The 288358-nt window shown below is 36.5% G+C and overlaps 1 long non-coding RNA gene and 4 pseudogenes across 1 annotated transcript; 3 read left to right on the top strand and 2 right to left on the bottom strand.

Moving 5' to 3' along the window:
* Positions 1–33841: 33841 nt before the first annotated feature.
* Positions 33842–34788, bottom strand: LOC149190340 (LRR receptor kinase SERK2 pseudogene; annotated as a pseudogene).
* A 1136-nt stretch (positions 34789–35924) lies between these two features.
* On the top strand, positions 35925–36462 carry LOC149190341 (uncharacterized). The gene is made up of 2 exons (XR_016256487.1): positions 35925–36164; positions 36281–36462. It is a non-coding gene; the product is annotated as an uncharacterized LOC149190341 (long non-coding RNA).
* Positions 36463–104310: 67848 nt separating this feature from the next.
* On the top strand, positions 104311–214623 carry LOC149190342 ((+)-alpha-pinene synthase, chloroplastic-like; annotated as a pseudogene).
* Positions 149779–165094, bottom strand: LOC149190343 (chaperonin 60 subunit beta 2, chloroplastic-like; annotated as a pseudogene).
* A 1244-nt stretch (positions 214624–215867) lies between the features above and the next one.
* Positions 215868–231610, top strand: LOC149190344 (dynamin-related protein 5A pseudogene; annotated as a pseudogene).
* The last annotated feature ends 56748 nt before the right edge of the window (positions 231611–288358 follow it).

The raw sequence follows: 288358 nt of genomic DNA on the forward strand, positions 1-288358 counted from the left end.
CGGAGGACCAGGGCAATATGCCTGTGATTGTACCAACCCAATGAGGATATCCCGTTCGTATTGTAATTAGTTTGATCATGAAACAATAGAATGTCCTAAGTTGATCACGAAGATGTGTGAAAAGGGGGTATTCCAGCCTCCCCCAACTCAAAATATACAAAGGATGAGGTTTGAGCCACGTGAAGAAGACCTTAATGTAAACATGATGCTCAGAAGTGGTATAGCCATGGGAGAATATACGGGGAAATAGCCAGAGGAATGTACATGGGTTCGCAAGGCTCCTGCGAAGGAACCCATGTTTGACTTAGAACGCGTAAAGGAGACATTCATGGAAGCTAAGAAGAGCTTCGCAGAGGCCTCCACCTCAGGTAGTAAGGATTAACCAGAGCTAGGAATGGATCCTTCAATGCTCACTACCTTTCTGGAGACATGCTTGAAATTGTTGCACGACAACAAGGAAGTTAAGGGACTACAGGAGCTGATCACCAAGTGCACGAGGTCAGGAGAACCGTGCGTAGTCTAGAAATTAGGGAAGCATGCATTGCACACCGGAAGGGAAATGAGGTTGACTGCACAGATTGGAGAATATGAAATGGATCAGGTGATCCTAGATTTGGGTTTAAACATTAATGTATTACTGAATCAAACATGGGAACACATGGGCAGGTCCACATTACAATGGTCCCATATTCAATTATGAATGGCGAACCAACAGAAGATTTTTCCCATGGGGAGGTTGTAAGGGGTAATAGTTGATATTGAAGGCGCGAGCGCAGAGGCGGATTTTGAAGTAATAGAGATTGTTGATGACAGCAATCCCTATCCCGCATTGTTAGGAATATACAGGGCCACCGATATGAATGGAGTCATCAATCTAAAGAAGCACAAAATGATCTTCGAGAAAAAGTCACTACGCGTAGTAGTCCCACTGGACCCAGCTAAAGGAGCGCGCTACACTGAACTAGTGCACAATGATGATAGCGACGCGAGATCAGGATTGGGTGAATCCAACTGCAGATGGGAGGATCTTGTGGGAGTGTGAAAGCTCCTGCACTACGGATTCAGACGAAGAAGTAGAGCGATGGCAGAATCGGTTACACGAAGTGAAAACATTGAATTGCAATATGATTATTAGATCACTGCGTTGCATGACAAAAGAGGCAAGAGAGCTCTCGACATATGATAGATTAATGGCGGTGGATGAATTCTTGAGAAAATTTGAAAGCGCAGTATTAGAACAACAGCAGTTCAATGCGTTGAAGTGGGCACTGCATGCAACACCCACACGAAGGTGGGGTACACATCGAAGAAATTTTAAGGACTGGCATAGATTCAGAAGGATGATGTGCATACGATTTGGGGAATCGTAAATACTGCTAGAAGACAAATACGATGGACGAGATGACCCATGCACGCACCTCGTGAAATGGACCAAGGTCTACGGGGAAGAACCACAGCCCGAATGGGTACACTTATTCTACCATACCTTGGGTGTAATACCCATGAACTGGTATACTGAGACAGAAGTCCGACATGGTACGGGTGAATGGGATGTCTTGCGCAAGGGATTTTTGTTAACATTCACATTTTGAAGAGTGGTGGTCGGATACTGTTGAAGATGCGCTGCAAGCAGTAAAAGTCGCCATATTCAAAATACCATGGGAGTCACTGGAATTGCTTCAACCAGTATGGGCAACCCAGTTAAGTAGCACCCTAGAATGTTATAACATGCAGGTGGAGGAGGATGATGATGAGACCCGAAATATTGATATTGCAGAAACCAAAGGCTGTCACAAGGTTTGAGGACCATCAATTAAGGATCTCGACATCACTGCATTGCTAAAAACAAATCAGGTAAACATTGGCACAGAAGCAGAGCCAAAGTATGGGATGCTTGGTGACTATTGGGACGACGCTACAATGGATAAGGTCACCGTGTCACTCCACAAATACCAAGACTTGTTCCTGACCAGAATCATGGACTTAAGAGGGATCATTGGCGACTTAGGGATGATGAAGATCACTCTAAAACCAGAGGCGAAGCCAGTTAAGAAGCGAACTTATTGCTTGAACCCAAAGTATAAAGAAAAGGTCCGTGATGACTTAGATAAAATGCTCGCAGCAAGAATTATCGAACCAGTGGAAGAATCCGATTGGGTGAGTCCTATGGTAGTATAGGAGAAAAAATAGAAAGATGAAATAAGAATATGTGTGGACCTTAGGAAGCTCAATGACGCCTGTATTCACGATCCATTCCCGACACCATTCACAGATGAAGTATTGGAAAATGTTGGCGGTCAGGAAGCTTACTCATTTATGGATGGATTCTCAGGTTACCATCAGATTAAAATCTCGCCAGAAGATAGGAGCAAAACAACCTTTGCAATAGAATGGGGCTGCTTCAGTACACTGTTATGCCCTTTGGACTGAAAAATGTGCCAGCGATATTCTCGCGCATAGTGGTGGTGGCGTTCAAAGAATACATCCACAAGTTCTTGGAGGTCTATCTGGACGATTGGAATATCTTTGGATTAGTTAAGCACGATGTAGCAAGCCTACAATTGATGCTAGATACTTGCCGCCGACACCAGATTGCGTTGAACCTGAAGAAGTGCAAATTCCTCATTCCCTTTGGAAACCTGCTGGGACATGTGGTCTGCAAATAAGGACTGATGGTGGACCCTGCGAAGATTTCCGTTTTCATCAACTTGGAAGCACCGTGAAGTGTTAAACAACTATGCCCTACCTTGGGACACTCTAGATAGTATAGGAATTTTATCAAGAGTTATGCCCAAATAACCACGCCGATGGAAACGCTATTGAGAAAAGATGCGACATATTGCTGGAATGATGATTGCATGAAGGGTTTGGATTTCCTAAATGGGAAACTGGCCTTCGAGCCAATTTTGGTTTTCCCGAGATGGGATGTGGAATTTCATGTACATGTTGACGTGTCGTGTATTGCGTTGGGGGCCATAATCACACAGGAGGGCGCAGAGGGTGTGGATCACCTGATCGTGTTTACGAGTCGAAGATTGTCCAAAGCAGAAAGGAACTACTCTACCACTGAATGCGAGGGGTTGGCAATGGTGTACGTGCTCCAGAAATACTGACACTATTTACTTGCAGACATTTCAAGATGTATACCAACCATTCTGCATTGAAATACTTGGTGAACAAGACTGTGTTGGGGGGGCGCATATGCAGATGGCTTTTACTGTTTCAAGAATATGATTTTGAGGTCATAGTCAAGCCGAGATGCTTGAATGTAGGACTAGACCACTTGTCATGAATTGAGATGGGCGAGGAACCAACAAATTTGGAGGAGGGACTACCGGATGCACAACTTTTTGTAGTGCGCGTCGCGGACATACACATTGAAGATATAATCCATTTTCTAACAACAAGAACTGCAGCAAAGGAGTACTCAATCCAACAAAAGAAGGAATTAGTGGTGTGCACGATGAACTTTTCTGTCATCATGGGGCACCTCTACAAGATGGGCAATGACTAGATATTGCAAAGATACGTACCTGAATTTGAATGAGGTTAGATCCTTGCGGAAGCACATGGGGGAACTATAGGAGGACACTATGTAGGATGCACGATTGCACAAAATATTCTTCACGCATGGTTATGGTGGCTAACCCTCCACCAGGATGTGAAAGTGCATTGTAAGGCTTGCGATATATGTCAAAGGGCGAGAAAACCATCACAAAGGGATGAGATGCCACTAAATCCCCAAATGACACTGCAACCATTTGAGAAATGGGCAAATGACTTTGTGGACCCAATCAAACCTCAGGGAAAGATGGTTGCACGATACATCATCACCGCAATGGAGTACCTAACACGATGGTCAGAAGCACAACTGGTCAAGGACTGCACAGCTGCCAAGACTGCAAAGTTTTTGTTCAAAAATGTGTTGACCCAATTTTGCTACCCGAAAATATTAATGAGCAATCGCGGAACACATTTCTTGAATGAAACCATCAACACACTCACAGAAGAGCTCCAGGTTTATCACGACAAAAGTACACATACCACCCACATGCTAATGGAATAGTAGAAGCATTCAATAAAATACTGGAGACTGCATTGACCAAAATATGTAATGCGCAGTGGGATGATTGGGACCTGCGAGTACCCACTGTGTTATGGGCGTACAAGACAACATGCAAGAAATTGACGTGATAGACACCATTCTGGTTGGTCTATGGCACAGAAGTAGTCATGTCGATGGAATACATTGTACCTAGTCTGCAAATAACAACACTCACAGGTATGACGAACCGCGAAGCTTTGGAAGAAAGGCTTGTGCAATTAGAAGAACTCGAGGAAGAACAATTTCTGGTTGGATTTCACCAGTAGGTACAAAAGCAGTGTGAGAAAGCCTGGCATGACCGCCATATCAAGTTTCACACCTTCAACATAAATGATTTAGTTCTACTGTATGACAGCAAGTTCAAAAAATTTCCCGTAAAATTCAAAATGCACTAGTTGGGACCATATGTGGTAAAAGAGTTCACAGACGGAGGCGCGGTCTAGCTAGTCAAACTTAATGGAGAACCCTTCCCAGGAAAAGTAAACGACAGTCGCCTGAAGCCCTACACAGGTGGGTCGGTTATCTGACTAACCAAACGAAGCACAGTCTTCGTGACCTGAGGAGCTGGATAGGGGTGCGGGACTATAAACACAAGCACTAGAAGCTGGTACCAAAGAAGAGACTCGAGTCAGACGCAGATGATTCAGAAGTAGAAATGGAGTAGATCCAGTAGAAAGTAGAACAGTGCACTGTGGACCTTCACATAGCACAGGCATAGTTGGAGGGGCTCTGTGCCAAGATCGCCGCACCAGCAGAGTGACTCGAGATGAGTCATGATGACTGTGTTGGGGGCATGTTGGGCATGGGATACCCTGCAGCAAGTTTTGGGGCTTAAAGCCCAAGTTTTGGTCAAAGATGGTGTAGAACTTCGTGAAGTGTGGGCGCGAAGCACAAAGTCTAGGATGAGTCATAGGGCTGTCCACCCTAAAATATTGTAATTTAATGTAAAGTTGTGTCAGCCTACCCATGGTCCGCGGACCATGGGATTGTATATATAGAGTGAGGCTCTAAATTGTAAAGGAAGCTAAGCTAAGTAGAGAATAGATAGAATAGTGAAGGCATGGTTAGAGCCTAGAGTGGAGTCAGAAGTGTACTGGGTCGTAGTTGTAGGAAGAGGCTCCACAGTTGAGTGCACAGAGGCCTAGTAGATTCCGCAGCTGAGTGTGCAGACCCTTATAGCTAAGTGCACAGGGCGGAGTTAGGTTTGTACTTGGGATTGTAAGATAATAAAGAGAAGTTTATTCTATGCATCTGTTCTCAAATCTTTATGTTGATGTTATACATTACTCTTATTCTGGTTAGTTACTGCGCGCACTTGATGAATACTCGTATGAATGCTTATATATTAAAATAATCTAAGTAAACAAGTTAATAGAGCATAATTAAGGAAGACTTGGGTAAATAACACGAGATGCACTGCGGTTGGAACAGCGCGAGGACAATAGCACAGGGTGCGGGGTGCCCGCAGGTGCGTGTAGTGTAGCAAGTGCGAAGGTTGGAACACGTACTAATCACCTCATATCAGACATCCCTAGGGTGTGGAAACCTAGTTCTAGCACCCTCCCATACTACTTCGAGTGAGACCTCAGTACGCCCTCCGCGGGCTGTTGCCAAAAGGGCTAGTAGTACTGGGATTTGCTTGGCTAAATCACTTCCGAACCTAGGTCAGGCCCCACTAAGCCAACAGGTGGCTTGCTTGATGGGTGGGGTCAAGACTTTTTTTCTATGAGATTATTTGAGTGGAGATACAATTTAGAAAATGCTTACAAGAAAATCAGTTTCCTTTATTTCCATCACCTAAACTACTTCCAATAAAATCACGTGCTTTTAATAAAATCTAATTTTGATAAATAATTAATTCACTATAGAGAGAATAGACAACTATAGCATGTTTGTACTTAAAGATCGATTCTATCCACTACCACAGTCACCTCCAAGTGTACCCACATTGCCTCACACCTGGCACACTGATCTAATCGAAGTTTAAACCAATAACAACATAAGAAATGCCTTAACAACCCATTCTACCATCAATTAATCTGCATCATGGGGTAAATTAAAATAAATTTTAATATTAAAAAATATAGCCAATTTATTTTATTTGAAAATCAATTTTAACATCTAGTTTGAGGAAACTTTGTAAAATAAAATTTAATGTGAAAAATGTTAAGCAAAATAAAGTTGGGGTAAATTATAAAAATAAAAATAAGTAAAGTGAAATATAAAATTAATAATTATAATTATAATTAATAATTCAATCATATTACTCCTAATTTACCAAGTGATAGAGGCATAAAATGTTATGAAACCAGCTCACAAAAAGATAGAAAAGATAGATCAATGCCTTAGAATTTAGCCTCTTCGAGGGGAAAACCTCCTTTACATTACATAAATTAACAATTCTTCGATGATACAAATGAAAAGACCTCCTTTCTATATATAGAAGTCTAAGGGGTCATAACATAATCAAAGCCGACATAACAATAATAACGTAAGGGCACAATAATAACAATAGTGGGCTTCTATGGGGCACAATAGTAACAATATGGGCACTACATGGGTACATCAATATAATAAGTGGGTTGTACTAATAACAATAAGGGGTTACACTAGTAGTATAGGGGCCTAACATGCCCTCTCCTTCAGAAAGTGTTGTCCTCAACGCTTGAGTAGTTCTTGATGCTTCTTTATAAAATTCTTGTCCTCCCATGTGGAATCTTCAGCGGGTAAGTTCTTCCACTTGATGAGATACTCTGAAATTGATTGATTTCGTAGCTATCGGGTTCTTGTTTCTGTGACTGCTCCAGGTTCCAATATGATTTTTCCTTCCTCTTCAATTTCTGGCAATATTGTTTGAATTGGGATCTTTTGCAACTTTTGAATAAGTGGCCATACTTCTTCGTCCTTCTTCCATTCATCCCTTGCTTCGTTTATCAAATCTGGTTGGATAATAGAAATAGCACAAAACAATGCTTCCACATCCTCATCCTTGAAGAATCTTCCCATTCGGTAAGGTCGCCATTTTTTAAGTGCATATAGTATTGCCAACATTTCCTTCTCATAAATAGCTTGCTTGAGATGTAGCAATAAAAATACCCAATCTCCTACATCAAGACATTTTTCACTACAATGTTGATCTACCTGTTGTTTTGTTTGATTTTTCACCGAAGTGGCGTTATCCTTTAAAAGTTGGAGAACTTGTTGTTGATGCTCGATGTGATCTTTCACTGCTTGAACCTTTTTCTTCTTGATATGTCCTTCTATCTCTAGAGTTTGAGGAGTGTTAATTTCCTCCAATCCTTTACAAGATATGCTCGGATTCATTTCTTGATGCTCGAAGTGATCTTTCACTTCTTGAACATTTTTCTTCTTGATATGTCCTTCTATATTGATAGTTTGAGGAGTGGTAATTTCGACTAATGAATTAAAAGATATAGTTGGATTCATTTCTTCTTTCATGATGTCATCTTTCACTTCTTGCACCTTTTTCTTCTTGATATGTCCTTCTATCTTGAGAGTTTGCGGAGTGGTAATTATTGCCAATGTTTTACAAGATATGGTCTGATTCATTTGTTCTTTCTCTAGGGTGGGGTCTTGACATATATCCTCTTCATTTGATGTTTCTTGATCCTTTTCTTCCTCCTCTTCATATTCTATGTAAAATAATTTCTTCTCAGCACACTTATGACCTCTAGTGCATTTGCTATCACAATTGTAACAAAGCCCTTTTTCTCTTTTTATTCCAATTGTTGTGGTGTAACCCTTCTAGGTTGTGGAAGGCTAGGAGAAACAACACTTCCATCTTTATAGTTGTGAGGGGTATGCTTCCTGGTTTCCATAAATTTTCTTTCCACTATGTCACAAAGCCCTTTTACTCTTTCCAATTGTTGTGGTGTTGCTCTAAAGAAGGTGTTGCTCTTTGTATCCTCATAATGTGCTACCATTTCCTCTGTGAAAATTTACGACGTAACAAGTTGTTTACGAGAACAAAGCCCTTCATACCATAAAAATTGATCCAATTCTAAAAATGAAGATGCAATACATACCTTTTGTAATAGTGGTACACCATGTAGATTGCTCCATCTGAAGTATCCAATTTACCAGATCCTTGCCATCAAACTTCCTCATCTTGCCTTTTCTTGATTTCAGGAGCTCGATCTTGAAACCGCTGTAACTCTGTACTTTCGAATCTTTAAGTTCTAAAATTGTGATCTGTAGTAGCCCTCTGCGTCCTCTTTCCAATGCCACCAGTCTGATCCAAATTGGATTCTCCAAGAAGGAGTTATGCACAATCTCCCAAGATGACCTGATTATAAACCTTTCCAGAAGAGCGAACTTGTATGAAGTGTCACGTGTCACTGTTTCAACCTTTGGCACTGAAAAATATATACAAGAAATTAAAGTCCGTCCTATTTCTATACCTTCTTACAAAATTTCAATCCGATGCTCAGAGAGAAAGTTATGACGATTTTCCCTAGGTCACCTGTTTGGAATGTAATTCAGGAGTCTGCAAAAAGACCAACTTGCACAGATCATATCTCCGCAAATATAGCAAGAAAAGCTCTGAAATTCAGACCTAAGGTTCACCGCAATGTCTTATCAAATGGGTTTTTTTTAGCTTCTGAAATTTCGCAGAAAAAAAAAGTTATAGTGAAAATGCCATGATGACCTATTTGAAGTGGCGAAACCCTAGAATCCAAAGCTCTGATACCAAATGTTATGAAACCAGCTCACGAAAAGATAGAAAAGATAGATCAACGCCTTAAAATTCAGCCTCTTTGAGGGGGCAACCTCCTTTACATTACATAAATGAACAATTCTTCGATGGTACAAATGAAAAGACCTCCTTTCTATATATAGGATTCTAAGGGGTCATAACATAATCAGAGTCGACATAACAATAATAATGTAAGGGCACAATAATAACAATAGTGGGCTTCTATGGGGCACAATAGTAACAATATGGGCACTACATGGGTACATCAATATAATAAGTGGGTTGTACTAATAACAATAAGGGGTTACACTAGTAGTATAGGGGCCTGACATAAAATCTCTTCATATGCAAACCTTTTTTAAAGTGAAAAGAGATTTGATCCCCTCTGCCCTTGGTAAATCCAAAATTAAGATATAAAATTAAGATAGATCCAAATTAGTTTTATATCAATTTACGTAATTGAAAGTAAAGAATTACTATTTTAATGAAATGTTACTTTCAAAAATATTTGTAATTTCCTCAATTTTAAAATAAATTCAGTCTAGTTCCATCCTAACTCCGGATCTATCAAGCGACGAGAGGGATCACATCTCTTGAGGTGCAAACATCATTTTTGAGTGCAAAAATTGAAGAAAGGTTTATACCTCGAGAGATTTGATCCCTCTTGGTGCTTGATAGATCAAGATTTAAGATGGGTCTAGGTTGGTTTAGTCATGTGCGGCCAAAGAAAATCTAACGAACATATGCTTAATTTTATCAATAATATGTGAATTAATCTAATATTAATATAATCATTTTAAATATGCTAATATGTCTTAGATTAATCTGTATATTTTAATTTTAAATTTGTTTAGTTGCCTTAGTTTTTTGTGATGATAATAATTTTAATGATGAAAAATGATGAGAAATGATGAAATATAAATTTTGAATGTAAAGGGACATTGTAATAGTGTTGAATGATAGAAAATGTGAATAATAAGAAAATAGTCAATTACAAATAGTCTTCATTGTGGTTTATCTCAAACTATTGTAGTAAACATCATTCCTTGTCTCTTCTTCTTTCCAATATTAATAGGTTGAATTACTATAAAACAAAAATCAATGTCCATTGCCAATAATTTTTTTTGCTTGCACTCAAATCAATGCACAATGTTAATCCAATCACTTTAAAATTAATGTACCATCATACATCCAATTACATCAAAACATAAATCAACATTTACACTGAAAATAATGAATGTAATGCAAGCAATAAAATAAGATTAGAAAACAACATTTACACTAAAATAACTACATCTAATGAAAGCAATCAAATAATATTAGAAATCAACATTTACACTCAAATCAATTCATCTAGTGCACGTAAGAAAATTGGATTATAAACCAACATCTACACTGAAATTAATGCACTGAGTGCAAGTAATCAAATATGATTATAAAGCAACATCTACACTGAAATCAATGTATCTAGTGCAAGAAATCAAATATGATTAGAAATCACCATCTACATTGAAATAAATGCATTTAGTGCAAGCAATCAAATAAGATTAGAAATCACCATCTACATTGAAATCAATGCATCTAGTGCAAGCAATCAAACATTATTAGAAATCAACATCTACATTGAAATCAATGCATCTAGTGCAAGGAACCAAATAGGAATAGAAATCACCATATACATTGAAATCAATACATTTAGTGCAAGCAATCAAATAGGATTATAAATCCTCTACATTGAAATTAATGCATCTAGTGAAATCAATCAAATATCATTAGAAATAAACATCTACACTAAAATCAATGTATCTAGTCCAAGAAATATTCTTCCCTCTCCCCCCCCCCAAATATTAGTCCATTCTATATCAACCCCCCAAACACACATGCTATTTCACTTCATATCTATCAATCTCTTTGTCCCTCCCTCCCTCTCTCCATATCTCTTCTTTCCTCTCTTCACTTTCCATCTATATCTCTATCTCCATTTTCCTCTCTATATCACTGCCAAAACATACACTCTATTTCTTCAATCTATCTACCTATCCCTCCCTCCTCCTCTCCCTCTCTCTCTCTCTCTCTCTCTTCCCCTTCTCTCCCTCTCCCCCGCTTCTATCTCTCTTCCCTACTTATTTCCTCTCTCCCTCTCTCTCCATCCTCTTTATCACTCCCTCTCTCTCTCTCCACCTTTCTCTCTATATTTCTTTCTTCTTACCTCTCTCTCTCCCCTCCTCCAACTCCATCTCTCTTTCCCTCCCTCACTCGACTCTCTCACATCCTCTCTCTCTTAATTCCTCTCTTTCTATTTCTCTCTCTTACTCTTTAGCCTCCAACTCTGTTACTATATCCCTCCCTCTCTCCTTCTCTCCCCCATTCTCTCCATCTATCCTTCTTTTTCTTTATCTCAACCCCAAACATACATACACTCTCTCCATATCTCCATTGTTACTCCCTCTCCCTCTCCACTTCTCACTCTCTATGTATTTCTCCTTCCCTCTCTCTCTCCTCCTCCAACTCCATCTCCCTACCAATCCCTCTCTCCTCTCTCTCAAATATTCTCTCTCGTACTTCCTCTTTCTCCCTTTCTCTCCTACCTCCTTCTCTCTTCCCCCATCACACACTCTCTCTCTTGTTGGAAATAATATTGAGAGGGGGGCTAAATTAGTATTATCAGGTTAATAATTTTATTTCCCAAACAGATTTGTATACACTACTTCAGCTAAGTGAACCAGCGTTTACATGCGAATGTACTTAAAGCAACTAGCGTATATGCAGAGAACTTTTGATTTACCCAATTTATCATGCATTGAACTTCAACCAGTATATCAGAGATTTATTAGATAGTGTAGTGAAAGAAGAATAAAAATATAAGGTGGGAACCCAATGTGGGTAAAAATCACCTGCTGTTGTTGTCTCTGTCTTCTTTTAATAATAAGAAAATCTATTTACAATATTGTACTAGTGTAGACTTATACCAGTATGCAGGCCTCTACCACCAGAAGGTTACAACCTTCTCTTGTTCTCCAACTTCTACTGAAGGGAGCTACAACCCCCTAACTCTTGTACTAGCTGACATGTTTATTAGTACGTAGGTGGCGACCTACAGAAGGCTATGACCTTCTTTCTTCCTTCAAGGACCATGTTTCATAAATTTTTAGACTGGATCCATCAACAACATCATAATTCAATCATAAAATACATCTGCATCAATTAATCATTGAAACTAAACCACAACGGAATCAATCAATCATTTTGACAACCCATCGTTAAATCACAATCAATCTGGTCATTCAGAATACTGTCACCAGAATACAATAACCAGAACCCAAAACTCTACAACAACAAACAGAAACAACTGAAACATAATTTATGAGGTATATTCTACTTCCATCTATCGAACTTGCATGTATACGCATTTTTATCAAAGCCAACCAGTGTACACATCTAAAAATATTAATTCATAATTCTGCAGCTATTCTGGACTTTAGTTATACCCAGATCATAATATTTACAGAACAACACATGCGTCAGTATTCAGATCTATTCTATACATGATCAAACAACATAATGATAATTCATTTCAAGCCTTAAGATCTGGATCCATCATTAGATCTTATCCTTCATCAACCACTATGGTTCATCCTTGGTTCAGATCAAGCACAACACCATAAGCCAATAACCTACATACTAGATCTCACACTTCATCAGATATTCAATACTTGCACACCTGGCCTAATGATCTTCTCCTCCTTTTATAGATTTAGGCCTTTCTCAATACTATGGACCAAAACCAGTTAGGACCAATACCTTGGACCAAATACCTAGGGTTAATACCTTGGACCAGATACCTTGGACCAATACCATGGACCAGATACCTCAGACCAAAAACTTAATTTTCCAAGATATACGCACTTTTCCTTCTGTGAAAGGGTGTGTGTACATATACACTACTTGTGGTTAGTGAACCTATGTGTATACATAGCTTGCTCAAGGTGAACCTGCGTATACCTCTCTTTCTTCATTCTTTGTAGTCTGATATGTAATTCTTTGTTGTTAACTACTGTACTATGATCTTTCATTTGAGTGAGTTTCCATCAAGGACAACACCTGTATCATAATGACAACAATCTCCCCCTTTGGACTTGATGGAAATAACAACACCAAGTCACTCTCCCCCTTTGACATCAAGGGCAAAGGGTCATGCTCTCCCTTTGACATACATTATGCTGGTCGTGCTCCCCTTAAGTACATGCTGAATTCTCTGATATGCTTAAATGTACTGATTGAGCTCGCATGAGTGAGTCCATGCTCCCCCTGAGCATAAGCAAAGTATGCAAAAAGATTTTCTAAAAGAATAACATGACTTTATAACTCAACTATGTGAGGATGACCTTCCTATCAACAATGACTCATACATACATCCATCTCCCAACCAAATGGGGATATACCAAATTTGACTCATCCACCCAACCAAGTGGGGATATACCAATTGTTTATACATGACAAAAACAAGAAATATTACATCATCCATCCCATGTAAAGTGGGATATAAATTACATTATTTGTCCAAGAGGACCCATTCAAATGTATGAGAAGACATATCACACCATAGACTTTTACATGACTTGAGCAACAAATGGTATAAATATTTGAAGCCATAGCTAGACTCAGCAATCATAATGCCAACAATGTTGAATGTATGTGAAGGCTAATGCTCCCCCTAAATCGGTGCTACCTGTGCATTGTTAACAGGTCAAAGATCAAGGCATCTTTGTTAGTAAGATAAAGTTAATGAACATAGCATATTAATCATCAATATCAGTTAGAGCACCCATATCAGAGCCTGCCCCACTATTTTTCTTGTCTGAAAAACATACACGCTCCTTGACCCATAGGAACCCATGTGTGTACATGACTACACTTCAGGAAACACGCGTATAATCACCTTTCTCTGAAAAGTTTGATTTAACAGCAGGATGATGCAGCAAATACTCCCAACTTTTTTCTGAGATATTTAAATGTCTCTCTGGGTAGTGGTTTAGTGAATATATCAGCAACCTGTTCTTTGGAGGGAACATATTCTAATTTGACCTTTTGTTCAAGCACTTGTTCATGTAGAAAATGGTATTTGATGGGTATGTGCTTGGTCTTGGAGTGCATGACTGGATTCTTTGAAATACTGATGGCACTTGTATTATCACATAGAATGGAGATGGGTGGAGTACATGTGATCTGAATGTCTTGCAATGTTTGCATCATCCAAAGTAGTTGTGTGCAGCAAGATGCAGCAGCCACATATTCTACTTCAGCTGTAGATAATGCAATTGAACTTTGTTTCTTGCTGAACCAAGACACTAACTTGGAACCCATATAGAATGCACCACCACTAGTGCTTTTTCTGTCATCAACACTTCCTACCCAATCTGCATTTGTATATGCATGAAGAGTAAGATCTGTATCTCTAGGATACCATAAACCAAAGTTTCGTGTTCCTTGAAGATATTTGAAAATACTTTTGACTGCCTAAAGGTGTGATTCCTTTGGATTCGCTTGGAATCTTCCAACTATTCCTACTGCATGCATGATGTCAGGTCGGGTACCTGTTAGATAAACCAAACTGCCAATCATGGATCTATAAGTTGGTTGATGTACTACTGTTGGTTCATCATTTGAGCTAAGACAACATCATGTTACCATTGGAGTACATACAGGTTTAGAATCTTCCATGCCGTACTTTTTCAAGATCTGTTTGAGATATTTGGTTTGTGAAAGAAAAATACCATCTTTATTTTGTTGAACTTGTAGACCAAGAAAATAGGTAAGCTCACCAAACAAGGACATTTCAAATTCTTGCTGCATCACTGAAGCAAAATTCTGACTCATGGATTCTTCACTGCTACCAAAAATGATATCATCCACATAAACAACAATTATTAGCAATTTATCAGTGTCAATCTTAGTATATAGATTGTTATCTACTGACCTTTTGAAAAACCGTGTTGGTGGAGATATTTGTCGAGGTGGTAATACCAGGCCCTTGGAGCCTATTTTAGACCATAGAGAGCCTTTCTGAGTCTGCATACAAGTTTTGCATCATTTCCAAGAATGAATCCTTCTGGTTGTTTAATATTGACTTCTTCTTCTAAGTCTCCCTTAAGGAAGGCAGATTTTACATCCATTTGGTATACTTTAAATTTCTGAAAGATAGAAAGAACAAGAAACATCTTTATGGCTTCAAGTGTAACAACAGGTGCAAAAGTTTCTTCAAAATCTATACCTTCTTGTTGAGCATATCCTTTACAAACAAGTCTGGCCTTGTTTCTAATAACTTCTCCATTTTCATTCAGCTCGTTTTTGAATATCCATTTAGTTCCTAGGATATTTTTATCATGAGGTCTAGGAACTAATCCCTAAGTATTATTCTTTTCAATTTTCTTAAGTTCTTCATTCATGGCCTTGACCCAACATTCATCTTTGCATGCTTCATTTACATTTTGAGGTTCGGTGGAGGATAGTAATGCTAGATAGCTTGAGGATTCTGTAACAGTTCTTCTTGCCTATACACCTACCTCTTTTTCCCCTAAAATTTGAGTTTTTGAATGATTTTTCTTAACATACCTGGATAGAGTCTTTTCTTCTACTGTTATCTCTTCTTCTGGTGCTTCATTGGTTTCTTCTTTAGAATCATTGTGATTTGATGTGGGAAAATAATCCCCATGTTCTTCATTGTCAAAATCTTCGATTTTTATCTGTTTTGTATTTTTGCATGCTTCATCAACTACAACATCAATATTTTCAACAATTTTCCCAAGTATTTTATTATAACATTTATATCCTTTACTTCGAGAAGAGTAACCAAGAAGAATACCTTCATCTGCTCTGGGCTCAAACTTACCAAGTTTTTCATCAGTCCTTTTGATATAACATTTGCTTCCAAAAACTTTAAAGTATTTTATAGTAGGAGTCTGACCATACCAAAGCTCATGTGGAGTTTGAGTGCTATTTACCCAAACATTTGCTTGGTTGAGAATATTTACGACAGCGAATGCAACTTCACCCCAGAAGGTTGCAGGTGTTCCAGATTCATCTAGCATAGCTCAAGCCATTTGTTGAACAGTTCTGTTCATTCTTTCTACTAACCCATTTTGCTGAGGAGTCCTTGCGGTGGAGAAGTGCCTTTTTATTCCATGTTGTTCACAAAAGTCAAAGAATTCATCCGAGGTAAATTCCCCTCCTTGATCAAATCTGAGGCATTTGATTTTGTGATCTGATTCATTTTCAACCAAAGCTTTGAAGGCTTTCAACTTTTCAAATGCTTCATCTTTATGCTTTAGAAGCCCTATCCAACACATTCTAGAAAAATCATTAATGAACAAAATAAATTATTCTTCTCCACGAGGTGACTTTTTCCTTGATGGGCCACATAAATCAATATGGACAATTTCAAGAGGCTTACTAGCTGACCCTTCCTTTTCATTGAAGTGAGCTCTGCTTTTCTTACCGAATTGACATGGTTTGCATATTGTATTTTTAGGGATGCTGATATCTGGAAGATCACGAACAACCTGGAATCTGCATGCTTTTCTTATTTGAGAAAAGCTTAGATGTCCCAATCTACTATGCCACAACCAATTTTCATCATTTTGCTTAGATAGCACTGTTGTTGTCCTCCCTTGAGTATGTATAAGTTGTTTGGATTTCTTGTACCTTTGATCACGGTTTCTAATGTATCAAGCTCACGAACAACACTTACGTTTGATCAAAACACCACTTCATTTCCTTGATCACACATTTGACTGACACTCAACATGTTATGCTTTATACCATCTACATACATAACATTCCTAGCTTTAACTTTTTCTTTCAGGAAAACAAAGCCTTTACCTTTTATGATAGCAGGAGTGTCATTTCCAAATGAGACATTCTTTTCTTTTTCTAAGGCATTATATGAGTGAAGTTTTTCTTTGTCACCTATCATGTGTTTTGAGCATCCACTGTCAATGTACCACTGATTTTATTGTCCCTCTGCATACAAGGCTTTACCACATCTTTCTGTTTGAGGTTCTTTCCTTCTCCATATCTTGGGATTTAATGGAGTTTGCTCCTTTTGATATGTTTGTTGAAATTTGATCCTGCATTCAAATTATTCATGGCCAAAGTTGTTACAGATTGAGCATTCTATATCATTTTCAAGAAGAGAAAAGTTATTATAGGAAATTTTCTTGATCCTTGTCAATTTCTTTGATTTCGTGCTTCTCTAGTCATGATGGTTTTGTAAGCAACACATTGAGCAGTTTTGTGTCCAAAATCATGACATGAGAAACATTGACTATTAAAGAAGTTCTTGCGATTATCGAATCTATTGACCTGGTAATTGTAGTTTCTATTCATCTTTGGAGAAAATTGAGTATGGTTTACCTAAGGTTAGTTGTGGCTTCTATTCATCCTTGAAGCAAATTGAGTCTGATTTACTTGGTGATCTACTTTATTCCTTTGCTGATGATTGTCATACTGTTCACTATTCTTTGCTGCATCAAGATAGCTTTTAATAGAGGTTGAAAACTTCTATGATTGAGATGCTTCTTCATTATATCCAAGACCTATCTTTATCGGATGAGAACGCTACACTTTGGTAATTTCATTTAAGGTTTCTGATCCTTTAGCAAATCTAAGATTGTTAAGGGAAAATTTCCCCTAGGGTCTTGGGCTGATACCCTTGCAGACTGAAAGTTGTCTATACAGAGAAACACACATTCTATACAACCATGATGCTAATATAAGCAAACTATACGATAAGGGGCGTACCTAGGGGTCCTTCATTTGAGAAGATCCTTCCAGGGTCCAAACCCTTCTTGGAGTTCCTTTTGCTCCTTCAACCTGCAAAACAATCAACTCAAGAAAGTACAACAGTATATGGACTAAACATCATAAGCCAATCATCTTCATAATATATTGAAAGGTAGTTAGTTATGCAATTAAACAACCATTCATACATGAATCATAACTTGGATATCATAAACATGAAGAAGGTTTATATCAGGAATAAAGAAAAGTGTTTCTTTTATTATAGACAAATAAATTACAGAAAGGAATAATTTCACTTGATTCATCCTTTCGCAGGCTCCAAGCAAAACCGTCCTCCAGATTCGTCCAGTCTCAAGCCTTTAACAAATTCCTTCCATGACTTACTCCATGATATCACAAGTAGTAGATAGTCATCATCACACAAGGAAACAAGGCTTTCCTGTAAATGGGGGAAGTGCAGGAGGCACTAGGATCTTCAGACCTGGTCAGGGAAATCTCAGCATAATAACCTTTCTCTCTCTTCTCTCCTCCCTTAGGCCTTCCCATTGAAGCCTTTTTATACTTCTCCCAAAGTAGTTTTTTAGTTGGGAATTCATTGGGAACAGTTGGGCCACGGGCACCAACAGGTAAAACCCGCGATCTCTACCCAAAATTAAGGAGATTTAATTTTTTTTTAAGTGTTTTAAGACATATACGCAGGTTGGGTATACATAGACCCACGTATACACGCATTTAGCTCAGGGCAATGTCGCGTATAGGGAATAAAACACTGTTTTTTAAATTTTGGACTAGGTTTGGAAGGAGGGGTTGCCCTGGGCCATGAGTGCAGCATCACAAACCCCAAGAGTGAGATTTGGAGCTATAACAAAGTTTGAGAGATTTTGTTTTCTCAAGATCCTTTCTTCGACCCACAATTTCACATTCTAGTTTTTCATTGTGTTTTTCATTTTCAGCAAGTTGGTATGTCAAGGTATCAATAATCATATTCTTTTCTTCTAAACATATTTTGAGTTTAGATATTTCTTCATGAAGGTCATATTCTTCTAAAGCATCCCAAAAATTATCATCGTCATAAGCCATTAGAAGTCTATAATCATTACTATTTTCATCTTCATCACTATTTGATAAACCATCGCTATCTTCATGAGTATAGTAACTCTTTTTACTTACAAATTGTTTTCTATTCCATTTTGCATATTCCTTCCCTTTATCAGATTTATCTTTATGAGGATATTTGGCAGTATAATGACCGACTCTACCACAGGCAAAACATTTGAAGGGTAGTTTACCTCTAAATCTTTCGGAACCCTGTTGAAGCTTCTTGACAAAGTTTACTTCATCTTCTTCTTCTGAAATATGTCCTGATTCATTGAGTTCTTCCTTTCCTTTTGCTGAATCTTTAAATGTGGCTTCTCTCATATCTGATGGGCCTCCTTTTCTCATCTCAAAGGAAGTTAAGATTCCGTGAAGCTGTGTCATAGTGGTAGTCTGCAGAACCTATTTTTCTTCTATGGCATACACTTTTGATTCAAATTTAGCAAACAAGGATCTTAAAACTTTCTCAACTAAGGTAACTTCCTTTATATCTTCACCCAGATTCTTCATACAATTGACAACCTCATCTATACATAAGAAGTAACTAGCTATACTTTCATCATTGTACATCTTAAGAGTTTCATATTGAATTTTGAGAGTTTGAAGTTTAGCACGTTTTACCTGAGAGTCTCCTTCGTAGCTCAGAATGATTTTGTCCCATATTTCTTTGGCTGATTTGAGCTGCATAACTTTGACAAAATCTCATTGTGACATACTTCCCAATAATGTATTGACAACCCTAGCATTGGTTTCATATTGCTTTTTACCTGCCGTATCTGTAGGAATTGCTGATGGAAATGTATATCTTCCTTCCACGATTTCCCAGACATCCATTCCAAGTGATTGTAGATAGGCTCTAGTTCTTATCCTCTAATAAACAAAGTTGCTCCCATCAATGATTGGTGGTCTGATGGATCCCATGTTTTCTTGATTAATCATGATGATGGATCTCCCTTTAAGTGATCAAGCTTCTTCTGAAGGACCTGCTCTGATACCAATTGTTGGAAATAATACTGGGAGGGGGGGTGAATCAATATTATCAGGTTAATAATTTTATTTCCCAAACAGATTTGTATACGCTACTTCAGCTATGTGAACCAGCGTGTACATGCAACTGTACTTAAACCAACTAGCGTATATGTAGAGAAATTTTGATTTACCCAATTTATCATGCATTGAACTTTAACAAATACATTAGAGATTTATTAGATAGTGTAGTAAAAGAAGAATAAATCATCACACATAAGCAACACACATGAACACCAAGATTTAAGGTGGAAACCCAATGTGGGTAAAAACCACCTACTACTATCGTCTCTATCTTCTTTTAATAATAAGAAAATCTGTCTACAATCTTGTGCTAGTGCAGACTTATACCAGTACGCAGGCTTCTACCTGTAGAAGGTTACAACCTTCTCTCGTTCTGCAGCTTGTACTGGAAGGAAGCTACAACCCCTAACTCTTGTAGTAGTTGATATGTTTACTAGTACATAGATGGTGACCTACAAAAGGCTATGCCCTTCTGTCTTCCTTCAAGGACCATGTTTCATAAATTTTTAGACTGGATCCATCAACAACATCATAATTCAATCATCAAATACATCTACATCAACCAATCACTAAAACTCAACCACAACTGAATCAATCAATCATTTTGACAACCCATCGTTGAATCATAATCAATCTGATCATTCATAATACTGTCACCAAAATATAGTAACCAGAACCCAGAGCTATGCAACAGTAAACAGAAACAACTGAAACATACTTTATGAGGTATATGCTACTTCCATGTGTCGAACCTGCGTGTATACGCGCTTTTATCAAATCCAACTAGCGTACACATCTACAAATATTAATTCATAATTCTGCAACTATTCCGAACTTCAGTTATACCCAGATCATAATATTTACAGAACACCACATGCGTCAATATTCAGATCTAGACTATACATGATCAAACCACGTAATGATAATTAATTTCAAGCCCTAAGATCCTGATCCATCATTAGATCTTATCTTTCATCAACCACTAAGTTTCATCCTTGGTTCAGATCAAGCACAACACCATAAGCCAATAACCTGCATACTGGATCTCACACTTCATCAGATATTCGATATTTGCACACCTGGCCTAATGATCTTCTCCTCCTTTTTTAGCTTTAGGCCTTTCTCAATACCATGGACCAAAACCACTTAGGACCAATATCTTGGACCAAATACCTAGGATCAATACCTCGGACCAGATACCTCGGACCAATACCATGGATCAAAATACCATGGACCAAATACCTCGAAGCAAAAACTTAATTTTCCAAGATATACGTGCTTTTCCTTCTGTGAAAGTGCATGTGTACGTATATGCTACTTGTGGTCAGTGAACCTGTATATATACGAAGCTTGGTCAAGGTGAACCTATGTATACCTCTCTTTCTTCATTCTTTGTAGTCTGATCTGTAATTCTTTGCTGTTAACCTACTGTACTGTGATCTTTCATCTGAGTGAGTTGCCATGAAGGAAAACACTTGTATCATAATGCCAACATCTCTATCTCTCCATTTTTACCCTCTAATCCTCTCTTACCCCATCACTCTCCTCTCTCTCAAGTATTATCTCTCATTCTTCCTCTCTCTCTCTCTCTCTCTCTCTCTCTCTCTCTCTCTCTCTCTCTCTCTTTTCCCTCCAATGCTATCTCTTCCCCCATATCTCTCTCTTTCTCTCTATATTATTATATCCCTCCCTCTCTCCTTCTGTCGCCTTCTCTCCCCCCTTCTCTCTATCTCTCCTTATTTATCTCTTTATCTCACCACTAAACATACACTCTTTCTCTCCATCTCTCCCTTGTCAGTCCCTCTCTCTCTCCACTTCTCACTCTCTATGTCTTTCTTCTTCCCTCCCTCTCTCCCCCTCCAACTCCATATCTCTATCCCTCCCTCCCTCCTCCTCTCTCTCATCCTTCCTCTCTCACCCTTTCTCTCCTATATTTATCTATCTTCCCCCATCTCTCTCTCTCTCTATGCCCTCCAATCCTCTCACTATCTCCCTCCCACTCTTCTCTCTCTTCCCCCTTCCATATTTGTGTCTCCCTCTCCCTCTTTTACCCTTCTCTATCTCTCTCTCCTTTTATTCCTCCTCTCCCCTCTCCCATCTCCTTCAGTTTATATCCATTTCTCCCTTGTCACTCCCCCTATCACTCCACCTCTATAACTTTATGTATTTGTTCTTAGCTCACATATATATAGAGTTAATATATATCATGATATATTAATATATATTATAATATAACAAATTTAATATTGGATTAAAACAATGTTATTATATTTAATAATATCAATATTATGATATATTAATATGAATATTAGATTTAATAATAATAATAATATTTTAATATTAATATTATGGTTAATAGTATTTTTTACATCGTATTAATAATAATTTGGCCCATGGTATTTTTCCCATAGGCTTCACCTAAATAAAACCTACTTTTTTAGTCTTAGTAAGTGTACAGAGGTTTATGGAGCAAATATAAAAAGAGGTTTTATTTATTTACCATACCTCTTATTTATTTAGATTTTAATTTATTTATCATATTTCTTTTATTTAAAATGGTATTTGGCCCATAGGCTTGGTATATAATTAGATGTTGATTTCTAATCTTATTTGATAGGTTTTTATTTATTTACCATACATCTTTATACATATTTTATATTTATTTATTTATCATACCTCTTTTATAAATATGGTAATTGACCTATGGTATTAATAATTATGTGTCCTGCATGAACCGCCTAAATAAAACCTATTTTTTGAGTTTTCATAAATATAAAGAGGTTAACGGAGTAAAGATAAAAAGAGGTTTTATTTATTTACCCTACCTCTAGTTTATTTTTTATTTTTTTATTTACCATACCTTTGGAGTAAATATAAAAGAAAGTCTTATTTATTCACCATACTTCTTGTTTATTTATATTTTTATTTATTTACCATAGCTCTTTTTTTTACCATTCGTAAACCTTTTTATATTTTAAATTTATGTTTTGTTTATACATAATAATAATTTGATTTATTTTTAAATAGCGCGGACATTAGATTAACAATGTTAAATGTTTACATTTAAGTTTACATGTTTACATTTTCATGCTAGATCTACCCCATGGGCGCAATAATTATTTTAGTTTTACTCTAAAATTACAAATAACTTTGAAAACTACATATAGATAACCAAAAACAATTCTATATTAATTAAAATAAAATAAATTTCAATTAATTGAAAGTTAAAATAATATTATTTGGATGAAAAGTTGCTTTCTATTTTCAAAGAGAGTAAAGAGATTTGTAATTATTTTATTTAAACTTTGAATTACAAATAATTTAATAATTTAAACTGTCGTAAATTTGGGGTTTTGGGTTATTTTTCCCTAAACTGTAGGGGTTATAGATCATCTTGCCTTGATAATTGGCAATGTAAAGGCATTGTTTTACATCTGGCATTGTTTCTACCAGGGTAACACCTAACCAAATATCTCAGAATATAAAATTGATCCAGATCGTGCGACTGTATTTTCAGTGGATCCATGTGTTTGGTGCCCCTAAAAACTGACATATCAACCATCAAAGTGATTTCAAATTCTATAGGAATTGAACTAGCGAGAACTAGTCAGGAACTAGAGAAAGAGAGATGCAATGCGCTGCTAAAACCTAGAAAAAAGCTAATAGGTTTTTAGATTCGAAGTTCCTTGTAATGGATACATGGTAGGTGCTTCAAATGTTGGTTACATGTCTAGCAATTCAAACCACTGCCGATGGATCAATGGATGCCGAGGTTTCTTCGAAAGTCAGTCTCTAACAAAGTTGAGGAAACCTTCGGATCCGATCCTCGATTACTCTCACATTGTTGTTGAGCTAAATCAAATATTCAGCTTGCACAATGATTGATCCAATCGTTACACACTATGGCAAAGGTCAACTATCTTGCTTCTTGGCCAATCCAGATACTGTGCTAGATCTGGTGAGTAACTCTTAGCAAAGTGTGAAAAGGCATTTCGTAATTAATTTTAGATTTTCTTGAATATTTCCATATTAATTTTTTTACTATTAGGTTACGTTTTTCATCTATATTTGAAAGATGACAATGGATGGTTCCAAAAATAGATTTGACATTTTTTAATTATTTAAATCATGTTTATTTGATTTTTTTGGAGCTTCTGTACATTATTTATTTCTCTTAGGAGATTAGGTCTTCCATATATGTCTTCAAAACTTCGAGCCAAAAAACCATTATCCTTTTTCTCTTAAATGTGCTATTTTTTTTGGTTGATTTCAAATTGTAGATATGGTTGTGAATGAAACTTTAGCAGCCATGTCCAAACACGCAGGAAGCCATGGCTTACATGTTTATCAGGTTTCTTCTTCGGTGGTAAATCCCATAACAATTCAAGAATTCTTAAAAATAATATTTGAGCATTTTAAATATAATCCCTACATTGATCGCAAAGGAAACCCAGTGAAATTTTTGAAGCAGTTGACTTGTGTTAATACTATGGAGAATTATGGGTAGGCTCTAGACATAGAGGTTAGTTCACCGAACAACCTAAGTTGTAATGATACTATGTGTTTCGTAGAACTTTTGATGATTATAAGTGGAATTTGAAAACTTAAAAATTTACTCATGTAAATTTTATTTTTACTTTGCATATAATTTATGCATATAATCTTTGTTAAGGAGTAGATTCATTATATAATCTAAAGAATTATTGATTTACCATAATTATAAAAAAAATACATAAAATGAATCATTTCAAACTGATAGTCATATTGTAGATAGCGGGGTTATCAAGATCATATACAAAATATATGTTATAGCAATTGAAGCACCTAGAAAATATCTACGATCCATATGCATTCTACGAAGGAAGGTGAATTACGTGAAATGGAGATGAAATACAAATTTATTGGCGTTGTATTGTTTTAAACATTTTGATTGGTAATCAAGCAGCATACATTAATAATGTTTTTAATATATTTGTCCATATTAGATACAATTCTGAAAAATTGTTTCAAGAGCTCTCTCAAGATGAAGATGAATGAGAAAATTTTGGATTTGATGTGAAGATGAATGAGACAGTTTTGGATTTGATGTTAAGATTATCGAGTGGAAAAATTACATCGGAAATATTCATATTCGCTGACTTGGTCAATATATCTTAAATGGGTGAATATGTATCAGTGGATCACAATGGTTGTAATGGCCATGAAGACATCAATTTTCACTTCACTGGGTTCACTATTTTTAGGAGAGTGATAGGGGTTGTTGGAGCAGAAATTTGTTCAGATATAAATGGAGGTCGTGCCTATGTGAACGTTGGACTCATTTCCACCAGCAATGATCTCATTAATGATGTGTTTACATCGCAGGGAGGAAGTTACACATTTACAAATATTACTCCAAGGAAATATAGGGTGGTTTCTTCCCATCATGAATAAATAAACTTCATCAATCCTCGCAAAGTATACAAATATCAGGTTAGATCAAATCCCACAACATTTTTTTTTCAAAAGGGAAAGGCCATGATATTTTTCTCTCTTTGCCTTCATTTGATATGTAGAATAAGTTTGAAGATTCCGTAAGGATGAGTGTCTAGAGGAGAGAGTAGCCCTCCATGAAATCAAATGTGAAGAAGTGGAAAGAGCGGACTTTGTGAGCCACTTGTTAAATAGAGGAAGAAGATACAAGGTCATACCTAATGTCGATCCTATATAAGATGGCGCTATGCATGAGGTACATTGATTGTGGTTTATAGAGTATATTTTCTATAATATTCTCTTTCAAATATGTGATTCTCATGTTCTCTTAACAATTGTCCAATGAGACTCTAGAGGGATGGAGTTGGGCTTTGGAAATCTGGTAGTAGATGACATCTTTTATGTCCCAAGTTATGATATGGATGGCTTATTTGTTTCTCAGGGTAACCCTATTTTAGTTGTTCATGGAAACCTTTATCCAGATTATGTCCATGAGGTGAAGCTCCCTCAAAGAAGCTCCTTAGCCAAATCAAGAGCATTGTCATGCAATATATGATGCATATGGGAAATTTTCTTTTAATTTTATTCCATGTGGAAAATAAAGGTTGTTTCCATTCTACAAGGGCAAGAATCAATATTTGATTTTTCATTTCCATCTATAGAGGTTCTTGTTGAGCACAGTCATGTTAATATATCTCAGGCATTTCAGGTCACAAGTTTCTCAGTTGGAGGACTTGTGGTGACTCCTGAAGGAGTCTGTTTTGAAGGTGTTAAGATATTAGTTGATGGAAAATAATGAGCTACAACAGATGTCCTAGGATATTAAAAACTTGATCATGTAACATCAACACGCTACACAATCAATGCTGAGAAGGATCACTTTGAGTTTAGCAGTTTGGAGAATTTCATGGTTGTGCCAAACATGGCTTCAATCCCAAAGATAGAAGAGACACATTATAATATTTGTGGTTCCCTAAAATTAGTGACAAATGGCTATCATGGAAAGCATCAAGTTGGCTTGACACATGGGCCAGAAAATGTTAAGCCTCAACTAAAGAGGATTGATGATATGGGAAACTTCTGCTTTGAGGTTCAACCATGTTAATATCGAATATCCCCACTGACCACAATAGCAGAACGTGATTCTGGTCTTCAATTTTCACCATCACATATTGATGTGACTGTAACTAGACCAATGTTTAGCATTGAATTTATAAATTCCCTTGTTGATATCCATGGATCGGTGATATGCAAGGAAGGATGTGACTCCTCAGTTTCCATATCAGTTACTTCTCTGGTTGTTGAACTCTAGGTTCAGAGAAACTTAACTCTTTAAGTTTAACAAATGAGAGCAGTGAATTCATATTTGAGAATGTCCTACCTAGTGCATTGCATCTTGAGGTAAAACATGGACCTTCATCTGATTTTTTAGATTGGGATGATGACTAGTGTTGGGAGAGAAAGGTTATTGATGTCAACGTTGGTGTTTCTAATCATTCAGAGATAGTGTTTATCCAAAAAGGCTATTAGTTGTGTATTATGTCTACTCATCTTGTCACTTCTTACATTGTACAACCAAACAAAGAACCAATGAATTTGTTGATTAAGAAAGGATGGTAGAAAATATGCTTAGAAGCTTCTCGTGTGCACATGCTTCATTTCTTGAACTCATGCAATTTATTTGGAATGTCTTCATTAGAATTTAATGTATTGAACCATAAGCCTATATATTTGACTGGTAAAAAATATCTACTGAGTGGTGAAATACATGTTGATTCAAGTTCTTATCGTAAAGAAAATGAGTTCTCTTGAAGTATTATTGTAGACATATGGCAAAAGGAGGGTGCATTTATAGATATGATCAATAATTTCAAACTTGTTTCAAGTGATAATGGACCAAGAAACATTGTTGTATATAACTACACTCACTGGGCCAATATTCAAGATGGAATGGTCTTTGTTAGAGAGATAAAAGGAATGCTAGTGAGAAAAATAGTTTTTAAAAGGTCTTGTTTTATCCAAGAAGTCGGCACGTTGCTGTTAAAAAAGATGGGTGCCAACCGGATATTCCTTCTTTTGTGGGGTTCCTAGGAAAGTACATTAAGGGTCAGTTCTGCCAGCAATCCCAGGTGTTGACATTAAAATAATTGCTTAAAATGATAGTAGCAATGGTCTTCTGAAAAAGGGTGACTTGGTTCTTCAAACTTTGACAGGATCAGATGGTCTATTTTTGGGTGGTCCTTTGTATGATGATACTGAGTACAATGTTGAAGCTTCCAAGGGATATGATTTAAAAGCACTTGGATAGGACCCCTTTTGAAGCTTAGCTCTATGCTCATCCAATTTGATTAGACGTCCCACTCAACTAGCAAAACCATAAAGAACATTTGATCGTCAGTATTCGACCTTCTGTGCACTCCCTGCATTTGTGGTCCTCGGTAGAGGAATAATTGAATTTGCATCAAACAACCGCTACATATGGACAAAACCTCTTCAATCGCATTGCTTCAAACTAGAACCATGTAAGTCTGGATTTTACTATTACTTTCAATGCTTTACAATGAAACAAGTGTAAATGCAGGCTGTATGTGGATAAAATATAAACCATTGTAAATGGAGGTTGTCTTGTATGTGTATGTAGGGGCATACATGATAAAATATTTGAGAGTGAATGGGATACGGTTTCAAGAGCTTTCATGCTCTCTCTTGAGACTCAATATGCAACATGGAAGTAATTTGACCATACTAGAAATGGACTCATATCTTGATAATTTCTTTGTGGACATATTGACTGAGATGATGGGGAGCTTTAAATCATTAAAGGAGCTGGTCATATGTGTTGTGCCTTTTCTTAAATAAATATGTGTCTCCTTAATTTGTTGTTCGAGAGGCTTCCTAATCTCTAATGTTTGTTAATGGGTGACAACTTTATCTTGGTAAAAACATAATTCTTACTTTCTTCTACATGTGCAATGAACAACATGTTTCAATGTTTAAGAATGTTTGCATTCGCTACTTAGTTTTCATGTATAACATAAAAAAAATATATACAAAGCATATATTGATGTAGCTTAGGTTGACTATTATGTTTTGGTTCATTATTATGTCCAGTTTGCAGATTCAGTATATCCAATAGATATGAAACAAAAATAAGTAATGACATTGTTTCATATCTATTCCTTAATGAAACTCTACGCTACCTAAATTAAAAAAGTTAACCTGATATAAGATGTGAAAAGACTATAAAATTCTTCCATGGTTTTTTTCCATGATGTTCATAATGAATACTTATGTATTTTACCTTGTTAATGACTACATAGTTGGCTTATTCTGGTTTTGAAATGCAATGCAGGAACTTTCAAAATATCCCATACCTCGACATATCAGATCCCCACTCTCTCATCTCTGTATATTTAGGTTTATGTAGACATAACTAAATTTCATGATAGGGAAATCAGTGTATTAGGTTGCTTTCTTTAGAGCACCCCTTCTCTAAAGATGATAGAACTTCGTTTAATTGATGACTTGAATTATGACGATCCATGATATGTAAATTTTTTGGAGGAAGTGATGTATTTGAATAGAGTTTCAAAGCAAGCAAGGATATTGGTATGAGAATCTTCTTTTTAAATACACGCTTCAAAATCTTTAAACCGTTGACCAGTAAAAAGGATTTCGGGCTTCATTTTCTTTTATTTTTTTCTTTACGGAAGGGTATGACCAATGTAGGTTGTATGTGGATACGAGCATGAATTCTGTTGTGGATATGAGGATGTGGACACCAGTGGAATGACCTGCTTAGTCTTGGGCAACATCGAGTATGGAAGCGGATGACAGTCTCATGGAGTGGGTATGCAACATTTTGCCCCATTTTCATTTTTTGTATCACTCGTTGTTTGCGTTGGTTCTAATAGTCAGTTTTAATTATTTATCTTTTTTTCATTTATATCATTAACATTCCATGTTTCCCATGCAAGGTAATATCTTCGGCTGCTTTAGATGAGCAACATATAGGATTAGGATGTTCCCAATGAGTTTTTAACATTTGTCCAATATGTCTTGTCAATTTTTCATTGTCATTGCGAGTTATCACTTTAATTGTTATCCGGTTTGAAATTAGATTGATAACAAAATTCCTTGCTTTTATAGATTATTTGTATGTTAATTTTTAAAAGTATTTAAGAAATTTGTCTTCACTAGCCACACTTCAAACAATGGATTTCACACTACTAGGTTTAAAGTTTGGGTTATGTATTTGGTTAAAATTTCCCAAGATTTATATCATATCTCAAGTGTCAGGTTTGTGTTATTGTAAGGGCCTGATTCCTATTATTAGAGCCTCAATCTATTATACACTAACAGATCTATTTTCCTGCTGATTTAAAAGTAATAAAATGAGCTTACTGACCTTCTTACATAGCTTTAAACATTTAACATCTTATCATTTTATCATAAGCAACATGAATTAAGGTGAGCATTCCATTGATATCAACTTAACAAGAGTAGTCCATGGAAAAATACCTGTTCCGGTGGTTGATGATGATACCTTTGTCTTATAGCTCCAGCTGAATGCTCCTTATCACCGACCCAACCGGATTTACCTCCCAGCCAACTAGGAAATAAATTCCTAGCCCAGGAAACCTCCACAGGTTCCCTAGCCCTCCTTGCCCAAGTCCAACCAGATATAGTGTGTCCTCAAGAAGAATGTGCAAAACTAGATAATGATACTTTCCTCCTCTCAAACCCAAGAAACCTCCACAGGTTTCCAAGGTCTCCCAAAATCATAACAAGGCCAAACAATCACAACCAACCCCCCCACAATCCTAAGCAAGACTCCAACCCCCCTTTTCTTCCTTCCCCCTTCCCTTTTTATACCCTCTTTCCTCAACCACCTCTCATTAATGTCATTAACTTCTCATCCATCCTTAGTTGACTTCTCTTCTCCCAAGTAAGCTAGGAGTACATTTGGAATTGTGACATGAATATAAAATTGAGAATTTAATGGGAAAGCATCATGTCTTCTCCCAAGTAAATCTGAAAAGTACATTTGGGAATGTGAAGTGTAATTACATGGAGAGGACCATGTCTTCTCCTTAGTAAATGTGAGGGTACATTGGGGAATGTGAAATGAATAAATATATATTGATGATAAGATGGAGAGGACTATGTCTTCTCCCAAGTAAATGTGAGGGTACATTGGGGAATGTGAAATGAATAAATATATATTGATGATAAGATGGAGAGGACTATGTCTTCTCCCAAGTAAATGTGAGGGTACATTGGGGAATGTGAAATGAATACATATATTTTGAAATAATGGAAGGAGACCATATCCTACATAATATTCAATTTGAGAAGGTAAGTGGGGAATTTGAATAATGGAAATCATAAATTTATATTAGACCAATATTTCTCAATATTTTCAGATAATGTAAATATTAACAAAATTTGTAGGATAAGATTTAAGTGGGGCATTACATACACCCCTCCTTCAGAAAACTTCGTCCCGAAGTTAGAATGAAAAGATACAAGGAGTTTGAAAGCATAGCAAACCAGAGAGAGTTATAGCATTAAAATTCGATAAGTCAGACAATGACATTACTTCCCATCAAGAGTCTCCAACTGATCTATATCTTCCTATCCACCCTGGCCTACTTCCACTCCCGCCCTATCCATCCTCTGCTGCCTTATCAGTGGCAAAGGCCATACTGACCACTGATAAAACCGACATGGTGGAAGCGTCGAATGCCTCAACCAAACTTTCCCCAGCAGGAATCTGGCAATCGTCATCACACGTCTAGGGGGAGCGTTCAGCTGTCCTCCCCATGATTCCAGGTTTCGGAGGATACACCGTGGGAAACACCTCCACCCCTCCTTCAGAGCACGGACCACACTATAGAGTTGGTTGGACTTGTCATCGAATAATCCAGTCAGGTCGTCTTGCCACCTGTCATTTTCATTTTACTCATGTCATAGGAGTGCATATCAAGTAGATACCAAATGTAATAGAACAATGTACATCGTACCTTTCCTCATTGGTCGTCTCGACCTTCCCCAATGGAATAGTAGATCTTGGTTATCATACGGTTCTTTCCAACCTGTAGTTTAGTTCTCATCCATGCATATATACAACCACAAAATAGATATAGATACATGATCTTAAACATCATGTTTATTAAGCCCAGTGTCCACATGTCAATTTTTGTTGTTCATACTGGAAATAAATCTTACATCAGATAAATCATAATTTCACTAAGTCATTGATTAGATAAATCATATCTATATAAGCCTATACGATGCAACAATAACTTTGACAAGTCATGCACTAGATAAATTGTAACCAAGTAAGTCATACATTTGGTCATACATCCAACATGTCCATCATCAATACCAAATCCATCAATTGATTTTCACGTGTCCAACCAAATGTATATAATGTTCATAAATAACATGGAACTGCAAAATAGAACCTTAACATAGGTGGCTATCTATGTTAAAATGGGCATCATAAATGCTCATGTGACATCCTTGTGGAACCCCTTAATAACAATTAGAGTTGAAACAGATTTAACTGTTCGTCATGGAAAATAGCATTTGAACCCGGATATGCTATAAGGTGGTACCAAAACCAAAATAATGGCAAGCAACGGATTCGTGCACTATCAATTTCCACTAGAAGGTGCTAGTATAAGTTTCATGCATATAATTTCTTTGATACCTTAGTGAATATAAAAGTCCCACTCTTCCAATTTGTTGGTTTTTCATCTTCCAAACCAATTAGTTAATCTTGAAAATAAAAGACTCAAAACTTCAGAAATTGTTTCCAGCATGATTTTCATACTTTTTTTTTGTAATTTGAGAGAAATGTCCTTTACATATCAAAGGTTCATTTTTTTTTTTTTTTTAATCATTGTTTACTAGTACTAAAACAATTTCATGATATATAATGCAGCTCACAATATGAGCTGTCAAATGAGAAATAATTAAACAAATGGAATAATTGCCTATATTAAAGATGTTTTTAAAGTAGAGTTGATTTTGAAATTTTTGTGTTTATATTTATATAATAATAAGCCATGTTTCCAAACAACTAAGAGGTTACATGGTTATTTTAATGCAAGAACCAAGAAGACATTAGCATAAACTGAACATAAACGGGTTTTTGGAATAACATCAATATGATTCCACAATATTCACCATCCAACAAATCTATGCATTTTATGCATATTAATGTTTGTGGAGAAGAGAAGATGAATTTATAAAATCTTCGCCATAATATGATGCATGGCCACAACACATAACTTATACAATATCACTAAGATACCGCAGTACATAAATGCCACTGACAAGAGATGACACTTAATTTCATAAGGTTAAAATTTCATTTGATCAAACTAAGGTCCAAGAATCAATGTTGTTTTGTTCAAACTATAAATGACACCCTTGTAACACGTACCACATGAAAAATAAATGAAGATTGCATATTTATTATTAAAAAAAACAGACTAGTCAATTGGTTAGGCATTTTGATTAGGAGAACCAGCATAGGCATTCAAATCCCACAAACAAAAAAAAAACAGTCAGTTTTCATTATATTTTGGACACTGCCCTCTTTGAATCCTCTCTTTATTTATGTTCATGTGACTAAGGCCTCAAAAAAAAAAAGAGCTAAGAATTGTACATCAAGCAACAATTTGTGTCCAAATACAAACAAAAACTGCATCATCTTGATGCCCTCGGATACTCTTTCTTGTGTGAGCCTCCTATTCAGGGGCTTTTCTTAAAAGCTTTCCCAAAGCATCATATTCTTGTCATATCTTCTACGGTCAACTTTGTCTCTTTGCATAATTCTCAAAATGTTGTACAAGGGAAAACGGCTATAGGCTGCCATGTGGCAAGAGCACCCCTCTCCAGTGTGGTAGGTGCCTTTATAATATTGTATAAGGGCATGGGTTGTTTGGAATTATTCTCATCATTCCGTTCATACTTCCTATGCTGCATAACAATGCTTTGCTTCTATTAGTACTTAGCTGAACAGCCAGTGAGTGGGATGATTTTCATTTCGTTCTTGAAAATTAAGCCAATAAATTTGAACTCAACCAGGGTAAACTGGTCGTTGGAAGTGACACTCACCCAAAACAATGAGATCCCTTAGAAAGGAAAAACATTTAATTTTATCTTTTCACATTACATCAAGGAATTATTCCAATTCAAACAACCAGCTTTGGAGATTAGTATTCCATGATAAATACAAACACTATAATATTGTTGGATATAATTTCCTCACCATAATCCAGATCTCTCCTGGTTAATGAAAGTCAGGGTTTTCCTGGTATTCAGATGTTCAAGGATACCTAGGTGAATATCTAATGTACACGATTGCAAATGGACAACAGCATGATTGGAGATTTCCTACTGATGAAGCAGGGATTCAAAATGCATTTGAGTATCGTTGAACAAGCAGTCACACCTTGCTTACAAAAGTGGAAGAATAGGTAAATAAAATCTTACGACCTTAAAAACCACTTTTACAGTTCCAATAATGATATATTTGAAGAAAACTGTAAAATGTTCCAAGTTACAAAAATATGAGACAACAAAGCCCATGTTGATCATCTTCCACCAGAGAGTTCGATTGCATCCTGGTTATATACAGAATCCTCAGCCCACTCAAACCTTCGAGGCATTAGTTCATATTCTTGTCGACGAATGACTTCAACCTGCTGCCACTCTTCCCAACGTTCATCCAAACCCTCTCCTTCCAACATGCGCACAACTTTTGTCATTTTGGGTCGATCTTCCGGTGAGGTCTGTGTGCACAACAATGCTACCTGAATCATTGCCTCAACTTCTTTAACGTCATTGTTCTGCTTTAGGTTTGCATCTACAATAGCATCTAATCTTTTCTCTCTTTGTAACTTCTTAATATGATCCAATAATAGAACGTCATCCTCTTCCTCGAGACGTAAAAAATCTATAGCATGTTGTCAAGCTCCAAAAGAGTAATACCATAACCAAACACATCTATCCTCTCTGAGGATCTTCCAGTTGATAAGTATTCAGGAGCAATGTGACCCACGGTTCCACAGACTTGAGTTGTAACATGAGTTTTCCTAGCATCAACCAATTTCGCTAGCCCAAAATCACCAACAACAGCTTCGAAGTCTTCATCTAGCAAGACATTAGCAGCTTTCACATCCCGATGAATGATTTTAGGATTGCAGTGCTCACGAAGGTACTCCAAACCATGGGCTGCACCTAAGGCTACATTTTTCCGAGCAGGTCAGTCTAATGGCTTTTCTGTAGGTTTGAGCTCCCTTAGCCTGTATGCAACACTAAGTTTTTGCATATATGGATAGACTAGAAGCCGCTCTAATGGTGCAACACAAAATCCTATCAAGCGCAGAAGGTTGCGGTGGATTGCCACACTGATCATCTCAACCTCCCATAGAAATGCTTGCTCCCCACCAGGGCTATGATAGTCAGTCAATCGTTTTACTGCAACCTTTGTATTGTCTGCCAGCACTCCTTTATATACTTTGCCCGTTGTTTTAAAATATTTAGTTTTTATTTATCATTTTTCTTGTACGCACATCACCTCTGAAACGAACAAAGTTCATATATGCAGTAGACTACTTCAGAAGATCTGAAATATATAAACATCCATGATAGGACAATAATATATTATAAAAGTATATTTGAATACAAGTGAGATGATTGAATTACAAATGAAACTCTGCTTTATATACCTAGGCAGGTATGCTTTCATGAATGGTCATGTCCTTAGGGACATGCCTATTGATTAACTAATTACTATTTAATTAACTATTTCTTATTATTATTATATTTATATTTTATTCCTAATAGTTAAAATGTAGGAACTTTGAACACAACAATGACCACTAAAAAGTTAAAAGTTAAAACATTTATGTTGTAACTTTTCAAATGGATTTCATGAAAGTACACGTGAGGTTCTGGTTCAACACAAATGACATTTTTGCATTTTCAATCATATTTGATTGTTTCATTCGCTGTTTGCATCAAAAGATAATAATTGTAAAAGGTATGTAATTGTATGCTGAAACATATGCATTAAACCAATAGTTTGAGAAGGCAAGCAGCTACAATAGTATATTTGTACACTTACTTTTTGATATAATATACAAGAAATAACCTGGGTTGCAATAGATAGGTCGAAAGCATAGAACAACTGATATTTCTATATGCTTGGTTTGTTATATAAATTATAAAATGGAAAAGCTTTTGAACTGATAGTCTGGACAGGAATTTCAATCTGCAGCAGGCATATTAATCCATCTTTAAGTGATAAACTTATGGAAAATTATTTGGTCATTCACGTAGAGCATACCCATAATTTTCTCTATCCCCCATCTGTTAAGCATTTTGGTTTTGTACAGTGCTAAAACAACTACAGCTGTATTAGCAAGAAAGGTCACTACTTGCTTAGCTTCATAAACATAACAAATGGTTGAACTTAAAAAAAATAATCTGGTTTGACTGCTTCATACTTTATAAATTGCTTGGTTTGATGGTGATTTTGAGCCAGGCTATTTTTAAATAATAGAGGTATATGCGAGTTAAATATTGGGTTACTGCTTTCAAGATTGTCACCAACAAAGTAATTATTGAAGAAAGTATATCATTTGAATGTTTTTCAGATGAGTTTCATTGATGTTACGGCAAGTTTTATTGACTGAATTGAACAATTACATTTATATTTCGGCTATCAATTGAAGTTAGTGTGCCTGGATTCATGCTTATCATATTTGTATTTCTAGTTATGTTTAATTCTGCCTGGACTCCTGCTTATCTATTGACCAGGTTACTGCTTGCAACGAATGCAATTCAAAGAAAGGCCGCAAAACCCTGGAGGAGGCAGAAATGAAACTGATTAGGACTCCTAAGGTTTTTAAGATTCCCTTTCTGTTGAACTATTTGGTTGTTATTTCTTAGAAGCATTTTGCAGTTAGTTTTGATGCATGGCAGAAAAGGTTTCTAACGGGATGTAAGTGACCATGTAGGCACCTAAAGATCATGATGCGTGGGGTATACCTTTAACATATGCAACTTACAAGCTGCTGAAGTATCGAGAAAGGATGCCCGATGAGTGGAATGATTACATATCTAAACCATTGTTTGGGTCATGATATTTGTTACTGTTCCGGATGTAAAATAGGCGTTCTGCTTGGTTTCTTTCATAATATGCCAAGCTAGTAAGATATCGATTGTATAAAATAGTATAATACCAGATCAAATCCAACAGAAATAGCCTCCAACTTGGCTCTGTGACTTTCACATCTGTATAATCGAACATGTAACTTGGATTACCAAATTAAATAAACCTCAAGTCAAATTGAGAGGAGATTATGAGAAATTTTTTCAATCTCATTTATAAATTGAACGCTTGGCAAAACAAAGAGATCAGGAATGGTCAAAGATCATGTTGAGCTATGCTATGCATGCTTTAACAGTGGATATAGTATATGGCCTCCAATTTTTTTAGTTGAAAATAACTTCATTAATACTTGGATTGTTATAATCACATGACAGTAATAAGTGGGTGGCTACAAGGCTACAAGGCCATTGAACTTTTCTTTTTTAATTGTTGGATTCTTTATGTGTACTTGTTGAGTTTGATTTACTCCTCGCTCGAGCCTTCACTACCTGCATCTTGGGTTTGGGAAGTTCATCTTCATTGAATTATGAATCCTCATCCCCCTCCAGGATAGTTGGTTCATCTAGTTTTGGAACTAGTTCTAGTTCATCTAATTCATCCTTCTCTAATCTAAATTCCACACTAGTCATTATCATGGCTAGAACCAATGCTAGATATAATACAGGATATAATGCCAACCAGTGCCTTCTACATATATGGCAGGTTTGAATCTCCTCAAATAATATTAATGTTCCTATCCATAATTATCCAAATTGGCCAATATGCCAACTAATCTACCCTTAGTCATTCCTAAAACTAATGGTAAACCTAAAGAAGATCCCTCCAACCACATTATATCTGTAGGGGAGATATATTAACTGTTGGTTGTAGTTCTTCATGTTATACTTTAAGGGCATGATTATTGTTCGATCACTCACAATCTCAACTACATGCGTACCTAAGGCACTATTATGGATGAAATTAAGTTGATACCAATACAACTAGAAATTGGTACAGAAATGCAAACCATGAAATATTAATTGAACCAACAAGGTCAAGGATGGCTTAGACCAAAGAAAAGGTTTACTCTTGGAATTCTTCATTCGTAAACACTGTTAGCTGTTCACTTACCAAGCTTGTAAAATGTAAAGTAAATGTGAGTACAAAGGTCTTATGTTCAAATCCCCTATTATTTACCTGTGAACACCTGCTGGGGGTGGCCCTGTTCACCCAGCAGTTATAATGGTCGCTGTTATAGTGGTAGTAGTAGGGTAGGAATAGACCCCATATCACACAAGTATGAGACCGGTCCAGTTGCTGATTCATCTAATATTGCTGGCCAAGAATGGAAGTCAAATTGGAATTTCCATCTTTTTATTTGACAATGTTATGATCGTCACTACCCACAAAAGAAATATAGCAAGACACAGGTAAAGATATTAGCGTGTCCCTGGTGATATGATAACCATAGCAAGATAGGAAACAGTTTGAAACAACTTATGTTTCTTGCCAGATGTAAATATTGGATATACAACTATACTATATAGACATACCGACAATTAAGCTAGTGTTCTGGTTTTTTTTTGAAAAGTCAATTTATTCAGAGTGGCATGTTTCAAAATGCTGCAATGACTGGAGTCAACGAGGATGCTAAGAAGAACTGTGATTTATATTCATATATGCTTAGAAAATACTCCATCAAAGCTTGCAACATACCTGGTAGCCACGCCCACACACAATACTTTCTCACAGTTTAGTTACATGTTCACTGTAAAGTTTGGAAGCAAATCAGTTACCAGTATCTTTAGTTAACACTCTAATATGACAAAACAGTAGAACATGGGTCAAAGCAAAACAGGACTGACATAAGTACAAAATTGGGATCGATCTCTTTCAAAAGTTACTTTTCCAACATATATGCATTTCACGAATCTGCCCTCTCTTCAGGCTATGCAGAGATATAATAATGGGCTCTTACCATTCACACTTTCTTTCAGGAAGCTTTGTTGGATCCCTTTGGGAGGGATTTGGAGAGCCCCCGGATCACGGAGACAGTTATGAGCAAAATATAAATGGATAGACTATGATAACTGATTCTTTGTAAGCAGCAAATGCACACCTTCAACAAAATGATAATTTAGATGCCTAATAAGCATGCAGTTGCAATCAAGGCATGAGCTGAAAGCTCTGGCACGGTTGCATGGGCGTACCCAGTTCTTAGGATTTTTGGCTTAAAAATGGCCACAAATCATATGAATTTGCATCGATTTTTCTTATGCATTTTAACTTCAATGTACATTTATATCGTAGCTCCTAGACAGAAACAAAAACCCAAAACACTGGATTCGAGATAGCCTGGTTTCAGCTCTCCTGGGCCATCATATTCAGGAGCTCTCGAGTTCGAATCCAAGGAAACAAAGAATGAAAAGGCAAAAGCCAAGAAAACCCTGAACCATAACAGGTTTCACTGAAACAAGGCTGGATCTACTCACTCACTCGGTGAGAAATTCGGAAACGCACCCAGGCAGACCAAAGTTTTCCCGCCTTCTGGGCAATGTGGCCTATATAGTGCATACCCCAATTTATAGTGCGTATGTGACTACAATCCCGCAGGCTGATGGCACCCTTGAAGCAAAAGTAGTTTTCCCTGAAGGATTACAGCAAGGTGAAAACCGACTCCAGCTACTAACTTAACTGCTATAAATGAATGAACATGTAACGTTGTCTTTGCCAACATGCTCTATTTAGCTATTTTGTCAAAAAGAAACCCTTTTGGGAGATTTCAAGAACCACCAGTGAGTTTGATGTAGTATTTCAATACCTAGATTTTAAGAGGAAATCCAAGAGTTCCTATTTTCTTATGCCTATGCACCTGTGGCTGTGCAATTTCTTTAGATAATGTATTTATGTAACCAGTTAACAGAATCTCAATGGCATCAATCAGTTTTGCTTGTCAAGTGAACGAAGAGGAAAATTATAGGTAAGTTCACAGAATCTATGCAGATACATGGATCTTATGATTTCACAAGTGTAAACGTGGAGACTTGGACACAATATACAGAACAGAGGGGTATCATAGACCCATGTGCATGTATTCTGATTTCACTGTTCTAAAAGAGGAGACGACAAAGATATACGTAAGAGGAATGCTATGATATTCTCCCCCATTGACACAAGGAGATATGTGCAGTAGTGAAATAGGGACCTGAAAAATCAATTTAAAATTGAACAACAAATCAAATTGTCTCTCTACGGGGAAAATCAATCCAGCCAGCCCAGAAAAACGAGTAGTAAATGCAGCCACAGCCAAAGGGGAGGTTGGACTTAAATTGAGGAATACGCAGGAGTAAAGGGATTTGAATCGACATTATCATAGTAGCAGTTTGAATAGGATCCTGTGATTTCTCACAACATATTAATATTTATCTAATAACAATTCGAGATCGAAGTCGAAAGCTCTAATGCGTTCAGTTTTACACTTAAACACGTACGGTCTCTATTTCTTTGATCAAACTTGTAGGTATATATATGTATATATATAGCCTCAGAACTGTGATACTTTTCCACAAGTTCTCGTCTTTTATGGCATTATACAAGACTACAAAATATACCTTAAATAAGGTGACTGTAATTTGATGACCGCTCTTGAGTGACTGTAATTTGAATTTAACAGAAGAGCTACTCTATATTTGCTATGTGAAACCATAAAATCGATTATCCACTGATGTATATGATGCTTCGGATCTCATAGGTGGTTCAAAATTCGGATCTCTTAAATGCTGGAAAACTTTCTTAGATGATGAGACCCTTCATTAACTTTGTCAATGCCTTGGAGTTTGGTCACACATAAATGTGCACAAAATTCTGAGCTTCGGATTGAGGTAGCTCAGAGGCTTTGATTCTCTTCAAGGGTAAACACAGACCTCATCTATTGTGTCCGGAACTGTGCTCTCCTTACCAGGATATTTGATCATCTTTGGGCTCTAGAACTGGCCCCTCGGTTTTCTAAAATAGGGTTTTATATGATCTTTATCTTGATCCACAAAACTGCAGCCTAATCACTGTTTGCAAAAGTCCCCAAAACTGCAAGCTTCTTCATCTAGGAGCTCGGTCCAGATTTTTTTTTTATTTCTATAATATTATTTATTCTGTCAGGAATTTTACAGGCGCATTTAAGTTGAAGCAAAACACTAGCTCTGTCATATCCCTAGGCACTAAGCCATTGGACTGCTGTTGAAACATTTTGACATTCTAATTTTCTGGATTTTCAACTATTTAATAAGAAATTTGATTATGGAATAGCTATTTAGTGGGCTTTGGGTCCAGATTTTGAACCAAAGCTCTGATACCATGTGTAAGGGCCTGATTCCTATTATTAGAGCCTCAATCTATTATACACTAACAGATCTATTTTCCTGCTGATTTAAAAGTAATAAAATGAGCTTACTGACCTTCTTACATAGCTTTAAACATTTAACATCTTATCATTTTATCATAAGCAACATAAATTAAGGTGAGCATTCCATTGATATCAACTTAACAAGAGTAGTCCATGGAAAAATACCTGTTCCGGTGGTTGATGATGATACCTTTGTCTTATAGCTCCAGCTGAACGCTCCTTATCACTGACCCAACCGGATTTACCTCCCAGCCAACTAGGAAATAAATTCCTAGCCCAGGAAACCTCCACAGGTTCCCTAGCCCTCCGTGCCCAAGTCCAACCAGATATAGTGTGTCCTTAAGAAGAATGTGAAAAACTAGATAATGATACTTTCCTCCTCTCAAACCCAAGAAACCTCCACAGGTTTCCAAGGTCTCCCAGAATCATAACAAGGCCAAACAATCACAACCAACCCCCCCACAATCCTAAGCAAGACTCCAACCCCCCTTTTCTTCCTTCCCCCTTCCCTTTTTATACCCTCTTTCCTCAACCACCTCTCATTAATGTCATTAACTTCTCATCCATCCTTAGTTGACTTCTCTTCTCCCAAGTAAGCTAGGAGTACATTTGGAATTGTGACATGAATATAAAATTGAGAATTTAATGGGAAAGGATCATGTCTTCTCCCAAGTAAATCTGAAAAGTACATTTGGGAATGTGAAGTGTAATTACATGGAGAGGACCATGTCTTCTCCTTAGTAAATGTGAGGGTACATTGGGGAATGTGAAATGAATAAATATATATTGATGATAAGATGGAGAGGACTATGTCTTCTCCCAAGTAAATGTGAGGGTACATTGGAGAATGTGAAATGAATAAATATATATTGATGATAAGATGGAGAGGACTATGTCTTCTCCCAAGTAAATGTGAGGGTACATTGGGGAATGTGAAATGAATACATATATTTTGAAATAATGGAAGGAGACCATATCCTACATAATATTCAATTTGAGAAGGTAAGTGGGGAATTTGAATAATGGAAATCATAAATTTATATTAGACCAATATTTCTCAATATTTTCAGATAATGTAAATATTAACAAAATTTGTAGGATAAGATTTAAGTGGGGCATTATAGTTATTTATTTGGTAAAAATTCCCCAGATTTATATCATATCTTAGCCTTTTGAAATTCATGTATTCATGCCATTGGAATGTAACATATCATGATAAGGATGATCCCTATTAAGCTCACCAACTTTGTTACTATGCTTCATGAATCATAATTCAAATGGACAGTGAATTTGGTTCTTTTCCTTGAATAAACAGTATTAAGCAAAATCCTCTCATTCAAACTCAACCCCAAGTCATACTCTAAATTTTGACATGTGAATAACATTGGCTCAGCAATAGGTTTGACACCCAAGTCCTTGTAAGTAAGACAAGACTGTCCATTTAAAAAAAAATATCATATCCTTAAATTGTTAGCCCTTGGAATCCTTCATTAAAGAGAATATCATTCTATGATCTTGATAATTGGTCTATCAAAATGTGGATGGGGAAAAATATGTGTTAAGAAGTAGAGAAAGAAATTTTCCTTGACATTGACTAGAATATTTTGAACTTTTGGGGGCACATCACGTGACACTACCATCACGACACCAACATTTTTTGGTAAATTTCCACTGAAAGAGGCATCCACTGATTCACATTCCACAACGGATGACCGTAAAGATGTTTCCTCCTAAAACAATTTCCTAGATTATGATAATGATATATAGTCCTTATCATCATAAAGTATGGATTTTCGTTCTTCATGCTTGCTCCACCTTCCCCCTCCCAATTTTATATAAGCATCAATTTCTCTTGCATGCTTCCCTCCGATTGCAACTTTATACCCATACCTGAAATCCTCGTCTTGATCTTGGTTCTTATGCTTTTCTTCTTCTTCTAAGCTAAGCAATCGGAAAAACATTACCTCCTTACCACCAAAAATAGATAAACCATTTTTCCTACACTATCTTTGAAGCTTCACAAAAGGAATACTAAACAATTCTCGAGTTGTTTCTCCCTCTCCAATCACCATAGCAACATCTTAATTTGGACCAGATCCATCTTTTATGTCTGTAAGATTGGATTTAGAACTATCAAGGTCATTCAATGGTGGGGCATCTCCGCATATTAAATGAAAGGGAGGGACACCTAAATTTCCAAACTAAACAAAGGTAGTTCTCCATCCATTCACATAAGAATATGAAAGGAGAAACCAGTCTGACCAAACCTGGAGAACTTTCATCACTCTCTCTTACAAGGATGCCATAATATAAATGTAAAAAAAATCATAAAAAGATCCACACATTCATTACACTAATTATAATATTTCTTTTTTACGAGTAAAAATTACCAGCCGCCTTGCTAATTCATGACCAATAAGGAGCTTGATCTTAATACATGATCTATCTTCATCATTACTATCCTCAACATGTTCTATTATTTAGAGTCAGATTTCATGAATTGGCAAGCGTGTTTTTCCACATTTCTGCTTTTATATCCCACACAGTTGGAATCCTGCTACATTTGGCCTCCTCTACTTCCTTAGGCTACATGTGTTAAATAGGGTACACAACACTAATGATATGTTGTTTTGCCATAAGTTCTTATCATTTTTTTGATGAATTCAGTGGAAATTTTATTCATGCCAATTATGTGGCAGGAAATAATGTTCCATTATTATTTTTTATCATCTCTTGTTTATGAGTTAGCATGCTTCTATTGTACTAGTTCATTACAACTATGTCATGTAAAGATCAAGTTGAGTGGGTTTTACATTTGATTTCCACTGTAGTCAACAACTGAGTATATAAGCTTTCTTTTATGTTGAATGATGGGACAACACACTTTGATTTCCACTAGTGCTCTCTTTTTCATATTTCCTTTTACCCAGATAAGGAAATGATGACAAATTTGTATTTTGTAGTGACAAGGATAGCTATGTATTGGAGCTAGATCTTGAGCCCTTCAATTCATCCTTTCCTTACCCAACAAGACCATCTCCTATTGGTAATGGAGTTCAATTTTTGAACCAAAATTTGTCTTCAATACTATTTCATGATAAAGAAAGAACACAACAATTGTTGGATTTCCTTTGAGCACACAAATGCCAAAGCCATGCCATTTTTCTTTCCTTGGTTAATATATTGCATCATTGTGTTTGATAGTTAATTCATTATTATTCTATGCCAATAAATCTCTATCAAATAGCAGGGAAGGATGACCTGACTATTTTAGAGATATATAATATGAATTAATTAAAAATTCATAGGGTTATTTCGATTCTCATCTTTCTATTTCACTTCTTTAGAGAAAACTATATATTCAAATGCCAAATCAACTCAAACAAAACTAAAATAGAGATTCCTAGTTGTGAATATGTTTCTCTCTCCATACCTTATAATGACATTATTTTTTTAATTATACTTGAAGTTCACTGATAATAACCTGGATTTATATATTTCTTTTAGCACCAAATTGAAATCGTGGTGAAAATACAAATATCCCATTAAATATGACCTAAAGATGATTCAAAGAATATCATCTTTAGTCTGAGCACGTGGCAGAGTAATTTCTGAGGTGTGAATTTTTATTAGAGGCATTGTTTGTTTATTTGTTTTGGTTAGAAAATGGTTTTCTCTTGCTTTTATGTGACTTTCAATTTATCATATCTAGCATGTTGAGAAATGGGAAAGAATAATGTGTGACATTTATCTTGCAGAAATTGATGTTGAATGAAAGGATAAAGAGTTTAACCAAGCTACAATCCACTTTGGTAACGATAGAGGGACATCTTAAAAATTTACCTAAGATTACACCATATACATAGTTTGAACATAAGTAATATATGGCTTTTTCATTTGCAGAGATGTTATTTTTTCTATTCAAGATATCACATCAAGGCAAATATTGATATTGTATAAATTATTAAAGGACCTCATTGAGGTCAATTTTTCTGATGGTCTACTTGATTGATACATTCTCATGACAGGAAGGCTTTAAATATGAATTAATGTGTTAGCAAATCAAATTATATTCAAAGTTTAAAATATAAAAGATAAAAACAAATTTCGATTCCTTCATTTGATTATTACTTGACTCTGGTGTGGGCAGGTTATATGAAATGTGATTGGAAAAATGATGGGGAGACAATATAGAGATCATGTCTTGGATATGATTCATTTGTCGTTGGAGATCCTTCAGGCACTTCAGCCATCAACTTTGGAAATGTTTCTAGTAAGTATTCCTATGGTTTTTAATGTTGTAATTCTTTCACCTCATGTCTATTTCTGGAAAGAAAATGTTTTAGGAAAGAGTCATAAGATATCGATGGACAAGTAAACAATTTTTTTATAATTGCAATGTCCATTCCATGATATCCTCTCTTTATTGTTTGATTGTATTTTGAACGTTTATTTCAATTTTTCTTTGTATTTTAACTATGAAATTGAAAGTACTTGGTATTATGTCTGTTTAAACAACAACCAAAGCTTGAAGATGTAATTAATGTTAGATGATATTGATTGAAATCCTTTTAACTGTTTTGTATTGAAAGATTTTCATGATTATTAGAAAAGTTTACTTTCATGTTGTTATTTGAGAACATGTTGTTTATATACTTGACCAATTTCATGCATTAGACAACAAATTGTTGTTGTGAATAAAATGACAAGGATTAGACATCACACCTCAGATTATTTGTTTTAACAAGTTATTTATAGCTTGAGCTTTTTAGCATGTAACTTAGTTGACATGATTGTGCCTAAGATTTCCCTGAAGGTTGAATACTAAGTTACTAAGGTGTTTTTTTATATGGTGACTTTAATTTGTTTATACAGGTCACCTTGCCACATAGTGGCCATTATCGCTCAACTAAAGAAAACTTATTCAAGTTTCTTGCTCTTATGGGGAAGAATGGCTTTAACATTGTTGATGTTGTGGTATATGTAATATAAATCCTTTATAGTCTACTTTCATTTATATTCTACTGTTTATCATCTTTCATGTCTTACACTCTGCATTCTAGGTTCTTTTGTTTTCAGAAAAGGACCTCAGTATTGACGGTAAGCAACAGGATTTGAAGAAAGATAACACTAACACTAGAGCGATAAAATGCAAAAACAGAGAGAAGAGAACCAGTCTAGTGGTACCCTTAAAGCCAATATCCCACATAAGACACACACATAGAGACTGATGTTCTAGTCTTCATAGTTGTTCAATTCACCTGCAATGACTTGACAACACAATGATAATGTTTTATAACGATGAAAAAACATTTCATGTGAAAATTGTAGTCCAGCCAATGTTAAGTTGGAAACTCATATTGTAATACTCGACATTTCATATAATATAATTTCTATGGTTGAAATTATTAATAGTTACACTTGATATTGTTTAATATTTTAACTAGCATATGTAATTTTGAAATTTCATATTAGATGAACCAATTCATATTGTATGATGTTTTTTTAATTTATTCGCAAAATCATACTAATTAATCTATGTTGATTAATAATGAACACATAAAGTCAATCTAAAACTACTAAATTAGTAGTTTATATTGATTAATGATGAACACAAATAAAATGAATATACGACTAAATTAGTCATTTATAATGATTATTAATGAAAATAAATGAAATGAATATAAACTACTAAATTAGTCGTTTATATAATCAATATGAAACTACCAAAAAAATATAAATGACTACTACAAATAATTAACTTTTCATTACAAACGAGAACTAAATTTTGCATATATACAACTATTAGTAGCTAATCTACAGTATCTTATAACATGACAAAAAATTAGTCATATTTATTTGGTCATTAATTGGTTTCAAACGACGACTAAAATTTACATATATATGACTATTAGTAGCTAATTCACAGTGCCTTATAACATGACCAACATTTTGGTCATATTTCTTTGGTCATTAATTGGTTTTCTCAGATGATCATATAGTAATACATTTTGTTGTATATTTGGTCATTAATTGTGGCAATTAATGACTAAATCAATAACTAAATTAATGACCAAATTTATGACTAAATATACTACTAGATGATAAAATTGAGACAATCAATTAATGACTAAGCTAAAAATGACTAAAAGTTGGTCGCATTATAAGATATTGTAAATTAGCTACTACTGGTCATCGACTAAAAAATAGTCATCTATATGAAAATTTTAGTCATTGTTTTAGTAACTAATTAGCCATTTTGTACTACTGTACTGATCAATGCTGAGCACAAGGTCACCTATCAATAATTGAAATAGGGCTAGGGTGTGGCTCTAGGTCTACTCTTAGAGAAATTTATCATAGTCAATAAGAGAAAAACCCGTTAGCAAGAATTCAATGGACTCACTATCCTCTCTAGATTTGTGCATTCCTGCCTAGCATTGGCTTCAAGGACTATTTTGCGCACTTTTGGAGGACAGTGGCTAATTGGCCCAAGAAATTGTGCAAATTTGTCCATGGGCTAGCAGTCCTTCCCAGCTTGAATTGCACATTTCCTAATCCCAACAGTCAACATCCAGACTGGACTATGCATTATGTAGTCCCAGCAGTTAGTCAGTCTCCCAACAGCCTAGACTGTGCCTTGTGCACTCTTGGTAGTCAGTCTCCCGACCTCCCAACCGAAATTATGCAACCTTCATGATCATTCACCCAGGTGTGTTGCAAGTTAGTTCTCATGTTCATTTTGGTTTTCGACTGACAGATTGCTTGCCATGAGTGTTTCCATGTCTCCAGGTATTGCAGGTGTTCATCTACCTCTAAGAAGTATAGGTACAATGGTTTCCAAGAGAGTAGAGATGAAGACACCATTCAGAGCACACTTGGGGATGAAGTTGATCAAGTGGGAATTGCCTACCCACGAAGACATTAAGTTGTTTGTAGACAAGGACATCAAGATATGATAGCATTAGCATCATAGTGAGAAACATTATGAACAATAGCTAAAGACAACATACCAAATGTAATGAATGCAAGAGGAGGGTTGTTGACAACACGAAGGCGGAACAAGGTTGCAAGCTCAAGTAGATCCATTGATGATGAAAGAAAATTTGAAGACTTCGGTTATGAGGTGATGGCATGACATGAAGATCATGTGAAGACAAAGAATGGAATAAGGAAGGAGTTGCATGTGATGAAGCAACAACTCAAGGAAGAACATGAAGCTACACAGATAGAAGAATGAGTTGCAGTAGGATCAGGAACAACAGTGGGCGCATCATGCACTCACGGATGAAACTGCGCCTCTACAAGTTAAAGATCCATCCCAACAACTAACATGGAGTAGACATGGTGAGCAATGTTGGTGATCTCATGCAAGGGATTCAGCAACATGCACATCATTGTGTGCACACATGCAATCCAACCCATTCAACACACTCACCAAGGTGAAGACAAGAAGCAAGTCCAACTAGAGCTGAACATGCACTTCCGCAAGTTGATGCACATGATCACCAGCACACACTTGAAGATCAACACAGATACTATGCATTAGTGTGTTTTTGTTCAGCCGCACCCAAGAATACCATATGCATGTTAGCAGACGAGTTGGATGAAGGGGCTAAACCAATGCACCGGTTGCAATGGAGGCAAGAGTTCACTTCAACAAGATGTCACCATGAGGCGCATACACACCATCATGGATGACCAAGCTTCGCATCATCTCGCCAACTTCACCATCACAAGCATGTCAAAGAGTTGGAGCCACCACAATGAACCGAGTGTTAGTGATGTCTTGCAAGGCTTGCTCAAGCCATGTTGTCTCACATGAGTACATGTGCATTGTAATGTTGAGTCATGTCAAGTGTAAGTCAAGTGTCAACAATTGGATGTAATAGTCATAGAGTAGGTGAAGGGTCATGAGGGTAGTTGAATTGTCACAAAGGGGAATGTCAAGGATTACCCCACCCTTTTCTATAAATAGTCCCTCATAACTCATTGTATAGGATTTTGGTCAGCCAAGATTCTACTAAGACTATCCTGAATAATGCTTCAACAATATTGTAATGTGGCTTGGCTTCTCCACTGCACGGAGCTAGTACATCTCTTTGGACGAGCAGGTGGATGTGGCTATAACATTCCACTATTGGGGCTAGCAGTTTACATGGATGTATTGTATGATTGTGACTTACACTTCTTTATATAATAAGAGCCAACACAGTTTCATGCATATGTTGTTATTGTAGTTGGACTGCTTCAGTTACCTTAATGATATATGTTGTTTAACTTACGTACTTGTGTATGAACTGATTCACATGCAATTATATGAATCCTATTGTTAATGTGTTGAATATGTTTTTAATGCTGTCACCGTCTATGTCGTCTACTCTGCTGGAAATCAGATAGACCTTTCACATGAACCTTGTTGTAACAACCATCGCACTCTTCTTGGACTGATCCATCAGTGTTGTACATGTTATCTTACCTTGTATGATGTGACTGCCACATTCGAGTGGACTACTCCATTGGAAGCTATGCATGCTCTTTTGTGTTGTGTGTTCCTAGCCGAGTTGGGATTGATCCCTTTTAACCTGGAACTCACCGTCACCTCCTTCCCCCTTCGAAGTGTTAGAGCCTCTCATACACCTTCCTTGATTCACTGCATCAATCACACCCTTGCTACTGACAGAGTTATCTTACTTGCCTCTGTACGACATCGCAGTAAAGACATTACCTTATGACCCATTGTTGGGACTCCTACACCAAATGATCTAAGGTCTAATCAGGACTTCTTACTGGGGAGATGCCCTTGACATGTTGGCAGGTCCAGAACTATCAACATATTCTTACTCTTGCCTTAGGAATAGATTTTGCTAACTAGTAATCACAACTTCAAATAAAATTCCTTTCTACTAAATTGATGAAATGAACATATTATCATTTTCCTAGTGGTTCAATGCAGGATATCATCTCAGATGACACTAAATTCCATGGCCATATACCTCAAAATGCTTCAATTTGGATAAAATAAAAATGTGTTTTGTATAGTCAACTATTAGATCTACACTCTCAAGTAGTGAAAATAACCTTCAAATGTAAGGTGCCTGCAAATAGCAAGAAATTTTGACTCTTGAACCCCACCCAATATAAATTACACATAGACATAGAAAATAAAAAGATCTCAATAAGGTAATAACCCTATTTCATTATTGCAAGGCAAAATTAAGATTGTGTTATAATAAGGTTTAACTTAAGTCCATCAAGGTGTGATTTATCCCGTAGTTGGAGTGCTTGTTGTGGAGATGGCTCGGGTTCTAATTCAAGTGGGAGGTAAAGGTTTATTTTGTTTGTTGTAAGGAAGTATGAGGTTTATGCCACATAATGAATGTAAAAATTGGATTCTAAATTCTTTTGAGCCCATAAAAACTAAAACCAATTTCAAGGGACATCTATGAACCATGGTTGAAGGGAATGTAAGTGGTTATAATCTAAAGAATAAGCCCAAATGCTCCAATCTTGTAAAAAAATGTACCCAGCCCAAAAGTAAGAACTAGCTTACCTAGCCAACTTAGCATACCTATTAAAATATTTGAGTGCATTCGAGTTGTTGTCTAAGACTCCTTACTCCATTGACTATTTCATTGTTTGTTCCACTACTATGGAAATTATACCTATATCATTTATTCATTATCCCCTACAAAGTCTTATCAATGTACTGCTTATACATAAAGGAACACAAAGTATTTCGTAAACTCCTATGTTGATCCCTCGTCAAATTTGCAGCATCACAAAAAGTGTCATTAGGTCTAAGTGGATATTTTCTCAAAACTGAAATGTGAAGAAAGCCAATCTCCAAATTGATTACATCCAAATGAACATATAACCTTAATTTTATAGCACCCCTAGGGTTCTGCATTAGCATTGACTAAGATTTTCCCTATGAAAAAGGACAAACTTGAAAGCACTCAACTAAATCATGCTAAACCTAGGCATTGCCACAAGCTCCATCTTCTACTATTTTATTAATTTTATTTCTTTAAATCTTATTCACAACTTGTTTCTCATTTAGTGTACATATACTTATGGTAGCTTACAATACTTCATTCCCAATTTTAGTATCACAAGGATATGATGTTAAGATTTTGTATGTGAAATAGATTGGGTAATTACTAAGACTTAAGGAGAATGAACTGATTTGTGGCAATATATCAGTCTATAAGGAAAGATAAAACCATATCTTGGAGGATGTCTATGCTTCGACAAGTATTTTATATGGAAAGAAACATACTACAATATGTGAACAGAGCGAGAGAAAGGAAAATTACTAAAGAACCCATCCATATCCATATATATAAAAGAAGGAAAGGTGAGATTGTGACCATTAATTTCGAATTACATACTGGCAAGCGCAATGCTTCTGAGTTTCGATCTCTACCATTCACCACTTTAGTAGTTATATTATCTTAAGAAATTCTCCTACTCAATTTAATATAGATTTTGGATTTGTTACGTTCATATTTTTGTAGTAGGTTACATGTCACAAAGACAGAAACAAAAGTGGAAGCATAGTTGTCAAAGGAAATGGGGAACAAACATTTATGCTGACTGAAATAGATGTGGAAGCATAGCTGTTAAAGGCAACAGGGACAAACATTTATCCAAACTAAGTTGCTAAATTGTCCTGCCTTACAATTTCTCAGTAGGTCCTGCCTTACAATTTCTCAGTAGGTTAGCTTGGAGGAAATGTTATCTGTTGGCTTTGTTTCTGTTATTACTTATTCTCTTGTTCATTGGAAATATTGGATATGAGCAATAGAGACTAGATTATTTTGGGCTTAGCTTAAACTGGAAGCTTCAAACATATGTCTCTTCATTTCTAGCCTCTTGTTGAAGTATTATTCCTTCCTCTGCCATTGAAAGATATGGCATAATATTTCTACCTCTTTATTTACTGCATCTCATTCTCTTAGAATCCTTTAGATCCCTTTCTTAGGTCAAGTAGGCTTTAGAATCTTGTCCTTTTCCAAGGTGTACATACCCTTCTTGCCTTTGGAGCTTTGTGCATTATTAGTTGTGGCTTATGTTTAAAGCATGGTTGAAACTTGGGTGAAATATGCATGTTGTAGCTGGACCTAGCTTAAGCCTAGTGGAATGAGACAAATACTACAAATTTCTTAGGTAAGAAGTTGCTTCTAGACAAAAAATTCCATATCTTTATCTAATGTGCCTTTTGTCATTTTCAAACTCACATAAATATAATTTGTTTTCTCTTCTTCCAATTCTTCCAAGCATTTTTAATGCATTTATTTTGTTACAAATGCAAGGACTACTTGTCACCTTCATTATGACTTTCAATTGCTTTCTTTATCAAGTTATATTTCTTTCCAAATCAATCTTTTCGTTTCCAATTCGTTTGTCATTTCCAAAAATATATTGTTCTTAGCGATTTGATATTTCTTTGCTAACACAATGTTTGAGCCTGTTCTTTATATATATATATATATATATATATATATATATATATATATATATATATATATATAGATATATATATATATATATATATATATATATATATATATATATATATATATAGATATATATATATTTTGTTGGAAATCAATCATCTTTATTATTTTCTCATCTCATCAATCTTTTCTGGAAATACTTAGATAGGAGAAATACAAAAAATTTCTAAGTTAATTGAGTTTCTGCGAAGCTAATTGCATAGGGAAACTTTGGTAAGTACTTGGAAATGATGGAAGAAATAATAGATTTTGAAAGTTACAAATTAAAATTGCAATGCATTGTGCCCGACAACATTGATTGTGTATTAAAAATCATTGGTCTCTTTAGGCTAGATGCATTTTCATATACTATAGGGGATTGTTTATTTGACTCATTTGAAGTGCTTCTACATTTTTGTTATACTTCAAATTAACTATGAAATGGGTTAATAGAACATTTTCTATTTTTCTTAAACAATAATGATGTTGAAGTAGTAGATTCATGTCAATATGAACTAGAATCTAATTTTCTATACAAGTTACATGGAATTAGTGATATTGATACATATCTTCATAAAATGAGTTGTTCTACATCTACAAATATATAGGAGTCTGAACGAGGGCTATGGGAGGATACATTTTACATATGTTGGTTAGCTAAATGGATAAATATATCCATTGGAGTTTGGCCATTAACAATAAAGACAAGATATTTAATTTTTAATCAACATGAAAATATAATTCCATATTGTATCCTCTTCCATGATTCAAATCATGTTAGTGGTCATTATGAACCATTGCTTTGCCAAAAGTTCCTCGTATGCATTTCTGAACAATCTAGTATCTACTTTTCACCTACCTACAAAGGTATTCAAAACCATTGGAAGCATATTCCACATAATATTCTTCTAATTGAATTAACGATGGAAGAAAAAATGACATATAATTGAGGCGACATCCTCTTTAATGCAATTTTCTATTTAGTAGCAACAGAATTTGATGCACAATATTTGTGACTTTACATTGTCCAATATTTTTGCAATGCACTTATGCATAGAAATTAACAAGCATTGCATTGTTTATAACAATACCTAATAGTTGATGTGGTACAATACAATGAATAGGAAGTGGCAACAATATCTCATAAATATGGAAATGCCATATGAAAAGGGGAAAATAGAGGGTGGACCATTCTGTTTGCAATGGATATCTGTCATATTCAAAGTGAACATGCAACTATCGTCCTCTGTCATTAATAACTTGGTCAATTACAGTTCTTCTCATTCGATATGAAATCGTGTTGTTAACATCATTCCATTCAAAACAAATACATTACACATCCATTATGAGCTAATGATACAAAACAATATGATCGCATTAAAATTTTGCAATATGCATTAGTAACAAAATCTACAATTGCTAATGAAAAATTGGACATGCATTCTCAACAAGCATACATGGGAGAAAAAGAAGATGGTAATCAATTGTGTCATAAGCATATAGTAGAAAAGCAACAATCTATATATCAAGTACATTTTAACAATGATATTGAATTTGAGGTAGAATCTCATTTACAAAAAGTGCGTCCAACTATGTGTCGTAGGCTCAGTTATCAAAAAATGAAGCAATTCATATGTACAAGAAAAAGATTTATTCATGTACATAATATTGATAAGATATTGTGTCATAAGCATGTACTAGAAAATAGACAATCTAATTCTCACATACATCTCAATAACAACATTGAATTTGAAATGGTATCTCATTTACAACAATTGATGAAGTGTCATAAGATTACTTATCACAAAATGAAGCAATTCATACATACAAGAGGATAATTCAATGACATACGCAACAATGATAACATATTGCCTCATAATCATCTACTAGAAACAAAGCAATATCTTTCTCAAATACATTTCAACAATAACATTGAATCTGAGATACCATTTGACTCACAACAAGTGAGTCCAACTAAGTTTCCTAGGCTTAGTTATCAAAAAATAAAACAATTCATACATACAGGATGCAAATGCAATGACATATGCAATAATGATAACATATTTCCCTGTAAGCATCTACTAGAAACGAGGCAATCTATTTCTTAGATGCATTTCAATAATAACATTGAATTTGAGATACCATCTAGTTCACAAAAGATGATTCCAACTAAGTGTCCTAGGCTTAGCTATCACAAAATAAAACAATTCAGGTGTACAAGAAGTAGATGCAATGAAATATCCAATAATTGTTTTGAAGCAAACAAACATGCACATGACAAACCTATCCAATTTTCTTATAAAAAAACATTTTATAATAAGAAGAGAAGAATGACACTTCTTGGATTAAAACAAATACTACACAACATCATAAACAATAAAAAAGGTATAATGAGCACACAAATCCATCCAAGCAAGAAAGATGCAAAAGTATGAAACATGTCCAAGACACACCTAGGAATACAAGTGCAGTTTGCACCAAATTTCATTTTGCAAAAAATATAATGTGCTTCACTAGAGAACTACAAGAAAATGACATGAATTTTACATTGAACAATAAGACCTTTAGCAATGAAAACATATGTGTTTCTTGCAAAATAGCACTTCAAAATGGATCTCTTCCATAATTTGCAACACCTGAACAAATAAGACATAACACTCCATTACCCACTGTAAATACACTTTTAGATTTAGAAGAAATACTTGTGTCACTAAGAATTCATTTGCACAAATCAGACAATGGGGATACATGTGATTGCAAATTTTCCTAACGGGATAAATTACCAATGTACCAGTTCATATGGACAATCTGCAAAAACCATTTCCACAATATCTAAGTGATACGATGACAATTGGAGTTGCATTGAAAAGAGGATTGCAATACAAAAATGCATACTAAACAGGCAAAGTACATCCAATTATTGTCATGAAAGCATTGAACGAACTATGTTCTAGAATTTTATATAATGGTGAGAACATTGGTATAAATGAGAATTCAACCCATATTTTACAAGAAAATAATGAAAACATCATACAAAATGCAAATAGTGACAATGAAGCACCTACTGAAACATTGATACATGCAATTTCCTTATCCATAATAAACTGAATGAACACCCACACCAGGATGTCCTACCCATCATTTAGCTTGGAATAAGTGTCCCTTACCCGTGGTCTTATTTTTCTTTTATTAACTTTTATTACATGGAATTTTCACTAGGGCTATTACAGAACTCTCCCCCTTGGGGAACATCATCCTTAGTGTTAAACCACACCAAGATCTCAACAAAACCGCTAAAAAATAGTCATACTGCCGATGGAGCTTTATAGATTAGTTCATTGTAGTATTTACAATGAAAGACCTACTCAAAAGCAGAACATCATGACAACATGACAACATACCACATACTAGAGCTTTATAACATAACTCATCATGGTATTTACAATAACCATATATACACATATGCACATTTTCTAAACCAAAAAATAAAATGATATGATTCCCATATAAATAAACAACGGAATCCAAAGGATCACACCTCCACCCTCAAAAGTAGTGCCAGGATTCACCTCCTTCCCAAGAAGTCCAAAATCTAGTGTCATAGTCAAAGTTGCATCTAATGTCCAGTGTTATAATCCTGCGCCACTTTTCCTCTCAATGAACAGTTACCGGCTAATTTTTCTAGGACTCACTCCCAATGTACGTTTGATTCCATCTAGCAACTCTAATGACCAAAATAAATATATCCCTGGCCTTCCCTTCTCTGCTACGCAATCCCTTGGGTAATCAGTCACCCCTCCTATGTAGTCACTCACCTTCCAATTTCCATAGAATCCCCTATCTCGAGCGATCCATCCTTTGGAAAGGATTCCTCGCATCGGAAGATACAGAACCATCATAATGATCATAGCATGGTCATGGAAATCAATGGAAACTATTGGTTACTAGTGTGCCACAATGGACCTGCTCCTGAAGTGCTTTACTATCATATCGCTGCATGTTCCAATTTATTTCACTGTTGCTACTAATTCTTGCAGTTGATTTTAGCCAGTCAACTGGGCATGTACATACATTCCTATTCCAAGCACATAACTTCCATTAGATTCAAAATAAATTGAAATAACTTCAAATCATACCTCATTGGTGGCCCATCAACAAGGTACACTTGCAATCCTGTTTACTTCCTGTCACAGCAAGTCAAACTAACATCTTTAACCAAATAATCATGTATAAATATATCACATCAGGTTAGCTCAAAATGCAACCACCATAGATCAAAATCATAAATCACATGTAACCATCTTAAACCAGAATCATAGATCACATGTAATCATCTTAAATCATAATCATAAATCACATGCATAATAAAAATGAAATAAAATACTGATACTTATCCTCTAATAAATGCTTAATTCCTACCTTTGTCCTTATTCCGCACGCACTTTGGGTCAGTTTCCACATCTAAAAAATACCTAGTTCCTTCTCCTCAACCATGCACACATACACATAGTGTACATCCTAAACATATAACCACACATGAAATACAACACCATGCAATACATGCACCTACACCTGACATACAACACACAGACCTACACCCACTATACAACACAACACTGTACATACGACTGCCTCTAGTATATAACACAACACATGCATCTATACACGATGTATAACACCAAATAATACATGTACCTACACCTGGCATATAACACAACACAATACATCTACTACACATAGTACAACACAATGAATGCACATGTCACAATACCACAACTACATAATTCCCATACATAGTACCACATGCCTGCAACACAGCATGTATGACATGCACACAATATCATATGTACACTAGTACCATATGTACAACATGTACACAGTACCACCTATACACCGCATCACCTGCAGAACATGTGCACAACATCACATGTACAGTGCACCACCTATATAATGTGTACACAATACCACATGTACACAATACCACATGCACAATGTGTATACGAAACCACATGTACATAGCGCCACATGCATGACATGTACACATCACTACTTGCACATAGTGACACTGTTGCAACATGTACACAACAGTACATGCTGACAACGCCACTTGTACAATCATGCACACAACACCATATGTACCTATCACAATATGTACAACATGCATGCAACACCATAGGTACATAACACTGCATATCCAACATGTACAGAGTACCATCTATACCCATGCATTGCATATGCAATATTCACACAACACTATATGTACCACCTTATACATAATCATTGCATAAACAACATGTACACACACTATATATATACCACATCGCATGCAGACAACATCACAGATGAAACATGTACAACATATACAACATATGCACAATAATAATACCACACGTCTAGAACCACACTCTCTCTTCCAAGCAACCTTGCTTCCAGTGTCTTACCCATGATTGTCCCAATATGCTCCATAACACACTACTTTCATTTTGCTGATGTATCCTTTAGTGTTACCTGTCATAACATGAACATAGGCATAACACAAGCATACAATATCAATTCATATCCACATGATGCTAACCTCATATATTTGTCATGACTACTCTTCCCACTTGATTCTTTATAGCCAGGAACCTCTTCATGTCATTCACCCATGTAAGCAATCATTCCCCCACAAGAATGATCCCTGGTGACCATGTGAGACAAAAACATGCATACATACATGTATACATAGAAACATCAACATAAAAAATCATGATTTCTGATGACAACAACACGCATACGCTCATGTATACATATAAACATAAGAATTAAACCACCATGATCCATGGCGACCCTGTCAAACACAACATACCTACATACATACATGTATACATACATAAACATCCATATCATCACGGTCATAACATAATTACCAGATAACATAAGGTGTAGGTTAAGAGAATTCCTTATTTGTGCACAACATGCACAACATTGAGAACCACAATTCCCAACTTAGCCAAGGCATCTGACACCTAAGATCCATTTAATATACCTTTTTTGGTTGCCCTTCTCATGATTGTACTTCCATTGTCCATTTACACCAACGGACCTAACCAGTCCAACTAGTTGTCGTAGGCTTACCTTTCGTTGTGCTTACTCATTCATCGAGCTTCATCTATATCTTACATTACCCATTGGGTACCACATATTTCTCCCCGAGCTCCTTCAAATTTCCTCTTTCCCAACCAATTCCTAATACTCAAAACATAAAGGGCAAGCCAAGAAACAAACAAGAAGAAAATCATGAAAAACAACAATGAAAATATGACACCACAACCAAAGTGGCATGACCATGCATAAGACACAAACAAAACCATAATCAAGCACAAAAAATAACCAAATGACCAAAAACAATCAACAGAAAACATGACTCAATCCCCATGGTTCCCCAGGAGAGCTCAACCCGAACATTCTTCAATATTTCATGGAAAAATCTCTTGCCATGAAATTCCCTACATCACACTACCATAAAAACATGTTTTTCAATGTATAAATAAATATAACGATACGCCAGTTACCTTACCTTGTTGTGCCAATCACGTTGCTTGCAACTGAGCACATCCATGCCATCTCTCAAGGGACTCCAATTCGCTTGACATATCCACCTATAACTAAAGACTAGCTAATATGCCTATCAAATACAAGTTCATGCATCTAGCACATATCCACATAACGTCAGACAAAATCAAGGTTAAGAAGGCTTCTTGTATGCAAAGCACTCATTCGTTTGGAATTAGGGTTTGCAAATAGAGCTAGAGGAATTCTTTCCCACTTCCTTTCTATTACCCTTACCTTGTTGCAACTGAGTCTTACTACAAACTGTCACATCACCCAACTGTTAGTTATATAAAGACATAAACCATCACCTTGCCATGCTAATACCAAACATGTTACCCTACAACTATTTATACACATGTTTCAAATATCAAGGCAATCATATCTAGTGCACACACTGGTCTGAACCCCTGGACTGGGGGAGGGGTTCAATGTCTCCTCCAAGAGAGCTCACCCTATTTCTAAATCAACAAGACATGAAGGTAATTGCTCAAATTCCAGACCAGGAGAATACCTCTATTTTTACTCAAGCATGGAAATCTGCCATTCAGCTAAACCTGCCTCCTCAATGGCACCTCATCTGGAACGAATATACAAATGATTTGAGTGAGTCACACATCCGTATCAAGGAGGGACCAGATGAGCTCATGTGGTGCATGGCAGAGTCTGGAATCTACACTCCAAAGGAAGGATACTAGTGTCTGCTACAAGACAAACAACCTGACAACATACAAAATTGGTGGCAGAACATATGGAAGTTAAAATCTCCTCCCCGAACCAGAGTTTTCTTCTGGTGCATCCTTCGTAACAAGGTACCAACAAGGGACATACTCACTCATAGATCCGTGTATGGTCCTCATTGGTACATCCTATGCAAACAGAGCTCATAAACGACTGAGCATTTGTTCCTCAACTGCAATACCACAAAAAAGATATGGAGATCTGTTGCTGCTGAGATCCAAAACATGGGAGAATGGAAAGGAGACAGTATAAAACCAGCATGGGAGGCCTGGAACAATGCGCATACTGGAACAAAGCTGCCATGCCTTCCCCTGATTATTTGCTGGGCTATATGGTTGGCCAGAAATAAAATGACTTTCGAGGACAGCATGATCAGATGGCAGAGCATAACTGCAAAAATCGTAGCATCCTACCTTGAGCTACCTAAATACTCTCCGCCTCGACCGCACAGACCCACTGCTCCCGAACCAATAGAGCACTCCACACCGTGGGCTTTTTTTGATGGAGTAGCCCAACAACAAGGATGGGGGGGGGGCTTCCTTCTCTACCTTTCTGATCATCATTTCTACAGATTCAAAATGGGTTTGGGTGAAGGAATGAACAATTTTGTTGAATTAATCACTTTCTGACATTTAATACATTTTGCTCTTAATCATGAATGTAGAGATATTCAGATCTTTGGTGACTCAAATATCATTATAAATTGGATCAAGAATAACACTAGATGCCACGCACACACACTTATAAACATAGTGGACAAAGTGATGCATTTAAAATCTCTATTTAAATCCATACTTGTTTGTCATATTTACAGGGAGCATAACAACTGTGCCGACGGCCTTTCTAAGGAGGCCACGCACCTGCCAAGAGGACAGTGGATAATCCATGAACAGAGGGGTATTACACAGTACCAGTAATATCACAGACCTTATATAGATTAGACTTATCATCAGCTGGATGGCACCTAAATTTTGTGCAAATCGCCGACTATATATGATGATGTAGATATCTAGTTTTTATTTATGCACGTCACCATGCGAGGTGTATATATGTTTTTAACTCTATACAACATCATCCTATATGATGATTTTTTTATTTTGATACAACCATTCACAGGAATGGGACTGTAGATACTCTGGACATATTCCAAAATGACATGAACGCATGTGCTGATAAGCATATACTATATGTAATTTTTCAACATATAATGAAAGATTACGATTTTTCCTTGGGAAAAAATAATCAAGACAATCATATCTATCAATTGTCTTTCAACCTCTACCAAGACTAAGAATCACATAAAAATCCATAGCCAACTCATAGTCATTATACATAATTCTACAACTATCACCTACTACACTCAAGTACATATTAAATATCTTAACACATATGTGTTAGTAGAATTCAAACAAGATCATTCCTTCATGCAATCCCATAGACTCATACTCATATCATACAATAAATCAAACATTCAACAAACTATAAATATACCATGTTAGATAAATAAAATAGGCAACATAATAGACACCAAACACTCAAACACCAAATAGAAGAAATAATCAACAATGAAGCACCAAGTATACTACATAAGAAAATCCATACCTTATTGTATCTTAGGGGAGGCTATCTTGTCTGCACAATCAATCTAGTTAGCATGATATAACTTTATAACACATCAGCTCAAACACAAATAATATCATGATATCCATAAAAAATAACTAATTAACATGTTCACATCATAAGCTCATAAACATTGGTCGTTCATGCATAACAATCACATATGTATGATCAATCTAGATTAGTACAACACAATGTCACAAATAAGTTGACTCATAACTGAATTTCATAACCTTAACCATCTGCATAGGCCAATCCAAACTAGTGTGATACATATAGCATCAAGATGTTAATTCTATAACCCTAATCTTCAAGTTACTAATCGTAAAACCATAACAAGTTATATGTAACCTAATATTCAAGCTAACTATCATATAACAACAACAAATCAACCTATAACATACTCAACAACACATATAACATATAATATGATCATTACAAGTTAACCTATAACATAAAAAGCAAGAACATATAATAATCATCAAGTTATCTAACATAAAACAACAATAGCAATGCATACCACCAAAGATTACTATCATGCATGACTATCCAACACATGTCCATATGGCTACACTAAACAACTAGCAGTTATCATGTATATAACATCAATAGACATGTACATAAACCTGATGCGTATAACAATATTTAATATACATACCTCAACGCCCAACATAGACACTAGTATGACGACATGGTCTTGCCTTGAGGCCCAAAGTTGCAACTTCAATTTGATGACCTACATCTCCTGCTCTATCTCATCCAACACATTAGCATCATAACATACCAATAGCATCATGATAACCTAAGTGCATACAATGACCTCATGCAAAACAACCTTCACCATGACAATGCATGCCTAACAACATATAGACATTGAAATGCGTAAAAAATGCATATACACCCATTCCCTCATGGCTACACATCTAATAACAACACCACCAACCTTCACATGGTGACATCACTATGACCATGATTAACACCATGAAAATGTAAAAAGCACATGGACTACAATGATAAGAAACAAATATGCAACTGACATGAATGCATGACAAACACATTCACGCAAGGAGAGAGCAACCATGCTCTGATACCACTCTGTAATGCCCCATCCTCCCACCTCTACAGAAGAAATCAACTGTCTAAGGTAAACATGTGATGAGAGAGGCCACTATAAGGGATTAAACCTCCTTGGTGACCTTAAGGAAATGGAATCAATGGAACACATCAAGCAGGCCTTACACATCAACAACAACCCCAACAGACATCTCAGCCATTCAGACAGCATGCCCTTGGGTCCCAATGACCCTTAACACATATTAACCTTTGGAATCTCTCATGCTATGGGAATGCCAATGTCTAGGGACCTCTGGACTCTCTCACAGGCTTATATGCCAACATCCAGGGACTTTCCCCAACAAACGTGTGCCAGCGTCCACGGAATTCATGGAACTTTTCTAGTCCATAATTTCAGCCACTACCCAGAACTTGTTATAACTCCCAGAATCCATCAAAGACATTGTGAAAAAGCTAAAAGACAAGAAATCAAACTCAATACTAAGCTTGACCATCCCCAACTGGGATTGACATTCTTTCAAACACTTGGCATCAATTCAACCTATAGGTCTAGGATACTAGATAGAGCATGAATGATTGAAAACACTTATGAAACATGACATGAAGGATCACCACCTTATCCATTGAACTTTTATACCATCAATTAGGTCTTGCACCCATCATCTTAAAATTGACAAGTAAATCGATGAAATAACCATGACATGAACCAGTCAATTTACCATGCTTATAACCAGCATAAAACCATGTAAACATAAGAGATATGACAACCATTAAATCAACATATAAACAAGTTTAAAAGTAAGAGAACTTAGCTTTCATTAATCCTAGGAAAATTTGACCATTTTCGGGACTTCCACGTACCACGCGACCATAGACATGGCTGAACCAAATCTTTCTTTTAGCCAGTCACCCTCGTGCCATATTCCAAGCATGAATGTGGGATCTTATAGAAAATCCAATCGAAAAAAAAAACAAAGGGAATCTAGATGTTAAACCACCTCCACCCTCATCATACCATGATCATACCAAAACAGGTGCTCCAATCACAACCGAACTGAACTTGGAATGCCATCTGGAATCCATCTCTATCCTTGAGGAATTTTTTGTCTCCTTGTCTCTCAAGATTTACCACAATTCAATCATGGATCATTAGGCCCTAAACTGAGACTAGTCTCTCAGGCTTTCCAGAAATCCAAACCCAGATCAATAGCCCTAAACTGAGATTCATCCCATAGTACTTATCGTGTATCCCGCCAAAACTGGTCAAGGGATTACTAGGCCTTTGGGAATGAACCTTAAGACCACCTCCGCCCCAGATTCCGAAATCCATCCAACAAAACAAAGGTCAAAACTAAAATAAAGATCTCAACACCATGGCATCCAGAAAAAGGTAAGGCTAGGATGAAAACCATTATCTTAACCCGACAAAACCATGCCACCGACACCAAGAGAACCACACACCAACATGCAAATCCATGCAGGTCCAAACCAGCTAGGAAATCACACATGCAATATGTTACCTACAAGTATTCATGTTGAAGCTATCTGATCCTACTCTTCATTGATTGATCCTTGATTTCCTTCCTTTCCTTTCATTGTCCTTTCCTTCCTTGCTCCAAACCTGAGCCAAGATTAACACTAAACAAGAGCCTCCAAACTAATCCTTAGAAGCCTTTTTATCAATGAGGCCTCTATTTTCTTCATTTTTGATTATTTTCCTTCATTTCCTTCTCACATGCAACCTATGACCTTTCACCTTACTTTTCTCCTATTTTCCTTTATTTTCATAAATAAATATGCCAAAAATGCCTTTTGCCTCTTAATGCCTTTTCCATTGCCTTTGTCAATTTCCTTAGCCATAATAAACCAAGTGAACACCCACACCAAGATGTCCTGCCCAACATTCAACTTAGAATAAGTGTCCCTTACCCGTGGTCTTATTTTTACTTTATTAAGTTTTATTACATGGAATCACTCGAACAAGTTTCCAATAATACATGCACAACATATCATCTACAGTTTTCCATCTAAGGAAAATATGCATCTAAGGCCTTTTCACTTTAACAGTTAACAACATTATTACAGAAATAAAAGAGCTATTATCAACATCTACTTCTAGTGTGCATCATATTTACACACTTTGACAATTAAGATATTTGTCTTGTTTATATTTTTCTCTTAGACATTTTTCTCAAACATTATTAACAAATTTCTACAAATGAACTAATCTATACCTCTCTCTTTCTTGCAGGCTTTAGAATTACAATATACAATGACATTATGTTCACTACCTTATTAATTTTGTTGTGATCTCTACCATCAATAATTGTTTTTGGTGATCAGTTCTTGGTTTTTTTTTTTTAAGTTTTGAATTAAACATTTTTCCCTCTATGAGTGGAGCAAGCAACTAATTGCACTGTATGAAATATCATAATTCAAATAAATAAAGATATTTTCTTGACTATCACACCATTTAATTAATAAAACCAGAGAATATTATTTCCAAAACAACATAAATTATAAGTTGAGGTCTCTCCAAGGTTACCAATGGTTAGCTTCCAACTCTAATAAGCTTACCATGGCATATTGTGTGCATGTATATCTTCTTTCATTCTTTGTCATATCACTAACTCGAATTTGCGTTTGATGCAAATTCTAAATTTGTGTTGAGAGAGGAAAGAGAAAAAATTGAATTTATATGATTTTTTTGAGTTTTGAATATATTGAATGAAGCCCACTACTATTTTAAGAAAATATTTTGCAAGGGAATTAAGACAATTAAATTCTTTTTTCTTTTGCATATCAAGTCTTGCTAGGTATTTATTTTCCCAATACTTTGACTCTCTCGTAGTTACTGTGCTTTGTTGGTAAATCTTTTTGTACAACTGAATTATTTAGAAGTTGTGACATGTCACATTACTAGTATATAAATGTTATATGTTATCCTCACATAAGGTGCCATATGCTCCTCATCGATGTTATAAATGCAGGAAATAATTGATAAATAAAACATATTTGAGAAACCATTTATTTATATCATTTAATGTGAAATTATGTTTTTGGTAGTGATTTTATGCATCCTTGTAATTAAATTTTGTTCATATGGTTGTATTTCCCATATGTGCTTTCAATTTTAACTACCATTGCTACTTGCTCAGTGTATTCTACTTCATGTATTTTATTTAAATGACAAGAATGTGCTTATGAGCCATTCATTTTAAAAGTATGATTTTCCGTGAAATGATCAACTTTTTTGTCAAGTGAGAAATTTATTAGACATCATTGCTGCTAGAAGATCAACTTTCTGATCATAAGACCAATAATATTTTGGTCCAATTTAAGATAATTGTGATATATGTTTCTAGCAGGTTTATATCTTCACTACAGTTTGGATGTGGAACTTTATTTTTCATTTAGTTTTTAATGTTTTGAAGTCTTAATTTCTTTTAAATATTAGAACTTTGGTTCTCTTGGATTAGTAGATGTGGAACTGGATCATTGATTACATATTGTTCATATTCTTGTTTGTGGCTTAAAACAATAGTATAATTGTTATTTGAGTTGGAAATTTGAATTTTATAATGCCATATTTTGATTTTTTGTGAGATTCCAGTGATTTGTGAAATACAGTGCATTGATTTTAGAAGTACAATGCATTGGGATTCTCTTACCATTTAATACACACAATAGTGATGGAGTTGATATAATTTTAGCAGACTTATCTTATTAAACAAAAAATCTAAATTTCTAGTAAGGGCTATTTTATTTTTATTTTTTGTGATGTGTGTGTTATAAGGGATAATTGGATATGCAGAGTTGTTTTCAATGTCCCTCTATTAGAAAGGATGTCTCTATTGAGTCTCCTTTGAGTCTAAGGATGGAAATGATGTTCCCACTCCTTAGTGTTTCCTTTCCTTAGTAATTGTGATGTATTTGTGCTTAATCAATTTTGTCTAAAGATGGAATTTTGAGCCTCAATCAGTTATTTCTCTTTGCACAAATACATATAGGACACATATAGGCTTAAATATAATATGCTCCTTTAGTGGAAAGATTTATGATCTAAATGAAAGGAGGTATATATATATATATATATATATATATATCTATATATATATATATATATATATATATATATATATATATATATATATATATATATATATATATATATATATATATATATATATATATATATATATATAGATAGATAGATAGATAGATAGATAACATTTTGGATTCATGCATTGTCATGATTTCATGCATTTCTCTGAACTCAAGGCTTTTGAATATAGAGAAAGACACTTGTGAATATAGAGTGACCTCCTTGTGAATGTAATGCTAAAAGAAAATTTTCAACACTATTTCCAGTTTTTATTTATGTTATTCTTATACTAATTTTACATAGTAGAAATGTTTTCAAATGTTTTATAATTTGAAAGGAAAACAAATTAAAAAATTAGTAATTTGAGAAGGAATTAACTCCTACTCCTCAAACACTGAGACATATATTCTTATACCATTATCATTTTAATTGTTTGTTTCTTTTTATTTAATAACAAAAACAACTCATTTCAACTATAAAGAGTTATCTTATTATGAATTCATCTACCAACTGTCAAATAAGAAATGATCCATGTTTCCAACTTAGTGCTAGTGTTCATTACAAGTGAAAATAATGAGTGCAAAATTGTTGACAAAATATAGGTCCTCCAAAATGACAAACAAATTATTATTTATTATATTTTCATTTTTTTAATCAATGTATTAAATATGTGTTGCTATATCATGAATTTTTAAAGGGAAATAAATTCAATTTTATATGTTCAATTGTTATCATATACTATGAATCCATCTATCAACCATCAAATATATGGTCTTGTTCATTGGAATTTCTCTCCAAAGTTCAAACCTTTATCCAATATAGAGCCCTTAGAAACAATTGAAGGTGACGTTGCATGGTTCAACAATTTAAGGGAATGCGGCAGGTTTCTATCAAATGTTTTTTATTATTCTAGTTACTTTCATAAGCCAAGTAATAACTTTGAAGAGAAAGCATAGTGCACACAAAACTATTTATATATTACATTCAAAGCCAAATTACAAGCCACATAAAAAGTTCTCATGAGATCCAACAGATTCCAAACAAGGATAATATTGCTGAGAAAATCTCTCAACAAAATTCCAATAACCAATAGCCCAATCCTATCTATATACTATTGTAAGCATTATTCCAAGACCCCCCTTTTATTCTTATATTACATCATTAAAAATATTAATACAAAAATGAAAAATTACAATTCACATGTCACACCTGTCTCACTGGTCTTCCTCAACACTTATCCCCACTCTAAAGTCTCTCGGACAATGCTCTTTTCAACACCACAATATTTGAGCTTCCCATTTGAATCACTTAATACATAATCGCCCCTAACCATCTTCGATGAACTTGTATGATCAACAATGTTGACATACTTTATTCTACCAAATTACATAGCTCGTTGTAACTATCAGAAAAATTATCCAAGTAATGAACCATCCTATGGAGAAGCTCCCATCTGTCAAACAATATAGCTTATTGTGTCTAACTGTCATATAGGATAGTTGTCCTGGTACTGAATGTCTTCAAAATTTGACCATACAATTTGACATATCTCACACACATGGATCTCATAAAATTAACTTGGAATTGATGCTCTTGAGGCTCGAAGCACAATAAGACCCATCAACATATAACAGACTCATGCAATCAAATTAGGGATATGTTCTCTCCACACCAAAGAATGTCGAGAACCACTAATTTAATTATGTTCCTCTGTTGATCAATTGGTTATGCACTTTTATAAACAAAATAAAAGAAACCGAAAAATATCACAACAACAAAAACCAATGAAATTGTTTGCAAGTCTTCTCGTCCCTCCCTGGTTGCTCATATATAAGTGTCCCAATTTCATCTTGGTTCAAATTTTTTATCTTGGAGTTTTTTCTTTTTCACGAAGAAATAGTAGAGAGGTCAACTTTAACAAATTCACGCTCACATATTGGTTTGACCAGACTCAATATATGTCTAAAATACAAACTCAAAAAATTAAAAACCTTGATGCTAGATGGATACTCACAACTTTGTTAGGCAATTAGTGCTTAGTCATGGGTTTACAAGTGCACTAACAATAGAAGTGATGAGGCTCACTTATCCCTAGCACCCACAGTGTCGACAACATAGGTAACCAGGTACATAAAGATCATGGAAGTCACACAGACGATGTTAGGTATGAGGGTGAGAAAAATGAGACAAGGGGGGGGGGGGGGAAATTGAAAATAAAAACCGGCAACTAAACTGAATGATTTCTTGACATGCTTGGGGACACTCAGGTAATTCAATTTCAAATTAAGAATTGACTTGAGCACCTCCGAATAATTGGAGAATGTATAGTTGTTCTCAGTAATGGTCTATACCCAGATGGTTGTTACAAAACCCAACTACTTTATCATAATGAGTCGTACATATTTGTGAGTCTGAGAAGCAACCATATCCATTCTAGATAGTCATCCAATCAAAACTTATGTAGTGTTCTTTCCCACTGACGCAGAGGCTACCCCTGCTTTACCCATAGTATGCATATACAGATGCATAATCACATTTGCCCCAGGACTTTAACTCTCTAAGGAGTCAAATCTTCAACCATCAGTGGTTAATGCCCCTTTATCAGTTTTAATGCTGAATGATTTTCTAAAAGCCAAAATAGCCTAACTCTTAGACAAAATCCACATATCGGGAATTAAATCAACCCTCAAGCCTTCATTAACCCTTTTATTAAAGCCTTCCTCAAATATCTCTTATCGGGACTTTTAAAACCATTCATAACCTTTATAAAACCCTTAAGCCCTCACATTAAACCTTCATCTTATAAACTTTGGTTAAAACTGGACTTAACCATAAAACCCTTCTATCGGTGCTTTAATCCTTTGTAATTCTCTTATAAGAGAATACACATAAAAACATGCACCAACATACCTTTTTTGCCAAACATAAGCCTTTGCACATTTCCCAAGGATTTCCTTTATCATAATTGCTCATCGCAAGTTACTATGGTCATACCACATATATAGTCTTAATGCCCCTCCAAATTCGATATGCGACTACTGGAAGTGGTTAAACAACACTTAAGCCTTAAAAGACTCGGCCCATGCACTTTATAGAATACAAAGGAAATACACTAAAGTTCCACTCTGAACCATATAAGCGGATCTCAAAATTTATACATCCGCACTTATATTTATCTTCAGGTCCGCCACGCTTCCACTGCGCTGCTCCTCCTCCGATTCTCGATTGTTGATGCCTCCGATCTATAGCATCTCTGATCTGCCTGATCTCTAATTGGCCTCATCGCTCATCAACGATATCATAATATTTCTATCGCTATCGCTCCATCCCTCTGCTATTGGATTTGGTCTGTTGATCTTAAATATCCAACGGTTACTGTTCAACGATACTTCATCCTTTCATCTGCCTCTTCGCTTGGTTTTCACCGTTTCATCAATGTTTATCATGGTTCTTAGGGTTTTCTCTGGGTTCTGATCCCTTGGTTGTTTCACTACGCACTTCCTCCTGAGCTTTGGCTTTTATCCTTCTAATGGATTCAACGATCCATTATTATCCTCTGTCTCTTCTCCTCCTCTGTGGATTTTTCTCAACTCTGCCTGCACATATTTGTATTATGGAAATCTCTGATAACACATAATTCATCATCTAACACACGAAATACACATTTATACAAATTTGAATCAATCTATGGATCTATAAACATAAACAATGATTACAGAATGAAATCTCTGTCTCTTAGCCCTGATTCTTCTTTACAATGGCCTCTGTTTCCTAATCTACCCATAGGCTTACAATCACACTCTCCCTGGCTAGTTGACTGGCTAGCTAACCTATCCACCCTCTCTCTCTTTTTCTTTTCAATACATTATTAGCATTTTCTTTACAGTTGAGGAACTATTCCTCAGTTACTTTTCAGTTGCTCAACAGTTTCTTCAAACTAATTCCTAACTAATCCTAATCCTCTCATGTTCTCCTACATTTGAGAACATTTACAAATATGTCTCACAATATCTAATTAATTCCTATTCTCATTGAAAATCACTCCAAGGCCTAAATATTTACATTAATTCAATACTTAGGAAACCAACTTCGCTAAAACATAAGACCCCCTATGTCTACTAAAATACAATGATATTGTTGGGCTGAATGCTCCTGCATCAAACTCCCAAGGTATAAAATATTCATTATCTCTTGATCATGTGTTTTCATATGTTGTTAGAAAAAACCTCCAGGGTCCCAAACTTTAGTTTGCAACTGACCAAATGCTTTGCTCCTTTGTTGCTGCTACATGTCTACTGTCTTTTTCTTTATCTTTCTCTCCTTATCAATCAGGTTCATACTCTGATTAATCATCCTTCCTGCTGTTTTCAACCTCCTCCATATGGACTGCTTCATCATTAACTGCCATAACTCTTCAATCTCCATCTCTAGCATATCTTTGTTTCAAGTTGTTTCTGCTATCCACTAACTCTTCAAATTGCTATTGATTACTTCCACCATGTAGTTGTTGGTTCCTTACTTGTTCCTCACTTGTTCTTGATGCCTCCCTTTTATCCTTACCCTCTTTCATAGTTATCTATGTTTGCACTGAATTTCGACTTTCTAGCATTCTCTCCAGCAATTGAACTTCTCTATTCCATGGATTAAATTCTTCCATAGAATCTTCTTCTTTCATTTTTATTTGGCTGCTCATCTATGCCAGATTTCCTCTAGAATCTACAACTAAACCTGCACTCATAAAACACTTATTAAAATAAAAATCATAAGGCCTCAGTGCCTCTTCTTCCTTTGGAGACACATCAGTATGCTGCTCTATTTTTTCCTCTATCAGCAAATCAGTGTGTTGTTTTGAATTCTCAAAAGAATTCATGAGATTGCCAGCTAGTCTCTCCTCCACATCATCTTCTCCAATGATGTCTTCCTATCTTTGTTCACTGTAGTGAACTTCTTCATTCTCATTCATTTCTGATTTTGCAATCTGAACTCTTACCTTTTGGTCTTCTAGCCTTTCTTCCAAAAGACTTAACTCATGCCACAAATTTGCCATCTCGCTAGGAATTTCTCCCAAAAGTTTTATACAATCCTCAGTATCTTCTTCTTTGTCACAAGCATAACTTACTGGTGACATTATTTCTTCATTCGAAAGACAGTCATCACCATACTTTGCTTGGCAACTTTCAGCTTCACTCAAGACAATTCCATAGGATGGATTGTCTTCTGCAATACCTGCATTCACACACAATTTGTCAATTTTGAACCCACAAGATTTCATGATCTCATTTGATGATTCAATCATCGAATCCTCCTGTCGTTCCAAGTCCTCTACATGACTCAGAAATATTTTGATGGTATTCTTCTCAATCTCATCAAGTCCTTTACTTGATTGCTCGATATCATTCTCTACTTCTTCTTTTAGAACATAATTTAGATTCCGCCTATCTTCTTCCTTGTTTATGACAATATTAGAAAATTTTCCTTCTTCATGTGTTCCACGTACAACCATACACAAATCATCATATTTAAAATCATGTGACTCTTTGATCTCACTTGAATTTTCAGCCTTCAAGTCTTCATCTTCACCTAGAAATTCAACCTGTTCTCGTTCACAAATAGATTCTTCCTTTTCCAACTCAGCCTCTCTGAGTTCTTCCACCTGCCACTTTACTTGCTTCTGTTGTAGTCTTCTATGTAGCTTAGACCACTTCACTACCTTTTTCCTCAAGGCCCAACCTTGTCTTTGGTTTTCCTCAAGTATCATCCTCAATAGATTGAGTTGTTCCTTTATCTCTGCAATTTCCTTGTCAAGTCCTCTTGACTCATCCTCTTGCCATTTTCCTTGGCAAACTCTTTCTTCATCTTTCTTCTGCTGTGGTCTTCGTCAGAACCTCTGCTATGACTATCAATAGTCATCTTCTTCTCCACATCTATGAGTTCCTCATTCATTCACTATGAGCTGTATTAAAGCCTCTGCAACAACAAGTCCTCCTTGTTGAAACTTACCTCACCAAGCTTTCCTCTGTACTTGGTCTTTTGGCAAGTACTTGTTTCTCTGTCTCTGGAACCTCCTTTGAGCACTTCTCTCTGCTCCTTCTAGGCTTCAACTCACCTGCACCTTTCAAGAACACAATCGTCCTCTTTTATTTCAATCACAATGAAATACTTGGTTTTGACCACCTCTTCTTTCATTCAGAAAGTCTTACTAGCTTCTTTCACCCCTTAGCAATTCTACCCACATCCTCTATGGAATTGCCTTTGTGAGCTGCAACAATACCTCTGCAGTAACAAGTCTCCTCCTTGCTACATATGCCTCACTAAGATTCTCTCCTCTGAGCTCAGTCTGTTAGCATTTCTCTAGTTCTTTCCTCTTGAACCAATTGAGCACTCCTCGCTCTAGATTGCTACAACCTTCTCACCTTCTTATGCTGTTACCTATGTGTAAATATTAAAACCACACATTCTCCAATCTTCAAATCAAATCAAAACAAAACATATCATCTCACCTTTTAAGACCTCTGCATGATATTGTTCCACCATTCTCCTACACTTTGAATGGATTGTTCTCTGCCTCCTTGCATCTGCAAGTTCTATTGTACTTCACCTCTGTGTGCTTGCTATCTATCAGATTAAAATATAATCTCCTCTTGCCTGCATAAAAATCTTAACACATAACTCTGTTCTAAGTTTCTTCAAAGAGCTTTAACTTGCTTTGATACCAATTGATGCAGAGGCTACCCCTGGTTTACCCACAGTATATACAAACGCATAATCACATTTGCCCCAGGAGTTTAACTCTCTAAGGAGTCAAATATTAAACCATCAGTGGTTAAGGCCCCTTTATCAATTTTAACGCTGAATGATTTGCTAAAGCCCAACACAGCCTAAATATTAGGCAAAATCCACATATCGAGAATTAAATCAACCCTCAAGCCCTCATTAACCCTTTTATTAAAGCCTTCGTAAAATATCTCTTATCAGAACTTTTAAAACCCTTCATAACCTTTATAAAACCCTTAAGCCCTCACATTAAACCTTCATCTTATAAACTTTGGTTAAAACTGGACTTAACCATAAAACCCTTCTATCAACGCTTTAATCCTTTGTAATTCTCTTATAAGAGAATACACATAAAAACATGCACCAACATACCTTTTCTGCCAAACATAAGCCTTTGCACATTTCCCAAGGATTGCCTTTATCACAATCGCTCATCGCAAGTTACTGTGGTCATACCACATATATACTCTTAACGCCCCTCCAACTCTGATATGCGACTATCGGAAGCGGTTAAAAAACACTTAAGCCTTAAAGACTCAGTCCATGCACTTTATAGGATACAAAGGAAATACACTAAAGTTCAGCTCCGAACCATATAAGTGGATCTCAAAATTTATACGTCTGCACTTATATTTGTCGTCAGGTTCTCCACACTTCCGCTGCACTACTCCTCCTCCGATTCTCGATTGTCGATGCCTCTGATCTATCATATCTCCGATATGCCCGATCTCTAATCAGCCTCATCGCTCATCGACAATATCGTAACATCGCTATCGCTATCGCTCCATCCCTCTGCTATTGGATCTAGTTCGTTGATCTTAAAGATCCAACAGTTGCTGTTCAATGATACTTCATTCTTTCGTCCACCTCTTCACTTGGTTTTCGCCATTTCTTCTATGTTTACCATGGTTCTTGGGGTTTTCTCCAGGTTCTGATCCCTTGGTTTTTTCACTGCACCTTCCTCCTGAGCTTTGGCTTTGATCCTTCTAATGGATTCAATGATCCATTATGCTCCTCTGTCTCTTCTCCTCCTCTGTGGATTTTTCTCGCCTCAGCCTGCACATATTTGTATTATGCAAATCTCTGATAACACATAATTCATCATCTAACACACGAAATACACATTTATACATATTCAAATCAATCTCTGTTTTAAACATAAACAACAATTACAGAATGAAATCTTTGTCTCTCGGACCTGATTCTTGTTTATAATGGCCTTTATTTCCTAATCTACCTGTAGGCTTACAGTCACACTCTCCCTGGCTGGCTGGATGGCTAGCTAACCTATCCAACCTCTCTCTCTTTTTCTTTTCAATACATTATTAGTAGTTTCTTTACAGTTGAGGAACTGTTCCTCAGTTACTTTTCAGTTGCTCAACAGTTTCTTCAAACTAATTCCTCACTAATCCTAATCCTCTCATGTTCTCCTACATTCGAGAACATTTAAAAATATGTCTCACAATATCTAATTAATTCCTATTTTCATTCAAAATCACTCGAAGGCCTAAATATTTACATTAATTCAATACTTAGGAAACCAACTTCCCTAAAACACAAGACCCCTATGTCTACTAAAATACAATGATATTGTTGGGTTGAATGCTCCTGCATCACCCACCCTAACTCTAATTTCGAAATTGGAGGAGATGAGTAGACATTGAATGTACGTGCTCAAGACACACTGGTCCACTAATTATGTCTGATTTGACCATCAGTAAATAAGCGTGAGTAATCACTCGATAGCTTGGCCACTTGACTTGATTTGTAGTGCCTACACAAACATCGTGGTCCATATATTCCCACTGATGACACACTATCCTTAGATATTGGTGGGAGTGCTATAAACATCAGTAACTCTCACAACAAAGTGATGAACATAGGAAATTAATTGATCACTCACAATGACGAACACAATAAATTAATTTATCAATTCAAAAAATCATTTCTATGCTAATTTATTTATAGAGAATTCTGAAATTTACTATTTTATTTTGTTGACCCTCCCTAAAGGGAGCCAGAGTTTTCTTTGATACCAAGTAATAATTTTGAAGAGAAAACATAGTGCACAGAAAACTATTTGAATATTACATTCAAAGCCAAACTTCAAGCCACATAAATAGTGCTCATGAGATCCAACAAATTCCAAACAAGGAGAATATTGTTGAGAAAATCTCTCAACAAAAATCCAACAATCAGCAACCCAATCCTACCTATATTCTATTGTAAACATTATTCCAAGTATATATTGATGTAAGACATGTTTCTTTCTGATGTTGAACAAAGAATGGGAACTCAAAAGGAACTCTAATGAAGCATTTTAATCTCAAAATGAACTCTCATAAATTTATATTTTTTGAGCATTGACAAGAATGTTACTACACATCGACTTGAACTCAAAAATATTTTTTAACAATGACAAAAGTATACCATCTATTAGCATAGATCCAATCATGAATCTTTTATATTCCAATGACTTACAAATTCATATATGAATTCACATAAACCTACATTGACATATTATGATCTATACAAAAAAAGTGACATGCCACCACGCGACTCTTGTTAAATAAATTATATTAAAAGTAAATTAAAAAAAAAAAAAAAAATTAAATGATTATTTTTAATGAGAAATATATGAAATTTTAATAAAAAAATTAAAAACATAGTTATCACAATTATAATTTAGAGGAATAAATGAAGAAATTTTCAAAACTTATTTCTAGGAAGTATTCTAGTTTATCCTGAAATTCTATTTCCTAGGCAGGTGAATTTCAATCACTTCATGTTAATATTATAAAAAGGTTATGCTCAAAATAGTAACTATTTGTTGCAAAATTTGTTCTAGTCAAAATGTGCATGTGCATCAATTTATTAGCATGTCTCATATATGAATTCAAATTATTTTAAAATTCGTATAAATATAATTTCATCTAGAGTAGAATCATATTAATATAAAATAGTGCCCAAAATAGTAACTATTCATTCTAACAGAAAATTGTAAACAACTTTATCATGTAGATGATTTATCAATATACTTGACATAATAAATAATAAATAAAATTGTTTTAAAGAGCTTTTTGGATATGGAGTTTTATGTATATACTTCCATATTCTAATAAAATCACATCAAACAACTGTATCATAATACACATTGTTTCTTAGAAGATTTGACATATTGTTGTTATTATTATTATTCAATTTTAAGGTCATGGCCAAGCGACATCAATTCAATATATTTGATAACCCTATTTATGTTAGATATATATCTAGAAATGTGCTTCCATGTTTTCTTGAATCACTTGAACTTCAATATCATAAAAATGCTAATGTGTAGACTGTGTAGCTTCCACTTGTAGGTGGGTTAGAAATGAAAATTGCTTCATGGTTCATTGCTTCATGGTTCATTCATATATATATATATATATATATATATATATATATATATATATATATATATCTAGATAGATAGATATAATATTTTTGGCCCTTCTCTAATTGGAACAATAAAGTTTGTAGGTGTTTATTTTTCTATTATTTCAATATATATTAACAAGTGCTAGTTTTTTAATAGATCGTAAAAGGAACAACTAAGTTAATTTATCTACAAAAGCGTAATTACTAAAATGACAAATAAACTTCAAGAAAAAGAGAAATTTGCGTAGGAATACAAAAAGTGAAAAACCATATGCTACTAAAGCATTGAAACAATAAAGTTTGTAGCACAAATAAAGTTTCTAAACCAACAAGACAAAAGTTTGCCATAAATTTGCAGATGAATGAAATACATGGAAAATGTAGGGTTGGTTCTAGGAATAAAATCTAGAGTTAGTGCTATGGAAGAAATGTATTATATGTTACGGAAGTAGATATTTCATTAACCTTATTAATTACAAGTAGTTATCAAGATCAAGACATTGCTACACAAGGGGGATACAAGAGAGGGAGGGGTATTATATAGCCCTAATGGAAAAATAGTATCACAATTTTCCCGGAGTCTCAGTATAGCGACCAACAATTTTGTGGCATGTCTCGCATTATGGAAAGGCCTAAAAGTGGCCATAAAAATTACAATTTCAAGCCATTTAGTATTTGGAGACTCAATTCTAGTCATTCATCAAATTACCAAGGCTAAGGAAGCAATATGTTCATATTCCCATCCCATGAATCAAAAGGTTCTCATTTACACTGCTCAATTTGAAAAAATGGAATTCTACCATATATTTAGGCATCTCAATTTGGAAATCGACATCTTAGCCAAAAAAGGCTCCTATGGGGTAGCATAGTTTGGAAATGGAAAATATATATCTCCCCAATTTCTTAATGATAATTGAAGGCCTAAATTTTAGTCGAGTTAGAGGGGACATTTTTCTTCCTCATTGTAATGTCTTAATGAGCACCCCATGAAGAAATCATTGGATATATGATCTACTCAACCATGGGAAAGTTTTTGTATATGAAACATGTCTGACTCTCTCCATATACTCTTTCTATGTGGCTCGTTTCTAGAAGAGGATGGGTCTCAGGTTTTGGTGGCTTGTTCATTTGCGATCATGGATCTTTCCACTCCCTCCCCAATATTTTAAACGGGATAACAAGTGGCATGTATTTTCACTAAAATCAAATGCAAGGTGTCATGTCTATTTATTCTACCTTTGGTGGTATTTTTGGGGGATCGTGTCAGCTACAGAGTTTAGGCTCTTGATTAGTAGAGTGGAATTAAATCAGTTGTTCGACGTCAATCGACAATTTTCAATTCTCTATCTAGTTGATACTTGGGAAATGGCTCTGGATTTATTGTTGTAGTTTGGATTGTGGAATGGTTATAACTCTGCCTATATATTGAATCCCTTGGTCCTTCAGAGTATTCATGTATTTTTATCCCAGCTTGGTCTGGAAGCTGGAAGTTTTCTTACCATCAGGTTATATTGTTGGGTGTTGAGTGTCTGATCTGCAATGGAAAATTCTCTAGCCTCCTCAGATAATGTCGACACCAACCTTGTGCTCGACATGATTCTCGATGCTTCTCGTGCTCTTTTAGTTTTCATTAACAAACTTGAAGAGATGGTTAAAAGGTAACAGAGTGTGTTCCAGATCTTCTTCGAAGAAAAATTGCTCAGACATCAGGAAAAAATGGAATAGTCGATGGAAATTCTATGCTAGGAATTCCACTCTCTTTGTGTTTGTCTATCTGCTATGGGAGTCTCAAGGTATAGAAATGTGCAGCTAGTTTTGGGAGATAAAGGTTCCAGTGCCCTTCATGAAAGGAAAAGAACCCTTTGTCTTAGAGGGTATGATGTCGATGGCTATAATCATTGTTGATTTTTGAGGATTGATACTTTAGGTAGTGTATTTTGTAAATTTATCTCTCCATGTTGCTATGTAAATTTTGCTTTTTACTTGGGACTTTCTATAGAGTCTATAGTGGATATGTTTTCAGTTTAAGATGGAATTGTAGCCTTAGTGCTGGCAATATTTTTGAACAGTCTATTGTTAGTAGAAATTTTGTATAAAAAAAATATGCAAGGGTTATCTTCCCTTATCGAAAATTTATTAACACCAAAACCCTTTATAGTTCCTTAAAAAATTAGATTACTAAACAAGCATTTTTCAATAACCCCAAATGTCCTTTATTATTATAGAAAATGTGTATACCAATTTTATCTTAATGATAGCCATCCATTTTCAGTCTTAAGATCATATACAAGATTCAATGAAAAAAAATGTATAAATATATGAAGACAACGAAGTTATCCTCCTTTTGTTGACATCGAAGGTGAAAGATTTAAATGTTTAGGGATTTCTTCATAATGAACTTGAATAAAAATATGTAATTAAAAAACGATATATCTATCATTATACAACAAATATGAGAAAAACTCGAATGGTTGAATGTTGAGAGAACCCTTACCTTTAGTATAAGAGAAACAAGGACCATCTCAAATAAAAAAATAAAGGAATATTGAAGAACAAAAATCAATACTCTTGTATTCATAATTTAAGATGGTATTATAACAAAATGGAGTGGTTGGTAACTTTTAACAATGAAAATAAATTCCTTTGCAGAAAATTCTTAAGGCAGCTTAAGAGAGTAGAAATGTGAGAAAGTAAAATTTTTGAGTTACTAATGAGGATAATAACGAGTTGTAAAGATTGAGTATCTTGCATACTCTGATTATAAACCATAGTAGCCATTTTTGAGTGTCAATGTTTCAAGTCTATAACAAGACTCATCAATTATTAATTTTTTGAGATTAAATTTATATTATTGATGAGCCTTGTTATAAACTTGAAATTTCGACACAAAAAACAACTATTGTGGCTAATAATTCAAATATGAAAGATACTCAAGATTCTCACCACAAAAATCTTCAAACACTTAGTTGTAAAGATTGTTGCAAAATCTTATCTCTCTACCTATAGTATTTATATTTGTTGAATAAATTGAGTTGTTTCTATTGTCATATTCATCATACTAGAAACTCTATCTTAATATATGACATCTTTATAGAATGATGAAGATTCATCACTATTAATATTGTTTTATAATGCCTTTATCATTATCTACTTAAAAGGCCTCGCTACAGGAGGCTACTCAGGAAAGAAAGTTCTAGTGTAATCAACGATTATCAATCTTACATGCTCAAGAATAATTATTTTATCTTGCTAAGGAATGAACAATTAAACATATAAAACCTACCTCATATATAATTATATATTCCTAGCTGAGTTTATCCATTAATGCAAGCAATTTAGTTAAACTATTTGTTTATAGCATATATGATTAAAAAATATAACTCTTACTTGTCTTTGGTGTGTCTATGAAAGAGTATGTTCCTAGTTTGTAGAAGGTTGTTGGATCTAATTAGGTTGAGATATCATTTTACAATTAACTAGCTTCCTAGATTGGTGTGTTGTTGAGAAATTTGCTCAAGTAGTAGATTCTATGATTAAGTAATTTTTGTATGTTGATAAAATATTCATATAATTATATTTATATTGAAACATTATTTAATTAATATAAATGTGTATATACAATTTTAATTTAGTATCAAAGTCTACTCAAATTGACTCCCTCATGGAAAAGCACATAGAGATGGTATGCTAAAAGTATTGTGGATAGTTTTAGATCAAATTATTGTTATGTGTCTATCCACACATTCATGATATTTTTGGTAAAGGTTAAGAAAAGTCATTGTGGTCAAGAAGGGAGGAAAATCCATTGTGGTAAAGATAAATAAATAAATGATAAGTATTTGTCGGTGGGAGTTTTGTTGGCCTATATAGAAGCTTGGGAAACATATGGACGCATTCCAATTCCTCTTGATGTGTATGAGTGATGGAAGCCAACCATGATAAGAAGAGTCTGAAAACATTTGTTTGTGAGGAGGCCTCAAGTGATACCCTAGCTTGGATTAGGTGAATTCAATATACATAACATTTGTTTGTGAGGAGACCTAAAGTGATACCCTACTTAGGATCAAGTGAATTCAATATATGTAAGATTCATGTAGGGGATGAACTCTTTGGAGGTGAGAGATTGTTCTGGTGTGAGGATCTCAATGGTTGTATTTGAATGCATAACGCACTAAGGTATGATTGAACCGTATATGCAGTACATTTTTGTGATTAGGTTCAACTAGTGGCAAGCATTCATGGAATCCTAGTGGTCAAAGTGAGATGATGCTTTGTGTAGATGATACAATCAACCCCTTGTTATATCATATAGACGAGATTGAGGTGTGGTTGTAGTGGTTGTTCACAATGGTAGTTGAGCTCCTACTTCAGCAACATTTGATATAGAGGGAGCAAGTTATAAGTAAAGGTGAATACATCCTTAGACAATTGTGAATGGGTGGATAACATATGCTGAGCCGACATATGGTTAAGGAAGAGAATGAAGGTGAGCATACAAAGGGATATGTATTAAGTGAAGGAAAGAGCACATGTTCAGGTTTCGTTTTAGGATAAGAAAAGAGAGGGCATGTTGTTTCATCTAGGAAGGTTGTGGAGAGTTATGCCTCTATAGCATTACACTTTCTTCCATGTTTGGCCAATAGATCAAAATAAGTATGCAAGTTTTGAAAGTTGGCAACCTCGGAAGGCATGACACCCACGTTGTTGAAGAAAAATGTGGAAAAGAGAAATTTGAAATCATATTTGTGCTAGAGGTGGGGAAGCTGAGATCAAAGTATCACAGGAAGGATACCTCTGTGAATCCACCAATGGTGATTGTGGAAATATTTAGTAATGATAAATTAGAACGTCTCTTTGAATTTATTTAGAGTTGGGGAAGAAAACATCTTGAGCCTCATACACAGAAATATGGAAATTCAATTTGTTATAATTGATTACTATTGGTGGTTTGGAAACTCTAAAGAAGAACAAGTGTATGGTGATACTCATAAATGTTTTGAAATTATAAGAATTTATGTTGAGAAACTCAATGTATTGATTTTGTTAGAATATGTTACTTTAACAAATTATAGGTGAATTCAACACAAAAAAATGAATTCGAATAAAATAAAGAAGACCAAAGACACTCTATAGTGGATGATAATGATGAAGTGTAGGTCAGTAAAAATGATGTGAGGCAAAAGTGGATCATGGAACAATGAGGAATTTCTACAACAATGCATAGAAAATAGTGGAAAAAGATGGCATTCCTATCATTCTCTTTTGCTAATACTTTTGTAATGCTAAAATGTTTTGATGATCAATCACTCGTGAGTCAATTTAGAAGAAGTGTTGTAGTGAAAAGGGAGTTATAGTTACATGATTTCTCGCTAAACTATTTCTGAGTGGCACATTTTAAGTCTCAATTGACATGTGCATAGAAAATGTAAGACTGAGAAGGATAAATCTCATACCAAAACTACTCACCTAGAGTACTGGAAAATATAGTGAATGGAACTCATATATCTCAATAGATGGAAGTAGATGCATAGGATGGCTAGTTTACCAGTCTTTACAATCATATTGATATTAGGCCCTGGATTACAAGAGGTTCCTATTCAATATGAGGTATGAGTGGTAAAAAACAATTCTAGTTGGTATGTGATAACATTTCTTTACGTGAAGGGAGGAGCATGGATAATATTAGAGGTGGAAGCTAGTTGTATTTTTCTTACTTTAGAAACCAAGATTGGTTGCAAGACTAATTTTTGGAGTGGAATGAGAAGTTTACAACAGGTAGAAAAGAGAGATCTTCAAAGATTATTCCACTGAAGAAATATGATAGCGCTTGTGGCAAAGACAATTGAGGATAATGGTTGAAGCAATAGTAAAGGCTAGACGGTGGTGGAAAAATGAAGGTAAAATAAAGTGTGTGTATGTAGAATAATAACAAGCTCATGATCATATTGTAATGTGAGTCATAAATTGAAGCAAGTCTATGTGTCATGTTGAGTCGATGTAGTGGTCCTTGAGAGTGTATGTACCTAGTATCTATGTGAGTGGAGATTGTAATTGAATGCACCTGATTTAGTCATGATGTAGGACTAATGAGGCATGTGTACCCTCATGTAATTTGTGGTAATATGAAAACCACTTTGTAGTGCAAGTTTATGGTAGCCCGAAATTACTTGTGTGTGATGTTTGTGGTCATGCTAATGTGTTTTTCATAGTATGTATAAGACATGCAAGGATATAGTTCATTGGAGTGTGATGCAAAAGCATCAAGAGCATGGTTAAGGGTAAGCCAACAAAACCTAGAGCATGGTTGAGGGCAAGCCAGAAAGAACTCGGGGCATGATTATGGGTAACTCAAGAAAACCAAGGATGATGATGATGATGATGTAAGGTTTGTTAAAGGAGTAAATACATGTATTAAGATATGATGGTCAAACGAACCATGTACACAAAGGACATCCTGGTAGACTAGTGGTTGTAGTGGTTACCTATGTATTTTGATGGATGGTTATTCCTTTATGTGGATGTCAACATTTTTGGTACTTTTTGTAATGATAGGTGGACTACAAATAGACTTTGATGATTAGGAGGTTCTTTAGTTTATAGTATATCATATGTTTCAGATTGGTGAAGAACTATTGATTGAGATTAAGAAAAGTAGTCTTTAAGGGGGAATGTTAGAGAATATAACTCCTACTTATTTTTGTTGTGCTCATATGTTTAAGGAGTTTGTTCCACGTGTGTAGGAGGTTGTTGAATCTAGTTAGGTTGAGATATATACTCCAATTAACTAGCTTGCTAGATTGGGGTGTCATTGAGAGATTTGTTTAACTAGTTGATTTTGCAATCAAGTAATTTCTCTATATTGAGAAAATATTAGTGTATTTATATTATAACATTATTTAATTAATACGCGTGTATTTATGCAATTTTAGTTTATCTTAAACCCAAGATTATTATAAAATTTTTAAGATAATCCCTTAGATTTATTGTTTTTTCTTTATAGTACTGAGAATAATACATGAGTGATCTCAAAGCAATTATTATCTTATTATTATTTTAATATCAATTATTTATTTCTCTCATCAAATACGTCACTTAATATTCCTTGAGAGGGGGAATATATGGGGTCATATCATATACATTGAACTTCATATATGCCCTCCTTAGGTCCACATAAGATTACTTAGACAGGGGCATTACATCCTTCTTAGGAGAATGCTTTTAGAAACAATTTATGTTAGAATATAGAATATGTAACAATTGAAATGGAAATATGGGTATTGCAATTATGGTCTACAATAAGAGGGTATTGGTGATGATTTACAATAGGGAATAATCGTGCGATGGTGGGTAGAAGGGAGACAAACACTTAGGATGACTACAAATTCCCACATTTCATTAATATTGTGCAAAAACATCACCAAAAAATTGAGATGTGTTTAATGTAAAAACAATTTACATGGTGATCTAAAGGGATCTCCATGTTATTGTAGGAGGTTTTTCAAATAGGAAAAGACATATATTCATCTAGTTGTTAATTTAAATGGTTGAAAAGTGCACCAATATATATAATCATATTTATTAGTCTTATATAAATGTTGATCAATTTTTACGTTAATAAATAATTGCATAACATTTCCAAATGTCTCACAACCCATTAGTAATATTGTGTGATATTATTCATATTACGTACCCACTATTCTATAATTACATCAAAGGTGTTCCTAAGATAGGTTTCATTGGGCAGATCTTGCCAATGATGGAGGCCCTTTTTCGTCCTCCTTCGCCCAACCATTTTTGACCATGTGGTGGAGCGACCACAATATATTTCCATTGGAGTTTCTTTCTCTCGAATTCAACTCATCTATTCTTCAGTCTAATCAGGGGACTAATTTGACTGGCAACATTTTTCTTCCAAAAGGGTTGCGTACACTTGGAATATTTAGCCAAATGCTCGTGGCCGGGAATTTTTTCAAACCTAAATATCAAGTGGATCATCTAAGATATTCCCAATAGGAAGAAGTTGAGACTACGAAGAAAACCCAATATGAATATTGCTACAGATTGATTGTTGTTTTGGATGAAGCCAAGGAGAATTTGGCTTTTGTTGTTTTGGATGAAGCCAAGGAGAATTTGAAGCCATCAGATGCATATTTTGATGGATCTTCTTCCAGAAATATTCTTGTTAAAGAGACCCACCATATTCTTACATCAGAGGTAGGTTTTTTTTCTACAATGTTTTCACTGCTTTTTTTCATGGCCTGCATATGAAATAATTTCAATTTTGTTCATGAGTTTATTGGGTGGTTGGAAACTTTGTGTTTGGATGGGTTATCCACAACCTCACTAGGATTTTTCCCTCTTTTCGCTGATTTGAAACTGGAAATCCTGGGATTCAAACATAACTCCTTGCCTCTTAGAGATTGATGTTCCCATAGTGTATTTGGAAGCTGACAGTGTATTTGGAAGCTGACAGCAACCAATTTCTTATTGGACGTTCGAGTGGAGCATTTGAAACATGGGAAAACTGATTTAAGTTTTTTCTCCTTAATGACACAGGATCTGCTTCCAAGGTCCATCTAATTATGATCTTGCCTATACCAACATTGGTGGGCTTAGTTTCTCTCCAAATCACTTCAACCAATATGATCCAAATGATCTGTTAGCAAAGATAATTAAATCATTGTTCTCCTATTTTTTAATTTTCATAGACTTTTTAAATCACAATGTACTTATGGATTCATGGTCTATCGAATTATGTATTCACTCATATTGGTCCTGCTGGGTTGGGCATGGTCCAAGTCACATTTCTCAAAAGGCTTAAAATCATTTGGGAATAAAAAGAGTTTTAACCCTCCTTCCTCTTTCTGCAACATTTCTACCCTTTCTTCCTTTTGCGTTTCAATTTTATTTTACTTGGCATTATTTTTTTAAATATACTTTTTTTCGTTACGGGTTTTCTCTTATTTGATTTTTTTTCAGTATTATTTTAATTTTTATGGGAAAACATTTGTGATTCCGTGATCAGCTACACAGTTAGGTCGTAGGCATAATATGCTCCCTAATATGCTCAGTACTGAAGATTTCCTTCAAAAAATTGTCCTTATGAATGGTAAGAGGAGTCTTCACGGGGTCATCTCTAATGAAAATGGCACTTGGAAATTTTATATCTAATTTCTCTGGGAATTATAGTGATTGCGTTGATAGTTCCACTGCATTCAATTTCAATAATTCAGGTGATGCAGTCTCTCGTGGTTTCGATACCAGTGGTATTCAGGAATATTCCTAAATATACATCTTTGACTCATTATATATTTCACATCATTGGATTGATTTGATTATAGAATATTTTCATTTTATATTTCAGTACTCGCTTCCATCAATAAGTTTAGGCTGCTCGATTTCGTTCTTCTTTGCAATCATTTGCATGTTCTACATTTGGAATGATCTAGCATGATTTGTTTTTGTGTCCTAAATTTGTTTTTGTGTCCTAAAGGTCGTGACCAGCGCTTGACAAATAACCTATATTGATCTCAGTGGAAGTGTAAACCATTCATGCTATACATAAAAAATTTCCTATGACTAATACAAGTATTTTGTAAACCTTTCATGCTATACATAAAAAATTTCCTATGACTAATACAAGTATTTTTCTTCATTATAATTGGTATATTGTTTTTCCGTTTATATAAAGCACTATCTAAAATTCCATGTATATATTTTTGGTTAAATTTGAAATACATGTTTTTTTGCTGAGAACACGGAGCTTTTCACAACATACCATATAAAGCACTATCTAAAATTCCATGTATATATTTTTGGTTAAATTTGAAATACATGTTTTTTTGCTGAGAACACGGAGCTTTTCACAACATACCAGATGAACATAAGATAAAAAGACGACCACAAACTCTCTTGGGAGCTAAATGAAGAGTCAGTGGTAACATTTTATCTACAAATCCAAATTCTTTGTCATAGAACAGAACTCCGATGGAAATCTTGAGATTTTTGTATGGCACAAGAAATAAATCCATAGCCAGTAGATTTTATCCATACGGGGCCAATGGAGGCACTGCTACAAGTTATCTCCTCCATCCTCATCCTCGGTGACATCTGATATTTCCATTCCCATGGAGTAAACTATATGTAAACTCTAAATAATTCCTTGTATGAACTGCATGATTCTGAATAAACGTTACGTCACTTGGACCAGTCTATGTACTGTAGATATTTTGTGGATGTATGGATTTGAAGTCTATAAATCAATGTGACACTAGACTATATGATTCCACGAACAAATTTATTTTCTGGAATTTGTAATAATTCCCCACATTATAGGTGACTTGATTTTGGATCCTATGATACACGTATTTTTGAAGTGGCTTAGTTGAATATTTAAGAAATAAATAGTTTCTATGTGTTTTTATAGGTGTATTGGTTTAATATTTAACTAATATACGTTGTTGTTTTCTTTGTTGGGTTAAAATTTCAAATATACACCAAGCAGAAGAAGTCATAAGTGACTAAGAGACGATTACCATCTTGGAGAGTATAAGTCATCAATACCTTATATGATAATTATGTGGTCATTCGGTATGGTTGTTTCAGAGCTAATCAATTTTCATTGCTTTATAAAATGGGGCCTTTATCATGCCTCAAATAGAAAGGAATTAATTGGGACAAAACATTAAATTTATTTAATGCGATAAAATTAAAAGGGAAAAATTCCACCCAACAAACTATACATTTTTCTTTTTTCTTTTTATATTAAAAACCATTGACTTCTTATTAATTCCTGCCAAGCTTGTTTATTATAATTAGTTGATATCAATTTTTTTGATTAATATATCTTTTCAGTGAATTATGGACTTTCTTTTCATAGTAAAAGACAATTCATTTTTGTTAAAAGAAGTTAGCTCAAGTGTGGGTTCAATTCTCTAAAGATTAATTAAAAAAAAAAAAAACTATTTACATTCTTTTTAGGGTAAAAGAATAATTTTTGAAATTTTTTATTGAAATGATTAAATATGTGCTAAAATTAAAAGTTTGAGTCATACAATTGGCACAATTTAGGTGTTCATAAAGTTTAGAAACTCATTTCAAACAATCAGAAATCACAATTTAGTTAGCTCCAAAGGATTGAGTGCCGATGCTAAAGACAATGATTATGGCATAGTCTTGCTATCGAGGAAGAAGCAGATCTTAAAGCCAGCAATGATGGCATAGTCTTGGTGTCGAGTAGGAAGGTTGTAACATGCACTATATTCAATTTTTTGTCTAGCTTTTTTATTTACCTCACAAAAGTGACGGTACCAAAACTGCTTCATTTTGTCTTTGCAACTTTTTTGATTTTCCCAAACCTTTTATCTCTTTAGTGTAGCTTTGCATTTTTAGTGGGAATTGCTAATAATATCTAATTTTCTCTTGAAATAGATAAGAAAAGAAACAATTAAAACAATTATCAAGAAACAATTAAAACAATTATTTCATAAGAGATAGCACCAACAAATTAAGTTTTTAAGTACATTAAGGCCATTGTGAAACTTTGAATTTGGTTTTCTATTTAAAGTCAGTGTTGGATTTTGTTTAGGGTTGAATTTTATTGGAGCTCCTTATAGTGGATTTGAGAGAAATGCCAATCTTTCATTTTCAGACTGCTTGGTTTCGATTTTAATCTAAAACGCTTTAGGCATGGACGAATATGTGTTTGCACAGTGTCGATACATAAGTACTTCGGGAGAAGGATCAGAAAGTGAAATGGCAAGAACGACAACAAAAATGAAGGAGCAGCGCAAAAGAATGGGAGCGTGTAACGACAAGTAAAAGAATCAAAGAAGTAAGCATGCGATGTATATCGTTTTTCTGCCTCTTTCATTTATCATTTAAATGATTAATATTATTGACGAAAGTTGTAAAATATAAAATTTGATCAATAATTGTTTTTTTTCAGAGAGAAAAAAAGCAGAATATATTATATTGGAGCATATAATGATCGTCAATACAATTGAGGAAACATGTCCTATGGTAGGATAGCTTGTGAAGAGCAAGCAAGAACATTTGTGCCATCAGAAGAATGGCATATCCAAATGTGGAGAAATGGTTCATGAATACATGGAAGCACATTGACTTTCAGCAAAGTGAGCGTGATCAATAATTGTTGAACTGTTGTATTTTTCGGTTTATTTAAATAATACATTTATGATCTTTTAAAGTTTTTTTTAATAATATAAATATTAATTTGTATATATTTATGATTTTTTTTAATTCATAATAATATATTATTAGTTTTATTAATAATGTTACTATTTTAAAAATAAAATAGTTAGGAATGTTGTGGGGAAAAATCTTGTTAACGGTTTTAATTTTGAGTTTATTTTAATTGTCATAGTTTTTAAATGTGACTTTTTAGAGTTTTTGATAGCTTTTTCGCCCTGCAAACTTTTTTTTGTTTAAATCTTCATTTGTGTTGTTTAAACTAGTTTTCTCATTCAACATTTTCAAAAACCCATGGGGCATTTTTATTGCAAAGAGTCCACCTCTCAGACTTGTGATAAAACCAACATAGATCCATCTTAAATATGGATCTAACCTTGGTGACAGACAAACAACATTATACATCATATGAGCTGTAAAATAAACTTCTTGGCTTAATTAACTAGAAAACTTTTCAAAAATTTACACATAAAAACTACTACATTTTGATTATATATATATATATATATATATATATATATATATATAAATTTAAATATTAAAAAATTTAATTTTTAAAAATTGTTTTAATAAAATAAATATTAATTTTTAAAAATATGAATATTAATTTCATATGAATTTTTAAATTTTTAAATTTTTTTAATAATATATTATTAGTTACTAATTTGAAAATAGAATAATTAGGAATGTTTTCATAAGGAAATCTGGGAAGTATCTATGAAGTATCTATGGACATGCTTTATATGAACCTCCATAAATGACTATATGTGAGGCTACTTTGCTTTTAAATTTATCAAAATGAGTGATATTATTTCATTTTTTAAATCAATTTTAAATATTTATATTTTATTTTTGATTATATAATTATGATTATAAATTATTTATTAATTTCTTTGCATAATAAGTTTATTTAATTTACCTAACATATTTATTAAATATTTATATTTCTTAATAATATATTTATTGATTTTTAAAACTTACTCTGTATATATATATATATATTGATATTTTAATAATATACTGATTTTTTAAAATTAAATTAATAATATTTATCTAGTATTTAAGGTTATTTTAGTAATTTATTCACATTAAAACTACATTAATGGTATATTTAGTAAATTATTTACTATTTAAGGCTATTTTAATAATATAGGTAATCATTTCTTAAATTTTCCAATATCGATATATAATTTTTACTTGTATTTATAATATGACTTATTTATGTAACAAGACTATATAGCTAGCATTATATGCGGCTTAGTTTAATTATTGAATTTTGAAAAATATGAATGAATTCTCAAATTTAAGCAAAAGCTTAGTTTAAATATAGTTAATTTAAAGTAGTAAACAATAAAAATATAATATAAATTGACACATTGAAATTTCAATTTAGTTTTTTTAAATTTTAGTGATTTCAACTGTTTTAAGATAAATTAAAAACTATGGAATTAAAAATTGTGTATCTCATTAAATTAAAATTTTAATTTGTTCCATAGTGCCTAGGTAATACAAGAGTCTGAGTTAAGCATTAACTTGCTAGGATGTCGTGATTAACCAACTTAAATATGAACACTAGTATCATGTGCTTGTCATTGGTAACTGAGTGTTGGAGGATAACTATTAGATTACCTTGTATTAACTGCTAAGTGGTCATGTCAATATCCACTTCGTGCGTGTATTTGGCAGCGTACTATGGACATGTGCTAACTAAGTATACTGTAATATCATTACCTTACTATGTTACACCGATTTGCCTCTTGAACACCCACCACCAAAGAAAAAATTGGTCCCTCTTTCTTTAATTTTTCCTTTATTTTTATTATTATTTTCCAAAAAACACTTAAGTATTTGTCTGATTTGGATTAAGTGTACTAGACACATGACACTCATATTTCCTAAAACCCTGGAGCCACTGATAGAAGCTTTCAAAACCCCAACAACCCCATCAAATGTTTCCACATGATCTTCAAATTGCTCGTTGTACAAGTTACAGAGTCATCAGATATAGAATATCTGAAATTTCTTAATTAGAAGACCATTCCGCGTTAGAATATGATCATGGATTTGCATCAATTGCTCGCATCATGCTCTTTAAAGCGTTGATGGGAACAAATTAAAATTTAAATATATGGCAACCCTCTGGCTTCTATACTTGTGTCAGAATTGTAGGACAGTGAAATCATTGTAAAGCAGTTATATTAGAGAAAAATAATTTTAAACATTGAATCATGCCTCGTTAAACTAGGCATTGGCCTAATAATATGTTGAAATAAATAGTCAATAATATCACAGATAAATATGAATAAAATAAATCACAAAAAAAAATAGCTTTTAAAGTTATAATTTAGGAAACCAAAAATTATTTAGTATATTTGACTAAATTAATGTCAAATCAGCTACAAACTGAATGCGTAGTGTTGTCAGGCAGTAGGGACAATAATATAGGTTTTGTCTTTAAATTATAATTACGTCGTAAGGCGTTTCCCTTTGAAATGAATTACCTCAGCTGCTGCCGTGTCATATTGTTGACGGTAGATTTGTGGTGTTAGACGATTGAATGAAGTGTGATCGTTGATCCAACGCTGATTTGAACAGTTTTGGAAACTGAACAGTTAATGAGGGAGCGGGACGGACCAGCGAGCCATTCGTTTCGCAGCTGACACGTGCTTGGCTCACACTGCCAACAAGGGCTCTACCTGGACTCAAGCTCTGACGGATGATTTCAGATGTTCCTCATTCCGCCTCGCAAATCCCCTAGGCTCAACCTTACGACTCCTCTTCCTCGCCCACAAACAATACAGAAGCCGGAGAGCACAGATCAGGAGGGCTGCAGCAACACCCATGACATAGTAGGCCATAACTCGGCCACGCGACGTGGTCTGGACGAAAGGCAGCCTGAGGACACACTGAGCAGTGCTTTGGGTTTTGGGGCCGAATTCATTAGCCACTCCAGCGGCATGCAGACAAGTGAAATAGTAGCATATCTTAGAGGTTACCACGTTTGTCAAGTTTGTGTACATTTTTACCAGCTCTCTCTCAACAAGGTCTCCGCTATCCTTGCATGCCTGACAAGCTGCCAGATCTGAGAGGTCGCCTTTGCAAGCAGAGTCCAGTGGAGTAATTACCAGTTTGCGCATCCAGTCCTGCTTGGTTTGTATGCCAGCGCAAACATTTCAAGTTCTCAGGGTGGAATTCGACCTGTCTGTTATCCGCCAGGTTGGCATTAACTAACCCTTTACCCACATTTTTTGGATCTACAAAAGCCTTTTTAAATTTCTGTATTTCAGGCTCTGAATTGATCACGGTAGAACAATTTAGCGGTTAATTCAGGCTCTTGCAAGGTGGCCTTTCAAATGTTTGAATGGCCTTTCAGATATTTGACATGCTCCCGACCCCTTTACAGATAGTCGAAAATGTAGCAAATTGCTTTGGGTACTCCCTTTCCAGTTTTAGTTTCTTCAAAAATCCCACCAAAAAGAAAAGAAAAAATTGCAGCTTATAAGAAGGCTTCCGCACTCATTTGTATCATGAACTACTTCTCTTTTGGTGCTTCATTAGAATTCTGTTGAAGACTACGAATCGGGGTAATGGAGTATAAGCAAGTTGGATATTTTTGTGTGCTCAAGGCAGGGCCTGTCAGCGGCATTAGCAGACCCCAAGAAAAAATGGTGAGGCTTCTGCCAAAACGGGGGGCCATAAAAGGAATGATATTTTCTACTGTAGCGGCATCAGTTCTGGCATCACCCAAGGTCCTTAAAAGGAGGGGGCAAATGTTGGCCAAAATCATTCATTCTTCCCGCAATATCTGCTGCCCTGAAAAAATGTATCGCACTATATCTGGGCTGGACTAAATAGTGGAAAGGTGAGCCTCTGAATTGCAGCGAACATTTCAAAGGTTTTGTAATAAGAGGTCTGCTATTTTGGGAGGTTGTTGTAAATGTACAGGGACCAGCTTTTCTGGGGCAGGGTTATATCTGTACAGAGATCAGCCTTTTTTCCTTGAATTATACTATCAATTTTTTTATTTTCTTTTGTATAGAGCTTCTGCTCTCAGAGGGGGCGCAAGGCACTCGCAGATCCAGCATGGACCTCAATGGTAGTTGTAAGTTAATGCCATTAGAGTTCATTAGTCTGCTCTGTGGCCAGGACTCGCCAGTTAATTGTACAGCGTTTGGTTGTATCTTTATACATTTTGATGTAGATTACTGTATAAAGATGATACTTCCCCTCCAAGAATGCGTCAGAGGTAGAAAAGGATACCATGAATTTTTTACTATGGGACCATCATGCTTGATTTATGTATAAAAGAAAAAGAACAAAAAAGGGGAAAAAGGGTTACCTTGGGTATTCCAAAATTCCGTATATGTAATCAATGGTTACTGTTTTATTTCAATCGCTAAAGGATTTCGGTTTACATGTTTTATTTCTTTTAATGATAAATTAAATTAGAAATTGATGTATATACATACAATCTTCTTACTCTGGTTCAGAATCCCACATCGTTTGACACACCACAACATCCTCAGATTCATCATCATTTCAAGGTCTAAAATCCCCCAAGAATAGCGTTATCATCTACTAAAGTTCTGGAAAACATTCTTACTCAAGAAACATGATTTATTTTCATATTAGATTTTGAAAATACACCAAAGTCACTAATGCTATGATGATACAACAATAGTTCCAGTATCTTCTGCAATTCATTACATATGTTTCAGTTGATCTTTCAATTGAACTTGTTCTTATAAATGTGGTTGACAAGTTCCATAACATCAGTCCCATAGCTTTGGAAATTTCTATTTTCAGGTCACCAACGCTTCGACGCCTTTACTTCTGCCAGTGTAAATGAGACCTTGATTCTTAACCATACTGGCAAGGGCTTCAATTTTTTCTCCCTGTACAGTAATAACAATTTTTAGTTAGTAAGGGTAACAAATATCTAATGGTTTTAACAGCTTTTAGAAATCAAGACATTGCCCAAACTGAATGCTATTTCCATATGTATTATAGAATCACTGTAGGCAAACGGTGTATTTTCTTAAAAGGAATGTTGTGATGTACCATTAAAGCTGTTACAACCAACATTATCTGAGTGAAAAACTTTGTTAAAAAAATAACAGAAACTCTCCATGAACAGTGATAACGTAATAGGAAAGCAAATCAACCACAGTATAAAATAAGTATAAGATTATAAGTGGAGAAAATCCTTACATGATTACAAACTCTGGGACAATAATAATGGAGAGAAGAATGATTTCAGAGTTTAGTTCCAGAGAAATAGACAGTCTTCTTGCACCTTAATTTTGGTGGCAAGGGTTTACAATGTACATCCTCTGTTCAGTGCTGTATCTTGCTGTGACTGAAGCATCCTTCTGGCTCCTGCCTTTTCTCTATGTGGCAAGGGTATACAATGTACATCCTCTGTTTAGTGCCGCATCTTGTTGTGACTGAAGCATCCTTCTGGCTTCTGCATTTTCTCTATGTGGCAAGGGTATACAATGTACGTCCTCTGTTCAGTGCTGCATCTTTCTGGCTTCCGCCTTTTCTCTATCTCCTTGTCATGGTTTCCTCCTCTCTGCACACATTGTCATCTGAGAAACTCCGATTAATACGGCAGAGTTAAGGTTTCTTACTTCTAAGTTCTTTCCAGTTATTTTCACATGGCTCTCTGACATGTGGGTTATGGATCTCTGATCCAAGCTTTGCACTTCAAAGGTATAAATGCTTCAATGCCAAAATTATCTGTTTTAACCATGGTGAAGAAAATTGTCTCAAAATGGTTTAAATATATTTTAAAAATGAAGACAGTGCCCCAATCTGAATGGTATTTCCATTTATAATAGAATAATTGTGGGCAAAACGGTGTGCTCTCTTGGGGAAATACTGTGACATTTATCTGTGGCTGTGCCATTACAAGCCACTGCATCCAGCAATATCTGAGCCAAAAACTCTTCTAAAACAGTAACAAAACCCATGCATGAACAGTAAAAACGTAACAACAAAATAAACAAATCCAGTCTATAATTAAGCATAGGATTATAAGTGGAGAAAACCCTGGGGTAGTTAAATACTCCAGGACTATTAACTACTAATCGGAGAAGAATGATTTACAAAGAAATTGTCTTTTTGCACCATAATGTCGGCGGCAGGAGTTTACAATGTATATCCTATGTTCAAATCTGTGTCTTGCTGTGACTGAATATTTTTCTGGTTTCTGCCTTTACTCCCTCTTGTCTCCTCATCCAACGTTGCCAGAGAAACTCTAATAAACACTGGTGAGTTAATTTTGGCCCCTCCTTCACAGTTATTTTCACATGGTCATCCGATCTGTGGCTAATAGATCTCGGTTCCTGTCTTCACATTTCCATGATGCAAATGCTTTGATAGCAAAATCATGTCTTAATCTCTGATCCGTGGGTCATGGATCTCTGTCCTGAGCTTGGCACTCCCAGGATGCAAGTGCTTTGATTCCGAAACTATATGTTTTAACACCTGTCCTATGTCCTATGGGTTATGGATCTTTGCTTTCGGCTTTGCATTTCCAGGATGCAAATGCTTTGATACCAAAACTATTTAACTATGGGTCATGGATCTCTGCTTCCGGCTTTGCATTTCCAGGATGTAAATGCTTTGATACCAAAACTATTTAACTAGTGAGAAGAAAGTTTTCTCCAATGGTTTTAGCATATTTTAGAAATCAACGCATTGCCCCGTATTGAATCCTAACTGTAGGCAAGATGGTGTGTTTTCCGGGAAAAATGCTGTGGCATTTATGTGTGCCACTAAAAGCTCCCATAACTGATAATATTTGCGCAAATAATTATTCTACAGCCTCAAAAAGCATTGTGCATGAATAGTTTAAAGTGAACAACGAACTACATGAATCCACACCATATATTAAGCACGGGATTATACTGGAGAAGCCTTGTCCGGATAAAAAATTTCGAAGACTATATTAATCGAGAAAGGAATGAATTATAGAATTTGGTAGCAAAGGAATATACAATCTTCTTACACGGTGGTGTTGGCAGCTAGTGTTTACGATTTACATCCTCTGCTCAATACTGCGATGTGCTGTGACTGTGGCATGTTTCAGGCCTCTGCTTTTTATCCATCTCCTTTTCGCTGCTTACTCGTCTGTCCCCGTAACACTGCAGAAGGTAGGGTTTGTAACTGCATTCTTTTTTATAATCCAAAATTGGGTAGTCTTTAAAACCTAGGTTGGAAATTTAGAGTAGAAAATAAGGGGAATTTTGATAAGATTATGATAAAATTTGGTAGAAATTTTTGAGTAATTTGGATCTTATGCTTTCGGAATGAAGCATTCCTAGAAGGGAGGTAATTGTTATTGCCCTCCAGTGAATTTAAGGAGTCCTGGAACTGGAATTACACTAGTAATGGCTGAGAATTAGTATATATTTGGTGTAAATATATGATATTATTATGATCATTGACATGCACAATTGTCTATGATCATTTGATATTGCAATCTTTTGGGTATCAGGAGTTATTCTCCTAGTATCTGAGGAGTCATAGTACAGCTTATCATTATTCTTCTTAGGAATTGTGCTCCTCATTTATATTTGACGTGTTCAGGGTTTATTATGTTCTTTTGGGTGTTTTGGATCAAAGTAGTCTACTCTGATGAAAATTCTATTGATTCCATATTAACAAAGGATCAACAAAATTGGTAGTGCTAATTCTGCCATGGCAAACCCCTCAACTCTAGGTTGGTTGCTCTATATGAATTGTTGACATTCGTTTTTATCTCAATTCTACAGGTTACAAGTCTGCAAGTTAAAATAGTATAGAATCGTAGATCCATATTATCTTTCGTGTATATATTTATATATATATGGAAGAGGGTTTAAACAGGTTGAAGGAATGTACGGTGAGTGCAGGGTTCCAGCAATTGAATGATGAGGCGACACAGGTAACGCAGAGTATATTTATTTGAAAATTCTTTGTGTCTATCCCTCTGATTATTGGTTACAAATAAGATTGGCTCAATAAATGGGGAATTGATTTGATTTTAAAAATTTCATGCAACGATGTGAAGTGAAATACATCCTCCATTCCTGTAAATTTATGTTCAGTGTTTTTCGTTTTTCTTTTTTATCTGATAGCAGGCGGCTTACGAATATGGAGCACCAGTAATCATTGAGAAAGAGGTTAACCATGCAACATCTGCCTTTCTTTAAGCTGAGAATTTCAATTATTCCTCAGTCTGGAAAATTCGGTGGTAGATTTGTGAGTAGTGGGTATTGGGTAGTAAAATGAAGAATCTGAGCATTTATCTTGATTAGATTCTCTACATCCATGGTTAGGTGGCAACAAAGTTAGATCCCTCATTGCACATCAATCGAGAGAAACAGGGCCTGCCAATATCACTGTTCGAAATGGTGCAAAAGTAAATTCAACCATTAGCTACATGGATTTTGTTATGGTCTCTTAGGAGCATTTGATTAATAATGGTATTTTGTTATGGTCTTTTAGGTGCATTTGATTAATAATGGTTTTTTCAAAATTTGAGGATGAATTTTGAATTATTTCTTCTATTCCAGAAGCATTGACAACAGTGCAAGGACGAGAGAGCAGCAGAAAATGCTTGGCAGACTGTGCCCTTGAATTTGGCAGGGATGCCTTTAGAGGTATTTATCTATTGATCAAACCATGTCAGTCCTAATGCTACAGAGATTATGTGAAGACTATTTGACCTCACTGTTATGAGAACATATGAAGCAATTTGAACAACTACAGCTACAACGTCAACAATAATGTTTCAGCCTTGCTTAAGTCAATGCAGCGCAATCAAACTTTCCAAAAGCAGAAGTTCCTAAGCACATTGAATGACAGTCAATAGAATTTCAGACTTCCCTACATTCAGAACATGCATTGGACCACCTAAGCAACTGCTCATCACAGAGATTTTGAATTCTTTTCAACAGGACTAAGATTGGTATACGTCAAAATTTTCTGGATACTCACTCAAAATAGATTGTTCTTTCTACAACTGATATGTATAATAGTTTCTATGGTAGACATGAAAATTGTCATAATTTGTGCATGGAACGAACGGTAGCAGCTTACTATATTCTGTGTATAGCAATAGGTATATACAATCAGTGTATTAGGTGCAAAGAAACTGTCTATGGCTTCAGGCCTTTATTCATCAGACCATTGTAGCATTTCACTATGGTATATTATTGTTTATAGAGGAGTAGACAAGTTGTTCATACAAAAGCCTTCCTAAAGATGAGATGGCTTATACTTCCAATTTCTGCATAAGAGAAGAAACTTGTATGATAATATTCCTATATTCAATCAGAAGGTTTGCAGTTAAAATCTCCATAGTATTCATGGGATGCATAGCTATAACAATCATCACATCAGAATGTTTGCAAGAGATCAGGAGACCCATATCTGCAATTAATTTTCTATATCAAACCTTACTAAAGCAACAATATCAAATAAGGAGGAGACATTACATAAGAAAGTCTCCAAGACTTGCTAATATTGCTTGTCATGGTATGAAAAATCTGGTTTACCTCTGTATCAGATCTGTAAAGATCTTAGAATGAGATCCAGACATATTAATGTGAAAATTTCTGTGTATATTAGATATAAAAGATTTGAGTTTTGGGTTATCAAAGCTATAGATTGAGAACTACATGGATTGCTTGATAGGATGGCTGGTTCGATTTGTATATGAGGATTGCTAGCTTCTTTGTGGTGGTAGTGTGAGATCAATTGGGAATTTCTACTCGTTTCATACTTCAAGAGGGAAATGAATTTCCCAATGATGGCGGTGATGAAGGAACCCAGCAAAAGCACAGAGAATAGCATAGCTGATTGAATAAAAAAATCAATTGTGTAAATACAAATAACACACCCTACAAAGTGATGTCTTCTTTTTCTGTAAGGTTATCATTTTATCAGTATTTATAGAACATAAACAGTTAGCAAAGCTACAAATGTGAAATGTTAATTGGTCTCTGTTAGTCAATTCCAGTTTGTGCCCATATGGAATACTGTCCAGCATGTTTCTTTGCAAAATAACAATTGGTTTTCTGCAGTGTGAAGGAGCTGCAACAGAAGATGGCCAGAAGCCAAGCATCTTTGACACTTTCACTCACAGGGAAGGTATGTTTCATCACATATCTTCATTCATCCCTTCATTTGCATTCTACCCAGTTCCTTACTTTACTTTGGGACTTTCAAGGCCAAGGCTGGAAGTGAGCTGTTGTTTGTTTTAACTGTATTGTCAGGGATTACTGTGGATTGAGGTAAGGGAGATGTAGCTGTTGATCAATACCATCGTTACAAGGTATTATTATCTGCAAATCTAAGAACAATAAATGTCACTAGGACAACCTATATGCAGTGGCTACTTGTAAGCCATCCTCAAGCTTTATGTGCATGGCCAACCCCATTATTGTTGTTTTCATACTAATGTATCAATAGTTAAACTCCTAGATGATTTGGGTATCAACTTGATGCAAAATTTCATGTGAGTTTTGAAGGAGGATATTGATCTAATGTCTGTGATGGGAGTAGATGCCTTTAGATTTTCAATCTCATGGCCCAGGCTTATTCCCGGTATATTTCCGTTTGAGCTCTGACCACATGTTTAATCCTGAGAATTTAGTAAACACTCAATGGACAATGGTAGGAAATAACTATTTCACATATATTGATGCAGATGGCGAAGGACCCATCAACCCAAAAGGCGTTGAGTACTATAATAACCTCATAAATTAGCTTTTGTCCCATGGTAGTATTTATTGACAAACTTGTCTCTCTACTTTGTTTTTATTCCTATGACTATCATCCTCAAAACTGTTAATCGTTTCACAATGCACATCTCAGGGATTCAACCACATGTGACATTGTACCACTTTGATCTACCCCAAGCTCTGTAAGATTCCTATGGAGGTTTCTTAAATCCACAGATTGTGTAAACATCTTATGTCATCTCTTGTTCTTTTTTTTCTTCCCATGTGGGTTGACACACAAGTCAAAGGATCAATTTATTGGTGCATTAATAATCTTATGGTTAGAGAAGCAGAGTTTTCTAATCTACTTCGATCTTATGCAGGGAGGATTTTAAAGGTTATGCAGATGTGTGTTTCAAAGAGTTTGGTGATCGAGTGAAATATTGGTCCACTTTCAATGAGCCCAATGTTTTTGGCACTGCAGGATATGATGACGGTGTTTTCCCACCTCAAAGATGTTCCCAACCATTTGGAAATTGTACTGCTGGAAACTCAACTGTTGAGCCATATATTGTTGGTCACCATGTTTTGCTATCACATATAGCTGCTGTGGAGCTGTACAGGAAAACCTATTGGGTTCTTTTCCTCTCTGATCTATGTTCATCTCCATTCATTCGATGAGATTTTATAAATTTCTCGATGAATGCAGGAAAAGCAAAAGGGCTGGATTGGATTAGTAAGTTTAGTACATTGGATGATACCTCTCACCAATAAATCCACAGATGTGGTTGCTACTCAAAGAGCAAATGATTTTATGGTGGGCTGGTGAGTGATTTCTTTAACAATGAATTTTCAAGTTAACTTATGTTTCCAGAACCTTGAGTACCATAGAGCAGTCTCACCAATTGTTATTTCTCCTCTTTTTCAATTGGGGTTTTCGTAGTAATTTTAGTACATTGGATGATACCTCTTACCAATAAATCCACAGATGTGGCTGCTACTCAAAGAGCAAATGATTTTATGGTGGGCTGGTGAGTGATTTCTTTAACAATGAATTTTCAAGTTAACTTATGTTTCCAGAACCTTGAGTACCATAGAGCAGTCTCACCAATTGTTATTTCTCCTCTTTTTCAGTTGGGGTTTTCGTAGTGATTCAAATAATTAATAGCTATATTGTTGAAGTGGATGCAAATAGGTGTACTTTTGTTTGGTTGAGGGCAGACAACCACCCTGAATTAATTTCTTTTTCCAAAATCCAGGCTTTTAGACACATTTGTTTCTGGAGAATATCCAGGGAGCATGAGGAATATAGTGGGTTCTCGATTACCTTCATTTACAAAGGAACATGCTCAAAAGTTACAAGGGTCATTGGACTTCATTGGTGTCAATCACTATGTTACCAGGTATTGTTTTGATGTTCCAAGAAAAGGTGAACTTATGTCAAGAGACTATGCTCAAGATATGTCCATTGGAACTGCAGGTACGAGAGTCATTCTCACAAATAGATTTAACTCAATAAATCTCATCTTCTAACAGCCTTTCAACTTGGCCTCCTTAAATCTATGAAGAATAACGTTACTGTCTTCAAATCATAAAGGAAAATGGTTTTGATCCGTTGAATTTTTATGTTATTTTAAATTCAAAAGTGATACATTGCAAGAACATTGGTATTAAGAACATTTTATGGTTGTTCTATACTCCTTGATGAATGTAGTGGAAGGAGATGGAATTCCCATCAGCTTTGATGTAAGAAGATTTTGAAGAATCACATGTCCTATTATAATCATATGTTTTCTTTTTCTTTTTAGCAGGAGCTTTTTATAAATATGAGTACGTAGATTTTTACAGTTCGATAGAAATTTTGGATTTAAACTTTGCCTTAATTTAGAAACATAATTCTAAACTGAGAGACAAACAAAATCCAAAAATTTGACTAAACTTTTTATAAATTTTAAACAGTATGTTCTAAGTATGTTTATATCCTGACAAAAAAATATTTACCTCATGCTGAAATTTGTGGCAGAGATCATTTTTGGGTATGCCAGTTGTACCACAAAGCATGCAGGCAGTGCTTGAATATATTGAGGACCGTTCCCATAATACTCCTATTATTGTGCATGAAAATGGTGGGCACTCTTCTTATGTTATTCCTCTACCACAAGTTAGGTTTTCAGGTCCTCAATTAGAGCTCTTTGTACACTTAAGATTTATGCAGGTTCAACAAAATATACGCAGATTGGTGCTACACTTTTTGATGATTGACCATCTAATTATCTGTTTTGGACTTACAATATCAGCTTTCATGTCTGGAAAGGATTTTCATAGCCTAATAATTCTTCTATTCCCCTTTCTGAGGCTTTGAATGACCAATTTAGGATGGATCTCCATCAAGAGGTCCTTCAGTATGTGCTTGCAGCAATAAGGTATACCATTTCTGAAACATAAAACGTTTATTCATTGTGGCAGGAATTTGTGAAATGATGAATATCTCTCAGAAATAAAACGTTTATTCATTGTGGCAGAAATGGGTCAGACATCTGTGGATACTTTATATGGTCTTTCCTAGATGACTTTGAAGTTCCAAGTGGTTACACTTGGAAATTTGGTCTTCATTATGTGGACTTAAATGACTTTGAAGTTTTGAGTAGTTACACTTGGTGTTTTGGTCTTCATTATGTGGACTTCAATGACAATTTGAAGTGTTATCCCAAACTATCTGCTCATTGGTACAAGAGTTTTCTGCAGAGGCGGGAAAGCAGGGAATCAATACTTGAATCTCAAATTCTACTCAACACCTACACTCCTATGAACGTCTCATAGAACCAAGAGTTGAAACTCAATTTTATGAAAACAATGCGGTATATTTTAGGCATGATTTTCTTATACAAATTTGATATTTATGTTTATATTCACTTCCAAAAATGCTTTTATAGCATTTAATATATGATGTTTATGGTAGGAAACAATGTATTAAAAAATCTCAATTGTTTTTTATTTTTATTTTTGTTTTTTAAGTTAGGATAGATCATATAAGTGTTAATGGATGTTCTTTTTTTCATTATCTTTATCATCATCACCATATTGGAATTTTCTAAAATTTCACTAGCTATCTCCAAATTGTTCTTTGGACCCTTACAAATTGTTCAATATTATATTTTTTTATTCTAGAGGCATCCTAGTCTTAAAGTGATATTTGAAACAAACTTTATGAGTCGTATACTTCAAAATAGGAGCTTCGGCGCTTCATGTTTGTCACAAGAAAAATCACGGCGGCTTAAATTATGAAATATTGAATGACAATCTTCGTTTTCTTAGAAAATATGACTCTAGTTGGATATGAGAGATTCTCTCCAACAAGATTTTCTCCTAGAATAGAATGTGGAGTTAAGTTGTTGTTGGCTTGAAGTCTCAATGGAATAGTATATTTATCTTTAGTTGAAAACCTCCATGTCTAAATTCACATTGAACTAGATGGAATAAACAATTCAATGTGTTTATCTGTGTTATGATTATATTTTTGTGAATTATTGTGTTTCTTATTCAATTCTTTTGAAGTAAATTTGTTACAATAGTTTAGTTATTTTGAGAGCTAATCCTTGAAATAATTGAAGAAACCACAAAAGAGAAACTTTGTACATACATGTTTCTTATCATGTTGGAAACTCTATACATAAAGTAACTGAAATTTATGTGGAACAACTTGCTCTTTTTGTCCTTCTCAAATTCTTCAAGGATCTCTTAAAGTACATAATTGTTTTATAAGCTTCCTAAGAACCTTAATATGTTCCTGGGTTGGAAAACTAAAATGGTATTTTATTATTAAACAAGGTCATTCTATGTAGGGTTGAAAGTTGATATCCTACCTCACAAGTTAAGAACTTTTTATGAGAAGTTCTAATTTAAATACTCATTTCATCTAATGTTCAAATTTTAATTCTTTAGTTGATCTCTTAATGTACACAATTGTTCCTTCTCAAATTCTTTAGTCATCCTTTTCAAATTCTTCAATTTATTGTATACAACTCTTTTATCAAGCTTCCTAAAGCTTTAGTATATTCCTAGAATACAAAAGTAAAATGATATCTTGTTCTTTAACAATTCATTTTATGCATGGTTGAGAGAAAATGCATATTATGCTAATTGAGGAATGTTTCTCGCTTGTTGAACTTATAGTATTGAATTTAACACACTAACACTTTACAACAATGAACTAACAATATTCATGAAGAAAATAGCAATATGGAAGATTCATCTACATAATGAAGAAGGCAATATGGGAGATTCCAATCACGTTCCAAGGCATTTTTTAAAATGTGGATGTGACAAAAGGTTGTTGTGGAAGGTGTTGTTTGTATATGGGAAATTTCTTGATCATTGTGTATAATCCTAATGTTGATAGATATGTCTACTAAGTGGTTCCAGTTAATGGGGCATTGATTTGAGCATTCAATATATTCTTATTCTTTATCAAAGTATTCTTTTGTTGTATTTGTGTTCTTCAATTTATGCCTTACGGCGTTTCCTTTGCAACATCTGGTGCAAATGCTAGTAATAGACTCTTTGAAAAATGTGACATAGACATACATTATATATCAATAACATTTTTGGTTATTTTAATGTTGAAATAATGCCAGCGATCATCATGCCATGATGGGGAACATGAAGCTCTATATATAGGCCATGGCAGTAGGCTTCTACCACATAAATTTTAGTTTGTTATCTTGAGCTATCGTAAGATATCGGCCAACATAGATGACCCTAGTTTCTACTGTTTCATTGGATTCCAAACGATGTTTGTGCATAAATTTGTTCGATTTTACTCATGAGTTGAAGGTTATCCGTAGAGAAATCCCAAATTTTGTAATGTGCGGAGGAGGGAAATCCATGACACCTCTCATGAGCATGAGTTCCATTTTTTCGTTTATTAACTTGTTTGATTTATAATATTGACTATCTCGAGGGTTTATTGATCCCTTGGGTTTATAATATTGATATTTGTGTTGGTTTATCAATCTTTTGTGTTTAAAAAAATTATTTTTTAAGATTTATTAATCCATTATTTTCTTAATATTGAACCTTATTGTTTGATGATCCCTTAGCTCTATAATATCTTTCCCTTGGGTTTACTATTTCCTTTGGCTTATAATATTAAACACTTGGATTTAATTCTTCTTTAAGTTTATAATATTAATAATTCCTTGGGTTTATCATTTAATCCCTTGGGTTTATTAATCCTCAATATTAAGAGTTAAATTTTAGTCCTAAAGTTTAATATTAATCTCTTAGGTTTGTTTATTAACCCATTGGGTTAATAAATTTAAAAATCCCTAGGGTTTATTGATCCCTTGGGTTTATAATATTCAAAGTCATGTTGGTTTATCAATCCTTTGGGTTTAAAATATTAATTCCTAGGCTTTACTAATCCATTTTGTTTTTAATATTGATCCATTGCATTTTTCGATCCCTTGGGTTTACTAATTCATTGGGTTTATAATAGTGAATGCTTTGGTGTTTTTTTCTTTAAGTTTATAACATTAATAATTTGTTTGGTTTATCATTTAATCCCTTGAGTTTAAAATATTAATTCCTAACATTTATTAATCGTTTGGGTTTTTAATATTAGTTTGTTGGGTTTATTGATTCCTTAGGTTTATTGATTGCTTGGGTTTATTATTCATTTCTTTTTATAATTTTTTCTTTTCCTAAAGCTTGGCAGGTCCATCCATTTTCTATTATATATTAGGAAAATTTACACCACATAGATTTACCGGGTGGCCTCAACTTGCCCTGAGGGGAAACCAAGTCTATTGGACACCGGTCAACATTATACGTCATCCAAAAACAAAATTTCTTTAGTCTTTCTAGAAAAGCTAGGTAAGTCTCAGTCTCGTGTACAAGTACTACATAACTATAACAACTGACATGTGAAACAAGAAATTTAAAAGCTACCCACATAAACAAAAACTAAGCATGATGAATCTAGTCTATCTAGGCATTCTTCTCATCAGAGACAGAGGCTATAGGGGTAGGATCTTTAGTAGTTGCCCCTGGCATTCCATACAGCTCCAAGATGCAAGGGATGTGGCGGTCAATACGATCCATCCTTATGTCAGGTTTGTGCAGTTGAAATAAGATTTTCTCCATGTATTTTTTATAACTGCATAGGACCTGTATTGCGACTTCCATCCCCACAAAGATTTGTTCCATCGCTTCGCCAAGAAGAATTTTTATCAAGAAGTACAAGTACAGGGTGTGTTCGATCTGCGTAATTCTACCTCATGTATTCCTTGGATCAGGAACCATAATCCTCCAGTCTTCTATCTCCTCATTTGGTTCACTTTCCTGTTTTATCTTCACTTCACAGTCGCCAATCATCTTTTGGATTCCTTCATCTGTTTCATCCCGGTATGCCATTTCTGCCTCTACCATGAGGTGCTCAGCAGGCTTAGGACCCCTGCGGCCTTTCATTGTTCTCAGTCTCTTTGTTGCTCGGTGGATCAGGACCCTACTACCATGACTACGCCCTCTCTTTGCTGGAGCCATACCTTGTTTAGTGATGCCATGTGGACAATCAAACAACATTAGTTCCATGAACCGATTCGCATCATCCTGATGCAACTGTTCATACCATGCCTCTCTGCCATGCTTCACCTTCTGCAAGTTAAGGTATCCTAGTGCCCATAAGTAACCAGGGGAATTGGGTTTCGAGCATGGTTCCCCGAGATCCTCATAGTACCCCTCCCCCTTACCATGGTGCAATTGCCTGTCATCCCACTACAGCTGGAGCCAAGCATTTAGGCATGTCCAGAGCCTAGCTCTATGATTACTATCATACACGCATGCAACTCCCTCAGCCAACAGTTTTCCGCCATGGTTATGTTTGCCCCTCTGTCCCATATACCGCCCAAGGTCCCTAGCTGCACCGTTTCTATAATGCAGATGTAGATGCCAAGGTTTTTTCAGCGAATTACTGACATAGCTAATATCCCAACCCCAAGCCCGCGACACTTTCCTACCTCTCCCTTCACTACTCAGCCCCCCAGACATGGCACACCCACTATCTTCTATACCCCTGCTCTGAGCAACTAAGTAGGGGCATGTATCTCTACTCGACCCAGCATTACCAATGCCGTTGCAGAGACTCTCACTTAAATGCAATAAAAATAAAATGCAGATCTAAGCCATGGACCTATCTTTCCTCCCCATGTTTCTCCCATACAGTGTTAAGCCCTATTGGGACAACCTCTTGCCCTCCCTTCCACCAACAAAATCCCCACCAGCTCATGTAATTGATGCAATAACCCAACCAAATAATAGAAATAATATAGAAACGAGACCAAATTACATACTAGAGAATTGTTGCTAGCCCGCAGCTAAGGTGCCTTCGCCTCTCTTCAGCCCTGAGATGCCTTCCTTGTCCACTACAACTTTCTCCTGCCCGGCATGTTGAATGCCATTCCCATCTCTGCCACCCTACCTTATTCCTTCCTCTCCCACCTTTCCACCCCACTGACCATGCATTCATTGCTAAGGACACCACACCCCCTGCCTTGAGCATGTGGGGGACGATGGTAGTTATTGTCCTTATACAAACCATATCACATCGAAGCCTGTCGCCTCTGACATCCTCTCTCACCCTGATCAGGAGATTTGTTTTTATAATATTAATGTCTTGGGTTTATTGATCTCTTGTATTTATAATATTAATAATCCCTTGGTTTTATAAAACCTCAATATTAAGGGTTAAATATTAGACCAACTATTTATGATCATATGAATACCACAATAGATTAATCTAATATGGAAATTAACCATGGTCAACCGTGTTTATTTTAGGGTTTATAATAGTCATGTGAGGATTTATATACCCCGGGTTTATAATTTTTATCCCTTAGGTTTATCATTCCCTTGAATTTATAATATCAATCCCTGGGGTTTATTGATCTAAGGGTTCATATTTTTAGGGTTTAATATTATTCATCAATGGTAAACCATAATCAACCATGTACAATCATGGTCCAATGTTGCATTATGGCAAGGATTGTCTCAATTTGAAAATCAATCATGCTCAACCATGTTTATTTTAGTATTTTTAATATTTAACTTAGGGCTTATAAACCTTGGGTTTAATATTATTCCATTGGGTTGATAATCCCTTGGGATTTTAGTATTAATCCCTTGGGTTTATTATTCCTTTCGGTTTATAATATCAACCTCTTGGGCTTATTATTCCCTTAGGTTTATAATATCAATCATGGTCAACCATTGTTAATCATAGCCAACCATGGTCAACCATGGTTGAATGTCGCATTATGACAAAGGTCATGTCACCATGAAAGTAAACTATGTTTATTTTAGTGTTTGTAATATTTATATTAGGGTTTATATACCTCGGGTTTATACTATTAGTCCCTTTGGTTTAATAATATTCCCTTGGGTTCATAATATGGATCCCTTGGGTTTATTATTAACTTGGGTTTATAATATCAATCATGGTCAACCATGCTCAATCATTGTTAACCATGGTCAAACTTCACATTGTGACAAAACTTGTCTTGACATGAAAATCAACCATGATCAAGCATGATCCAACGTTTCATTGTGACAAATATTGTCTCGATATGAAAATCAGCTATGGTTAAGCATGGTCCAACATCGCATTGTGATAAGGGTTGTCTCAGTATGAAAATCAACCATGCTAAACCATGTTTATTTTAGTGTTTATAATATTTATCTTAGGGTTAATATACATTGGGTTTATAATATTAGTCACTAGGGTTTAATATTATTCCCTTTGGTTTATAATATTAATCTTGGTCAACCATCATCAATAATAGCCAACCATGTTCAACCATGGCCGAATGTTGAATTGTGACAAAAGTTGCCTCAATATGGAAATCAACCATGGTCAACCACAGTCCAATGTCACGTCCTAACAAAGATTGTCTTGATATGAAATTCAATGATGGTCAATCATGGTCCAATGTCACATTGTGACAAAGATTGTCTCAACATGGAAATCAACCATGCTCAACCATGTTTAATTACGGGTTTATAATATTTATGTTAGGGTTTTCACACCTTGGTTTTATAATTTGTATCCCTTGGGTTTATAATATTAATCCCTTGGGTTGATTGATCTAAGGGTTCATATTACTAGGGTTTAATATTATCCCCTTAGGTTTAAATGAATAATAATAAATTATTATCATTATTATTAACCATGTTCAACCATCTTTATTTTAGAGTTTATAATAGTCATGTTAGGGTTTATATACCTTGGGTTTATAATTTTAATCACTTAGGTTTATTATTGCATCAGGTTTAATATTATTCCATGTTTAAAATATCAACAAGAAATGATAAAAATAACATCTAGAAATTCTGATTTTATTTGTCCTTGAATTAAATTCTATTGGGTGTGGAGCCGATTATCATCCTAATTTAGAGGTTTTTGTTTCAACCGAATGTATACCCCAAGAAGATTGTACACCCCTCCATGTGGGGGGGTACGGGAGAGACTTGTCCCCCCCGCGGGGGTTCCGGGGCCAGTGGTCCCCCGAGGGGGTTTCGGGGGCAACACCCCTGAAGCTAAAAACATATGTAAAATTGCCTTGTAAAAGAATAGTAATTTTTAGTCAATCTGGGCCGTTCATTAGGCAGATGATATGATGGTAGAATTTATGTTTAGTTTAGAGTTTTTTGCCCTAGAAGGCAACCTGTCTCTTTGTATGAGGGCATTGTATTCAAGCTATGGAATAGATGTGTATTCTCAGAGTGAGAAACAGCTAGGTGAGACTGTGAGAGAAAACAGAGGATATTACAACGGATTTTTTGTAGGATGTGTCTCTTCATTTTGCTGGATAATAGGAAGGAAGGACTGGCTATTCGGGGTGGACATAGCCCAAACTGGGTGAACCACGTATATCTGTGTCTCTCTGGTTTTATGTGTTTTTGTTTTTCTGCATATTATATGTCTTGCATTTCTGTATCATATATAATATTTTTCTAACAAATTCTAATTATTTTCTCATAGCAACTCATAATATCTAAGTTAAGTTGACTTAGTTAGCTTAGGAATTTTGAGTTAGAAGTCTATCTCGAGTAATCTAGAGTGATCCCTCAGTTTTAGGGGTCCAATTTGAGTTTATTGGAGTTGTAATTAGATAACTCAACTTGACTGAGTTATATCAAGTTAAACTAGTTCTAACTATTGGAGGAACCAGTAGACGTCTAGTAGTGAGTTGGCGCACTAGTGCATCCTTAGTGCCACACTAGCTAACTAAAGATTCACTCAGGAATAACTCATGCATGTCAGTTTAGAGAAAGACCCAGTTAAGACGAGAGTGTAGGGATAATGTACTATCAGTAGTATAATTTTTCGAGTTGTACAGATGGTGCATGCAATTATTTGAGGCCCTAAGTTTGTATTGCGCAGTTATGAAAGAAGGATTTTGTCATTAAATAGAGGATAATTCCTCTAGGAATTGAGCAAGGAAGTAGGGGATTGGAAGGCATCACAATAGGCTAAGTGTTGTCTTAAGCTAGCTTGTGAGCAGAGAGTTGATCATACTTGTGCGAGAATTGTTCTAGTGAGAACAAGCTTTGTATTTTCTTCTCAGACTTTTGATTAATCTAATATAGATAGTCGGGGTTTTGAGGAGTTTGTTTCCCTAGATAAATATTGTGTTATTAGCCATTGATTATCTTCCTCTTTTTGATTATTGTTTTCATCAATCATTGGTTTTCGTTGTTGAGAGTAGAGTAGATTCTTGTCTTGTGTTTTAGGAAATTACATGAGCTATAGACTCTATAGGGAAATCTTATTGGTATCGAAGCTGAATAAAATATAATAGAGGAACTTTTGAGTTCGGGGTTATAGGTGAAATTGGAATTTGCAATTCACACTTCAGGGTTAGACAATAGCTTTCTATTGTTTGACACTCGAGAATACCTTGGATTGCAGCTCGAATTACATAGCCTAGAAGGATAGGATGGAGGAAGTGCTAGAAGATAATGGCCTCAAGGAGTTCATTTATCAAGACATTCCTAAGCCACCATCATCGTAGGCTAAACATATGGTCGAATGGAAGAAGTGTGTGGTAAAGGCGAGGTGGATAATCCTTGAGGGAGTTCGAGACCACATTGTCTCAAGTCTCCATGGGAAGGAAACTCTATATGCTATGTGTTAAGCATTGACGGACCTATTTCAGAACAACAGTGACCATAGGAAGTTGGCACTAAAGGAAAAATTCGAAAAATCAAGATGGAGATAGGTGACTCAATTGCAAATTACTTGACCAAGTTCACCCATTTTCGGGATGAGCTTGGAAGTGTTGGAATCATTGTTGTCGAGGATGATATGCTGAGCCTAGCTCTAGAACTTCCCAAGAGTTGGCATAGTTATCAAAACTCTGTCAATGGGAGGGAGAAGCTATCAGATTAAGAATGCCTGTGGTTAGATTTTGTACAAGAGGAGTTTCGGTGGAACAACAGAGATGGGACCTCTTCCAAAGAAGTAGGAGAGGACCTTTCCTTAGTGAGTAAGGAAAAAAAGTCCAGGGGAAATAAGTGCCAAGGTGAGGAAGGCACCAAGAAGATGGACTTGTTGAAAGTCAAGTTTTTCACTGTCACAACCATGGGCACTATGCCACGAATTTCCCATAGAAGAAAGCAAGCAAGCAAGAGCCTACAGTAGCTGTAGCAGGTGAAACTCTAGCTTCACAATTCAAACTTGATTTCACTCTCATTGCATGCATGGATAGTACTGTCATGGGTGGTGTGTTGTATCTTGACAACTGTACCTAGTTCCATATGATGGGGAACATAGATCTCTTTAGTGATTTTGAGGAGAAAGACCTCAAGAAAAACACAGAGTTTTGAGGTGATGGGAGGTGTAATGCTACCGGGTTGGGTATGGTTACCTTTCAGAGGGATTCTCTCTCCCCCCGAGAATCATAAATGTGATGTATGTTCCAAGACCAAAGAAGATCTTGTTTCAGTCGTGGTATTGGAAGACCATGGCTATGATGTGATTTTTAGTAAGGGAAATATTTTCCTTAGACACATTGCCATGGGACAAGTGAAACAGATCGGTGCATAGATCAAGAACCCGTATGCCCTTGAGGTACAATATGCATGCAAAGACTTGAGAAGAAAGGAAAATTTTAGAGACTTGGTGGTTGAGAGGGGTAGTGAATTACATCTCAAAATTCAACCCCAAAAGAAGCCTAAGAAGAAGTCTCACACAACTGTGGAGCAACCACAATTTGAGAAACAGAGAGGAGACCGAGTGGAGAGATCCAGTCAAGAAGTTTCACAAGCAGTATCAAACAATTTTTTAGCAGGAAAAATCAAAGAAGTAGAGAGGAGACTTAGTGGAGACATCCACTGATGCAGATACCTTCAATAGGGGGGGAATTTCAAGCTAAGTGGGCAGAGGAAGCACATACATCCATACATCCAAGTGTGATGTGGGGCGATGTGGAGTGATAGTCTCAAGAGGGCTAAAATTGGGCAAGGTCCATTGGGAGGTTTTGTATCATGGATTGTACCTTGCTATGGGATCCCAAAGTACATAGTAGCAGGAGGAATCAATGGTGATTGATGAAGTTAGAGATTAGAGTGATAGAGGCTAGAGTAGTTAGATACTGAAGAGCATAGAGAAGAGTTCACAATAGTGAAGAAAGGCAGAGTCAGCAAAAGCATAGAGGTTTTAGCCAATAGAGGTAGAGCTAGTAGTAGTTAGAGACTTTGCTGAAAGATGCATCATAATGATTCCAAGTTGGATTCTTTTTTAGTTTCAGGAGTTGTTGTAGCAACAACACTAGAGAGAAGTGTTGCATGTAGAACATTCCAAAGATACAAGATCGAAATAATGTTGAATTACTTTGTTGTTGAGAGGGAGTGTTGAAAATAGAAACAAGAAATGTTAAAAATAACATCTAGAAATTCTAATTTAATTTCTCCTTGAATTAAATTGAGAATTAAATTGTAATTATTTTCTCATAGCAAATTGTAATAGTTAATTTGACTTAGTTAGCTTAGGAATTTTGAGTTAGAAGTCTATCTGGAGTCATGTAGAGTGATCCCTAAGTTTTAGGGGTCCAGATTGAGCTTATTGGAGTTGTAATTAGATAACTTAGTTTGACTGAGTTGTAGCCAATTAAACTAGTTCTAACTATTGGAGGAACTAGTAGAGGTCTAGTAGCGATTTGGTGCACTAGTGCATCCTGAGTGCCACATAAAATAAGTAAATATTCACTCAAGAATAACTCATGCATGTCTGTTCAGAGGAAGACCTAGTTGAGACTAAAGTACAGGGTTAGTGTACTATCAGTTGTATAATTTTTTGAGTTGTACAGATGGTGCAAGCAAATAGTTGAGGACCTAAGTTTTGATTACGTAGTTATGGAAGAAGGATTTCCTCATTAAATAGAGGCTAATTCCTCTAGGAATTGGGAAAGGAAGTAGGGGCTTGGAAGGGAACATAATAGGCTAAGTGTTGGCTTGAGTTAGCTTGTGAGCATAGAGTTGATCATACTTGTGCACGAATTGTTCTAGTGAGAACAAGATTTGTATTGTCTTCATAGACTTCTGATTAATGAAATATAGATAGTCGAGGTTTTGAGAAGTTACTTTCCCTAGATAAATATTGTATTATGTGTCATTTATTATCTTCCTCTTAATGATTATTGTCTTCATTGATCATTGGTTTATTTTGTTGAGAGTAAGTAGATTCTTGTCTTGTTTTTTAGGAAATTACATGAGTTGTTGAATCTATAGGAAAATCTACATGTTATCAGAGTTGAAGACACTATAATAGAGGATATTTTGAGTCTGGGGTTACAAGTGAAATTTGAATTTTTCCTTCACAATTCAGGGTTGACAGATGGCTTTCTATGGGTTTATACTCATGTATGCCTTGGATGGAAGCTCAAATTACATAGACTAGAAGAAAAGGATGGAGGTAGTGCTAGAAGATAATGGCCTCAAGGAATTAATTGATCAAGAAATTCCTAAGACACCAACATTAGATTTTAAAGATCTGGTCAAATGGAAGAAGTGTGTGGGGAAGGCGAGGTGGATAATCCTTGAGGGAGATAGAGACCACATTGTCTCGAGTCTCCATGGGAAGGAAACTCTATACACTATGTGGAAATCATTGGATGACCTGTTTCAGAACAATGGTGACAATAGAAAGTTGGCACTGAAGGACAAAGTTCGAAAAATCAAGATGGAGGTAGGTGACTCAATTCCAAATTATTTGACCAAGTTCACCCATTGTCGGGATGAGCTTGCAATTGTTGGAATAATGTTTGTTGAGGATGATATGGTTAACCTAACTCTTCTAGGACTTCCCAAGAGTTGGCATAGTTATCAGGACTCTATCAATGGGAGGGAGAAGATTCTAGATTGGGAACAATTGTGGTCATATTTGATACAAGAGGAGTTTGACGAAACACCAGAGATGGGACCTCTTCCAAAGAAGTGGAAGAGGACTTTGCCTTAGCAAGTCAGGAAAAAAAGGCTAAAGGAAAAAAGTCCTAAGGCGAGGTGAGTGAAAAGAAGATGGACTTGTCGAAAGTCAAGTGTTTTAACTGTCACGATCATGGGCACTATGTCATGAATTACCCACAAAAGAAAGAAAGAAAGAAGGAGCCTACAATAGCTGTAGTAGGTGAAGCTCTAGCTTCACAATTCGAACTTGATTTCACTTTCATTGCATGAATGGCTAACAATGTCATGGGAGGCATGTGGTATCTTGATAGAGATGACTCATTCCATATGATGAGCAACAGATATATGTTTAGTGATTTTGTGGAGAAATACCTCAAGAAAAACATAGAGTTTTGAGATCACGGGAGGTATAGTGTTACCGAGTTGGGTATTGTTACCTTTTAGAGGGAGTTTGGCTCCACTCTCAGAATCACAAATGCAATGTATGTTCCATGACTAAAAAAGAATCTTGTTTCAGTTGTGGTATTGGAAGACTATGGCTATGGTGTTATTTTTAGTAATGGAAAGGTTTTCCTTAGACACATCACCACTAGACAGGTTAAATAGATCAGTGCATGAGTCATGAACCTGTATGATCTCCAGTTACAAGATGCATGCAAAGCCCTGAGGAACAATGAAAAGGTTAGAGACTTGGTGGTTGAGAGGGAGAGTAAATTTCCTCTCAACATGCAACCCCAGAAGAACCCTCAAAAGGAGTCTCAGTCACTTGTGGTGTAGCTAGAATTGGAGAAGCAGAGAGGAAACCGAGTGGAGAGTGGAAGTGTAGACACATGATAGACACAACATTCTTGTATTCACCTCGGAAGAAAGAAAGGAGGGTTAGGTAATTATCTAGCATCTAATACTCTTTGAGGATGTGTAGGGCATCCAAGATAAGAGTAGGCAAGGGGACCAATATTCTTTGAGGGCTGGGAACCCAAGATAAGAATAGTGCTAGAAGGTCATACTCAGTGAAATCCCTGGTGGGTATGTACCTTGAGAGACAATGATGAAGGTGTCTATAAATCGTTAGTCTCGCCAACATTTTTGGTCATGGTCTCATAGAGAGATGGAGCTATTATTCAAGGCCTTGAACTGTGACGATCCTGGTTGATATGATGTTATACAGATGGGATTACCAATTCAATTTTTCTTATGAGAAATTCTTCAGATCGAGAATGACCAAGTACCCTAGTAAATGCCTCCCTAGTTAAGAGGGAGTGTTGAAGAAAAGTGTAACTAGGTTCGGTATTTGTAAATGTAATTTTGATCTTTGTACTTGTCAAGAAAAATAAATATTATTTTTATAAATTATCCGAATGATTTTCTTGCTCATTCATAGGTCTAGGAAAGTCAAAGGATCAAAGTCATGTTCAACCATGGTCGAATGTCGCATTGTGACAAAGCTTGTCTCAATATGGAAATCAACCGTGGCCTAATGTCATTTTCTAACAAATATTGTCTCGATATGAAATTCAATGATGGTCAATCATGGTCCAATGTCGCATTGTCACAAGGATTGTCTCAATATGGAAATCAACCATGGTCAACCATATTTATTTAAGGGTTTATAATATTTATGTTACTGTTTGCATACCTTGGGTTTATATCCCTTAGATTTATTATTCCCTTGGGCTTATATTTTCAATCCCCTAGGTTTATTGATCTAAGGGTTCATATTCCTAGTGTTTAATATTATTCCCTTCGGTTTACATGAATAATAATAAATTATTATCATTATTATTAAACATGGTCAACCATGTTTATTTTAGGGTTAATAATAGTCATGTTAGGGTTTATATACCTTGGGTTTATAATTTTTATCCCTTAGGTTTATGATTCCCTTGGGTTTAAAATATCAATCCCTTTTTTTTTATTTCTATGAGGTTTCATATTCCTAGGGTTTAATATTATTCAATAATGGTCAACCGTAATCAACCATGTTCAACCATAATCCAACATGGCATTGTGAAAATGATTATCTGAATATGAGAATCAATCATGCTCAACCATATTTATTTTAGTATTTTTAATATTTATATTAGGGTTTATATACCCTGGGTTTATAATATTAGTCCCTTGGGTTTAATATTGTTCCCTCAAATTCATAATCCCTTGGGGTTTTAGTATTATTCACTTGGGTTTATTATTCGTTTGGGTTTATAATATCAATCTCTTGGGTTTATTATTCCCTTAGGTTTATAACTCAATCATCGTCAACCATTGTTAACCATAGCAAACCATGGTCAACCATCATTGAATGTTACATTGTGGCAAGGATTGTCTCACCATGAAAATAAGCCATATTTATTTTAGCGTTTGGAATATTTATATTAGGGTTTATATACCTTGGGTTTAAAATATTAGTCCCTTCAGTTTAATACTAGTCCCTTGGGTTTAATATTATTCCCTTGGGGTTTTAGTATTGATCCATTTCAGTTTATTTTTCCCCTGGGTTCATAATATCAATCCCTTAGGTTTATTATTAACTTGGGTTTACAATATCATTCATGGCCAATCATGGTCAACCATAACCAACCATGGTCAATCATGGTTGAATGCCGCATTGTGAAAAAAAATGTTTCCATATAAAAATCATGGACAATCATGGACAATCATGGTCATCCATGCTTGATCAGGGTCAACCATGTTTAATATAATCAAACATGGTCAAACATGGTCAATCGTGGTCAACCATGGTCGAACGTCACATTGTCACAAATATCATCTCGATATGAAAATCAACCATGATCAACCATGGCCCAATGTCGCATTGTGACAAAGATGATCTCAATATGGAAATCAACCAAGGTCCGACATCGCATTCTGACAAAGATTTTCTCGATATGAAAATCAATCATGGCTAACCATGGTCCGATGTTGCATTGTGACAAGTACTGTCTTTATATGGAAATCAATCATGGTCAACCATGTTTATTTTAGGGTTTATAATATTTATGTTAAGGTTTATGTACATTGGTTTTATAATTTTTATCCCTTAGGTTTATTATTCCCTTTTGTATATAATATTCGTGTGTTGGGTCTTTTATCTAAGGGTTCACATTCTTAGGGTTTAATATTATTGCCTTAGGTTTATAGTCCTTGGGTTTTTAGTATTAATCCTAGTGGTTTGTTATTCCTTTGGGTCAAACATGGTGAATCATAGTCAACCATGCTCAACCATGCTCAAATGTGGCTTTGTGACCAAGATTGTCTCAATATGAAAATCAAACATGGTCAACCATGGTTCAACATCACATTGTGACAAAGAATTAGTTATTATTATTGATTATTATTAATAATTATTATTATTATTATGTAAAAATGAATTAATTATTATTATTAATAATGGTTTTTGTCATAGATACAAATGAAGCCTTATGCGTATATCAACAACATTTACTAAAATAATTATTTACATTACTAAATAATTATTGTTATTAAGATTGTTATTATTAATTGATATTACTACTATTATTATCAGTTAATATTATTATTAGATATTTCAATTATATTAAATAATTTAAAACTAAATATTATTAAATAAAATATTATACAGTAGCTTAATATTATTTTAATATATAATATAATATTAATATAATAATCATAAATATATAAATATATAAGAATATAGTTGTTATTTTTTCCCAAGGAAAAATCACAATTTTATTCATATCAAACAAAATTAAATATAGTAGATGCTAAAAGCATATGCATAATAATGGAACCTGGTGACAAGGAACAAATAAAAACTCATGAGAGAGTTACCCTATTCTATTCTTTCCTACCTTTCTTTTTTTCCACTTTTCACCAACCCCTAGAGTTGGGTGTGGATGATACAATGCTTTTTTTAGCCTCATTTATATTTCATGGGATTTCTTTGTTAGAATCTGAGCCTTATGATGCATGAGTTCATTTGGTACCAATCGCTTCTTTTTCGAAGCTAATCATCACAATATGCTATTGTTGTTCAATAGGCATTGGAACTAATGTTGAGTTGTGTTTTTCCTTGTCCTTCTAGGTGGTGTCCTCATAATTCTGAGCATTATTATTTGTGGTATTATTTATAGTTTCTTCTTCTTTTGTTTTATCTTCTTGTGTCTCAGAAAGGTTCCATCCTTTTGACTTTTGTGGTTGTCTCTTTTTCCTTTCTTTTTTTTTTTTATTTTGAGGACAAGCATTTTGAAGATGACCAGTTTGAATACATATACGACATCTGAAGGTCGTATTCTCATAGTCATGGGGATGGGACCACTACTAATTGTTGTGATATAGCATGATGCGATCTGGTAATCCTTTTCTAAGGTCTACCTCCACATAGATTCTAGAAATGGTGAAGATACCCTTTGTGAGTCGATCTGCATCTACTTTTAGAAATTTCCACAGGGAATTCCCACTGCCTCTTAATACTTTATGATGCCAAAAATACAAAGGTAGATTACGTAACCTTACCCACACTCACATTTTGGAAACCACCATGGTGTTTGCATCAAAACCTGGAAAGCATGGTATCATGAATAGACCTGCAATACCCCAAAACCATTCTCCCTTTGTGTAAAGGTTATTCCTTATCTTTTGTTATGTCAAAATTGACAATGAAGAAACCTTTAGAGCATAAATGGATGTCAAAGATTTTTGTCCATGTGGAAAAATTCCATTGATATAGGGCCTCTAATTTGGGCCAAAACCAATTGAATCTGCATATCACTTCTTTAGAAAGGAATTCATCATGAATCTCATTTACCTCATGAAAAGTAATTGTCAACGGTGGCACCTCAGTCATCTGCTCCATGATGTAGAGACCAGGAGTAGTGGGAGGTTGTTCTAGTTGTTCTTGTGGCTCCATCTTCCCTTTGACTACATATTGGAATGAAGTTGGGCCTTTTGAGCTTGTCCCAGGAAATCATCCTAGAATTCTTGCGTTAAGGAAGATGGTTGAGTCACCTCCAATGTTATAATCATGTAGCTTGTATTCCTCCTACAATACTTTCCCTAAATAAATAAGAATTTGTAGACTAGTTGGTATACCCATATTTTCTTAAATTGTTTGTTTGAGATTTTTTATCCACTCCCAATTCCCGACCTTCCAACAAATCGATTTCCCTTCAAGTGATTTGGATCAGAGTTCCTTCATGTGGATATGACATTAGATCTCCAAGATCCAACCTTGAATTGCTCATCGTTGGAAAACATTCTCGACCTACCTTTATTTCCTGGTATAGTTCAAGGACACTATCATTCCTTCCTCATAACACCCACTGTCCTATGCATCTTTCATACGCAAGGCAACGGTCCCAAAATTGATGCAGATAAAAATGTACAGAAAATCCTCTACATTGATCTGGTCAGAAGGTGGAGATTGCCTTATTTGGGGGATTAGTGTTTGCATTTGGGGAAAATAATTTAGATCTGGCGAGGATGTTCATGTCGAGGAACCCATCTCTCACCTCCCACAGTTGATCATATAATGCAACCCGAGAGCATTAGTAGAAAAAACCTCCAGGTAGAATCCCGACGCCCTTAAAGAGCAGGAGGTCATGCACCTCGTACAAATATTCTAACTAGAAGCCCTATTTTGTAAACCTCACACGAGGAACTGATCAGTATATTGGTTATATCGCATTTGTGGGCTTAGATCTTTTGAATTGAGAATGGGATGTAGATTTGTTGATATTCACTTCGTTGGAGATTCTTTTCTCATGAATATTGAGGGATCCAATCATAAATGCTGAGATCTGTGGGTTGTGCAGGAGAAACGAATTATGTTGAAGACCTTCCACCTTAGTTTGTTTGGATCTGCACAAGATGAATACAATTTGGGGGTCTATGTCATTGAAACCTGCAAATTGGTTAACCCTAGTATTGTTCATCAAAACTATCAACACCTCATGTGCTTGTCGAGGAGATTGTGCATCTACTTTAGATTCGGGAGCGCCACATTTTCCCTTTGTGATAATGGTAATGCAGGAGCCCGTGACTTGGGTTGTCGCCAAGGTCTTGGCACTTCTGTGACCCATACACAGTACTGAGAAGTCTATAAAACAACATCGAGCTCCAATCCACTCTTCATGTAAATATGATTCAAACATGTAGATCTAGCGATTTGACTTTTTGTTAGATCCCTCACTGTTCATATATAAATTGCAGCCGAGGATAGATCTGTCCTCTGTAGGCATACATGGGATATGATGTCGATCGTTAGGCAGAGAAAAGTGTAGAGCTTGGTCACCGCATCTTGGCACTGTTAATAGGTTTTAGTTAAGGCACATAATCACTTAACATGAAGAAAGGAGATGCAAATCAGCACAACCCTAACCCCCAACGCATTCCCGAATCTGCCCTCAACCAATTTTTTATACAGAGTATCGAATTCACAAAGAATTGCAATGCCATAAATCCTTGCCTCTTTGCAATCGTTAGAACTTGCCATCTCGACCTCGCCCCTCCCGTGATTTTTCATTCCAATAATATGGTTGTTATTATTTATATATTTATTAATAATCATAAATAGTTGATTTTTAAAAAAATACATATAATAATTATTAATGTGGTTGATATAGGTCTTCGGTGTATATCAACCACATTGGTATATGTGGTTGTAGATATGCTTCTTATAAGTCTATTGTCGTACATCAACCACATTGATAAATGTGGTTGTTCTAGTTTTAATAATATATTTACATTTAAATATTACATTAATAATATATTTAGTAAATTATTTACCATTTAAAGATATTTTTAATATAGATAATGATTTCTTCCATTATAATATTAAATTTATTAAATTTTTCAATATCTTAATCATATATCTTTCATATATCTATGACTTTTTGACTTCGTTACCTAATAATATAGGTATTGTCTTTAAATTATAATAATACATTCTTTGAAAATTTTGACATCAATAACATTTTTGGTTATTTTAAGGTTGAAGTAATCATATATCTATTATATATCTATGACTTTTTAAACCTGCATTCATAATGACTTCGTTATGTAATAATATAGGTATTGTCTTTAACTTATAATAATTGATTCTTTGAAAAATGTGACATAAATTACATTTTTGTTATGTTAAGGTTGATGTAATGCCAGCAATCATCATGCCATGATGGGGACATGAAGCTCTATATATAGGCCATGGTAGTAGGCTTCTACCGCATTAATTTTAGTTCGTTACCTTGATCTATCATAAGATATCAGTCAACATAAATGGTTCTGGTTTTTGCTGTGTCATTGGATTCTGTTGGAGAATCTAATTCCAATCACCTGTTAGGTGTCAAAACTATCGCTCCAAGTGTCCTAGTTCAGTTTGAGTTAGTTGAGTTTAAATCGAGTTTAATTTCAGTGATTTATTACTGATGTTTCCAATGTAATCTTATTTAAGTGATTTGTAATAGTGAGAAGAGCAAGTCCTCTGCTCCACATTTTGTTCTCTTCAATTTTTGTCATGGTATCAAAGCTCAGCCTGTGTAAGACTCCTTGAGAGCAACAGAGAGACATGAGTTTGCATAAGACTCTATGAAAGAGAAGCAATATGAGTGAAGAGAAAGCTTAAGCCTCTTTGAGAGAGCAGTAAGGTGAGTGAAGAGAAAGCATAAGCCTCTTTGAGAGAGCAGTGAAAATTTAGCGTAAGCCTCTTTGAGAGAGCAACAAAAGTGAGTGAAGAGAAATGGTAAGCCTCTTTGAGAGAGCAGCAAAAGTTTGAAGAAGCTAGCGAAGATGCAGCCAAAAAACTAAGAAGCCAGCTATTGCAAGGCGAAGGCGAGACGTATCGAAGAATTTGTTTGGGAGATTAACGCTTTCCATGCGTTAAACCAGTGCGCTAATCGAGCTTTCCTTACACTGTTTTACGATTAACACTCCATTTTGTCGGTGAACAGTGCGTTAGTGCTCTGTTGCATGCCTTCACTCTCGACAATGGATTTAGCACGCGAGATAGTGGCACCCGCAGTTGCGTTATGTTGGGAATTTCTGATAATTCCAAACAAAACTGAACAAAACAGAACAATACTCTATTTTAACACAGCGGAAAAAAATCGTTTGCGAAATATGGTGTTTCAGCAATGAAGTTTCGTCAATCGCTGAATGCAGTGTTTCAGCAACACTGAAACTGGTGTTTCAACAACACTCTATTTTGACGCCTCGTAACAAAAAAAATATTTTTCTGAAAACAAAGTTTCAACAACGCACAACAAAAGGGACTTTGTATTCATTAACGATACTTCCTCTAATAGAGGGATTACTACAAGGCTGTTTTAAAGACAGTTCAAAAACTTCAAAAAAAACTTCATGCCATAAAGAAAAATTACATTACTGTGTCTGCATTGCTGTACATTACAAAAAGCAAAATACTCTGTCTCCTCTGAAAATCAACACACTATTTTTCCACTGCTGTGTCTGCACTTTGCACTGGTGTGTCTGCACTCCTGTGCATCTACCAAAACACTTTTTTCTGCTCAAAATTAATGCTGCTATAACACTCTGTTTCTTTCTTGAAAAATTTTACACTGCTGTGTGTAAATTTTTCATTCTTTCATACGTGCTGCTGCATATTACAAAAACTTCTGCACTGCTATGCATTACAAAGAAAACTCTCTATATTTTCTACACTGTTGTGTGTGCGTTTTATAGTGCATTACATTTTCTGCTTTTTACAGTGCGGGAAGCGGTCATAACTTATCCACTAACCGATTTAACTCGCTCATGAAGTCTCTACTACAATCTGCTGCTCATGATGAACAAATCTGATCTTTTGTTGTATTTCTTGAGTCAGTGGTGTTGAAACCCATGGCTGATAAATGCTGCGACGGCTCGAGGCTGGTTCTTTTCACTTTCGGCCATTCTGCTCTTTAATGTGGTTGTTTAGAAGTAATGGCATAGTGGTGGATCTGATCTTCCTCCTTCGAGAACACAAAAACAATTAAAGGGTGAAAAGACAGTAATGGCGGTGGCCTTTTTTTAAGTAAAGTAGCTACTGTTGTTTAACTGTTCACTGCAGATGAAATTATAATTTCAACACTCCCCTTTAATTTCAACTGCTGGGTTATCAGTCATACCTAGACGTTTCCTTAAAAACTCAAAACTTTTCTGGTCCAATGGCTTGGTCAGAATATCCGCAACCTGTTCCTGAGTCCTGCAATGTTGTAAAATGATTTCTCCATTGTTCACCAATTCTCTGATGTAGTGAAACTTTGTGTCTATGTGTTTCGTTCTCTTGTGGAACACAGAATTCTTGGACAACACAATAACTGAGCTATTGGCACAAAAAATAACCGTTGTTGTTGCCTGCTCTTAGCATATACTTCTTAACATTCTCCTCATCCAAACCGCTTGACACGCTGTTGATGTAGCTGCCACATACTCTGCTTCTGCTGTAGACAACGCCACAATTGGTTGTTTCTTGGAAGCCCATGAAATGGCTCCTGAACCTATGTGAAAAACGTAACCGGATGTGCTTTTCTGGTCATCTACACTTCCAGACCAATCACTATCTGTGTATCCAACTAAATCTGAACATTCTGAAATAGTATAAAAAGTGCCATACCTTTTCGTACCTTTAACATACCTTAGAATTCTCTTTGCTGCCTGCCAATGTGATTCTTTTGGCCTCTCCATGAATCTGGAAATTAAACTAACAGCATGCATTATGTCCGGCCTAGTTGCAGTTAAATACATAAGGCTGCCAACTATGCTCTTGTACACGCTAGGGTCAAAATCCTTACTGCTGTCCTCTTTGCTGAGTTTTAATCCCATCACTATGGGAGTGATTGCTGCCTTGCTGTCTTGCATGTTAAATCTGCCCAACACTTCATTTACATATTTTGCGTGCGAAATAAAAATTCCATTTTTATTTTGATCTACTTCTATTCCTAAGAAGTATCTCAGCAAACACATGTCAGTCATCTCAAATTCTTCTTTCATGACTGATTTGAAATTTTCAATGAGGTAATCATCATTACGTATAAAAATCACATCATCAGCATATAACCCAACAATTAAAATTTTACCATCCTTTTCTTTGATGTAAATGGTGGGTTCTCCCTCACACTTCTCAAATCCGTTCTCCAGTAGATAGGAATCTATCCTACTGTACCATGCTCTTGGCACTTGCTTCAGCCCATAAAGAGCTTTCTTCAATCTGCAAACTTTGTGCTCTTGGCCTTTCTTCTCATAGCCTAGAGGTTGGTCAACGTAAACCTTTTCCATAACACTCCATTCAAGAATGCTGACTTCACGTCCATTTGGTAAACTTTCCATTTGTTTTGTGCTGCTATGGACAGCACTGCTCTCACGATTTCCATTCTTGCAACCGGTGCGAAAGTCTCCTCATAATCTCTCCCATACTGATGCTTGTATCCCTTGACAACAAGTCTTGCTTTGTGCCTTTCTATCTTGCCTTCAGCATTACTCTTGGTCTTGTAGACCCATTTAACTCCAATGACTTCTTTACCTTTTGGTAGCTCAACTAAATCCCGTGTCTTGTTTCTTTCTATGGCATTCATCTCCTCATCCATAGCTTCTATCCATTTCTTATCTTTAATTGCATCTTCGAAATGAACAGGGTCATCAACATGACAATACAAAGCAAACAAATAATTCATTCCTTCATCATAAATGTCACTTAAATTTCTGAATTTCTTACCTCTTTCATTTGGTGTGCTAGTGCTTGAAGAAGCACTTGAATTTCCTCCCTGTGGTGTGCTTGGAGAAGCACTTTCATTTCTCCTCACGGGTGTCTCTTGCTGTCCTTGTGTTGGCGCTGCTGTTTGGGGATGTGTTTCAGCCAACTCCTCATCATCTTCATCATGAGACAAACAGTTTTTAACATTCACTGTTTTCTCTATGCTTTCATCCCAAGCTTCCTCCTCAATGAACTGAACATCTCTGCTCACAAAAAACTTCTTGGTAGATGGGATATACAACCTGTAAGCTTTGGATTCCTCACTATATCCAATGAAAATACATTTCTCCCCTTTGCTGTCCAATTTCTTCCTTACCTGATTTGGAATGTGTGCATAAGCCACACAACCAAAAATTTTCATGTGGGTGACTCCTTGCTTTCTCCCACTCTATGCTTCTTCTGGCACTTTGCTCATCACTACTTTTGTAGGACACCTATTCAAAATATATACTGCACAGTGTATAGCTTCAGCCCAATAATCATTTGGCAAATGCTTTGCCTTCAACATGCTCCTCGCCATATCCATGATGGTCCTATTCTTCCTTTCAGCAACTCCATTTTGCTGCGGGGTGTACCTTGCTATAAATTGCTTATGAATTCCATTTTCTCTGCAAAAACATAAAAATTCTTTGGAGATATACTCACCTCCTCTATCAGTTCTCAAAACCTTGATACACAACCCACTTTGATTTTCTACAAGTGCTTTGTAATTTTGAAAGTTTTCAAACACTTCACTCTTATTCTTCAGGAAATAAACCCAAGTCTTTCTGGTAAAGTCATCAATAAATGTTAGAAAATATTGGCTGCTTGCTAATGATGGAGTTTGCATCGGTCCACATAAATCTGAGTGGACAATCTCTAAGGGTACTTTTGCCCTTATGCTTTTCCCTGATGGAAAACTTTCTCTGTGTTGTTTCCCCAATATACAACCTTCACAAAGGCTGTACGGTTTCTCTATCAATGGTAATCCTCTTACCATTCCTTTTCTACTCAACAAATTAAGACCTCCAAAGTTGAGATGTCCAAATCTCAAATGCCACAACCAATTTTCATCCTTTGGTATGCTTTGGAGAGCCTCTTGTGTCACTGCTGCAATTACTTCTTTATTTTTCAAATCTGCCCTTATTCTAAGAGGGAACATCCTGTTCCTCATCATCTTCACTTCAACAATACAACGTTTGCTGGGTGATCTATCCATGATGGTGCATACATCATTCTCAAAGAAAACATTGTAACCCTTTTGAACAAGCTGTCTAATACTCAAGAGGTTACACTTCATTCCGGGAACATAATAGACGTCTACTATGGTTTTCTTTTCACCTTTATTTGTAAATATTTTAACTTCTCCTTTTCCCATAACAGAAATTTTACTATCAGTCCCAAGTGTGACTTGTGACTGCACACTCTGATCTAAAGAAGAAAACAGGGCTATGTTTCCTGTCATATGGTTGCTGCAACCAGAATCTAGAAACCATATATCTTCACTGTTTGTTTCAGCCATATTACAAACTAACAACACATTATCTTGGTTGATATTTTCTCTAGTGATATTTGCACTAGATCTATTACTCATATCATACTGCTTTTTCCTACATTCATTTGCATAGTGCCCATATTTTTTACAGTAATAACATTGGACATTGGATTTTTCATACCTTTGTCCTTGAGCATGATGTTGTCCACTTTGTTGGCTGCTGCCATGGCCTTGGTTCTGATTTGGATTGCTACCTCTTCCTTGAACGTTTGCTGAACTGTTTCTTCCACCTCTGTATTGGCTTCTGCCTCTTCATCTCTTGTTTCATCTGCCTTGACCTCTTCCTCTTCCAAATGACATCTGGGTCTTGAAGGCTTACTCTAGAGATGAGTTTTCATTTCTACTCAACCTCTGCTCATGTGTTATCAGTGATGCATGAAGTTCATCAACTGAAAAATTTGAGAGATCCTTTGTCTCTTCTATGGTGGTGACAATCACATCAAACTTTGAGGGTAGGCACCTCAATAGTTTCTCCACAATCCTTCTTTCTTCAAGAGTTTCTCCATGAGACCTTATCTGTGTGACTAGACCAATTGCTTGTGTGAAGAATGAGTCAATATTGTCTGACTCCTTCATGTGCAAGTTCTCAAAATCTTTCCTCAACAACTGTAGTTTTGCTGTCTTCACTCTCTCCATGCCTTGATAGGCTGTCTTGAGAGTTTGCCATGCTTCTCTGGATGTCTTGGCTGCTGCTATCCTTGGAAACACACTCTCATGCACTGCTTGATATAAAAATACAAGGGCTTTTGAATCCTTCTTCTTGTTTCTCTTCAACAGCTCTTTCTCTGCCTGAATTAATCCATTAAACTCATCTTCATTTGCTGGCTCTTCAAATCCATATTCAACAAGTTCCCATAAATCTTGAGAAGCAAACAGGGCTCTCATGGTTGTTGCCCAGTAATCATAGTTTTTCCCATTGAACTGTGGGAGTTGGGTATTAAACATACCCATGCTGGTGCTGGTGCTGGCTATTCTTGCAATACTTGACTGTGTATTAAAAATCACTTAATTGTCTTCAACAACTACAAAAAAAAAAACTAATCTAAAAAATACCTTGACAACGTTTTCACTCTGCTGGATAATTTGCTACAGCAAGAAACCTTCCTTCAGCTTCTTCGACGTCTTCAAAGAGCCTGGACAAGCTCTGGTACCATGTTGGGATTTCTGATAATTCCAAACAAAAATGAACAAAACAAAACAATACTATGTTTTAACACAGCGGAAAAAAATCGTTTGCGAATACGGTGTTTCAGCAATGCAGTTTCGTCAATTGTTGAATGCAGTGTTTCAGCAACGGTGTTTCAGCAACGCTGAAACTGGTGTTTTAGCAACACTCTGTTTTGATGCCTCGTAACAAAAAAAATATTTTCTAAAAACAAAGTTTCAACAACACACAACAAAAGGGACTTTGTATTCATTAACGATACTTCCTCTAACAGAGGGATTACTACAAGGCTGTTTTAAAGACAGTTCAAAAACTTAAAAAAAAACTTCACACTGTAAAGAAAAATTACATTACTGTGTCTGCACTGCTATACATTACAGAAAGCAAAATACTCTGTCTCCTCTGAAAATCAACACACTGTTTTGCACTGCTGTGTCTGCACTTTGCACTGGTGTGTCTGCACTCCTGTGCATCTACCAAAACACTCTGTTTCTGTTCAAAATTAACGCTGTTGTAACACTCTGTTTCTTTCTTGAAAAATTTTACATTGTTGTGTGTAAATTTTTCGTTCTTTCATACGTGCTACTACGTATTACAAAAACTTCTGCACTGCTGTGCATTACAAAGAAAACTCTCTATATTTTCTACACTGTTGTGTGTGCGTTTTATAGTGCATTACATTTTCTACTTTTTTACAGTGCGGGAAGCGGTTATAACTTATCCACTAACCGCTTTAACTCACTGATGAAGTCTCTACTACAATCTGGTGCTCATGATGAACAAATATGATCTTTTGTTGTATTTCTTGAGTCGGTGGTGTTGAAACCCATGGCTGATAAATGCTGCGACGGCTCAAGGCTGGTTCTTTTCACTTTCGGCCATTATGCTCTTTAATGTAGTTGTTTAGAAGTAATGGCATAGCGGTGGATCTGATCTTCCTCCTTCGGGAACACAAAAACAATTAAAGGGTGAAAAGACAGTAATGGCGGTGGCCTTTTTTTAAGTAAAGTAGCGGCTGCTGTTTAACTGTTCACTGCAGTTGAAATTATAATTTCTACACAAAAATGAGATGTGGAGGTTGTTTTCAAACGTGATCTACTTGAGGTCTTCGAATTTGAAGCCGAATCTTCATACACAAGAAGCATTCCAATCGGGATTGAAGTCGAGTCTTCATACGGAATGAGCATTCCAATCGGAGCGCAAATAAAAAAGGTCAAAGGAGTATGATCGTATTATTTTGAATGGGATTATTTCAAAATTTTAAAATACCTTTTATGAATTTGAATGTGAAATGAGATTCATATTATTTATGAAGGGCTCATGTAATTTTTTTAAATAGGCTCGACGAGTCTTGGAAAAGGGATTATATTGTTATATAAAGGAGGTGCATGCAATGTCTCTAAAAGGGTAGTATATTGTTTAAAAGAGTTTTTTAAGATCGAATTAAAATATAAAAAAATTGTGAAAGTTTTTGGGAAGGCAAGGATTTTGTAGAGCAATTTGTAGATTCTTTTGTTTATGAAAGCCAAGAATCATTTTTATTGCAATTAGATGCGATATTTACATTTTTTTGTTTGTTTGTTGAGTTGTACTAAGTGAACGCTTAAACGGGAAAAGGCAAGAGGTTGAGAAATTCAAAGGGACTACATGAGATGTTTGAGATCTTTTTAGATCTGGAAGTGAAAAGGCAAAATGATACATTTTCATTGAAATGCATAAAAGGATCTGTCAATGACAGCGTTCTACCCTGATTTCATTTTAGAAGCCAAGACACCCAAGTAGGCTTGGGATACCCTTGAAAGCTGTTTTGGGGAGTATTGAAGTTGAAGATGAAGGTGGATCTATAGCAGCAGATCTACATCTAGATGAATGGATTGTTGAAACCCACTGTACTCAGTCCCACATGGATGATGTCTGTGAATAAATCGCAGAAGAAAGAGAGAAGGATCACATAGATGCTCATGAACCTCAATGTGCACAATCACAAATGGATGAAGATATGTTGATTCCAGCAACAGAGCTTGCTAATGGAAATATGATGATTCGAGCAACAGAGCTTGTTGAGGAAAGTTTGGTGAATCCTTAGGACAATGAAGTTGCCATTAGAGCAGATATGGTGAATCTAGCAATTAATATTTTTGATGTAAAATTTGATGAAGAATTTCTGGCTAATCATGAATGGTTGCATGTGATGCAGCAAAAACATCATATTGACATGATGCTATTTGGTGAGACAGTTGAAGACAACCTGCTTGCAGTAGCACAAGTTAGTACAGAAGAGGAAGATAGTCTTCAAGAAATATTATTTTATTATAATATTATGTTGCATCAAATTGATGATGAAAGGAGCATTACTGAAGATAATATATGGCAACAGCCCACATACAAGTCTTTTTTTTAAGAAGTCCAAGATATGCTTTGACAACGTAGAAAAATGGAAGACCTCCACCAACAAATGAAGAAACTGAGGTTTGAAAGATACAACAAACAAATGAAGGCACTGAGGTTTAAAGGATACAACAAAGAGAAAAAGTTAAACAATTTAGAGGCTAAAGAATTTGGAAAAAGATAAGAAGAAAAGATAAGTCAATTTTTAAATTGTAAAGCTAGTTCAAACATAGACTAGCAGCTATCTTAATTAAATTTTATGTGGTTATAATTAAGGGAGAATGTTGGAGAATCTAATTCCAACTACAGGTTAGGTGTCAAAACTTTAGCTCCAAGTGTCCAGAGTTCATTTTGAGTTAGTTGAGTTTAACTACAGTCATTTATTACTGATATTTCCATTGTAATCTTATTTAAGTGATTTGTAATGAAGATTGGGTACAGAGACGCACAGGTGGTCATCATTCCAACCTTGGGGACCATGATTCCACATACTCTCTCTCCATTTCCTTTGAGTTGCTTGTACCTTTATCTGAATTTATTTTTCTACGTATTCCTTTTCTCGTTCACAATTAGTTCATGAATTAATTTTCTGCTCCAATTATTGTATATGGTTCAGGCACTTTCTTACCGTGAGCGCGCTGATAGACTTATTGGGGAAGTAAAAGATATGTTCAATTCAATGTCAGCCGAAGATGGAGTATCCACCAGTCCCCTCAATGACCTCCATCAACGCCTCTGGATGGTCGATACTGTTGAACGGTTGGGGAATGATAGGCATTTCCAAAATGAGCTAAAATCAGCACTCGATCATGTCTACAGGTCAATCCCCATATCCTTGTCATCATTTTTCATTTATGATTTATATATCGAATGCACACGATTATAACATGAAAGTTATTTTCCCGGCAGCTTTTGGAGTGAAAAAGGCATTGGACGTGGGAGAGAAAGTGGTGTGACTGATCTCAACTCAACCGCCTTGGGTTTTCGAACTCTCCGACTACACGGATACATGGTGTCTTCACGTATGTCAGGGTTTCATTAATTAATTACTCTTTCAACTTTTCATTATAACCGCCATTTACGTGGAGACATTGCCTCATGTTGCTTTATACATTGATACCAGATGTTCTGGATCACTTCAAAAACGAGAAGGGGCAGTTTACTTGCTCTGCCATTCAAACAGAGGGAGAGATAAGAGACGTCCTCAATTTATTTCGGGCATCTCTCATTGCCTTTCCTGGCGAAAAAGTTATGGAGGAGGCTGAAATCTTCTCTACAATGTTTTTAAAAGATGCCCTACAAAAGATTCCGCCCTCCGGTCTTTCACAAGAGGTGAGACGGTAATACGATACCACTTAGCATGATATTTCATTATTTGTTGCGATGTGTATTTTATAGTTTCAAATTTGTGGATCGCAGATAGAGTATCTTCTGGAATTTGGTTGGCACACAAATCTGCCAAGGATGGAAACAAGAATGTACATCGACGTATTTGGAAAGGACACTACATTTGAGTAGGCTCATCAATTTTATTTCCATATCATAAAGTCTAGAATGCCTTTCTTTTGTTTATGTGTAGTTGAATGCACAAATACTACTTGGAGAGAAATTCAAAATCTTACTATAAGGTCTGAACTGAAGATGGATGACTCTGAATATATGCTAATAGATGAACAAACACAGCTGGGCCAGGCCATATGACGTTGTTTGTCTTCCTGGAAATCTGTATTTTCATAATTTAGTATCCATGTAAAATTTTCAATTGATTCCTGATGCAATTTTTGGTTTAGGACGCCATATTTGATCAGGAGAAACTGTTAGAGCTTGCAAAACTGGAATTCAACATTTTTCACTCTCTAGTAAAGAGAGAGTTACAATGTCTCTCAAGAATGTAAATACGTGAAGTTTATGTGTAGATGGTGGAAAGATTATGGATTCCCTCAAATAATATTCTCACGGCATCGTCACGTGGAATACTACACTTTAGCAGCTTGCATTGCAAATGTTCCTAAACATTCTGCGTTTCGAGTCGGATTTGCCAAAATATTTCATATGATCACGATTCTCGACGATATCTACGACACCTTCGGAACAATGGAGGAGCTCGAACTCTTAACCGCAGCATTTAAGAGGTGATAATTGCACTTACGTAGGAAAGCCTATTTTACAGTGTAGCCCTAAGGCTTTTTGACCATTGTTTCTCTTTCATATATATATTATATACCCACATAGAGACATGTACCTACCTTCTCGATTTTGAATAAATTTACTGTGAAATTAAGAAAATGTATACTACTAATCGAGTGAACGAATATTACCTTTGCATACAAAAACCGACATGACTAAAAAGTGTGTTTATAATGATCAGATGGGATCCGTCTTCGGTAGAGTGTCTTCCAGATTTTATGAAAGGAGTGTACATGGCAGTTTACAACAACATAAACGAAGTGGCAGAAGAAGCACAGAAGATTCAAGGCCGAGACACAGTCAGCTGTGTTCGAAAATCTGTATGAACAATAATAAAACATACATATACAAATATTTATTTGTGAGTAACTTACCTTCGAAATGGCAGAAGAAGCGCAGAAGATTCAAGGCCGAGACACAGTCAGCTATGTTCGAAAATCTGTATGAACAAGAATAAAACATACATATACAAATATTTATTTGTGAGTAACTTACGAAGGATTTCACTGAGCGATGATCAGTTAATGTTGTTTTGCTTGTTCTTGTGCCTGTCCAGTGGGAGGCTTTTATTGATGCGTATATGCAAGAAGCCAAGTGGATTTCCAGTGGTTATCTTCCGACGTTCGACGAGTACCTGGAGAATGGGACAGTCAGCTTCGGCTCTCGCATAACCACACTCGAACCCATGCTCACGTTGGGGTTTCCTCTTCCACCCCGCATCCTGCAGGAAATTGACTTTCCATCGAAGTTTAATGAATTGATATGTGCCATCCTTCCACTGAAAGGTGACACTCAATGCTACAAGTTAATCCCATAACCTTTTATGTCAAAACAAATGAAATGGAATATGTTCTGTCAAAACAAATGAAATGGAATATGTTCTGGATAGTGACAGTGGCATGGTGATTTTCTTAACTTAAGATAAAAAAAAAAAACTTGTGTATTGTCTTAAATATTGTCTTTAGTGTCTCAAAAATTATTATTTTAAAGATTATTGTTTTAAAAAATAGTGTCTTTAAGATTACCATCTTAAAAGAATATTGTCTCTATAAAGACAATATATAATACAACCATTATTGTATCTTAGGAGACAATTTCATTTCTGTCTCTCTAGAGACAATTTTATTGTTGTCTCTCTAAAGACAACACTGAGATTAGAGACAATATGTCTTTAATACTAGCTATTGTCTCTCTAGAGATGATAAGTTTTTTATTTAAAGATTACTTTTGTGTCTTTAGAGACAATATAAAACAATGAATCCAGAAATATCTCACCATCGAAATAAATCGATATAAAAACATTTAGTTAAAAATGAACTACAAAATCATTGATTAATTCATGTTAGCCCACAGTGGAATTGAACCACCAACCTCCTGCTTGTAAAGTAGACGTTCTTTCATTGAGCTAGCACACTTTAAAAAATTATGTGAATAGTTATGGCAATCCTTAAAATTACATTTATAAAATATTCATATATATATATATATATATATATATATATATATATATATATATATATATACACACACGAAAAAAATGCAGCTACACTATGAATTTCAAACAAAAGAAATTGCATATTTCAACAGAATTAAGTGAAAAAAATAAAAGTGAGTGAAAAATGGAAAGGAAGTTGCCTACTTTTTCTCTTTATAAACTATAAATGGAGATGATAAGGCATTCACAGTGCAATCAACACTTTGCTATGAATTTTTTATTTTCAAACTTTTAGACAGGCACTTACATTTTCTTTCAAAAAAAATCAATTGGAAATGAAAATCAATTGGAAATGAGATATCATCTGCCCTTCACATGTCTTTAAAGATTCTACAATCCATCAGACACATTTACTTTGTCAAGCCAAATCTACAAAAAATCATATACCATTAACCTTAAAATACCTCTTGGATTAGAGCACACATTGCCCAGCCTATCAAACACATATATCTCAATAAAAGAAATAGATTAGAAAACTTAGTGCCATCACCCATCAAATCTACTAGAAGCAAATGCTCAATGTATCAAACAATAATGAATGTTAAAGACCCTATACTGAAAGGCAAACCACAAAAAATAATTGAGGACTCAGTTGTTCATAATACCCAAGTGAAATTTACCCGTGTAGAAGGCCCCACACAGTTGGACATCATATAATAACTAAATGACCTGAATATAAACATCCCATGTAAGAGTGGTGATAGAATAACCCAGAGTGCAACAAGACATTTTCAATTCATTTGGAGACAGATTTCTGCAGTCTCATGAAAGAAAAAACATTTTGCAGTTGACACCCATTTCTACATTCAACACAACTCGAGATGAATAATCAAAAGAGAGCAGCTCAATGCACCCTATGAGAATTGCACTTTGTTTTCCATTTTTCTGCATTATATCATATACACATGTTATGCTCAATTGAAAAAATGATTCATCACCACCACCACAACAAAATCTCATTGTTTCAATCCAATCCAATATTATTTCATCAACTACATAGGTTTACACACACATGAATCTTATGATAGAAGAGAAAATGCTCTGCTAGGTACTAAAGACTTTAGATTCAATCTCAGAGAGCAAAAGTAGAAGGAAAAAATAAATCCATAGTTGCAACTTCATTGTATAAGTGGGGAAAGTGAAAACAAAAGTGATACAATGAATCTGGTTCTTCCTCAATGTGAATGAAACTAAGAAATTACAAATACGTAATGTAGGAATACTCTTCTTGTCATCTAGAATCATGTTGAAAATAGCAACAAGAAATGCTAAATATAGAAGTGCTAAAAATAACATTTCTATAAATAGCATTTCTATAAATAGCATTTCGGGATACATTCCAATTTTAGTTAGTCCCTGAACTAAAATTGAGAATTAAAATTCGAATTTGATCTTAGCAACTGTTTGAAAAATAATTAATTAATTCATCATGAGTTAATTAGTTGGAGAAAATCAAACATGAAGCCTACATGAAGACATGCAACAGTTATCCCTTTGATTGAGGAAGTTATCCTTTAATTAAGGAGATCGGGATGAGTTGTACTTTGAGTTGTAATTAGTTAGCTCAGTTAACTGAGTTAAGTCCAGTTAGATTAGTTCCAACAGTTTGTGGAACTGATTGTGAGTTTAGTTAGTTAATGCATGCATGCATGTAACTAGTGTACTTTAGATAACTAGATATTCTCTCATAAATAATTCATGCATGTCAGTTTAGTCAGAGACCTAGTTGATATCAGAGGATGGACAATATACTATGATTTGCAAGAATACTCCATTGAGGATATCTATTGCATGCAGAAGGAATTCATTCCTTGAGGATTGCGTAGTTATTTCTGAGTTGGGTGAGTTGTGTGAGAGGCGAATTCACATAGGTGGTAGCCAGAGGACCGAGGGGAAACTGCACATGGGAATAGGAGGCTTGGAGGAATGAAAGAAGGCATATGTTGTGTCTATTCAGTCTATGAGCAGTATTGAGGGATTGTACTGAGAGCTGGATAGCTTGTGAGCTAAAGCTTTGTGTAATCCGGAGATATTTACACTTGTATGATAATACAGAGATCGGGGTTTTTAGTTGAGGCTTTCCCCAGAGTATTCTTTTGTGTTCATGTGTGATTTTTTCTTCTTCATCTGTTATATGTGTTCTATTTGATCTTGCTCAAAATCGATTAAGCTTCCGCAAGTTTGTTTGTAGAAGTAGATCAAGTATTTTGCTTTAGTATATTGCATTATCAGGTGATCTACAGTGAGAAATTCTACATGGTATCGGAGCAAAGGTGATCAAAGTGGAGAACAATATACAAAGAAAGGAGAAGTTCAATGTTTGAAGTTCCTGATTATAGAAATCAAATTCTTATCACATCTCAAATTTCACCAATGGCGTTCAACGGTTTGAGACTCAAGTATGCCCTGGATGGTAGCTCAAATTATATAGCCTCGAAGGATCACATGGAAGTGGTATTAGAGGACAACGTTTTGAAAGACTTCATTGATCAAGAAGTCCCCAAGCCAGCAGCTGCTAATGCCCAAGAATTAGCAGAATGGAAGAAATGTGTGGCTAGAGCTAGGAGGATTCTTCTAGAGGGAGTTCGAGACCCCATTATCTTGAGTCTCCATGGGAAGGAAACACTGTTTTCAATGTGGAAAACATTGAAGGATCTATATCAAAACAACAACGATTAGAGGAAGTTGGCGCTGAAAGATAAGCCTCAAAAAATCAAGTGTGAAAAGGACGACACGATCTCTACATATCTGAACAAGCTCACCACTTGCAAGGATGAGCTTGGAAGTGTAGGAATCATGACAACTAATGATAACATGGTGAGTCTCGCTCTCCTTGGTCTTCCTAAGAGCTAGCATAGCTACCAAGACTCGGTAAATGGAAGAGAGAAACTACCAGATTGGGAATGATTATGGTCAGATTTGATGTAGGAGGAGATAAGGAGAAGCACCAAAGATGGATCTTCATCAAAGCATGATGATGAAGAAAATCTAGCCTTAACGAGTAAGGTGAGGAAAAGGAAAGGGAAGGCTTCCCATTCCAAATCTTGTTCTTCCCATGGTGGGAAGAATATTGAGAAATGAAAAGTGCGATTCTTTCATTGCCATGAGGTGGGCCATTATGCTCTAAATTGTCCACAGAAGAAATCCAAGAAGCGATCCTAGGAAGGATCAGATGGTGAGGCATTGGCTTCACAATTCGAATTGGATTTCACCCTCATTACATGCATGGTTTCATCAATGGTGGGTTTTGTTTGGTAGCTGGATAGTGGAGCTTCATTCCACATGACCGGCGATAAGAGTTTATTCAGTACCTTGGAGGAGAAATACCTCCAGATGCGCATAGATATGGGCGATGATGGAAAGTACTGTGTTTTAGGTGAAGGCATAGTATTGTTTCAGAGGGAGCATGGAGCTCCTCTCACCCTGACTGATGTAAAGTATGTGCCTGGACTGAAGAAGAGCCTAGTGTCCATCGCTATGTTGGAAGACAAAGGCTATGATGTAGTATTTAGTAAATGAAAGGCATTCCTGAGGCACATCGGCATGGGACAAACCAAGAGGATTGAGATTCGAGTAAAGAATCTCTACAAGATGGAGGTAGATGACTGTGCTGCACTGAGTTCCAAAGTAGAGTTGGTGCAAAGCCAAGGTGTTGGCGAGATATGGCAAAGAAGATTGGGCCACTTGCACCATGGGGCCTTAAAGATCATGCAACATATTTCTACCGGACTTCCCAAGGGTAAACTGGAGCAAGTGGATACATGCAAAGGTTGTACCTTGGGTAAGTATGCAAAATATTCCTTTCAGGATCGAGACAGTCGAGCTAGAGAAATCTTGGGGTGAGTTCATATAGATGTGTGTGTACCATTCTCGATAGCCTCCACCGCTAAACAAAGGTACTATGTTATTTTTATTGATGATTTTTCTCATAGATGTTTGATCTACTTCATGCAGAAGAAGGATCAAACCTTCTCAAGGTTTTGTGAGTTCAAAGCCTTGGTTGAGAAAGAATCTGGAAAGAAAATAAGGGCCTTGATAAACGACAATGTTGGAGAGTATGTCTCTTAACAGTTTAGGGACATTTTTGCAGCAGAAGGAATTAAATGGAAGTTGACAGCACCCCATAACCCACAGTAGAATGGGGTGGCTGAAAGGAAGAACAAAACAATTGTGGGCGCAGCTCAGGTGATGCTGCATGACCAAGGCCTACCACTTCATTTGTGGGCTGAGGCATGCAATACAACAATATACTTGCAGAATAGAAGCTTGCATCGTATACTGGGGATGAAGACACCAGAGGAGGCTTTCTCCGGGAAGAGATAAGATGTGAGTCACTTCAAGATCTTTGGCTCATCAGTATTTTTCCATGTGACCAAAGAATCTTGGAAGAAGATAGAGCCAATAGCTGAGTTGGGGATACTTGTGAGGTACACTGATACACCCCACAACTATCGGGTGTTCTTGCCTACCAGTTAGAGGATAGTGGTATGCAGAGATCTGAAGTTCGATGAGTAGAAGGCCATGCAATTTTCCCTTGAGAGGAAACTCAAGTTGCATGCAAAGATGAAACTTTTGGTTCCTAAGGAGGAGGATCCTCAGACTGATGTGGAGCAACCGTAGGTAGAGGATCCAGGAGTGGAGACATCCACTCATGCGGAGTCCTCCAGAGATGGGCAAAAACGCTCAAGGGACGCTGACAGATTGATGATGGATGCAAGAGAGAATGTGGGACAGCCATCTTCTCAACATAGATAGAGGAGGTGACATAAGCGGTACAATGGTTACATGGCCCTGGTTGGGGAATGCATAGAGACCGAACCATCTTTCTTTGAGGAAGCAGTGTAGCAACTAGTCTGGGTTGATGCTATGGTGGAGGAGTATGACTCCATAGTTCGGAACAGTGTTTGGGATGTTGTTCCAAGTCCGGAGGACAAGTCAGTGGTGAGTTCCTGATGGATTTACAAGTTAAAGCAAGAAGCTGATGGTAGTGTTGAGAAACATAAGGCAAGATTTGTTACCCGTGGTTTCTCACAGGTCGAGGGGATTGACTATGATGAGACTCTTTCTCCTATAGCAAGGTACTCATCTATCATATCGATGTTGGCATTATCAACATAGATGGGTTGGAAGATCCATCAGATGGATGTGAAGACTGTGTTCCTCAATGGCAAGATTGAGGAAGACTTGTACATAGAGTAGCCGGAAGGATTTGAGACCTTCAATCATGAGTTGGATGTGTGCCGACTTAAGAGAGCTTTGTACGGGCTGAAGCAAGCACCTCATGCTTGGTACACTAGGATCGACAGTTATTTCACCAGGTTGGGCTTCACAAAGAGTGAAGTGGATGCGAACCTTTACCACATCATGGTAGAAGCTAAGCCATTGATCATTGTTCTTTATGTTGATGATTTGATATTGATAGGTGATGATCAGTTGATTAAGTCTAGCAAGGAGGACCTTGCAAGAGAGTTCGAGATGAAAGACATGGGTCTCATGCACTACTTTATAGGCATGGAAGTGTGGCAGAAGAATGGGGAAGTGTTTGTGTCTCAAGGCAAGTATGCCAATGAGATACTCATGAGATTCCACATGGATAAGTGCAAGCCCATGCAGACTCCTCTAGCAGGTAACTGGAGTAAGGAGGATGCTACTTCAAGTGAGATAGTAGCTGCTACTGTTTATCGGTAGCTTGTGTGTTCATTGATGTATTTAGTGAACACACGACTAGATTTATGCTTTGCGGTGAACCAACTGAGTCAAGCTATGGTTCGACCTACCAAGTTGTTTTGGAAGGTAGCGTAGAATGTGCTGAGATACCTCAGAGGCACATCTCAGTATGGATTATGGTATAGATGGACAGAGGGAGTGAAGCTTCATGGCTTCACAGATGCAGATTGGATAGGGAGTCGATCAGATCAGAAGAGCACTTCAGGAGGAATTTTAGACCTTGGTTCAACTCTAGTTTCTTGGTACAGTAGGAAACAAAGGTTAGTTTCACTTACGTCAATAGAGGCTGAGTGGATGGATCCAACTATGATCTATTGCGATAATAAGAGTTGTATCAAACTCTCTAAGAATCTAGTATTTCATGACGGGTCCAAGCACATCGATATTCAGTATCATCATCTTCGCGAATGTGTGGTGAAGAGGTGAATGTTGTTGTAGTATGTTTCGATCGAGGAGCAGGATGTAGATATTTTGACTAGGGTATTTTCAAAATGAAAATTTGAGTTCCACAGAGACAGAATAGGGGTGACAGATAATCCCTTTCTTCTTGAGATGGAGTGTTGAAAATAGCAACAAGAAATGCTAAATATAGAAGTTTTAAAACAACATTGCTATAAATAGCATTTTGGGATACATTCTAATTTTAGTTAGTCCCTGAACTAAAATTGAGAATTAAAATTCGAATTTGATCTTAGCAGCAGTTTGAAAAATAATTAATTAATTCGTTTTGAGTTAATTAGTTGGAGAAAATCAAACATGAAGTCTATGTGAAGAAATGCAATGGTTATCCCTTTGATTGAGGATGTTATCCCTTAATTAAGGAGATCAAGATGAGTTGTACTTTGTGTTGTAATTAGTTAGCTCAGTTAATTGAGTTAAGTCCAGTTAGATTAGTTCCAATAGTTTCTAGAACTGATTGTGATTTCAGTTAGTTAATGCATGCATGCATGTAACTAGTGTACTTCAGATAACTGAATATTCTCTCATAAATAACTCATGCATGTTAGTTCAGTCAGAGACCCAGTTGAGATCAGAGGATGGGATAGTGTACTATCAGTTGTAGGAATATTCCATTGAGGATATCTCTTGAATGTAGAAGGAATTCATTCCTTGAGGATTGTGCAGTTATTTTTGAGTTGGGTGAGTTGCGTGAGAGGTGAATTCATATAGGTGGTAGCCAGAGGACCCAGGAGAAACTGCGCAAGTAAATAGGAGGCTTGGAGGACTGAAGGAAGGCATATGTTGTGTCTATTCAGTCTATGAGAAGTATTAAGAGCTGGATAGCTTGTGAGCTAAAGCTTTGTGTAATCCAGAGATATTTCCACTTGTATGATAATACAGAGATCGACGTTTTTAGCTAAGGCTTTGCCTAGAGTATTCTTCTGTGTTCATGTGTGATTGTTTCTTCTTCATCTGTTATATGTGTTCTATTTCATCTTGCTCAAAATCAATTAAGCTTCCACAATTTTGTTTGTAGAAGTAGATCAAGTATTTTGCTTTATTATATTGCATTATCAGGTGATCTACAGTGAGAAATCCTAGAAATCCAACTTAAACTCTATCCATTAATTCCTCCAAGAAAACTTTCCAGCAACTAATAGAAAAATGAATGTAAGAATAAGCCAACTGTCAACAACCATATAGGTAAGGCGGGTCTACCCTTCCCTAAGGGAAGGTGCCAAATAGAATTGTGAGCTTTTTCCATTAATTCCAGCAACCTTGTTAGATCCTTTGGGGGTAGTGACTAATCCAAGAGTACCCCGAGTGACCAGGCCACTATCACCTTATCATAAACGTGAAGATTGTAATTGAGACCAAAATGGATGTAGGAGTGCAGCATACTACATTAAGAGAGCCTCAGGTCACCAGGTCATTATGAACCTAATCGTCAATAGCCACATTGTAACTGATAAAGAACTATTGCACAAAATATTACATTTGTTGAACCCTAAGCTTTACCAACTCACACCCAAACAATAAATGGATATGGAAAAAAATTGAAATAACTAATTTGAGGATGTTCCAGTTTCAATTTTTCCTTGAAGCAATTTCCCCGACACTATTGGAAAAACTTCATATGTAAACCAATCAAAATGTCCATATCCAAAAGACTAAAAGAATATGAAGATGTAGTGTGGGTTTATTGAAAAAACAACTATTTTCCTCAAACCTGCGCTTAAGGGTTGTAACAAATCATTCTCAAGTAGCCGACAAACAAGAAAAAATTCAATCAATCCACAAATGCACCAATAAAAAAAAATAATAATACACAGAGAAAGGAATGGGCAAAAGGTTTTCAAAAAAGATAAGAAAAAAACCAATTTAAAAATAAATAAATAAAATAAAATAACCCCAAAAAGCAGTTTTCAGAGTGCATGAGAACTTACCCTCTCAAGCTCATCCTGGATTTCCTATAGCTTTTCAATGGAGAGAACAAGCTCACCATCTATGTGCTCTTCCTCTTCCCCTTTTGATCTCTTGGACTTGTCCATCCTGCCCAGTCCTTCTGACCCAAAAGTCCTAAAAATCCAATAGAGTCGAAGGCACAGGTAGAGTGGTGGAGAGGGAATGGTCCTAGCATTCATTATTACCTCTAGAAACATTGCACGCTCCATCATGCCATCCTCAATGAAGAAAACTTCCAAAGCTTAAAATTTAGATCCTAGCATTCATTATTACCTCCAAAAATGTTGCACGCTCCATCCTGCCATCCTTAGTGAAGAAAACTTCAAATGGAATATTATCATTAAAATACCAAACAAATTGTTGATTATTTTTACTTCCACCTACAAAAGAGCGTTTTCTAGTCCAGGAGATATGTTTTGAAATAATACCATTAGCAGCAATGTGTGTGCTGAGTTCCCAAGCTGCATTGGTAGCACCTAATTTACCAAGAACGAAACTTAGAAAAAAGACTCAAAATAGATATGCATCTACGTCTTATTGAACTAGCAATATTTACAGTGAATAGAACTAATATCTCAACTATTTTCACATTTTATGAATTGCACCTATAGAGGTGCAGACTCCAGCAGCTGGAAGACCGAAAGAGTTATTCTAAAACTTCAAGCTGTAAATTTTTTTACCATCGCACCATATAAGTTTCCCATTGATCTTAAGGACTTGAGCTACTGATGATGCAAGTAAAACAAGCAGTGGAGGCCCGCACAAATCATTAACCAAATATCACAAGTTGCTTTAATCAGGTTGATGTTTATCATAGTAAATACAATTCACATCTAACAACAATAAAGCCAATTTTCTCCATTTGTTCTTTACAAAATGAAATGGAATTGACTATCTAATACCCACCTAGAGCATACTGTTCACTAATCTCTAGGGACAAGTGCATTTCTTAAACCTATCAAATAACTAAGAAGATCTAACACAGGAGCTGGAGGTGGAGTTGTTGCTATTGGTACTGCGTTTGATTGAACATTGGGACCTTTGGCAGGTGAAACATTGATTTAAGTCTCAATGGTTGATAATTCTTCATATGAAAGGTAACAATTTACTTGCAAGTTTGGAGGTAACAAGGTACAAGGTACATATGGAAAGACATATGGGAGGTAACCTGTACAAGCATAAAAAGGGCTTAGAAGAATATATGTGTGCTCTGACCTTTCAAAAACATCAAGGAAATACTTAATTTCAAAAATAAATTCTTTAATGAGCTCTATACTTATTAGTTACCACTTCAGATAGAAGTGTTGAGCATGACAACTGCAAAAAAAAACATATTATTATTAGACATATTGGAAGAAAACTCCTTGAACTAAGCATTTAATATAATACTTATACTATAAAAACCTATACAAATGCAAACATCTCAAACAGTGATAGATGAACTTAAGCCCTTTCATTGAAATAACTTACCACTTCTCTGGTATCCATTTTAGAATACAAACTAAATCCAAAAAACTTAAAAGACTCGCCATTCTTGAACTTCTTTCGTTCTCATTCTCCAGCTCAAAATGGTGAGCCCCATGCTTGTGATCATAGGGCATAATAGAAATGGTAACCAACAATCCAGATGATGCCAACAGCTACAAATCCTTCTATGTTAAGTATATATTGTAGCTTTTCTAGAGGATATAGAGCTTGCACCATGCATAAGCATGATACAAATGACTTTATAACATCCAAAATATCTTTGTTAACTTTGAATAGTAGATTGTCATCATTTGAGGTTTAGGAATCTTCTTGACCATACACAAGGCCATGAATATCTTCTATAGAGTGAAAAGCTTCCTACATATCATATGCCATCCATCATAAGAAATAGTATAAGGAAAAAATATATTAAAGATTAAAAATTTAGCTCACAGATTCTACAGTAGGTTCATGAAATTTCATTCAACCCAAAGCTTCCTCTGCAATAGTGTATTCTCTAATAATTAATTCCTACAAGCTCAAACTATATCAACATTCCCATTTAGACAAATATAATCCTATCTCTAATTCAATGGATAAAATTTTAGATTTCTAGCCCCCAGTCGATAATGATACCTTCTTAAAGGTATGCCAAAAATCTACTCAACATGACATTATAACTATTTACATCATGGGCAATATGGATAAACTCCCAACCAAAGATAAATGTGTTGTGCCTTTTTCCCAGAAGAATTTATTAGCATACCCTTTTTAGTTGAGAGAATATCCTTTGGATAGTGGGATACAATCTTTAGTTCTTGTGAAGGCATCCAAAAATCACCCTTTGATAATTGACTGCTAGCATCTTTACAACAGTTTTTGCTCATTAACTTGATATTTGTCTCAGGGGAGTTTTCCCTAAGGGTCTTTTGCACAACACTTTGCCTGAAGGTAAAAGTGTGTATACATTGTTGTATGTAATCTTGATCTTCCATATTATCAATACAAGAACATATAGATCCACCAGTTGAATATGAAATAACTGCGAAATCAGACAACTCAAATTGTTCACATTTTGCGTTTTCATCGAAGTTTGTTGTTGTTGCATGTTCTTCATCAAAATTTGTCCATATTTGTCCATATTGTTGTATTTTCTTTTTCTACAGTACAACCTTCATCCACACTGCCCCGTGAATGATATTTATCCTCATTCATTTCTTCAACCTTATCCTCATTTAAATCATACTTGACAATCATCATTCTAGTAGAGAAGAACCTCTGGATATTATTGGTGAATAATTATAGTTAATGGGTTCTCATGTAACAATTCCCAATACCAATGGAACAACATATAATTTGAATCACTCAAGTAATGAATCTCAATTTAACAATATTATAATATAAATAAATTCTACCATAAAATGCACATCAAGAATGCTCTACCTTGTAGATTTCAGCACCCAAGTATTCTATGGATTTATGGGAATGAAGGGGAATTGGAAAGCCAATGATCTCCTATAGTTATGTATGGCCTTTTCTAGTACCTATGGCCTCTTAGAAAACCAGTATCGAGCTCAAACTCACCCCAGCAAACGAAAATAATGCTTAGGGGAGAGGGAAATGACTTGAGGAAGTAGAAATCCAGCCAAGAATGCTTAATAACTCTCCAGGTAAGGAGAGAGAAATTCTTAACAGTTATAGAGAAACCAGAATAGCAACTCTTTGAGGAAATGCAATAACTCCAGAATCGTGGCAGTTGATCTCTAACTCAGCAAGAAAGTGGATGATGAGTAACTCAAAGGTGATGCATTTCATAGAGCATCAATCAATAAAGAGTTTCTAAATGATGCTAAAAGAAATTCAATGGAGAATTATTTATTTCAGCCATGAGCACAAAGACAGGGAGCACATATACTATAACTAAGGACTAAGAATGATGATAACTCATACACCATAAGTTTATTATATCTTAGAAACATATATTTGATGAGAGCCTAGCACATTGCCTTCAGTGTCAAAAGAGAGATGTCCATGTGCAAATTAACCCTTGCTCCATGTGAGACTATTGCAGCATAGCTGCTATGGGAAAATGAAGGAATTGGTCATGGCAGTTAAACATTGAATTGAGATAGTTTTAGTGTTGTCCAATTAGGGCTACTTCATCTTGTCATAGGAAAAGATTCAGGACATTTCAACATTACAAAGGCACCAATTGAGGCACAATCAATATTTGTTTAGTTAAGTCGAAGCTCATGGACAATGATATCCAGGTGTTTTAGGTGAATGTTGAGAAACCATGAGAAGATATTTCATGAAAATCATGATAAATAATCAACAAGTCTTTCAAACACTAGTGAACCATAAAATCAGAACCCTAGAAAATATACAACTTCCAGTACCAATGGAAACATGACCCCTCACAGATAATTCAAACATGACCAACTGTCCAAATTATAGCCTATACTTAAGTAGAAATTTATATAGCTTACCTCTAATATTACTAGAGAGCAATGGTTATCCCTTTGTACAAGCTAGTAAGATAATAGAGTTACATTCCAGTAATATCACTAGCCTTTTATGAATCATTACCCTGTAATCAATGAGAGTGACTATGCTGATTCTAAGTGAATGCAATACACCTGTGCTAATCTAATGTGATTCATAATGCATAGTATAGTACTAATTAACTTCTCTCTCTGAATTTAGACTAAACCAATGTCAAACTCAATCAAAATGAATCAACAATGATGCGACGAATGCTGAGTATAGAGCTTCATCTAATGACTAGCAAATGACATTGAATTCAGGGGAAGCAGCTAAATCGTGCAAAAGATGTTAGGAACTAAATCTATGTGTATTAGAGCCTGGTGTTGAGCCAGATTTGTTCTTTAATTGTATGAAACATTTACTTGTTATGCATCAGTGGCATGTTCATACTCACAACAAGTTTGGAGGACATGAAAATTGCAGCCTTCTAACAGTTTGTTGGTTAAACTTTTCCTAGTTTTAGGGTTGGATTTAGAGTTTTTAGAGTAATGTTTCAACTTTTCACCATGGCCACACATCATGGTAAGAAAACTAGCATGTCTGTGATAAAGCTCCAATTTGCAGGAAACTAGGGTGCTAGCCACTGTCTCGAGCCCATCCAAGGCCTCTCAAGTCTAGATTAGGTGTCTAGAATAATCAGACCTTGTAAAAAATCTGTGTGCTCTTGTTGAACTACCTTCCATGCAATTGAGCCATTGCTTTAGCCATGATCTTGCATGACATCGAGGAAGGTAATGAGTTTCCAAGCTCCAATGGTGTGCCTCTAGCTACATTTAGCTGTCTCACCCATTCTTTTACAAAGAAAACATTTCTCATACCCATCCTTATTTTGCCTCATCATTCAGCTGTCTCACCCATTCTTTTACAAAGAAAACATTTCTCATACCCATCCTTATTTTTCCTCATCTTTTCAAAATGATGTCATATGATTTGAAAGATCACATCCATGCAGTGTAGTCATCTGCTTTTTTTTAATTTACCCCATTAAATCACTAGTATCATAGATATCAAAACTCGAGATACCGTAATAACAAAATTGTAAACCATAAGTAAAGCACAATATCTAATATTTTAAAAGATTGAAAGGGTGAATCCACAACTACTATCCTGAGTTGCTTGCTTTTTTCAGCTTACATAAAGACTGTTTACCCCTTGATTGCCTCACAACCATTTTGAACAAGTGTGGGGAAAAACCTATGTTGGAGGCCAAACTTTGCCCCAATCTTATCCATATACCTATCAGTAGGGCATTGAATATACTGGACCTATGTAGCAGCCATTCCTTACCATCAGGAGAAACTCTATTCTCATAAAGGACTTTTTTTAGTTGAAGAAGATGAAATTAAGGTACAAAATCTTTGGCTGGACCTATGTACCAGCCATTCCTTACCATCAGGAGAAACTTTATGACATCAGGAGAAACTCTATTCCCATAAAGGGCTTTTTTTCAGTTGAAAAAGATGAAATTAAGGTATATAATCTTTGTTTTTTAGTATGGGATCCTTTTATTTCTTTCTTCTTGTAATCTCACATCTCACTTTGTATTCACTGTCTATTAATAATTATTAAGGAATTCTATTTTCCTTACTCCAGTGCTTTTGTTTCCATAGAAATATTGACTAAAAGGTAGAAGAAAATCATAAAAGTACACATGAGATTCAGAATACCTAACCTAATTGAAAGATATGTCTTTATTAAAACCATGTGTTGTACTAAATATACCTCTCTCTATAAGATTAGGTTGCATCTCTATATAATTTGGATGGCATTCAAGTATGTTGCTTATGTTACCTCTATATATTTTATATAGTCTAGATGACATTCAAATGTTTTGCATGGTTTACTTTGTGCTCTAGCCATGATTATCCATAATTATCTAGCTCTTGCCTTCCCCAGGACGGACTAACACTGCCTCCAACCCTTGTTTATTATTGCCGTGATTCCAAAATAAAGCACACCCATCTTCTATTCCTTATTTTCTATAATCACTATTAAGCCTATGAATTGTGTTTTGTGAAGTAATTTTATATGGCACTGACACCCATTTAGGAATAGTCATATCCATCAACTATATTTTGTCATGAATACTATTGCTAATCATTATCTTCTATATCATCTATAAGCATCATGTTTAGTATTTTATATACGCATATATCATTATAGTAATACAAAATAAAGTTCATTCTAGTATTTGAACAACCTTCAATACTCACAAATGAGGACCCTTAGCTATTAGTGTCTACCACGTAATATAGAACTTTGGCTTGCAAGTCCATGTTTGATTGGACCAGATTCTGTTGAAAGTCATATATTCAAAGATTTGATGGACATAATTTCAAAGGATTTGGTACAGAGCCAAATGAGTTGTATTTACAAGTTTGGCTCTAAAACAAGTGTTGAATGAGGGTTGAAAATGATAGTTGTCTTTTGATTGGAAGATACAAGTCTAGTTAGACCAAATCTATTGAAAAGAAAAGGTCACAAGCTTTTACATGGAATGCTTTCATAGGATTTGGTATAAATTTGAAGGAGTCATATCATGTATGAATTCAGAACTTTTGATTGACAGATCCAATTCAAGCAGGATTGAATACATTGGAAAGTGGGGATTTTAATATTTTTGTTTGACATAAAAACTTCCTCTGACTATTAATAAAACTTAATGACAGAGGTTTTATACAAAAAAGGGCAGCCTGTTCTTCATCAAAATTTGTCCATATTTGTCCATGACTCCATACTGTTGTATTTTCTTTTTCTACAGTACAACCTTCATCCACACTACCCCCTGAATGAGATTTCTCCTCATTCATTTCTTCAACCTTATCCTCATTATACATCATACTAGACAATCATCATTCTAGTATAGAACAACCTCTGGATATTATTGGTGAATAATTATAGTTAATGGGTTCTCATGTAACAATTCCCAATACCAATGGAACAACATATAATTTGAATCACTCAAGTAATGGATCTCAATTTAACAACATTATAATATAAATACATTCTACCATAAATACACATCAAGGATGCGCTGCCCTGTAGATTTCAGCACCCATGTATTCGATGGATTTATGGGAATGAAGATAAATTGGAAAGCCAATGATCTCCTATAGTTATGTATGGCCTTGTCTAGTATCTGTGGCCTCTTAAACAACCAAGATTGAGCTCAAAATCACCCCAGCAAATGAAACTAATGCTCAGGGAAGAGGGAAACAACTCCAGTAAGTAGAAATCCACCCAAGAAGGCTTAAGAACACTCCAGGTAAGGAGAGATAAATTCTTAAATGTCATATAGAAACCAAATTAGCAACTCCTTGAGGAAATGTAATAGCTCCAGAACTGTGGTAGTTGATCTCTATCTCAGCAAGAAAGTGGATGATAAGTAACCTAGAGCTGATGCATTTCATATGGCATCAATTAATAAAGAGTTTCTAAATGATGCTAATATAAATTCAGTGAGAATTATTTATTTCAGCCATGAACACAAAGACAATACATTTACTACAACTAAGGACTAAGAATGATGATAACTCATACACCATAATTTTATTATATCTTAGCAACATATATTAGATGAGAGCCTAGCACATTTCCTTCATTGTCAAAGGAGATATGTCCATGTGCAAATTAACCCTCGCTCCATGTGACACTATTGCAGCATAGTTGCTATGGGAAAATGAAGGAATTGGTCATGGATGTTAAACACTGAATTGATCTAGTTTTAGTGTTGTCTAATTTGGGCTATTGCATCTTGTCATAGGCAAATATTGCAAGGCATTTCAACATTACAAAGGCACCACTATTGTAGCATAGCTACTATGGGAAAATGAAGGAATTAGTCATGGCAGTTAAACATTGAATTGAGCTGGTTTCAGTGTTGTCCAATTAGGGATATTGCATCTTGTCATAGGCATCTATAGATAAACAAAGGCTTCATTTCCATCTAGAGATGCCCAAACAAATGAATCTAGATAAATATAGCATCCTTCCTTCCATTTACACTATCATATACCCTCGATTCTTACTTTAGACAAATATACATTGAAATGCAGTCACCAACATCCATCAACTAGATTCAGATTGCTATAATGCTAATAACAAGGAATTGTTACAAATAGCTACCATGAATTCAGCATGCCAAACTTTACCTGGATAACAACAACTCCACTAGAAATCTTGGTAATTCTTTCATTCAAATTTTCTTTTTTGTAGTCTTGTTTTGCAACCTACAAAGAAAATGAGAATGATATCATTGGTGAAAACCTTTTATAAAATAGGTTGATAGGGAGGTTAAATATAAAGCCAAACATATCTTGATATTAAAGCAACCTCAATTTATTTAAATTTAATGTTTGTAATTATTATTACATGTTCCTTCAGAGGCACATATATTCAAATTATAAATTGTGCATAAAAATTGCTTCTTTCTACACTCCTGTCTTGGAAACTCACAAATAAAATTTGAGATTAATACCATCATCATGAATGATATTAATGAGGAGATTCCTCCCCACAAGGTGATGTCCACTTTACTATATATGGTGGCTATATAGAGAAAAAAGACAATAATTTGAAGCCTCGATTTGCATAAAGAAACCTATTTAAGTTATAGAGAAATAACACACCTCTATCAAGTTTCTAATTTGAGACATTGTTTTATTAACACCTTCCTGAGTGCTCCCATCGCCAACTATTGTTGTTGAATCCTTCGTAAGTACGACCTTGGTAGTAGTACCTAGAACCTTACTTCCAACTTTATCCAAGGGAAAATCCAACTTCATCCTTGATACCAATGCCTACACAAAGAAAGAATAAACAAAACAATATCTACATAAGATATTAGAAACTTGTGACTACAGACACGGTGGAGAGATTTTATTCTCAATACGTCTCACTCAGTGAGAATTTATCCTATTAACATGAAAAGTTGAACTTGTAGGGAAAACCCATTACCAAATAAAGATTGTTTCCATGAAAAAATGATATAACAATGCTTATATATACATCGAACTTTGTACTTAATCTCTTAGTGCATGTAAGTCCTTAATGTAGCTAAACTTGAAAAATAATTCTAGTGAATATAGCAATATCATCCAAATATTGGCTTTTCCACTCTCTGAATCCAGGAGCTTTCAAAGCACCAACATTCAATGCACCACAAAGTTTGTTCATGACAAGAGTAGCCAAGGCTTCTTGTTCAATGTCCTCAGCAATGATCAAGATTGGATACCCCCCACGAATGGCCTCTTCTAATATTATAATCAAGTCTCTTGTAGTTGTGATCTTTTTTTCAACCAATAATAGCTGCAAATTATAAGAAAATGTAAAGATGCAAGTTCATTTACTGATCGCTAAATTTCAAAATGCAAGCGAAAATAAATAGAAATTTAGCAACCCTCTTCACATGCTTAGTAGTGGTCATATTTCTTTCTAATTACTAGATCAGTATTCTAAATCCAATATTGTACAGATTCCAAAAATAATAGAAGGTTCATAAGGCACAGAATTTAAAATTCCATACAAAACTAGCACCAACCTATATTGAACCAGAAGGATGTGCCATGAATATATGACAGATGGAGGTAATTGGGAAATAATTTTGCAACTAAGATGAGATTTTATTCTAAAAATGTTACACATGATTTCTATCCATTCTCTTTTCATTACAAGGAGCAATAACAAGTAGTAGCACAACAAAAAAAGCAAGAATATTTCATTCACATCAATTACCTTGGAATTTTCATACTCTACAGACATCTTCTCGCTGTTTGTGACAAAGTACAGAGAAATATATCCATGATCAAATTGCATTACGTCTACAACATATAGATTTTTTTATGCACTTTTTCCCTCTTCAAGTGTCGCAACACCTTTCCTTCCAACTATACTAGCCTCTACTATCATGTTTCCTATTTCATAGTTATTATCAGCACTTACTGCAGCAACATCAGTTAATTCACTATCTTCAACCTGGAGAATAATTCCAATTACAGGGTGTTAAGTTTCAACATGTGTACTCCCTTACAGATAACATTTTTCCCAAATGTTTGAAAAGTAACTCCTAAAAATTCTACCCTGTAGTCTTCAAGAAGCTCTAGCTGACAATTTTAAATAAACTATTCCCCTAATGAATGTGCACCTCAACCATAGACTAAAACCAGCTCAAATGTGTGCATTTACCTCCTTTGACAAATTCTTGAGCTAAAAAACAAGAGCCTTTACTATCTTGTCAATGCCCCTTGTAATTTGAATAGGATTTTCTCTAGCTACAACAAATTGAATAGGCTTATGATTCATATTTTTATCCACAAATCCTCAAAAATACAAGCTAGATTTATTTGTTGGGTTTTTCCTAAGTAGGTCATACCAATTGATAACACGATAACAATTTCATCTTCAACAAGGATATTTTTCCAGTCAAATACTATCTTGATCCTCATAAAGCCTTGAAAATTCACAAAATAAATAACTAAACAACAACCACCAAAAGGGCCAATAAAAATGAATAAATACTTAAGCCAATAATAGGGACAAATAAATTACCTTTACACCTTTAGCTATTAAACCTTGCACAAGTACAATAGATGTGGTAGTTCTATCACATGCTAAATCATTTGTCTTTGTTGCAGCCTATCTTACCAACTTGGCCCCAATATTTTCAATTGGGTCCTGTAATTCAACCTATTAGAAGCAAGGTGCAACATTTAAATGCATTAACTAGGCTAGATTAACTAGACAAGAAATAAAAATTTAACTTGACTCATCAACATCTAGCACACAAGTATTTTTTTTTCAATTGTTTAAAGTGTCACTCATTACTCTACTATGGCTACTCCATAGACTAGGTACATCCTCAAAAGATAAATATGTTGTCTATGACCTGTGAGAATTTTTCCTTCTAGGTCTAAGATAGTAAGAAATTTAGGTGAGGAAAACTAATATAGAACATAAAAAATTTACAACCCACATCTACAATTTACCTCAGCTACTATCACGCCATCATTCACAATCTTCAGAGAACCATACTTTCTCTCCAAAAAAACATTTCTGCCCTTCAGTCCAACGATGACTCTGACAATATCAACAAGCTTGTCGACACCTTCCTCCAAGACAATTTGAAAATATTTTTAATAGGCGCACAACAAAATGTTGGAATATATGTCATACCAAACCTACATATAAATCACACATTAACATCAAAGGTATATGGACAAGGAAAGATCTACCACAGTTTTTAGTGTCAGTCTTTGAAGCCTTCCACCAGTGATCAAACATGCTCTTACAAAGTGGTCTTACGGTGTCAAGGTCAAATTTTGTCCTTTCGGTGAGTCTTCAAGTAAAATTTGGTCATTAGGTATTAGGTTTAGGATTTCTTTTCACTTCTTTCAAAATTGTCCAAATGTCGGTCCATGTCACGATTCAACTGAGTGTACCATCATGCAGAATTGTCATCATCATTTCAGGTTCCAATGGGTCATTTTTACACCTTGTTCATGCTTGAGTTGTACTTGGGTAAGGCCCATTTCCCTCTCCTAGGGTTTTGAAGGTAAATTTTCTTGGATGGCTAGATGATCAACAAAACTTGTGTCCTAATGTTCATACACCTTACCCTATCTTTAATATACCTTCTTAAATGCTTCCCATCACTCATATCCCTCAAATTCATCATTTTCCTACAAACCCTAGTTTATTGCTACAATTTGACAATTTTCTAGGCTAGGCCTGTGTTTTTCCCTTTTGGACCTCTTCCCCTCACTCAATCTTTGAAATTCCACTTTTTCCACTTCCTAACATCCCTCCCTACTTCCCAAAATTTTCTCAAGAATTTAGAAGCCCCTCATTCCCTTCATTTCCCTTCATTTCTACAAATCCCCTGTTCCACATATCGGGATAGGTTTTCTTAAAATTATGTTTCTGAGGAAGAAAAGATGAATTTGACAAAAGTGAGAGAGGTTTTTTTCCATCATTGACCCAACAAGAAAAACCCCTTTCGGTTTTTATACAGGTTTCGTGGTTTGGGAGAAATTTCGAAACCATCATAGGCCTTAGGAGGATTGATGCACTTCTTGAGTGACTCTAGGAAAATCAAGATTTCAGCAAGATATGATGTTCAAATTACTTCCTTGATGATTCAAATAATATCTAGACAGAGAGATATTTCCAATGAGCTATCATGAGCTCAATTTGGAGTTGAGGAAGACCTTCAAACGTTGACTGCAACAACACTCTACATTTAGGTAGCCTCATTTTGCACATTTTGACCAGTCTTGGGATATTTGACTTTTGATAGGGAAAATGAACTCCAAATTGATAAATTCATGATGTTTTGAAAGGTAGACTCAATAATATCTCCAACAGGCTATCTAGCACCCAATTTGGACACGGGGAAAGACGTCAAAATTCATCTGCAATAAGGCATTGTGCATCAGGGAGGCGAGGCACATCAAAGGGTCGGCACTGCGCATTAGGCAATTTTCTCCAGTGTAAATTTACACTAGCGTTGCACATCAGAGATGTGTTGTGCATTGGGTGTAGGGCATTGCGCATTTGCCAATAATGCCTCAAAACCCTCAAATTTCACCTCCAATCACTCTCATTGCTGCATTTCTCCTCCAAGCAACTAAGCAAACTCTCTTTTGATCTCACATAGGGTATTTTATGCTTTGATGGTGGTTTTAGCATTCTAAAGTTCAAAACCCTAATTTTCCTCTAAAACTACCTCATACATTACAAATTACAGTTGTTTATTCCCTATTCCCTAATTTCATTTGCCCAAAACCTATCTCCTAAACCCCATCCTCCCTAACTCCTTTTCCTTTCTCCTATCTCCCAAACCATACCCTTCACATATTAAACCCTATACTCATATACCCCAAACCCGACCATACTCGCAAACTCTATCATTATTCCCAAACCTTATCATTACTCCCAAACCCTACATCATTCATTAACCTTACTTATTCCCCCCATCTCTTTCTAATTCTTGTTCACCCTCACCTGCTTTCCTTTTTAAATATCTTCATACTCCTCTCAGTCATCACAAAGGAAACAACTATAAAGTATGGAGAAGGATAGTGAGTATGACTATGAGAGAGAAACCCTTAGCGACAGTTCCATGGAGAGACTTAAGGAGCAAAAAGGAGCATGATAAGCTAAAGATCTTGGATGAGGCTTCACTAGCCCAACAAAGCAATCAATGAGGGACCCATGTGCCAAATTTGGACAAATTTTAGAAAATTTTTGTCATTTTACAATTTTGTAATTAAAAACACAGAGATTTTTAGTTGATGCGCAGTGCCGATGCTTAGTATTTTGCAAAATGGCTTGCAGTTTTGGATTCCTCATGGAAAAGCAATGAAACCTAGAAAGTTTCATAAAATTTGGAGGAGATATGGGTCATGTAAAGGGCAAAAAACACTCAAAAAGTGCCCTCTCTACCAATTTTTGGACACGTAGGACCCAGTCTTGGGATAATCCACATTTGAGGTAGCAAATGACCTCCAAATCAGAAAATTCAAAGTGTTCCAGAAAATAGACAAGTAGGGATTTCCAACAAGCTATATTCAGCCTGATTTGGATGAATGGAAAGCCTCTAAAATCAGCCTTGAAGTGATGCTATGCATATGGCTCAAGGCACTGCACATGAGGCAAATTTTTGACAGTTTTGCCTAAAAAACTTAGAATTTCGCCTCGTTTGACTGTTAGTTGACTTTTTCTTTTCTGTTTGGTAAATTAATGATGTAATATAATGTAATATGATGTAAATATGATGAAAAATGACTTGAGGGGGTAGATACATCAGTTAGAGGTGGTTTGAGGTTGAATGAATCAGTTTCCATAATTTTAGAGGCAAGCTGTTCCATTGCCTATTTTCTAGTTCCTGGTTTAGATGTTGTTGAAATAGCTCCTTGACTCATGGATTTGACCCCTAATGTATAGCATAGGTGGTTTGATGCCTATATTATGTGCTTTCTCAGTTATTTGTGAAGGTTGGACTCTTATGGATGCATTGAGCATTATTCTAAATCACTTCTACAGTTTGACAAGGAAATGAACCAAGGTTTTGCAGCATTTTGTGGGATTCTTGTGTAATGCATCTTGGCAGTGTTTATTCCTCTATTATTAGTTTCTCTTATGTGTATATTTTCCACCATCTATTTCTTTCTTCATAACTAAATGAATCAAGATAAATAGGTGGAATCCATTGATACTCAGTGCTCTGCCTTGAGAATACATTTAGTTTTTAACGTTTTCTACTGTTTGAAGAGGACTCATGAACCTTGCATGCCCCTTCTAACTCCTCACTGGTCTTAGACTTACCATCACATCCAATTCAAAGTGCCAAGAAACTTGCCTACGTCGCCCCACAGAACCTCCTGCAAATCTGAGTTGATTTCTCGGACCCAAAGCTGCCCTCTTCATTTGATCTAGCAACCAATGATCAAAATCAAACAAATCCTATGACCTAATATACCTAGCCTAAAATCAGCATTTATTTTCAGTCATATCAAGCCCTGATTGTCATATTCTAATTGAGATTGATAAAGAGAGAGCCCTCTCCCGACCTGGTAGGGCTAGCTACCAGGTTAAGCATGGTTTGATGTTTCCTTAGACCTGCCTTCCTTTAGCCTGAGGTAGATTTAGGCACTAACATAGTGGTGACCATACTGGGGAATGTAGTTTTATGTTCCTCAACAAAATGTATCAAGTTTAGATCTAATTGTTGATTGTTGACAATGATCAGACACCGAAAGGTTGAAATCATTCACCTGGTGACTCCAAATCAGTTTTGAGATTAGATCCAAGGACTCCACTAGAGGATGAACTTGACGAGTAGAAACATGAAAGGACAATATGGAAAGATCAGTTATTCAAGTTGGAATTTTATTCAAGACATTATGTTCTTTGTTATAAATTATTTCTTCTCTTTTCCCGAGAATGTCAAGAAGGCTTTACAAACTATATTGTATTCAAGGAAAGATCCTAGTTCTGCATTTGATTCTTTCCCTGGGAAGATTGCGAATACAAAATGTTCACATGCCTTTGATCTTGATCAAGACCGTTCTTTTGAATCTTATGATGACCATCTTCAAATTGATGAGCCTCAAGAGACCAATACTGACTCTACACCTTCTATACATATTCCTATACCTTGTAAAATTCAAAATAGATACAAACCTCTGATTTTACCTCCTATATCCCATGCTTTCCCTAAAAATCATTACCTATATCTACCAAGATTTGATGGTGAATGCAACAACATCACTGCCGAGAGACATGTATTAAATTTTGAGTCTTTTCTTGATCTTTTTGAAGTTGATGAAGAGGATGTTAGTATTAGGCTTTTTTCTCTTTCTTTGTAAGGCAAAGTCAAGAGTTGGTTCAAAACCTTGCCTGATGCAAGCATCTCAGATTTCTAGCAGTTCATCAAAGTTTTCCTCGACAAGTGGTTGGTCAGAAAAAACCCTTTCTTGATTATAGAAGAGCATAACCAGTTGAAAAGATTGCTAGGGGAGATAATACAACAGTTTTCTGCCAGATTTAACAAAGTTTATTGTTCAATGCATGTGAATATAAGACCTCCTCCTTGGTTTGCTCTCTTGCACTACCAAAAAGCCTTTGATCCAAAAATGGAGTTTCAGCTGAGAGAAAGGAATCTTGCAACACTTGAAGAGATGCAAAATAGTGCAGTAGATGTAGAGGCTAAATTGTTGATCAGAAGGGCAAAGCTAAAGGAAGAAGAGATGAAGAACATAGATCCAGAGGAATCGACATATTTAGAGGTAAAGCTCGACATTTTGGTAAGTGAAGTGGAAGAGATGATGCAAAGGATCACCACAAGGAATGAGTATAATGTTCAAGACCATGGCTCACTGATTGAAGAGGAACAAGTTGCTGATCCAAAACAATTTCTTTCTTATCCCAGTTGTCATAAATCAGATAATGATTGTTTTATAGATCATTTTGGAGAAGAGAGATCTATTGACATGACATGTATGCTTGATGATGTGTTTTACACTGATGATTTCCCTAAGTTTTATCAGTATGATGATGATTATGTTCTCCAAACAGAAGCTAGTCTTATAGACAAATCAGCAGCTGGTTTGTGTAAGGAGGAAATTCACTTGCAGCTCAGATACAGTGATTAGCTGTTGTATATCAGTTATGCAAGTGAGGAGGAAAGTGCAAAAAAATTTGAAGTAAGTGAAGGATATTTTCCTTTTTGTTTTGCTTTGTTTCAGTTCATCAGAGACAACTTTCATGCAATCAAAAATCAACAGTCGACAAGTCTTGATTTGGACCATCTTAAGGGTAATGAAATCCTTGTGCAAGACTTCTCATATCTAGATTTGTAGCCCACGAATTCCATTGATTTTAAAGTTGCAAATGAAGATTTGGAAGTTGGACCATATGATCAAATTATGCAAGATGATTCTATACCATTCTGTTTCGAATTATTTCAGTTTTTGAAGGGAAAATTGCATAGTATATCTTCAAATGAGCAGCTTATAGAAAATCATGCTATCTCATTCGAACCAATCGAAAATGGGTTTCAACAGTATCTTCAAGTTTTTCACGATCCAATAGCTGATGTGTTGGATGATGTCTGTAGTCAAAGTCCTTCTCCACTAGCTAACTGTGAGATTGAAACAAGTATTGATACAAACTTGATCTGGCAGCCAGCTTCTTTGTCATTTTCAGCAGGAGTCTTATCACAAAGCTCAGATCAAAGTTTGCATTCATGGTACGAGGGGAAGAAAAGTAATCCATTGGATGAGCTAAGTCCCAGTGTGCATGAATTTCATGATCCTTATGCGGTCTTTTTGGAGGCAGATAGAGAATCTATATTATTCAATGGATTTGTTTACAAGTTTTCATGGGAGTTTCCTTTCAGTAGTTCTCTCTTGTTGTTCATAAGTAAGCACTTGTGGAGAATGCAAACAACAAACAATGTAAACTTTGAAACGGGAACCCATACTGTTACCCGTTTTGTAGAGATAGCAAAAAAGTGACCCGATTTCGAAAAGGGGTTATGCAGAACACACGTGTTTTTTAAAGCTTAGTTTTTGGCACTATAAATTTTTTTTATGTACATTGCGTTTTATAATGGTAGTGTTTTTTATGCTGATTTAAAAACGTGGTAATTCTGCACCAGACTCTTTTTTTAAAAGGTTTTTTTTTTTTAACTTTTTTGATTTTCTAATGTATGAAATGTAAATAATTATTTTGTAAACTTAATAATTTTTGAAGTGGTCTTTTTCTTCATATTTTCTTGTTTTTATTTTAATTTTATTTTTTTTGTAGTGAGGTTTTTATTGTTTCGCATATTTAAAAAAGAAGGTTGATATTTTGAATTTTCAATATTCTACATATTTATACATTGTTAATTAATTTTTCAATCCACAAGAAATAATTGTTTCTAAAAAACAATATTTTCTAACAATTGACATAAAAATAGCCATTTTTAACATAAATATAATTAAAAAACTACACGTTTTGATAATTTTTTGCTACAATTGACATGCGAAAATCACAATTTTTATACGAAAATTTTAACTAAAAATAGTTAAATAATAGTTTTTTTTTATGAATTTCATATCAAAAAAATAATAATAATCACTTTTTTTTTCAAAAAATAATGGTTAACTTAAAAATTAATGCGAAAATCACATATTGCAAATATTCAACGCATAACAACCTTAATTGAGTGTATATTCTTCTCATAAAATGTCAAAGTCAAAACATTGCCATATAACTACTTAATAGTTACAAAAAATGAGTTTGATTTCCAAGCATAACTTAAATTTAATCAACAATGTCACGTAATCCAAACTCTTCGTCCTCTAGAGTTTCATCATTGTTTTCTTCCTCAATATTTTCTGCTTCCTTTTGCTCATTTTCGTCTTCTAATGGATCTTTCATGTCTGCCAATCTCCCAATGTATGTCTTTCCAAACATCCCATGTAATGGTGGTTGAGGTTCCTTTGCCTTTTTTGCGACACGTGATTCACTAAAGTCCCCTTTCTTCAACCCAATTTCTTGCATTGCATCTGGAAGAAATTGAAGAGCATTAATTCTTTGCTGAATGAAATTGCATTGTAATGGATCTTTTTCAATTGCAATGCAATTTCTTCCTTTTTGATGGCAGCATGCTAGTGTTGTACCTAGTTATCAAGCACAAAAGAAATAATGAAGTAAATTAGTAAAATGACATATTAATTAAAAGAATAACATATTGAAATTCAATTCTATATAATAAGACTTACCTGAGCCAGAAAATAAATCCAGAACCCAATCTCCTTCATTTGAACATATGTCTATAAGATAGTTAATCAATAATTGTGGTTTTTGATAAATGTTAACTATCTCTCATTTTGCTTCTTTGTCTTCATATGTTAGTTTTCTCACACCAGCATCATAACTCAGTATTTGGCTATGACTCTTTCTGTCCACCCGATTAAAAATCATAGACATACAGCTATCATCTTTCGCCCAACTATCAATATGAATGAACTCACAGTCATTTATAAATACTTGATCATCACGGTTAAGAAGATTTGACATTTTCCTGTAACATGAAATAGTAAAAGTTCAATCAACTTGTACATAAATGAATTTTTCAACATTAATCACATATACATTTTAAACGTCTTACCATGTAAGCTGCATCCTTGAATTTGTTTTCCCTTTGAAGCTTGACAATATCATTGCCAATTGTGTGTCTGAATGAAATGTCACAAATCTCCATAATGGTGATGACGTGACTTCTACAAATCCCACAACCAGTTTACTAAAAGCTTGATAAGTATAAGGGTCACTATCATAGTCAATATTTGGAACATTGAAACCATGGGGAATATCTACAATAACTAGGGCATACTCCCTTTTAGGTATGAGTTTAGCAATGTCTTCACAGTCGCCTTGTATTACTTGATATTGAACAGTGTCTAGCCCATTCCAAATGAAATGAGTAAGAGTTGGATCAAGTTCAACATTCTTAACACGTTTCTTCCTCAGTCTTTCGGTCTTTATTTTTTCAATAAAGGTTCTGAAGCTAGTTGGTGCTCCATTATCATCCTTCTTCATCTTTTATAAAATAAACAAATATATGTGTAGGTTATAAATTAAAAATAGACACAAATGAATAAGAACGAATGTGTAAATCAAGATACCTTTTTAAATGCAAGATAAAAAGCTTTTAATGTTGATGTAGAACTTGAATCTGGATAATTGCGTATGACATCATTCCAAATATCTTCATTCAACAATCTAACCATTTGTTCTTGAATTTTCATGTAAACTTTGTGACTACATAGATAAAGTAACAAAAAGTCAATATAATGATATGTATAACAAATACTACCAAGAACAACATGTTTTATTTTAAAGAAAATTATAATCTAGAAATAAATAAAAATAATTCAACAAAGTTACTTTTGAAATTCCTCAGACATTTCCTCCAATGATAATTCCCCTGACTTCACACGAGATAATATTGTTTTGAGAATTTTTTCATCTTTCACTCCTTGCATTGCTCTCCAAGGTGTGATATTCATATCTTCTGGAAGTTGCTTCAAGTCAGGACCTAATTTATTACCGCCACATATCAATGGCTTAGAATTTTTAACCTTCTAGTTTTTAATGCTAATGTTTTCCCACATGCTAAAATTCTCATCAATCAAGTTCGAAACATCTCCAGTTCTAAATGTCAATTGGAAAATGTTATCAACACCTCTGAATATGTCACTAGGAAGGTTGTGTTTTCCACCTTTTGAATTGGGTTTCTCTTCAGTTTGATAGCCTATTTCCATAAAACATTCCCTTCGACAATCTGCAATAACATTTATCCTATCCCCACAACATTTTTCTTGAAATTCACTATGAATAAATCTAACCCTTTGGATGAAAGTCATAGACATCCTATATTCATTATCTGAATTATGATCCCATGCCACTAACTTTGCTTCTATATCGAATAAACCAGCGTAAATGATACATTTCATTGTTTCAAAACGTGGGTTATTTGGATATTCCTCCATCAATTGTCTTTGAGCTTCTACAGAATGGTTCCCCCCAAGCACATAATAATTGTATTCAAAACATTTTGACTTATCAAATGCTTCTTTGTTGGGAACTTGAACTGGATCAACAAGAAACATATAATTAACCACATGAGCATATGGATTATACCTCATCAATGTCTTCAAGTTGTGAACATGGAGATGGTGTGGCTATCTAACTTGATATTGACATTGTCCTTCACTTGCCTTATTGGTTTGTCTGACATTAAGATGAAATGTACGACCACCATCAATTAAGTTTTTCTTTGTCAAATTCTGTCGAATGGCATTTTGTTTTGTTTTGATAATGCCATCCTCTAAATCAGCTTCTGGTGTAATGATTTCTCTACTTTCTTTTGAAGTTTCACTAGGTTCTTGGCTGCTGGTAATGACTACTTCAAAATCTTCAACTTTACTTTTCTTCATCATAACATTCTCAACAGATTTATTTTTTGGCGTTGTTACTTTTGGTCTTTTACGGCTCTTCTCAGTTCCAATGTCATCTTCAGTAATGGCAACATATGCTTCACTGTCAGTTTCAACTTCATTGCCATCAAAAGTAACTTGTTTACCCTTGCTAGATTTGTCCACTAGAGGCCTTTTTTTCTGATCCTTTGGATGTAGTTTTGTAGCATCATCAATTACTACATTTTGCTTGTTTTCCATATCTTTTTCTGACACTGAGTAAAAACTGCTGACAACTTTCATGATATCATGCTCTATGAAATGAATGCCTCCCAACCTAATTGAAAAACTTTCAACAAAATTTTGCCAAATAAAATATCATATGTCAATAAAAACAAAATTAAAAAAATATAGCGAGACACTTTCAAGAAAACAAAATACAAATATAAATGACAATACTTACGATGTTTTGTTTCATCTTATTTACAATTTGTTTACACAACTTTGTAGATACATCTCTCATGTCACAAAATGAATATGTTAGTCAATATTTAATCCTTTCATGTGACTTGGGAGTTCTTGTAAGCATGTAAACAACTTCAGTGTCTGGTACCGAACACATATCTATGATTCTTCCCATCAGCTCAAAAATTCCATTTTCATTCAGTATATCGATATATAGATATATGTTCACACTTTGACTTTCTTTTTCTTTCACATACCATATTCTTGATGGAAATTTCACCTCTTTTGAATTCTTCCAGTCTGAAATCATCTTCTTATCATTTTAGGAACTTGAAAGATTTGTAGCCATGAGCTCAAGTGGAGTTCGTTCACCAATGTTTTTTGAAGATGCACCTTTAAGTGTCTTTGCTCTAGACATATTCACGGAAATCTTCTTTGATGCCATTTTCCTGAAAAATAGAAACACAAATTAGTAAACAACGAAAACATATTAACTTAAATCCACAACGAAAATATATCCTAAATTTTTAATTTGTATAATCAGATAATTGAAATTAAAAAAATATTAACACTAAGAAATGGCAGAAGTCCACTGACACCACCCTATCCATCCACGGAGTGGCGGGCGATTTCCCCACCACTTACCCCGACGCCCCCTACCCCTATTCCCCCTCAACCGACCCACGCCACCCCACCCTGCAATTGGACGGCCATCCAACCGCACCCTTACCCCCCTTCCACACCTCCCCCTTACCCCCACGCCAAGCCACCCCACCCCCAAACCACTTCCCCTCCACGGCCCCCTCCACCCCCTAGCCCCACTACCGGCCCACAACCCTAATGCCACTTCACCCGCTTTCTGCTCTCCCCAACCCCCAACAGCCTACCCCCTTCCCCTCAACGTCCGCCAGCCCAGCCCACCCTTACCCACCTTCCACCTATTCTTCCTACCCGCCTCGCCCCCAACTGAACCACCCCTCCCCGCAATCGAATGGCTACCCCAGCCCACGTTTACCCCTCCTTCCCTCTACCCCTTAACCCCCCCTCCCCTACCTCATCCCCCCTACCTCACTCCCCCCAGACTCACCCCTCATCCACCCCTCCTCCCTTCCTCTCACCTCACCCCTCATCCCCCCCTCCCCCACTACCTGCGGCCACCCCTACCCCTTGTTCCCCCTCACTCTACCCCCCCTCACCCCTCATCCCCCTCACTCCCCTTGTTCCCCCTCACTCTACCCGGACCCCCCTCACCCCTCACCACCTCCTCCTTCCCAACCTTCCCTCTCACCCCTCGTTCCCCCCTGCCCCTCTCACCCCCACCTCACCTCACTCTACCTACCCATCCCCGCCTCACCTTTCATCTCTCCCCTCACTCCCCTTCTCCCCCTCTACCTAGCACTCCCCCCTCACCCCTCGTTCCCCCTCATACCCCCTCCCCCCCTCACCTCACCCCTCGTTCCCCCCCTCACTCTACCTCCTTCTACCCCTCATCCCTCCCCCTCACCTCACCCCTCTACCAGGGTCGCCCACCCTCCCCCTCATCCCCCTCACCCCTCGTTCCCCCCTCACTCTAGCTCCTTCTAACCCCTCATCCCTCGCCCTCACCTCACCCCTCTACCCGGGCCCCCTCGTTCCCCTTCATCCACCCCACTCATTCCCCCCACTCCCTCTACCCGGCCGCCCCCCTCCCCCGAACCCTTAACTCACCCCACCCACCCTACCTCTACCTCCCTTAACACCCTCAACCCCACTCCCTCCACCTCACCCTTACCCCTCACCCACTGGCCCCCCTCCATAACCCCCCCAACCCACCTCCATAACCCCCCCATCCCCTCGGCCCTCCCCCTCTACCCCTGGGACCCTACCCTCACCCTCACCCTACTCCCCCACTGGGCGCCCCCACTAAACCTACCTACCTGTACCCCAGACGGTCCCCACTTAACCCTACCCCATCGTCCTCCCTTACTCCCACCCCCAACCCATACCCACCCACCCCCCTTAACCCTAACCCAACCCCACCCCCTTAACCCCCTTCCCAAACCCTTTAACCCTACCCCATCCCCCCCCCCAGCCTACCCCCTTAACCGGCCACCCATACCTGCCCCCCCCCTAACCCCCTTCTGAAAACCACCCCTCGCCCCCCCTTAACCATACCCCATCCCTGCCCGCCCCCCTTTAACCCCCCTCGCCCCACCCACTTAACCCCACCCCATCCCCCCTCCCACCCAACCCATACCCAAACCACCCCCCACCACCCACCGACCCCCCTTAACCATACCCCCCCTTGCCCCCACCCACATAACCCGTCTCCCATATCTCCCCTCGCCCCACCCACTTAAACCCCCCACCCAACCCATCCCCGCCCCGCCCCCTCCCATCCCCGCCCGCCCAACCAACCCATACCTGCCCCACCCCCACCCAACCCTACCCCTCCCCTCCCGCCCCCTCCCATCCCTGCCCAGCCCCTCCCAACCCCGCCCCGCCCCCACCCAACCCCACCCATCCCCGCCCCGCCCCTCCCTCCCTCCCTCCTCCGCCTCCTCCTCCCGCTCGGATGACCACCCGGGCACGCCTGCGGGCCACCAGGGTGGCACGGGGTGGGCGGTAGCGCCCCACCCCATGCCACCCTGGCGGCCTGCTGGCCTGCCCGGGGTGGCCGTCTGATTCCCGCAATCAGACAGCCAGCCCGGGCAGGCCAGCGGGCCGCCAGGGTGGCATGGGGTGGGCACAGCCGCCCGCCCAGCGCCACCCCGGCGGCCCGCAGGCGCGCCCAGGTGGTTGTCCAAGCTGGAGGAGGTGAGGAGGCAAAGGTGGAGGCGGAGGAGGGAGGGCGAGGGGGAGGAGCGGGGCGGGGATGGGAGGGGGCCGGGCGGGGGGCGTGGTTATGGGCGACGGGTATGGGTTGGGTGGGGGCGGGGATGGGTTGGGTGGGGGTGGGTTTGGGGGAGGGTTACGGGGGGCGGGCGGGTTAAGGGGGGTGGGGGTGTTAAGGGTGGGAGGGGGGTATGGGGTATTGGTGGGGGGGGTTAAGGGGGGTAGAGGGGGGCGGGTTAAGGGGGGTGGAGAGGGCCGGGTATGGGGGGGTTGTTGGGAGGGGGCGGGTTAAGGGGGGTGGAGGGGGGCGGGTATGGGGAGGTATGTGAGGGGGGCGGGTTAAGCGGGGAGGGGGCGTATTGGGGGGGGTCAAGGGGGGTAGGTCGGAGGGGGCGACAGGGAGGATGGGGTTGGGGAGGGGTGTGTATGGGTTTTTGGGGGGGGGGCAGATGGGGTAGGGTTAAGGGGGGCCTGCCGGGGGTACGGGTAGGTTTAGTGGGGGGCGCCCACGGGGGAAGTAGGGTGAGGGTGAGGGTAGGGTCCCAGGGGTAGAGGGGGAGGGCTGAGGGGATTAGGGGGGGCTATGGAGGGAGCTTGGTGGGGTTATGGAGGCGAGCCGAGGGGTGAGGGGTAAGGGTGAGGTGGAGGGAGTTGGGTTGTGGCAGGGGGGTGGAACAGGGATGAGAGGTGACGGGGTGGAGTTAGGGGTTGTGGTGGGGGGGTAATGGGCCTGTAGGGGTAGAGTGGGGAGAAACGAGGGGTGAGGTGAGGGGGAAGGGAAGGGGATTTGGGTAGGCGGGCAGGTGGGTAGCTCCAGGGGAGTGAGGTAGGGGGCCGGGTAGGGGTGGTGGTCATGTGGGGTAGGGAGGTTGCGCCGAAGGTGGGTTGAGGGGTGAGGGGGAAAGGGGTTGCTGAGTTTGGGGAGGGGCCTGGAAGGGTGTGTGGAGGGAGTGTGTGGTCGGCCAATTGCAGGATGGGGTTGCCCTGGGCCCACCATGCTCACGTTGAAAATATTTCTTAATTTGGTTGACAAAAAATTTTAAGTTTATAAAAAAAAAATCTAGTGGCCAGTCGATTGCAGGATGGGGTTGCCCTCGGCCGACCATGCTCATGACGGAAATATTTATTAATTTGGTTCACAAAAAATTTTAAGTTTAGAAAAGAAATCTACTTTGTTAAACTAATTTAATATGAGAAATTTCAAGGAAAAAAATTTAACTGACCTTTCAATTGTGGGAATTCTTCGTTGAATATGTTGTTGATCCCAATGTAGCTGCTCCACAAATTCGCTCCAAGTATTTTAATGAACCTCAGCAAACCTTGATGTAACGTGAGTAATAGTGATAATGGAATATATAGGTGAAACTACGAAGATGTTTTATCGTACGGTGAATGCGGGATTAATTAGTTTTAATAAATTTTAACATGTTAATTTTTTTATGGCGATGAATGAAAATATGATAAAGCGAACAGTTTGGAATTGTTTTATAGCGGGGTGAATGTGGGATTACCTTGTTTCTAAATGTATTATAAAAATTTAAAAAAACATTCAATTGTTTAGTAAAAATTATATACTTTGACTATTAAAATAATTTAGGTAGAAGTTGTAGTTTACAATTTTAACTTTAATGATTTATTTCATAAAAAAAATTAAGTTTACATTTTTCATTAAATTGCATAATAAAATAATGAAGTGAAATATATCTCACAAACTTTTAGGAGGGAAATATTTTCGCAAAATTTTTTGGTTGGAAAATTTTTGGAGGGAAATATTTTCGCGAAATTTTTTTGGAGGGAAATTTTTGGAGGGAAAATTTCATTCTCTAAGCTATATAATATCTTTAGGAGACTCTCCATTTGTATCATTCAACATCTTCTATTTGAAAGGGATGGATTGTCCTGATAGTGAAGTTTCGATTTATACAACATCAACATCTTCATCGCGTAACAACTCTATTCATATGGATGAATATAGTGGGAATTCTTCCACTATGAATAGAAAGTCAATTCTTCCACTTAGTCCTAATCCTAAGGACTATGAGAGCAGCACTGATGAAAGAGGGTATGGAGAATTTCAAATAAATAAAGAGTCACATATTCCACTTAGTCTAAATTCGAAGGACTATGAAAGCAGTAGTGATGATGAGCTTGATGACAAATTTCAAAAGAATGGAGTCTCACGGTGTCCACTTAGTCCTAATTCTATGGACTATGAAAGCAGTAGTGATGAAGAGCAAGATGGTGAAGTTCAAAAGAATGGAGTGTCACGGTGTCCACTTAGTCCTAATTCTATGGACTATGAAAGTAGCAGTGATGAAGAGCAAGATGGTGAAGTTCAAAAGAATGGAGTGTCACGGTGTCCACTCAGTCCTATTTCTAAGGACTATGAGAGTAGCAGTGATGAAGAGAATGATAACAAATTTGAAAAGAATGGAGTGTCAAAGTGTCCACTTAGTCCTAATTCTAAGGACTATGAGAGCAGCAGCGATGAAGTGCATGATGATGAATTTCAAAAGTATGGAGTGTCACGGTGTCCAGTTAGTCCTAATTCTAAGGACTATGAGAGCAGCTTTGATGAACAATGGGATGATGAATTTCAAAAGTATGGAATGCCATGGTGTCCAGTTAGTCCTAATTCTAAGGACTATGAAAGCAGCTTTGATGAAGGGTGGGATGATGAATTTCAAAATTATGGAGTGCGATGGTGTCCAGTTAGTCCTAATTGTAAGGACTATGACAGCAGCAATGATGAAGAGCGGGATTATGAAATTCAAAATAATGGAGTGTCATGATGTCCACTTAGTCTTAATTCTAAGGACTATGAGAGAAACAGTGATGAAGAGCGCGATGATGAATTTCAAAAGAATGGAGTGTCACAATGTCCTTTTAGTCCTGATTCTAAGGACTATGAGAGTAGCAATGATGAAGGACATGATGCACTTAGTCCTAATTCTAATGAGTATAAAGGTAGCAATGATGAAGGACAAGATGATACACTTAGTCCTAATTCTATGGACCATGAGAGCAGCACTAAAAATGCACATGAGGAAGAATATCCAATAAACATCGAGTCAAAATTTCCATTGAGTCCGAATTCTATGGACTATGACAGTAGCACTGAAGAAGGGGAAGATGAAGAATATCATGCAAGTTAGTATTTGAAAAGCACAGTTGATCATAGTTTGGATAACATTCCTCTTAATGATGATAAAAGTCCTTATACAAATGATGATCTAATGATGGAGATGTTGCCAAGAAATATTGTATCGAGGAGTAGGACCAGACCTTTTCATATGAATGCAAGATGTTCTAGTTATACAAGGGGTAGAGCAGAATATCTGACAAGAAGAAGTTCTATTAGCGCACTCATTTCAAGTGAATGTTGCCAAAAAGATTGCTTGAAACATATGGATTTCAAATTTGCATTTGAGAGCAGGAAGAGATATTTGTCAATGAATAAAAGCATGCAAAAATCATATTTAGTTGGGCACATGAAATCTACATTGTCAGGTTATGATTATCATATTAAGATTTTATTTATCTGTAGAAAAGCTTTCAAAATGTTTCATTCGATTGGGAATTTTCGTCTCTCGAGAATTCAAGAAAATTTGGAAAAGGATCCCACATTTTATTCTGAAATACGTCATAAAAGACAGTTTGGGCCATTATCAAACATTGCAATGTCATGGATGAAAGATTTCTTTTCAAAGCATGGAGAGTGTATGCCAAATAGAGAGACAATACATATTCCAGATAATTTTTCAAGATGCAAAATCTACAACTTATACAAAGAATATGCAGAAGGTGCTGAGGGACATGGCCAGTTTATTACATATCAATATTTTGTGAAGATATGGAAGAAAGAATTCAACAATGTCCGTATTCCTAAGAAGACAAGGATGGGGATTTGTAGTACATGTGCTTCTCTTAAATAAAAAAGGGACAAATGTGAAGGGTCAGAAAGAGGTAGGCATTCATAACTTTAACTTTTAAGATTGTATATTCATCAAGTATGAAAACATATTTCTTAATGGCTTTCTTTTATGTTGTGTAGATTCAATTGTCAAAGAACTTCAGGAGCATCGCGAACAACATACAAATGAATGGAAAAAGTTGTACAAGCATCGAAAGAAGTGTTATGATAATCCAAATAAATATTTGTGTTTGATAATTGATGGTATGTACCAGAAGAAAACACTTTTACCACATTTTGTTCCCACACCCAAAAAATTACAGGAGGAAAATTTTATTCAGTATCACTTGGTCGGTTGTATGGTCTTTAATGGGAAAATGTTGCCAAAGGTGTACTTCACAGCTCCAAATATTCATAATGATGCAAATCTGACCATAACCATAATATATGATGTGCTTTCTCATTGGTCTGGTAATCTTCCTAAAGTTTTGTATCTACAATTGGACAACACTTGCCGTGAAAGCAAAAATCAGGTTGTTTTTGGATACCTAAACATGCTTGTTGAATTGAGAATTTTTCAGAAGGTAAAGGTTGGTTTCCTTCTTGTTGGGCACACTCATGACCATATTGATTAGATGTTTAGTCATTTTTCAGTCACATTGAGGAGGAAGGAAGCTAGGAGCTTGCCATCATTAATTGAATGTATTAAGAAATCATACATGCCAGAGCCTACTTTTGATGTGTTGGAAGAAACTGTTGACATGCAAAGGTTTATTATGGGATCATATGGTGAGGGGAAATGCATTGAACAACTTAATGACATTAGCTTCCAACATCAATTTTGTATCAAAAAAATTGATGAGAAAACACTAATACGGGGCAAGAAGTATTCAACTACTACAGAATGGGCACCGTCATCAGGTTTGCAATTTTTGAAGTTCATTCCAGATCATCCAATATTTGCATCGAAAATATTGTTATTACAATCAGTTGGTGAAGTTCATAATGCACACAAACAAAATAGAGATATAAATTATTCTGATTGACTAAAAGAAATTAAAAAATGTATTAGATATACATATGAGTACTTTGACATTGCTGATTCAGTTTGGTGGGAGTCATTTTTCAAGAATCAAAGTGATATCATTTCAACAAGGACAAATGAAGATATACCTTCGAAGAATCCATTTATTTGGCCACAAAATGTGTCGAATGCACATGAGGAAATAAACATTGTTGAACAGCAACAATATCAAGATATCATTAATTCTTCACAGGCAGAGGAAAGAGAGATGTATATTGGTTCTAGAAGATCTTGTGCACAATGTGAAGCCATGGAAGACCTTTACAGGGGTTCAGTACAAGATATTAAGGAGGGTTGCATGATTGCAGTGCTAGCAGATGGAGATCTCAATGGCTATCCATTTTGGGTTGCTAAAGTTATAAAGGTCTTTACAGAAAATGAGGATGTTACAAGTGTTGAAGTACATTGGTATGCCACAAATACACACCCATTCAATGGTGTGTCTAAGCCAGAGATGGTAGTTGACAAAAAGAATGGCGGAAAGAGAAAAAGAAAGGGTACGAATATAAATCGTCGCCGCACAAACATATTGAAATTGGAGGATGTTGACATACTTGTTTATGAATTCAATTTAACAAAGAGGGGAACTCTTCGCTTCAAGATGATAGAGATTCTGAAAATGTTGTTACCACAAGGAACAGTATTGAGATGGGAGTCTGCTGAAACCAATCATAAATCTAGAAGAATTTTGAAACCTGAAATATTGGGCATGCATGTGGACTCAGATGGAGCACTAGTTGATGAAAGAGAAGAATGTGGAACATCTTCATCAGCATCCAGTGACTCATCTGAAGATGTGAATTCTGATGGCGTGCAAGAAAATATGATTGATTTTGAATAATTGTTTAAGACAGTTTATCTAACTGATGTATGAATCGTCTCTTCAAATAAAATTTTTGATTTCCATATGGTGTTAAATGAGAAGTTATGAGGCACTTTTATGTTGTTAGATCATTTTACTAGCATTTTTTTAAAATTTTGAATATTTACCCTAAAAAAAAAATTATCGTTCCAGTATAATCACTTTTTCGTTTTCAAGCTATATTTTGCACGAAAATTTTGTTTTCACTGCCATTTTTAAAACATGTTTAAAATTGTCCCTAAAAAAAAACCATCGTTCTAGTATACACACTTTTCATTTTTAGCACTGTTTTTGATGTTTTTTGGCGTTTTTTGGCCAGAGTTCCCATTTTGAGTTTATAGTTCCTGTTTCAAAGTTTACATTGTTAACATCTAGAATGCTTACTTGGTTGCATTGGTTGTTTCATTTCACTTGATCAGGTGATGAATGGAATATCTAGAGTAGGTTTTATAAATTAAGCTCCATTTTGAGCATATTTTCCAGTTTGTTAGTTTTGTTTTACTTTTGAGTCAGTTTCAAGTCAGTTTGTGTTGTTAAGTTGTCAGTTTTCAGTCATGCATTTCAGTTTGAGTTTTTGACTTCATGCCCAATGGATAAGGCACTGGTCTGCTTTACCAAAGATTTGCAGTTCTTGGTACCTCCAAGGAGCTAGCATCCCCATTGGAGCCAATGTTAGTGTCAGCCTTTGAAGCCTTCCACCAGTGACCAAACATGTTCTTGCAAAGTGGTCTTAGGCTATCAAGGTCAAATTTTGTCATTTCAATGAGTTTTCAAGTAAAATTTGGTCATTAGGTATTAGGTTTAGGATTTGTGTTCACTTCTTTCAAAATTGTCCAAATGTCAGTCCACGTCACCATTCAACTAAGTGTACCATCATGCGGAGAGTTTTCATCATCATTTCAGGTTCCAATGGGTCATTTTTACACCTTGTTCATGCTTGAGTTGTACTTGGGTAAGGCCCATTTCCCTCTCCTAGGGTTTTGAATGTAATTTTTCTTGGATGGCCAGATGATCAACAAAACTTGTGTCCTAATGTTCATACACCTTCCCCTATCTTTAATATACATTCTTAAATTCTTCCCATCACTCATATCCCTCAAATTCATCATTTTCCCACAAACCCTAGTTTATTGCTACAATTTGACAATTTTCTAGGCTAGGCCTATGTTTCGCCCTTTTGGACCCCTTCTCCTCACTCAATATTTGAAATTCCACTTTCCCCTACTTCCTAACATCACTTCCTACTTCCCAAAAGTTTCTCAAGAATTTAGAAGCCCCTCATCCCCTTCATTTCCATTCATTTCTACAAATCCCCTGTTTCGCATATTGGGATAGGTTTTCCTCAAACTACGTTTCTGAGCAAGAAAAGATGAATTTGACAAAAGTGAGAGAGGTTTTTGTCCACCATTGACCCAAGAAGAAAAAACTCTTTCCTTTTTTACATAGGTTTCATGGTTTGGGATAAATGTCGAAACCATCATTGGCCTCAGGAGGATTGATGCACTTCTGGAGTTACCCTGCGAAAATTAAGATTTCGCCTAGCTAGGATGTTCAAATCACTTTCTTGATGATCTAAATGATATCTAGACAGATAGAGCTTTCTAATGAGCTATCACAAGCTCAATTTGGGGTTTAGGAAGACCTTCAAAAGTTGACCGCAAAAACACTCTGCATTTAGGTAGCCTCATTTTGCACATTTTGACCAGTCTTGGGAGATTTGACTTTTTGCATGGCAAATTACCTCCAAATTGATAAAATCAAGATGTTTTAGAAGGTAGACTTAATAATATTTTGAATGAGCTATCCTAGGCCCAATTTTGAGACTAGTAAGGCCTTCAAAAGTTGTCTGCAAAAATGCACTGCGCATCAGAGGGTCGGCACTGCGCATTAGAGAGGCACTGCGCATTAGGCAGTTTTCTCCAGTGTAAATTTACACTGGCGCTGCGCATCAGGGAGGCACTGCGCATTGGCCAGTAACACCTAAAAATCCTCAAACTTCTCCTCCAATCACTCTCATTTCTGCATTTCTCCTCCAAGCGAGTAAGTAAACTCTCTTTTGATCTCACATAAGGTTTTTTATACTTTGATGGTGGTTTTAGCATCCTAAAATTCAAAACCCTAATTTTTCTCTAAAACTACCTCATACACTACAAATTACAGTTGTTTATTCCCTATTACCTAATTTCATTTTCCCAAAACCTATCTCCTAAACCCCATCCTCCCTAACTCCTTTTCCTCTCTCCTATCTCCCAAACCTTACCCTTCACGTATGAAACCCTAGACTCATATACCCCAAACCCTACCATACTCCCAAACTCTATCATTATTCCCAAACCCTATTATTACTCCCAAGCCCTACATCATTCATTAACCTTACTTATTCCCCTCATCCCTTTCCAATTCTTGTTCACCCTCACATGCTTTCCTTTTTAAATATCTTCATACTCCTCTTAGTCATCACAAGGGAAATAGCTATAAAGTATGGAGAAGGATAGTGAGTATGACTATGAGAGAGAAACCCTTAGCGACAGTTCCATGGAGAGACTTAAGGAGAAAAAAGGAGCATGATAAGCTAAAGATCTTGGATGAGGCTTCACTAGCCCAACAAAGCAATCAATGAAGGACCCATGTGACAAACTTGGAGAAATTTTGGAAAATTTTTGTCATTTTACAATTTTGTAATTAAAAACACAGGAATTTTCAGCTGATACGTAGTGCCACCAGCACTGCGCATTGAGTTGGCTTAGTATTTTGCAAAATGGCTTGCAGTTTTGGATTCCTCATGGAAAAACAATGAAACCCAAAAAATTTCATAAAATTTGGAGGAGATCTGGGTCACTTAAAGGGCAAAAAACACTCAAAAAGCACCCTCTTTGCCACTTTTTGGACACATAGGAACTAGTCTTGGGAGAATCCACTTTTGAGGGGACAAATGACCTCCAAATCAGTAAATTCAAAGTGTTCCAGAAACTAGATAGGTAGTGCTTTCCAACAAGCTATCTTGGACTTGATTTGGATGAGTGGAAGGCCTCCAAAATCGGCCTTGAAATGGCACTACGCATCAACCTCAAGGCACTGCGCATTAGGCAAATGTTTGCCAATTTTGCCTAAAAAAATCAGAATTTCGGCTAATTTGACTGTTAGTTGACTTTTTCTTTTCTCTTTGGTAAATTAATGATGTAATATGATGTAAATATGATGAAAAATGACTTCAGGTGGTAGATACATTAGTTAGAGGTCGTTTGAGGTTGAATGAATCAGTTTCCATAATTTTAGAGGCAAGTTGTTCCACTGCCTATTTTCTAGTTCCTAGTTTAGATGTTGTTGAAACAACTCCTTGACTCATGGATTTGACCCCTAATGGCTAGCATAGGTGGTATGATGCCTATATTATGTGCTTTCTCAGTCATTTGTAAAGGTTGGACTCTTAGAGATGCATTGAGCATTATTGTAAATCACTTCTGCAGTTTGCAAGGAAATGAACCAAGGTTTTGTAGCATTTTGTGGGATTCTTCTGGTAATGTGTCTTGGCATTGTTTATTCCTCTGTTATTTAGTTTCTCTTATGTGTATATGTTCTAGCATCTATTTCTTTCTTCATAACTAAATGAATCAAGGTAAACAGGTGGAATCATTGATATTCAGTGCTCTGCCTTGAGGATACATTTAGTTTTTAATGTTTTCTGTTGTTTGAAGAGGACTCATGAACCTTGCATGCCCTCTCCAACTCCTCACTGGTCTTAGGCCTACCATCACATCCAATTCAAAGTGCCAAAACACTTGCCTACCTCGCCCCACAGAACCTCCTGCAAATCTAAGTTGATTTCCCAGACCCAAAGCTGCCTTCTTCATTTGATCTAGCAACCAATCATCAAAATCAAACAAATCTTTTGACCTAATATACCTAGCCTAAAATCACCATTTATTTTCAGTCATCTCAAGCCCTAGTTGCAATATTTTAATTGAGATTGACAAGGAGAGAGCCCTCTCCTGACCTGGTAGGGCTAGCTACCAGGTTAAGCATGGTTTGATGTTACCCTAGACCTGCCTTCCTTCAGCCTAAGGTAGATTTAGGCACTAACAACAGTAAAGCTTTATGTGAAAAGAATCTTCCTTTAGATGGAATTTTTTTCTCTGACCCACAATTTTTTTGTCACTGACACATCTTGGTTGAATTACAACTCCTTTGCCATATATCCTGGATTGACTACCTTCTCTCTACTATGCAATTTCATGGTCTACCTTCTGCTTAAATGATTAGAGGAGATGGTGAAAAAGTAACAAGAGAAGACAATTGCCTCGCATTTTTTTCAGATACTACACCCAACTTCCTCTCGTTTCCAATGTTACCCAATGAGGCAGAGTGGCAACTGTTGTCATATTACCTATAACATATACGATGTTCCCTTATTCTGAATAGATAATTACAATATCTTCATATTAACTGTCTCACAAACACGAATTCCATCTAGATTTAATTCATATTAGCTATCCAATTTGCCATCTAGATTTAATTCACTGCTATTGTGCATAAGCAATAATTTATATGCGAGCACCAGATATTGAAGGATCTATTAGCACATATAAGTTTTTTCTTGAGCCCTCGCTAATTTGATAGTTTTCCTGTAGTGAGCGTTGCCTTTTGATTTGATAGTGCCTTTAGTTTGGAAATTTTGGGCATTCACATGGAAAGTTAGGAACCTAGGTTGTGTTCCTAGATGACCCAACATGCTTCTAGAACCCTTGGAATTCCCCCAGCTTCATGGAAAATGTTTAAGGCAAATCTTCCTAAATTGACAAAACTATTTTTAAGACTTTTTTCCATAAAATACAATAACTTTGGGAGAAATTTACGAGAAGGTGGTGATGAATTTTGAAAAAATAAAACATGAGTTTTTCAGTAACATGCTAATTTACAAAAGCCTCTCTTAGTTTTTCAACAAGTGTCATGGTTTGGAAGATTTGAATGGCTCTCTGAAGCCTGCTTTTCAGAAAATCCCCAGATTTAATTTTTTCTATTTTTCTAAAAACACCTAAGCATGAACTGATGGTTATGGAAATATCCAAGTGTCAAAAATCATTAGAAAAGAGCATCTACACTAGTGATAATTGTTGACAAATTGCACCCATAAGGTCCTAGTTTCTATGTCATCAAAAGTTGTTGTTGATATCAATAAAAAAAAATTATTGAACAATAGTACTATGACACTAGAGCATTGCTTATGCTATAGGAATAAACTACTGCATTCATGGATATCTGAATTGGATTGTTTAGTGATCCTATAAGATCTTAACTAAAAACAAAAAAACATCAAACAAAGACCATCTCGGAGCCAAAGGATTTGTTTTCAAGGGAATTTGTATTATGTTTCAATTTGTATTTTTCAATTCATTTGGACAGGACAATACACAATGGACAAATGCACAGCAGAAGCAAATGGAAAAGTTGTCAGTTATAGAAATATTTTTCAAACACCTTGGTCATCGTTTATGGCTGAAAATAGTCCATACTTTATTAGGGACACTCTCCATTTTGCGGGTAGAGCCTACTATCAAATCATTGTGAGACAACATGATCATTTTCTTTTAAAAACCATTAGCATTAAATGGGAAAAATATTTCAATTGTTTAACAAGTAAGAAATTTAAAGTCGACAAGATTGTAAAGTTCATTCCTGTGTTATGGTTTTGTGGGATGGAACCTGAAGAAATTAACTTCTCTTCTACTATTTATAATTTCACTTGACTGTGGTGATAACAAATTTTTGCTATGCATGTCACTACTAGTCATGCTTTCAAATGATAAGTTGGAGATTTCAGGCAGCCTGTATCCAACGCGAGGTCTTATTAGAAAAACTCGATGATGTTTCACGTACTACTATCATAATGGTTTACATAATGAACTACATAGAATTTCCTCAAAATAATTGGAACAAAGTAATGATAGGAATAAAGAAAGTGAGGCCTTCTTAGATAGTGAATCTGAGGAATATAATCTTATTCTAGAAAGTTTGCTGTTACTATTAATGATGAACACCTATAAACATCTTGTAAGCATCATTATCAAAAAATTAGTCACCATCCTTGAGACTTATGTTCTATATGATTCGAACATTAGAGAATGCCAACAAATGAGTGATTTTTTGTCTCCTTTTGTTGCATTAATAGGTGACTACAATGAAGGATTTTTGAGCTCTATCTACTCTATACACATGGCATGTGATGATTTCAAATTGAATGAGTTGGCAGAGTATTCTAAGGCAGGGATCAACCACTTTGGGGCTATTGTAGATATTCAAGAAGTAAATTTGATTATTTCAGAGGTAAATGGCAGAGTAGTCAAATAATAAGAGATTAATAACAACTGGAAGAGGTTTTGAAAGAAAGGAAACAACAATTAAAAATCAGATCCAAATTTAGTGGCATTAATCTGGTGCTTTAAGGCATGAAATCAACAGTTCCAGATTTCAAGAGCATTTGAGATTGCATAAAGTCTAGTGGTGCTTGCATACTATGGTAATCACACTAGTTGTGACTACTATATACAACCACAATCACACTAGTGGTGCCCATTGTATACTACTTTGTTTGAAGTCTGTATTTAGGTCAAAAAGCATTACAACTGGCCCAAGAATCTCAGGGACTGGATCAGGTTAAAAAGACCCATAGGTCATTTAAACAACTGACCATGAACAAAAGTTCAATTATTTGACAACAAATGAATTCCATTTGGCTGACTTGCCACACCAGGGGTTGCTCTTTCATCAAAATCAACCAAATTTTGCACCTTAATCTTGGTCCTAAAAATTAATTCATACCTCTAAGAGAAGTGAATCCTTGGGGTAGCCTAGCATGGGAACGTCATCATCCCTAAACGACAACCCCATTGGCCTGTATCAACTAGTGCTATCGTGAGCACCTACATCATCCCTACCGATAAACAAATGTGATCAACAACAAAAAGAGGTTCTAGAAAAAATAAAATAAACCTTATTTTCTCTTTCTTCTCGATTGCATATTTCCCTTCACTACCACTAAGCCTCTATTTCCTTGATTTCAATGCAAAAGCCAAATGTAACTGGATAAGCATAGCTAAATAAACCCGATCTTAAACAAATCAAGAATAAAATGTTTGCATCCAGCAAAAGCTCACAAACAAAACAAGCTTGCAAACCTTAACGAAGCTACCAAAACTTCGATTGAAGCCAAATCAAAGGCACTCTTAACGCTCTATAGGATATAAACATTATTCTCCAAAATTACCACCAAAACCCTAAACCCTCACTAAAAAACCTAGAGATAGTAAAATCGCATTCACAACTAGCGGAACAAAATCATGTAAATCATGAAAAGAAATAAAATTTCGCAATACAAGCATAAATTCTTTAAAATTTATTCTTTGAACAACTTCGAGCAACATTATAGAATCAAGCTCTGACAAGGAAGTGGATGATAATTGTGATTCAAATAATTCTTACCTTGAACTGAGGTAATGGGACTCGATCCCTCCAAAGTGTGCTCGTTATTGGAGTGTGGTAATGGGATTCGATCCCTCCGAAGTGTGCTTGCTATTGGAGTGTGTAGAATGATCCAAAAGAAAGGGATTTGTTCTTGAAACTAAAAAGATAAGGTAGGTGGGAGGCATAAGACTCCCTCGATGGAATGTGGCTCTATCTAGAACCTACACTAAATCTTACGCTAATGTAAGTATTTAACCATAAATTCATTGATATTATGTTAAATTTGTTCTCATCGGTATGCGTGTATTTTACATTTATTGCTTTTCTTTACAACTTGAGTACTTATTATTTCTGATATTTTTTTGTTTGCGTGTCTTTTTTGGTTGTTGGTGGAGTTTGGTAATATGAATTTTTTAATTTTAAGTTAATAAAAGTTTTATTTTAATGCAAAAATGAGTTTGACATAAATATTTCATTTATAATGCTAGTAATTTTATAAATTTAAAATTATTTTTGTCAAATTTCAAAGTGAATGGTAAAAATACATAGTCGTAAGGGTCAATTTAGTTAGTTGATTTCACATTGTCAAAACATCTTTTTTATTAAAAGGTCACATGTTTAATTATTTTGACATTATTGGGGTTAGACTTCATGGTCGAGCTCATAGGTTGTGAACCTTTCAGGTAGATTTGCCTCGTACAAATTGATACATATTTGATATAAATTTATATGTTTTATAATGTTGGATAATATAATTATGTTGAAGTGGAAGAACATGAAGAATTTCCCATGTTCTCTTGATGGTTTCAGTGAACTCGTCGTTTTTCTACAATCGGCAAATGGATCATGGATTCAAATTTGGTTGCCACAGTTAACCCTGAGATCAAATCAGCTCAATAAATAAATAAAGTTGTCACAGCTAGCCATGAGACAAAGGATCAATATATCAGCTCAATTAATCAAAGTATTAGTCACATTAGGGATTCAGGGCACTAGGCTAGGATTTTGGATAACGAATCCTACTTTCTTTTACCAAATCGATACCACTAGTGGTTTTTCCGACTCAAGAAGGAATCAAAAACTTAGACTTGGAGTAAATTTTATTAAATCTTAATGCCATTTATGTGGGTAGTTTAGTATTGAGCGGTATTTTATTTTGTTCAAAGTGAAATTCGATGATTTTGCCAGATGAACGAGGGACTTTTCTTTTAGGGCTTCATCAAGGTTCGTGCATTATTTTCATTGAGGATATTTAGTGAGTGGCCTCATCCCAAAATGGAAAACAAATCAATAGTAAATGTTAAAAATGGGAAGGAAATCTCAGATTTTGTGGAAACAAATCATTTGGGCCAAGTCAAAATTGCCTCAGCAAACAAAATAGTGAAGTGGATTTTGGTAAATGTAAAACAATATTGGGGCATTTTAAAGCGTAGACTTGCCCACATTAAATGGGAACAAGGAAGGAGAAAAAAGTCCTAGAGAAACTAATAGACATATAATAACAATAAACAAAATCTTTGAAATGCCAATTTCATCCATGGAACAATGCGTCCCTCAAGATAACATCAAACAACTTTGAAAAACATGCAAAGTAGAAGAATACTTTTGAAGGGAAATGTCTCCCCTCCTCCACGATGGCACAAATGTTGAGGATATAGTTGATGTTTCGATATTGAAGTCAAAATCCTTCCTTAAACCTTGAGCCAAAGAGGCCTTTCCTCAAGTATCTCTAATAATATCCTATGAAGAGTCATAGCATTTAGCTTACAAAGTATGACCCACCATAATCATATTAATAAATGACAACCACTAAACTAATGTGATAATGTATTCCAAATTTCCTTGCAAAAAGGATTAACTTCTTGTTTTCCTCTTTTCCATAGTGAAAGTATATTCCCTGATTGTCTCCATCATATTATGCCCCAACACCATCTAACCAACACGACAACCCATTCACGATAAAATGTCATCGACGATGGTGTCGAAAGGCGCAAATGCATTTGCCAGTTCCCCCTTGCTGTGTATATCTCTTGCCAAAGAAGAGGAGTCTAATCTTCTCTTCTTCGGCAAAGAACAATTGTCATTGTCCTTTCCAACTATCAGAATGAACCTTGCAACCTTTATCATCTTCACCACATCCAAACCTACAACTGAATCCACCTCCTCTGATCACATTGCATTGGATAACTCCTCCTCATGCCACCATTTTGATAAACTATCAAAGCCTAGAAACCCTTGACCCTCGCAAAAAAACCTTTGCAAAGTCCTCTCCATTCACATTTGATTTGAAATGTTGCAAAAACGCACTACTAGCGTATAATCTTCTACCTCATGTGGTTCATTGAACTCGTAACATCGTTTCAAGTGGTGAGATAAACAACCATTAGTGTGTTCAGAATTTAGAATACCCTTTTCTTTCTATTACTAAATAGTCAGTACTACTTCATGCCTATTTTAGTAGATATCCCCTAGTTTTACCAAATACTTATTTTAATGCCTCCAAAACCTATAACCCTCTACCCAAAATCCCCACTCTTTACAACCACATTGCTTCACGAAAGGCATTTGACATTACTTTGTAATTTTTCCTTTGTATATGAGAAAGAAACTAAATGTTACTTCTCCCTTATCCAAGATAATTCTCTTCGTTACAAATTGAACAATGTATCATGACATTTCCTTTCTCTCTTCATGTGAACTTGCTCAATTAGCATCTAGATACCTTCTGAGATAAAACTCAATGTATGTATTGTATTTGGTATTGTGTCAATTATTCATTTTTAATGTCTTAATATTGTGTTAATGGCCTTCGAGTGCACGGTCAGTCTTGAATTAAAATTTTGACATGGAAAATCCCAATTTTGCAATTTTGGCAATTAGAGGCACATTTCAGGGACAATGTGTATCCATCTTGGTGGACAGTGGGGCAACCCAAAATTTTATTGATGCACAGTTGGTGGAGTGTAGAGGCATTCATAGATTTATATATATCCTAAACAACGTGGGCGAGAGAGGATGTCCATGCTACACTTCAGTTGTCTTCTTGATTGTTGGTTTGATATGTTGAGGATATGGTTGATGGTTCGATATTGAAGTCAAAATCCTTCCTTAACCATTTAGCCAAAGAGGTGTCTCCTCAAATATCTCCAGTAATATCCTATGAAGAGTCATAACATTTAACTTGGAATTATGGCCCACCGTGATCATCTAGTAATTAATCAAAATAACACTAGACCCCAATTTAGGGATTGGGTGGATCATATTGTGGGACTATGCTAGTGGTAACCCTAAATAAATGACTTGAAAACCCCTTGATTTTATACCTTGATGGCATTCATCTTCCAAATTTCTTATTGAATACACAAGTCCTAGAAAACATGACAAGGAAGATGAGAGGGAGTTGATAAGGACATTAGGTTTTCCTAGAACATCACGCTTGTGAGAAGAGCATGGGGGAAGATTTGGTCTATGATTAATCTCGTGGTAGGGAGGAAACCATATTGCTTTCTAGAAGTTGGAGCAAATGTGTGTGCAGACTCGTGAGGCTTTAGGTAAGTATTCTATGGCTCAGATGTATAACTGATAACGAGATACAAATCGAATCAGTGTTATATGATGATAAACAAAAGGAAACTGTAAGTGTAGATATTTATTATATACTAAGTCTCCTTTATGACTGTTATTAATTCTCTATGAAATAAATTAAACTCATATTTTGTATGATGACAAACCAAATAAAGGATCTTGATAATGACTCTGGCAGGAATTAAGCTATCTTTACTGATAAAGAAATAACAAAACAAAAAGGATAGTAGAATTGCAAGAAAACTTAATGAGGAAGACCAGTAGGGAAACTTGGTTAGTCTTCTAGCCTAGCCTGGCAGCAGCCTAGCCAGAAGACAATCCTAAAGTCTTGAATGTTAGATGGAGGGTGTGGTTGGGTATAAACCTTAGAAAAATAAATAATGTAGGCAACATGTAGTATAATCGAGAAGAAAATACATAATAGCATAACCTGTTACAAATATAATTCACATTCTGTCAAACCCAGAAATTCAAGAGGAACAAGTCTATGATACTATAAATAATAAGACAATTGTAGGAAGTAACAAATAGTAATAAGAACCACATTCATAATCTTAGCAAAAGACAATCAATCAAATTCTCAGTTTCAACCCATCTAATGATTGACGTGGTAGCACCATTCACAATATAGAAACTACTGTAACCATTAAAAGTTGGGATTATAGTACTATTAACCATATAGAGTCACTCTAATTGTGTTGAAGCCATAATGCCAGAGTTTGGCACAACTATATTAAAAAAGAGGTTTTGACCCAAGTTAATTTTCGTTATAAAACGCTAACTAGCTGAGATGGAGTGAAACTTAAGGAAATTACAATACAGACCCAAAATTAATAACCAAGTCTAACAGATGCGTCAATGGAGACCAAAACTTAAAATAGCCTCTCAGGCTCAAGTGGCCATTATGACCATTTACACTTTTAAGGAAACAAGACAAGCAAACCCTAACTCTTCATGTCACCATAAGTCTATGAAATACCTGGAAAATGCAGAGTAATATAATCTTGAGCATGATTGCTAGAAATTTGTCGGTCATAAGTGAAACGAGAGGTGGAACACCTGCACAGACCCGAAAGCATTTAAAAAAGGAGGGTTATTGAACTATAGGTAACATATCATAACCATTCGATAAATTTCTTAGATAATACCAAGCCATAACGGAGTCTTGGGTAACCCAGTGAGGGCTAATAGTGAATACATGATTTCGACCTCTTTCTGTGGGAGCCATCGCCCATGGAAACTAGAACCAAGCCACTTTGTCTGGCTGTATGTCAGTATCAGAACCCCATGTAAAAAAAAATTAAAGCTAGAAACTTAGCATATAAACATTATTAGGTTCATTAGCAAACCTTACATCGACATTCTGGAAACTGGCGGTAAAATTTTGTAGGGAAGGGTGCAGAGGTTACCTTGCCAAACATCTAGAACCTGCGAGGTAGATGTTGTTTGGAAACCCTACAGAAAAAAACGCGAATGAACCTCGACCAGCTTGGATCGAGCGGGTAGTGACCATGACCAAGCTTAAGAAAACCTTCATGATCGGATGGGCATCCGCATCCTGGACCATTGAAGAGATGCAACTCCTGAAATAAAGACGGGTAGTGACCATGACCAAGCTTAAGAAAACCTTCATGATCGGATGGGCATCCGCATCCTGGACCATTGAAGAGATGCAACTCCTGAAATAAAGATAGGTGTAAGGATTAGAAAATATCTCCATAAGTTTCCAGTGAGTGAATTCACTGTGGGGTAATGTCTCTAAGAATATGATAAAAATTAATTTTACTTCATTGAATCCAAAACCATCAAGGTAAGTTAACAGGGTATGGTAATCATTTTATGGAAAGATAAACTCTTATTCCTTTTCCTCTTCAAGGGCAACCTCCCAATGAACTAATGCTCAAATACAATCACTATACTTGACAAATCTAATAAGGAGGACTCAAATATTATTCATTTATAAAATTTTAACCATTATTGGTGCCTATGCTAATGAATAGGCCATATTACATTTATCACATGAAAACTACCTAGTATGAATTATTTGATAATAACTAACATAACAGACTTTGTATACATTACATTAAATGACCACCATACTTATAATATTATTAACCATTATGGACCCCATTACATCACTAAGGGGGATCCCACCATTTCATCCCTTTGAAACACATCACTCTCAAATTTTATATCTATGATGTATCTCCATAAGCCAGCTTCCTGTGTATGGGCATTGCCCCCAACCCTAAGAGTGAAGTAGTTAAATAAGTGTGTCCATAAAGGGATCATCCGTAAACCAAGGTCCCATGTACAAGTACTACACTCCACACTAAGAATGAAGTCATCCAAGAAAGGATTACACAATCCTATATCCTAGGTACAAGTGTGCATGTTGGGTCCCGACTAATCACACATGAAATTGATGAATAGACATGAGGATTTTGTTAAGAATTATCACCATGGTCATATGGATCCAAACATCTTTCCACCAAGATACAATGTCATCCATAACCAAAATATCATCCACATAGATACAAAAGGTTAGCTATTGATATGGAGTTATGTACTCTATGGTATGTACAAGTATTATTACACCAGAATGTCACGACTAATCATTAGTGGACTTATTTTACCAAGGTCCCTTAAGATTGTGATAAAAGCTTAGCAGGAAGAATTAAAGTGGAACTTCAAAGTTTAATTTGTTTTTCCTTGACTAGGTTAGGTGTGACTAGGTTAAGTAGGAGATGCCATCTAAGATCCTGATAGCAATATCAACAGATTTTACTGAACAACTATCTCTTTCACCAGGTTTCTCGATTGAGGCCCTAAATTTCATTGAGGCCTGCTCACATTGCTTAGAAGAACATAATATGCCATCCTCAAAATCCTCCACCTCCTCAAGTTAAAAAATAATATTAAGGGAAGGAAAAAATACTTTGAATCCTAACTCACCAATAGGATTTTTACTACTTGTTTTATCAAGAAATACAATTTTATTATTGAAACAAGATGACTATGTAATAAAAAAATGTTAATGGTCAAAATAGTTTTGTGAAAAATTTCCATCAAGACAAAGGAGATACTAAAGATGAGGCTCCCATAATAGGTACAACTTAACTTCCACCCATCAATATCCCATTCTAGTAGTTTGAGTTAATTTGATTCTCCCTCTTTAATGCATTCATCACTACAACACATGAACTCTTTAAGGCTAATATTTTCATATATTGAAAAGACTTGGTTGATCCAATCCCTCTACTCTAGTACTTCTCACATGGATATGTTGTCAATATATTGTGTGTAAAGTTAATATAATTTGTGATCCCATTTTTAGTATCATGAACTAAATATTCCCATCCATTCTCTACTTTATTTTCTATAAACATGAGAAGGAGACATGAAAACTTAACTTACTAGTGATGTGACTTCTGAATATTCCACAACATCATAAGATGATCCATAGGAACATCACTAAAAGTCAACCCATATTAAATAGTTATCAATTTGATAATTCATTATATAGTTTAATATATGTTATTTTCTAAATAAACCATGGTTGATAATAATTTTGTTAACAATAACAAAAAATTCTTATATAATAGAATATGTTTGTGTGTTTTTTTCATTAGCAAAAACAAAGTTTATCATCTTTCTATTCGATTTGAAAAAAATACACATAGTATAAACTTATACCATTCACAAGGAATTGAGGTCATTATATTCTCATTACAAATTTATATCTCAATATTTAAAATTCGAGCAAAAAAATTAAGAAGCCCATAACCCTTTATAAAATTGATTGTAAAAATCTAGTATTTTAAATATTTATAATTAAATTATACCATGATAAAATTTTAATTACTTCCAATAAGGAAATGATGTACTCTATCATCGCCTAGAATAGAGTACTCTCGCAAAGGTCTGTGTAGATATGACATTCGATTCACTCAAGATTGATTATTGCAAAAAATATTTGGAGTTCTACTCTTCACCTAGCCCTAGACCTTATTGCTCTAGATATTTCAAAAACAAGTCATGCATGAGTAATCCAGATATTTCAAAAACAAGTCACACATGAGCCATCAATCCATTACTATGTTGTCTCTTCTTAGCCTTGTCCTCAATTACACAAGAAAAAGTGATGCCATCTTCTCCTTCTTCTCCCTCCTTATATAGAATACATCGATGGTAAGGAACCCAACTCGTATGGTCCACCTATCATTATATAATTATTCCTTTGTCTTAACATTTTCCATTCACATAAACCTACATTATATATTATTCTTCCTTTGTCTTCAATTTTGTGATAATCAATATAATAATTACTTAGTAAAATTTATACTTGTTACAAATTTCAAATTTATGAATGGAATGTGAAGAAAAGGTATCATGTAGATATTGAACATTGCATGTCTTAAATCAATATAGAATTTGCATATCTTTAAAAATTGCACCACTAAAAGCTGCACCAATGCTCATTTTGCACATATCAAACAAGATTTTAGATGGAGACCAAAATGCGAGATGAACACCACTACGGTAGAACTTTAATTTGAAAATCCCAAAAACCCAACTTTCCCATTCAATAAGAAAATGATAGATAGGAAATGTAGGTGAAAATGTTGAAAAGCATAACCACTTGGTTCTTTATGATATAACTTTTCTTGATGAATGAAAATAGGGTATTCCTTTGTAGAAAAGTATGATCTCTAAAATGTTCCATGATAATTGCATATTCTTGGGGCTTACTTTTCAAGGCAAAGTCCAACATTCACTCTAAACTAACTATGATCATCAATAACCACTTGGTGAATGCTAGTAGTCAACAAGTAAACCAACCACACTAGAATATGAAACCGAATAGGTCAAAATGAAAATTAAGTATGTTAACAAAAGAGTTCAATAAGAACTTGAATTTGGTTACTCGTGCCTACTAGGGAGATATTTCCATTAAAGGAAATAATAACACAAGCAACAATACAAGAAAGTATAAGTGATCTTAATGATGATGTTACCAAAGATGTAAGTGAAGAACTGGGAAATTTATGGTGATCATGTGGATGATAGATCTCGAAGACAACATGATGATGTTGTTGGAGAGGGACATATCATTGTGGAGGGATGGATTTAGTTTCTAAAAGGGTTTCAACTCAATATACCCACTTGGATGGGTTGTTTGTCTCAGATATAGTGAGATTGGTTAAATTTAGCTTATTAGGTTCATGAGGGTATGAGAGGGAGGCAAAATAGGGATGGGAAGCTATTATGAAACCAGCTCAAGAAAAGATAGAAAAGATAGATCAACGCCTTAGAATTCAGCCTCTTCGAGGGGGCAACCTCCTTTACATTACATAAATGAACAATTCTTGGATGATTCAAATGACAAAACCTCCTTTCTATATATAGGAGTCTAAGGAGTCACAATATAATCCAGCCGACCTAACAATAATAATATAAAGCCACAAAAATAACAATAGAGGGATTCTATGGGCACAGTAATAACAATATGGGGGCAATAGGGGCACAACAATATTAATAAGGGGATAACTACAATAGTAATGGGGTAATCACTAGTATTATAGGGACCCAACATGACCCTCTCCTTCAAAAAAGTGTTGTCCTCAACGCTTGAGTAGTTCTGGATACTTCTGCATAAAATTCTCATCCTCCCATGTGGAATCTTCAACAGATAAGTTCTTCCACTTGATAAGATACTCTGAAATTGATCGATTTCGTAGCTGTCGAGTTCTTGTTTCTGTGACTGCTTCCGGTTCCAATATAATTTTTCCTTCCTCGTCAAGTTCTGGCAATATTGTTTGAACTGGGAGCTTGTCGCCTATAACCTTTTTTAAACATGAAACATGGAAAACTGGGTGCAATTGAGAAGTTGCAGGAAGCTCCAATTTGTATGCCATAGTACCAATCTTTTGCAACACCTTGTACGGACCATAATACTTTGGTGATAATTTATTATCCTTCTTAGCTTGCTTGAGGGACATTTGCTTATATGGTTGTAGCCATAGGAATACCCAATCCCCTACATCAAAACTTCTTTCACTATGATGTTGATCTGCCTGTTGTTTCATTGTATTCTGTGCCAACACGAGGTTATCCTTTAAGAGTTGGAGGACTTGTTGTTGATGTTCGATGTGATGTTCCACTGCCTGAACCTTAGAATTTTCTCTTAAATATGATGTGATGGATGGTGGTTGATACCCATAAAGTGCCATAAATGGGGTCATTTTTGTTGCTGTATGGAAGGAAGTGTTATACCACCATTCAGCCAGAGGCAACCATTTGACCCATTATGTCTGTTTATCAGATACAAAGCAACGAAGATATCCTTCCAAAAATTTGTTTACTATCTCAGTTTGCCCATTAGATTGAGGATGATAAGATGAGCTATGAGCTAACTGAGTACCAAGACAAGAAAATAATTCTGTCCAAAAATTTCCAGTGAAAATGGGATCTCTGTCACTTACAATAATCTTTGGGTTTCCATGTATCTTTTGAATTGTTTCCATAAATGAAGCAGAAACTGTACTGGCTTTAAATGGATGTGATAATGCACAAAAGTATGCATACTTGGTAAGTCTGTCAACTACCACCATGATGACACTCTTTCCCTCAGACTTGGGTAAACCTGTGATAAAATCCATTGAAACCTCCTCCCAATGTTGGCTTGGAATGGATAAAGGTTGTAATAGACCCAGTGTCTTAATTGTTTCAACTTTATTTTGTTGGAAAACCAAACATTCCACCACAAACTTTTGAATATCTGATTTAAGGCCATCCCAAAAAAATTCCTTCTTAACCCTGTGGTAAGTTTTTAAAAATCTTGAGTGCCCTCCTAAGGGGGAAGTGTGCAATTCCATAAGAATCTTTTGTTTTAGCTGGGAATTCTTACAGAGGTATGAGTGATCTTTGTACCATAACGAATCATTTTGCCAGCTAAATGTATCAGACGTACTGGAATCTTGTTGTAACTTTTGAATAAGTGCCCACACTTCTTCGTCATTCTTCCATTCCTCCCTTGCTTTGTTTATCCAATCTGGTTGGATAATAGAAATGGTGCACAACAATGCTTCCACATCCTCATCCTTTCTTGAGAGTGCATCTGCCACCACATTTTGCTTCCCTTTTTTGTAGATGATTTCAAAGTCATAACCCAATATCTTTGTGACCCACTTTTGTTGCTCTTCAGAGGATAATCTTTGTTGTAAAAAGTATTTAAGGCTATCATGATCCGTTTTTACCTTGAAGTGTCTTCCCATTAGGTAGGGTTGCCATTTCTTAAGTGCATGGAGTATTTCCAACATTTCCTTCTCATAAATAGCTTTGCTTAAAAACTTTCCCTTGATTGGACAACTTTCAAAAGCAATGGGTCTTTCATCTTGCATTAGAACAGCACCAATTCCATTTCCTGAAGCATCACATTCCACAATAATTTTTTTTGTGAAGTCCGGTGTAGCTAAGACCGGTGCTTGGCACATTGCCTCTTTAAGATGTTCAAAGGCCTTTGTTGCTTCTGGAGTCCATGAAAATGCATCTTTCTTCAATAATGTTGTTAGAGGTGCTGCTATTCTCCCATAATTCTTAACAAACTTGCGATAATACCCTGTCAACCCGAGAAATCCTCGTAGATGCCTTATGGATGTGGGTATTTTCCATTCCTTAATGGCTTTGATTTTGCTAGGGTCTACCTTAACTCCTTCATGAGATACAATATGACCCAGATATTCCACCTCTTGGACTCCAAAGAAACATTTGGATCTTTTTGCATATAATTGTTTCTCCTCCAATACTTGTAGCACCCTGTCAACATGTTTAACATGATCCTTCCAAGACTTGCTGTAGATTAGTATATCATCAAAAAATACTAACACAAATTTTCTAAGGAATGGTTTGAAAATTGAATTCATCAAACCTTGAAATGTTGAAGGTGCATTGGTAAGGCCAAAAGGCACGACCAAAAATTCATAATGACCCTCATGAGTTCTAAATGCTGTTTTCGGAATGTCTTCAGTCTTCATTCTGATTTGATGATATCCTAAACGAAGATCCAACTTGGTGAAGTAAATTGATCCATGCAATTCATCCAGTAATTCATCAATGACAGGAATGGGGAACTTATCTTTAATAGTGAGCTTGTTGAGCTCCCTATAATCTAGACACATGCACCATGATCCATCCTTCTTGTGCACCAATACTACTGGAGCAGAGAAAGAACTTTGACTCGGTTGAATTATACCAGCCTCTAGCATTTCTGCAACCATATGTTCAATTTCACTCTTTTGGACATAGGGATATCTGTACGGCCTCATGTTTGGAGGAACACTCCCTGGAATCAGATGAATAGCATGATCATGATCATGCATAGGTGGGAGACCTTTGGGAGTCTCAAATACCTTGAAATGATTGTCCAGGAATTTTTGGAGATATGGAGAAATAGATGATTCCGATGTGGAAACATGTAGTGAACATAATTGTGCAATTACACCTCTTTGCTCCTTTTTTAGAAGCTTTGTCATACCATTAGAGCTGATTATCTTTCTTGGTTTCCCTGCAATACCCCTTAATTCAACTTCCTTTCCTTCCGTAGAAAATTTGATGAAAAGTTCTTGAAATTAAAAGCTATTGTACCCAAGGATTGTAGCCATTCGACTCCTAGTACAACATCAGCACCTCCCATTGGAATGGAAAGCATTGGGCTAGTCAATACATATTCTCCCATGGATAGCTTGATATTATGGCACTTTCCAGAGTAATTTATTGTTCCTCCATTTGCAATCATCAATTGACACTCTGGTGCTGGATATAGGAAGCAATTCAATTCTTTTTCTACCTTACAATGAATAAAATTGTGGGTGCTTGCTGAATCAATCAACACTATTACCTTTTTCTTCTTGATTTGTCCTTGTATTTTGATGGTTTGAGGAGTGGTAATTCCTACCAATGCATTACAAGATATGGTCGGATTTATTTGTTCTTCATCTAGGCTTTGTTCCTGGAGTATATCCTCTTCTTTTGACCTTTCTTGCTCCTTTTCTTCTTCCTCTTCACAATCTATGTAGAATAATTTCTTCTCAGCACACTTATGACCTTTAGTGTACTTGCTATCACAACTGTAACAAAGCCCTTTTGCTCTTTTTTCTTCCAATTGTTGTGGTGTCAACCTTATAGGTTGTGGAAGACTAGGGGCAACAACACTTCCGTCTTTATAGTTGTGAGTGGTATGCTTCCTGGTTGCCATAATTTTGCTTTCCATTTTTCTTGCTAACCTGAATGCCTTCTCTAATGAATCAGGTTCCCAAAGGCGAACATCATGTTGGATATTATCCTTTAAAGACCCTATGAACACATCAATCGTATGCTCCTCTGCAATATCTTTTACCCTTATGTTCAATTTTTGGAACTCCTCAATGTGCTCCATTATTCAACCCATTTGTTTGAGACTTATCAGTTGGCTAAAAAAGTGTTGCTTTTTGTATCCTCATAATGTGCTATCAATTCTTCCGTAAAAATTGCCCAAGTGATAAATTGCTTACGAGAGCAAAGCCATTGATACCATACAAACTGATTTGGTTCCAAATATAAAGTTGCCATACGTAGCTTTTATGTGTTTTGCACATTATTGAGATCAAAGAATTGCTCCATCTGTAATATCCATGTGGCGGGATCCTTGCCATCAAACTTCCTCATATCGATTTTTGGAACATGGTGAGTCTTTGATCCAACATTAGAGTCTATGGAATCATGATTAACATTTCTTTTGTTCTCATCATGAGTTTCCTTTAGTACTCTTTCACCCTTAGTGACCATTTCTTGTAGCAACTTATTCATATTTATCTTCAATTCTTCTATCTTATCATCCATGCCATCAATTTTAGCGTCCATGCCATTCACCTTAGCTTCCATGCCATCCATCTTAGCTTCTACACCTTTCTTTAAACCATCCATCTTAGCTTCTACATCTTTCCTTAAACCATCCATTTTAGATTCTGTTGCTTTTTGTGCAAGTGACACTCGTTGCACTTGTTCTTGTAATTTTGATATATCATATAGCATTTCTTCTTCTTCTTCATGAGTCATGCTAGATCTTTCAGGTTCCTTACTAGGTGTTTGCATTTTCTTTCCTCGGCGCATCAGTTACCAATAATAATGCTCTATTATGCCCTTTGAATTCCTTCAAAATAAATTTTCAGACCAAGCTTAAGCAAAAATTTAAGAAAATCTACACACCTTTTTTCACTTTGTAGGAGCTCGATATTGCCTCTGATGTATCTCTGTACTTTTTGATCATCTAGTTCTGAATTTGTGACCTGCAGTAGCCCTCTGTGTCCTCTTTCTAATGCCACAAGTCAGTAGAGCAAACTTGTACGACGTGCCACGAGTCACTGTTTTGACCTTTGGATCTGAAAAATGCATACAAGAAACTACAGTCCGTCCTCTTTCTGTACCTTCTTATGAAATTTCAATCCAATCCCCAGAGAGAAAGTTATGACGATTTTCCCTAGGTCACCTGTTTTGAATGTAATTCAGGAGTCTACAAAAAGACCAACTTCCTCAGATCATATCTCCGCAAAATATTAAGTGAAAAGTTTTTAAATTTGGACCCAAGGTTCAGTGCGATTTCTTCTCAAATGGGTTTTTTTTGCGACTTCTGAAACATCACAAAAAAAAAGTTATAGTGAAAATGCCACGATGACTTGTTTGGAGCAGCGAAACCCTAGAATCCAAAGCTCTGATACCAAATTTTATGAAACCAGCTCAAGAAAAGAGAGAAAAGATAGATCTGTTACACTAAAAAATGTCACCATGACTATTTACAGTTAGTATGGCTCAATCAACAGTCATGCTACCCTCTTAGGCAAGTCTTATGCCTCTGCTATCCATCTCAAACTCAAAGAAGAGAGAAAGTCTTGTAAAAAATGTGTTTATCTCTGGGGACGCAGGTTCTCTCAAGCCTTAGCTGCGGGGACGCTCACAATGTTCACAAAGGCTGCGTCTTTGGATGCTCTGTATATTAAGGGACAGGTGCGTCCTTCTGTAAAAGGCAAAATGCGCAAGTTTCATCTTAAAAAAGTTACTTGTGGTTACTTCTAGAACTTTCTAGAGGTCGGTTTGATGAAATGGATGCGCCTCCAGTTGGTTCATGTATCCCTATTAAGGAGGAACTTATCCCATCAATAAGGGAGCTATCCCACCCAAAGAGGGGGATTATCCCATTGATGGTGGACCTGAATAACCTCTTTACAACACTATAAATAAAGGCATTGAGCCAGAGGGAGGAGAGGTTGAAGCTATACATTTTCTTTGGGTAAATGCTGCAGGAATTAGGACTCCCATTTAGAACCTTGTGAGGAGAGATTGTCTTTGCTTGATTCTACTTGGAAGTGGGTGAGCTTTGTCAAAGTAGAGGAAAACCCTTGATGGACCCTGGGAGGAACTTGCACAACACCAAGGCCAGGTTGTAAGAGTTTCTTTGTTTCGTTATTAATACAAACTGGTTCATTTTTCTCAATAGCTTGTGTTAATGAGTTATTTCATGTGTTCCTTGGTCTGCATGTTGAATATATGTTTTATTATATGAGATGCAAGTGCTTGGTAATTGTTTGATTGTTTGTGGTTGCAGAAATTGATGTGAAGGAGGAGCTCATCCGGATCGGCAAGGACAGACTACAACAACAGCGTTTTGGAATAAGGTAAGCCTAAACACTTGTAGTTTTCATGTTTTAAAAGATGTATTTAGAGAAAGATTGCTCCATTTTGTCTTGTTTGTCGCTAGAGAGTTTAGACTCCTAGGGAGGTCAGTTGTGTCCGCACAAACGACTTTTTCCGCCACGACAAATTGGCGACTCCACTGGGGACTCCATTAATGTGAAAGTTTTTTCCTTTGTGTGAACTTTGCTCTGAGAAAATCATTTTTATTTTCTGGTTTTTGACTGTGAGAATTAGTATTTGGGTGGCTTAGCTTTAGATTTAGTTAGATTTGGTTTTTCTTAACTTTTCCAGAAAGACGCACCCTCTGAGTACTGCACAGTGCGTCTTTGGACGCGCTGTTGCCATTTGCACAAAGCGGGCCCGCGCCTGTTCTAACGGGTTGCCTGCGTCTTCATGTAAAAATTTAGAAAAACTCCATTCTTGCTTTAATTGCTTTTAGATTTTGTTTTTTCTCAGTGTTTTCTGCCCAGATCCTTTAGTACCCTGTCAAAAATTTTCACCTGAACTTGTTTTGTGAGCTTTGAGTGTTTTAGTGGATTTCAACGAAGTTTAGGCCTAGGGTTTGATTTTTGAATAGGTCCTGTAGTGACTTTGACGGTAGAAAGTTGTCCAGCCTTAGATCTCTCTGGTTTGTCAGCCTTCTTAGAAGTCGGGCCTGTCGTAAAGTCTCCTTGTGTGAGCAGCTTGCCATTTAAGTTGTCTTTTGGGTCAAATTTCAAATTACTTGTTTATAAAGTGTTGATTTCCATTTTACAAAAGAACAAAAAGATTAGAGTTTTGTTTTGACTAGTTTTTGGTTCTGCAATAAGCTAGTCCTTGATTTGATTGTGATCAAGTAAAACACCTTAGAATAATCATTGTTGGCTTTGCCTCATTAGGTTAATTAGGGTAATTTCCTTTTGATTTGTTTTTTGAGTGAATTTTCATAGATTTCGTAGTTTGCAATTGATTTTTATTAAAATAGATTTATGTTTTTCGTTAAATAAGAAAAATACAAAAACATCTCCTTTTAAAAGTTTTGTTTCAAGTAGCATTTAAAGTTTTTGGAAGAAAAAGAGTTTTTTCGTGCAAGTAAAGAGTGGTCATGTTTTTATGCTTGGAAAAGACAAACGAATTGTTTCTTTGATTGTCTTTAATTAAGAAGTTGCTTTTATAAAAATTGCATTCTCTCAACTTTTTAGTTAAGCAATTCATCGAAGAAGTAAAGTAGTGGGTAAATCATCCTAGGTGCATTTTGTAGTGGTTTCGAGTCGAGTCAACACACCACTGGTTTCACTTCCATCACCTTTTGACTTAAGAAACAACCTTAAAAGTAACGCTTAAATTAAAATCAATCTAGTAATTTTTATTTTTCTAGGGCTCTGAAACACCAACATAGCTTAGGCTAGGGTCTTGGAGTAGGTGAGTACTTAACTCTCCAAGACTACAAAACCAAACAGATAGTTTATCTTGAGTAGAATAAATCCAATTGTTTCAATTGTACTCTGGGAAAGCTCCTCTTAAAGGAGAAGCACGAGCTCGTGTCCGAACCAGTGAGGGGATCATTCCCCCCTCGTTGGGAACGACGCCAGACAGTACGTATTACAAACGGTAAACCTCGGATTGACCATTGTCGAGGAGCCAGGGGTCACTTATCGGTAAACCTTGGATTACTGTCAAGGAGCCGGTAAGGGGATTGAGCTTGTTACTCTGCCCTTGCGTGCTGTCGGAGTTTAGACTGTTCCCCCAGGTGTAATTGTTGTGATTGGTAACTTTAGTGACCATAATCTTTAGGGTTCTACCGAGATGACGGTGGAGGGAAGGTCCCACTGTACCTGGAGCAGACGTCGGTTATACTCACTTGGATTTTCCGGGGGGTTCACTTCACTTCGAGACGGTTAAAGTGGAGGAACTTGTGCCGGTCTATTCATTAAGCAGGTTGCCGGGGTAACTGTTCCACCCGCCATTTCTGTACTGAATCCAGCGAGGTTGGGCTTCATCACCAACTAGCGCTTTTGGTCCGGAAGACTACTGTTTGTGTTTGGTTTGACGCTCTAGATTCTTTAGGCGTGTGCTTCAAATTTGTTTGCTTCTTTAGAAGACTTTAGGTGGTTTGATTTGAAATTTTTTACTTTGTTTTCGTGTGTTGTAGTTAAAAATCTTTAATTGTGGCGGAATTACCGAGACAGTCCCGTCGACTTCGGGGCAATTCTCCTGAGATTGTTACCGGAATAGATTTGTTAAGAAAACTCCGTAAATCGCGGGGTGAATCTCCTGAAGACATTCTGGGTCAGTACGAAGGGTTAAAGGTCCTTGTAACTCCTCCTAGTGACAGTAGAGTAGGTTCACCTGAAGAAGGAGAATCTTCCTTGGTAGTCCATCCAGATTACCAAAGTTTAGAGACAGGTTATAATCCCGAAGCTATTTCAGTTTCTGAGCTTGTCGGTAATTTTTCGTCTGCTAGTGATACAGGCGAAGAACCTGAAATATCTGAACCTGTTACTCCAACTTCTAGTGTTCCAGATTCACCAAGAATAGAAAGAATTATCACCGAAAATCTTCCTACTGGTTTGATTGCTATAGAAGAACTTGCTCCAGAGGAGGATATAGGTGTCTCTAACCTTGAAGGTCAACTTACTATTGATCTAAGGGAGCGTGAATCCATCTTTTACAGTCCTCCTAGAAGTACTACTTGGTACCTTTCGTTAACCAATTATTTGGACAACTCAGGGGTAGGTTTTTCTCCACCTCGTACTCCTTTTCCACCTAGAGGTATTTATACTCCTGTAAATATGACTGGTCAGTCGTCCGTGTTTACTCAAAGTCCTGAATCTTTTTTACACGGCGGTCCTTCTGTTCCCACTGGGTATCAATCTCTTTCTGGTACCTTTGCGGGAGCATCTCCTCAACCCGTTGATCGTGGGTTATTAATTGGAAACAGTGGTAATGTACCATTGGGTGTAGGAGACATTTACATGATGTCAGGTTCAGTTCCCGTTTCTCAACCTCAAGGTGGCCAATTACCGCCTGGGGGGCAACCGCAGTTAACGCCTGGGGGGCAACCTCAAGGTACACAAATCGTGTCTGGGGGGCAACCTCAAAGTCAGTATGCACCTGTGGTGCAATACGCGCCTCAAGGTCAACCCCAGCCTCAATATGTACCCCAGGGTCAACCTCAGTATCAATATCAACCTCAAGGATGGCAACCTCAAGGATGGCAACCTCAAGGGTATCAACCCCAAAGTTATCAACCTCAAGGGTACCAACCTCAAGGTCAAGGTCAACCCCAGTATCAGTATTTACCTCAAGGTTATCAACCTCAAGGTCAATACTCGAGTCAAGGTTATCAACCGCCTCAAGGTCAGTCATATGTTCCAAGTGTGGGAACTACACCTTACAATTATCAATCCTACCCTCAATCTGGTTATGGATCTCAGTATCCTCAACCTGTTACGGGTCAATACCCTGGAATGTTAGTATGGGATCCATCACAGGGTCAACAGGTGTTGCAGCCAAGTGTACAGATGGTTCCTCAAGCTGGACAACCCGTAGTTTCTGGTCCAACCCAGCAACCGCAACCTGTCCAGCCAAATGTTCAAACTTCTGTAACTTCGGTAGTTACTCAGCCGCCAATTGCCCCTAGTACTCCATCTCAAACGGCTGCTGCAACTACCGCTACATCTACCATACTTACTTCTGGAGTATCGACGGCTCCAGTTTCTACTGTCCCTGTGACCACACCTCAGACATCTTTACCGTTGTCTGGATCTACGATTCAAACCACGGTCCAGATGCCTATAGGTCAGCCTGGTATAAGTACGGTTGTTACTACTCAACCTCAATTTGTTCAACCTCCGTACCAGGGACAGTACCAACATGGGCAAGCTGTCCAACAACCAGTTTACCAGTATCAACCGTATCCTGGGTACACTTATCAACAACCTCAACAACCCCAGTACGGTCCGGTTAATCCTGGTTTTCCAGGAGGATATAATATCCCAAATGCGACTCCTGTTCCTAGTTATCCTGGATATCCTCCTCCTGGGGCTGGTATTGTGACCCAGAGTTTTAGAGATCCTAACCGGCAGTTACCGTTTATCGCAACTTTGGATTTACCAGACTTGACGCGCCTAACGAACGATCCAATTCAATATCTTCCGTTCTGGCCGCCAATGCCAAATAAGTTGCCCAGTGATATACCCAAGTTTGAAGGTAAGTCTGGAGAGGATCCGTCCAATCACGTGATGACTTACCACCTCTGGTGTGCTTCGAATTCTATCTCAGATGATTCCATCCGCTTACGTCTTTTTCAACGTACACTCATTGGTCTCGCGGCCAAGTGGTACATTGAGTTACCACGGGCCTCTTTTTACAACTTTAGCCAGTTAGCTACCTCGTTCTTAACTCACTTTCAGTTGCCGGTCAGATACGATAACGGCACGGAGTTATTAACTTCACTAAAACAATCGACGTCCACGTATATTTCTGATCACATTCATGAGTGGAGACGTCGTAGGAGGTTAGTGAAAGTTTTTATCCCGGACCAAATCTTAGCTGAATGGTTTGTCAAATCATTATTACCGAAGATTACTGAAGATGTAGCTAAGGCCGGAGTAGTTACTGAGGAGCAAGTCATTGCTCAGGCACAATACCTTGACTTAGTTTACACTCAGTCGGGTACATTACACGAGAAGATTCTGGATCTTCCAAAATCGAATCAAATCGCTGCTACTCCTTCGGGATCTCATGCCGCTGATGGTATGATTGGTATCGTGACTACGAAGAGCAAGAAGAAGTCTTCCAAGGCTTCAAATACTCCAATTATCACTTTGCCTGATTCTCCGACAGGAGAGTCTTCTCCTCCTGAACTTACCGCCGATATTCACGCTGTAGAGTCATCTACGGCCAAATCAAAAAATGGTGGAAAGAAGAAAGGAAAGAAGAAGGCTAAAGCAGACAAGGCTCCGAAGGAGAAAACAGAAAAGTCGGAAACCAATGACGAAAAGCGCAAACCTCGATATCCTTGTCTTATTTGTGAAGAGGATCATTTTACGAGAGATTGCCCTCATCGGGCCGAGGTTGTGAAAATAGTCAAAGGTTCTCCCACTCCTGCTGTGTTAAAAAATCCATTTCCGGAGCAGGAGAATAAGATGATAGGTTCTTCTTCGAATGCCAGTGAAGAACCCATTTTGATGATGTCTCATGTGAGGATTGCGACTCGATCGCAAGATTATGGTAGTAAGAATCCTGTTGATGGTAAGGAAGCAGAATCTTCTCACTCTAACCCATCAACCTCAGCTCCTGGTTCCGATCCACTACAGATCGAAAAACCTAACCCAGACTTAGTGATTAAGCCGCCCGCCAAGGGTGTACTTCGAAGGTCTGCTTTCAATCCACATGCGAGAGCAGCCCAGAATTACAACATTGTTGAGGACTTAGCTGTTTCACCCTCAGCAATGTCGGTGTTAGAAGTGCTGCAATCATGCCCAGCACAACGAAAATTGCTTTTGTCGGCTATCGGAGCTGTTGATGTTCAGGATCCGAATCTAATGATCTTCGATCTAGAAAATAGTACACCGCGTCTCCCCCATCAAATGGCTTTCCAAATTCCAGTGATAGTCAAAAATAGATCTATTCATCGGACTGTGATTGATGAGGGAGCTTCTACGTGTATTATGTCGATTCAATGTTGGAGATCCCTTGGTTCTCCTTCGTTGAACCAATTAAGGCCTTTGATGGCCGTGGGTTCCATCCGTTTGGTATTCTACAAGAATTGCCTATAGGGGTAGAAGGTAAAACCGTTAGTCTGGATGTGGAAGTGGTTGATGCCCCTCTAGACTACAACCTTCTTTTGGGTCGAAGTTGGTCATATGCTATGACAGCGGTCGTTTCATCGGTCTTCAGAATAATTAAGTTTCCACATAACGGTAAGATCGTGACTATTGATCAGCTGACATACTTTTCATCCGACCCAGCCTCTTCAGAGAGTATCCAGCATGTCGGTAAGACGACAATCCCTTATAGGGATGTTGGTGTAGGTTTAGTTAAGGATTCCGGTTTACTGGGAACTTTTCCTCTCCCTCCACTCAACGTAGACCCTTCATTTGCGACAATTCATATGATTACATCAGAAAACATTATTTATGACGATCCTTGGATTGTCCCATCTGACTCTGAGATAGACTCATTCGGTGATGCTATGCCTTTGAGTCCATATGAAATTGCTTATGAAGCTTTCATGTCTTTTACCGACTCGCATTCAACCGAAATCGACCAAATGAATGTGGTCAGTGAAGAATCACTTTTCACCTCAACCTTAGAACGGATAGCGTTTCCCGAAGTCGTGTCATCTGACGAACAACTTCGCGAAATCCTAAGTGTAGATGATCTACCATGGGAGGATCTCCATCACAGATCTTCGTTTTTACCTAAGGATGATGCATTTGAAAATGATTTTTCATCTATCTTTACCGCTGAATATGTCAAAGACGCTCAGGATCCAACGAAACATTCTGATTCAGAGCTGAATTTAGGGAATATTTCTCGTACTATTCCCATTGATATTTCAGTGAAGCCCGGAATTGAGGAGAACATTCATATAGGTGCCGCATGTACTGAAGAAGAAATCCAAATTTACAAGGCCCTATTCCAAGAATTCCGCGATGTGTTTGCCTGGTCTTACGAGGAAATGCCGGGAATCGATCCTGCCATTGTTGTTCATGAAATAAAGACCTACCCGGATGCTAAACCCGTCCGGCAACGGTTGCGTCAGATTCACCCTCGAAAAGCGGCTGCGATTAAAGCAGAAGTCGAAAAGCTGTTGAAAGCAGGTTTCATTTATCCGATCCCGTTAACGGATTGGGTATCGAATATTGTTCCGGTCAACAAGAAACAAGGAACAATAAGAATCTGTATCGACTATAGGGATATAAATCGAGCTTGTCCAAAAGACAACTATCCTACGCCTTATATCGATCAAATTATTGATGATTGTGCCGGAAGTGAAATGTTTTCCTTCATGGATGGTTTTTCGGGCTATAATCAAATCAATATTCTACCTGCCGACCAACCAAAAACGGCATTCATTTGTCCATGGGGGACATTTGCTTATTGCAAATTACCTTTTGGGCTTAAGAATGCCGGGGCTACTTTTCAACGGGCGATGTCTTATGCATTTCATGACATCAAGCACATTGTGCAACCCTATCTCGATGATTTGCCTGCTCATTCTTTACATCGAGCTGATCACCTTGTCCATCTACGAGCAATCTTTATGAGGTGTAGGCATTATCGAATTCGGTTGAATCCCCACAAGTGTGTTTTCTGTATAGAAACAGGTCGATTGCTGGGATTTGTTGTTTCAAAAGCCGGCATTCGCGTCGATCCCTCGAAAGTCGAGGCTATCATCAAATTGCCTCCTCCTTCGAGTTTGCGCCAACTCCAAAGTTTGCAAGGGAAAGCGAACTTTTTACGCCGATTCATCCCAAACTACGCCGAGGTCACTAAAGGTTTTACACGGTTGTTGAAACAGAATGCACAATTCTTTTGGGACGAGATTGCCCAACAATCTTTTGATGCACTTAAACACGCGTTGACCCATGCACCGTTGTTGCATCCTCCCAACTACAACCAGGACTACTTCTTATACCTCGCAGCTTCGCATTCCACCATTGGAATGGTGTTAGTTCAAGAAGATGAATTCGGAGTAGAGCATGTGATATATTATCTTAGTAGGACCTTGAATCCCACTGAGCTAAAATATTCGCATGTGGAGAAATTGGCCCTGGCAGCCGTTCAAGCTGTCCAGCGTTTTCGTCACTACATTCTTCTCCGTAAAACTACAGTTATTTCGGATTGCAACCCTATGATTTATATCTTGACAAAACAATTGCTAGGGGGCAAGTACTCTAAATGGATCGTTATCCTGCAAGAGTTCGACTTGGAGTTCGAGAAGTCCAAGTCTAAGAAATCCTTAGTTTTCGTGGAATTGATGTGTGATTTCCCTAGTGCTGACACAGAGACTGTGGCAGAAGAGTCCATTGCGGACGAATCTTTGTTTCTTATCAGTACTGTAGATCCGTGGTACGGGGATATAATCATCTATCTCCAAACCCAAACCTTTCGGCCTGAAGCTTCCAAAGCGGAACGTCGAAAAATTCGGTTTCAATCCCAGCCATACAGAATTATTGGAGATACACTTTATCGCCGGGGGCAGACTTAGTTTTTCGACGTTGTTTAACTCACGAAGAGGCTGAGAGGGTTTTGAATGATTGTCACTCTGGAGCATGTGGCGGTCATATGTCTGGGTATGCCACAGCTCAGAAGGTGTTGCGCGCTGGCTATTTCTGGCCGTCTATGTTTAAGGATTGTATCATTGCCGTCAGGAAATGCCACAACTGTCAAGTGTTTGATCGCAAGATGCGCGCTCCACCTGCTCCTCTCCACCCTATAATTGCCGCTGGTCCATTCGCCAAATGGGGTATCGACTTTATTACTTGTAACCCTCACTCGGCCGGGGGGCATGCGTATATCATCCTTGCGGTTGATTATTTTACTAAGTGGGCCGAGGCGATGCCTACATTCGACGCAAGCGGCAAAACAGCTGCAGTTTTCGTATTCAATCATATCATAACTAGGTTTGGTGTCCCACAAGCAATCATTACTGACCATGGGAGCCATTTTCGAAACATCATGATGACTGAGCTTACAAGCCAGCTTGGTTTGCGCCACGATAGCTCTACTCCTTATTATCCGCAAGCCAACGGTTTGGTTGAGTCTATCAACAAAGTTCTGGTTATCATGATCCGACGAACCATTGGTGTTCATCGGTCGAATTGGCACAACATGTTATTTTCAGCGCTATGGGCATACCGAACCTCAGTGAAAAATTCAACAGGGTTCACTCCTTTCCAGCTAGTTTATGGCTTGGAAGCTGTGTTACCCATTGAATGCGAAATCCCATCACTTCAAATGGCTGTCGAATTACTTCCAGCTACTTCCGAAGAGGAGAAACGTTTATTGTACTTGGCTAAATTAGATGAGACTCGACGTGACGCTACATTGGCAATCGAGACTCACGCGAAACGAATGAAAGCTCAGTATGATAGAAATGTGACCCCTCGAAGTTTTTCGGAAGGAGACCTAGTGCTATTATATGATCAAGCTAACGATAAGCTAGGTGCTGGAAAATTCGTTCCTATGTGGCATGGACCCTACATTGTAAAGCGAAAGCTAGCAAAAGGGGCTTATGAGCTGGTTGATTTTGATGGGGACTCTTTGGGTAAACCCAGAAATGGACTTTACCTAAAGAGGTATTATGCTTAAATGGTGGGTATGGAGAAATTTTTAGATAGGTTAGATTTTCTTTCTAGCTAGCGTGTTTGTTAGTTTAGTCAGTGTGCTTAGCTTAGAGAGTGTGTTTTTCGTCGTTATTCTGGCTTATCTTGGTTTTACTCTTGATATTGCAGATGTCGACGCCTCTCCAAACATACATTGGATTTGCTGATGGTGCTTGTCGTAGTACACGGAATATCTCTTCCGCAGCTTGGGTTATCTATTCGCCCTCTGACGAGTTAGTTTCTATGCATGGGGTAAGCCTCGGTCAAACAACGAACAACATTGCAGAATACAGTGCAGTGGTTGAATTATTATCCGAATCTATTTCATTTGGAATTCGACGTTTGATAGTGAGGTTAGATTCTGAACTTGTTGTATTACAGCTTAATAGAGTTTATGCCATTAGAAATCCTGTGTTATTAAGGTTGTTTTTGAGAGTGCGTCTCTTGGAACGTGAATTTGATTACATTGAATATCAGCATATTCCAAGGTCTTTAAATACATTAGCAGATGCAATTGCTTCTCGAATGTTGGACAGACATTTACAATAATCATGCAAGTAAATTTAAAAACATTTCATCACATATGTTAAACAAGATAAGCCGGTAATAGTGATATATATATAGATAGGAGTGTGTCAAAAATATATACATCGTCTTCGATCATAGGTTGAAAAACACCTTATGATCGGCAAAAATGATAAGTACAAAAAGTCAAAATGTCACATGTGACTACAAAAGTGACTAGTCAATCACTGGTGGTGCTCTCTGTATGACACCACTGCACGGGCTACCTTACGCAAAAATCTCCTAAACGGTCCAGGGACCGCGACTACGAAGCGCTGAAGCCTGGTAGGAATGTCGTCCATAGTAGTCTCAGGTATATCTGCCGTGAGACGCTCTAGATCATGCTCCAACTCAGCTAGTACTTCTGCAGCCGCGTCCTGTGGGGCCGGTACCGGTGCAGCTGGATGTAGTCTATCAAAAGGCCGGAGGTTGGCTGGACGCTGTGGACCAACATCTGCATTTTGAAAATTTTACTGTTAGTTTTGAGACGATATATATGAAAAATAAAAAAAATACATAATTAGAAAACTTGTGAAAAATAAAGTACCTCTGTCATCCCATTGTTCTCCCGGTGGAAGAACCATGTCCGGATCACCTCTAAAATCCACTCCGGCATACGGAAAGTCCTGTATCGAAAAAACCTGGTCCTCTAACCAGTGAAAGTAACTATCTGAGAATCGAACCACCGCCGTGCCCTCGTCAGGATGCCGGGCCATCACCGCAACCCATCGTATCAGCTTTGGCTCCCGAGGACCCAAGATATCAACAGTGAGTTGCTGAGGGATCAGCATTGGAACTCTCTCCAAGGCAAAGCTCACGACTAGAGGCCCATATCCAAAAGTCTTTAGTCGTCCGTTCTTTGCCTTGGTCAGTTGGCTCTTCATATGAGCCGACACAGCTTCACACCAGTTGAAAATGGTGCCTTGGTAACAGTCAATTGCCATCCGCATTTGGGATCCGGAAGCAATGTGTAAAGCGGCCGCGCCGCAAATTCTGGTAACCGTGAACGCTATGACTTTGAGTTCACGCAGAGTGATGTGTTTTATCTCTATGCCTTTCGAATGGTGAGCCCCAGGTGTGCACCACTCGTCGCGGAGACTATCAAGGGATTGGCCACCCGGCCTAGTCCCCGCAAGACTGAGTTGCTCGCCTCTGTTCGGCAAGCCAGTGAGAAAGTATACATCCGAGGGCTCTATCTCGAGCTGGTGCCCTCCTATGTAAAAGCATTGTTCTTGAACGTTCCATCGCTCAACCAGCCATTCCAAGAATCTTACCTGGCCCCTCATGCCCGGTATGGTCCAGTATTTGTATAACCCGCATGCTCTTAGGGCATCCAGGGAAGGTTGATGATTTATTGCAACTTCATCATCCTCTACATGCTCTCGTTCTCTCCAATCTAACATGGTTAATGCCCTGCACACCAGAAATATTCATTAGAAATTGATTTGGGAATTTTTAGATAGTTATTTGAGGGGGTTGGGGTTTTGAAATGCGCATTTCACGGAAGACGCACCCCGACTTTACAGCACAGGGCGCCCGGACGCGGCTGGCCTGAAGGCGGACCGCGTCTTCCAACCATTTTCCTGTATAGGAAAAAGTCGGGGGACGCGGGTCACCCGAAGGGCACCCGCGTCCGCCGAGAGGCGCATTCCAAAACCAAAACCCCCCCAAAAAATGAAACTAAGACCTAAAAATTAATTCTAAATGGATAGAAATGCAGAGTAGGATGTGTAAAATACCTGGATAAGACGGCGTTCGATTCCGACGGTCGGATTTTCCGCAGCGACCACGGAAAATTTCTTGTCAAAAGCTCCTTTTTCAACCTCAACAGTGAAACGGTAAAAATGACATGGTAAAAGGTCTTTTTATAGGTTTTTTGGATGAATTAGTTCATTTTTTACCATGAAAAGATGTTTTTCGATGTATTTTTGCCTATTTTAAACAGGTATGAGTAATGTGTTGCTTTTGTGCAGGACAAAGGGATTTCGAGGGAAATTGTCATTTTTCACAAACAAAAATATCAGAGTCATCTTTTAAGCCCTTTTCTGACTCCTAAAACATGAAAAGATCGCCGAGCGTTTCTTTTACACTCGTTAAAACGGAATTAAAAGACGGTCCCCTTTTAGCTCTTTTCTGACCGCAAAATCAGGAAAAGATTGCCGGGTTTTTGTCGTTTCAAACTCGATAAGGAAATAAAACGACGTGTCCTTGATCGCTTTTTACTTTTCAGGTCAACGACACTATTATGAAAGTACTCCTTGGTCGCAAGATCAAGCGGTTCCCCCAGGTATTATTTTATACTTTTTCGGGCTTGAGGGACACAAATGTACGAAAAAGTTCAACGTGGAGTCTCCTTTAGTTTTTCAGACTCTCTAAAATTGAAAAACGCCGAGTTTCTCCTATACTGGGCTCGTTAAACTTTTACAGTAGAGGACCTGTTCAATTACAAACAGGAACGAACCACTCCTTCCTAGGGTTCGAATTTAAACTAGGTTGGACTCGTCCGAAGGATGAGCTTATAATCAAGCATATGTTATCCTCCTCAAGCTTGTTAAAAATAAAGAGGTACTTGCCAGAAATGGTGGGGGAAAAGAGAGAAGAATGAACCTGTTTGTTACCTTTTGTCTCGAAAGAAACTTTATCACCGCTCTTGAACACGACACTGTCTCATTCACCTGGGTTGGGAAATCTTTTACCTCACAGTTGATCAAACCACTTTGAAAGTCTTTAACCAGGTTCCGGGGATTAACTTTGAGTTATTCGTCACCAAGCCATCTGTCGTGTCGTTATGTGTTCAAGAGGTCTGCAAGCAAAACTTTCATCTGCAAAATACTTGTCATCCATTTGACCATCCCTGAGTCAGTCCTTACAGCAACATTTCTTCAACTTGAACAATGATTTCGTGTTGCAGGCTTGCCTGCAACGGGTCGCTTTCTATCGACATCGACACATTATCTAGAAAGATGACTTAGGAATCGACAGTACCTTGAAGTCTGCATGCATCAATGGCAGGTTTCTCGCCTTTGACGTCAGTTTACATCATTGACTTTCGATCAAAGGATTCCGTGAAGTGTTCGACATCAAAACATCTATTCACATTTCACGGGTTGTGCTCGGTACTTTGAGAACCATTGACATTACTGGTGGTCTCTCTCACGCTTGTTAACAGTTTACATCATCGACTGGTAATCAAGTGGTTTCTAACATGTTCGACATCAAATCATTTAATCACATGGCTAGAATCGTACCAATTCGGGAAGTAGAAGTGAAGACCCTGGATCTAGTTTCTACCATCCAGGCTGCGAGGAGTTTTGTATTCATTATCTATGTAGACTAATCATAAACAGATGGCTGCGTCCATACTGTGTCTACAAAAGTCTATAAAAATGATGTACTGCAAGATCATTCCTGTATCAGAGTAGTTAGTCCATTAGTTAAAGTTTTGAATCTGAGCATGGGAATGCCTACCTCAGTGATGATATAATCTTATACATGTATTTTGTGTTGAAAATTGCAGGTTCCGACCAGGTCATCCACAAGACAATCCTTGAAATGTTAAAGCACTTCACCCTTCCTAGAATTACAAAACCCTAATCTATTCCAGGCTTCGCACTTTAGGGGGCAATCTGTTACACTAAAAAATGTCACCATGACTATTTACAGTTAGTATGGCTTAATCAACAGTCATGCTACCCTCTTAGGCAAGTCTTATGCCTCTGCTATCCATCTCAAACTCAAAGAAGAGAGAAAGTCTTGTAAAAAATGTGTTTATCTCTGGGGACGCAGGTTCTCTCAAGCCTTAGCTGCGGGGACGCTCACAATGTTCACAAAGGCTGCGTCTTTGGACGCTCTGTATATTAAGGGACAGGTGCGTCCTTCTGTAAAAGGAAAAATGCGCAAGTTTCATCTTAAAAAAGTTACTTGTGGTTACTTCTAAAACTTTCTAGAGGTCGGTTTGATGAAATGGATGCGCCTCCAGTTGGTTCATGTATCCCTATTAAGGAGGAACTTATCCCATCAATAAGGGAGCTATCCCACCCAAAGAGGGGGATTATCCCATTGATGGTGGACCTGAATAACCTCTTTACAGCACTATAAATAAAGGCATTGAGCCAGAGGGAGGAGAGGTTGAAGCTATACATTTTCTTTGGGTAAATGCTGCAGGAATTAGGACTCCCATTTAGAACCTTGTGAGGAGAGATTGTCTTTGCTTGATTCTACTTGGAAGTGGGTGAGCTTTGTCAAAGTAGAGGAAAACCCTTGATGGACCCTGGGAGGAACTTGCACAACACCAAGGCCAGGTTGTAAGAGTTTCTTTGTTTCGTTATTAATACAAACTGGTTCATTTTTCTCAATAGCTTGTGTTAATGAGTTATTTCATGTGTTCCTTGGCCTGCATGTTGAATATATGTTTTATTATATGAGATGCAAGTGCTTGGTAATTGTTTGATTGTTTGTGGTTGCAGGAATTGATGTGAAGGAGGAGCTCATCCGGATCGGCAAGGACGGACTACAACAACAGCGTTTTGGAATAAGGTAAGCCTAAACACTTGTAGTTTTCATGTTTTAAAAGATGTATTTAGAGAAAGATTGCTCCATTTTGTCTTGTTTGTCGCTAGAGAGTTTAGACTCCTAGGGAGGTCAGTTGTGTCCGCACAAACGACTTTTTCCGCCACGACAAGATCAACGCCTTAGAATTCAGCCTCTTCGAGGGGGCAACCTCCTTTACATTACATAAATGAACAATTCTTGGATGATTCAAATGACAAAACCTCCTTTCTATATATAGGAGTCTAAGGAGTCACAATATAATCCAGCTGACCTAACAATAATAATATAAAGCCACAAAAATAACAATAGAGGGATTCTATGGGCACAATAATAACAATATGGGGGCAATAGGGGCACAACAATATTAATAAGGGGTATAACTACAATAATGGGGTAATCACTAGTATTATAGGGACCCAACAGAAGCTTAACATTCCTCCACAAGGAAAATATATGCTTGCATGTAAAGATAAAGGGAATGCTAGGGGGGTAATTTGATGCAAAGCAAGGTTGAATTATACCTCCCTAAATGCACATCATGAGACTGTGTTTAAGATTCGTCATTTTGAAGCTGCGAGACGACTATAGTGTAAGCAAAAGAGAGAAGTTAAACATATTGTGGGTTGAGAAGAGGGCCAAGAAGGCCCTTTCTGGTTCTTCCTCTTTTAGATTGGAGACACAAGATTTAAGAGTGTTTATAAGGTAGCAGTAAAGATGAGATGGATTGTCAAGCATATGTTGGCAGGGGTGTTGTTGGACTGTCACAGTGGAAAAAATGATCTAATGGATAAAATGAATGCCTGCTTCCAAAGAAAATTTCAATGTTGAGGAGCAACTTGGGAGGGGTAGTTGATGGTTCCCTAAGCTAGGTCAAGTGCTTGCAATGGATTAAAGATCAACTTTTGTTGCAAAGTCTCATGAGGAATATGATTATGCAATAAATGCACATGAAAAATTGGAAGTCAAAGTCTAGGACTCATTACAAAGAAGCAGTTCAAACAATCACCACTAAGTTTTGAATGGGATCTAAAATTTGACTTTCTCAAAATTGAATGAAGTTGGAACCACTTTGAAACAACCCGAAACAATTAATGTTAATATTAAAAATTTAAGTAAAATTTGACATTATCCTTATCTTTCCTTTTCAAAAAGGAAAGATAAGGAGAATACCAACTTTTAATTTAACTTTAAAAATTAAATATTACCATTAATTACTAGGGTTAGGTTTTGTAGGGACCTAGGGTTAAGATATTTTTTTTCCTTTTAGTTATTTTTTTATTAAAAAAATAATATTTGGTGGCCATTAGCTATATTGCACTACATTCATCAAAATTGGTCAGTTTAGTAGAGAACTAATCACTTTGGTGTTTTAAGGTCAGTTCATTATAAGACCAACCTTAGCCAATTTGAACCACCAAACTATACTAGTACAACTCTAAAACCATTGGGACCAACGAATTCCACTAGTTGTAGGCTAGTTCCAATAAGAGTGTGCCCTTCTCATCTTCCTCTCAAGTTGTTTTGTTGGATCCTCTCAGGAATGGTGATGTGGAGAGTGCCATAAACTGTTGGACCGTTGTGAGCACCTAAGATCGTAAGTAGTTAAGCCTTGACAAATATAAATTTGCAAGGAACTAGTACAAACATCCCAAAACATATTTAGTGAGGACGTTCATGCAAGGAACTATTACAGACCTCCCAAGATACTTAGTGAGGACGTGCATCACCAAAAAGAATAAGAAAAAATTATCCACCCTCAAAACCCCTGCCCGAAACATTGAAGTGTGATGCAAAACAAATTGTTGGTAGGCTATTAATGCTACTAACAATCATTCCCTCTCCAATTTCACAAGAAGTTCCTACTCAAGCTACCTTCTCCACTATGGTTATAGTAAGTTCTTGAAACTATGTGAAATATAAGAAATTAAAAGTTCCTTGGAATCTCTACCAATATTAGGGATCTTGACTTCTCTGCATGCCCCAACTATTTTGGGTTGATTGATCAGTTAACTAGATGATTACTATGTTTGACTAAAGTCCCACTTCTTAAATGACCTTCCACTAGTTCCTCCAAAAGTTAGAACTACTTTAACTGACAGCGACTTGAGATAATTGACTTTTTTTGGTACAAATTAGCAATCACATATACAGAACCAAACTCTAACTCCTCCAAATCAAATTTAGTGAGTCAATTAGGTGACACAAGCCATGTCACACAAGTTAACATCATCCAAGTTGTTTGTTGATGTGGAAATTCAAGTTTTTCCAATTTAATCAAGGAAAATTCAAATTGAGAATTTCTTGTTGTATTTTTCAGCACATAGTTCACTGGAATGTCTTACTTTCACTATGAACTTGGCATAGTTCACATTTTAAGTTCATAAGGTTTTGGGCTGATGTGGTTCTATGTGTCGTGTATATAAAGAATAGGTGTCCTTCTCTTGCTATTAGAAACAAGGCCCCCTATGAAATGTGGTATGACCACATTCCTTCGGTGAGGCATCTCAAGGTTTTTGGTTCCTCCTGTTATGCCTTCATACCTAAGGAAAAGATAAAAAAATTAGTGCAAGGAGTCACAAATGTATCTTCTTTGGGTACTCATACCTCCAAAGCATACCATCTCTATGATGAAATGAATAAGAAGTTTATAATATCTAGATATGTGATCTTTCTTTAGTCTTCCAAGATTGACAATGTTGTTGAGTGGAAGCTTAATTGTTTGGATAGATTCGAACATGAAAAGTATTTTCAAGAGTTTGGTAGTGAGATTCCACATCTCCTTCTCTTAGCTCTATACTTGCTATTAAGAGCCTTGAAGAAATCAGGTTGAAGGAAATTCCTTCCCCTTCTTTGTCAAGAAAGAGCTAAGAGATTACTAGCAGCAGGTAGCCAAATCTGACAAGCAGTGAGGGTACATGCAAATTAGAAAGCAAGGATTAATGCAAAGGAGTGTACTGACTGTATACATATCATCAAACATCTTCCATCCCACTTAGGATGCCTTGCATCATGCCTGGTTAGTCAAAAGATCATGTTGGTCACAACCTTCATCGCTTAAATAAACAAGTGGTAATACTGTTCATTTTCTAAGCTATGTAATAAATAAGTGAAATAGAGCAAGAAACATAGAGGAAACACATGGAATGACTTTCAGTTCTTGCAACCATGCATGTCATTAAAGATAGAATGATACGACAATGATAATCAAACTTTTAAGCTACAGTAAGAGGTGTATTTCAAAAGACGTGCTTTGTTTTCCATACCTAGCCTCTAAAAAGTTATGCATTAGATGGAGTCTTCATGCAGTCTCCGTATTCTATCATACCTTAGGTTCCTTGGTCTACATATTTTTCTCCTCATCTCATTGAGAGTCATCTATCATGTCATCCTTCTTCGTGGCCCCTGAGAGACATAATTGTGTAGTTTCAGTGGGCAGTGACTATTGTGGGATGAGGCCCTCGGAGGACAAATTTACACAGTTTTAGGATGCAAGGCACTGCTATGGGCTGAGGCCCTGGTAGGACACAACTACTCAATTTCAACATGCAATGTAGACTGGGTAATTAATGGACAAAACTGCACAGTTTCTAGAGACAGTAGTCTTGGTTGAGGGATGGACACTGGAGGAAACCACTGTGTAGTTTTGAATGCTAAGAGAGGTTGGGATTTCTACGCATTGCATGGTTCCAACATGCAAGGGAAAATCTTGAGTGTTACATATGTGAAGTGCATAGTTTAGGAAAGTTGGATGAGGTCAGGTTGCTAAGGATACTCCGAAATTTGGCTAAGTGTGGGATTAGTGGAATTGATGTGAACAATGATAAGACTTGACTACGATTACACACTTGAAAAATTAGTGATACAACATAGACCATCTAGAACATATAACACATACTTCACTTAATGCAACAACCTTTGTGGCAGCTTATGGAAAGTACGGCTCCGATGATACACTTTGGGAGGATAAAGGCGACACTTGTGTAAGAGTGTGCGAAATGAGTGTGAAACATGTCTATGTTGTGAGGACAACCCATTCCCATAAAGATTTCCCCTTGAAGCAAAACAAACCTCCCTTTGCATGATAATTGATAACCCTCATGCCCAAAGATGACACATTCTATGTAAAGATAAAAGCATGAGTGACTCTTAAGATCGAAAAGGGGAGCTTGAGATCATAAAATTACCAATAAGTGACTAAGGAATGATTGATCACAATGTCCATAGTAGGCTCTGAAATTTAAGTGCAAGCCAAAATTTTGGAGGGTGTTGCAGCCGCTACAACAGAGCCTTCACCTTCTTGCTATCTTCTTTTTCAACTAGTGTCTTGAATTCTACAAACTTGGGGAATGTCTTGTGTTTCTTCCACATGAAGAAGATCCAACACTTCCGTGAGAAGTCATCAATAAAAATGACAAAATATTTGTGTCTGACAGTGTAGGTTGTCGCGAAAGGTCCATAAACATCATAGTGGATCCTTTCTAGGACTACATGTGCTTTGTTGTCCCACTCATGGAATGTTGATTTTATGTACTTCCGCAACATACATCCTTTGCATACATCCTACTGCTTAAGTTTCTTTTAGGGAGGCGAGTGGTTATTTGTCGTATAATGTTCGAGGTATCATGATGTAAATGACCACGTATTTTGTGTCAAATTTCATCAACGTTGCGACCTACGCTTCTCTACCTTAGTGCTTAATGCAACACAATCTTCCACATCTAGCTTATACAAGTTCTTCACATGAACCCCGATCTGCTTCACCTGTCCCGTGGCTATGTGTCTCATGAACGATTTTCCATTGTTGAATATCACTTCAAAACCATGGTAAACCAACCACTTGGTGAATGCTAGTAGACGAACCCCTAATCCTTTACCTTTACCTTTTTTACTAGTGCCTCGTATTAAAAATTTAAAGACAAAATATTGCTTTACTCTTAAAAAATTGTCTTAAAATCCCCCTCCATGTAGCAGTTTTGAATGCAATGATATACAAGTTGCCTCTAATCGTATCAGCAAATATGAAAGGGACAGAAGAGGAATTTATGTCCGAAAAATCTTGTGAGTAAAAGTTGTCTTGTTCTTCTTAGTCGACTAACTCCACAAAACAAAGAGCCCACCAAATTGTTGTCTTTATATAAGATAATGTGAATGGTAAGTAAAATAACAACATCGGTATAGGCGCAAGACAGTAGTTGCCTACAAGTTGGAGGACTTAGGGTGCACTGTGACAGTCAATTTTGCAGTTGTTAGATAATATTGTCTTAAATTGATATGTTTGTGTCTTAATTGTTAATTGTATTAAATAGGTTTCATGTAAAGTGGCCATTGTCTTAAATATAAAGTTTTGTCTTAAAATATTTTTCTTTCGAACTATTTTTGTCTTAAATATATAGTTTTGTCTTAAAATAATTTTGTCTTAAAATAATTTTGTCTTAAATTGTTTTTGTCTTAAATATAAAATTTTGTCTTTAAATATTTGTCTCAAAGTAATTTTGTCTTAAATATAAAGTTTTGTCTCAAAATATTTTCTTCTTAAATTATTTTCGTCTTAAATATAAAGTTTTGTCTTAAAATATTTTTGTCTCAATTTTGTTTTAAAATATTTTTGTCTTAAACTATTTTTGTTTTAAATATAATGTTTTGTCTTAAAATATTTTTGTTTCACATAAAATTTCTTTTGTGTTAAAAAAATGTCTTAAAAGTGCCCTTGATGTAGTAGTGTGAAAGATTTTTGTTTTAAATATAATATTCTGTCTTAAAATATTTTTGTCTCACAAAAAATTTCTTTTGTGTTAAAAAAATGTCTTAAAAATGCCCTTGATGTAGTAGTGTGAATAAAGCCTTACATGGAGAAAAGCTCGGAGAAGAAGAACAAGCTGTGAATCAAATCATTGCTATGATCAATAACTTAACCAAGGAACTGAATTGGGAGTTACTAAGACCCGAATCATTGCTATGATCAATAACTTAACCAAGGAACTGAATTGGGAGTTACTAAGACCCGACAACGGTGTTCCCATCTCTTACAAGAATGTTGCTTTTTACATTTGCCAGAGTTTTTCATTACGGTTACAAATACAGAGATGGATTCAGTGTTGCCAGCATTGAAATAAAGAATTTGGCGAGGAGAACCGTTGTTGAAACTGTGCCTTTGTAACCACACCTGAAATGTACAATAAGTTTCTAGGTTTTTGATTTCGCTACCTAGACCTCGAGGTTGCCTGCGGAGTTATATATTAGAGATTTATTATGATGTTGCGACATATTTTCCTAAATCAACTTTGTTGATTTGATCTTAGAGGAATCTTGACATTTCTTAAAGGAAATGATTTTATTGTAAATATTGTATTTTTTTAGAAGAGTCTAGATAATGATTTCTTAAGTAATGTAATCAGATTTGTATGAGTTTGTAAGGTTGAAAGAGATCTTATAGAGAACCTAGGAATAGGGTATATCTCAAAGTGAGATTCTAAAGTAATTTAAACATATATACTGGATATGATTCCAACATTAGGTGTATTCTCATTTTATTTATTATAAATTTCCAATGGATGGGGATCAACCTTCTAATGTTAAATACTTGTAGAGGAAAATGGACCAAATTCTCTATATTTTTGTGAAATTATTAACAATTATTTTATATGTTTTGAAATGTTTTTTATATATGTCCGATGGGTAAAAAAAGATACCCAACACCATGCCCTTTGCAACTCCGAGTGCATATGCTAGTTCAAAATTATAATTGAATTTGTAAGGATTTTGTTTCAAGGTCAATTATTTGGTCAAACAATAGTTATCTTAACTTGCACTGAACTTTGACAATTTTACACATTAATATATTCCATGTACATTTCGCAGGACCTTCATTATTATGCCAAAAGGTGTTTTCTTTGTGAGCTTGGGGTGAGCTAGCACTATCCACCCCAGCCAATAAGAAGATTTCATTTTTGTCGTTCAAGCAAATTAAAATATGACACTTGATCAATTGATATCTCACTCTCACATCTGAACTATCCAATTGATACTTGACACCTCATCTGACATCTAAAGTTGGCTCTTTCAACGTGTTTCTGCACTACATAGACCTGTTTGCGTAGAGAAGGAATCCCGTGGTAGCCACGGTGGTTTCATGGTGGTTTCAGAGTGTTGATGAACTTGAAGAACATCTTAACCTTCCCCTCCTTCAACCAATGCATTCTTCATCCTAACCTTTAGCCAGCGTCACCTTGTTTCTGACATCAGCACCTCATCGAGGAGGGTTCAACACTAAAGTCCCTGAAGCTACAAGAGTTTCCAATTGAAGATATCTTGGTGAAAAAGATTTTATCCCCTAAAATTTTCTCAATTGAGCTGAAGGATTCAATTCATTAGCGCAACACACCTGGGACAAAGGAATCCATGATGACACCCAGCCAATTCCAAAGGCAAGAATCTCACTCTCAATCTCAAAAGAGTAAATATGTTGACAACTTCTATGCATTGCCAGATGTTTGATCTCAATTTGAAGCCTATAATCAGCTGCAAGCTAGCACTATGGCATTTAGTGAGAAGCCCCTAATTCCTGAGATTCTTTCTCTCAGTTCTCAGTCTGATGGAAAAAATTCTTTGCTAGAAGCTCTACTGGGCTTTAGATTCAATGTTAGAGAATTTGAAATGGGAATGTGAAGGTCGTTGATGCCACGAGTGGTGCACAACCGTTCGGTTGTAGAACTCTGCTGCCAGTTTCAGGATGAGGATTTTGATTACTATGAAGCTCCAATTACATTGTCTTCTATTATTGCTAATTCCATCATAAGAAAAATAGATGAGCACGTGAAGAAAATCGGAGATGTAGTCTCTACAAAGCCTATTGTGATGTGAGCAGAGTATGCCTACTACCCAAATTTGACAATCATTGATACCCTTGGATCCATTTTCAAGGAAAATAAGGGTGAACCAAAAAGTACACTGGATGATATCTTAGCTACGGTAAAGGCATTGGCGGCACCCACCCACCATTTACTTTTATTCCTTCAACAAAGTAGTGTGGAGTGGTGCTCTTTAGTTTCGTTGGACACAATTCATGCAGTTGATCCTACTTTGAGGCATACGATTGTTGTTGTTTTTAAATTTGAACTTGCAATTGAGCACACAAGAATTGAAGACTCTTCTGATTTTGAGAGAAGAATCTTTGCTAGGGTTGGAGGCTTTATTTCTTTTCATGTTGCTTTGAGGCGGATCTATGACCATTTCATCCAAAATTTGACAAAGAAATGCAAGGAGCTTGTGAGGCATCATTTTTATAGAATACAACATGGGAAACATATTTTTTTTCTTTTGAGCATCAAACACAAGATACACGTTCAATTGTTTACTCCAATGTTTACCTTTCTGAATATCTAGGATGTCCCAAAGAAGATGAATTGGATGAGGGACATGGGAACATGTCACTTCTAGGGCACCTGCAAGCAACACCAAACAGAGGGTCTGATTCAAGAGATCCACTTAGAGAGAGTCAAATGACTATCCCTAAGACACCTTCGCTAGATCAACCAAGTAGTGAGATTGGTGCAGTAAAGAAAAAGGAAAATGGAATTGCGAGTGGGCGTATTGGAGTTGAATTGGGAGGGCGAAAGATGAAAATGCCATTGTTATCTAATTTTCGTGTAGGTCAAAACAGGGAGCCTACATTCCAACTCGAATTTTTATTTGGGAACAACAACTCTTCATCAGCATACACTGTGTTGGAGGTACTACACACATAGGATCTTCATCAGTGGCACATGTGGACACTTAGTTAGAGCATGGGACTACATGCAAGATCCTTTCTGCATGATTTACTCCCTGATTTTCTCCTTCTTTAACTCTGAAACTGGCTAGTTTTTCTGCATGATTTACTCCTTGATTTTCTCCTTCTTTAACTCCGCAACTCGCTAGATCTTCTGCATGATTTACTCCATGATTTTCTCCTCCTTTCACTCTGCAACTGGCTAGTTTTCTCCAAAACTTGTTGTAGGTGTTGAGTCCTCTCATTGATCACCACTATGGTGCATTACCTTGGGATCTTCGCCTAGTAATTCTATATCATGAGCATTGTAACCTATTTTCTAATGAATCATTCTTTTTGTTCTTTTGATTTTATTTTAGTGTTTTTCTCTCTGCAAAGCTGTGTGTTCAACCTTTACTAGCTAGATTCATTTGTGCAAGTTTTCTAACACATTTACATGGTATCAGAGACCACATGTTGCTAGATAAAAGGCGCACCAGTACTTTATTTTTTAGGCATTACAGCTTGGAGATTGAAGATCGACAAAAAAATGGAGTTTCCTAGAGCTTCGATCCTAACACCGTACAACTATCACGAATGGAAGGACAAAATGGCTCGATACCTTCGCCAGAAAGGGTTGTACAGGATTACCATGGCTACGGAAGTGGAACCCACTTCAGCCATAGAGAAATCCAAGTACCTCAACCGCATGGATGAGGCCCATGGATCCATATGCATGCGCATCTCCCCAAAGTTGTAGTTTCATCTATCTACCTGTAATACTCGCAATGAGATTTGGAAAAGTGTTGAAGAACTCTACGAGAAACAGGATGAGATGAAAGGACATCTACTTGAAGTGGAGCTGCTGGCATTGGATCCATGGAACTATGATAGAATTCAAGACTTCTTCACCAAATATAATGATTTATTGTTGCAACTCAAGGGTTGTGGAATTGACAAATCCAAGGAGGAGAGTCGCCAAGTTCTCTCTATTATGTCAAAGGTCGGACCATAATACTCTGTCTTCGTGTCTACATTTCATTCAGTAAGGCTTGCAACAAGTAAATCCTACACTATGCCTTCTCTCAAAGAGTTCATGGAGTCCCTTACTTTTGAGCAAGATAAACTCATTGGCATGGGGAAAATCAAACATCCAAAAGTGCATGCACTTGCTGTGCATGATGGCAGCCATAATAAAAATCACAGATCTGATTCAAAGAAAAATCAATAGCGAAAAGACAAGGGAAAAGCACATTCCCATCTGAAGAAGGAAGGGTACATCAAGACCTTCAATGACTCCTCTGGCTCCAGAAATGAGAAAGGGAAGAAAGGAGACAAATGGACCTACTGTCACTGAGGATTCCATCCAGAATCCTCGTGCATGAAGAAACAAATTTACCAAATGGCAGAAATCCTTCAGAAGGACAACCTTGGGGACCACATCCCTCAGGGTGCCAAGAAGAAAGCTGAGGATTCGTCACACGGGAAAGGTAACAATTTTCATGCTTTAGTTGCAATTAATTCTTCCCCTAATGCATGTATTATAGATTCTGGTGCATCACATAATATGGCTACTGGGAAGGAAGTCTATTCCTCTTTGGATGCATGCAAAGGACATCCCATCCTCATGGGAGATGACTCACCTATTGAGGTCACCGGAAAAGGTAGAGTGGAACTTTTACACGGATGCTTTGAAGATGTGCTTCATGTTCCAAAACTTTTGGTAAACCTGCTTTCAGTTTATTAGATCACTCATTCTAGCACTAGAAAGAGAGTGGAATTCACTCGAGATGTAGTGAACATATATGACCTACATAGAAGCTCCAAAATTGCAACCGGTGAGGTAAGCAATGGAGTCAGATTGTATACATCTTCTGAATTTATTGAATCTGAATCCTCCTTATTGCTTACACATGCTGATGATAGTAGTAGGCTTTGGCACGAGAGGTTTGGTCACTTAAATTACAGGTATATGCAACAGCTAAGCAAGCATGAGATGGTGGAAGGCTTACCAAATATCAATTTCTCCAAAGGAGTTTGTGAAGGGTTTGTCCTTGGCAAACATCCTAGAGAAAATTTTGACACCAGCAAGACTCACAGAGCATCCTCTCCTCTAGATCTGATTCATAATGATCTCACGGGGCCTTTTCCTCATCCTTCCATCAAAAAAGCAAGGCATGTGCTTACATTTATTGATGACTTCTCATGGTATACTTGGGTGTATCTTCTCAGGGACAAATCTGAAGTTTTTGCGCACTTCGAAGATTTCAAAGCACCAGTTGAGACATAGTCAGAGAGAAAGATCAAAGCCCTCCATACAGAAAATGGGGGGGGATATGTTAGCATAGCACTTCAAAACCTTTGCCTTGAGTCCGACATACAGTTACAACACACAGTTCCATACACTCCACAGCAGAATGGAGTTACTGAGAGAAAGATCTGATCTCTCAAAGAGATGGCTTCCTGCATGTTGCATGCTAAGTCACTGCCTCATAAACTATGGGCTGAAGCACTTAATTGTGCTAACTACATCCAAAATAGATCTCCTCATAGGTCTATCAAGGAACCGACCCCCTTTGAGGCTTGGAGTGGCACCAAAACCGGAGGTCACCCACTTCTATGTTTTCAGCTCCCGAGCATGGGCCAGGATCCCCTCTGAAAAGAGGAATGCTCTTGATCCACAGAGCATTGAGTGCATATTTGTTGGATACCCTAATGGTGTGAAGGGATACCGACTCCTAATTTCCTCTACGGACAAACTCATCATTGAACGAAGTGTCAAATTTGAGGAAAATCTATCACATGTACCTCAATTGCCGCATGCAGACACCTTTTATCTACCTCGTGTCCGAGATGATGACTCAGTACACTCAGATACAGATACAGAGCATGCAGATGCCGAGGTAGAGCATGCAGATGTAGAGACAGAGCTTTTAGATACAAATCTAGTACATGCATATGATGATCCACATCCAAGCCCAGATCAGGCTTCCAGCAGTGAATCAACTTCCCCTCTCATAAATCAGAGAACAAGGAGCTTACGTGAGATCTATGCACAAGACCACCCAGCTGCTAGAAATGGTCTTGTGGGGGATAATTATAATCTGCGGAGGACTAGTTCAGAGTTTATTGATCCTCCTCTTGCCCTCACTACCACTGAACCAATGCCATCCTGGCATTGTCATTTGGTTCAGTCTTCTAATCCGCAGCCTTATGCTAAGGCTGTTGGGCATCCCTCTTGGGAGTCCGCCATGGAGGAGGAGTATAACTCCCTCCTCAAGAACCAGACCTGGGATCTGGTCCCCCTTCTTGCAAGAAGGAAACTTGTCCGATGCAAATGGGTCTACAGGACCAAGAGTGCTGTAGATGGGCAAATCACCAGACAAAAAGCCAGGCTAGTAGCCAAAGGCTTCCAACAAGTGCATGGCATTGATTATGACAAGACCTTTGCTCCAGTAGCAAAGATGGATTCCATACACCTTGCACTTGCCATTACGGCTGCCCAAGGATGGGAAGTACATCAGATGGATGTGAAGAATGCCTTTCTTCACAGAGACCTATCAGAGGAGATCTACATGGAGCAGCCACATGGTTTCATTCAGGATTCATCTTTGGTCTACAAATTGAAGAAATATCTCTACGACCTTAAGCAAGCCCCGAGAGCTTGGTATGCGAAGAAGGATTCTTTTCTCTTATCACAAAACTTTGAAAGATGTAAGTCTGATCCAAATGTTTACATGCTCAGGACACATGATTCTATTCTTATCTTAGTTTTGTATGTGGATGATCTCCTGATCATCGGCAGCTCGGATTCAGTCATTGCTGCAGTCAAGAGGGCCTTGCATGATAGGTTCTTGATGATGGGCATGGGTCCATTACACTTCTTTCTTGGTCTTGAGATCATCCAAGATGCCACAAGCATCAAAATCTCTCAGACTAAGTATACACGGGATCTCCTTGAGAAATTTCACATGACTGACTGCAAGTGAGCACCAACTCCTTTTCTGTCTGGCGTCTACCTTGAGGATGGAGGTGACACTCCATTATTTGATATTACTCTCTACCGACAACTAGTGGCGATCTTATTGTACGTCACCCACTCCAGACCAAATCTCTTATATGCGGTAGGGGCAGTTTCTAGATACATGGAGGAGCCGCATGAACTACACTAGAATACTGCCAAGCACATCCTTTGATATGTGTAGAGCACCATCACCTTCAGGATTCACTATGCAGTAGGCAGTGCATTGAATCTCCTTGGCTTCACAAATTCTGATTGGGCAGGAGACAACATTGATCGCAAGTCCACCTCTCGATATTCACTCAGTCTAGGGTTTGGCCCTATCTGTTGGTCGAGCAAGAAGCAGGTTGCTATTGCTCTTTCTTCAACTGAGGCCGAGTATAGAGGAGTAGTCAACATCACCATTCAGGCTTTGTGGCTACATCACTTCCTCACTGAGTTGGGCATCTAGTTCCACCAACTCACTGCCATCTGGTGTGACAACCAGAGCACTCTCAAATTTTTTAGGGATCCAATACAGCGGCAATGGACGAAGCACATAGAGATCCATATGGACTACATCAAAGAATTACTACATGATCAGGTCATTGAGTTGCAGTTCTGTCCATCAGCAGAACAGACTGTAGACATCTTCACCAAGACTTTCACTGAGTAGAAGTTTTGCTGTCTGCGCGAGCATATTGGAGTGAAGGACACAGTTGCTTGGAAACTATCTTTTCTTCCTCTTTTCTTCTGAGTACATTGTATTTTGAGGGGGGGGGGGGGGGGGGGGGTTTCCCATGAGGTTTTCCCTCTTTCCTCAATTTTAGTACAAGTTGCACTGTATTTTGGGTGACCTTTGGCCTTAGTTGCCAGGGCCCATTTTCTATTATTCCCCATAGTGGTGTTTAGGGGGGCTGTTGGAGGTACTACACACCTAGGACCTTCATCACTGGCACATGTGGACAGTTAGTTAGAGCATGGGACTACATGCAAGATCCTTTCTCCATGATTTACTCCCTAATTTTCTCCTTCTTTAACTCCACAACTGGCTACTTTTTCTGCATGATTTACTCCCTGATTTGCTCCTTATTTAACTCCGAAAATCACTAGTTCTTCTGCATGATTTACTCCATGACTTGCTCCTCCTTTCACTCCGCAACTGGATAGTTCTCTCTGAAACTTGTTGTAGGTGTTGAGTCCTCTCATTGATCACCACTATGGTTCATTACCTTGGGATCTTCACCCAGTAATGCTATATCATGAGCATTGTAACCTATTTTCTAATGAACCATTCTTTTTGTTCTTTTGATTTTCTTTTAGTGTTTTTTCTCTGCAAAGCTGTATGTTCAACCTTTACTAGCTAGATTCATCTATGCAGGTTTTCTAACACATTTACACACTGAAGTTTGTTCTTGAGCTGCCTAGTGTTTTCAAAGTATTTGTGAAGCCCTCATAGAACATGTGTGCCACCCGCTCTGAATGATGGCTTCCTGAGTCTTTGTCGAGACAAATTAGTAGTGGCACTTAGAGTGGAGGTATTTACGATGATTGATGAAATGTTTATGGATATGTTGTTTGCACTTGGTGTTGTGGACCTTCTTAGGAATGAATGCCAAGTCACGCAAAAGTGTGCGAAGACTTTTCAATATTACTTGAATGAATTTAGGAATCTTTCTCATGCACTTTAAGTTGGAAGGTTGTTGGAACTTTGGAATGAGAAAGGGGAGACACATTGTTTGAATAAATAGTAGGTGGAACATGGTTCTAATCAAAGATAATATCCATTGGTAGTGAGGATCAGGGTAGTTGATAAGTAGATTGGAAAAGGTTTGATATTTAATGGAAGTGAGGATTAGGAGTAAAATTGATAAAGGAATGGACAAGACTTGATATCCAATGGAAGTGAGAATTAGGGTTGAGTTGATAAAGATATAAGCAATACCAAACAAGGGATCACAATGACAGAATAGAAATATCATGTTGGCCCTCTCATAGTTTCAATTTATTTAATGCATCACATGGGAGACACATCATCATTATTGTTATTTAACAGTGGTGAGTTATTTAGTTATTTATCAAACATATGGCGTTTGGTAGGGATTAACAAATAAATTTACATTAAAGAAAAGATTGCAGAACAAAAATTCTAGGTGGGTTTGTTGGGAATGGGCCAATGTTTACAACTGTTGTGATGGAGCTTGTTCAGTTCATTTTCCCACTGCTAAAAAAGGTTGTGGTATACATTATAGATTCTACAAGAGAGAGAATATAATATTTGGCCATCATCTCTCCACCACATGGGATATTGTACAAGATGGGATGAACTCATCAGTAAAGTCATATTTCCATCTATATATGAAATTAAGAAAAAGTACTTCGACCATCTCATGATGCAATGTTAAATCAATAATGAAACATTAGGGATATATATATATATATATGAAAAAAAATATATCAGGAAATTAGGAGCTGGTATAATTTGGAAACCAATGATAACTTTAATATATGCTCCATCCAAGTTTTATCCAATTCACATTACATATCATATATACCATGTCAAAAGAATGTCTAGGCCATTATCAAATTTTAATTTTTTCCTCTGTAATTAGTCTTATTTTTGTCATTTTTTATATTCCTATAATGTCAACGCCTAATGTTTTCAACAAAACAAATTGCTAATAGGGAACTCTTGCAAGAGGTTACGTATCATGAAGGGTTTTGAAGAAATTGGCCTAGATATTTGGGCAAACCTTTCTTTTGATCAATTTCATCCGTGCAACGAACTTATAGTTATGGATCTAAAAACTTCAAGATGACTTACTTTAATGGCTTAGAACTCCAAGGGCCATGAAGAAATGTAAAAACAAGAACTAGATGTGGAGCATGACCTGTTCCTAAGTCATTATTGGGTTTGACATAGGTATAGATGGAGGGACGTGGAGTAGCCAATGAATGAAGTAGATTATGTTTCTTTTCGTTCTTAGACTTCCTTATTTATCTTGGGCTTCAAGGCTTGCCCAACGAGTCAACAATGTTGTTGCTCAGCTTATCATACATCCTCTTAACTGGGCTTGGAAATTCATTGTTGGTACTAAATCTTTGGAGGAATGAAGGGAAAGTGACTTGGATTTTTTGACATCGGCATGCATAGGTCAAGAAGTAGGTCATGTATATCTGGAAGGAAATTAATAGTGAGATAATTAAAATTAGAACAATGTTTGTTTTGTTGTTTTATTAGCAGTTGAAATACCTGGGACCAAAAATAGGCGAATGGTTTGATGAGACATTATGTAGATTGAAATCTATCACTAAACAACTCTGGAGAGTATAGGTCTAGCTCTTTTAGCAAGAGAAATGGACTTATCGAAGGTCAGAATCATCAAAATTCAAGTTGAGCAATTCTGGGGCTATTTACTTTTGAAATATGGAGGGATGAAGTGTAAAAGCCATTTGAATATTATAAGAGAAATATTTTCTCTCGGTGTCTTTTCAGTTCTTATATTGGATACTTTCGTATTATGGTTTGGGATGAATCTATTTTCATCCACCAAATGACATCTGTCCTATTTTGTGGAAGTTGTTGCTACATCATCGTTCATGCTCGGTGAACTCTAGAGACTTTGGTAATTTTATTTCATTGAACTATGAGTTTGATAAAACTCAATATGTAAATATGCATCTTGAAGTGTGGCTTTATATATTATTACATAGATTTCAATGTTTCTATATAACCGATGTTGGTTTTTCTGAAGAGAGGTGTTTGGATGTTATTTTTGTTTATCATTTCTGTTGCAAACATGTGAATTGTGTCCATTGAAATTGTTTGGTAGTATAATGTTTCTTGTGTATGGCTCATGTCATAATGGCCCTAGGAATAAGAGAAATTAAATATCTATTGGAAATATTTTTATTGGTCATGCATTTGTGTGCTTTGTTAAGTGTTACAATCCACTTGCATTGAAATGATTCTATGAAGATTTCTTTAGCTAGATTGCAAAAAGATCATGGGTGAGGGCTTGATAGAGTTGAGTGACATGGTATTTATTGTAAATTCCATAGATAGCTAGCTATATATTGTGTGCTTTTTTATATGGAAATCTTGGAATCATTCAGAGTGTGTTGTTCTCTTTTGGACTAATTGAGAATTATAGTGTGCGCAAATTTTTTTTTGAAAAGAAAACGCTAATCAATGAGATGGATTCAGATTGCAACTTTTTTCCTTGTTTTGATTTGTACACTTAATTCAAGTTCACTGTTATATGCTGATGACATTTTTGTTTGATGTATTTCAACTAGGAGTGTTTACTATCTATATTTTTGGAATGGAATGATTAAGGAATGAATTGGTTCTTATCACTTACTATGCTTCTTTTGATTAAAAGTAAGGTAGAATTATGTTCTTTTAACTCTACTGCATCCTCTATCCCTTTTGGCCAGTAAATCCTTTCAAGATCAATGTTGCTTTGATGGTCTTATATTCTTCTCTAACATTGATTATTGTTTGCTGTAATAGTTGTCTGTGATGGGATGTAGGGGTGGGGAATTAGAAGTGGAAAACGAGTAATTAATATGTTGCTTTCCCTTTCTCATTCTTGTTGCTGTGGGTATCATGTATGATTGAATGGGAGGTTGATGAATTAAGTGCCATGGAGCTTGTTTTTTTCCTTTGTTCCTTCTTGTTGCTGTGAATTGCATCTATGATGGATTTGGAAATTGTGTAGATGACTAGTTTTTTTCCACCGTTGGTGCTATGATTGCATGTAAAGTTGGGGAGTTGTTCATGGAAAAATGTCAAGAAATGAAAGGTAATAATTGTATCCTTGTTTTTCTATTTATTTCTCATCTTATTTTCAAGTGGAGGTGGCATTTTGTGAGTGGTACCATAGAGTACAAAAATTACTCAACAAAAAAAAAAAAAGTAAAATTTAAAATTGATTTTATAAACTATGAATGTGATTTGATAATCAACAAAATCTTAACATTATGTTACAAAATGAGAATAATAATTTAAGAGTAATTTTAAAAATTATAATTTAAAAGTGATTCTATAATCAATTTTAAAAGTGATTTTATAATCAATGAAAAGTTGATATTTAACTATTGAGTAATTTTTTTTTATATAATTAAATAGATTATTTGATTTCTTTAATAATTAAATAAATTTAAATTTTAAAAATATTCTTTCATGTAATTTTTCTGGATTAATCACAATGAGCAATTTTGGGTGGACTTTTCAAACCAATAATGTGGTTCATCATCTATACATAATGATTTTATAATCATTTTTGAAATGTTAATGTTATGGTTTCAATATGAAAATCATAACATTTAAACATATTAATTAAAAAAAACAAGCATGTTTTGTGGATATATCCTCTCAGCACCACCCATCAATAGAGACTCAACCAAAGCATAGTCTATTAGGAAAGAGTTTTGGGATGGTTATAAAGGAACACATAATGAAGTGATGCTAATGTGAGTATTAAGCAATTTTAATGAAAAAATAAAAAATGCATAGTGTTAGGAGATTTTATACCTAAGGTTATTGATGAGGGAATAAAATTATTAACCCTTGACAACACATAAAAAAAAAAAAACAACCAATAGAGCAACGAGATTAAAATAATATTTTTAAGTTGGACTAAATTAATAAGAGAACATTAATACAATTATTTTTTAGTCATTAATTATAAATATTTTATTAGAAAAATAATAATAAGTTTTTATACTATAAAATAATACAATTTAAACTGTTAATATTATGATTGAGTATAGAAATCATTATCATTAAATAGTTAGTGGTTGGATTATTTTTTTTTAATTGAATAGGTTAGTTGAAGTTTCTTAAATATTTTTATTAATTAAATTTAGTTTTGATAACCCAAATTTAAATAATAGAAAAAAAACCATTAATTTTTCAATCTAAATTTTCTCTAAAACATTATACAAAATCTAAGTTTATAATTTATTAATTTTCCATGCATTTGGTTGTGAATATTATGTTTCCATGAACAAGGAACACCACACAACATAAATGACATCAGGGGTTATGCCACGAAATTGTTTCTTCAAACTAAGAGTACAAAATATAATAGTGTGCACCATAATATTTGGAGATAGATATAATTGAATAAGTGCCTCATTTCTTACTTGTTAAATATGATGAACCATGTGTGGATTCCACGAGAGCCATCTTGACTAATGTTTCAATCATTTTGCAAAGGAATATTTTATATAAATGACATATGCATCCAACAACCTTTTCACATAGATGCTAAAGTAAACTTTCTTAGTAGGCACACCTTTGTCCCGATCCTAGAGCTTTTCACAAGTGCTTTCACAAAAGTGGTTGTCCCTATCTTAGAGCTTTTCACAAGTGTTTTCATAACCAATCATAGAGCTTTTCACACTTGTGCTTTCACAAATGTCATTGTCCTGATCATAGAGATTTTCACTAGTGCTTTTACAACATTTGCCCATACAACGATTCTATCTCTAGTCTGATTTTTGCTCATCTTAACAACAACTTGCTGATCATAGAGCTTTTCACAAGTGCTTTCACAAAAGTGGTTGTACCGATCTTAGAGCTTTTCACAAGTGTTTTCACAACCAATCATAGAGCTTTTCACACTTGTGCTTTCACAAATGTCATTGTCCCCATCATAGAGCTTTTCACAAGTGCTTTCACAACATTCGCAGATACAACTATTCTATCTCTAGTTTGATTTTTGCTCATCTTAACAACAACTTGCTGATAAAAGTAGTTTGGCCCCTTTAGCTGATAGATACTTCATAATTTCCATGTTCAAATTTTATTTCATGCCATTTCAAACACCCAAAGAAATTGAACTTCTTTGCTATGTACCTTGTCCCTGCAAGGATTACTATTGTCCTGGGATATTTATGTTAATTTAACTTCATGTTAGTTTCTTTACAAGATATATACAAACTAACTTCTTGAATTTCACTTCTTGCTCTATTCTTTAGAAGATATATACAAATTCAAATTTCAATTGTATTTCATCCTCCATATATTTTTTTGACTTTTTCTTCTACAATGATCTACTACTTCTCCTTTGGACATTCCTTTGCCCCTCTTGGTACAATTGCTAGTTGAATCTTGTAAAAGCGTTTTCGATATTTTCTTTTAACTTTTTCCTCCACAATCTCCCTACTTGTCAAAAATCCTAGTCTTCTGACATGGTCATCGTCTTCTTTCAAGTTGATGCTCGTGCAGCGAATGCTGCACTTCTGAGGTTAACGTAAACAAATGGATCAATTGGCGGATGACTTTTCGGTAACTTCGAATTATGGTAGAAAACATATCCATCAAGCAAATTAAGCCTGAGAAATTTCGCTAAATGTACAGTAGGAAATACAGGAGCTATGATTACTTCCTTTTGATCAATTTTTTACATCATCATTTTGCATTTTTTTTAAATAATATCAATATTATTACATACAATTAAATGTTATATAATATTTTTTAATTAATTTATTGTGAAAAAATGTTTTCAAAATTGAAATTATTAATAATGTTAGATAGTTATTTTTTATAAAATATTTTAAAGTATTTATTATAATATATATGAATTAATAGTTGAAATTTATCTTTAAAATAATTATGTTTTTTTTTAAATTTCATATGATTTTTGGACATATGGTATTGATAATTCATGATATTGAGTAATGTAATTATAATAAAACTCATTTACAAATTAAAAATTTTAATAATAAAATGGGTTAAAATTTTATGGTTAACAATTTTTTTCCATTTTTAAATGTATATATATTTAATTCATTTTATTATTAATAATAATAATTTAAAATAAAATTTAGTTTTTAAATTTTTCAACTTTATCAAAATGAAATATGTAAATGTAATAAGTGTTTTAAATTATACTAGGAGTAAGTAGATGAAAAGAAAAAAATTGAAATGATAAAGATATATCTGTAATTTTAATAAAACTTATAAAAAATGTTATATATATATATAATTGGGGTCATGTGAGTGCTGCATAGTAAACTTTTCCACCTGCCTGTTGTGAAATACAGTAATTTATTGTATTTACTAGAGTGAATAATGAATTGCATGTGAAGTTGGACACTTAGTTGTTAGTTTAAATGAGAGTGAATAGTGAATTGCATGTGAAGTTAGACACTTAGTCGTTAGTTTAAATTATTTCTAGGTAATTAGTTAATTAATTCTAGAAACTTAGAGTGCTGGATAATTTTTAAAATTTCTTAATAAATGGTAAAAACTATTTAATAACGAAAGAGAAAATTATGCCTTCATTCCTATTCATTCTATCATGATATGAGAGCAATAGCTGAATCCCACCATCTAGAGACCTAAGAGAGAGTCGTAACTCAGCAGTCAAGTGTGAAGCTATCTACACATTGTCAAAGAGCAAAGCCACCGCCATACTGACCTATTCACCGCTAAAGCCATCGCTAGGGAAGTCCAGCATGAGGCAGCATCGTGAGACCGCAGATCTGCCATGAGTTATGAAGCTATCTACACATTGTCAAAGAGCAAAGCCACTGCCATAGTGAACTATTCGCCGCTAAAGCCATCTCTAGGGAAGTCCACCATGAGCCAGCATCGTGAGACCGCAGATCTGCCATGACTTATAGCCGAGCCAATTGTTGTATCGGCCATAATCTCTCTTCGCTTCTGCTCTTTGAGAGATCAAATCACTTGGAAGCAAACTAGGGAAAGAAGCGCACGTGAGACTCCCAGACGAACTAGACTAGAAATAGCTCAGGTTGCCAAACCATAGCTAACGAGGTGATGAGCACGTTCCCTATTTCGTGAAGGCTATTAATTTGTTAGTGAAGGTTATTTATTGTTCATGGATTTTTTTGTTTAAAGTGACTTTTTAATTAGCTAATTTCTTTGTTTCTAATGAGCGTGTTTAAAGATTTTTTTTTTTAAAATGTTCTTTTAATTATTGTGTTAAAATTATATATCTATATATATATATATATTGTTTTTCTAATTAAAAGTTCCATGAAAATTGGAAAAAGTAATTTAAGGTTTGAAAAAGGAAAATTAATATTTTTTTTTGAAAATTATTTTAAAAATTATTTTGCAGATTTGGCTATTTTAAAGGTGAAAACTGATTTGGCTATTGGGTGTTTGAAACTATGGTTGAAATCTCAGTTAAGGTTTAATTAAATTAAAAATTAAATTTATATTACAAAAGTCAATCATGATTTTAGCCAATTTTAATTAAATTAAAAATTAAATTTATATTACCAAAGTCAATCATCCCTTCCGCGTGAGAACTCATTGAGTCTCATATTGATTGAGACCAACTATCTAATGTGGGTGAAAAATACAAACTCCGGATCATGATCGGCATTGCCGGAGAATATTGATCCTCATGGAACTATAATGGATCGAAATTTTTAAAATTTTGAACGTGTTAACCTGTTGAATGGCATAGTAGATAGATTTTGAGATGTATAAGCTGATTCTGATGTATAACAGAAGTCTGGATAAGGGTTTATGTGGACAATGTAACGTTGACTATGTAATGGTCTTTTATCTAATGATTTCATTCACCTGTTTTTCTTTCTTGGAAAAATTGGTAAGGATTTATGTTTAAATGTGGATTATTGCGTTTAAAGGTAGTTATCTTAATTTACATCAAACTTGGCAATTTTACACCGGACATTGCTATTGCATACTCTAAAGTTGTTTTTTCTAACATAATTCATGATGTAATATTGATAATTATAAATTTAAAATTTCCATAATAAAACGATAAAATGATAGATAGACATTTCTATATTGAACTTAAGTAGATCTACCGCCATTGTCTTTAAATTTATAATATATCTCTATATTCAGACTACGTAGATGTACCGCCGTTGTCTTTAAATTTATAATATATTTGTTGATTTATCGACGTCAATGATTGATTCTCCACAGAATATTTGAGAATATGCTTCGTCTGATTATATTATGAACAACAACGATTTATAAGAGTGCGAAGGGTTACAAGTAAATTTGTATGGAAAATGAAATTAATTTTCAATATTGGAGCTCCTGATCTGGTAAGGTAACGTGGCGGGTTTCATTACTGGCTTGGAACAACACATCGGTAAGAAGCGTTCGCTTCATTATCTTCTTTCACCGGATAGATCAAGGGATTCTCAGATATTCTGCAATCAGGGATCCATTTCAACGACATAGTAAATAGAATATAAACTAGCAAAATAAATTTAGGTATGTTGATGACGTTTAGTTCTGGACGAATTGATGAATGATGCAGACGCAGACGCAAAGGAGGTCAAAAGGGTCGCCATTGTTGCGGGATGGTGCATCCAAGACGACGAAAATGCGAGGCCATCGATGAGTCAAGTGCTGCAAATATTGGAAGGTAATGTAGACGTGCCCCCTCTCCCACCAATTCCCCTCTCTCTACAAACATTTGCGTTAAAACCCGACAGTCTGGTGCTTTTTTTCTGGGACAAAGATACTTCTGCACATGTACATGCACGCAGCAACGACAACAACGATAATCCCTCGAATGAGCTCTAGAACCTTCACAGAGTCTTGTATGTTTACTTTCCCTTTTATCTAAGTATTTTACGCAAGTCTAAAGGATAATAGAATCATTTTCAACCATAAAAATCATTTTACGGTGGACGAGCCCTGAAAAGTTGAAAACCCTAATGACATTCTGGATAAAACGAGTTCAACAGTGCGTCAATATATTTCCATAATTGTTTGATAACAATTTGTAGATACAAACAGCTTTATAATTATGCGATTTAATTTGTATCTCATTAATAATTTAGCTAGTTTATGGATTTGATTTTATTTATTTTTAGTATATTATAAAATAATATTACATTTTAATCATGCATTTTTTAAAATTGTTTTAATATAATAGTTATCTAAATTACAATTTTTTGAAATATTATACAATATTGTAGAATTGAAATGCTTTAGAATATGAAGCACAAGAATAAAAGCAAAAATCAAACAATTTAGTTGCTCTTATTGGAATAACCCAGTTTAACAACATTGTAAATAAAATATAAATACAAAAATAGTTTTAGTTATATTGATAATTTAGTTCTAGAGCTAAGTTATTTTTATATTAATAGTATTTTTTTGCAATATTTTAAAATATTAAGTACAAAATCAAAATAAAAGAAAAAATAATTAAATAACTCTTGACGGACAATTTTAAAAGCATTTTAAATAGAATATAAATTGGCAAAATAATTTTAAGTATATTGATCACGTCTAGTTTCAGACATATTTTTATTAGAATTGCATTTTTTTTTGGAATATTTTAGAATTGGAGTATTTAAAATATAAAGTACAAGAGAAATTGGAAAATCAAACAATTAAATTGGTCATGTAGTGACAGTTTATTTTAACAATATTGTAAATATACTATAAATTGGCAAAATAGTATTGGGCATAGTGATAGATTTTAGTTCAAAACTATTCTTTATGTCCATTGTAATTTTTGCAGTATTTTAAAATATAAAATACAGGAGATCAAACAATTAATTTGTTCGATCTATTCATGTCCTTCAAATTCCAAGAGTATTAAAAGATTTAAAAAAAATAAGTTCATAATAAATTTATATATATATTTTTTAATTTATGAAATTTTTATTTTTGTGATGAGATAGAAATGTATTTTTATTGTAAAACATGAAAACATATAAATAAAATGTAAATTTCTAGTAAATTTTTATAAAGGGATTTAATGAAAGTGAAGAAATAATTGTTAGAAAAAAGTATTTATATTCATATATATTTAAAAAAACATTTAAAAATTTACATTTAGTTGGATCGTAACTTTCATAAGACATTTGTTGCCGATTACTTTTAATGACAACAATTCAAAGTTCCCTACGGAAAAATGGATCCATAGGGTTTCTAGTGAAGCATAAGGAAGACATTATAACCAATTATCACTAATTGGGCATTGATATTAATATATCATACTATTAATCAATGCAAGATTCCAATTACTTGCTAGTTTTCTTTAAAAAAATCTTCTTTAAATTCCTTTATTTTATTTGATAATATTATAAATATGAATTATAAATATTTTGAATTTTAACTTTAATATAAATACATAATATAAGGAAAAATATTTTTTAATTTTTTAATTTTTAATCATAAGTATAAAAATATCATTTATTAAATTTTTTGAAAAAATATATTTTTGATTATTATTTTTATTTAATATAATATGATCTTTCTTCGGTAAATTAATAATAATAAAAAATATATATTTAATTTTAAATTTAAGATTTGTTATTTTTTAATTATTTTAAATTTAGTTTAATTTTTGTTATTCAATTATACTATTTATAAAACAATATGGGAATACTCAATGTGGCACAAGTGTTGTGAGATTCTATTGAGTTAAATAAATATTTAGATTTAGATTTAAAGAAAAACACAAATTGGATTGAAATAGTTTTTAAAATAAAATAAATTTGTATTTATATTTTATTAATTAAAAATAAAAATGAATGTTAATTGAATATATTATTAATAATAATAATGTATATTATTCCTTATCTGGGTGTGTAGGGTAATGGGAGCCAGATGGAATAAGGGAAGGGCAGGTTGAAGGAGGGAAAAACAGCTGGAGAATGGAGACAAAAAATAGGAGACGACTAGGGCATCTAAAAACTGTAGGGATATGATGGAGGACATTAAATGGAGGGGAAGTGGGTGCCTTGACCGAGGATTTAACACAAAGGAAGGTGAGGAGGACATGGAAAAGAGACAAGTGGAGGGCGCCTCGATAATGAGAATAGGTAGGTTGTTGAGTAGTTGGGAAAGAAGGGTGGCAAGGAAACAAGGGGAATGTAAGAAATTGACTAAGGGAGAATGAGCGGACAAAAAAGCTAGTGAGAGCCCAGAGAAGGGGTGCGACGACCAGAAACTGGAATTTGTTTGCTATGTAACTAAAGCTACACTTTGTGTTGATATGGTAACAATGTTGCGCAATTGGAGGAGAGTTTGGAAAATAAGGAGAGAGGTGATGAATGAAATAGGAATATGATGGTTCTGTGTTAAGAAAAGAATGTATGGTCTCTTAGCAGTCGAAAGAAATGAAAAATTCCATGAATTCAAGTATAATTACCTATTAATATTGCATGGGTCTCACTTGATAGTATTGCTCGAACGGTGGGGGGTGGGGAAAGAGCCCTGTGAGGGGCTTGGATGGTCCTGGATTAAAATAATACTGTCTAGTTTCTCAGCCGTGGAAAGTAATTGAAAATTTTGTGTATGGAAGTATAATTTCCTGTTCATAGTGTCTCGGTATAACTGTATGCTATTCTTGGATGGGTGGGGTGGAAAATACGAGACGTGTGAGATGCTTGGAAGGAAGCCAGAACTTGGGGTGAAAATAAGGATGCATGTCATTAGGAATAGCTGTAGAACTAAACCCAAAAAAGGCGTTGAGGCCTCTATGAGATTTTGGTGGAGCTGTTGCCTCTTGGAACAGGAAGGGGAGAGAGTAAGGAACCAGAATTGGCAAAAAATCCTGGTGAGGATAGTCTGGCATCGGGTGGGATACTCACGCCACTGGGACAAAAGAAAGGTCAAGTGGGTTAGGGAAGGGACAATTGTAGACCAAAAGGGATTTTGAAGGTCTAAGGAAGAGAAATCAGTGAGGAAATTGGTTCGTGACGACATTCTAGGGAAACTCCAACATTGAAATGCTAAGAGGGGGTCCATCCCTGTGGCAGAATGGCTAAAAAAACTCATCTCCCCTAAAGTCGGTAACTTAACCCCTAGGCCGCTAGATCATAAGAGTGGAAGGGGAAACCTGTGGAGAACCCGAGGACTAGGAATCAGGGGGGCATAGAGCTGAGGCAGGAGGAAATAACTGAGTGGTTGCAATACGGGGGTAACATGGTGACTGAGAAGAAAACCAGAAGCGATAATGTTGAAACTCAGATAAAAAAGGAATGGAAGATTAACATTATTACTTGTTTTAATGATTTATTACTGGTTCACATTACATGTAGTATTAATTTGGGTGCTCTCTAGTCTTTGAAGCTTCGGCAACCGAAATAGGTAAGGCTACAGGAGTGTAGGAATCGTAGGAAATGAAAGTAGGAAAAGATGGTAAAAGAAGGAGGGTAATTGGGATGAAAAGTTGGCAGAAGAGGAGGAAAGAAGGCATAACAAAAAATGAAGGGCTCGGAGGCATTAGTGAGAAAACCACAAAGAAAAGGGGAAGAAGAGTGGGAGAGGAGAGCATGTAGAATTTAATGCATGCCTACCATGTAGGGACCCCAGCAGAAGTAAAGGCAGTAATAACAACATGGGAAGCAGAGTTAAACGCCAATGTGGAAAATGAAGAAATCCCAATAGTAGCTTGGGAGCCAATAATTAATGACCTGGGCCATACTCGAGGTCACCAAGCTCTGTTTACACAGACCATAAAGAAATACTGGCTAATGAAAAACCTTATGGCCAGGGAAATGATAACTTATAAGGACAAAGAAGAGCCGGAGGTGGGCGCGAAAGAGGAACCAAGCTTAAAACATATCTAGAAGGAAATCAAGTCAGTGCAAATGTAGCAATATCACCAAAACCTCTTCTTAAAGAAAATGGAAAAGCAGACCCAGACATTGTTGCACAATGAAGTGCCTAGGTCAAGTGCAAAAGACCCCACTCCAGTAGAATCATCAGATGACTGATGTAGAGAGACAGATAGTTAAATTTTTTTATTATGTCAAATATCATTTACTTTACAAACATTAAGTATATTGTAGATGTAGCAACAAACGTAGCGTGGATGATAAGAATCAAACTGTTTAAATTTTTGACAACTTTTGATGCTGATCAGTGGCCAACATACCTAGTTTCCTTCAGGCAAGTTGAGGTCACCAGACATATTTTGATATACATATCTTACTGCATGCTTATAGAAAATTAATAGAAAAGGAAGTACTACCAAGCTTACACAAAAAAATAATAACAAATATTAATATTAATAAATATATATTTCTAATAATTGTTATATTATAAAATATTATTATTATAATAATTATTACAAATTAGTCCACGGGGTGTTGGATAGATGATGATCAGGTTCTTTTTTAAGGCACTCCTTGATGCGAAGTCACTGGTTCAATTCCCTACCCTGATCAGGGTTGTATATTTGGACATGATGAAGATGTAGTACTACCAAGCTTACCAAAAAAAATATTATTAAAGATTAATCATGGTCAATCATTGTCAATATGAAAATTAACCATGGTCACATTATAAAAAATCTTTTTTAATTTTAAAATCAAACATGGTCATCCATGGTTAACCATGGTCAAATGTCACATTTTGGAAAAGATTAACTAAATATGAAAATTAATCATGGTCAACCGTGGTCAATCATGGTCAATCACGGTCAAACATGGTCAACCATGGTCCAACATTGCATTGTGGTAAATATTGTCTCAATATGAAAATCAACTAACGTCGCATGCTGATTAAGATTGTTTGAATATACTAATCAATAATGGTCAACCATGGTCAATCATAGTCAATCTGGTCCAACGTCACATTGTAGCAAAGATTGTTTCAATATGGAAATCAATCATGGTCAACCATGTTCAATCATCGCCAACCATGGTCATCCATGTTGAATCCTCTCTAACCATGGTCAGCCATGTTGAATCATGCCCAACCATGGTCTAATGTTCTATTGTGGCAAAGATTGTCTCAATATGAAAATCAATCATCGCCAAACATCGTCAATCATGGTCAATATTATTTAGCATCTATAATATTTATCTTAGGGTTTATACACCTTGTGTTTACAATACCAATCCCTTGGGTTTTGTATTATTCCTGTGGGTTTTTAGCATTAATCCCTTCGGTTTATTAGTGCCTTGGGTTTATAATATCAATCCTATGGGTTTATTACTCTAAGGGTTCATATTCCTAGGGTTTAATATTATTGATAGAGTTTATAATATTAATCGTAGGGTTTAATATAAGTCCTTTAGGTTTATAATCCATTGGGTTTATGCTATAGACTCCTTGGGTTTATTAATCGCATTGTGACAAAGAATGTTTCAATATGAAAATCAATCATGATCAACCATGGTCATACATTGCATTGTGACAAGGATTGTCTCAATATGAAAATAAACCATGGTAAACCTTGGTGAACCATTTTTTTTAGAGTTTATAATATTTATCTTAGGGTTTATATTCCTTGGGTTTATTATCCCCTTGGGTTTATGATATCAATCCCCTGGGTTTATTAATCAAAGGGTTCATAATCCTAGGGTATAATATTATTCATAGATTTTATAATATTAATCCTAGGGTTTCATATAAACCCATTGCGCTTATAATCATGGTCAACATTGGTTAAACATGGTCTACCATGGTTAATAATGGTCAATCATGGTTAACCTTCGTCAACCATGGTCCTACATTGCACTGTGAAATATTGTCTCAATATCTAAATCAACTATGGTCAACCATGGTCAATCATGCTAAATTATGATCAACCATGATCAATAATCATGGTAACATTATGGCAAAGGTTGTCTCTTGGTCCAATGTCACATTGTGACAACCATGGTCATCCATGGTCAAATGTTGCATTATGACAAATCTTGTCTCAATATGAAAATCAACCATGAACCAACTTGGGATTGTGAGAAATATTTTGTCAATATGAAAATCAATCATGGTCAACCATGGTCCAACTTCGCATCGTGACAAAGATTTTGTCAATATTAAAATCAACCTTGTTCATCCATGGTTCACCATGGTCCAACATCACATTGTGGCAAATATTGTCTCAATGCGACAATCCGCTATCACATTGTGACAAATATTGTTTCAATATGGAAGTCAACCATGGTCAATAATCAGTATGGTCCAACATCAGATTGTGACAAATATTGTGTCAATAGGAAAATCAACCATCCTCAAGCATGGTCAACCATGGTCCAACATCACATTGTGACAATGATTTTCTTAATATGTAAATCAACTATGGTCAATCATGGTTAACCATTGCTAATAATCATGGTCACATCGTGGAAAATACTGTTTCTTGGTCTAACATCACATAATGACAACCATGGTCCAATGTCACATTGTGACAAAGATTTTCTCAATGCAACTATCCCTTGTCACATTGTTTCAATATTAAAATCAATCATGGTTAATAATCACAATGGTTGAACATCACATTGTGACAAATATTGTCTCAATATGAAATCAACCATGGTCAGTGATGATCAACCACTGCCCAACGTCGCATTGTGACAAAGAATGTCTCAATATGTAAATAAACCATGGTCAAACATGGTTAATCATGGTCAACCATGGTTAATCATGGTCAACTATGGTCAACCATTGCCAATAATCATGGTCACATTGTGACAAAGATTGTCTCATCCAATGTCACATTGTAGCAACTATTGTCATTCATGGTCAACAATGGTCCAACGTCGCATTGTGACAAATATTGTCTCAATATGAAAAGCAAACATGGTCCAACATCACATTATGAAAAAGATTGTCTCAATATGAAAATCAATCATGGTCAACCATTGGCCAATGTTGCATTGTGACAAAGATTGTGTCAATATGAAAATCAACCATGCTCAACCAAGTTTATTTTAGGGTTTACAATATTTATCTTAGGGTTTGTATATCTTAGGTTTATAATATTAATCCGTTGGGTGTAATAATATTCCCTTGCATTTATAATCCCTTGGGTTTATTAGTCCCTTGGGTTTATAATATCAATCGCTTAAGTTTATTAATCTAGGGGTTCATATTCCTAAGGTATAATATTATTCATAGGGTTATAATATTAATCCTAGGGTTTAATATAAATCTCTTGGGTTTATAATGCTTTTGCAGTTTTAGTATTATTACCATGGCCAACCATGGTGCCATGCGGAAAGAGTCGATAGTGCGGACACAACCAAGCTCCCTAGAAGCTTAAGGCTTTCTAGTGACAAACAAGACAATTAAGAGCAATCCTTCTCTAAATATGCATTTATCATACAAGAAATCAAGTGTTTAGATCCTACCTGTAACCCAACGCTGTTGTAGTAGTCCAGCCTCGTCGATCCGGATGAGCTCCTCCTTCTCTTCGAAACCTGCATTCACTAACAATCAAACGATTAAATAGCACCTGAATATCTCATAAAACAAAACATATTTAACATATAGACCAAGGAGTATATGAAACAACTCATAAATAACAAATTGTTGAGAAGAATGGACTTATTTGTATTAATAGGAAACAAAAGAAACCATTACAACCTGAGCCTTGGTGTTGTGCAGGTCCCTCCCAGGGCCCAGCAAGAGTTTTCCTTTACTTTGATAAGCTCACCCACTTCCAAATGAAACAAGAAAGGATGGGAATCTCTCCTCACAAGCTTCTACAAGGAAGTCCTAATTCCAACAGCATCTACCCTTAGGGATGTTCAACTTTCAACCTCCCCTCCCTCTGGCCCAATGCCTGTATTTATAGTGCTCTAGAGGAAGTTATTCAGGTCCACCATCAATGGGATAAGCCCCTCTTTGCATGGGATAGCTCCCCTCTTGATGGGATAAGTTCCTCTTTGATAGGGATACATGAACCATCTGGGGGCGCTCCATACACGTCAAACAAGCTTCTAGAATGCTCTAGAAATGACTACAAGTAACTTTTTTGGAGTGAAACTTGCGCCTTTTGACCTTTATAGGAGTACGCACCCATTGCTTTATAGATAGAGCGTACAAGTACGCAGGTATTGTGAACTTGGGGTGCGTACACGCAGGTAAGGCTAAGAGAAACTGCGTACCCAGAGATATATAGATTTTTAATTACTTTCTCTCTTTCTTGGAGTTTGACATGGAGAGCAAAAGTATGAGGCTTGCCAAGGAGGATAGTATGACAGTTGATGGAGCCATACTAACTGCAAATAGTCATGGTGACAAATTTTAGTGTAACAGATTGCCCCTTAAAGTGCGAAGCCTGTAGTAGATAAGGGTTTCATATAATCTAGGAAGGGTGAAGTACTTTATCATTTCAAGGATTATCTTGTGGAGAGCCCAGTCGGAACCTGCAAGTATTCAACACAAAATACATATATAAGATCATATCATCGCTGAGGTAGGCATTCCCATACTCAGATTGAAAACTTTAACTAATTGACTATCTACTGCTCTGATACAGGAATGATTTTGCAGTACATCATAATCATAGACTTTTTGTAGACATAGTATGGATAAAGCCATCTGTTTATAGTTGGTCTACTATATAATGAATACAAAACTCCTCGCAGCCTGGATGGTGGAAACTAGATCCAGGGTCTTCATTTCTACTTCCCGAACAGGTACGATTCTATCCATGTGAATAAATGTGTTGATGTCGAACATGGTAGAAACCACTTGATTAACAGTCAATGATGTAAACTGTTAACAAGCGTGAGAGAAACCACCAGTGATGTCAATGGTTCTCAAAGTACCCAGTACAATCCATGAGATGTGAATGAATGAGTTGATGTCGAACATTTCACGGAATCCTTCGATCGAAAGTCAATGATGTAAACCTTCGTCAAAGGCGAGAAACCTGCCATTGATGCATGCAGATTTCAAGGTACTGATGATTCCTAGGTCATCTTTCTAGATAATGTGCTGATGTCGATAGAAAGCGACCCGTTGCAGGCAAGCCCACAACACGAAATCATAGTTCAAGTTGAAGAAATGTTGCTGTAAGGACTGACTCAGGGATGGTCAAAATGGATGACAAGTATTTTGCATATGAATGGTTTATTTGCAGAGACCTCTTGAACACATAATGACACGACAGATGGCTTGGCGACGATTGACCCAAAGTTAATATCCAGAAACGGTTGAAGACTTTCAAAGTGGTTTAATAAACTTTAAGACAAAGGATTTCCTAACCCAGGTGAATGAAAAGTGTCGTGTTCAAAAGTGGTAATAAGGTTTTTTCTGTGACAAAGGATAACAAATAGGCTCATTTTTCTCTCTTTTCCCCCACCATTTCTGGCAAGTACCTCTTTATTTTTAACAAGCTTGAGGAGGATAACATATGCTTGATTATAAGCTCATCCTTTGGATGAGTCCATCTTAGTTTTGATTCGAACCCTAAGAAGGAGTGGTCTGTTCCTGTTTGTAATCGAACAGGTCCTTTACTGTGAAATTTTAACGAGTCCAGTATAGGAGAAACTCGGCGTTTTTCAATTTTAGAGAGTCTGAAAAAACTAAAGAAGACTCCAAGTTGAACTTTTTCATAAAGTTGTGTCTCCCAAGCCCGAAAAAGTATAAAATAATACTTGAGAGAACCGCTTGATCTTGCGACCAAGGAGTACTTTCATGATTAATTCCTCTGACCTGAAAAGTAAAAAGCGATCAAGGACATGTCGTTTTATTTCCAGTATCGAGTTTGAAACGACAAAAACCCGGCAATCTTTTCCTGTTTTTACGGTCAGAAAAGGGCTATAAGGGGACCGTCTTTTAATTCCATTTTAACGAGTGTAAAAGAAACACTCGGCAATCTTTTCATATTTTAGGAGTCAGAAAAGGGCTTAAAAGATGACTCTGAGGTTTCACTTTTTCGTAAGTTTTAACGAGTTTGAAAAAATGATAAAAATGTACTCATGGTTTTCACTTTTTCATAAGTTTTAATGAGTTTGAAAAAATGATAAAAATGTACTCATATGGCCGACTTTCAATTTAATTTACGAGCAGGAGAAGACGGAAAGAACTCGGCATTTTCATTTGTTTTACGAGAATGAAAGATAGCAAAATAATCTCAGGATTTTCATGAGTTTAACGAGTCTTGAAAATAACTAAAACTGACTTGAGATAGGTTTCATTTTTACAAAAGCTTGAAACAGAGAAAAACTATGCTTCAGAGTAGTTTCATTTTTACAAAATCTTGAAACAGATATAAAACTGTGCTTGATGCCCCCTAAGCATAACTGCTCGAGTCAAGAGTCGCCATTTTGTCATGCGGAAAGAGTCGATAGTGCGGACACAACCAACCTCCCTAGAAGCTTAAGGCTTTCTAGTGACAAACAAGACAATTAAGAGCAATCCTTCTCTAAATATGCATTTATCATACAAGAAATCAAGTGTTTAGATCCTACCTGTAACCCAACGCTGTTGTAGTAGTCGAGCCTCGTCGATCCGGATGAGCTCCTCCTTCTCTTCGAAACTTGCATTCACTAACAATCAAACGATTAAATAGCACCTGAATATCTCATAAAACAAAACATATTTAACATACAGACCAAGGAGTATATGAAACAACTCATAAATAACAAATTGTTGAGAAGAATGGACTTATTTGTATTAATAGGAAACAAAAGAAACCATTACAACCTGAGCCTTGGTGTTGTGCAGGTCCCTCCCAGGGTCCAGCAAGAGTTTTCCTTTACTTTGATAAGCTCACCCACTTCCAAATGAAACAAGAAAGGATGTGAATCTCTCCTCACAAGCTTCTACAAGGAAGTCCTAATTCCAGCAACATCTACCCTTAGGAATGTTCAGCTTTCAACCTCCCCTCCCTCTGGCCCAATGCCTGTATTTATAGTGCTCTAGAGGAAGTTATTCAGGTCCACCATCAATGGGATAAGCCCCTCTTTGCATGGGATAGCTCCCCTCTTGATGGGATAAGTTCCTCTTTGATAGGGATACATGAACCATCTGGAGGCGCTCCATACACGTCAAACAAGCTTCTAGAATGCTCTAGAAATGACTACAAGTAACTTTTTTGGAGTGAAACTTGTGCCTTTTGACCTTTACAGGAGTACGCACCCATTGCTTTACAGACAGAGCGTACAAGTACACAGGTATTGTGAACTTGGGGTGCGTACACGCAGGTAAGGCTAAGAGAAACTGCGTACCCAGAGATATATAGATTTTTAATGACTTTCTCTCTTTCTTGGAGTTTGACATGGAGAGCAAAGGTATGAGGCTTGCCAAGGAGGATAGTATGACAGTTGATGGAGCCATACTAACTGCAAATAGTCATGGTGACAATTTTTAGTGTAACAGATTGCCCCCTAAAGTGCGAAGCCTGTAGTAGATAAGGGTTTCATATAATCTAGGAAAGGTGAAGTACTTTATCATTTCAAGGATTATCTTGTGGAGAGCCCAGTCGGAACCTGCAAGTATTCAACACAAAATACATATATAAGATCATATCATCACTGAGGTAGGCATTCCCATACTCAGATTGAAAACTTTAACTAATTGACTATCTACTGCTCTGATACAGGAATGATTTTGCAGTACATCATAATCATAGACTTTTTGTAGACACAGTATGGACGCAGCCATCTGTTTATAGTTGGTCTACTATATAATGAATACAAAACTCCTCACAGCCTGGATGGTGGAAACTAGATCGAGGGTCTTCATTTCTACTTCCCGAACAGGTACGATTCTATCCATGCGAATAAATGAGTTGATGTCGAACATGGTAGAAACCACTTGATTAGCAGTCAATGATGTAAACTATTAACAAGCGTGAGAGAAACCACCAGTGATGTTAATGGTTCTCAAAGTACCCAGTACAATCCATGAGATGTGAATGAATGAGTTGATGTCGAACATTTCACGGAATCCTTCGATCGAAAGTCAATGATGTAAACCTTCGTCAAAGGCGAGAAACCTGCCATTGATGCATGCAGATTTCAAGGTACTGACGATTCCTAGGTCATCTTTCTAGATAATGTGCTGATGTCGATAGAAAGCGACCCGTTGCAGGCAAGCCCACAACACGAAATCATAGCTCAAGTTGAAGAAATGTTGCTGTAAGGACTGACTCAGGGATGGTCAAAATGGATGACAAGTATTTTGCATATGAATGGTTTATTTGCAGAGACCTCTTGAACACATAACGACACGACAGATGGCTTGGCGACGATTGACCCAAAGTTAATATCCAGAAACGGTTGAAGACTTTCAAAGTGGTTTAATAAACTTTAAGACAAAGGATTTCCTAACCCAGGTGAATGAAAAGTGTCGTGTTCAAAAGTGGTAATAAGGTTTTTTCTGTGACAAAGGATAACAAATAGGCTCATTTTTCTCTCTTTTCCCCCACTATTTCTGGCAAGTACCTCTTTATTTTTAACAAGCTTGAGGAGGATAACATATGCTTGATTATAAGCTCATCCTTCGGATGAGTCCAACTTAGTTTTGACAACCCTAAGAAGGAGTGGTCCGTTCCTATTTGTAATCGAACAGGTCCTTTACTGTGAAATTTTAAGGAGTCCAGTATAGGAGAAACTCGGCGTTTTTCAATTTTAGAGAGTCTGAAAAAACTAAAGAAGACTCCAAGTTGAACTTTTTCGTAAAGTTGTGTCTCCCAAGCCCGAAAAAGTATAAAATAATACTTGAGAGAACCGCTTGATCTTGCGACCAACTAGTACTTTCATGATTAATGCCTCTGACCTGAAAAGTAAAAAGCGATCAAGGACATGTCGTTTTATTTCCAGTATCGAGTTTGAAACGACAAAAACCCGACAATCTTTTCCTGTTTTTACGGTCAGAAAAGGGCTATAAGGGGACCGTATTTTAATTCCGTTTTAACGAGTGTAAAAGAAACACTCGGCAATCTTTTCATATTTTAGGAGTCAGAAAAGGGCTTAAAAGATGACTCTGAGGTTTCACTTTTTCGTAAGTTTTAACGAGTTCGAAAAAATGATAAAAATGTACTCATGGTTTTCACTTTTTCATAAGTTTTAATGTGTTTGAAAAAATGATAAAAATGTACTCATATGGCCGACTTTCAATTTAATTTATGAGCAGGAAAAGACGGAAAGAACTCGGCATTTTCATTTGTTTTACGAGAATGAAAGATAGCAAAATAATCTCGGGATTTTCATGAGTTTAACGAGTCTTGAAAATAACTAAAACTGACTTGAGATAGGTTTCATTTTTACAAAAGCTTGAAATAGAGAGAAACTATGCTTCAGAGTAGTTTCATTTTTACACAAGCTTGAAACAGAGATAAAACTGTGCTTGATGCCCCCTAAGCATAACTACTAGAGTGCATGCCCCCCTAGCTTCATTTTATTCAACTAAATACAAGTTGGATGGAATGAAGGTTCATGTACGAGATCATTTGAAAGACCCGACCTAAAACTGTAAGAAAATTATGCAAAAACTGAAATGACTAACCTAAATATACAACTTAACATTCATGAGATCTAGTCAAACTCTCGACTCAATTAGAGGAGGATTTGTTTCATTTTTTAACGAGCTTGACACAGGAAAAGAACTATGCTCGGATTCGGTTTCAGGTTTATGCAAGCTTGAAACGAAAAACTATGCTTGTTATAAGTCCACATGCCCCCAGCATAATGACGCAAAACGAGGTACATGCCCCCCAATCTTCATTGCATTCAATGAGGTGGATGGAATGAAGCTTTACTTTCAAGATCTTGGAAAGACTTGTGGGAGTTGTTTCATTTTTTAGTGCGGTTGACACAGGAAAAGAACTATCCTCAAAACCCTTGTTTCGTTTTTTAAACGAGCTTGACACAAGATAAGGAACTATGCTCATAACTACTCTCTACAATCTACCTAACAAAAAACTCTATTCTAAAAAACCTTGATTCATTTTTTAACGAGCTTGACACAAGACAAGGAACTATGCTCATAAAAACCTTGATTCATTTTTTAATGAGCTTGACACAAGACAAGGAACTATGCTCATGACTACTCTCTACAATCTACCTATTTAACCTACCCTTGTTTCATTTTTTAACGAGCTTGACACAAGACAAGGAACTATGCTCAAAAGTTCGCATGCCCCCTGCATAATGATACAAAGCGAGGTACATGCTCCCCAGGCTTCATTGCATTCAACCAGATGGATGGAATGAATGTTTACTTTCAATATTTAACTTGAAAAGGGAGTTGTTTCATTTTTAAGGAGGTTGACACAAGAAAAGAACTATCCTCATACCTTATTCATTTTTTAACGAGGTTGACTCAGTAACATGAACTATCCTCAAAACCCTACTTTCTACAATCTCCTACATATCCTAAAATCTACCTGATTCATTTTTTAATGAGGTTGACTCAGTAAAAGAACTATCCTCATGCTAGCCTGTTTCATTTTTTAACGAGGTTGATACAGGAAAAAACCTATCCTCGTACCTGATTCATTTTTTAACGAGGTTGACTCAGTAACAGGAACTATCCTTGCACACACTGATTCATTTTTTCACGAGATTGACACAGTAAAAGGAACTTTCCTCGTACTCCTTGTTTCATTTTTTAACGAGGTTGATACAAGAAAAAACTATCCTCGCACACTGATCATGGCTTCCAACTGGAAGAAAGACATGTCAATGGACATACCTTGATCATGGCTTCCAAGAGGTCTTCATCAGAAGGAAGAATAGTTCTCTGGAAGGAACACATGTCAAGGGACTCAAAAGGGATAAGAACGTCGTGTCCAAATAATCCCATAGAGTTTTCCATGTCAATTACCGGATCTAAATCAAAGGAAGATGAGCAAACAGTGAGAGGCTCACTTACATCGGTAACTGAAAACATGGGACCAGTTGCCACATAATTAACCCGTGGCAGGGTAGATACCACTTTAGAATCAGGAACATTTAGGGGTGACATATTATTGGTAGTTGAAACAAGACTAGGGAAAAAAAGCTGGTCTACAGTCACAATACTGCCATTGTGAGGGAAAGACATCACGAGAAAGAGTGTCAATACGATAGCTTTCATTGCATAAACATAGTCTCGCCCAAGGAGTAAATTGAAATCCAAGGGACCTCGAACTACCATAAAATCAATACAGACAGTTTTACCTTCCAAGGTAATAGAAAACTTAGGAAGGATCCCTAAAGGTTCACTAATGGTTCTGTTAAAAGCTTTCAGATTCTGCGTAATAGGCGCAAGCTGAGGGGAACCCAAAGCTTTCCAAACAATTGAGGATAAAATACTAACAGAAGCACCTTCATCTACCTGAGTACGATGTATGTCCCTACCACCAGCCTTGACAATGATTTGGAAAGGGATGGAGGATGGAAGACGAGGTTCTGTCAGTCTATTCCAATCAAAGGAAAAGACCTCAGTGCTTGGAGGGGGTTCTGTAGAAACAGGTGAAATGCCCCCCGACATAGAAGAATCTGATGTAACAAGAAGAACCTGAGCGGTATGAAGTTCACTCTCTAAAGGGAAAGTGGGATCGACTGAATGTGAAATTGAATCGACCACTTGATCAACTAATGGATCATCAACCTGAGTGATATGAGTTTCACTCTCCAATGGAAGAGTGTGATCGACTGTACTTGAAATTAGATCAATCACTCTGTCAGTTGACGGTAGGTTGGGAGAAAGTTTACGGTAACCAGTTGGAAATTCTTGCTGTGGAATAGTAAGTCTTTCCAACAATGTTGAGGCTTCATCCATGTGAGGGCAAATGTGAGTTTGATGACTCCCTTTGCATAACTTACAAGGAAACCTAACTTTATCCTTTTTCCCAAGAACCTGACTATCACTGGTTGATGGATCAATGGAAAGTTGATAAGATTTTTCTGACCATACTTCCAAGACCTTTGGAATACCAGGACAATTGACAAGGAAGTGGTCACCCTTACAAAGCCTGCAAGGGTATTTGGGTTTACGATGCATGTCGGAGTTTTCCTCAACACAACTAACACTTACAACCTTGGTTGGTTGGTTGACTTCTTTCTTATCTTGATTCTTCTTCTTCTTCTTCTTCTTCCCTTTCTTCTTCTTCTTAGACACCTGGTTACTAGCATCAAGGCTTTTACCAAGCGAAGAGGAAGAAATGGAGGAAGAAAAATTAGGCGAAGAAGGTAAAGGGTCAACAGAAGGTTGGTGCCGTTGAGATGGTGAACTCTGTTGAGGTGAAGCATTCGGTTGAGGTGGAACAATTGGAGTATTTTGGGCCAACGAAGTTGAAAATAACCATATCGGTAAACCTATTGTAAATCCAGGTAATGACAAAGTAGCCATATAAGGAGGACCAACATTTCCAAAGTAAGGAAAAGTACTAGGATTCTCGTTAGGAGGGGTTCCTAGGTTGGTAAATTCCGGAACATTTGCCATTATATTCAACTTCAGGGAATTTTATTAACAATTTATAACTAAAATTAACAATTCACAATTCACACCTAACAATTAAAATTCACAATTCACACCTATGGTCTCTAAAAGTAAAAACAAACAAAGTAACACGTGCTATCAAATCTAGGAGTCAAACCATACACAAACAGTAACCTTCCGGATCAAAAACACTAGTTGGGGATGAAATCCAACATCGCAGAATTCAGTACAGAAGTGGCGGGTGGAACAGTTACCTCGGTAACCTGCTTAATGAATAGACTGGACCAAGTTCCTCCACTTTAACCGTCTCGAGTGAAGTGAACCCCCCAGAAAATCCAAGTGAGTCTAGCCGACGTCTGCTCCAGGTATAGTGGGATCTTCCCTCCACCGTCACCTTGGGTAGAACCCTAAATATAATGGTCACTAAGGTCACCAACAGCAACAAATACACCTGGGGGAATAGTCTACGACCCGATAGCACGCAAGGGCAGAGTAACAAGCTCAATCCCCTTGCCGGCTCCTTGACAATAATCCAAGGTTTACCGACAAGTGACCCCAGGCTCCTCGACAATAATCCGAGGTTTACCATTTGTAGTACGTGCGTATCTGGCGTCTTTCCCAATGAAGGAGGATTGATCCCCTCACTGGTTCGGACACGGTCTCGTGCTTCTCCTTTAAAAGGAGCTTTCCCAGAGCATAAATGTAACAGCTGAATTTATCCTACCACAAGATGAGCTACTTGTTTGGTTTTGCTGTCTTGGAGATTTAATTACTCTCCTACTCCAAGACACTAGCCTAAGCTATGTTGGTGTATCAGAGCCCTAGAAATGTAAAAATTACTAGATGAATTTTAATTAAGCGCTGTGTTATTAAGGTTGTTTTTACTCAAATGGGTAAATGGATATGAAACCAATGGTGTTATGACCCGACCCAAAACTGAATGCTATCGAATATGATAATGTAATCCTTTCAATTCGATGAATCCTAACTAAAGTAAGGAGAGAGTTTCCATTCACTTCCAACAATGCAAAAAATTGATCACTAAGAGAAAATATAACAAATTCTCTAATGCACTAATTTTATCAAGAGAAACTAATGCAAATCAATTCCAAACCATTTTTTTTATTTTTATTTTTGTGTAAATTCAAATCAAAGAAAACTGATCTAAATCTACGATTGATTTTTCAGAATGTAAACTATGCAATTGTAATCTATGCACAATTCACTTGAAAAGTATGCGAATGTAATCTATGCACATTTTTCAATAATATTCTGAAAATGAGAATTCTAATTATGCAAATGTGATCTATGCAAGAGAATTCTCAAACACAAGAAGATTCTAATGTAATCTAAGAACTAATCAAGTGCAAGTCGAGAAAATTGGGTGAGAGTTCCAAAGATCAAAAAATAAAAACACTCAAAGGCGATTAACACTCAGACACAATTTAGCCCCCCCCGGCGAATGAATGGGAAATTTTTTTGCAAAAACAAAAGCAAAAAGATGCAAAATTGTGAAAATACTGAGACAAACCTCCAAGTAATGACCAAAGGAAATCAAATTAAGAATTTCTCAAAAAAGAGACTCAAAACACCCAATTGATGAAAGCTTAAAGCAGGAATGCCAATGGAATTAACCAAGGAAAGTTTCTGACAGGTAACCAGTGGATCTGGGCAGCAAAAAACAAATTAAAAACAAAATCTAAGAGGCAAAAAAGGAAAAATTGAAATTTTCTCAATTTTGACAGGGTACGCAGGCAACCTGTTTGCACAGGTGCGTGTACGCTCTGTGTACAAAGCTGTAGTGCGTACAGGTATGCACTGTGCTCAACGCAGAGGCTGCGTACTTCTAGCAAAACCAAGAAAAACTAAAATCTAATTTAACCCTAAGCTATCCCACCCAAATGCACAGTCAAACAGCCAAAAACCAGAAAACAAACGACTTTTCTCAAATCAAAGTTTCACACAAAGGAAAAATCATTCACATCAATGGAATCCCCAGTGGAGTCGCCATTTTGTCATGCGGAAAGAGTCGATAGTGCGGACACAACCAACCTCCCTAAAATCTTAAGGCTTTCTAGTGACAAACAAGACAATTAAGAGCAATCCTTCTCTAAATATGCATTTATCATACAAGAAATCAAGTGTTTAGATCCTACCTGTAACCCAACGCTGTTGTAGTAGTCCAGCCTCGTCGATCTGGATGAGCTCCTCCTTCTCCTCGAAACCTGCATTCACTAACAATCAAATGATTAAATAGCACCTGAATATCTCATAAAACAAAACATATTTAACATACAGACCAAGGAGTATATGAAACAACTCATAAATAACAAATTGTTGAGAAGAATGGACTTATTTGTATTAATAGGAAACAAAAGAAACCATTACAACCTGAGCCTTGGTGTTGTGCAGGTCCCTCCCAGGGTCCAGCAAGAGTTTTCCTTTACTTTGATAAGCTCACCCACTTCCAAATGAAACAAGAAAGGATGGGAATCTCTCCTCACAAGCTTCTACAAGGAAGTCCTAATTCTAGCAGCATCTACCCTTAGGAATGTTCAGCTTTCAACCTCCCCTCCCTCTGGCCCAATGCCTGTATTTATAGTGCTCTAGAGGAAGTTATTCAGGTCCACCATCAATGGGATAAGCCCCTCTTTGCATGGGATAGCTCCCCTCTTGATGGGATAAGTTCCTCTTTGATAGGGATACATGAACCATTTGGAGGCGCTCCATACACGTCAAACAAGCTTCTAGAATGCTCTAGAAATGACTACAAGTAACTTTTTTGGAGTGAAACTTGCGCCTTTTGACCTTTACAGGAGTACGCACCCATTTCTTTACAGACAGAGCGTACAAGTACACAGGTATTGTGAACTTGGGGTGCGTACACGCAGGTAAGGCTAAGAGAAACTGCGTACCCAGAGATATATAGATTTTTAATGACTTTCTCTCTTTCTTGGAGTTTGACATGGAGAGCAAAGGTATGAGGCTTGCCAAGGATGATAGTATGACAGTTGATGGAGCCATACTAACTGCAAATAGTCATGGTGACAAATTTTAGTGTAACACATGGCCAACCATGCATTCTAACAAAGATTGTCTCAGTATGAAAATCAATCATGGTTAACCATGGTCTAATGTGAGTTTGTGACAAAGATTATGTCAATATGAAAATCAACCATTTTCAACGATGATCAACTATGCTTATTTTAGGGTTTACAATCCTTATCCTAGGGTTTACAAATATGGTCCCTTGGTCCAACATCACATTGTGACAACAATGGTCATCCATGGTCAACCATCATCCAATGTCACATTATGACAAAGATTGTCTCAATATGAAAATCGACCATGGTCAACTATGGTATAATATCACATTGTGACTTGGATTGTCTCAATATGAAAATCAACCATGGACAACCATGTTCCAATGTCACATTTTAACAAACAATGTCTCAATATGAAAATCATCCATGCTCAACCATGGTCAATAGCCATGATCACATTGTGACAAAGATTGTCTCTTGGTCCAACTCACATTATGACAACCATGGTCATCCATGGTCAACCATGGTCCAACATTACATTGTGACAAAGATTGTATCAATATAAAAATCAACCATGGTCAACCATTGTCCAACTTTCGTGTTGTGACAAAGGTTGTTTCAATATGAAAATCAATCATGGTCAACCATAGTCTAACATCGTATTATGATAAAGATTGTGTCAATATGGAAATGAACTGTGGTCGACCATATTCAACCATGTTTATTTTAGGGTTTATAATATTTATCTTAGGGTTTGTATACCTTGGGTTTATAATATTTATCCTTTTGGTTTAATATTATTCCCTTGGGTTTATAGTCCCTTGGGTTTTTGATATTAATCACTTGGGTTTATAATATTTATCTTAGGGTTTATATACCTTGGTTTTATAATATCAATCCCTTGTGTTTAATATTATTCCCTTGAGTTTATAATACTTTGTGGTTTTAGAATTAATTCCTTGGGTTTATAATATGAAAATCAACCATGGTCAACTATGCTCTAAAATCGCATTGTGTCAAAGGTTGTCTCAATATGTAAACGAAGCATGGTCAACCATGGTGAATAACCATGGTCATATTGTGACAAAGATTGTTTCTTGATCCAACGTCAAATTGTGACAACCATGCTCATCCATGGTTAATCATGGTCCAATGTCACATTGTGACAAATATTGTCTCAATATGAAAATCAACCATGGTCAACCATGTCCAACCATTTTCCAACGTCACAATGTGCCAAATGTTATCTCAATATGAAAATAAATCATGGCCAACCATATTTCAACATTGCATTGTGATAAATATTATGTCAGTATCAAAATAAATCATGGTCAACCATGTTTGTTTTAGGGTTTATAATATTTATCTTAGGGCTTATATGCCTTCAATTTATAATATTTATCACTTGGGTTTAATATTATTCCCTTGGGTTTATAATATTTATCTTAAAGTTTATATACCTTGGTTTTATCATATTAATCGCTTGGGTTTAATATTATTCCCTTAGGTTTATAATACCTTCGGGTTTTAGAATTAATCCCAAATATTGTCTCTTTGTCCAATGTCACATTGTGACAACCATGGTCCAATGTTGCATTGTGAGAAAGATTGACTGAATATGAAAATCTACCATGGTCAACCATGGCCAACCATTGTCCAACATCACATTGTACCAAATGTTATCTCAATATGAAAATAAATCATGGCCAACCATAGTCCAACATCACATTGCGACAAATATTATGTCAATATGAAAATCAATCATGGTCAACCATGTTTATTTTAGTGTTTATAATATTTATATTAGGGCTTATATCCTTGGGTTTATAATATTTATCCCTTGGGTTTAATATTATTCCCTTGGTTTTATAATATTTATCTTTAGGTTTATATACCTTGGGTTTATAATATCTTGGGACATTAGAATTAATCCCAAAGTTTGTCTTTTCATTGATCGTCACATTGTGACAACCATGGTCCAATGTCGCATTCTGACCAAGATTGTCTCAATATGAAAATCAACCATGGCCAACCATTGCTAGCCATTGTCCAACATTGCATTGTGTCAAATGTTATCTCAATATGAAAATAAATCATGCTCAACCATACTCCAACATTGCATTGTGACAAAGACTATGTCAATATGTAAAACCAATCGTGGTCAACCATGTTTATTTTAGGGTTTATATGTCAATATGAAAATAAACCATGGTCAACTATGGTATAATGTTGTATTGTGACTTGGATTCTCTCAATATGAAAATAAACCATGGTCAACTATGGTATAATGTTATATTCTGACTTGGATTCTCTCAATATGAAAATAAAGCATGGTCAACCATGTTCTAATGTGACATTTTGATAAAGATTGTGTTAATATGAAAATCAGCATTGTCAATCATTGTCAATAGCCATGGTGACATTGTGACAAAGATTTTCCCTTGGTCCAACGTCATATCATCACAAAGATTGTCTCTTGGTCCAACATCACATTGTGATAACCATGGCCATCGATGGTCAACCATGGTCCAACGTTACATTATGACAAAGATTGTCTCAATATGAAAATCAACCATGGTCAACCGTTGTCTAACGTCGTATTGTGACAAAGCTTGTCTCAATATGAAAATCAATCATTGTTGGGTGCGGGATCCCCCAAGGGTAGTTTTGGGGCTAAAAGCCCATATTTTGGTCAAATTTTGTAATTCAAGTGTAAAGACTCTGCATTTTGTGGTCACAGAGTGCATAGGTGTTAAAGAGTCATAGAGTTGTCTACCCTTATTTTGGAAATTTAATGTCGATTGTATAAGATCTACCCATGGTTCACGGACCATGGGATTGTATAAATAGGGCTAAGCTCTAAGTAGTTTGATAGCAAGAATAGAAGATAGACACACGAAGATATGATGTATGAGAGATAGCTCTGAGCTAAAAGTCTAAGTTTGGGTCGTAGCGTAGGCAAAGGCTTTGTAGCTGAGTGCACAGAGGCCTAGGGTAGAAGTCCGTAGCTGAGTACGCAGACCCTTGCAGCTGAATGCGTAGGGTGGGTCAAGTCGGTAATCGTCCAGAATTATCAATAAAGAGAAGTATTCTACAATTTCTGCGTCTTTATTTCCTGTTTATGCATCTTTTTATGTTGGGTATCAATTTCACTTATAATGCTTATATGATGCACAAATGTATGTAAATGTGTTGATCGTGGTTTGCTGCCCTAGCAGTGCAAAAGTCCTTGAGCCGCATGTTAAGGCTACGCAAAAGCCAATTGTACCCTTTCGCGAAGGTACTGAAGGGTGGAATAGAGTGCTAAGCAACCTGCATGAAGGCAAGTATAGCTGGAATAAACTAACATCACAACAATCTCTGGGTGTGGAAACTTGGTTCCAGCATCCCCCCATACTGCTTCGGGCGAGACTTCAGTCCATGCTTCGTGGGCTGATATTGAAAGGGCCAGTAGTGTAGGGCTTTGTTTGGCTAACTAATGTTGAACCTTGGTGAGGCCCCCTCAAGCCAACAAATGGTTTTGTTGCCAGGACAGAATTTGCATAAGAGATGTGTGATGTCGTATCACTGGAATCCAAATGAGAAGGAGATTGGAGACTGGTTGGATAGAAAAATCCACGAATTCACAGCACTGGAGAACAAAAACCTGCGACTGACAAAGGAACAATGATTTGACCGGTACCTATATATAGAGATCCACGAGATATTTTTATGCTATTTCCTTACTGAGCTATATTAGTGGATCGCAAAGCTAGCAAATATCCAAGGAAGTTGGAAACTTGACAGTCCTATTGTGTGGACCCCAGAGCTAGTGCGAAGGTTGGAAGAATTGGAGGATAAGATCGCTCACGCTGTCGATCATTGTCTCGATTGTGTCATAGGAGGATTTGTTACTGAATTCATAGTCGACACCTTAATCAACTATAGCGAGGCGGAGCGATGCTTTTTGAAAGGACCATGAGGTAAGTACGTAAAATCTTTGAATACTTGGATTAAAGTGTTGTTGTGCGAAAAACATATTATGTAGCTACCTTGATGTTCGGGACTATGTGAAGTGGAAAAATTTATAGAAACGATGGAAACAAGGGTCCAGAGTATAGCCCCTTGATTTCACCTTTGCAAAGGCACAAAGAAGTGATAGCGAAGGTCTCTCCATGAAGTTATATTCAATTAATAAGACAAGGATTCCCGCGAATACCACCTCCACTCACACCACCTCTGACTTCACCGCCATCACCTCCAAATTCACCCGTACTGCCTCCACCTCCACCGCAGTTCAGTATGGAAAATACAATGAAGTTTCCTTTGTTTAAAGGCTTGGGAAATGAGGACCCGGACCAATTCCAATTCATTGTGAGGGTGCTATGGGAAGCTCAGGGTGTTACATATGATCACATAAAGAAGGAGACATTATTTAGTGCTCTGCAGGATTGCATCCTAACCTAGTATATTAAGTACTCTAACGATAACCTGAATGTTGGAGTAGCATACATCTAGGTAGCACTAAATAGGGAATTTAATAGGCCTAAATCTGAGGCGCAGTCGATTATGGGTTCAAATAGATCACGATGTGACTAGACGAGACATCTTGGGAACTAGACTAGAGGTTGAAAGGTACAATCTATAAAGCCAACATGAATTTGACAGATGGACAACATCGCGAGTGGTTTGTGGCTTCACTACTACCACACTTAAGGAGTGCGCTATCGCAGCAGAAGATAACAACTAAGGTAGAGGCCATGGAGATTGACATGAGACTACATGAGAATTCGATGCAAGATCCTAATCTAGGAGATCAATAGATCCATGCACAGCTGAAGAATCTGTGCCTTGAGATGCAAAGTCTAAAGCAGGAAAAGATGGTTGGATTAGAGGTACGTGAGGAAGTATGGTGCTTGAAATGCAAGAGTCAGGGTCATGACAAAGACCATTGCCTAGTCTTTGCAAATTATCTTACAGGGGGAGGACCGAAGCCTTTAAGGCCGAAAACTCAAGTAGGACCTAGTGTGGGGCCTGCATTATGGTGCGCTATCTGTCAGGTAGCCAGAAAACATGCCACGGATAACTATCACTTGCTACAGAAGTATGTACAAGCACCGTAACAACTATTCTGTAACTTTTGTAGGTCAATAGGACATGATGAGTGTACTTGGAAGAGCTATGAATTGATGATGGATAGAACTCCCGCCTACAGGGTTTAGGCCGAAACACGGCCCCTCGAATAGTATGCAGGAATGGTATGGATGAGATTTCAGGAGTGCAGACGAGGCCAAGGTGGAGGAGGAACTGTTAGAGGTTAAGGAAAATTGATTTGCTACAATTTTGGAGGACCAACACACTGTGTGCATAGTTGTACTAATCGAACGCATTCGTCATGCAAGTATTGCGCAATGTTTGATCATGAAACAGAAGACTGTCCTATGCTAAGAGCTAGGATATGGGACAAAGGGGCGCTACCACCTCCACCGAATCAAAACCTACAGATGATGAGGTTTGAGCCATGTAAGGAGGATCTGGACATAAACATAGTTCTGAGGAGTGTGATCGTGACAGGGGATGACAAGGGGAAACAACTAGAAGACAGTATGTGGGATCACGACGGGGGATGACAACGGTAAACAACTAGAAGAAAGTACATGGGTTCACAAAGCCCTGGAAAAAGAGGTTGAATTTGACCTAGAGCATGCTCATGAAGCCTTCATGGAAGCTAAGAAGAGCTTCTCTAAGGCCTCCACCTCAGGAAGCAAGGACAAGCCTGAGCCAAAGATGGATGCTTCTATGGTCACAAATTTCCTGGAAACCTATATCAAGTTACTGCATGATAGTAAGGCTGTGAAAGGGTTACAAGAACTCATCAATAGATGTGTTGGGACCACGCCAAGTGAGTCACGTGTAGTATGAAAAATTGGCAACCATAAAACAAGGACAGGACGGGAAATGAGACTGACCGCACAAATAGGAGAGTATGAAATGAATCAGGTCATTTTGGACCTGGGGTCAAATGTGAATGTCCTACCAAAGCAGACTTGGGAGTGAATGGGGAGACCTATGCTGCAATGTTGTCCGATTTAGCTAAGGATGGCGAATTAGTAGAAAATCATCCACATGGGGTGGCTATATGGGTGACTGTTGACATTGAGGGAGCAAGCACACTTGAGGATTTTGAAGCAATAGAGATAGTGGATGATAGCAATCCCTACCCTGCTCTGCTGTGAATTGACTGGGCTACTGATATTAACGGGATAATCAATATGAAGAAGCGAAAGCTGATCTTTGAGAAGAAATCACTACACGTAATAATACCCTTGGATCCTGCTGAAGGATGGTGCTATACGGAACTAAACCACAATTATGAGAGTGATGATGATCTAGATTACATCTATAAGATAACAGCATGAGGCCAAGATTGGGTGAATCCCACCATGGATGGATGGATTACATCGGATCGCGACAGTTCCTGCACTTTGGACTCCGAAAAAGAAATAGAATGTTGGGAGAATAGGTTACACGAAGTAACTACGCTGAATTGCAACATGATGACCCAGTTGCTACGCTGTGTGTTGCCAAAGGTAAGAAATCTGCCTATTTGTGATGTTCTAAAGGAGGTAGATATCTTTTTGGATGCATTTGAAAGGGAAGTAACAGAAAAGTAGTGCTTCCAGGCCTTGGACTAGGCACTGCGCGCTACGCTCGCAAGATGGTGGGGTACGCACAAGGGATTCTTTGATGATTAGCATGAATGTAGGAGGATGATGAGAACATAGTTTGGGAAGCCTAAGATGCGCCTGACAGAAAAGTACGATGGGCAGAATGATCCGTGCACGCGTCTGGCCAAATGGATGCAGGATTATGGAGAAAAGCCCCAACCTGAGTGGGTGCACTTGTTCTGTCAAACCATGGATGTTATCCCAATGAATTGGTGTATAGAAAAATAGCTCCACCATGGGATAGGTGACTAGGATATACTACGCAAAGGATTTATGATGACATTCAGTTTTGAGGACGAGTTTGACAGTATTGATGAGGTACTACAAGAGGTGAAAGCAACCATCTTTAGGATACCACAAGATCCTTTAGACCTAATTCAGCCTGAATGGGCTACTCAGCTGAGTCACAATGTAACTGATGAAGATGGGGATGAGGATCTACGGAAGATTAACATTCTGGAAACAGAAGGCCACCGTGAGGTTCAAGGACCACAGATTGAAAACCCTGATATAACTGCGCGAGTAAAAACAAAACAAGTGAACATTGGTACGGAGGTAGAACCCAAATTTGTGAAGATTGGAGACTACTGGGATGACATGACGGTGGATAAGGTTGCCGAATTTCTCTGCAAATACTAGGACTTATTCCCTAGCAATTTTACGGATCTCAAAGAAATAATCGGAGACCTAGTAGTGATGAAGATCACGTTAAAACCAGATGCAAAGGTAGTTAAGCAGAGGCCTTACCACCTCAATCCGAAATACAAGGATAAGGTCTGCTCAGAGCTAGACAATATGCTAGTGGTAGGCATCATTGATGGATGAGATGAGGATATGCATGGATCTTAAAAAACTGGATGATGCTTGTGTGCATGATCCTTTCGTGACTCCGTTCACGGATGAAGTGTTAGACAATGTAGGTGGCCAGGAAGCATATTCCTTCACTAATGGGTTCTTTGGGTACCACAAAATCAAAATCGCACCAGAGGATAGGAGCAAGACAACCTTCACGATTGAGTGGGGTTGTTTTCAATACACCGTAATGCCATTTGAATTGAAGAATGCGCTTGCAATCTTTTCGCGTGTGGTTGTTGTGGAATTTAAGGAATTTATTCATAATTTCCTGGAGGTATATTTTGATGACTAGACTGTATTTGGGCTAGTTAAGTGCCACATAGCAAGCTTGCACCTGATGCTAAATACCTGTCGAAGATACCAGATTGCACTTAATCTCAAGAAGTGTTTGTTTTACATTCCTTTTGGGAACCTATTGTGGCATGTGGTTTGTAGACAAGGACCAATGGTAGACCCCACGAAGATCATGGTGATACTGAACTTGGGAGCACCGAGGAGTGTGAAGCAGCTGCGTGCTACTCTAGGACGTATGAGATATTACAAAATTTTTATCAAATGCTATGCCTAAATCACCACACCAATGGAAAAATTGTTGAAGAAGGATGTCACGTTTTGTTGGAATGACGACTATAAGAAAAGCTTGGATATATTGAAAGAAACGATGGTTACCGTGCCAATTGTAATCTTCCCAGACTGGAAGAAAGAGTTTCATGTACATGTTGATGTGTCATGTATAGCGTTGGGAGCAGTACTAACACAGGATGGAGGTGAAGGCTTGGACCATCCTATCGGATTTGCAAGCCGGAGATTATCCAAAGAAGAGAAGAACTATTCTACCACTGAATGCAAGGGGCTAACTATGGTGTATGTGCTCCAGAAGTACCGACACTACTTGCTAGGAGGCCATTTTAAAATGTATACAGATCACTTCGCGTTGAAGTACCTGGTCAATAAGCCTATGTTGGGGGGGCAAATATGCAGATGGCTCTTATTGTTCCAAGGGTACGATTTTGAAGTTTTTGTGAAGCTTGGACAATTGAACATGGGACCAAATCATTTGTCGCGCATCGAAACACGGGGGGAACCTACTAACTTGGAAGAAGGATTGCCTGATGCACAACTATTTGTAGTACATAATGCGGATGGTCATTTTGAGGATATAATACACTTCCTAACAATAGTAACAACACCAAAAGGATACTTTGTCCAACTAAAGAAGGAATTAGTGGTGCGTGTGACATATTTCTCTGTCATTGCTCGACATCTATACAACATGGGGACTAATGAGATATTGTGATGGTATGTACCTGAGTTCGAATGAATTAGCATCCTCATGGATGATCATGGAGGCACCGCGGGAGGAGATTATGCAGGGAGAACAACCACACAAAAGATTCTAAGCGTAGGGTTGTGCTAGTGAACACTTCATCAGGATTCAAAAGCATATTGCAAGGCATGTGATGTATGTCAAAGCATAGGCAGGCCATCATGGAGGGATGAAATGCCTTTGAATCCACAAATGACGTTGCAACCTTTCAAGAAGTGGGCAATAGATTTTGTAGGACCCATTTAGCCACAAGGGAAGACAGGGGTGAGGTACATTAACACTACGACATAGTATTTGAATAATTGGGAAGAAGCGCAGCCAGTGAAGGACTACATGGGTATGATGACCGCGAAGTTCCTATTTGAGCATGTACTGACAAGATTTGGATGTCCAAGAATCTTGATGAGTGGCCATGGTACACACTTCCTGAATGAGACGATCAACGCACTAATTGAGGAATTTTAGGTATATCACCATAAGAGCACACCTTATCACCCACAGGCTAACGGGATAGTGGAGGCATTCAAAAAAGTGCTTGAAAACGTGTTGACCAAGGTTTGCAATGCTCAGTGAAGTGATTGGGACCTACATATACTTGTAGTATTGTGGGCTTATCAAACAACATGCAAAAATATGATGGGACAAACCCCTTTTAGGCTTGTCTATGGTGTGGAAGTCATAATGCCTATGGAATACATCATGCCTAGCCTATGCATATCAGCACTCATAGGTAGGAAATATCATGGAGCCCTGGAAGAGAGGCTCGCATAGCTGCATGAGCTTGAAGAAGAAATATTTCTGGTTGGGTTTCACCAATAGGTCCAAAAGTAGTGTGAAAAGGCATGGCATGATCGACACATCAAGCTACACACATTTAAGATAAACGATCTAGTTTTATTTTATGATAGTAAGTTTGATAAATTCCCCAAAAAATTCAGGATGCACTGGTTAGGGCCGTATGTTATTAAGAAGATTACCGATGGAGGAGCGATACAACTAATCAAGTTAAATAGACATCCCTTCCCAGGAAAGGTGAATGGCAGTTGCTTGAAGCCATACATCCGCGGTCCATCCATCTGACTAAATGAAAGTAGCATAGTCTTAGCACTCCAGGTAGCTAAAAGGAGGCACGGGACTATAAACTACACTACTCAAGTTGGGGAGCTACACAATTTTGGTACTACACAAAGCGGGGAAGTGTCACAGGGTTCATGACAACACGAAGGCAGTTGCGCTACTCATGGAAATAGTGTGCAAGTCTACCAAAAAGTAACCGTTAAAGTCACTATTCATGATTTGATGGCTAGATTATGGCAAAATGGAGTGGGTGACAGACACTTAAGGTGAAATTTATGGATTAGATTCTTGAAAATATGCCACCAATCTAGCATTAATGGGCCGAATGTGGGGGAACGGTCGGATTTGAATTCAAAAATCCCTATAAATTACAAGTGGTCGTCTAGTTAAAAACACTTGGCATTTTGAAAATTCAGTTGTCACACTATCAGGTGTGTATGGACCTTGCCAATTTTGAGGCTTTGAGAGCAAGTTCAGCGTTTGAGAGATTGTCAAAGGAGACACAGGACCTCTTGAATAAAATGATGTCAACACTTGCAGAAGCCATGGATACAGAAGCGGTGACAGCCGAGGAAGCCACGTAGGAAATTGAGGTAGTAGAAGTTGCCCGAGAGAGTGCCGAAGTGCTAGTCAAAGTCCCTAAATCACCCAGGACATCGAGACAAAAGAAGGATAAGCAGACTATGCTACGGGTGCAAATCTCACCAAGAAACCCACAAAGTAACAAGCTCACTTTGCAAGAAAAGGGGAAGGCCATTAATATGGAGGTAGATGAGGAAGAATATGAAGAAATCATAGCAGATGAGGAGGATTTGGAAATGGAAGTTGAAACCTAGGGTGCGGACCCTATTACCAGGCTACCAGAATATGTTCCTCCACGCAAGGGAAAAGCCAAGGTGCCAAAAGACATAGATGAGAGCAAGAGCTCCTTCTAAACTCTGTGTCTCCCAGATGACATTGTTTTTGAGGGGCCGCGCTTAGGGCAGGTTCCTGTACTAATGTTCGAAGATTGGAACCTTGAAGATCATGAGAAATTCCCACATTTAGAGACTCGTCAACTAATGTGCCAAATGATTGACACGACTACTGGAATGATCAAATTAGAGCCACGGACATGGCTCAAGGGTGTAGAGAAAGTCGGGCTACTCAACCTGCTATGGGTACCACATTACCACCGCGCCCTAGTGACCATTTTCATCATCAGGCAGATGCTCTTCTTGGTGCATTCTGGGTATTTGTGGCTGGAGGAGCCCATTCCCATCATAGACCACTTGATCCATCAGATCACATAGCTACCTTACTCAAGGGAGGATCCAGCCAATATATCAGAAGGAAAAGGTGGTGAGTTGTCTATCACAGAAGCTATGAAGAAGAAATTCAAGTTGGAGAAGAAGAATTGGGGATATTCCATCTCGAGCATTAACAACCCTATTGTCAAGGTAGCAACATAAATATTAGTAGGGAAGGTGATGTGGATGTGCTGTGGGGATGAGGTGCCCATGCCTATGATTGCACTAGCAGCCCAATGCACTGAAGGAGTCTAGTTCAACTAGGTGAATTATCTATGCAGTGAGTTCCTTGCGATCTGTCGCAAGGCACGGGGGTAGAAAAAGATGTTCCACTATGCGTGGCTCTTCCTATCAATTTTATTGATGGCATGGGAGCTGCCAGAAGATAGCCAATTCCCTTCAGTCGCGCTGGACGTTCTAGAGGCAACGAAGTATGCTTCGATATGGGTGACCAAGGATGCACAATGCGTAAAAGAAATCAAGACCTTTTGGATCTTGATGGACATGAGTATCCGGATGGGGATAAATCGCAAGCTGTGGTTGTATCCCACAGTATACACTAGTTTGAAGAGCTTTGTAGAGTTCAACGCAGATTGCCACAATGTCTTTATCAGAGCACTGAAGTATTACCATAGTATACGCTAGTTTGCAAAGCTTTATAGGACATCAATATCGAGCAGTTGGGCCTACAATGCAATGAGGCAGTGGAACAAAATAAGAAAATCATGCAGGTAGTGGAGGAAGCCTGCCGAGTGGTCCCATGATTGGACATTTAGGCAGAAGAAGTGGTTGAGGCACACATTGGTAAGTTGGCCACAGGTTGTACAGGACACATGGACAGAGATGGCTAGGATTCAGCTGGAGCTGAACCTGTAGATTGTAAAATTGCAGTTGTGGGATCAACCTTCAACTCCACTGGAAGATAGGGAACAACATGGCATCGTTATTACAACAAAAATAGTTGCAATTGACAGTGCAGTAGCAGACGACACGTAACTTTTTGAATAGTCATTCGAAGTCCTGACCAACTGTCATGCGGAAAGAGTCGATTTTGCGGACAAAACCAACCTCCCTAGAAGCTTAAGGCTTTCTAGTGACAAACAAGACAATTAAGAACAATCCTTCTCTAAATATGCATTTACCATATAAGAAATCAAGTGTTTAGATCCTACCTGTAGTCCAACGCTGTTGTAGTAGTCCAGCCTCGTCAATCCAGATGAGCTCCTCCTCCTCTTCGAAACCTGCATTCACTAACAATCAAACGATTAAATAGCACCTAATATCTCATAAAACAAAACATATTTAACATACAGACCAAGGAGTATATGAAAAAACTCATAAATAACAAATTGTTGAGAAGAATGGACTTATTTGTATTAATAGGAAACAAAAGAAACCATTACAACCTAAGCCTTGGTGTTGTGCAGGTCCCTCCCAGGGTCCAGCAAGAGTTTTCCTTTACTTTGATAAGCTCACCCACTTCCAAATGAAACAAGAAAGGATGGGAATCTCTCCTCACAAGCTTCTACAAGGAAGTCCTAATTCCAGCAGCATCTACCCTTAGGAATGTTCAGCTTTCAACCTCTCCTCCTTCTGGCCCAATGCCTGTATTTATAGTGCTCTAGAGGAAGTTAATCAAGTCCACCATCAATGGGATAAGCCCCTCTTTGGATGGGTTAGCTCCCCTTTTGATGGGATAAGTTCCTCTTTCATAGGGATACATGAACCATCTGGAGGCGCTCAATACACGTCAAACAAGCTTCTAGAATGCTCTAGAAATGACCACAAGTAACTTTTTTAAGATGAAACTCGTGCCTTTTGACCTTTACAGGGGTACGCACCCACCTCTTTACATACAGAGCGTACAAGTACGTAGGTGTTGTGATCTTGGGTTGCGTACACGCAGGTAAGGCTGAGAGAAACTACGTATCCAGAGATAATTGACTTTAAATGACTTTTCTCTCTTTCTTGGAGTTTGACATCAAAAGCAGAGGCATGAGACTTGCCAAGGAGGATAGTATGACAGTTGACGGAGCCATACTAACTGCAAATAGTCATGGTGACATTTTTTAGTGTAACACCACCCTACATGAGGACTCGAATGTAGAGCACCTGGAGACTGAGGCTTCCGAGTGTTACAAATCCATTTGGGCACATCAAGCCCAACCTATACATTAGTGCTATTAAGGCTCATCAATCCCTTAACTCAGTTGTTATATGCCCTAAAGAAGTCAACCATTAGAATGCCTAGCTTCCCAAGAAGTTTCATGACCAAAATCATCCAGAAACTGCCTCTAAGAAGATCAACGCATGTAAGCCTTCATTAGGGTGCATTGAAATGCAAACCATACACTGATAGGGTGCTATGTAGCACACTTGGTCCCTCTTTTGCCTGCGTTGGGAAAATTTGAGTGAATTTCCATGAGGGTTTGAAAGATTCCTTATCCATTGGATGCCTCTAGAATTTTCTCAAGGATATCTACTCCTTTGAGCTCGTATTTGCATGAGGAAGGGAGTTAAGGAACATCAATCCCTTATCCCTTCCTCCATGGAACTAAATTCTATGTTTGGGAGGGAATTCATTATCACCATTTATGGCATAACTTCCTTCATTCACCTAGAAAAAGGCCACTCATCTAAGTGATAAGGGGCTAGAAATTATTGAATTATAACGAGATGCTATTAGTATGAGACTTGAGTTGATTTCAAGTATTGTAATGATGTCAAAATGTCTTGCTTGTTATGAGGAGAGGATGGGATTGAACTGGAGGAGTGATGCTGAATCGAGAAATAGGTTGTAACTCTTCCTTTTACTAATAAAGTGTTCAAAGCCTTTTCCATATGCTTGTGTTATTCATTTATGCTTTCATATGTGTATCATGTACCTGATTCCATGGTATGTTTAATCAATAGATCATTATCATATGTTTTGATTGGTTGTTGTCTTCTATCTATGTGTAGGTACTCTTCAAGCGGATTAAATACAGAGAGGAGTGATAGAGTTGGTCAAGGGAGATAAGGAGCAAGAGAAAGCTACAGGTAGGCATCTTTGCCTCTTATTTTATCTATTGGTCATAGGAAAAGTAGAGAATGCTTTGCATTGTTGTTCTAGACTTAGCTACTAGTGTAGGGTTTAAGCATTTATTCGTAGACACTAAAACTTCTCAAAACGAATTGGTGACTTTGCTGGGGAATATCACCTTTCCTAGTAGCTTATCCACCTCCTTAGACACCTCGACATACTTTACTTGTTGTAATTCATCCTTTTGCATTGAATTTCGGTCAAAATTTGAGGTTAGATGACTCTTGAGTGGCCTCACAGGAATCAGCGTAGGCTAGCCTTAGAGACAGTGCTCTGCAGTGTAGTTAGGCCTTCTTTGGTATGCATTGAATAACCTTGAAATATTTCAATCAGCGTAGTTGGGCCTTCTTTGACCTGCGCTGATTAGTGCAAATAGGCCCTGTTTGACCTGCGCTGACCAATTTTGAAATCATTGAAATCAATGCAGGCTTTAGTGAGAGACAATGCTCTAAAGCGCAGTCAGCCCCTCTTTGACCTGTGCTGATCAACCTTAGGTCAAATTCCCACCTTTAGATTGAGTTTTTTCCAAAATTCTTCTGATTTCTTTCTTGCTGAATGTCAATGATGTCATGTCTTAGAAAATAGGTTTTCATCTCCTTAGCCAGCCCTACTTTGATTGGATTGATTAATGTTTCTTTAATGTTTTCTTTGTCATTATCAGTCTATAGTCAAAGTTAGTTTTTGCTCGATTGATCTTTGTCGAAAGAAAGTGTTGTAAAGTCGTCTTTTCCTTCGAAAATTGAATTGTCGTAAATTCTTCATTCATAAAAGATTGATTAACTGATGTGTGCATATGATTAATCTTTGTTCGAAAGAAAGTGTCGAAAAGTCGTCTTTTCCTTCGTAAACTAGATTGTCGTAAAGTCTTCATTCATAAAATATTGATTGATTTATATGTGCATATGGTTGTATTTTCTTTGTAAGTATCGTAATTCCTCATTTATTTGAAATCGAAAGTGTCGAAAATTCTTCCTTTCCTTGAAAAGAAATTGTCGCAAAACCGTCATTTTTATGAAAAGAGATTTTTGATCAATTGTGCATTAGTTTTCCTTTTTGTTCATTCACATTAAGGGAAATCGAAAATAAATACATGCATGTTGCATTGAAAAAGTTTGTGTGTGATGATAGGAATAGTGTAGGGAATTTTCATTTAGATTGTGCCCTTTCCTCTTTTGTCAAAGATCTGATTGCTCTATGCCTTACTAGCTAAGGTTCTCATCATTCAAACCAAATCAAAAGTTTGTTTATGATGTTAGATGCATTTTAGGAATTGAAAACATACATCATGTGGTGAACCTTGAAAGAAAAATTCTAAATAAGATCAACTTAAAATTTATCTGAATTGACCTAATTGAGCATTGTCACCTAATGAAAAACATTTAGAGGTCTAGGCTAGAGATGTGTTCTAGCATCATAAAACAAAGTAGCCTTCGCTAAGTTGTCTGCAATACATCTCGAGTGTGATACCTCATTCCACGTACATGAGTATATCATAGCTCATCCATGTACCTTCAGGTATATAGGGCAGTGTTACAATACGTAATGTGTATGGGAATGCTCTCACTGTGTGGTTTTGCATTAGATAGTGCTTATACGGATTGGGCCTCCACATACTTTCGTTATATATGGGAGAACAACCCTAGGTTGCTATCCATCCTTAGATAACTGAGTCGGCCGCATTTTACACTATGATACACTGAACACAACATTCGGGGAGATTGCCTTCCTATACTTCTTGGTTCACTAGGAGGTATTTTGCAGCTCACAGTTACTTGGTAATCCTTTTGCCTAGAACATCCCTCTTTTGTTTTTTTATGTTACTTTGATTAAAATAAAATTAATTGACCACGGATAACATCCTCCACAGTCACTCCTTAGTTGATCTTAGGTTGAAGCATATGGTGACAAATCCAGAGTTCACTGATCAAGGAATTCCTTTTGATGGCAATCCTAGTTCTTTTCCCCCTTTTAGAAATATTGGTGCTCCTTATATGGCTACATTGTCCCTTCCGGGATTTACGATTGGCTTACCAGTATGGTTGTTTTCAACCTCCTTGGTTCAAAATGTTGTGGTTTTTCCGTAATCGAGTACACCTCCAACTGGACAAAATCAACATCCAGTTGCTCCTAAAATTGACCCTTTTCCTCCTTCCACATTTGTTTCTTCCTCCCCTTCTTCCTCTTCGCCTGGTGAAAATATTGGTACTAATAACCAGTTGGCTAAGAAGAAGAAGAAAGGGAAGAAAAATAAGAAGAAACAAATTCAGCAAAGGGGCAACCAAGCAACCATTGCTTTGAATGCAACATTTGATAAGAAACCGTCAATCAAGCCTCACAAAGTTTGATATCCATGCAAACTTTGTGTGGGAGACCATCTTCTTAGAAGAATGGTCTTCTCGTTCACATCATCCTATGCCATCAACTTCTCGAGATCATGTTGGTGACATGTCATCAACTAGTGGTAGTAAATTTCAAGGAAATAGTAGGTTATGCCAAGGGAATCATCCCATTCACCTTTGTCCCTATCTGGATGAAGCCAAAAGAGTGTTGGATAACTGTCCTACTTCACCGCAACGACTTCCATCTGGTTAAAGGAAACTCTCCCTAAATCCTTCACTAGTTGATGAATTAACTGACCAAAATCAATCGTCGATCAAACCCACTCTCTATGAAAGTGAACCCTATGAGTCTATACCTAACCCAAATCAACAGGTCGAGGTAACGGTTGATCTGATTTTACCTTTAGTAAGTCGTACCTTTCGCAAAGAGAGTGAATATGATACCACTTAGGTTCTTTTTATTTCTTTAGATTCAAATGAGCTTGGGGCAATCCTCTTGTTCGATCAAGACAGGAGGAAAATACTCCTTCTCTATTAACTCAAGGGGTTAATCCTCCCGTTTCTATAGTACCCCTTCCAAGTAGTCTAGTCACTTCCTTTGATTGGAATCGACTCACAGGATTTCATCTTCCTTCTTATGTGCCCTTCCAGATCATAGTAAACCTTTTTAATATTATTGTATCTGGCACTATTATAGATGAAGGTGCATCAGTGAGCATCCTTTCCTTGACTTCTTAGCAAGTGCCTATTTCGCCACTTGTTGTGCCTCTTACCTAGAATCTATTGTCTTTTAACAGAGGAACCAATCAACCATTAGGGATCCTCCCTCAGTTACCTATTACTTTGGGAGTAAAAATCATTTATCTGAATGTGGTGGTAGTCCCAGGCCCTTTAGATTACAATTTACTTCAAGGGCACGGCTATGTTTATAACATGGGAGCTATTGTTTCAACACTCTTTTGAGTGATTTGTTTCCCACATGAAGGCAGAATTGTCACTGATGACTAGCTTTCATTTCTAGGTCCAAATATGGCTCCTAGTCAACCATCTTTCCTAAATGGTCCTTTTTTACTAATGGTATCATCCCCACTGCGAGTTAATTATATCGCAACCCACTCCATACCTACATCAACTGATGATAAATTCAGTGATGTTGTACACTATGTGCTGGGGGCATTGGAACCAGATCTCTCCTTCATGACCTCTTATGAGTTGTGATTGAAAGGTATGAGGATAGTTCTTTTACTGTGTCAACCTCATTAAAAAATGAAACAACTCCTATGAAGATAGTTCCTTGTCTTGTGTCAACCTCATTAAAAAATGAAACCAAGTAATTCAGGATAGTTCCTTGTCTTGTGTCAACCTCGATAAAAAATGAAACAAGGGTCTATGAGGATAGTTCCTGGTCTTGTGTCAACCTCATTAAAAAATGAAACCAAAGGATATGAGCAAAGATCCTTGTCTTGTGTCAAGCTCATTAAAAAAATGAAACAAGGTCCCAAGTTCAAAGTCAAGTCTTTTGAGTACACCTCATAAAATCCAAGTCGAGTCTTTCACATGATCTCGTATATGAACCTTCATTCCATCCACCTGATAGCCACGAGTAGTCTACTTAAGTGAATGTAATGAAGCTTGGGGGGCATGCACCTAGTGTTAAAGTTAAGTTTCCCTATAGGTTATGTGAAGGGAATCACTCCATTCACCCTTGTCCCTATCTGGACGAAGCCAAAAAGGTGTTGGATAGCCATCCTACTTCACCATAGTGACTTCCATCTGGTTACAGGAGACTCTCCCTTTCATCATGTTGGGGACATGTAAACTGATCTCAAGCATAGTTTTTCATTTCAAGCTTGTTTAAACATGAAACTTAATCCAAGCATAGTTCCCTATGGTTCAAGCTTGTATAAAAATGAACCCACTTCCATTTTTTAACCATTGTGATTGCCATTCTATAAACCTCTTTCATCAGATGAGCCTTGGTTGTTTTCATCCCATCGCCACCTTCCTTTTGGCCAATCATATTCTTTCACTTAGTTGTTTTACCCTTTTTTGAGGAATAGTTACAATGAGTGGTCTTATTAGCCAGCCTCTTCACATCAATCAACATGTTTTGAGAAGTTCCAACATCATTGGAACCATATGCTATCGTAAACACCACTAGTTCCTCAAAATGGAGTCCTCTTTAAGCTCTTTTCAGACTCTCTAAATATGAAAAGATTGTCGAAAGCTTGTCATTTCTAGCTTGTTAAAGGATAAGAAACAATATCTCTCTTGTATTATTTTACGCTTTTTCGGACTTGAGAGATTAACTTACGAAAAGCAACTTGTGGAGTTTCCTTTTCATCCCTTTTCAAACTCCCTAAACATCAAAAGGACCAAGTTATCTTTGTCATTAAACTCGTTAAAAACATCAAATAGCGATAAACTTGTCCATCTAGACAAGACAAACTTTCACCTTCGCTAGACTCATTAAAGCATCAAATAGCGATGGATTCGTCTAAAGGGTGAAATTATACAACAAGCATATGTTATCCTCCTCAAGCTTGATAAAAAATAAAGAGGTACTAGTTAGCAATGACTGGGGAAATGAAAAAGCCGAGAAACTTTATGGTAGCAATTCTCTCTTGAACATGACACTTTCACCTCATCACCGTGACCATGGGGGTTGGGTCATTCTGCTTGATGGTTATCACATTTTTGGTCTATCATACCATCCATTACTTTCTTTTGGGTCAATGCTACCAATTCATCTTAGTGTCACCGACATGTTTAAGAGAAGTCATTCAGTTTAAACTTCATGCTTTGCAATACCGTAAACCTTCATTTTCATGACTGCCATTCCTGAACCATGTGTCGTCAATGGATTTCTCATCTCCAAAATCATTTACCTCATTTCATGTCATTGATGTCGGATATATCAAGGCCCTCTTGCGATGAGTCGCTTCTTGTCGGCATCAGCACATCATCCAAGAAGTTGACTTAGAAACACCCCTTCAATACCTTGAGGCTTGCATACATCAATGGAAAGTTTCTCGCTTCTCGTAATAGGTTGACATCAGTGGCCTTTGACTGAAAGGCTTTGTATGGTGTTTGACATCAAATTATTTATTCACACCATGCAAAATGTACTATAGTACCTTGAGGGTCATTATCATTATCGGTGATTCCTCTCGCATTTGTTAATGTCTTAGATCATTAGCTGGTAATCAGACAATGTCTTTCCATGCTCAACCTCAAATCATCTATTCACATGATTAGACTTGTACTTGAGAAAAATATTGAACGAGATTGAAGACCCCGGATCTAGTTTCATCCATCCGGGCTACGATATTTTCAAGAGTACTAAATCAAATTTACAATGGCCTTACAATCCTCGTCATCCATTCATGGTTCTATATTTGTAGAAGACTATATTTGTACAAGCAATGAAAGTTTATAAGTTGAGCATGGGTATGCCTTCCCTCAATGAGTTCATGAGAAAAAAATCAAATTATCATGATATATGTATTGTAATTGATGCATGTCACCTTCCGCTTGGAAACCTCCTCTCCACATGATAAAGCATTTCACTCAACATACATATTTACGACTTCTTGCTTTAGGGGGCAACTGTTACAGATCCATTTGGGCACATCAACCCCAACCTACAGATTAGTACTATTAGGGCTCATCAACCCCTAACTCAGTTGTTATATTCCATAAACAAGTCAACCATCAGAATGCCTAGCTTCCCAAGAAGTTTCATGACCAAAATCATCCAGAAACTACCTCTAAGAAGATCAGCGCAGGTAGGCCTTTAATAGGGTGCACTGCAATGAAAACCATACAGTGATACGATGCTATGCAGTGCACTTGGTCCCTCTTTCGCCTACGTTGGGAGAATTTGAGCAAATTTCCATGAGGGTTTGAAAGATTTCTTATCCATTGGATGCCTCTAGAAGTTTCTCAAGGCTATCTACTCCTTTGAGCTCGTATTGGGATGAGAAAGGGAGTTAAGGAACATTAATGCCTTATCCCTTCCTCCATGGAACTAAATTCTAAGTTTGGGAGGGCATTCATTATCACCATTTATGGCATAGCTTCCTTCATTCACCTATAAAAAGGCCACTCATCTAAGTGATCAGGGGTTGGAAGTTTTTGAATTATAACGAGATGCTATTAGTATGAGACTTGAGTTGATTTCAAGTATTGTAATGATGTCAAAATGTCTTGCTTGTTATGAGGAGAGGATGGGATTGAACTGGAGGAGTGATGCTGAATTGAGAAATCGGTTGTAACTCTTCCATTTACTAATAAAATGTTCAAATCTTTTTCCATATGCTTGTGTTATTCATTTATGCTTTCATATGTGTCTCATGTACTTGATTCCATGCTATGTTTAATCAATAGATCATTATCATATGCTTCGATCAGTTGTTGTCTTCTGTCTGTGTGCAGGTACTCTTCAAGTGGATTAAGTATGGAGAGGAGTGACAGAGTTGGTCAAGGGAGATAAGGATCAAGCGAAAGCTACAAGTAGGCTTCTTTGCCTCTTAATTTATCTATTGGTCATAGGAAAAGTAGAGAATGCTTTGCACTATTGTTGTAGACTTAACTACTAGTCTAGGGGTTTAAGTGTTTATCCATAGACATTAAAACTTCCCAAACTGAATCCAAGCATAGTTCCTTATGGTTCAAGATTGTCTAAAAATAAACCCAATTCCATTTCTGAACCCTTGTGACTGCCATTCTATCAACCTCTTTCATCAGATGAGCCTTGGTAGTTTTCATCCCATCTCCACCATCCTTTTGGCCGATCATACGGTTTCACTTAGTTGTTTTACCCTTTTTTGAGGAACAGTTTCAATGAGTGGTCTTATTAGCCAACCTCTTCACATCAATCAACGTGTTTTGAGAAGTTCCAACATCACCGGAACTATATGCTATCCTAGACACCACTCATTCCTCAAAATGGAGTCCTTTTTAAGCTCCTTTTAGACTCTCTAAATATGAAAATATTGTCAAGTGCTTGTCATTTCTAGCTCGTTAAAGGATAAGAAACGATATATCTCTTGTGTTATTTTACGCTTTTTCGGACTTGAGAGATTAACTTACGAAAAATAACTTGTGGAGTTTCCTTTTCATCCCTTTTCAAATTCCCTAAACATGAAAAGGACTGAGTTATCTTTGTCGTTAAACTCGTTAAAAACATCAAATAGCGACAAACTTGTCCATCTAGACAAGACCGAGTTTCACCTTGCTAGATTTGTTAAAGCATCAAATAGTGATGAATTCACCCGAAGGGTGAAATTATAGAACAAGCATATGTTATCCTCCTCAAGCTTGATAAAAAGTAAAGAGGTATTAGTCAGCAATGACTAAGGAAATGGAAAAAGCTGAGAAAACTTTATGGTAGAAAGTCGCTCTTAAACATGACACTTTCACCTCATCACCATGACTATGTGGATTGGGTCATTTAGCTTCTTAGTTATCACACCGTTGGTCTATCATACCATCCATTACTTTTCTTTGGGTCATTGCTACCAATTCATCTTAGTGTCGCCGACATGTTCAAGAGAAGTCATTCAGTTTAAACTTCATCCTTTGCAATATCGTAAACCTTCATTTTCATGACCTCCATTCCTAAAACTTGTGCTGTCAGTTGATTTCTCATCTCCAAAATCATTTATCTTGTTTCGTGTCATTGAAGTGGGATACATCAAGGCCATCCTGTGACGAGTCGCTTCTTGTCGACATCAGCACATCATCCAAGAAGTTGACTTAGAAACACCCCTTCAGTACCTTGAGGCTTGCATACATCAATGGTAGGTTTCTCGCTTTCGGTGATAGGTTGACATCACTGGCCTTCGATCGAAAGAATTTTTATGGTGTTCGACTTCAATCATTTATTCACACCACGTGAAATGTACTATAGTACCTTGAGGGTCATTATCATTATCGGTGTTTCCTCTCATGTTTGTTAATAGCTTACATCATTGGCTGGTAATCAGACGATGTCTTTCCATGTTCAACCTCAGATCATTTATTCACATGGTTAGATTGGTACTTGAGCGAAAGATTGAACATGATTGAAGACCCCGGATCTAGTTTCATCCATCCGGGTTGCGATATTTTCAGGAGTACTAAATCAAATGTACAATGGCCTTACATTCATGGTCATCCATTCATGGGTTTATATCTGTAGACGACTATATTTGTACATGTAATGAAATTTTATAAGTTGAGTGTGGGTATGCCATCCCTTAGCGAGTTCATGAGAAAAAATCAAATTATCATGATATATGTACTGTAACTGATGCAGGTCACCTTCCACTTCGAAACCTCCTCTACGCATGATAAAGCATTTCAGTTGACATACATATTTATGACCTCTTGCATTAGGGGGCAACTATTACAGATCCATTTGGGAACATCAAACCTAACCTACAGATTAGTACTATTAGGGCTCATCAACCCCTAACTCAGTTGTTACATGCCCTAAAGAAGTCAACCATCAAAATTCCTAGCTTCCCAAGAAGTTTCATGACCAAAATCATCCAGAAACTGCCTCTAAGTAGATCAGCGTAGGTATGCCTTCACTAAGGTGTGCTACAATGCAAACCATACACTGATAGGGTGGTATGATGTGAACTTAGTCCCTCTTTGGCTTGTGCTAGGAAAATGTGAGTGAATTTCCATGAGGGTTTGAAAGATTCCTAATCCATTTGATGCCTCTAGAAGTTTCTCAAGGCTATATACTCCTTTGAGCTTGTATTTGGATGAGGAAGGGAGTTAAGGAACATCAATCTCTTATCCCTTCCTCGATGGTACTAAATTCTAAGTTTGTGAGGGAATTCATTATCACCATTTATGGTATAACTTCTTTCATTCACCTATAAAAAGACTGCTCATCTAAGTGATCAGGGGCTGGAAATTTTTGAATTATAGGGAGATGTTGTTAGTATGAGAGTTGAGTTGATTTCAAGTATTGTAATGATGTCAAAATGTCTTGCTTGTTATGAGGACAGGATGGGATTGAACTAGAGGAGTGATGCTAAATCAAGCAATGGGTTGTAACTCTTCCTTTTACTAATAAAGTGTTCAAAGCTTTTTCCATATGCTTGTGTTATTCATTTATTCTTTCATATGTGTATCATGTACTTGATTCCATGCTATGTTTAATCAATAGACCATTATCATATGCTTTGGTCGGTTGTTGTCTTCTATCTGTGTGCAGGTACTCTTCAAGTAGATTAAGTACGGAGAGGAGCGACAGAGTTGGTCAAGGGAGATAAGGAGCAAGCGAAAGCTACAGGTAGGCTTCTTTGCCTCTTATTTTATCTATTGGTCATAGGAAAAGTAGAGAATGCTTTGCACTATTGTTCTAGACTTAGCTACTAGTCTAGGGGTTTAAGCATTTATCCGTAGACACTAAAACTTCCCAAAACAACGAGCTACAACAAAGATATGACGAGGCCAAAGGGACTGTGCAGAATGTTGCCCTTACCCAGAGGCGTGATGGATGCAGGTGGAAAATGTGCTTAAGGAACAGGTGGATGTCACTCGACACAAAGAAGCGGTCCTAAAAGCGCACCTACAACCATGGATAGATGAGGTATATACTATGAAAAGTTACATTGAAGGAAATCTTGTGACACTGAACACAACTAAGCAGAAGATTCAGGGTGGCATTTTAGCGGCAGTGACCAAGTAGAGAGTGGAAGGAGTCCAGTAGGCAGCATTTCAGTGTGTTGCCGAGGTTGCGGTCATCCAAACAGAGTTGGGAGGTATTTGTGCTAAGATCTCTACACCTGTAGAGTGACTCGAGGGTGATTCACGATGTTTGTGTTGGGGGCTGGTTGGCCGCGGGATCCCCTAAGGGTAGTTTTGGCGCTAAAAGCCCGTATTTTGGTCAAATTTTGTAATCCAAGTGTAATGACTCCACATTTTATGGTCACAGAGCGCGTAGGTGTTAAAGAGTCATAGTATTGTCCGCCCTTATTTAGGAAATGTAATGTTGGCTGTAAAAGATCTACCCATGGTCCGCGAACCATGGGATTGTATAAATAGGACTAAGCTCTAAGTAGTTTGATAGTAATAATAGAAGGTATACACACAAAGATATGATGTATGAGGGATAGCTCTAAGGTAGAAGGCTAAGTTTGGGCCGTAGCATAGATAGAGGCTCTGTAGTTGAGTGCACAGAGGCCTAGGGTAGAAGTCTGCAACTGAGTGTGTGGACCCCTATAGCTAAGTGTGCAGGGCGGGTCGAGTCTGTAATCACTTGAAATTATCAATAAAGAGAAGTATTCTACCATTTCTATGTCTTTATTTCCTGTTTATGCATCTTGGTATGTTGGGTATGAATTTCAATTATAATGCTTATATGATGCACGGATGTATGTAAATGTGTTGGTTAACTGAACGTAAGTAAGATCATCTATTTATGTGAAGCTAACTAATATCGGTTAATAAGATAAGTAAGACACTTATCCTAGTTTGTGAGATATAGTGGTTCGCTACCCTAGTAGCGAGAAAGTCCCTGAGCCACAGGTTAGGGTTGCGCGAAAGCAAATTGTACCCTTTCGCGAAGGTACTGAAGGGTGGAACAGAGGGCTAAGAAACTAGTGCGAAGGCACGTATGTCTAGAATAAATCGACATCACAACCATCTCTGGGTGCAGAAACTTGGTTCCAACATCCCCCCATACTGCGGGTGAGACTTCAATTCGTGCTCTGCAGGTTGATGCCGAAAGGGCCAGTAGTGTAGGCATTTTTTTGGATAACTAACGATGAACCTGAGTCATGGCCCTTCAAGCCAACAATCATGGTCAATAATAGTCCAACATCCTATTGTGACAAAGATTGAATCAATCTAAAAATCAACTGTGGTTGACCATAATCAACCGTGATTATTCCAGCGTTTAAAATATCTATCTTAGGGTTTGTATACCTTGGGTTTATAATATTTATCCATTGGGTTTAATATTATTCACTTGGGTTTGTAATCCCTTTGATTTTTAGTATTAATCCCTTTGATTTATAATTTTTATCTTAGGGTTTATATACCTTCGTTTTATAATATCAATCCCTTGCATTTAATATTATTCCCTTTGATTTATAATACTTGGTGTTTTAGAATTAATCCATTTGGTTTCTAATATGGAAATGAATAATGGTCAACCATGGTCCAACATTACAGTGTGACAAAGATTGTCTCAATATGTAAACTAACCATGGTCAACCATGTCGAATCATGGTTAACCATGGTCACATTGTGACAAGCATTGTCTCAATATGAAATTCAACCATGGTCAATCATTGGCCAACGTCACAGTGTGCCTAATGTTATCTCATATAAAAATAAATCACGATCAACCATAGTCCAACATTGCATTGTGATAAAGATTATCTCAATATGAAAATAGGTCATGGTCAACCATAGTCAACCATGTTTATTTTAGGGTTTATAATATTTATCTTAGGTCTTATATACCTTGGGTTTAATCTTATACCCTTGTTTTTATAATATTTATTAGGGTTTATATACCTTGGGTTTATAATATTAATCCCCTGGGTTTAATATTATTCCCTTGGGCTTATAATACCTTGTGATTTTAGAATTAACACCAAAGATTGTCTCTTGGTCCAACTTCACATTGTGACAACCATGGCCAACCATGGTCCAACGTCACATTGTGACAAAGATTGTCTAAATACGAAAATAAACAATGGTCAATCATTGTCCAACATTGCGTTGTGTCAAATGTTATCTCAATGTGAAAATAAATCATCGTCAACCATAGTCAAACATCACATTGTGACAAATATTTTGTCAACATGACAATTAGTCATGGTCAACCATGGTGTACCATGCGTATTTTAGGGTTTATAATATTTATCTTAGGGTTTATATACCTTGGGCTTATAATATTTATCCCTTGGCTTTAGTATTATTCCCTTAGGTTTACAATATTTATCTTAAAGTTTATATACCTTTGGTCTATAATAATAATCCCTTAGGTTTAGTACTATTCCTTTGGGGTTATAATACCTTGTGGTTTTAGAATTAATCCCAAGGATTGTCTCTTGGTCCAATGTATCATTGTGACAACCATGGTCCAACGTCGCAATGTGACAAAGATTAGCTCAATAATAATTGGTTAATTGTTATTATTATTATTTATTAACAATATTTCTATTTAAGAATATTAGCCATATTTATATTAATTAATATTTAATTAACGATATATATATTAATTAAAGAATATTAATATATAATAATAAAAATTAGTTATTTATTATTAGTCTTTTAATTAATGATACTATTAAATTCAATTTACAATAATATTAATTAATTAATAATAGTAGTAATATTAATTGTTAATAATAATCATAATTATATGCCTTCGTCGTATATAAATCACATTTACTAATATAGTTGCAATTATATGAATAGATTATTCATTATTACTGTTATTTTATAAATGAATTAATATTTTTTAATATATTTATTGATTATTAATAATATTATTTTTAATTTTTATTTATATGAAAGAAATTATTATTATTAATATAATAATTTTATTTATAATATTATTTAATGTAATATTAATTATCATAATTATTATTATTATTATTATTATTATTATTATTTGTTTATAATATTAAGAATTATTTATAATTATAATTATAATAATAATTGTTATTTTAATATTCATATTAATACTCATCTTCATATTAATATTAATAATATTAACATTTTTAATATTAAAAATATTAATATTACTTATTTTAATATTAATATTTAATATTAGTAGCCTTGCCATAAATTGTATTGTCATAATGCGAAAAGAGGTAAACATATTGGTAACCTTGATGTCCTCATCATTCTAGATAATATCCATTCCATGCAAGTATCTCTAAGCATCAATCACTACTACTTGGTAATTCCTCCCCCATTTGCTAATTATATGAGGTAGAACCTCACTTAATATTTATGTTTCTTGTATGAACATTATTGATGGGTGCTTTGTGTACCATGTTTCTTTTAGGAGTCTTTGTTTTCCTTTACTATTGAGGCCCCTCATGTTCCATCATACTATTTTCATGCATAATTTACACACAAAGGAAGTATAATGTGAATAATAAAAACATGTTTTAAGGTTCAAGTGTTTAGACAATGCCACTTTGTGACTCCTATATTTCCTTAACCAAGGACCAAATGGTGAACTTGATGGCCTTAAGGGAAACTGACGAATGAAAATCTCAGAAAAGAGGTGAATTTTAACTTTATTAATATTAATATTAGATTGAATTCTTCATCAACTAATTACAAAAAAATTAAAAACATAAATATCACAAGGAAACAAAGAACACCAAGAATTAGGCTCCAAGCAAGGGAAAACCCATTAAGGTGGAAAACCCAAAAATTCTTCTCTTATAAAATTACATAAAAATTAGATAAACAAGACCCAAGACCAAGACCAATATTGCCTCAAATACCCATGTCAGCCCTCCTCCAAGTCTCCACCAACCAAGTCAAAGTCAATGAAAGTGAGCATTGATCAAACACTCTAAAATATGGTCAAATCACAAAAAAATTGGACCTACAGTGAAGGATGAAGTTCAAACCTCTAATTTTCATAGAGAAGCCACAAAACCTTCAAACATGTGCACAAACGTAGGTTGGAAAATTCATATTATATCTCTCCTTTAATTTTTGTTGTCTTTTATTCTTGTTTGACACAAGAAACGATGTTTTGTGTTGATAATGTGATTGTTCTTCCAAGTGATTGAATTGAATGATATTTATGCCTATCCAAGAGGGTCAAATAGCTACCGCTTAGGCTGACTTGGTCTTGTGTTGATTCTTTGACTCAAAATAAAAATTCCTTTTCTTTTTCTTTGAAAAGTCGAAATGGGACATGAATCATATATAATTCTCTTGACTAAAAATAATTTCTTTTTGACTCTATAAGCATGAAGAACGTGATTTTACCAAAACAAAATAATGTTATTGACTATAATAATAAATATCAATGATAAAAATACATCTTATTGCATTATGAAGATTGATGGTAGTTACATTTTTTAACACTCCCTCAAAACTAGGGAGGTATTGATAATGACACAACAAAGTACTCTCAATTTGAAATATTCATATAAGAAAGGATTTGGATTGATAAGAATCATTTATTATTTACATCACCATATCCAACATTGTCAAAATATCAAGGTTTTCACTAACAAGGTCTATATCTCCATTATATCAAATCACAATGTTGGGAGGCATAAATTTGGACACCACTTCCTCTCTAGCTAGTTACCACACCAATATGTTCACCATGTATGTCATGACATGACCATTTCCTAATCCACTGTCATAATACTTGACACTAGGAAATGTTGATCCTCAAGACTATTCTTATCTTGGATTATTGTACTTGACTTATGGTGGTTAGTCCTAGTCAAAGTACAAAATCTCAAAGAATATCGGTCCAAGATTTTAATCCAATCCACCATTCTCCCTACTATCGTCTTTACTTGGCTTACGACTATTAGTCCTATCCATAGTACATGAGACATGGAGAATATGGTGTCCACCCTCACTCCCTCTCAACTAGGGAGGAGACATCCACAAGCATATGATTTTCTCAAGAATATGCATCCTTTTCATAGATAATAACATAATTAATTCATTTTCATCACATGACAACTTTATGATTAAGCACTCATATATTTGTGGCAAAATATTTCCCCTTTTGTCATTTGCGATGAAAGAAAATAAAAAAGTGAAAGGAAAAGTCATTAAAGATACACTAGAATGATGTATCTAAGTCTAAACTCTAACGTTGAAGTGAAACATTCATGTAAATGTTATATCTATGAGTTGTGCCAAACTTATGAAAACATCATTCCCTAAGTACTATATATAAGAAAAAATAAAAGAAATAAAAGTAATTCCCAATGAATTGTAACTCATGTATTCACTCCTTCTTTGGAAAACATATGAATATATATACTCGTAGTCACACTTGATCATGTGTTTGTGATGGTTATATCATGAATTCCTCTTTTCCCCTTGTATTTTCACTTCATCATTTAAGCACCTAATTGAGGATCGAGGGAATGATTGTTGCCTAAGGGTTCCATGTATACTCTTGGTTTACTTATGTAACACTATGGTCAATCTATGTGATGGAGTGAAATAATTAAGTTTATGGAGTTATTAGAAAAGTGTTTAGTTAGTCACCACACACACATGTATTACATCTCATTGATCGACATGTGTGGGTTGAAGACTTATTTCTTGAGCACTTTAATGCAGACTACTTTAGGGATTTGACGTTATAGCTTACAAAATCTCATGGTATACATTGTGATTCGTCCTTTATTTTCCTTGAGAGACTTGATAATATTCAAGTCACTCACAATAATCCATATAGATGGGGAGTATAAATTACTCGTGTTGGCAATAGAATTAAGAAATAAAGGTTTTCCATTTGTGATATTGGATTCATAGACATTGGATAGATGGTAGTAGTCCTCGATGTCAATTAACTAAAATTGTATTGTCATAATGAAGATAGAGGTAAACATATTGGTAACACTGATGTCCTAATCATTCCAAATAATGGCCATTCCACCCAAGTATCTATAAGCATCAGTCACTACTACTTGGAAATTACTCCCTCATTTGATAATTATATGATGTATAACCTCACCTAATATTTATGTTTCAAGTATCAACATTATTTATGGGTGCTTTGCGTTCCATTTTTCTTTTAGGAGTATTTATTTTCCTTTACTATTTAGGCCCCTCATGTTCCATGATACTATTTTCATGGAGAATTTACACAAAAGGAAGTATAATGTGAATAAAAAAAAACATGTTTCAAGATTTAAGTTCTTGGACAATGCCACTTCGTGACTCCTATATTTCCTTAACCAAGGACCAAACGATGAACTTGATGGCCTTAAGGAAAATTTACCAATGAAAATCTCAAAAAGAGGTGACTTTTTACTTTATCCCATACAAGTTAATATACTAAAAAGAATATCCATAACAATTTCATCAAGCAATGAATCATTACATTATAAAAGACAATCTATAAAACTTTTTGGAACTATTTTCTAAAGAATGCTCAAAACCAACATATTTAATATTAATATTTAACAATAATCTCGACAATAACAATTTTTCATAAATTAAATAACATGTTATCGAGCCTAAGAAATTTCACTAAAGGCAACTAAAAAGCATGCAAGTAATGAGAGTGACCACTCAAGGCCACAATAAGAAAATTAATTTATTAAGAGCAAGATTAATGGGGACAAAGATCTACAAAGGACAAAGGAAAACTTATTTTAACTTTATTGTTTCATTAGGTGCAAGTTGAACATCTCAATATATAATGAAAAGCATAATGAATTTTATTGCATTAAGAAAACCCAAGCACATTCTATAACTTCTCAAGGAAGAGATGTATAATACCCATCTCAAAATTCATTGACTTTTAATTAATTTGTAATTTTTTAGAAACTATTTCTAAAGTTTATTAAATTTTTGGGAAAACTAAATATTAAACTCATTTTTTTATAAATTGAAAATTATTTTTTGAATTTTTTATTTTAAAAAATTTTATTTCTAATTTTTTATTGGTGGATGACCAATTTAATGTGGTTTAATATCAAGTTTTTGGAATTAAAAATAATTTGAAAACAAAAACCTCTAATCACCATTACTTATCGATTTTTTCTTTTCCTCAATTATGGACTTTTCCATAATAAATATTTTCTTTTCTAAAAAACCAAAAACAATTGACATTACTTTTTGGGCTTTTACTAACCATGGAAACTGACCCATTTAAAAAACAAAAGCAACAACTCTCCATATTACACTGATTTTTCCTTAGTGATTTTTATTATTGAATGGATTTGGTTTTATTATTATTAGATTTATAAATTTGTTTAAGCATTCAATAATTTTATGTATAAATATAATTATGTTTATTTTTAATAAATAATTATCTATAAATATAATTATTATAAAATCTATATTTTATAACACAAGTTTCGATTATCTTTGGGCCTTTTGCAAAAACCTCAAAATCAGCAATGTCTCCTTTGCTACCCATGAGATCCTATGCTTCCAAATTATACAATTTCTTAGGACTTCAAATCTATGCAAACTTTTCATTCTCTCATTCTGGTTTGGATTTCACGACAAGCATTTCCAGCTTTGCCTGTTTTATTCCAGAGAAATCATTTGCAACTTCCCCTCCTTTACGTCACATAGATTGGTAATGTAGTTATCAGAGTGTTAATTACAAACCCTAATGTACTTCCCAATGGGAAATAAAAAAAATATTCCTTGTTCTTATTTGCAACATTGGCATAACAACCTTCAACTTTCCTTCTTGTACGAACTTCCATTTCTCTATTCCGAAGGTAATCTTTTGGTTTGTTCTTAAGGTGGTTTATTGGAATTTTGAGTGACTATTGTTCCTTTTCAGGATTGTTTTCCCATCCCAACACATTAATGGAATTATTTAGATTCCATTGTTGCTAGTTTCATTGTATTGTTGTCATGCATTTTGTATCCAGCAATCATTGCACTCCATGAGATGGCATTTCTTTCAGGAATTTGGTCAAACTACTGGCATCTAGTCTACAATTTACTATAGCCATGTATGATTGAAATCTAGTTTAGACATTAAAATCAACTGCATAAATAATCTTCGTTAGTGAATCCATGGTGTATTTTAGCTATTATTGTGAGTTTTTGTAACATATTTTATAGAGAAAAGAAATCATGTCTTTGTGTACCATATTTTGACTTGGATTCATTATATTGATTACATGGATAACATGATTAGTAACATATAGATAGACCATCGATTCAACTATTTCAAAAGTGCTGGTTGCAATTAATTTATCTTAGGATAGAGAAAATATGACAAACTTATGGGAAGACCAAGAAAGAAACAAGGATACGGTACAAATGTCTAATGTCAATATTACTTGAATACTGGTTAACTAAATGTAACTATCATATGTGAAATATCCATGCACTTAGAGTGACCTGTAGGTTCTGTCACATCCAACAAGAGTTCCAAAAAGTTGAACCACACTAAAGCTTCAACCATGATGTTCAAAAGTGGGTACTCTAAATACAATTCAATTGAACCACACTAAATGCAATTTAAGATTGAGGAAACCATGTCGATTGTGTACTCTACAAAGTATTTTTTTATTTGGACTTGTTATATTTGTGATATAAAGACTAGTTTCTTACACATTTTATAAAATGGTTGCAGATATATTTTATGTTTTCTCTCACAAAATGCAAAAACATGGGTAGTTAATCTTTTGCACAACATGATAATTTATTCTATTTATGTTTTCTTTGTTGAAACGATTAGGTTTGTAAAAGTACGTTTTGCACATCTTTATAATGTAGCTCATTTTATATATATATATATATATATATATATATATATATATATATATATATATATATATATATATATATATATATATATAAAGTTAATTTTGATGTAGTCAATTAATTTTGAAAATATTAAATTATATTTTTTTATTTACTATTAAGTTATAGGGATTGCAACAAATTTATTATTTTTCAATTTGTATACATTGTGGATGTTTAATTAAACATTTAAATTTAAAATTTTTATTTCCTTTACTAAGAAACAATGGTTCATATTACACTTGTTTATATATAATTTAAACTTTTATCATAAAATCACAAACTAGCTTGAATGGAAAGTATAAAATACATTCTTATAAAAACAAAATATAATTTTTGTTATAAAAAAATTACCAAAAACCAAATATTTTTTTATAAAATAAAAAAATACTAAAACTAAATATATATTTAAAAAAAAAACTAAAACATAAGCAAAAAAATATTACTTTTAATTAAAAATAATTCTTTAGAAAGTTTTTAAACACTTCCCTCCATTATAAAATGAAAAAATAATTATAGAAATAAGGATGGACTAAAAATATTCCTTTCCCTCGTAAGTGTTTCCCACAATTCATTCCACCCACTCGAGTTATTTCATTAAATAGAACTAATTGTTATTTCACACTCTTTTGGCAAAGCTAACAAACCCGATAGCTCTAGAAATCATATATTTTTGAACATTCTTGTTCATAATACAATTCTAAAAATTTCATCTTACCCACCTTTCAACTAGACCACAATAATCTAAGATATAATATGACCCAAATCTCTAAAGGTAATGAACTTGAGCATTTTTAATTCATGTTGGCACCTTTCAAAATTTGTTTCCATGTTTTTAAATCCTAACCACCACTAGCAAACACGAGATATTTTCCCTTCCAAATAAAGTTTTGTAGAATGTCCAACTTACCTTACCTTTCACTCCACCTAAATGTAGTTTGGTTGAAAGCCCCCTTATTACATCACTACATACATTGTAATTAGTGCTAAAGTCATAATAATATCAAACTATTTTTAAAAACTTTATGGTTTAGGAAGTTCAAAATCAATTGGATTTAGTGCTAAACTGAAATGTGTTGGCATTATGATACAAGGGTTGTCCTTGATGGCAAATCACGCAGATGATAGATCGTAGTGCAGCAGGTCAGTAGCAAAGAGTTGATGATTAGACTACAAAGAATGAAGAAAATAAGGTATACGCAGGTTCCTCTTATCAAAGTCGCGTATACACGTGGAATCATAGATCAAAAGGCGCGTATGCGTATACACGCACTTTCATGCAAGGGAAGGCGCGTACATTGGGTTTTGGTCCATGGTAGTTAGTCCTTGGTATTTGAACCTATGGCTTTGGACCATAGTATCTCGTCAGATGTGGTAATCCCAAGTATTGGGTCCATGGTATTGGTTTGTTATGGTTTTGGACCATGGTATTGAGTAAGGCCTAAGACTATAAAAGGAGAAGAAGATCATTAGGCAAGTGTATTGATAAAGTCTTGAATATCTAATGAAGTATGAGATCCAGTATGCAGGTTATGGGTTTATGATGCATTGCTTGATCTGAGCTAAGGAGGAATCTCACCGGTTGATGGAAAACAAGATATAAGGATAGATCAGGATCAAATGGTTTGAAATGAACTATCTCTAAATGGTTGATTATGCTTATTCTAGATCTGTATACTGAAGCATGTAATGTTCTAAACTGGGTATAACTTAAGTTTGAAATAGCTACAAGTCATGATTGAATATTTATAGATCTGTACGTGGGTTAGCTTTGGTGAAAGTGCATATGTACACGAGTTTGATTCATCGTAGTAGCATATACATTATGAAGTATGATGTTTGAAGTTGCAGTTGGGTCTGATTGTTATTGCAGAGTTCCGTTGTCTGCTCTGTGTTCTGGTGACTGTGTTGTTGACAAGGTTTCAATGTTTCAGTGATTTAGAAATTGATGATACTAGTATTGATTGTTTTGTGCTTCAATGATATTTATGGGTCCAGTATGAAAATTGGATGAAACGTGGCCTTCAGATTATAGTGTTGTGCTTCAGGAGTATCCAGTCTGAAAATGTATGAAATGTAGTCCCTGGAGGATGAAAGGAGATTGTAGGCCGACGCCTACATACTAGTACATCAGCTAGTACAAGAGCTAAAGGGGTGGTAGCTCCCTTCCAGTAGCAGCTAGAGAACAAGTGAAGATTGGAGCATTCAGTAGGCAAGCACCTACGTACTAGTAAATGGATCGGCTAGTACAAGAGCTAAGGGGGTTGTAGCTCACATCCATGAGAGTCTGGAAAAAAAGAGAGGGTTGTAGCCCTCTACAGGTTGTAGCCTGCGTACTAGTAAAGGACTACACTAGTACATAATCATTGTAAAAAGAAGTTTCTAATTGAAAGAAGATAGAGACATATTACAGCAGGTGGTTTTCACCCACATTGGGTTTCCACCTTACATCATGGTGTTCATGTGTGCTTCTTGTGTGTGATGATCTATTCTATTTTACTGCACTTTCTTAATATTCATATGGTTAATTAAGTTCTGATGCACTAACTAAAAATCAACATTTAATGGAGCAACTGAATCATAACTATTCTGGATATACGCAAGTTGCATTAGACACAGTCCTGTATATACATGGGTTCTATTAACTTAAGTAGCGTATATGTATCTTAGTATGGAAATGAAAAGTCTAATTGATTTGATAATACTGATTCACCCCCCCCCTCAATATTATTTCCAACAATTGGTATCAAAGCAGGTCCTTTGGTAGAAGCTTGATCGCTTGAAGGAGATCCGTGGAACAATGGGAAAGAAGATTAAGAAGAAAGCACCTAAGAAGAAGAAGACATCTCAGAAAGTCTATGATAGTATGAGCATTGATTGGGGATTATGTGGAAGAAGCACTTCAGGTTCAGAATCACTTTAGAATGAAGATGAACAAGATCTATCAGGTATGAATTTGTTATCCTCAGGTATCTATCCATTTGGAAAAGATGAAAGTGATAGCGAAACAACTGAATTTGCTCTTATGGGTGAGAAAGAAAGATATCAAATAGAGGCAGAATTTAAAAGGCTTACAGACAAAATTAGAGATCAACAAGATCTATTGAACAAAAGGGAATGTGCCTTCAAAGAAGAAGCTACCAAACTAAAAGCAACAAAAGGGAATGTGCCTTCAAAGAAGAAGCTACCAAACTAAAAGCTCAACTAGAGGAAGGAAACAAGGTAAGAAATTTATTCAAGGACAAGTATCAGAAGTTGCAGGATGAAGTAACATCTCTAAGAGATGAAGTCAGTGAGAAGAGCACAACAATCAAGAAACTCAGAGATAGATCCAGTTACTATGAAAGTCTTGAAGCTACGATCCTCTCGCTAAAGGAAGATCTTGAAGAATAAAAGAAGAAGAATAAAGAACTACTCCAAGCTCTTGAAAAACAAGAAACTGTAGTTCTTGAACTAAGACATCAGTTGGAAGAAGAAAGAAAAGTTGAAGAAAACATGAAGAAGCAACATCTTGAAAGGGAAGAGAAACTTCAAGTTAAGGTAAATATTCTAAATGTTAAATTAGAAGAAAAGGATAAGATCTTACGATTTCAAGATAGTACTAAGATCTTGGATGATATTCTTAGTAGTCAAAGGTCTCCTGCTATCAAAACTGGTCTTGGTTTTCATGAATCTATTGAAGGTGAATCTAGTTCAGGAAATAAGACAAGGAACTCTAGTGCAAAATCTGAAATGCTCAACAAGGAGATGAAAGGTCAACCCCATCGTCAACCAAGGAAAGAAATTCTTCAAAGAAAATCTTTTACTCCTCTGATGAATAATGTTGAATGTTATGTATGTCATAATC

This window comes from Pinus tabuliformis, chromosome 3_1 (genome assembly GCF_031772625.1).
Source record: "Pinus tabuliformis cultivar Carrire ecotype Pingquan chromosome 3_1, CPIR1, whole genome shotgun sequence".
NCBI lineage: Eukaryota > Viridiplantae > Streptophyta > Pinopsida > Pinales > Pinaceae > Pinus > Pinus tabuliformis.